A 288358-nucleotide genomic window follows, 5' to 3' on the forward strand; every position below is an offset into this window, starting at 1 on the left:
CGACCATGTCTCCTAGTCTGTAGCCGTGCTCAGGTCGTCGTTTTTTATCATAATAGCGCTTGTACACCTCTTGCGCCTTCTCAATGTTTTGTTTCGCTTGGTCACGCAGTTCTTGGCGCTCGTTGTTAAACTGCGTAACCAACTCCTCGTTGAGCACCTCCAATAGTCGACTTTCAGCTTGTCTGTGCATCTTTGTCCCAAACATGACCTCGAATGGCGACGACTTCAACGTAGAATGCACATGCGAATTAATCGCCATCTGGACCTGTGGCACATGCTTGTACCACTTCGTTGACTCCTGAGCTGAGAGCTTTGCGATGATACCCAAAATTGAACGGTTCACCCGCTCAATCTGACCGTTGCCTCTCGCCACACCTGTCGTTGTACACACATGTTCGACTTTGTTCTCGTTGAGAAACTCGCTGAATGCGTTGGATGTAAACGCTGCTCCTCTGTCGCTGACTATGCGCTTGGGAAAACCAAACACAAATGACCAATCTCTCAGCCTCTTCACAACTTCTTCGTGACCTGTTGACTTAGTTGGGAACAGCCACACAAACTTGGAGAATGCATCTACCACAGCACAAATGTACTTGTATTGCTTGGCTGTCGCATCCATTGGTTCCAAATGATCCAAATGATAGTGGTGTGTCACCCTTGTCAATGCAATGAAGATAGCCTTCTTGTTTGCCCAACTTTTTGCTGAAAATTATACAACTGATACAATTAGTAATCAACTTATTTACTTTCCGTTCAAGGTGCGGAATCCAGTATTGCTGCTGAACTGAGTGCATTGTCTTCGCTGTGGAGAAATGACCAACTTCATGCGATCCTTGAATGATTTCCCTTTCCATCAGCCTTGGAACCACCAATACGTCATTGCCATTTACAGATTTGAAGAGAAGACCTCCTTTAAGCTTGTAGTCTTGATATGGGTGCTGCTTCAGGATCTCAACTGTGGCTTTGATGAAATCGTCATCCTGCTGTGCTTTCTTTATCCGAGCTGTTAGCTCCGTCGTCACGAACATGCATGTCTGCGGAAAACGACTGAGACAGTCCACGTGTCTCATTCTGTCCGCTGGGCGGTGTACTGCTTTGAATGTAAAGTCCTCCATATACAGAATCCACTGGGAAACTTCTCTGGGTATATCTGCTTTCGTTGTTGTCTGCTTAAACGCCGCACAGTCAGTGGCAAGATCAAATTTGATCCCCAACAGATAGTGACGAAACTTCTTGAGTGCGAGGTATGCAGCTTTGACCTCCAAATAGTAACTGTGACGTTTGGACTCGGCTTGTGTAGTCTTTTTACTCCAATAGTAAATCGGGTGGAAATTGCCATCAGACTGCTGCAACAGAACTGCTCCGAAACCTTCTTTGGATGCATCCGTGTGGAGTTCCGTTGGCGCTTCTCGTGAGTATAAATGTAATACAGGTGCGATTACATGCAGATTCTTTAAGGTTTGTAGCGACTGTTGCTCTGCTTCGCCAATGTTGAAAACTGCTTCCTTCCTGAGTAGATTCGTGAGCGGCCGGGCAACTTGTGCATAGCCAGGGATGAACTTTCTGAAAAAGCCTGTGAGTCCCAGAAATGCTTGAACTGCTTTAATGTCTTTGGGCGTAGCAAACCGACTGACAGCTGCTGTCTTCTCTTTGCCGGGCCAGATTCTCCCGTCCTCAATGATATGGCCCAGAAAGCTAATGCGTGGCTGCATGAAGCTACATTTCTTCCACTTGATCTTTAGGCCAAACTGCGCAGCTGTCTCCAGGACCAACTTTGTCTTCCTCATGCATACCTCGGGCGACGCGGCGTAAACAATTATGTCGTCCATATAAAGCTGCATAATGTCAGAGTTGATTAATTCTTGAAAAATATAGCTTACGAACCGAATGAACGCAGCTGGCGAGTTCTTGAATACGAAAGGCGCTTTATTAAACTCGAATAATCCCTCCTTTGTAACAAAGGCCGTATACGACTTGCTTTGCTCTTCCATAGGCACATGGAAAAATCCGTTTTCAAGGTCCATTATGGTAAACCACTTAGCCGACTGCAGCTTTTCCAAGACTTCCTCCATGATCGGGACTGGAAAGCAGTCCAGCAATACCATACTGTTTAACTTCCTGTAGTCTACGCAAACTCTAAGTGTACCATCTTTTTTCTTCACGACGACAACTCTGCTCGCTACATTTGAAGACGACTTGCGCACGATTCCTTGCTCGATCCATTCTTCGACTTGCTTCTTTACGGCACTGGCTTCGTCTGTTGATAAACGACTCGGTGAGTGATGAAACGGCTTGATTACTCCGTCGGGAACTATCTTCAGTTGGATTGGAGACTGCTTTGCAACTTCTGTGGGCATTTGGTAACTGTTTCTTATCATCTGTTCAACGTCTTTTCGATATTGCGGCGGAGCTACAAAGGATGACTCTTCAGTTACATTATATATAAGAGCATGCTCATCTGTTGGCACAGGATCTGCGTCATGCTTCAAAAACGTGTATCCTTGCATATCAGCGACGAAACGGAACTTTTTAATGAAATCATGCCCCAAAAGTGCGTCGAAATCAATCTGGCTACTGGGGACTACTAAAAAACTTCTGTGTGGTCAGCAACTTATCCACGGTAACTTCTGCATTAAAGTATCCAACAGGCTTTGTTGATATCTGACCCAGACCGCGCAACATAGTTGTGCACTTCAAAAGTTTAACGTTTTTCATGGTCTTCAACATACTCTCTTTGATCATGGTTACATCTGACCCTGTATCCACAAGACAGTCAACAACAATGCCGTTTATTTGAATTTTTTTCATGCGGCTGCGATCCAAAATGAAGCGAACTTTATCAACTTTATCAGCTTCATAAGGACAGTTACGCGAAATGTGACCATTCTGATTGCACTTAAAACACTTCGTTTCGGCTTTGCAGTCTTTGCGTTTGTGTTCTCCTGATCCACAGTTATAGCAATATTCTTTTTTACCGCTTTGCCCACTTTGCTGCTTGAAACTCGTTTTATGCTGTTCGTTATTGCCCTTCTTCTCCGATATGTTCAAACGATCATAGATATCGAACTCTTCTTTCAAGGCCCTGAAGGTCTTACAGCGATAAATGGCATACTTATACTCGTTTCTTATGTCCAGACCGTTTACAATATGGCTTATAACAGCCGCGTGTTCAACATGTCCGACTGCTGCTATTTTTCTCATCTGCAGCAAGTACTCGTGCATCGACTCACTACTCTTCCTCTTTCTTTCTTGCAGCAGCTTATGAATGTCTGCACTGTTATAGCTACATGTGAATTCATCCAATAATACGTTCTTGATTTCCTCATAGGTGCACACGCATTCAGCTTCAAGGGAAAGCTTAGCTGCACCGGTCATTTTTCCTCTGGCCTGCACATACTTTTGCTTTTCAGTAAGCTCATATGCGTCGGCATTTTTTTCGAATATCTCAAAACATTTTTCTATGGGAACCGATTTTCCATCACAATCGCTTACAACTTTTGTAAAATTATCTGGAGCGATCTTCATTTCTCGTTGCTCATCGCAAAGCAGTTTCAAACTTAGCAACTTTATCATTTGATCAATCTTTTCATCTCTATTGTTTTCCGCATTTTCAAAATCTTTCATCTCGTTTGCACTCGAGCGCGACGTTCCTGGTACAGCTTCTTCCTTCTCTCTCTCTTTCCAGTGCAACGGCGGCGGTGTTTGCATCATTTTGCGGCTCTTTTCGACTTGTGTCTGTGTACCCGACGAGTGCTTGTCTTTTCTGTTTATAAGTGTGTATCACACACAACGTGTCTGTGCGTGTTTTTTCTGCTTGTGTACGTACTGCGCAAGGACAAGGCGACGCTGCGGCGCGACAATGAATTTCACAATTTTCCAACCGAATTAAACGACCGATCTTTTATTAAACTCCGTGTCTACTGTTATGCTCACGGAATTTGGATTGTTCAACTTAATGTTTATAGCCACCAACAACAACTTTACAACTTTATGTAGCTACAAACAACAACTTTAACAACTTTTCAACAATCCTCTTCTTGCATCAGCTTCTGCTTTCTTCTGTTTTTCTTTTTCACACACTCCGAGCTCTGTATTCGACGCGGACGAGCCCCCAAATGTAAGATTAATAATAATGTATCGTTTATTAATAGTGTTTTTCGAAAAAGAGTACAAAGTGTATGATTTAAGATGTGCAATTAATGAGTCTGTTCTTCCGACTTTTTGTTCAACTTTCTGCTTCTACTTCCAACAACCGACTCCCGTATCGATAACCCCTTATCGGTTAGGTCTTTTAAACATCGGTTAAGTCTGGTTATATCGGTTAGGTCTTATCGATGGTATCTTAAGTTCAAATGTTAATTTAGATGGGATAGTGCTAACTGCTTGATACACTGTCCTTTACATGTATGGGTATTTCGTGCTGCTGACTCTTTGTTTAAATTCTCTAGAGTTTCAATTAATCCTTAATTAAGTTTTCATTTGATTTCAGTCGATGGGACTTTTGTATGATCGTGTGATTGATTTAAATTAATTGAAAATTCCTTGAATTTTCACGCTGACACACACAGTGGTAGGGGGAGGTCCACTGCTGCCTTCACTTATTGAATTCTTTAGCACTTTGGTCACACTTTTCGCACTGCTTTTACCCAGATTTTAATGGGGAAATCGGGAAATTCCTTGAGCAATAAACAGATAGACGACAGTCGTAACGGCAATTAGAGGGCCCGTGACGGAAACACGCACACACGCGCACACAGCATGCGGTTTCTTTGTCCTGGCAATGCCCCTCGTTTATGGTTTCCTCTGGCAAGGCTTCACTGTTTTATTTTTGTATTTTCTTTGGGTTTTTTAGCACTTTCTAATTATTTTTTATACGGCAAACTTGTCTCCTTTTAAAGGCCTTTTCAATGGCAACTTTTACGTAAATTCTTTCAAAAATGCAGCGGAAAATCGCGAGCTTTGAGAGATATACCGCACGCTACGAGAGTATCTTTGAAACTGACGGATGCGGACACTGCCGAACGATCCAATGCCCTCATGCCCCATGTTTCCACGGTCTTACATAGTTGTACTGTATACAAAAACACCCTGCGATATGCCCGATGCCACATGCGAGTGCTCGCTCGGTTTTCGCTTCGGCTTGCCTTCGGTTTATGGCGGTTTATTTTGCGATTTTTCTATATATTTTCCTTTTCTTTTTTTCTGTAATAAATACAATTTAAATGGATTTTATTCCAGTTTTTAAATTTCCTTAAGACTTACTATAAATATCCGACGCCTTGCCGACATCTTTATAGCAACTCTCAATCTGCCTCTCTGCGTATTGCTCTCCCTCTCTCTCTCTCTCTCTCTCTCTCTCTCTCTCTCTCTCTGTGTTGGTGCTCTCGCCAACAGCTGTTTTTTGTTTATTTCGAATAAAGTCTCTCGCGCTGTTGTCCGTGATGTGCGTTGTGTGTGTGTGCGTCTGATAAGCACGTGTATTTTTTCCCCCACACAAAAGAGAATTTTATGCGGCCACAGGTAGCGGCTATGTTAATGCCAAAATAAACGGAATGTTAACAGAGCAAATTTTGAAGATGTTTCCCCTTTTCTCGAGTGCAATATGTAAAGTTTTCCGTTTCCACCTGAGATATAATTTTCCCAACGAACCAGCTAATTGGCAGAGCCAGAGCATCCAATTAGACCAACAAGAAGTTGCCCTATTTGCAATACCCCGTAAAAGTAGGGTGTATTGTATTCGAGCAGAAGGTGGGAACACATTTAAGAACCGCAAACTAGAACCAACAGATCATATATTCTTATAAAATAGTAAACAAAAACCTGCTGAAATTCCCTATTGATCTGAGTGAGGAGTATCTTTCAGTTGGTGTATCTTTGAATTGTTTATAGCTGCCGTGTTTTCCTTATTTGTCTGCCACGCCCCGTTGACCAAATCAAATGGCTCGCAGAATTGCTGAAATCCACCGCGCAATCAATTAAAAATATTTCCAAATTCATACGAAATAGCAGGCGCCACTGGGAGAAACATTACAATCTTTCAAGAGGGTGCGGCGGTAAGGGGGGCGGGAATATGTCTGTTTCTGCTCTCTGGAAAAATCAGCAAATGTGTCACCAAAAGAACGAGCAAAAAACTGCTCGGGAATTCTGCTTGATGTAGAAAGAAACGCATTAATTTGCCAGGCCACGCCTCTGTGCAGACCCATGCCCCTGGACCTGGCGGAGAGCCAGTGGAAGCCACGGCTCCAAGTGGAGCATATGGAAATGCTTTGAGCAATCGTCTGTCCCCTGTACTGCTCCCCGGCCCCGAGAGGCCACCGCCAAAGGCGCACGTTAAGCGAATCGTGCACACGCCCCATGACGATGATTAATTACCTTTTTGGATGCCTTCTGCCTTGTTATTGGATGTATCTTTGTATCTGGTATCTTGTGCACATTTCACTTATGCACCCCTCACGCTTTGTTGGATCGCTGGCGAGTCTGAGACGGCGACAGAGAGGGCGGGAGAACCCGCTTTCGGGGGTTCGTTTGTCGCTAATGAAGTTGTATTATTTATAATGATTTCTGTTTTCGCACTCTCTGCTATAAAAAAGATGCAGAATAACCAGAAGACCAGAAAGGAACGAGAGAATGGAGAAGAACATTATCCAAAACTATGTTGCTACCCACAAATTCGATTCCCAATGATCCATATAACTTCATGGAATAATTGGGACCCAACCATAACTCTGCTCTTCATTATCGTCCATACCATCTATAATCTATTGGCAGTTTCATTTGGGACACACATATGTTGCCTTAAGCAGTCCCTACTGCCTGGAAACTCAGTGAAAAAAACACATATCAAGTGTCCCAGCGTAACCCTCTCGACGATGGTTCGGGGAGGGAGGAAGAACTACATTTCACAGAAATTCGAGACCGCGCAAACCATGATGCAATTATACAAGGTGGTCTCGTCGGGAGCCGAAGTTCGTTCGTGTTGTCTCTTATGCATGCTTGCTTGTTGATGATGAAGGTTGTTCCCGGACGAATTTTTTGATATATTCTTAACCCTTATGTCCCAACAACAACAAAATTATAAAAAGCATATAAAAAAAATACCACAGAATTAGAAGTAATCTTTATATATTATGTAAAAGAAAATTTTAATATAACTAAAAATGTTGAAGAAAAATTATTAATGGCTGCATAAAATTTAAATATTAATATATCAGTAAAATCATTTTATTTTAAAACCCACGGGCCAGTTCAGGTTTTTTGTCAATTGCAAAATATGAGTTCAAGGATCTCAGATCCTATAAGAGCCAGAGCAACCAAATTTGGTATCCACACTCCTGTGATATCGGACCTTGACCGTTTCGTGTCCAAATTTCGCCACACCCCCTTCCGCCCCCGCAAAGGACGAAAATCTGGGGCATCCACAAATCTCAGAGACTATTAAGGCTAGAGTAACCAAATTTGGATCCGCACTTCTGTTAGATCTCACTATAAAACGTATATCTCAGAATTTCGCCCCACCCCCTTCCGCCCCCACAAAGGACGAAAATCTGTTTCATCCACAATATTGCACATTCGAGAAAACTAAAAGCGCAGAATCATAGATAATGACCATATCTATCAGATTGCTGAATCTGGAAGAGATCGGATCATTTTTGTAGCCAAAAGCAAGAAATCAATTTGCAGTGGCCACGCAGCGCCCGACGTCACGCTGAGACTGATTCTCTGTCTCTCTCGCAGGCACTCTTTGTCGTGTCGTTTAATATTAGCTACGTCTGCCGGAGGAGAGCCATACTGACTAAGTATCGGGTATAAATGTAGAGTTGCGGTCTCCGCAGCAACTCACAACGTTCCCCCTCGTTTTCTCTCAGTTCTGTTCGGTTCGGTGCCATTGGAAATGGAGTTGGAGTTGTGTTAATTATCTTCTCGCTCTCTTCCACTAGAGAACGGGAGTTTTAACGCTTCATTAGAGACCAGCAAGAGACGACTGATTGAAGAACAGCCGCAGACGAGGGGTGAAAGCGATACACAGCAGATCGCTAGAGCGGTAGCGGGGTGAGGGGAGTTTTAAACACATTTAGTCAAAAATTTGTAGAGAAGAAAAATATCAAATTACCACAAAAAAAAAAAACGGGAATTTCCTTCTAGCCTTCGAGGGCATGGATATTCTAGAGCATGAGTTATGGAAAGCGCACAGGCACATTAGGCATTCAATTAGTCAGAGTTTGAACAGGGATCTCAGAGACACTCTTATGAAAGAGGCTTATAAGAGTACCAGCTTCAGATCCGATATTCAGGTCTTCGTTTCTCTCTCGTTATTCCCAGAAATCCTTTCATTCACTAAGAGTATTGAAATAATTACTATATTCCAGCCGAAGAGCTCCAAGGAAAGACCATTAATATGTATTTTATGCATGCAACAATTTTGAATAATGATTTTTTAACATTTATACCCCACTAATTGTCAGACCACTGCTTGGCTGCCCTTAATATGAACTTACAAAATTATGAGAAATTATTCATTTATATTAATTTACTCGGAGAACGCAAAGGCAGCCCCAAGGTTCGGCTTTGGCATGTGGAAAATGATTGATGGATGGATGGATGGGATCTCTCTCTCGAGTGAGTCACACGCATAAGAGTGACTCATACTAAATAATCGAAAATGGTATTGGAATCCCAATCGGAATCGGAATCAGAATCAGAATTCGGGTCGTAAAAAGTACAATTGACAGGAAGCAGGCAGACAGACAGCTGTACGGCTTGGGGCATTCATGTTCTTCTTGGTTCTAGTTTTATGGCTTTCTCAAAGTAGCGCCACATAAACCATAAAAAGGCACAATCTCCGGCCACTTGACAAGCATTAAACCACAAAAAGTGCCGACGGCGGCCGCCTCTAAACAATTTTTTTTAATGATCCATATTTTTTATTTTTTTTTTGAATATTTAAAGAGATCGCTCGAAACAGCTGTCACAGGCCCTTCCAGTCGATCATCGGTTATCATTTATCCAGATAACACGCACAGGAGCAGGCCAGGCCCCCCTCCCCCCTCTCTCTATAGAGTTAAACCGAAACCGAAATCGAAACTCGACGAAAACTGGCTCTCTGTGAAGTGGGGGCTACCGTCACAAGAAAAAACAAACAAAAAATAGTGGAAAAAAGTTTGTTTAACCAAAAAAAAAACCTCGAATGAATGTTGCAGGTCATGTTTCGACCAAGGGATTGTTGGACAGAATTTCGCTGCCGTTGCAAGGGAAGTTCTTGTACCGAAAAGTAAAAACGCAACCATTCATATGTAAGGTTTATTTGTGACTAATAAATGCTCTGCTCGCAGGCAGATAGAGACCGAACGAAAGGGAGAACAAAAAGGGAGATAAGAGAACGTCGCTTCGTTAACGAAGCATGTGTACTAACACATGCAAAGATGTTTTCTCTGCGCTCTCTCTCTCATGATGACGTCACTCTGGGGTACGCAACGCGCTAGCCAGTGTGTGACGCTTTCGTTGTATGAACTGGCACATCTATATACTGTATGGTTAGTGATATTATGTACACATCTCTAACACATATATTCTTGTAGGCGCGAAATATCGGCAACAAAAATTCAAACTTTTCTGTTTCTGTTTTTATAAAATTAAATATTTTACGTTCGGCGCGTATATATTTTTTCATTAAGGGCGTTCCTTAATTAAGGATACATTAAATAAAAAGGATTACCTCAAATTGCAGAACGGACGAGGTAGAATTTACATAAATTTCAGGATTCCATGTCGAGTATACCCCAGCCTGTTTCTAATCAGTTATTTTATTAATTTGCAGATTCGTCGAAATTGGTTCGAAATCTATAAAGGCAATCAAACCAATGTGCATTTGTGTAACTATATATGTACATACATATATCTTTTGGATAACTCAAAAGATCACTATATCATATATAGCGGCCATGGTAACCAAATGGTCTTACGTGGTTTTGGTGTGGAAATGTTTTTATCAAAAGAAAACATTTTACAAATCGAGCCATTGCTTCTGTTTATTGATCAGCAAACGATTCTACGTTCTAGTTCCAGCTCAATTTAATTTTTCGTATCTCCATATAAATGTGTAATTCCTGTTGACCCTGCGTATAATATAGTAGCACTTTCTATTCGACGTTGTTCCTTTATGTTCATTTCATTCTGTGTGTTATTTCTGTAGAAGCTGCAATTAAAGTACTACTTCCGATTTCGTATTACACCTTCCAGCTATTATTAACCAGACTAACCCTGCAATGAGGATTCACGCCCCCTTATCGAAGCGAAGTGTCAATGAACGCTTCAATCGGCTCAATGAAAAACCAGAAATGCCGATGAGAGCTGTTCCAAGCTCTACCCGTGACGCCGTCGGCCAGATTCCCCCAAAGCCCCAAATAAACACAAAACAACAAAACAACAGCCGAACGACAAATTCGCTTTCATCGATGGACTGGACTTGTTGCTGTTGTTGTTTCAGGTTGTCAATCAGCTGCCCAACGGCGCAAGCCAACTTAAAAAAAATAAAAGGAAATTTGAAATACGCGCAGGAGTTTTGTTTTGGTTTCTATTCCAAGTGGAGATCTGCAGATAAAACCGAACAAAACAAATCGAATAAAAGAAATATTTCAAGGATAATTCTGTAATGATTGGATATTTGTTTTTTTCAACTCGGAAAGTAGGTCAATTTAAGTGTTCATGCCCATAGATGGGCTAAGATCAACTCGAGTGACGACCCATAAAAACTAATTTTAGCCTGTGCCAAATTGATACATGACCCACATACGAGTAGCAGAAATAAGGAGCAAAAACAATAAAACAGTAAACTTGCTTATGCCATTTTCATTAATAACGAAACAAACCATTTCCATACAAAGTCGAGCCAGCAAACATGCCAAAACCGGAGTCAGTTGCAAAAAAGCCACTAATATTAGTTACAAAACCATCTGTGGAGATAATGTTTTTTATCCCCAATCGGCCGACTAATTATTTCGAATTAAATAAAACTCGGCGCAGAAATAAAATTACGATATGTTCTTTAATGCGTGACATCCAAATTGCAAGTGTGGCTTGCCTGCCCTTTACATTGCCGCTCCGATCGCTAAGCGCAGCTTCGCTCGGCCGACGTCGGTAGGCAGACGCAAAGCGGAGATAGCGAAGAGCGAGCTGGCAGAGAGCGTTTAGCAGGGCAAGCAAGCGCAGAGCTTTAACAAACAAATGAGTGACATAGACATAAGTAACAAACAAAATAAGCGGCTGAGGGCCAAGAATTAGGTGCTATTTGGCAAGCAGCTAATCGGCTGGGTTCTGCTCCGAACATTCACCCCCCGTTGGAAGGCAAAGGCTTTCAACAGATCCATCCTGAAGGGGCAGAACCGCTATTTTTCCAACGGCCCTCTTGAAAAGGCCTTTTTGAGTGCGGATGACGGCTACTCTGATGGTTCCATCTTTTCCTGGGATGACGCTCTCAATGCGGCCAAGCGGCCACCTTAATGGTGGCAGCGTTTCCTCCTTGATCATGACGAGCGCTCCTAGCTTGATGTTTGGAGACGATGACCGCCACTTGCTCCGCTCCTGAAGAATCGAAAGATACGCCGTGCTCCATTTTCTCCAAAACGCCTGCTTCATTTGACACAGCCGCTGCCATCGACTAAGTAGGTTGACCCGGAGATGCGCCACATCTGGCTCGTCGAATGCAGCTTTCGGGGCTCCATTGAGAAAGTGGTTTGGCGTGAGCACATCTAGATCATCGGGACTTTCTGTAATTGCATAAAGCGGACGGGAATTTAACAAAGCAGAGATTTCACAAGCCAAGGTCTGAATTTCATCAAGAGTAAAAATGTAGGTCCCGACGATGCGATGAAAATGATATTTAGCTGCTTTAACAGCCGCCTCCCACAAACCCCCAAAATGAGGTGAGCGAGGGGGGATGAATTTCCAGTCGATTCCACTAGAAACGCAGAGATGTGACACAGCCGACGTATGAGGATCGCTGAGGAACATTTGCCGAAGCTCCAAAAGCTCATTTTTTGCTCCTACAAAATTTGTAGCGTTGTCTGACCAGATGATTCGAGGTTTGGGACGTAGACTTATAAAACGCCTTAATGCTGCCAGAAAGGATTCTGTAGATAGATCCCGAACGACTTCCAAATGAGTTGCTTTGGTGCTAAAGCATACGAAGACAGCGATGTAACATTTGATAGGAGGCCTGCTTCTGACTTCCGACTTGTGATAAAAGGGTCCGCAAAAATCAACGCCCGTTGTGTGGAATGCTGGATTAGTCCTTACGCGATCCGCAGGCAAGTTTCCCATGATATGTTCCCTCAGCACTGGCTTCAAACGAAAGCATCTAACACATTTGCGAATGATTCCCGCAACATATTTGCGTCCGCCAATAGGCCAGAATTTTTGCCGAAGCAGTCCGAGCAATCCTTGAGCTCCTGCGTGGAGAAACCTTTCGTGAAAGAAGATAATAATAGAGACAGTGACAGGATGTCCCTTAGGAAGCAGGATCGGGTGCTTCGCGTCGTAGTCCAATTCGGCATTTTGGAGGCGGCCTCCAACACGCAGCAATCCAAAGCTATCCAGAAATGGATTCAGTGAGGCCATCGTGCTTTTTGGGGGTAGGGCCTGTTTGCTGGCGAGGGCCCTTATCTCTTCCGAAAATTGTTGCTGCTGTATTGCCCTTATGAGCAAATGCGTACCATTTTTGATGTCGATTACGGTAAGTTGACCCTTCGACCGCGCTATGCCTTTGTCCTTGAGAATGTAGAATCGATATATGTAAGCAAAGACGCGCTGCATGGATCCGAATGAGTTTTGAAATTTGCAATCGTACGATACATCCCTTTCGTTTGAAACAACCAATGCTGCATGACGACGTTCTGGTACATCGGTCGGCAATTGCAAGCCTGCAGGCCACTCTGAGCTCTCAAGACGCAAGAATGGTGGTCCAGAGATCCAAAGGCTGCTATCCATTAGTTCAGCGGGCGTGGCTCCACGTGATATGATGTCGGCAGGATTCAACTTTGTGGGCACGTGATGCCAAGTCATTCCAGCGGTGAGCTCCTGAATCCGCTGAACTCGATTAGAAACAAATATATTAAAATTCAATGGTGATTCTCGAATCCAGGCAAGGGCTATGGACGAATCCGACCAGCAATGTATTTGGCATGGAGCTGATAATCCCTTAACTATGGTGGACACTAGTTCGGCTAATACGAGAGCAGCGGACAGCTCAAGCTTGGGGATAGTCATACTTTTCAAGGGCGCGACTCTGGATTTAGAGCATAAGAGATGACTTTGCACAATGCCAAGAGCTTCCGAACGCATGTATACACAGGCGCCATATGCTGCTTGGCTCGCATCACAAAACGCGTGCATTTCTAATCTGGCTTGCTGCCGAAGCACGTAACGTGGAAACTTAAAGTTTTTAACCATCGACAACTGCGAAGTCAGCTCAATCCAAGTCGTATGTAGATCCTGGGGCAGGCTTTCGTCCCAATTCAATTTTAGGCTTTCGTTCCATAGCGACTGCATAAATATTTTAGCTTTTGTGATGATGGGAGAGATGAGCCCTAGAGGATCGTAGAACCTAGCTAGTGTAGACAGGACCGAACGCTTCGATGTTGGGCCTGCAGCGGTTCCGACGTGAGCGAAGCTAAACAGAAGATTGTCCGTGGTGGGATCCCAAACTAGACCAAGCGCCTTGGTTACTTCAGTCCCGTCATGAAAGGAAAGGAACTTTTCGCGATCCGCTTCCGATACGCCTTCCAAAGCAGCGGGTTCATTGGAACACCATTTACGTATGGGAAAACATCCTTTCGAAAGTAGCTCCTTTACCTGCTGACGAATTTTGATGACAGAATCAATGCTGTCCCCTCCAGATATGAGATCATCGACATAGAAATCTCTTCGAACAACATCAGCGCCAAGCGGAAAACGCAACTCTTCATCATTTGCCAATTGATGCATAGCACGAATTGCTAAGAAAGCGGCAGGTTTGGTTCCGTAAGTAACAGTCTCCAACTTGAACACCTGAATCTCCTCCTTCGGGTCATTGCGCCATAGGATGCACTGCACGTGCGTATCGGGATGGGAAACGCGTACACAGCGGTACATTTTGCAGATATCGCCACACAAGGCGACTTTAAAAAAGCGGAAACGAAGCAGAGTTATCAGAATTTTAGGTTGGATGGTGGGTCCAGCCATAAGCGCATCATTCAGTGATACTCCAGACGCTGTTTTGGCAGATCCATCGAACACTACGCGTAATTTGGTGGTTGTACTATCCTGCTTGTGGACGCAATGGTGAGGCAAGAAGTACTGCGGGAGGTCTGACTGCCGCGAAGCTGGCGACATGTGTCCTAAATCACGATACTCCTGAAGAAACTCCATATATTTTGCCTTAAGCTGTGCATTTTTTGCTAGCTTCCTCTCCAAATTGAGAAATCTACGTAGCGCCTGCTGATACGATTCTCCTAATTCCTCTAGACTGAATTTGGTTGGCAAACGCACGGAGTAAGCTCCGGACTCTAGGCGAATGCAGTTTGTGACGAAATGCTGTTCGCAATGAACATCTTCCTCCGAAATTGATGAGGGCGAATAATCTCCATCGACTTCCCAAAACCGCCTTACAATATCGCACAAATTAGTCTCGCAAGCGGAGATGACAGGGGGATCTTCAACGGCTGCTAGCGCCGCACGGGCTTTCTCAGAGTTTTTAATACTTCCTGACACTATCCAGCCAAGTTTCGTCTTCTGCAATGTTGGCAATTGGTCTGACAGTCGAATCTGTCCAACGCACATTAATTCGAAAAACAAACCAGCACCTATCAACAGATCGACACGCTGGGGCTTGGCGAAATTAGGATCAGCTAGTTTTAGGTTATTTGGCATTGGCCAATCCTTTGCGTCTAGGCCGAAGTTAGGCTGCATTCCTGTGATTGAGGCAGTGATAATTGCAGAGAGGAAACCGCGATAGCTTTCGTCTTGAGATTGCAGGACGATGTCCACAGCCTTGCTGGATGGTAGAATTGACTCTCCAATACCGGCGATTTTAACGTGAGACGGGTGAGGATCTAACTGCAGCTGATTGGCGAGTCTCGATGTTATAAAGTTAACCTGAGAAGCGGAATCTAAAATGGCACGACATGGAATAAGCGATCCAAAACGGCCCCTGACATATACGATTGCAGTAGCTAGCAGCACGTTTTGGCTAGGCAGAGATTTTTGACTCGAGGGGGAGGGCTAATATATTTGCTTGCTACTAGGGCACTTGCAGGATCATGCTGGGTCGATTCCGTGCTCGGCGACGGCAACTCAGCGTCAGAGCCCGACTGCATGTGGAGCAGTGTGTGATGCTTGGCTTGGCAATTTCTACATGCCCCTGACTTGCAGCGTTGCAATGAATGGCCTTTGTTGAGGCAGTTTAGACATAAATGGCGCTTCTTCACCTCCTTGTATCGAGAAAAAACAGGGAGATCTATAAATGCCTGGCATCGGGATATGTAGTGATCGGAGGATTTGCAATACTTGCATGTTGAGCTATTATGATCGTTAATGGAGGTGATTAGGGTGCTAGGTTTACTTTCTCCCACCTGCTGGCTAGGAATTGTTACCATAGCCGATCCCAAATTTTCCAGCATCCGACATCTTGCTTCCAAGAATGAGGCCATGCTTGACCACCGAGGCAATCCTGACGTCGGCAAGTTCTCTTCCCATTTCTCCTTGGTCTTGTGGTCCAATTTCGTGCCTATGATGAAGATCAGCAACCCATCGGAAATCTCCTGCGGGGTCGCCAAGGTCTGAAGTGCACGCAAGTGCGAATTGATTTTGTCGCTGAGCGCGCGCAAGCCGATAGCTGAGCCCTTCTCCACCCCTTGCAACCCGAAAATAGCCTTGACGTGTGCCTGAAAATGTAACAGTTTATTATCGAATCGCAACATTAGCAAATTCAACGCCTTGTCGTAATTCTCCTCAGAAAGTTCCAAGGAACGAATCGTATCCAGCGCAGCACCATCTAGACATCCACGAAGATATTGGAATTTTTCGATGATTGGTATACGATGGTCTTTGTGCACCATTGTCGAGAACATCGAGTGGAATTCTGGCCAATCCATGTAGTTCCCCCGAATCGCGGAAGCTGCAACTCGGGCATTCGAGAACGGCCTATACTATTATAGGCGAACAACGACGAGTTCCCCTCGAGAGTATGCCGAGCCGTTGAATTGGCAACATTTACCGTGCGAGCCGCCATCAACTCCCGCGACAGCCTGGACCTAACCTTGACATAAACATTCGAAAAGTCCAGCCGGGCATCATGGGCTAACTGCAGGAAATCCAGCCTTTCAAGGCTCGTTTGAGCGGCATCGAAATCCGCATTCATTCGCTCGATCTGCTCTAAGCGAGCTTGAAGTTCTGCCTCATCTAACTCGGCAAGCTCTCCCTTGGTGAGAAAGCGATCCATGGCCTTTAGTTGGCGCGCGATGGACTCGGCCTTGTGCTTGTAGAAATCTACATCACTCGGCATTGCTGCGTTCGCGACATTGGTAGGCTCAGGTGCTGCCATGTTGAGGTTTTAAAAGAGTCACTCAGCACGACCGAAAAAGACACCCTGTATACGTATAAACGTGGGAACCGAAAGCAAAGGGATTACAGCTAATGCCTTTAGCTGTGCGGCTGTGCGAGCTGTCCGATTCCGCTTTGTACTCCGCTTGTGTGTATTAGTGAGTTCGCTGCACTGCCTACCGCACTGCACTGACCGAATTGTCGCGACAAAGAAATTAATAGCCAGCAATGCGTGTATGTAGGTGTATGTAAGTGTGTTTTAGCACCGAATTGTGCTTAACCGCCGAAAATTTGCTAGGGCTAGCGAATGTCGATCGCGAATGATTATTAATTGACACTGCAACTCAGAGATCACGTCGGGGTCACCAAACTTTATGTGGAGATAATGTTTTTTATCCCCAATCGGCCGACTAATTATTTCGAATTAAATAAAACTCGGCGCAGAAATAAAATTACGATATGTTCTTTAATGCGTGACATCCAAATTGCAAGTGTGGCTTGCCTGCCCTTTACATTGCCGCTCCGATCGCTAAGCGCAGCTTCGCTCGGCCGACGTCGGTAGGCAGACGCAAAGCGGAGATAGCGAAGAGCGAGCTGGCAGAGAGCGTTTAGCAGGGCAAGCAAGCGCAGAGCTTTAACAAACAAATGAGTGACATAGACATAAGTAACAAACAAAATAAGCGGCTGAGGGCCAAGAATTAGGTGCTATTTGGCAAGCAGCTAATCGGCTGGGTTCTGCTCCGAACACCATCGTTTGTCCAAAGTGTGGACAAAAACTGGGCGAATAGCTTTCGATCGGGATCCGATTCGCTGGCTGCCAAAGTTAAGGTGAAGGTTCATTTGCATAGCTAAAAAAAAAAGAGATGCGAATCCAAGCGCAGATTTACCCTTGAAACGGTTTTATTAAATCGGAAACCCATTAACTGCCATACAATAAAATGCCAACGAGCTTTCCGCTCGGCTTATTACGCGTCTTAGATGGGATGTATTGTTTGGATCTGCTTCAACAGTACTGGAAATATTCGAAAATTATTCGATTTTTGTCCACGCATGCATTAAATTAGCAAAGAGCCTCAGGGAGCTAAGGCTGAGTCTCTCGCTGTCGATCAGCATGCGAGACCTAAGCAAATACTGCCCGAATGGGATAAGTATTTGAGACAAACACAAATTTGGCTGGAATCCCAACGTGAGCAATTAAATTCTGTCGCACATTCCCGGCTCTGGGTTGGGTCGAGCCAAGGATTGACTAATCGACCAATGGACTAGGGTCTCTCTAGTCGTTGATCTTTGCACAAGGGAGAAATAATTAAATATCAATAATATTTCACAGTTAGATCTCTTGCTCTTTGAGCTTTCCATAAAATCAATACTTGAGATCTAATGAATAAGCAGCCAGTGACAAGATCGAAGGGGTTTTTGCCTTTTGGCAGCTCATAAACCTTAAATCGATCGATGGACTAGGTTAACTTGAATTCGTCGGTATATTTACGGTATATTTTGAAAATGAGGCGGTAGGTTTCGGTATATTTTTGAGGGTCGGACGGTATCTTTTTCTCGATTAATCCGCGGTCACACTGGCGGGTCATTGTAAAATTTTGACCAAAAAACGATAAACGTTTAAACCTTGTTTTAGTCAAAATACAATAAAAGCAAGGACTAAAAACTAACCAATTGTGTAGATAATTGATTCATCAATGGGCTAAAAGATTCAAGATGCCCAATGAAGATGTCGACCTTGCCACGGGTAGCGGAAACAGTGGCGTAGCTCCAAGAGCTGCATCCAGCAATGAAACGCTGCCAGCAGAACACATTCGAAAAGGAAACGACGCTAGGAGCACCAGTGCGAGTGGCAGCAACGAATCAGACACTCCCCCGCCCGCCCATGGCGTCAAAAACAACGACGACGACCCAGATGATGAGAACGATGAGGAGCTGTTGGAGCGCATGCGTGGGGATGCTGTGGGTGAGACAATGTACAGCAGGTGTATCATACTGCAGACGCTGATGCAGCTCAGCCAGCAGGAGGCCACTGAAACGCTGGGGCAGGAATTAGAGGATGAGTTGTGCAAGGTTTGGGACATGTCCGTGTCGCCGGAGGTGGTGACTTGCTGGAAAACGATGCAATCGAGCTGCTTATGTACGCCATCTCCGGAAGCGATGATATGCGCCTCTATGAGATACTCATCGGTCTGCTGGGCAACATGTGTGCTCAGGCTCAGTGCGTGGAGCAGCTGACGGCTAATGCGGAGTGGATTGAGACGCTCCTCAAGTTTGCCACCTGCATGGACACCTGCATGCTGATCCAACAAATGCGTGTCTATCAGTACATAATGGTACATGTGACGAGCGGCAAGGAGCAGTTTGCTATAGATTGGTACGTCTGCTTCGCCGCCTTCGATGGCTCGGCCAGGAATCTCGGCTTCATTCTGCAGCAGTCGGTAAGCGACGACCTTCTTACGGCTGCCTTGAAAGCCATCAATGCTGTACTGGCCAGTTGTGCCTTGGTCGTGGAGGAAAATGCCAACTCTACAGTCAAGCTTAAGCCCTTTGCGGAGGTTTTCCTGGTGCAGGAGCTCTGCGATGGCGTGAACAGTTCGTTTTTGCGCCTCATGCGCGATGATCAGGTCAAATTGGCTGATGAAGTCGTGGCGGAGGATGATGGCCAGGCCGTCGAACAAGACGAAGACGAGGAAGATGCAGATGTCGGCTACGAGTCGTGTTCGCCCAAAATAACCTGTGATGTGGAGATCATACAAACCTACCTCAACATTTGCACCATTCTCGTTCAACTGCCTGAAGCCCAGGCGTCTATGGATGTCTACGCGCCCAGCATCATAAGCTGCTTGACGCGGATTCTGGAATTACTTCTGCAGCCTCAGCAGCTCCTTCCATTGGGCGAACGTCAAGAAGAGTATCTCGAGGATCTGGCTCATATTTGCAGTGTAAGGCGAAAGCTCATCTCTGAATCCTGAAACACTAATCAATTGCCTCCATTCCAGCGGCTAAATTATTTCTATCAAAAAGAGGCGTTCAAAAATCTTCTAGAAGTGTGGTCTAGACTGAGACAGCACATTGAAAACTACACCTAAGGCGATGCAGACAACAATGACTTTGAGGGCGAGGAGGACGAGGATGATGCTCCCAAGGAGCAGTATGTAGAGAATTTCTCGAAGCTGCTGCGGCTACTCGCCTGCATGCTTGTCAAGGCAAAGAATACGGAGGACATACAGAATCTACACGACATTGATGCCAACAAAATCAAACTCTTTATTTCGGCTCTAATGGCTGAACAGGATGTGCTCTTCTCAAAGGCCCACGAGCGTCTGAGCGATGCTTTAGAAAAGAAATCGGGCCAAGCCTAAGAGTAGCCCTTCTTAATAGGGAAAACAAAAAGAAAGGACTGATATTTTAGTTTACAGCACAATATATTCGTAACTTAATGAGTCTTATTTTAATTTTGATTTTCAGTGCAGCTTCCGCCGCATCATGTCGCTCCAGGATTGCTTTCCCAATCGAACGCCTTTTTCCCCAGTGCTGTTGACTATCAGTCGATGATGCTGATTCTCATTGCTGAGTAAGAATTTGCTCTTGTCTTCGCACAGCGCATGTGACACATGCGCTAGCTCGTCGTCTAACCTGACCTCAGATGCTGTTGTTACTTCCATGTTCATCTCCTTTCCAATGCTGTCTGATATGTGGATAACGGCATCGCTTTCCAAATTATCAGCCGAAATCGTGCACTGTCCCATCAGCTCGGAAAGCTGCAGATTCAAGCTGCCTCCTTTAGTGACCACCTGCAGATTGCCGTGGACTCCAGCTGCAATTGGAGAGTGAATTAGGAGCTGGAATTGGTAAATTCTTCCTTTTACTCACTCGTATTGAGCTCGGCCGAATCGTGGACCTGCACTTCACTAGTCTTGTGAATATTTCTCAGTTCTAGTCGACCGGTTTTTGTTTGAAATTTCGATTTCTCCACGTAGCAACAGTCTGTAATAATGTTGCCTCCCTTGGTGGAGCATTTCAGGCTGTCGCCTTGCAGCTTGTCCAACTCAAAATTCTGAAACGTGGAAAATCTATTAATGCACCTGGGAACTAGAAGAGACATTACTTACACCATTGCTGGTTTCAATTTCGGTGGATTTTCCCAGCAGAGTACCCTCACAGGTGATATTGCCATTCTCACTGTAAAGAGAAATGTTTGTGGCCCGCACATTCTTGGTAACAATTGCACCTTCTGCCTTGACCTGCAGACACTCGCTCTGTATGCCCTCAACGCTTACGTTGGCTCCTCCTATGAAAACGTCTGACCGCACGGGAATTTGAAGTTGGCACTCAAATCGTGAAGGCTTCTCCGCCGTGTTTCTTACCTCAACATTCACGACCTTTTCATCGTCAGAAGTGTTGACATCAAACGTAACTTTTGTGTTCTTGGGCCTGCAGCCTTGCAGTTGCGCTATGAAGACATCACCACTGGTGTATTGGTGCACATCGGCCGACTTGACTAACACAATCAGATACCACATTAATCCTGGCATATGGGTTTACATAACGGAATACCTCCTGGTGCACCACTTGGTTGTTGACGGCCATTGATGGTTTTATCTGTGACTTGGACTTCTTGGCATAGTGCCGGAGCTGATTACGAATTTGTGGTATCCAAACCCGTGGCAGAAACAACATTATATTGCACCAGGTCAGATCCAAGAACTTTGTTTACTTTTTGAATAATCTCTGTCAGCTGTGCTGTCCGCCGTTTCTCAACTTTTCCCAACACTTTTTCAGCACTTGTGTGCTATCGATTTCTTGCAGTTGCTATACAGCACTGCAAATTCCAATTGGATTTCAGTGTCTTTGACTGGTGTAGTTTTTTTGGTGCGCATTAGAAAATCGTGTAACTTGCCAAATTTTCATAATAAAATATCCTCAAAATGTCTGGCAAAGATAGGTTACCAATTTTTCCGTCCCGTGGTGCCCAGATGTTGATGAAGGCACGACTGGCGGGAGCACAAAAGGGCCATGGACTGCTCAAGAAGAAGGCTGATGCCTTGCAGATGCGTTTTCGCATGATTTTGGGCAAAATCATTGAGACCAAGACCCTGATGGGCGACGTTATGAAAGAAGCTGCCTTTTCGCTGGCCGAGGCCAAGTTCACGTCGGGTGATATCAACCAGGTGGTGCTCCAGAACGTGACCAAAGCTCAAATCAAGATTCGCACCAAGAAGGACAACGTAGCTGGTGTCACGCTGCCCGTTTTTGAGTCATACACGGATGGCGCCGATACTTACGAATTGGCTGGTCTGGCCCGAGGTGGTCAGCAGCTGGCCAAGTTGAAGAAGAACTACCAGAGCGCTGTGAAGCTCCTCGTCGAGCTGGCCTCGCTGCAAACGTCGTTCGTCACGCTGGACGAGGTCATCAAGATCACCAACCGCCGTGTGAACGCCATCGAGCACGTCATTATTCCTCGTATTGATCGCACCCTGGCCTACATCATCTCCGAGCTGGACGAGTTGGAGCGTGAGGAGTTCTATCGCCTCAAGAAAATCCAGGACAAGAAGCGGGAGGCACGAATTAAGGCTGACGCCAAGAAGGCGGAGTTACTGAAGCAGGGCATCGATGTCCGCCAACAAGCCAACATTCTCGATGAGGGCGACGATGATGTGCTCTTCTAAGTATTATCCTATCTGTGTGTATATTCCAGCAATACTATTGTTAAACTATTTTTCAGTTCCATTTTAATTCGAAAAAGGCAAGCCACCAAACTATGTATGTAGTATATTCCAATAAGAAAAATGTATGTATTCCATTTTTGTAGTGCGCAAATCCTGCATTAAAGTTTTGTTGTTCCATAGAACGTATTATGTGTTGCAATTCTCTGTAATCTGAGCATCAAAATAAAGGATAGCATTCATTTTAAATTGGAAAAAAAGTCATCTGACTTGTTTTATACAATAGCAAAAACAAAGTGCACAATGACACGGTCACATGACTGCAAACATATGTCTGATTGGAAACAGTGCTGGGCAGCGCTACGTTCAGTTAATCAGCTGCTTGTGTGACGTAGTTGAATTCTGTGATTTTCACGCGTCTGTCTGAATATTTAGCAATTTATTGATTTCGATATGACCAATTCCGAGTTCCAGGCTGTGGTTTTGGCTGCCGGTCGAGGCACGCGTCTGCCCGAAGTCCTCGGCGATGCGTCCAAGTGCTTGCTACCCGTGGGGCCCTTTCCGCTTTTGTGGTATCCACTGAATATACTGCAACAACACAACTTTTCCGGTAATTGCACTTATGAGTACATTCAAGAGAAACTCATACTTATAATGCACTGTTGTATCACCTGCAGAGGTTATTGTGGTGGTTGTGGAGCAGGAGAAGCTAGAAATTCAATTGGCCCTAGAGAACACGCCGCTGAAACTGAAGGTTGACTATGCCACAATTCCTAGCGACAGTGACTTCGGCACAGCGGACAGCCTGCGGTACATATACGATAAGATCAAATCGGACTTTCTTGTTGTGAGCTGCGACATTGTCAGCAACGTAAGCTTGTACCCGCTGATCAACAAGTTCCGCGAACACGATGCCGCGCTGACGCTCCTTCTATTCAAGAGCGGCTTCGAGTCGGATGTGGTCATGCCGGGCCCAAAGACCAAGCACAAGCCGGAGCGTGATTTGATTGGAATTCATTCGGCTACCCAACGTTTGGCCTTTCTGACCGCAGCCAGCGACTGCAAGGAGACGCTCAACATCCAAAGGCATTTACTGCAGAACAAGGGACAGCTGGATGTCTACAGCCGTCTGTCAGATGCCCACATCTATGTGTTAAAGAAGTGGGTCATCAACTATTTACAAAGGGTACTTACTAGTGATCTTCCAGAGGGATACACTCTTATCTAAAACTTCATTATTGCAGAAGGAAAATATCTCAACGTTCAAGGGAGAGTTCCTACCGCATCTTATCAAAAAACAGCATACCAAGCGGCCTGCCAAGGCTGTTCAGGATACTACCTCTGAGGTGGGTCTGGTTACCAAGCTTGAGGACAGCATTCTTCATGTAAGGATTTCAATATCAATCAAGTGCATTTCCCCAAGTCAATAATTTTTTTTAGTACGTCCCACACACAGCTCTGGATCAGAAAATCACGCAGACGTCGCTGTTCAATCAATCGCTGTCGCATGTTCCCTATCACGGTGATATTGTACGCTGCTATGCCGTCCAGGCCCCAAAAGATGCCATCGGAGTGAGAGTGAACAGCACGCTCAGTTTTCTGGCCATCAACCGGAAGTTGGCCAGTATCTGGGACGATCTGTATGGCGAAACGCATCCGCTGATCGCACCTGGCGCTTTGGTTAAGTCTACGCAAACGAAAGAAATCATAGCGGCCGACAACGCCAAGCTGTCGGAAAAGACCTCTTTGAACTATAGTGTTTTTGGACCCAATTGTGTCATCAATCCGAAGAACATTGTGAGCAATTCCCTCGTCATGTCCAACGCCATTGTGGAGGAGGGCTGCAACATAGACAACTGCATTATTGGACATCGGGCGCACGTGAAGAGCGGCTCCGTGCTAAAGAACTGCATCATCGGGCCCAACTACGTTGTGGACGAGGACACCAAGAGCACGGCGATGCATCTGTCCAACGCCGACCAGTACATGGAGATAGACATACAATGAGGAGCTAACTTAAATGTGGCTTCCTTTATTAACGAATTGAGTTAGAAGGCGGATTCTTCTAGCAGGACATTAAATATTACGAATAGGTAAACAAAACTCGCGCTATGAATTTGGAGCTGACAAGGGGCGACGGAGACCTTCACATGAAGGCTCAATTTTCAGCGCTTCCCTTGCCAGCAGGGACAGAGAGCAGGAGCACAGCTTAAAGCTAAAAGAGTTGACTCAAACTGGCGGGGGAGGGAGAAATTTACACAAGTGGCGGATTGTCGGGGAAGGGGAGGGCGTGGAACGACAAGACTGTTTGCTCACTCCTCACTTCCGGCGCTCGTAGAGGTACTCATCCTCGTAGTACCTTTGCGTTGTGGCAATGAACACCTGCGGCCGCCGCTGCTGCAGCGAGATATTAATCTCCTCGGGCGTACGGAAGACCTGCTGATGCTGCTGCTGCAGATGTTGCAGCTGTGGGGCGGCAGTAAAAAAGCGGTACGGCGCCGGCGTTACAGTGGGCGCCAATGTCTGGGGCCGCTGCTGGTGCAACTGCAACTGGGGCTGGTGCAGCTGATGCAACTGCAATTGTGGCTGGATGGTCGTCGTGGGCTGGGGCTTGCGGTAGGCCTGGGTGGTCGGCTGCGGCTGTGTCTGGTGGCGGATTTGTGTGACCTGTTGCTGCTGCTGCTGCGCCTGTTGATACTGGACACGAACTTGAGGCTGTGGCTGATGCTGGACCTGCGGCTGCTGATAGGCGACCACTTGACGATGCTGCTGCTGCTGGTGCTGTTGCTGTTGCTGATGCTGTATACGGGGCCTGGGTGCTGCGGGCAGCTCCTCCTCCTCGTCGTCGTAGCGCTCGTGCTCGTAATAGTTCTCGGGGAAGTAGCGTTCCGAGTAGCGGAGCGTCACGTTGGGCTTGCTCTGGTGCTCCTGCAGGTTGATGGGCTTGTACAGGTAGTCGTTGACGATGTGGTACTTGGAGGACTGCTTGCAGATGTTTTCGTGAGAGGGTGGCATGCAGATCAGGTGGATCTGGTGGAAGGTGAAGTCTTCTGGGCAGATCCAAGAGTGTTTCTGGCTCTCCTGGCAGTAGTGGAACACCTCGCAGCTCAGCGACTCGTCCGCGTAATAGCTGAAACAGGTATAGGACAGTGGATGAGTATCACCTTGAGGGACCGACCAGTGGAACGCTTACCCCGAGTTCCTGTCCGTGCAGCTGAAGGTTGACTTGCTCAGCAGCGTGGAAAGACGGTCGGGCTCCTCGATCTCTTCCTCCTCCTCCTCGCTCTCCTCGCTCAGTGGCTTCTTAAGCTGTTGCTTCAGGTAGTTGCTCTGCTGCTTGGAATTCCGATTGATGTAAACCTGGCGCGGTGCCTCCTCCTGGTCCTCCTCGCTGTACTCGTACTGCGGCCGCTGCTGCTGCTGCTGCTGCTGTTGATGTTGTTGATGCCTGTAGGCTAGATGCGTCTGGGCCTGAGTCTCGAAGTCATCCTCCTCTTCGGCGCCGCGGGCACTCAGGTCCAGCGAACGGGCCGAGAAGCCCTTCGGCTGAGGTGTGGTGGCCGTGGCCGATGGTGCTCCCGTGGCGGCTCCATCCACGCTGGCCCACAGGCCGGTGGCAACCGCCAGGACTAGTAGCAGGGCTGGGTGTGTGCTGTAAGAAAAACAGAAAAGAGCCATAAAATGAGTCAATCCCAAGCCATTCCACCAGTAGACAAGCACCTTATGATATGGGAAACTCTGTGGCAAGCAGACAATCAAGAAAGAAGACCCACAAAAAACGCGGGAAAATATTTTTGCGAACCTTTTTTCTCTCGACTCGCAGATGCCGCCAAATAGCAACCAAAGAAGGCACCATCGGATCGTCATCGGCATCGGCATCGGCAGCAAGCCCAGCGACCAGTTATGCAAGACCACACCAGACCAGGCCAGGCCAGAAAACTTGTTATAAAGTAACGGCAAGTCCCCGTGCCGTACCGCACCGTCCCATCCCGGCCCGTTCCCCATGAAGATGCCACCGAGGCTGAGAAGCCAGAAAGGAAAGTTTGGCTTTGGAAATCATAGAAGATGGAATACACTTGGCGAAGTTCCATGCCTAAACCGAAAACCTCACGGCGGAGTCTGGAGTGTAGTGTAGAGTAGTTCCAGGACGGAAGGCCCCTTGTGGGACTTTCTTGTCCGCATCCTTCGGGACACTGATCTCTGACATACATAGCTAATGTACCCTCTTCCAGGGAGTACAATGAAGATGCTCAACTTGCCATTTAATCGAGACGACCCACTCTCACACATACACACGGATCGGATCACAGACAGCTTTGGCTGAATGTCAACTGCTACTCATACGCATAATCTCTACGAGGCATTCCTGCCCGGTCGACGGTGGACGGTGGCCGCTGGCCGATGGTCGGGCTTCGGTGCTGGTCAGTCCAATTAGCTAACGTTACGTGCCTGCCTCTAATTGAGGCGGCAACTTGGAAAGCCGGAGCAGCAGTCACAAATAGTTGAGCAAAGTGAAATAAATGTGGTAATAAAAGCAAGAGTCTGAGCCAAACTTTTACTTTTCCTGCCAATCGAATGCGAATGCCTGGCTAAGTGGACGCTCAACCGGGCTGGGCGTCGATCAGGGACTGGCTCTGACTTTGAATCTCCGCATCTGCATCGCGGTTAATTGGGGCAAGTTAATACAGTTTGACCTGCATGAGGGCTGAAAAGTGTTCGATGTGGATACGAGTGCATCGAGTTTTCCAGCTGCGCGCCAATTTGTCGGCGCCTCTCTCGCTTGTTGCAGTGGGATTGATGCACCTTTGAACCCCCCCTCTGGCTGAAGATGCGCAGCCTGCCACCGCTTGTTGCATTGTCACTGTCAACAAACCTTTTGCGAAATGTGCCTGGGAATCGAGGGAATCCTAATCACTTCATCGCCAAAGACTGCGCTTTCTTCTCGCACCTGCCCCACATGCAAAGAGTGCTCGCCTCCCCATCTCCATTCATGCCAGCCATTCCGAACATTCCACCTATGGCTGCTGCTCTGCATGTGGGCACTCTCACTGGCAATCGCAGTCGTAATCTGCGTTGCATGGCCAGTCCAGCCAGTCTGTCTGTCATAAATGGTGCATTAGTTGCATGTCTCAGGATCTGACTCTACTCTTCTGTCTCCAGCTCAAGCTACAGCTCTAGCTCTAGCTTCATCTCCAGCTCGAGCTCTTGGTTGTAGTCCAGATGGAAACTTTATCGTACTGCCATTACATCACATCCCAGCCAGGCAGTAGAGGCGATTCGTTGATGGTTTTCACTCGGTTCGCGTTCCCTTTCCCCCCTTGCTAGACCAGCCACTTCTGGCATAAGAACACAAAACAGGCCAGGCAGAGAGTTGGTTTCGTTATATAGCACATGAGACTGACTTGATTTTTCTCTGCCGCAGACTTTTCTTGCGTATGCATTTTGTGCTGTATCTCTTACGAGCCAGCCGCCTCGATGTGGGCTCGGACTATATTTGCTTTTGATTTCCTTAAATGTTGGGTGTGCGTCATGTTAGACGGACATTTTTGGGGTGACATAAGCGCTGGTGTTGCGACAGATACAGTACTCTTTCCAGCCACCTGCATTTTGATGAGTTTGTTCGGTACCTGCTCGTAATTGGCTTAGGGGGCGGAGCACTTACTGCATTCTGTGGCAGACGCCTCGTGGTAATCCTTTGGCAATATCCTCTGGGTCTGGGTCTGGATCTGGTAGAAACACTGCACTCACTTCTCGTTCACTTGGTCTGTGTTCTTGGGTTTTCGTGTTCTAGTGTCTTCTTTCGAGACTTCTATTCAACACCGAGTCGCACTGGGAAAATGTCTGTCTAGTGCAGCACTTTTCTTGCTGCTAGCTGCTAACGGTTCGCTCGGCCAACTCAAACAACTAAATGAATGACTTTCTTTGGCTGGTTAATGCTTTATACCAAAAAGTCGCCGCCGCACTCGGCCGAAGCCGCCCAAGAGATCGGGCCCCAAGAGCATGTTTCTCTCTGTCTCTCTCGTGTCTGCCTTTGAGCTCTCTCCATTACTGTCAAGGTATACGAACAAGAAGGTAAGGCAGTGCCACTGAGTGACCTATACGCGCATAAGCATATGTGTACTTGTTCTTTTGCAAGAGAGGGGAGAGGTGGAGTGCCACTGCCTTACCCTTTTATTAATATACCTTGGTCTCTGCTTAGTTCTCCCTCTCTCTCCCACTCTCTCTCTCTCTCTGGCTCAAAAATGGTATTCGAATTACAAATTTGAGTGTAATTTCCTTCGCCGTCAAGTTCGTTGCCGAAGTCTTTTGTTAGTGGGGTGGCTAGAACTGGGCCTGTGCCTGTCCATTAGTCATAATCATCGAAAATGATATTACTCATGCAGCAGCATAATTTATAAATCTGAGATCTGTAACTGCTTCTCCAGATTTGCATCCATTGGACGGCCCTAACAGGCTGGCAGATAGAAGCTGCTTAGATATAGTGTAATTAACAGACCACAGAAACCTGTGCGGCAACTCATCCATTCCATCGAATGAAATGCTAAAAGCTTACCCAGGCACAGCGCACAGATACTCACCACACCGATACCCGATACACGGATGCATTTGTTTAGCTAATATGAATTAATTTACAATACTGCAAACGCCTACAAGTGGGGGAGATGTTCGGGTAGCGGGATGCTGACGCCTCCGTCTGTTGAACTTTTGCGTTTCTGTGCCGTCGCCGATGCCGATGCTGCTGTTGCTGTTGCACTTGTATCTGCATCTGCCTCTGCCTCTCGTATCTCAACTTGTATCTGTATCTGTATCAGAATCTTTTTCGGCGGGCAGCATTCAAGCATTGCATTTGCCTGGCGTTCAATGTCTGGACACTGACCGCACCATTATCTTTATATATATATAGTGACATATCTATAGTCCATGCTCCGCATACCCTTGTCTATGTCTATTACCCTGCACCCACAATACTATAAACAATACGACACCCTCAGCTTCGAACCCTCATAAACAATCTCACGCTCGAAATGGACCACGCGCAGCCGATTGCAGGCAATGTAAACAAACAACCTAAACTGGAAGTTGAACATAAAACAATAGATGCCGCCCTAGAATCCAGCCGCACCAGAATCACGCCACTCTTCAGAGATCAATTACGAATCGATTCTCAAGAATCACACCATCCTAGCTGACCAATCAGAGGCCCTATTCTCAGTCACCCCCAAGTAATGCAACACCGATCATACGCAGCGGAAGCCTTTCATCAAAAGCCGCCTTTCCCACATATCGATCGAGTCACGTACTCCATCTCCGAAGCCGAAGTCGAAGCCAACGCCTCCGAATCCAAATCCGAATCCCAAACCGAGCATCATAATATAAATAGTCTGCATCTAAGAAGCCAACTCAGTTCTGTTCAAGACAAACGTCAATCGCGACACCGTCGGAGAATTCAACCAAAGTTAATTCCGTTCAAGACTTCAGACCTCAGTCATCGTCGGGGAAATAACTAATCAATGTACGCTAAGGTTTAAGTGAAGAATAAAACCTTTTTTAAAACGTAAACTGAAGTGTCGCATATTTAATTGGCGCAGCCGGTAGGATCTCAGTTAAAAGTGAATCCTTTTTTTTAAGACGATCAATTGGCGTAGTGACAGTTACAGTGCGTAATAACCTACAGTGATCAGAGAAAAAAGTAACGCTAATACTAAAGAGATCCGCCAAAGAATCTACACACGATTGAACTCAATTAATATTAGGAAAAAAAAGCAAATAAATAAAAAGAAATCAACATGCCGCTAACAGAAATACACCTGAACCTAGCCTTGAAGTCAATCAGGCAAATTCCACCATACGACGGATGCCAAGAACGCCTAAGTAGGATCGAGTACATCTCCGAATTGTACTCAACAGAAGACATCCGGCAACAAAGCATCATGTACGGAGCCACTGAGGGTCAACTGTGCGGACGAGCACAACTTTTATCACAAAGCCTTCAACCCAACACCTGGACCGATCTAAAAGCAGCCCTAATCAGCAAATTCAACAACCACACTCCATACGAGACGCTGCTACAACAATTACACGACACCAAATTCAATGGGAATATTCGTAAGTTCGTAGAAGAACTAGAAATTAAGTCAAATGTTATAGTAAGTAAACTAAATCTGGAGACTAGCCCAGAAAATAAGAGAATCTTTAAAAACGCTCTGGCAAATGCCACCAGACATACCATAGAAGATGCTCTACCCAATAAACTATTCATCATTTTAGCAAAAAAAGACATTTCTACTATGGCTAATCTAGAAAAATCAGCTCAAGAGTTAGGAATCTACGAAAATTTCGTAACTGATAACAAGACTCACGAACATTCAAGAAACGGAAATAACAATCGTAGGAATGTTGGAACTTATTACCCTCGCTATAGTAGTAACGATTATAACAATCAAAACCCAAGTACTTCCAGAAATAATCTTGGATCGAATCGAAATAATTCAGGAAATAATGCCGTAAATAATAAAGGCTTATTTAACGAATTTAGAAATTCCTTAAACCAGGGCAGAGTCCAGAATCCCACAAACTATCAAATCAATCAGACACAGGCAGGTAGCAGTGCACCAAATCAGCCAATCAAACGATCTAGGGAAAGCCAAAGAGGACAAATGAAAATGGATGTAAATTTTCAGCAGAGTGCCTCGGAAGAAATCGAGGAAGACCATATATAGAAATAATCGTAAATAATAAAAAATTAAGAGGTATCGCGGACTCGGGATCGTCAATAAATATAATAAAAGAAAACTATACAGATTCCAGAGTCGATAGCGACAACCTCACCGTCCATACCATCAATGGACCCGTCCGTCTGAATCAGAGCATTACACGCGATGCAACCAAAAACTGTCCGACAAAACAAAAATTTTATATTCATAATTTTTCTGAAAATTATGACATACTCTTAGGCAGAGAATATTTGATGGCCAGCAAAGCCGTCATCGATTACCGAAATGAAACGGTAACGTTAGGAGAAAGGTCATACCCAATCATCCAAAGTGGAGAAGCAATTGCCGTCGGCAAGACCGCACACAAAGGTGTTAAGCAATCTTCAAAGGAAGATATATCTACACCTAAGTGCCTTGACCCATCTCCTGAAGGAGAGCAATACTTCGCTTCCGCATTAGAGAATGAATTAAGGGAATGCAACCAGCTAAGGTTGGAACATTTAAATGACGAAGAAAAGGAGAAACTAAAGAAAGTTCTCTATGAATTTAAGGACGTGCAGTATAAAGAAGGTGACATTTTGACCTTCACTAGTACTATAAAGCACGAAATAAAAACCCATCACGAAGATCCTGTATATCGTCGACCATATAAATATGCTCAAATACACGATCAAGAAGTGACACAACAAATCAAAGATATGATTAGACAGGGAATCATTCGTAAGTCGAACTCTCCCTATTGTGCACCCATCGCTATGATACCAAACAAAATAGATGCTACAGGAAAGCAGAAATATCGTATGGTAGTAGATTATAGAAGTCTAAACGAGGTGACAATAAAGGATAAATTTCCTACACCCAGAATGGACGAAATACTAGATAAACTAGGTAGGTGCCAATATTTCACAACAATCGATTTAGCTAAGGGATTCCATCAAATTCCTATGGAACCTAGCTCAATCCCAAAAACAGCTTTCTCCACGAAGCATGGTCATTACGAGTTCACTCGTATGCCCTTTGGGCTAACCACTGCCTCCGCTACCTTCCAAAGATGTATGAACAATCTGCTAGAAGAGTTAATCTTCAAAGATTGCCTCGTATACTTAGACGACATCATTATATTTTCCACTTCATTGGAAGAACACCTGTTGTCACTAAGGAGAGTATTTGGAAAGTTGAGAGACGCCAACTTAAAGCTACAAATGGATAAGTGTGAATTCCTGAAGAAAGAAACGGAATTCCTAGGCCATGTAGTAACAACTAACGGCATAGTTCCTAATCCAAAGAAAATATCTGCCATAATAAACTTCCCAATACCCAATACAACCACAAAAATAAAATCATTCATAGGTTTATGTGGATTCTATAGGAAATTCATTCCCAACTTCGCTAATATAGCAAAACCTATGACACTCAAATTAAAGAAACGAGCAGTCATAGACCCAACAGAGGAAAAATACGTCGAGGCCTTCGAAAAATTGAAAGTACTTATCACCTCAGACCCCATCCTCGCATTCCCAGATTTCAACAAAATGTTCACGGTAACAACAGATGCAAGTAACATTGCATTAGGAGCAGTGTTGTCGCAAGACCACAAACCAATCTGCTATGCAAGTAGAACCTTAAACGAACACGAAATCAATTATTCAGCAATAGAAAAGGAATTACTAGCTATAGTTTGGGCAACTAAGTATTTCAGATCATACCTGTTTGGTAGAACGTTTGAGATATTAAGTGATCACAAACCCTTGATTTGGTTGAATAACCTCAAGGAACCAAATATGAAGCTACAACGATGGAAGATCAAATTAAATGAATTTGACTTCAAAATAAAATATTTACCCGGAAAGGAGAACCATGTAGCCGATGCGCTATCAAGAGTAAAGATTAACGAAAACCTACTCGGGGAAACCATTAATAGTGATTCTGCAACGGTCCATAGCGCTCAAGAAGATAATACAAATTATATTCCACTTACAGAGAGACCAATCAATTACTATAATAGGCAAATAGAACTGATTAAAGGTAATGAGGATAAGGTAGAAACATCCCACTATTTCCACAAGATACTGATAAAAATCGCATATACCGAAATGACAGAATCATTAGCAAAAGATATAATAAAGGAATATGTGTGTACCAAAAAGAGTGCACTATATTTCCATAACGAAGTAGACTTCCCACTGTTCCAAAGGGCATTCCTGGAGATAATCAGTCCAAATCACTTCACTAAACTGATTAAATCCAGTACCAAACTCATAAATATTCCCAACTACTCCGAATTCAAAGAACAAATATTGAAGAATCATAAAGAGCTACTTCACCCAGGTATCGAAAAGACCACTAATTGGTTTAAAGGAAAATTCTACTACCCCGATTATCAAAAGTTAATCCAAAATATTATCAATGAATGTCCTACGTGCAACGTTGCTAAAACTGAGCATCGTAACACCAATCTAACCTTCGAAATCACCCATGAAATACAAAATATCAGAGAAAAGTATGTCATGGATTTCTATTTGGTAGGCAATCAACAATTCCTATCATGCATTGATGTATATTCTAAATTCGCTACCCTTGTAGAAGTTAAGAGTCGCGACTGGTTAGAAACCAAGAGAGCCATCATAAAAGTCTTTAACGAAATGGGCAAGCCACAGGCAATTAAAGCCGACAAAGATTCAGCCTTTATGTGCGCAGCATTGCAAGCATGGTTGAATGCGGAAAATGTGAAAATCGAAATCACCACCAGTAAAAACGGAGTTTCTGATGTAGAACGACTACATAAAACGATCAATGAAAAATTAAGAATCATTTCAAGTGAGGATAACATAGAAAACAAGCTCACAAAATTCGAGTTAATTCTATACACTTATAACCATAAAACGGTTCATAATAATACAAAAAGATCCCCAGCTGATATCTTCCTGTACGCCGGACTACCAGATTATAACACTCAACTGAATAAAGTTAGGAAGATCAATCATTTGAATAACGATAGAATCGACTTTGAAGTAGACACACGCTTCAAGAATGCACCCCTAGTTAAAACAAAAACAACCAACCCGTTCAAAAGAACAGGGGAAATTAGGCAGGTAGACGAAAAGCACTTTGAAGAGAAAAATAGAGTGAGGAAAATCACCCACTATAAAACGAAATTCAAAAGAAAGAAAAAATCTAATAAAAGTAAATACGATAATTGCAGAGTACCCGAAGAGAGTACTGGGAATCCGGAGCTACAACATGATTAAGATTATAATCTTACTAATGTTCACCGTCCTACAGTCTTCCGGACAGAATATAGAGATAGATCCCATCAACTCAAGGAATGGATATCTCATATTCAAAACAAATACCATTAACATACCCATTAATTATGAATACCATTATCTAACAATTAATATAACAAGAACAGATGAAACATATCAGAGTTTACTAGAACAGGCAACCCAATTTAATAACGAAATCCAAATTCAATATTTAGTCGAGAAATTGCAACGTGAATTCAACGGCATCAAAATAGCCAAAAGAAACAAAAGAGGCCTTATAAATGCAGTAGGCACAGTATATAAATATCTATTTGGAACATTAGATCAAGATGATAAAGTCGAATTAGAAGGGAAAATAAACAATCTGGCTAGCCACAGTGTTCAAGCTAACGAATTAAACTTAGTAATTCAAGCAGTAAATTCTGGCATAGAAGTTGTCAATAAATTAAGCAAGGATAATGATAAAAATAAGCAACTAGAGATATTAATATTTAACCTTCAACATTTTACAGAGTACATAGAGGATATTGAATTAGGCATGCAGCTAACAAGATTAGGGATCTTTAATCCAAAATTATTGAGCCAGGATTACCTGAAACACATCGTTTCAGAGAAATTATTAAATATCAAAACATCTACCTGGTTGAAAACAGACACTAACGAAATACTAATAATTTCCAACATCCCACGAGAGATCAGAAATATTCCTATACTTAAAATTGTCCCATATCCAGATGAAGATAATAACATCCTCACTGACCTAACGCAAAACAATTATTACGTTCTAGAAAACGAGGTATATGAAAAAGAATCAAAACGAAAAATAAATGACGAATGTATTTCAGGAATAGTCAAACAAGTAGAAACAAAATGTCCATACACCAAAGCACACCAAAACTTTCAAATAAGATTCATAGAACCCAACATATTGTTAACTTGGAAATTACCAAAAACCATATTAAACCAAGATTGCCTAAACCAAGAAATAAAAGTAGAAGGTAACGCATTAATAAAAATACATAATTGCAGTGTACAGTTAAACGAATTCTTAATATCCAACTCCATACCAGAATTTGCACAAAGCATCTACATCAACAATAACGTAACAAAAATTAAACCATTGTCTTATTTGCAAACCAAAGAAATCGTAATAGAAAATACGCGATTAAATAATGTATTACATGTAAGCTTAATACTACTATTTGTCATAATCATAATAGGATTAAGCTACAAATTGTTTAATCTAAGTAAAAGCAATAAGCCTAAAACCGACCCGCACATAGAAACACCTTCAGACGAAGACGAGGAATCCCCAGCAGGCACAGTTTTAGACGCACCCGAACTATATCCAAGGATACTCGCCTGAGGACAGGCTTAAATCTAACAATGGGGGAGTCACATATCTATAGTCCATTCTCCGCATACCCTTGTCTATGTCTATTACCCTGCACCCACAATACTATAAACAATACGACACCCTCAGCTTCGAACCCTCATAAACAATCTCACGCTCGAAATGGACCACGCGCAGCCGATTGCAGGCAATGTAAACAAACAACCTAAACTGGAAGTTGAACATAAAACAATAGATGCCGCCCTAGAATCCAGCCGCACTAGAATCCAGCCGCACCAGAATCACGCCACTCTTCAGAGATCAATTACGAATCGATTCTCAAGAATCACACCATCCTAGCTGACCAATCAGAGGCCCTACACTGAGACAACTGCAATTAATGCAACACCGATCATACGCAGCGGAAGCCTTTCATCAAAAGCCGCCTTTCCCACATATCGATCGAGTCACGTACTCCATCTCCGAAGCCGAAGTCGAAGCCAACGCCTCCGAATCCAAATCCGAATCCCAAACCGAGCATCATAATATAAATAGTCTGCATCTAAGAAGCCAGCTCAGTTCTGTACAAGACAAACGCCAATCGCGACACCGTCGGAGAATTCAACCAAAGTTAATTCCGTTCCAGACTTCAGACCTCAGTCATCGTCGGGGAAATAACTAATCAATGTACGCTAAAGTTTAAGTGAAGAATAAAACCTTTTTTAAAACGTAAACTGAAGTGTCGCATATTTAATTATATATATATTTATATACATACATTTCGAATGTACTATACACATATAGATTTGGCAATGGATGCAAAGAAGCGTATCGCAAAGAAAGTGCAACTTGCTGCTGCTTGTGCTGCTGTTATGATTGTGGCTGTTTGGGAAAAGTGTTTGCGGCCTGTTGAAGTGTTCAACTGTTGAAGTGACTTGCTCTGGCCGCCAGGTGTTATAACAAGTTCACATAATTTGCTGGCTTTTCTTTTCGGTTTTTTCTCTACTCCACTCCACTCCACTCCACCCGTCATATTGCACATTTGCAGCTGTCGAGTCTGCATAGTCGCGGCAAACAACTTCACGACGCTGATGGATAATTGCAGGCGGCAGCTAATCACAATCGTTCCCAGGCGGGTGCCTCAATTATAATGCATAATTAATAAATGTTTGCCAGGATTAGTCAGCGCAACCAGAGCCCAGACGAGAGCTTGCCAAAATAGACACTCGCCCGCCTGCCCATGTGCAAATGTCTCCTTCAATGTCGCTGACTCCCGGCCCGCCGGTAGCTACTATTGTCCAATAATAACACAGGTAAAAATTCATTACACGAACTAACTGGTTAACTGGCTAACTGGCCGACCATTATGCAAAGTCCAAATCCATTCTGATCCACGCCAGAGCCAGGCCAGAGCCATGCCAAAGCCATTCCAGTGCGGCACGTTTCGAGGAAGTTGATTGTCACAAAGGCCTCTCATAATCATAACTGTGCTTGCTGCCCCATCGACAGCATTAACAACCAGCGCGACGGTCAGGTTCATTGGGGGAAATTATAGGCATTGCAGTCACAGCCAAACTGGACAAAAACGTAAGCCCAAAATCGCACTACAACTACAACTAGTACGAGCAGTATCCCTGGAGTCCCAGTCATTTCAATTCCAGCTCTTTTAAGCATGTAATTTGCCAGCTTTAACAAGTCGTTGTCGTTTGTTGCTTAAGTCTTTTGTTTTCACTGCCTTCAAGAGCTCCTCTCCTCCCCACGGGAGGCGGACGAAACCCCGAACGGAGGCAAGGCGGGCAAGCAACGGATCTACGAGCATTTTATCTGAGAGCTTAATTAAACGCAAGCTCGTTAACAGTTAGCAGCCCCCCTTCCGAAGCCATTAAACTGTGTGTGTGAAACATGAAAACCCACAAATTAATTACATTGCATTGCACTGCTTTAATTTCGTTTTTCACTTTTTATCAACTGATGTTTTTTTTCTGTACAAAATTAAACTCTGCTAATGTGCGTGCAGTTAGGAGGGAGTTGGAAGGGTTAGGTGGATTTTTAATGTACTTGAAATTTACGTTTGGCTGCTTCGGGGCATCTGGATATTGTGCTCCATAATTTGCTCGTGGCAATGGATTTTATGTTTCTTTTCTCTGCACCTCGACTTCCATCGCCACCTCCATCTCCATCGTTTATCGTTTTAATGTTGCGTTAATAATTTTTACAAATTTGTTACCATTTTGGGGCTGACCTTCGCCAGGGCTAGGCAGTGCTTAGAGGGAGTAAGAGCGTGTGTGTGTGTGTGTTTCGATGACAGCCAAAGTGCCATTTGGATTCCATCCAAACAAAAGAGAAAGACATCCATTCCAGCCAAAGGCCATTCCAATCAATAATTGCCCAAAACACACCCCAAAATAAAAGAAAGGTATGCGTGCTTCGGTGCCGAAACCTGCCATACCCTTGCAGCTCGATCGTTTCCATGATATAGCCATTCCATGATGATTTCGACTTGAATATGGAAAAACACTATCTTGTGGAGTATTCATATGTATATGTGATTCAGGACTCAGAGATGCTCGCCTGACAGCGCTGCCAGCATCTAGCCAGAATCATGATACCCTCAAGGCCTAATACCCAAAGAGCTTACCCGAAGGCAGATGCTGGGTAGTGGGGGTGGGGCAGCGTGGTAACGGTGCATGGCATGGCACGCTTGGGCAAATGCACATTTCTGTGCGTAACTGTAATTCCAAACGCTGACATATTGCGTATACGCCCCGTGCATTTGATACAATTGCCGCTCATATTCGGCGGGGCTTATATAACGCATGCGTATGAGTAATCCACACGACTTTTAGAAAGGACAAGTCCCCGATTATGTGAGGTAATTTATGTCGGAGATTGTGATCTATCTCTCTCTGTCTACGTCTCCGTGCAGAGGCGTGACCAGGTCCAATCGATTCCTAATCGATTGATCTACTTAGGCTGTGAGTAAGTCAGTCAGTCAGTCACCGTCACCGTCACCCGGCCTGGACATCGGATTGCCACAAAGCAAACACAAATTTTTGGCCATAAACTCTCCCTGCCCGATTAGGTAATGGGCTTATCCCCCTGGTGTATTGGGGATTGTGAACTGGTGGAGCCGCAGCTGCCACTACCAGCGTCTAGTGACGGTACTTGGCTGTCTGAATGAACTGTCAGTGCCACAGGCGGGCAAGAAACCAACAAAAACAAAAACTCCCACGCCAACACAGAGACGGAGATAGAGACAGAGGCATAGACAGAGGCAGGGGCAGACTCGGGCAGACATTGGAGGAGGAAAAACCCGAGACACGCTCCAAGTACGAGCATCGTATCTGCTTCTGTTGCAGTTTCAGTTGCAGTTGCATTTGTGGCTGTTGTCTCCGCTTCTGTTACGTACAATACTCGTATGTTGGTCGGTTTTGAAATCTTTCAAAAGAATATTTCGTGGTTGCCAAGCGACGCAAAACTAGGCTGAGAGAACCCCAGAGACTCAAACAGAGACTAAGACAGAAGTCAAACAATACCAAAATGTTAATTATTGGTTGAGGTTGCGGCACGAATTTATTGGTCTGGTCTGCAGGGCCAGTCCAGGTCCAGGTTAAGGTCTCTCGGCCTATGATTCATTGTGTGCTTAGGTCACAGGCTTAGGAGGATTAGGGGGCTTAGGGGGTTTAGGGGGCGGAGCACTTACTGCATTCTGTGGCAGACGCCTCGTGGTAATCCTTTGGCAATATCCTCTGGGTCTGGGTCTGGATCTGGTAGAAACACTGCACTCACTTCTCGTTCACTTGATCTGTGTTCTTGGGTTTTCGTGTTCTAGTGTCTTCTTTCGAGATTTCTATTCAACACCGAGTCGCACTGGGAAAATGTCTGTATAGTGCAGCACTTTTCTTGCTGCTAGCTGCTAACGGTTCGCTCGGCCAACTCAAACAACTAAATAATTGACTTTCTTTGGCTGGTTAATGCTTTATACCAACAAGTCGCCGCCGCACTCGGCCGAAGCCTCCCAAGAGATCGGGCCCCAAGAGCATGTTTCTCTCTGTCTCTCTCGTGTCTGCCTTTGAGCTCTCTCCATTACTGTCAAGGTATACGAACAAGAAGGTAAGGCAGTGCCACTGAGTGACCTATACGCGCATAAGCATATGTGTACTTGTTCTTTTGCTAGAGAGGGGAGATGTGGAGTGCCACTGCCTTACCCTTTTATTAATATACCTTGGTCTCTGCTTAGTTCTCCCGCTCTCTCCCACTCTCTCTCTCTGGCTCAAAAATGATATTCGAATTACAAATTTGAGTGTAATTTCCTTCGCCGTCAAGTTCGTTGCCGAAGTCTTTTGTTAGTGGGGTGGCTAGAACTGGGCCTGTGCCTGTCCATTAGTCATAATCATCGAAAATGATATTACTCATGCAGCAGCATAATTTAGAGCTGAGATCTGTAACTGCTTCTCCAGATTTGCATCCATTGGACGGCCCTAAGAGGCTGGCAGATAGAAGCTGCTTAGATATAGTGTAATTAACAGACCACAGAAACCTGTGCGGCAACTCATCCATTCCATCGAATGAAATGCTAAAAGCTAACCCAGGCACAGCGCACAGATACTCACCACACCGATACTCGCACACGGATGCATTTGTTTAGCTAATATAAATTAATTTACAATACTGCAAACGCCTACAAGTGGGGGAGATGTTTGGGTAGCGGGATGCTGACGCCTCCGTCTGTTGAACTTTTGCGTTTCTGTGCCGTCGCCGATGCCGATGCTGCTGTTGCTGTTGCACTTGTATCTGCATCTGCCTCTGCCTCTCGTATCTCCACTTGTATCTGTATCTGTATCTGAATCTTTTTCGGCGGGCAGCATTCAAGCATTGCATTTGCCTGGCGTTCAATGTCTGGACACTGACCGCACCATTATCTTTATATATATATATATTTATATACATACATTTCGAATGTACTATACACATATAGTGACATGTCCATAATTCCCCACATCCCATACACATTATGTTTATGTACAATTCATCCACCCCATCCACACAAGTAACAGGACCCCACTCATGAATCAATAACTGTTTCTTCCATACTCCAAGCTAGGGCCCCCCATAATATAAACAATGGACCACATTGTTTCATCAACATTAGAATCACGCCGCTCTCGAGAAATCGATTCTTTAGAATCACGCCACTCATGAGGACCAATCAAAGCTAGACATAAAACCAAGGAGTATCACATTCCTAGCTCCGTCATGTAATGCAACACCGATCGCCAGCAGTGGATGCCTTTCATCAAAGCCGACGCATCCCCAAATATCGATCCAGGCACGTACGCCACCGACACGAAGATGCAGCCGAGGAAAGCAACGCCCGAAGCCAGAGTCGGGAGTTCCAAGAGAAGGGCTCATGGAAACTAGCCAGCAGCAGAGAGATCAGTTCCGTTTGAGACAAGCAGACGTAAAGTTAAGTCGGGGAATTCAACCAATCTTGTGACATAAAGAAATTAAGTACTAAAAATAAAATCTTTTTTAAAAACTAAATTTCGAGTTGCGGATATTTAACTGGCGCAGTCGGTAGGATTTCGTTTAAAATTAACTCCTATATTTCGGTAATGGTCAGCTTGTGTAATTTCTAATTACTGTGATCACGTAATCCCGGAATCGTTAATAAAATTGTGAAATCCGACAAAGAACCTATGTGTTACGAGCACATACGATTTGCAAAACTAAAATTAAGTGAACTGAAGTAAGCGGAGATAGTGATCCACCAAGAACAGTGAAACACTAAATACAAAATCAAACGAGGGGGAACGTTGTGAGTTGCTGCGGACACCGCAACTCTACGGTTATACCCGATACTAAGTCAGTATGGCTCTCCTCCGGCAGACGCCGCTAATATTAAACGACACGACAAAGAGTGCGTGCGAGAGAGACAGAAAATCAGTCTGAGCGTGACGTCGGGCGCTGCGTAGCCACTGCAAATTGATTTGTTTCTTTTGGCTATAAAAATTATCTGATCTGATCCAGATTCAGCAATCTGATAGATATGGTCGTTATCTATGATTCTGCGTTTTTAGTTTTCTCGAATCTGCAATATTGTGGATGCAACAGCTTTTCGTCCTTTGTGGGGGCGGAAGGGGGTGGGGCGAAATTTTGAGATATACGTTTTATAGTGAAATCTAACAGGAGTGCGAATACTAAATTTGGTTACTCTAGCGTTAATAGTCTTTGAGATTTGTGAATATCCCCAGATTTTCGTCCTTTGCGGGGCGGAAGGGGTGTGGCGAAATTTTGAAAAAAACTCGTCACGGTCCGATATATTAGGAGTGTGGATACCAAATTTGGTTGCTCTAGCTTTTGTAGTCTCTGAGATCTAGGCGCTAATGTTTTACTCTAAGCAAAGCTGGCTATACTACGTGTGTGTTAGAGAGAGACAGGGCGAGAAAAAATGAAATTGTTTTCTTGATGCTGGCTATAATAATAAAACGATCGAATTCAGATTCTGCAGTCTAAAAGATATGGTCATTCTCTACAATTCTACGTTTTTGGTTTTCTCAAATCTTTAAAATTGTGGATGCCACAGATTTTCGTCCTTTGTGGGGGCGGAAGTGGGCGGGGCGAAGTTTTGAAATATTTTTGTAGCAGTGACATATCACAGAAGTCTGGATCCAAAACATCGTTGCTCTAGCTCTTATAGTCTTTGAGCACTAGGCGCTGAAGGGGACGGACAGACGGACAGACGGACGGACGGACAGACAGACAGGGCTCAATCGACTCGGCTATTGATGCTGATCAAGAATGTATATACTTTATGGGGTCGGAAACGATTCCTTCTGGACGTTACACACATCCACTTTTACCACAAATCTAATATACCCCAATACTCATTTTGAGTATCGGGTATAAAAACTTACAAGTGAACCAAAATAAAGTTAAAAACTACTGAAAACAAAACAAAACCCAATCAACACCAACAACATGGCGTTACCACCACTATCATTGAGCGAAATCCACTTGAACCAGGCACTGCTGTCGATCAGACAAATACCTGCCTATGACGGTTCATCTGGACAGCTAAGCTCATTTATCAAACGAATCGAATATGTATGCGGATTATATCCAACTGAAGATCTTCGCCAACAAAGGATCCTATTTGGAGCGACCGAGATCCAACTGTCAGGAGAGGCACAACGCATATCGCAAATGATAGAACCCAACACGTGGCTCGAACTGAAGACGGCGCTGATCAACGAGTTCAAAAATCACACACCATATGAAGAACTATACACCACCAGATTCAACGGCAGTCTTCGTAAGTTTATAGAAGAATTAGAGATAAAAGCATTATTAATAAACAATAAGCTAAACTTAGAAAACATACCAGAAAATAATGTCATTTATAAAAACGCTTTGAACAACACAATTAAAGATGTCATTACTCGAAAACTTCCTGACAGAATGTTCATGACCTTAGCAAGAAAAGATATTACCACATTGTCTAATCTTAAGAAGGCAGCACAAGAAGAAGGATTGTACGAAGCTAGTACAACAGATTCAGGTACAAATAAAGATCAATCGAAATCGTCTCAATCAAATCGAAAGAATGTTGGAAACTATTATCCAAATTATAATACTACTAACTATCACAATCAAACTCAGAGTTCATCTGGAACAGGTCAGACTAATCGAACAAATCAAAATCAAAATTCCCAAAATCCTGGATTATACAATGAGTTCAAAAATTCCTTGAATCAAGGTAGGGCTCAGAATCCATTCAATCAGCAAATATCTCAAAGCCAAGCTAGTGGGAGTGGACCCAACCAACCTACTAAAAGAGGGAGGGAGAGCCAGAGTGGCCAAACGAAGATGGACGTAAATTTTCATCAAGCCGCCTCGGAAGAAACCGAGGAGGACCCGATATAAACATTACCATTAATAAAAGAATATTAAGGTGTATCGCTGACTCGGGATCATCGATCAACATCATGAAAGAAAATTATACAGATTCCGAGATAAAAGACGATAACCTTACGGTCCATACCATCAATGGACCTGTCCGTTTAACTAAGAGTATAATGAGGAATGCGAACAAAAAATGTCCGTCCGAACAAAAGTTCTACATACATAACTTTTCCGAAAATTATGATATTTTATTAGGAAGAGAATACTTGATGGCAAGTAAAGCCGTCATCGATTACAGAAATGACACTGTAACACTAGGAGCTAGGTCGTACCCAATCATTCGGAGTGGAGAAGCTATTGAAGCCGGCAAGACCGCACAGAAGTGCACTGTTCCCTCTACAAAAGAAGAGAAGATCGCACCTAAGTGCCTTGACCCATCTCCAGAGGGAGATCAATACTTCGCTTCCGCTCTAGACAGTGAATTAAGGGAATGTAATCAATTAAGATTGGAACGCTTAAACGACGAAGAGAGGGAAGAGTTAAAGAAGGTCTTATATGAGTTTAAGGATGTGCAGTACAGAGAAGGTGACAATTTGACTTTCACAAGTACAATCAAGCACGAGATCAAAACTCAACATGAAGACCCGGTCTACAGACGACCATACAAATATGCCCAGATACATGATCAGGAGGTAAACCAGCAAATCAAAGATATGATCAGGCAGGGAATAATTCGAAAGTCGAATTCTCCTTACTGCTCGGCCATATCTATGATTCCGAAGAAGATAGATGCTTCAGGAAAGCAAAAATATCGAATGGTAGTAGACTATAGAAGTCTAAATGAAATAACAGTTAAGGACAAATTCCCAACTCCACGAATGGATGAAATCCTAGACAAACTAGGTAAATGTCAGTATTTTACGATAATCGATTTAGCAAAAGGTTTCCATCAAATACCCATGGAACCTAGCTCAATCCCCCAAAACTGCGTTCTCCACTAAGCATGGACATTACGAGTTCACTCGTATGCCCTTTGGGCTAACCACTGCCCCAGCTACCTTCCAAAGATGTATGAACAATCTGCTAGAAGAGTTAATCTTCAAAGATTGCTTTGTATACTTAGATGACATCATTATATTTTCCACTTCATTGGAAGAACACTTGTTGTCACTAAGGAGAGTAATTGGAAAGTTGAGAGACGCCAACTTGAAGCTACAAATGGATAAATGTGAATTCATGAAAAAGGAAACTGAATTCCTAGGTCATGTAGTCACTACTGAAGGAATAGTACCAAATCCAGGCAAAATCTCTGCTATTGTCAAATTTCCAATACCAGAAACGACTAAACAAATAAAGTCATTCTCAGGTCTGTGCGGGTTCTACAGGAAATTCATTCCTAATTTTGCAAACATAGCAAAACCCATGACACTCAAACTAAAGAAAGGAGCTGTCATAGACCCCAAGGAAGAAAAGTACGTCGCGGCATTTGAGAGACTAAAAGTACTCATCACCTCACCCTATCCTTGCGTTCCCAGACCTTGACAAAATGTTCACGGTAACAACCGACGCTAGTAACATAGCATTGGGAGCGGTTTTGTCACAAGAACACAAACCGATCTGCTACGCTAGCAGAACCCTAAATGAACATGAAATAAACTATTCAGCTATCGAAAAGGAATTATTAGCGATCGTATGGGCAACCAAGTATTTCCGTTCATACCTGTTCGGTAGAACATTCGAGATACAAAGCGATCATAAACCCTTGATTTGGTTGAACAACCTCAAGGAGCCAAATATGAAATAACAAAGGTGGAAAATAAAACTGAATGAGTTTGACTTTAAAATGAAATATCTACCAGGCAAAGAAAATCATGTAGCTGATGCCTTATCAAGGGTAAAGATTAATGAAAATCTCCTTGGAGAAGCTTCCAATAGCGTTGGTGCAACTGTACAAAGCGCACAGGAAGACAATCTAAATCACATTGCTATCACGGAAAGACCAATTAACTATTACAATCGGCAAATTGAGCTAATAAAAGGCAATGAAGATAAGGTAGAAACAATTCGTTATTTTCACAAGCTAATCATCAAGATCACGTATAAGGAAATGACTAACACCTTAGCGAAGGATATAATAAAGGATTATTTATGCACCAAAAAGAGCGCATTATATTTCCATAACGAAATAGATTTTCCTCCATTCAAAAAGGCCTATTTAGAAATCATTAATTCTAACAATATAACCAAAGCTATTAAATCAAGCACGAAACTCCTAGATATTCAGAATTACGCTGAATTTAAAGAAACCATATTAAAGAATCATAAAGGCTTACTCCATCCAGGGATAGAGAAAACCGTCAATTGGTTTAGGGGAAAATACTTTTACCCGGATTATCAAAAACTAATCCAAAACATCATAAACGAATGTCCCCTACCTGTAATATTGCCAAAACAGAGCATAGAAATACGAAGTTGGCATTCGAAACTACACCGGAAATACTGAACATCAGAGAGAAATACGTCATAGATTTCTATATGGTTGGTAACCAACAGTTCCTATCATGTATTGACGTATACTCGAAGTTTGCCACTCTTGTAGAAGTAAAAAGTCGTGACTGGTTAGAAGCAAAAAGAGCCATCATGAAAGTTTTTAACGAGATGGGCAAACCAATTGAAATCAAAGCCGATAAAGATTCAGCTTTTATGTGCACAGCATTGCAAGCATGGCTGAATGCGGAAAACGTCAAAATAGAGATCACTTCCAGCAAAAATGGAATTGAGTTTGACTTTAAAATTAAATATCTACCAGGCAAAGAAAATCATGTAGCTGATGCCTGATCAAGGGTAAAGATTAATGAAAATCTCCTTGGAGAAGCTTCCAATAGCGTTGGTGCAACTGTACAAAGCGCACAGGAAGACAATCTAAATCACATTGCTATCACGGAAAGACCAATTAACTATTACAATCGGCAAATTGAGCTAATAAAAGGCAATGAAGATAAGGTAGAAACAATTCGTTATTTTCACAAGCTAATCATCAAGATCACTTATAAGGAAATAACTAACACCTTAGCGAAGGATATAATAAAGGATTATCTATGCACCAAAAAGAGCGCATTATATTTCCATAACGAAATAGATTTTCCTCCATTCCAAAAAGCCTATTTAGAAATCATTAATTCTAACAATATAACCAAAGCTATTAAATCAAGCACGAAACTCCTAGATATTCAGAATTACGCTGAATTTAAAGAAACCATATTAAAGAATCATAAAGGCTTACTCCATCCAGGGATAGAGAAAACCGTCAATTGGTTTAGGGGAAAATACTATTACCCGGATTATCAAAAACTAATCCAAAACATCATAAACGACATTCCTACTTGTAATATTGCCAAAACAGAGCATAGAAATACGAAGTTGGCATTCGAAACTACACCGGAAATACTGAACATCAGAGAGAAATACGTCATAGATTTCTATATGGCTGGTAACCAACAGTTCCTATCATGTATTGACGTATACTCGAAGTTTGCCACTCTTGTAGAAGTAAAAAGTCGTGACTGGTTAGAAGCAAAAAGAGCCATCATGAAAGTTTTTAACGAGATGGGCAAACCAATTGAAATCAAAGCCGATAAAGATTCAGCTTTTATGTGCACAGCATTGCAAGCATGGCGGAATGCGGAAAACGTCAAAATAGAGATCACTTCCAGCAAAAATGGAATATCTGACGTAGAAAGATTTCATAAAACAGTAAATGAAAAATTAAGAATAATATCTAGCGAGGATAACCCAGAAGATAGATTCACGAAGTTTGAAATAATTCTTTATACTTATAATCATAAAACCAAACATAATACCACAAATAGGACACCAGCTGATATATTCATTTATGCAGGCTCACCTGATTATGACACCCAGCTAAATAAAGTGAATAAAATCACTCAATTAAATAAAAACCGCATAGAGTATGAAGTAGATACCCGCTATAAACTATCACCTCTAGTTAAGTCTAAGGTAACAAATCCTTTCAAAAGGACGGGCGAAATTAGACAGGTAGACGAAAAACATTATGAAGAAAAGAATAGGGGTAGGAAAATAACTCATTATAAATCAAAATTCAAGAAAAAGAAGAAATCTAATAGAAGCAAATATAATAATTCCAGAGAAACCGAGGAAGTTAATGGAATCGGCGAACTTCAACACAATTAAAATCCTCATCTTCCTCATAATTACCATCGTAATGGCACAGGGCCAAAACATAGAAATAAATCCTATAAAATCCCAAAACGGATATATGATATTCAAAACTGGATCGGTTAACATACCTATCAATTACGAATACCATTATCTAACAGTTAATGTAACTAAAACCGAAGAACTATACCAAAATTTATTAATGCAAGCCAATAAATTCCAGGACATAATCCAAATAAAATATCTAGTAGACAAATTGCAAAGAGAAATGAGCGGGCTAAAAATAACCAAAAGAAATAAAAGAGGCCTAATCAATATAGTAGGAACAGCCTACAAATATCTCTTTGGAACACTAGATCAGGAAGATAAAGTCGATTTGGAACAAAAAATAGAAAATTTACCCAGCCATAGCATTCAAATGAATGAACTATATTTTGTAATAGATGCAGTTAATAGCGGAATAAACGTTATAAACAAACTAAATGAAGAAAAAGACAGGAATCAACATATAGAAATTTTGATATTCAATCTACAACATTTCACAGAATATATCGAAGATATATAACTAGGTATGCAATTAACTAGGCTCGGTATATTTAATCCAAAATTATTAAAACAAGACTACCTGGAACAAATAAATTTTGAGAAAATACTAAATATAACGAGGGGGAACGTTGTGAGTTGCTGCGGACACTGCAACTCTACGGTTATACCCGATACTAAGTCAGTATGGCTCTCCTCCGGCAGACGCCGCTAATATTAAACGACACGACAAAGAGTGCGTGCGAGAGAGACAGAAGATCAGTCTGAGCGTGACGTCGGGCGCTGCGTAGCCACTGCAAATTGATTTGTTCCTATTGGCTATAAAAATGATCTGATCTGATCCAGATTCAGCAATCTGATAGATATGGTCATTATCTATGATTCTGCGTCTTTAGTTTTCTCGAATGTGCAATATTGTGGATGCAACAGATTTTCGTCCTTTGTGGGGGCGGAAGGGGGTGGGGCGAAATTTTGAGATACGCGTTTTATAGTAAGATCTAACAGGAGTGCGGATACCAAATTTGGTTACTCTAGCCTTAATAGTCTCTGAGATGTTTGAATATCCCCAGATTTTCGTCCTTTGCGGGGGCGGAAGGGTGTGTGGCGAAATTTTGAAACAAACTCGTCTCGGTCCGATATATTAGGAGTGTGGATACCAAATTTGGTTATTCTAGCTTTTGTAGTCTCTGAGATCTAGGCGCTAATGTTTTACTCTAAGCAAAGCCGCCTATGCTACGTGTGTGTTAGAGAAAGACAGGGCGAGAAAAAATGAAATTGTTTTCTTGATGCTGGCTATAATAATAATACGATCTAATTCAGATTCCGCAGTCTTAAAGATATGGTCATTCTCTACAATTCTACGTTTTTGGTTTTCTCATATCTTTAAAATTGTGGATGCCACAGATTTTCGTCCTTTGTGGGGGCGGAAGTCGGCGGGGCGAAGTTTTGAAATATTTTTGTAGCAGTGACATATCACAGAAGTCTGGATCCAGAACATCGTTGCTCTAGCTCTTATAGTCTTTGAGCACTAGGCGCTGAAGGGGACGGACAGACGGACAGACGGACAGACGGACGGACGGACAGACAGACAGGGCTCAATCGACTCGGCTATTGATGCTGATCAAGAATATATATACTTTATGGGGTCGGAAACGATTCCTTCTGGACGTTACACACATCCACTTTTACCACAAATCTAATATACCCCAATACTCATTTTGAGTATCGGGTATAAAAACCTCCACATGGCTAAAATCCGATACCAACGAAATTCTAATAATTTCCAACATTCCCAAAGACATTACAAAAGTACCAATCTATAAAATCGTTCCGTATCCAGACGAATTAAATAACATGTTAACAGATATGACATACGACAAGTACTACATAAAAAATGAAGAAGTATTTGTTACAGAAACTAGATTGAAAACCAATGACAATTGTATAAAAGGAATTTTAATGCAAATTCCCACTAAATGTCAATATTCCAAAACTTTTCAAAACTTTCAAATAAACTTTATTGAACCCAATATACTAATCACATGGAATCTTCCAAAAACAACGCTAAACCAGAATTGTGTAAACCAAGAAATCAAAGCGGAAGGAAATACCATTATAAAAATCTACAACTGTTCAATCCAATTAAATGAATTTACAATATCAAACACAATGTTAGATTTTGCCCAGAATGTTTATGTCAACAACAACATAACTAAAATAAAACCACTGTCGTATGTCCAAACTAATGAAATAATTATGCAATACACCAAATATAGTAACCTATTACAAATAAGTCTACTAATTTCAATTGTCATAATTATATTAGTACTACTAAGTTATGTAGCTGTTAAATTTAAGAAAACTTCTAAAAGAGTCACGGTTAAATGTATTAACCCTATAATAGAAGCAGAAGAGGAACCAACCTCAGCCACCTCACTTGACACCCCGTCACTATACCCGAGGGTAATCGCCTAGGGACAGGCTAATAACAAACGTTGGGGGAGTGACATATTCATAATTCCCCACATCCCATACACATTATGTTTATGTACAATTCATCCACCCCATCCACACAAGTAACAGGACCCCACTCAAGAATCAATAACTGTTTCTTCCCATACTCCAAGCTAGGGCCCCCCATAATATAAACAATGGACCACATTGTTTCATCAACATTAGAATCACGCCGCTCTCGAGAAATCGATTCTTTAGAATCACGCCACTCATGAGGACCAATCAAAGCTAGACATAAAACCAAGGAGTATCACATTCCTAGCTCCGTCATGTAATGCAACACCGATCGCCAGCAGTGGATGCCTTTCATCAAAGCCGACGCATCCCCAAATATCGATCCAGGCACGTACGCCACCGACACGAAGATGCAGCCGAGGAAAGCAACGCCCGAAGCCAGAGTCGGGAGTTCCAAGAGAAGGGCTCATGGAAACTAGCCAGCAGCAGAGAGATCAGTTCCGTTTGAGACAAGCAGACGTAAAGTTAAGTCAGGGAATTCAACCAATCTTGTGACATAAAGAAATTAAGTACTAAAAATAAAATCTTTTTTAAAAACTAAATTTCGAGTTGCGGATATTTAACTATATAGATTTGGCAATGGATGCAAAGAAGCGTATCGCAAAGAAAGTGCAACTTGCTGCTGCTTGTGCTGCTGTTATGATTGTGGCTGTTTGGGAAAAGTGTTTGCGGCCTTTTGAAGTGTTCAACTGTTGAAGTGACTTGCTCTGGCCGCCAGGTGATATAACAAGTTCACATAATTTGCTGGCTTTTCTTTTCGGTTTTTTCTCTACTCCACTCCACTCCACTCCACCCGTCATATTGCACATTTGCAGCTGTCGAGTCTGCATAGTCGCGGCAAACAACTTCACGACGCTGATGGATAATTGCAGGCGGCAGCTAATCACAATCGTTCCCAGGCGGGTGCCTCAATTATAATGCATAATTAATAAATGTTTGCCAGGATTAGTCAGCGCAACCAGAGCCCAGACGAGAGCTTGCCAAAATAGACACTCGCCCGCCTGCCCATGTGCAAATGTCTCCTTCAATGTCGCTGACTCCCGGCCCGCCGGTAGCTACTATTGTCCCATAATAACACAGGTAAAAATTCATTACACGAACTAACTGGTTAACTGGCTAACTGGCCGACCATTATGCAAAGTCCAAGTCCATTCTGATCCACGCCAGAGCCAGGCCAGAGCCATGCCAAAGCCATTCCAGTGCGGCAGCATTAACAACCACCGCGACGGTCAGGTTCATTGGGGGAAATTATAGGCATTGCAGTCACAGCCAAACTGGACAAAAACGTAAGCCCAAAATCGCACTACAACTACAACTACGGGTAAGAGTCAGAGTATTTCTGTCCCGTACAATAAACATTGGCCATTGCCTTTCTCTGGCTTTTCTACCCGCAAATTTCTCCCAGTGTTGCAACTATTTTAGCTGCAATTGAGAATTGGCCAGCTTGCAACACACCACCGCAAACTCTTGGACTCTGATCCGCCAAAGAAATCATAAGAAAAGAAAAGAAAATGAAATAAACTGAAAGAGATAGACAATCGCCAGCGAGGGAATGGGAATGGAATGGGCATTGAGAAATGTTTCCCATCCACTACGATGGCTAGCCCTCTTTTGTTTATTAACTAATTAGCCCTAATGCTTAATGCTCCACATATTTTCCGTCTGGGAGTGCGTAATCCGCTGTTATGTCAGGGTTTCCCCCTTGCCGATCTCTCAATCTGCGGATTTCACAAGAATCGCGCCCATCGAGCTGCGGTACGGGACTATCTTGATGGATGAAAAAGCGAAAGTAAGCCTATCCTCTGACTCTGACTCTGATCCGCTAACGTTCTAATTGGCCACGTCACTCAAGGCTTTTGAAGTTCAAGGCCGAGCTCGAAGAGTGGCGAATCGAAATTAATTACATCTGGGCGTTGTTTCAGTGCTCCATTAATGAGCGCTGATTGGATCTGTTTTAGATTAGCAGCTCGCTTTATTCACAGAGTAATAGAGTAATTTTGGACATACTCTTCCGAGAGGTGGCATTGAAGGAGCACGAGGTGCGGAATATTTTTCAAATTCCGTTGGAAAAGGGTAGCTGAAAATCGGCTTTCAAGAAAAGCGGGGGACTTGAGGAGATAATTGGCGCACATTAGCGCCAGAGCCGTGTGTGCCTTAAGTTATTTAATTGATGATTAAAGACTCCACTGACATCAGCAGTACCAGCATCAGCCAGCCCAAGCCTGCGAAAGCACACCCGCACCCACAATTAGCCATTGAGATTTATTCACTTCGCATTCACATCATAATCATCGCTTATGCAGTCAACAATGGGCAAGTTTCAGATGATAAACAGCCAGATTCAAGCCGGAACTTGTCCGCTACATGATTTGTAAGTTTTAGCTAGATTGTTTCTCGGTGGCTATCGGATCGGATGGGATCGGATCGGATCAGACCAGTGGCTGTTACGTCTCTGCATATAAGAAGTCAGTGCACGGAAACAGTCTCTGGGAAGGAAGTGACTCTGAACTTGACATTGAGAGGGCGTGCCCCCCAAAGAAATGCAAATTTCTGACCATTCTCGCGAGAGAGTGAAGCGGAAGGACGTCAAAGTTGGGGTCGGGTTTGGGGAATAAATGATCAATGAATCAGCGCCACTTGGATAGGCTCTAGCTGAAACCGACGTCTCTCTGAGATCCGCGGTGGGGCCGCAATCAATTGCAATGCCCCCGCTTACAAATTACCAATCCACGCCACCAAAGGCAACAAAGAAAATGGTGAGGACAGAAAAAAAACCCATAGCCCAAATCAAGCAAGCCAAATCCGCTTTTGTCCAATTGTTGCGCACTTGAAGCATGAAGCGTGCCCGTGGAGCAGCGCACCTGACGGACTGATGGACTGGACTCTGATGCACTCCTCCGCCATGGACAGTCCGATTGGGCATGGCTGGCTGGCTCTAACGGGCAGTGATGGTGGCGGAGACTTCGGGCGTTACCAATCCCAATCCCAAACGCCACAAAAGAAATGCTGACTCGCAGCTGGAGGCTGAAGTTGCGGCTGGGGCTGGGGCCTCAGATGGGGCTGGGTCTGGGGCTGATGCGGGGCTAACGGGCTCTTTAATTTCGAAATACGAGTAGATTCGCAGTTTTGTTACAATTTTCATTGCCTTGGGTGCAGTTCAAGTCCGAATCCGAATCCAAATCCAAGCCCCAGCCCCAGCCTCCTCGGACACTCCCAGGCCAACTATTAATTATCACAATTCAGCAAAGTCTGTTTGTTTTCGGGTCCGACCGCCCTATAATTACCAGAGCGGTTCGCTTTAATTGCCCCAGATTTATTTTAAATGGGTCAGGTCAGCCGCAGCACTGCTTCTCTGAACTTGAAATTTCTGTCCGTCTTCCCACTCGAGTACAATGCAAGGGTACCCGAAGATCGACAAAGAAGAAGAGGCTACACCCAGCCGCTGAGATATTTCCGAGCTAAGAAAAATGCTAAAAACGAAAATGAAATAATTCAAAATAAAAAAATAGTGACGGTTGTTCACATTTGGAGAGAATGAAGTACTTGAGGCTAGTAAGTTTATAGAAGATTGATTGATTTATCATTAAAAAACGATCCCTCCTATGAATATGTGAATAGACGGGTCCAAATTCGTCCAGATATCACAAAAATGGAAGGAGCAGTCGATTTGGATGGTATAGTCCGTCATTCGTTTCAGTTCCAATGCACATACCACATATTTCAGGTGATTTCCCTTTGGTAATCAAACAGTTCACATGTTTGGACGCAACGTATTGATATGGACGGATTTAATCATCTTATTCGAGTGTACCCTTGCGTATCATAATTTTGCGTTTGATTTGGTAACACAGAAGAGGATCCTTTCAGCAACAGCAAACAAGTCGAAGGGTAAGCTTGTTCCTCAGCTCTGAAGGTCCATAGCAAATCCAATGTGCTCTCCCGTCTGTCTGTCTATCATATACATAGATGGCTTGCGAGGAATCGATCTGCAGGGTATCAAGAGTTTCGGGCCCGCATCATTGCTGATTGGTTTCAAAATACTTTTAACCGATAAGTCAATAGTCTGTGAACCAATAACGATTAGAAACCCGCCGTAACCTTAACGCAATATTGTGCGAGTCTATAAGAAAGAGAACCAAATTGGACTCTGCTTTGGTGCCACATGGGAGAGAGTCTTCAGTTGGCTTTCCGTGTTCATCTGATTCGGCGGGACCATCACGGTCTCCCCTCCCCGCGAACCAAAAATGTCAGTCGCCCTCTATACGTGCTTGCTGTTTCTGGGCCTTGGCATCAGCATATTTATCAAGGTGGGTTGGGACAGCGGGAACGGAAGAGAGGGTGTGTAAGCCATGAAATGCATATATGTATTTTCTCTTGCAGATTGTCCTGATGGCCACCAGGAGTGTGCGAGGCAGAGGTACAATTTATTTTGATCGAGAAAAATATTCAATTTTTATTGTTTTCTGATTGTTTGGCACTAATGTGGAGAAGCTGATAAGATAAGGATGTGTGCAATCGGGCTTAAAAATAGCCACTGATGGGGGGTCGATAGCCTAGTCAGTTGTCATGAGGAACTTGTTGTGCACGGACTAGTACGTGAACTTTGTCAAGAATGGGTGCGGAATACAGCTCTTTCTCCATAGTGATCTTAGTCATCGTAATGATCATGGTCGTGAGTACTCGTTTCAGATCCTCCAGTGGAGTCCCCTCTATAGGATTTTCAATTGCAGTTCCTTGCCAACGCCTACAACAAGATAAAGCGAGCTGGTCGTGCGGAGAGCACGAGTCGTTCCGGGAGGACAGCTACAGCTGCTCCCAGACGTACTGGTAAGCTGTCTACATTTACACAAAACGATGCAAGTTGATAGTGGTAATCACAGCACAGCACATGCCTGATTACTTTATTTGGCCCACACCAGAACTTGGCTATAATTAGAGATCTGCTTTGCTTATCTGGTTAGCCGAGTTACGAAAGATTCGCGAATGCCAGGTGATGCAAGGCAGATATCTCTTTATCTTTTCCGCTGTTTATCGGTGCTTTATCAGAGACAATCTGGATGTCTCAGGTGTGTGGGGCCTCTAGACTATAGGCTCATTTGCATCAACTTATCCCATCGCTAAGGTTCGGTTCTGGCTGAAATGTCTTTCGTGGAGTATTACTATTTCATATCCTTCCTTCTCATATTCCTCATTCTGCTGCGGGTAAGTAGTTCTGCTTCGGGACGATATCATTATGGTGATTTTCAACTGGATTTCGATTTCTCCAAAGGCGTACCTTTGTCCCACGCACAGGTAGAAATGTCTGTGCTGCCTCGCCTATGGCCGGGATCCGGGAACCGGGTGAGTTAATCCATACTTTTTCCCCCTTCTATAAGACTCCCCTTCCCGCACCAAGCAACTTCGGCTCCAGCCGTCATCTGCTTGTCGAAATTATCATGTGTAGGAAAAATTGAAAGTCTGCCAACGAAATTCTTCAGTCTTATCCAATGTACACGGAATTCTGGTTCTGTAGCATTTTATTTTCGATCGTATTTTGGCTTGTGGGGCGGGTAAGTCTGTTCGTCCCAGCAGAAGTGAGCCCAGCTCGCGATCTCTGTCACTCTCTCTCCCCATTGTACCTTTCCCCCCATGCCCCAAGGAGTGCTACCTGTTCGTCAAACTGAAAGTCGAGGAATGGAATATTCAGGTCTACGAGCGCATTCTGCGTGAGGAGATGATGCTGCGGCTGTCCATCGAGGGTAAGAAAGTCCATCTCAACGCACCCCCAAAAGCTTGCCTAGCCCCAAAAGCTATCCTCTCCCGATAAGATAGTCATAATCCCCGGCATTCAGGGGGGTAACGTTCTATATCAGCTCAAAGAAGTTGTTTATGATATGAGCCAACCACTTGTTGGGCCGTCTACGCCGTATTTAGCCATTCAGTCGCCCTCAACTCTTACTCCGATCGGTTCAGTTTAGCTCGTTGCTTGCTGGCCTTACAAAATGCAACTAACGGACGTGTTTTACATCTGTCTCTTGTTCCTCCTGGTGTCCTTTGTGAGTTCAGCCCCCAATCTGCCGCTTCCTCTGTTCTTCCCCGATCTGTTCCTAACCAATAAATCTGTTTGCCCGACAGCTGTGCTACAAGAGCAAGGCGAACCACAATTCGATGCTGGGGAACAGCGATGCTCAAAGCTCGGTGGCAGAAGGTACGTACCAATCCGAGTGTGTAAGGAAATCGAGGGGCATTTTAGTGATAAAGTCCATGGCTGATAGACCGAGTCGAGTGCGAAAAATATCTATTCACATACCATTAATAACGGGCTTGTCCATGCCGTGATAAGGCTTGTTTTACTTTAGGCTTCGACTTTTTTTGTCTGATTAGGCAGTTACTGTTTACACTTCCGCCTCTTCGGCAAGTTCTCTGGCGCGACTCGAACTTGAACTCGGTGAATACTCATATCTGTCCAGTCTAGTCTCCAATGATCAGTTATAATGGTAGTTTACGTTAGCGTATTCCTGGGATGGTTCCTCATTGTCGTCATTGTGGCCGTGCTCGTGCGCGTAAGTTGCGTGGAATTATCCGACATCGATATCGACACCCCACCACTGATCTTCAGCGTTACAGGTGTGTTGTCTTTGCGCCCGCCACAAGAGTCGCTCCACTCAGCAGCAGGGTAGGACATGTTACCGTGGTCCTGGTCCCGGTCTGGGTACGGGTGTGGGTGCGGGTGCAGGTCCAACACGTGTGCTGTAGAGCTATCGAATTGATCCGCCAGGAGCCAATGCGGACACAGGTGAGGAGGACTAAGCCCGGTCGATTCATCATTCACATCGACAATCGTTGAGTCAGCTGAGTCCCAGATACGGTTATCTCTCTCTTCGCTTATCTTTTCGAACGACTGTTGGGCTCGAGGGGCCACAGCAGAAGCTCATTCCATTCACCCGGCCAAAAGACAGCCCCGGCATAAAAACGAGGCCGATCGCATAATACCGCCGAGAATGCAAGCGCAGCGAACCTCGCGACCACCAATTAATCGAACAGCGCTGACGCCAGCGAAAGAAGTAACGTAACGCTCACGACCACGACCACGCGCCCCACAAATCCGCTGACGAAGCGAAGAGAACGAGGAAACCCCAACGCAGACCACAGAAGAAACCACAAGAGCCCGACCCGCGAGTCCTCGTAACTCTCGCCGGGGAAGAAAGGGGAGGGTGTAACGAACCTAAAAGGTTTCGAAACAATCCGTCCCCCGACCTATAATGAGCGCATCGCACCGCACCCCACAACCAGCGCCCCCTTCGCAAGCAACCACCGATCAACACGCGCCAACTCCAGAACGATGACCAAAGACATCAGGTCAGCTTTCCCCCACTCCAAGCCAAGCCATCGGCCGAGTGCGGCCTTCCGGGTTCATCGACGGAGGAAAGTCGGCGCCACCAAAATCTGCAACGATCACCAAGAACGGCAAAGTGCGCCCCGACGCGGAAGCGCATTTGTCAACCCGCCGACCCAGCAATACGGGCCTATAAAAAGACGGCGACGAGAACCAAAGAACGACTTACGCAGAAACCGGTCTCACAGTACGGTCGTGATACCAAGACTTACGCAGAAACCCGGCTCACAGTACGGTCGTGGTACCAAAACTTACGCAGAAACCCGGCTCACAGTACGGTCGTGGTACCAAGACTTACGCAGAAACCCGGCTCACAGTACGGTCGGGGTACCAAAACTTACGCAGAGACTCGACCCGGAGTGCAGACGCGGTACCCGGATCTCACGAGAAGACATCGGCGACGAAGTAAAAATAAGTGCATTTAAACTACTAATACGTACAATAAAGTGTCAAATTATTAAAGTAAAAACACCCGATTGCGTAAGTTCACCCCAATTAGCCGAGGCACCGACTCCACCCCACTCCACGTCCACGTACACCATTCGATACACAACGCTAGCAACGCCCGCCCAAGCCCCGATCCATCTACTCTACGATAGGCCACCCCCGACGTCTCCTTTGAAGTTCCATCCATTTCTACAAATTTCTTGTGGATTGACCCCTGGACGGGACTGAGCTTACCTCAGCCTGAAATAGGTACATCACAAGATGTTCATTGTATTTATGTACAATATAAAATGATGCTGCACATGCTGTATGCCTCTGTGCCATAGTAGTTGATGATTTTGATGGATCATTAAGATTTATATGGTAATTTTCCAAAACTGCTTCGATGTCAGCATAAATTACTACTGGCGGAGATAGTTTTTTAGAAAAACTTTTGAATACAGTTTTGGTATTAGGTTCAGGATACAAAGCAGCAACTTTTCCACACTCTTTAGTGTCATGTATAGTATTTGTTGTACTATAAAATTGCAAGCAGTTCTCGCAAAAATATGCAGTATTATGGGATTTACTATGTTGTGAATAACATAATTTTCTCATGCACGTTATATATGCATAATGCATCATTTGCATATTATCACTATTAATTCCAAGCAAGTTTATGTTGTGAGTCCGAATTTTCTTAGACTCACTGTGGGTCCCACAACGTTTTTTCCATTCTCATCGACTTCATAAACATTGATGCTAAAATCCTCATTTGCTGATTCGAATCGCTTGATTCCTTTGCTTGTTATTGGAAACTCAATTCCGGAAAAATTTAATCTTATTCCTTCATAATAAATGATGTCTTGCCGTATGTTTCCGCATCGATAGGATGATGGTATTGTTAACTTATCTCGGGAAATTTTTTTTAATGCTGCTGTTTGATATATAGTTTTAAGGTGTTTTCCATATGCTAATGATGCTAAATCACACCACTTGAAACAAAAATCATCGTCATTTTTAACATTTATGAGTGCATTTCGTGACTTAATTTTTTTGGGAGCTTGGATAAACCTGTTTGCAGCGATATGCTCTAGTTTTATCATGGTAAGTTCAAAATATTTAAAACACTTTATTGCCCAACCTGAATCCTTCTCCTGGAATTCACTGCTGAGAGTTATCAAATTTTCTATGGTATCATTTAGATGATCATCAATCAGCTCGTTTTCATATATTGGTTTGTATGGAGTAATGAAATGCTTCATTGTTTCTGTTAAGCTTTCATCATCAGTGTTTTTAACGTATAATCCATATACTTTTAAATTGTATTTTATGGATCTGTACTCACTCATGCAGTGACGCAATAAATTGATAATATCATTTTTACAATTGTGGAGATAATGTTTTTTATCCCCAATCGGCCGACTAATTATTTCGAATTAAATAAAACTCGGCGCAGAAATAAAATTACGATATGTTCTTTAATGCGTGACATCCAAATTGCAAGTGTGGCTTGCCTGCCCTTTACATTGCCGCTCCGATCGCTAAGCGCAGCTTCGCTCGGCCGACGTCGGTAGGCAGACGCAAAGCGGAGATAGCGAAGAGCGAGCTGGCAGAGAGCGTTTAGCAGGGCAAGCAAGCGCAGAGCTTTAACAAACAAATGAGTGACATAGACATAAGTAACAAACAAAATAAGCGGCTGAGGGCCAAGAATTAGGTGCTATTTGGCAAGCAGCTAATCGGCTGGGTTCTGCTCCGAACATTCACCCCCCGTTGGAAGGCAAAGGCTTTCAACAGATCCATCCTGAAGGGGCAGAACCGCTATTTTTCCAACGGCCCTCTTGAAAAGGCCTTTTTGAGTGCGGATGACGGCTACTCTGATGGTTCCATCTTTTCCTGGGATGACGCTCTCAATGCGGCCAAGCGGCCACCTTAATGGTGGCAGCGTTTCCTCCTTGATCATGACGAGCGCTCCTAGCTTGATGTTTGGAGACGATGACCGCCACTTGCTCCGCTCCTGAAGAATCGAAAGATACGCCGTGCTCCATTTTCTCCAAAACGCCTGCTTCATTTGACACAGCCGCTGCCATCGACTAAGTAGGTTGACCCGGAGATGCGCCACATCTGGCTCGTCGAATGCAGCTTTCGGGGCTCCATTGAGAAAGTGGTTTGGCGTGAGCACATCTAGATCATCGGGACTTTCTGTAATTGCATAAAGCGGACGGGAATTTAACAAAGCAGAGATTTCACAAGCCAAGGTCTGAATTTCATCAAGAGTAAAAATGTAGGTCCCGACGATGCGATGAAAATGATATTTAGCTGCTTTAACAGCCGCCTCCCACAAACCCCCAAAATGAGGTGAGCGAGGGGGGATGAATTTCCAGTCGATTCCACTAGAAACGCAGAGATGTGACACAGCCGACGTATGAGGATCGCTGAGGAACATTTGCCGAAGCTCCAAAAGCTCATTTTTTGCTCCTACAAAATTTGTAGCGTTGTCTGACCAGATGATTCGAGGTTTGGGACGTAGACTTATAAAACGCCTTAATGCTGCCAGAAAGGATTCTGTAGATAGATCCCGAACGACTTCCAAATGAGTTGCTTTGGTGCTAAAGCATACGAAGACAGCGATGTACCATTTGATAGGAGGCCTGCTTCTGACTTCCGACTTGTGATAAAAGGGTCCGCAAAAATCAACGCCCGTTGTGTGGAATGCTGGATTAGTCCTTACGCGATCCGCAGGCAAGTTTCCCATGATATGTTCCCTCAGCACTGGCTTCAAACGAAAGCATCTAACACATTTGCGAATGATTCCCGCAACATATTTGCGTCCACCAATAGGCCAGAATTTTTGCCGAAGCAGTCCGAGCAATCCTTGAGCTCCTGCGTGGAGAAACCTTTCGTGAAAGAAGATAATAATAGAGACAGTGACAGGATGTCCCTTAGGAAGCAGGATCGGGTGCTTCGCGTCGTAGTACAATTCGGCATTTTGGAGGCGGCCTCCAACACGCAGCAATCCAAAGCTATCCAGAAATGGATTCAGTGAGGCCATCGTGCTTTTTGGGGGTAGGGCCTGTTTGCTGGCGAGGGCCCTTATCTCTTCCGAAAATTGTTGCTGCTGTATTGCCCTTGGACGGTTTTCTAAGGGTTAAACTACAAAGAGAGTGAGAGCGCTCTAACTGCGATTGCCCACTCGGAGAACGGCGTCGTTTCATGCTAGGGCGGCGTAACCTCGTTTCCGATCACCATGAAGAGTCTTCGTTTGCGTTTCGACGAAATCACAACGACAATTAGCAGTTGCAGCCGGCCGCGCTTAAACCCGTATTACCCATTACATACATACATACTCTATACGCGATTAAGATTAAAGTTTAAGTTGATTGAAGTCCAAATGAATAAATCTCGAATTGTCTATATCGTGTAGTACATTATTAAACGCAAAGATTCCCCAGAGCATTTCTGCTCAACATTGAAATCTCGTATCGAGGATTTCACAACATTTTTGGTGGCCCATGAGGGGAACCGCGTTTAATTCGTACTATACGCATATGATTCTACCTCGTTCCGCGTTCAGTTAAATGTACAAATAAAATCATATTTTACCGGCTGCAACTGTAAACGGCAAACACAACGCAAACCAACGGTTTATCCAACAGCCGCTATCTCTCGCACGAAGCAGGGACAAAGAAGACCAGACGATAGCTCTGCGCCTGGACAGTAGCACACAACAACAACACAAGCCGACGGTTAGACAGCAGCCTCTCTCTCGTGCAAAGCAGAGACCAAGAGACCAACGAGCGTTCTGTTGCTGCACATCATCTCTAGACACAAGGCCTCAACTCAACGCTCACAGTAGCACAGTTTCTGCTCTCCGCTCGGACAACACCAACAACAACGACTCGCAAGTTCTCTTAAGCTACGCTTTAAGCAAAGAGAAGCACTCCCGAGTACCAGAGTAAGTGTTTCGTTGTGGGTATTTTGTACAAGGTCAAAGAGAGTGCAACTAAGGGTGAGAAAGGTACATACACATATAACAGCAACATGTCAACAGCCGAGTCCCACGACCTCGAAGCCGATCCTCAGGTGGAGATCGACAATCTCAGTGTTATTCAGACAAATCTCATTGCGAGGGTTAATCAAACGGTGCGTAATTTCAGAAAGGATGGCGCAGATCGGAAAACAAAAGCTTATTTTCAAACGCGCTTACAAACTTTGCAACGGTTCTTAGGTGAATTTGAGCAAAATCATCAACGTTTGCTAATACTTCGATGTCCAAGTACGCATAGTTATGTGTCCAGCGAAGTGGCCTTTCGCTTTGATGAAGACTATACAACGGCATTCAGCATCATATCAGAGGCCTACGAAAATGTATGTCCAAGAGCACCACCGGTACAGCAGAATCCGGAGCCAGCAAATCCATCTGTATCATTAGTGCAATTGCCCAAGCTACCTGTACCGACTTTTACAGGCAAGTTTGTGGATTGGCCGGCATTTCACGATGCATTTGTTCAACTCATCCATAACAACCAGAAACTGTCCGACGTCCAAAGGTTTCATTTCCTGAAGCAAGCTCTTCCCTCGGATCGCGACGAGGATATTCAGCAGATGGCGCTTGCGGGAAATAACTATGCAACAGCTTGGAGTCTCGTCCTCAAGCGATACGACAACAAACGGCTGCAGTTTATGTACCATATGAACGGTTTGTATGACTTGCCACAGTTGACAAAGGAGCAGTCTGCTGATATAAAACATATGCTTAATATTGCGACGGTTTGTCTCAATGCTTTCAAGAATCTAGATGTTCAGCATTGGATGGCTCATCATCTCACTTCCAGACTGCCAAGCACGACACTGCAAGCTTGGGAGCTCCATCTCGGTAGCTCTGCCGAACTTGCCACATTTTCTCAGCTACAATCATTTCTCAACGACCGTCTCGTCAGCATCGATGTGTTCGAAAATCGAGGCCACTCCACGACGCGGACACCTGTGCCGCAGCCTGTCAATCAAAGGCACCCTAAGAAGTCAGTTGGCAACGTAACATACAAGGGCAACAGTTTCCACGCCAAGACTGCGGTTGCCGAACACACTCGCTGCCCTCACTGTAGCGACAGTCACAATCTTCGGCATTGCCCGGACCTTTTGTCCAAGGAATGCTTTGCAAGGAAAGCCATCGTCGATCATGCAAAGGCATGCCTCAACTGTCTGAGCCTTTCCCATGCACTTTCAAAATGTACCAGTAAAAGGAACTGCACGCAGTGTGGTCAAAGACACCATACACTGCTGCACTTCCCAACTCCTGCTCAGGTGGCAACACAGCCTCACGCAGCCTCCCATAGCGCTCGTTCCGGTAACTCCTGGCAGTATACAACGAGCGACTCATCTGGCAGGGCTACACCTACGCAACTCTACGCTAGGACCCCACTTCCTACTCAGAGCACTGCACAGCCTCTCCCAGTTGTTCCCAACACTAGTTCCGGTGGTCATCCACAGTCTGCAGCGACCGACTCGTCTGTGAGAACACACTCTGCGCAACTAGTCTCCGCTACGGCAACGCATCACGAACCCAGCACTGTCCTTCTGGCCACTGCCCTGGTCACAATCCACAACCCCCACACTGGCCAATCAGCTGTGGTACGTGCGTTAGTGGATTCAGGCTCGGAAGGAACCCTCATTACAGAGCACACAGTGCAGGCTCTCAACCTCAAGCGGCATCCAATTTCGGCAGAAATTGCTGGAGTTGGGACCACCTCCAAGAACAGGTGTACCTACACTACAGAATTGGCATTAAGTTCTTGTACTTCGCAGTTTTGTACTACCATTGATACTGCGTTTATACTTAAAACGCTTACATCGCAATTACCTTCAAAATCCATCAAATTGCAGCAATGTCCTCATTTGAACGGAATAGAACTCGCCGATCCCAGGTTCTACAAATCACAACGGATTGATCTTCTGCTGGGAGCGGACGTAATCCCACAGATCCTGCTTTCAGATATCCGCAGAGGAAAGGAGAACCAACCAATTGCACAGCACACCCAGCTGGGCTGGATAGTCTTTGGTCGAGCCACTTCCACACGCTCACACGCTGTCACCATTAGATGTCACCACAACAGGCTAGAGAATCTCGTCCAGAAATTCTTCGAAATGGAGCATCTCGGTTCTGCAAAACAGCTCACACCAGAAGAGCGATGGTGCGAGGAGCATTTTAAACGAACTCACATCCGTCAACGAAACGGCAAGTATTTGGTACGGTTACCACTTAAGCGTTTGTTTGACCCTTCGCAGGTGCTAGGCAAATCACGTCAAATCGCGATTAATCGATTCCAAATGCTTCAACGAAGATTCCAAAGGCAGCCGGAGCTGCAAGCCAAATATTCGGAAGTCATGAAGGAGTACTTTCAACTAGGCCAGGTGACCAAAGTAACAACCAAGGAGCAGCAGCATTGCATCGTTAGCAAGGAGAATGGAATCGAGTCCACATGTTGCACCTTGCCTCATCACGCAGTATTTAAAGAGGAAAGTGTCACTACTAAGGTTAGAGTAGTATATGACGCCTCCTGTAAAACGTCAAACGGAAAATCGCTCAATGACGTCCTATGCACCGGACCAGCGCTCCAAAACGATCTAGCCGGCGTGGTCCTGAATTGGCGTTTCCATCGTTTTGTTTTTGCTGCCGACATTCAGAAGATGTATAGATGCATTGACATGAATGCAGAGGAGTCGCAATATCAACGCATCTTTTGGCATGACGAACACAACCAAGTAGCTGAGTATTATCTCAACACAGTTACGTTTGGAACCGCTTCAGCTCCTTACACAGCCATTCGCGTCATACATCAACTGGCGCAGGATGAACGAGACCGATACCCACTCGCGGAAAGGGTCCTTCGACACGAAATATACGTGGACGACGTACAAAGCGGAGCTTCCACTCGCGAAGGAGCATTAGAAATTCAAAATCAATTGATCGGAGCCAACACTAGTTCCGGTGGTCATCCACAGTCTGCAGCGACCGACTCGTCTGTGAGAACACACTCTGCGCAACTAGTCTCCGCTACGGCAACGCATCACGAACCCAGCACTGTCCTTCTGGCCACTGCCCTGGTCACAATCCACAACCCCCACACTGGCCAATCAGCTGTGGTACGTGCGTTAGTGGATTCAGGCTCGGAAGGAACCCTCATTACAGAGCACACAGTGCAGGCTCTCAACCTCAAGCGGCATCCAATTTCGGCAGAAATTGCTGGAGTTGGGACCACCTCCAAGAACAGGTGTACCTACCCTACAGAATTGGCATTAAGTTCTTGTACTTCGCAGTTTTGTACTACCATTGATACTGCGTTTATACTTAAAACGCTTACATCGCAATTACCTTCAAAATCCATCAAATTGCAGCAATGTCCTCATTTGAACGGAATAGAACTCGCCGATCCCAGGTTCTACAAATCACAACGGATTGATCTTCTGCTGGGAGCGGACGTAATCCCACAGATCCTGCTTTCAGATATCCGCAGAGGAAAGGAGAACCAACCAATTGCACAGCACACCCAGCTGGGCTGGATAGTCTTTGGTCGAGCCACTCCCCCACGCTCACACGCTGTCACCATTAGATGTCACCACAACAGGCTAGAGAATCTCGTCCAGAAATTCTTCGAAATGGAGCATCTCGGTTCTGCAAAACAGCTCACACCAGAAGAGCGATGGTGCGAGGAGCATTTTAAACGAACTCACATCCGTCAACGAAACGGCAAGTATTTGGTACGGTTACCACTTAAGCGTTTGTTTGACCCTTCGCAGGTGCTAGGCAAATCACGTCAAATCGCGATTAATCGATTCCAAATGCTTCAACGAAGATTCCAAAGGCAGCCGGAGCTGCAAGCCAAATATTCGGAAGTCATGAAGGAGTACTTTCAACTAGGCCAGGTGACCAAAGTAACAACCAAGGAGCAGCAGCATTGCATCATTAGCAAGGAGAATGGAATCGAGTCCACATGTTGCACCTTGCCTCATCACGCAGTATTTAAAGAGGAAAGTGTCACTACTAAGGTTAGAGTAGTATATGACGCCTCCTGTAAAACGTCAAACGGAAAATCGCTCAATGACGTCCTATGCACCGGACCAGCGCTCCAAAACGATCTAGCCGGCGTGGTCCTGAATTGGCGTTTCCATCGTTTTGTTTTTGCTGCCGACATTCAGAAGATGTATAGATGCATTGACATGAATGCAGAGGATTCGCAATATCAACGCATCTTTTGGCATGACGAACACAACCAAGTAGCTGAGTATTATCTCAACACAGTTACGTTTGGAACCGCTTCAGCTCCTTACACAGCCATTCGCGTCATACATCAACTGGCGCAGGATGAACGAGACCGATACCCACTCGCGGAAAGGGTCCTTCGACACGAAATATACGTGGACGACGTACAAAGCGGAGCTTCCACTCGCGAAGGAGCATTAGAAATTCAAAATCAATTGATCGGAGCCTTACGATCAGCAGGAATGGAGCTTCGAAAGTGGTCTGCGAATGACGCTTCTCTGCTACAAGAAATACCTCCAGACCATTTATCTCATAAGACATTATTAGAGTTTGAGTACCAAGATCCCGTTAAAACCTTAGGCCTCTATTGGCATCCACATCAAGACTATTTTGGGTTCAAGATAAATTTTGAAATCAGTCACGCACATACTAAACGTTCTTTACTTTTCACAGTCGCCCGACTGTACGACCCATTAGGTTTCATCACGCCCTGTGTCATGACCGCGAAGGCGATACTCAAGGACTCATGGATGGCCCGCATCAAACGCAACGATGGCAGCCTAGAACAACTGGACTGGGATGAACCGCTGCCAACCGAACTGCTTGATAGATGGCAGGGATTCATACAGAACTTGCCATATGTCGAGCAAATTCAAGTACCACGATGGCTGCGCTTCAACATCCACGAGCTTGCGTCATTACAGCTACATGTTTTCTGCGATGGATCATCACTGGCGTATGCAGCATGTGCATATATTCGTGCAGAGCTACCAAACGGAATGATTCAAACTCATTTGCTAGCTGCACGCAGTCGAGTCACACCCACGAAACCGATCACAATTCCACGAGTCGAACTTTCGGGTGCGCTGCTGGCAGTTAAACTGGCAAAATGGATCCGGGACCAACTTCGCACTGCAGGACCACCTATGGCAACCTTCTATTGGTCAGATGCTACTATCGTTTTGTTTTGGATAAATGGAGATCCCCACCGATGGCAAACCTTTGTGTCAAATCGCGTTGGACAGATTTTGGAGCATAGTACATCAACTCAGTGGAGACATGTACCTACTGCGGTAAACCCAGCGGACTGCGCAACTCGTGGCTTAACACCACAAGAGTTAGCAGTACATCCATTATGGTGGTCTGGACCATCATGGCTACAGCAGCCGGAAAGCCAATGGCCGGCAAACGGAGTTCCCAGTCAGGACATCGACAGGACTATAATCGAGGAGAAACCGTCAGTTTTGTTCCAAAATGCTGTGCAAGTCTCGGAGGCTCCAGAAGCCTTCATCCAAAACTCGTCCTCATACGACAGGTTAATATCAGTCATGGCATATGTTCTACGGTTTATACATAACATTCAAGCGAAAGGGGACAAGCTGTCTGGACCACTGAGTGTGCAGGAGCTCGACAACGCTTTAATTCATCTCGTTCGCAGCATTCAACAGGAGGTCTACGCGACAGAGATATTGAGGTTGAAGGGAAACAAGGCACTATCGGGCACACACAAGCTGTGTCAATTATCCCCATTTCTAGAGGACCAACAAATTCTACGAGTCAGAGGTCGACTGCGAAATGCAATGCACCTTCCGATAAGCCAGCGACAACCAATGATCATTCCCAATCATCATCATTTTACCGATCTCGTCGTGCGTAATGCCCACCGTCTCGCACTCCACGGCGGCACCGAATTAACGCTGGCCACTATTCGACACAAATTCTGGATAGTCAACGGAAAACAAACTGTCAAACGCATTCTTCGACAATGCGTCCGATGTTTTCGTCACCGACCGAAACCAGCAGCACAATTGATGGCCGATCTTCCCCTACATAGAGTCAATCCGCCAACTCGTGCATTCATCGCCACCGGAGTGGACTATACAGGCGCGTTCGAAATTCAAGCATCCAGATTCCGTGGACACACAAACTACAAGGCGTATATCGCAGTTTTCATCTGTTTGGCTACAAAGGCAATTCATCTTGAAGCGGTCACGGGCTTAACCACCGAACACTTTCTCATGGCCCTACAACGTTTCATCGCGCGTCGGGGCTACTGTCAACACATGTATAGCGACTGCGGCACGAACTTCATTGGTGCCGACCGGGCTCTTCAAACCTGGCAAATACATTTGAAACGAGAGCTACCCACAACTGTAATACCTGCTTTAGCGGCCCGAAACGTCCAATGGCATTTTAATCCACCGCATAGTCCTAATTTCGGAGGCCTTTGGGAGGCAAATGTAAAGTCTGTCAAAACACATCTCTATCGAGCCTTTTCAGGATGTAAAATGACCTACGAACAACTTGCTACCGTGCTAACACAAATTGAAGCCTGTTTAAATTCCAGGCCATTATGTCCACTAAGCGCGGAGCCGGAGGACCTAGCTGTCCTCACCCCGGCACATTTTCTTATTGGAGATTCATTATTAGCACCGCCGGATGTAACGGCAAGGGATGTTCCACTCACACTCCAATTTCTGTAAGGACAGAAAATGATCCGGCAATTTTGGAAACGTTGGAGTTCGGATTGGCTATCACATCTTCAAGCCCGTCCAAAGTGGCGACATGAAACCGACAATCTACAAGTCAGCGATCTAGTAATTGTCAAGGATGACCGACTGTCACCCAACGAGTGGAAACTGGGAAGGATAATAGAAGTTCACCCTGGAGCTGACAGTTTAGTCAGAGTCGCAACTGTTAAAACAGCATCAGGCGTATACAAACGATCGGTCTCTAAACTATGTCGGCTACCGTTGCCACAGACCTCAGAATAATCCTACCACCGTTGCTAGCTCTATTCGACCATACATGTACCATAACGAACACTTTATTTATTCACAGAGCATTCACATGTGACATCCTTTGGTTTCTAATACTGGTCCCAGTATTGGGGCGGCATGGACGGTTTTCTAAGGGTTAAACTACAAAGAGAGTGAGAGCGCTCTAACTGCGATTGCCCACTCGGAGAACGGCGTCGTTTCATGCTAGGGCGGCGTAACCTCGTTTCCGATCACCATGAAGAGTCTTCGTTTGCGTTTCGACGAAATCACAACGACAATTAGCAGTTGCAGCCGGCCGCGCTTAAACCCGTATTACCCATTACATACATACATACTCTATACGCGATTAAGATTAAAGTTTAAGTTGATTGAAGTCCAAATGAATAAATCTCGAATTGTCTATATCGTGTAGTACATTATTAAACGCAAAGATTCCCCAGAGCATTTCTGCTCAACATTGAAATCTCGTATCGAGGATTTCACAACAGCCCTTATGAGCAAATGCGTACCATTTTTGATGTCGATTACGGTAAGTTGACCCTTCGACCGCGCTATGCCTTTGTCCTTGAGAATGTAGAATCGATATATGTAAGCAAAGACGCGCTGCATGGATCCGAATGAGTTTTGAAATTTGCAATCGTACGATACATCCCTTTCGTTTGAAACAACCAATGCTGCATGACGACGTTCTGTTACATCGGTCGGCAATTGCAAGCCTGCAGTCCACTCTGAGCTCTCAAGACGCAAGAATGGTGGTCCAGAGATCCAAAGGCTGCTATCCATTAGTTCAGCGGGCGTGGATCCACGTGATATGATGTCGGCAGGATTCAACTTTGTGGGCACGTGATGCCAAAACGCAAACACAAAACGCGTGCATTTCTAATCTGGCTTGCTGCCGAAGCACGTAACGTGGAAACTTAAAGTTTTTAACCATCGACAACTGCGAAGTCAGCTCAATCCAAGTCGTATGTAGATCCTGGGGCAGGCTTTCGTCCCAATTCAACTTTAGGCTTTCGTTCCATAGCGACTGCATAAATATTTTAGCTTTTGTGATGATGGGAGAGATGAGCCCTAGAGGATCGTAGAACCTAGCTAGTGGAGAGAGGACCGAACGCTTCGATATTGGGCCTGCAGCGGTTCCGACGTGAGCGAAGCTAAACAGAAGATTGTCCGTGGTGGGATCCCAAACTAGACCAAGCGCCTTGGTTACTTCAGTCCCGTCATGAAAGGTAAGGAACTTTTCGCGATCCGCCTCCGATACGCCTTCCAAAGCAGCGGGTTCATTGGAACACCATTTACGTATGGGAAAACATCCTTTCGAAAGTAGCTCCTTTACCTGCTGACGAATCTTGATGACAGAATCAATGCTGTCCCCTCCAGATATGAGATCATCGACATAGAAATCTCTTCGAACAACATCAGCGCCAAGCGGAAAACGCAACTCTTCATCATTTGCCAATTGATGCATAGCACGAATTGCTAAGAAAGCGGCAGGTTTGGTTCCGTAAGTAACAGTCTCCAACTTGAACACCTGAATCTCCTCCTTTGGGTCATTGCGCCATAGGATGCACTGCACGTGCGTATCGGGATGGGAAACGCGTACACAGCGGTACATTTTGCAGATATCGCCACACAAGGCGACTTTAAACGAGGTGGAACGTTGTGAGTTGCTGCGGACACCGCAACTCTACAGTTATACCCGATACTAAGTCAGTATGGCTCTCTCCGGCAGACGCCGCTAATATTGAACGACACGACAAAGAGTGCGTGCGAGATAGACAGAAAATCAGTCTGAGCGTGACGTCGGGGGCTGCGTAGCCACTGCAAGTTGATTTGTTCCTTTTGGCTACAAAAATGATCCGATCTGATCCAGATTCAGAAATCTGATAGATATGGTCATTATCTATGATTCTGCGTTTTTAGTTTTCTCGAATGTGCAATATTGTGGATGCAACAGATTTTCGTCCCTTGTGGGGCCGGAAGGGGGTGGGGTGAAATTCTGAGATATACGTTTTATAGTGAGATCTAACAGAAGTGCGGATACCAAATTTGGTTACTCTAGCCATAATAGTCTCTGAGATTTGTGGATGCCCCAGATTTTCGTCCTTTGCGGGGGCGGAAGGGGTTGTGGCGAAATTTGGACACGAAACGGTCAAGATCCGATATCACAGGAGTGTGGATACCAAATTTGGTTGCTCTGGCTCTTATAGGTTCTGAGGTCCTTGAACTCATATTTTGCAATTGGCAAAACCGACTATGAAACCTGTGTGTTAGAGAGAGACAGAGCGAGAAAGAATGAAATTGTTTTCTTGATTCTGGCTATAATAATTATACGATCTGGTTGAGATTTTACACTCTAGAACATATAGTCATCTTCTACGATTCTGCGTTTTTGGTTTTATCGTATCTTTACAAATGTAGATGCCACAGATTTTCGTCCTTTGTGGGGGCGGAAGTGGGCGGGGCGAAGTTTTGAAATATTTTTGTAGAAGTGACATATCACAGAAGTCTGGATCCAAAACATCGTTGCTCTAGCTCTTATAGTCTTTGAGCACTAGGCGCTGAAGGGGACGGACGGACGGACGGACGGACGGACGGACGGACGGACGGACGGACGGACGGACGGACGGACGGACGGACAGACGGACGGACGGACAGACGGACGGACGGACGGACAGACGGACAGACAGACAGGGCTCAATCGACTCGGCTATTGATGCTGATCAAGAATATATATACTTTATGGGGTCGGAAACGATTCCTTCTGGACGTTACACACATCCACTTTTACCACAAATCTAATATACCCCAATACTCATTTTGAGTATCGGGTATAAAAAGCGGAGACGAAGCAGAGTTATCAGAATTTTAGGTTGGATGGTGGGTCCAGCCATTAGCGCATCATTCAGTGATACTCCTGACGCTGTTTTGGCAGATCCATCGAACACTACGCGTAATTTGGTGGTTGTACTATCCTGCTTGTGGACGCAATGGTGAGGCAAGAAGTACTGCGGGAGGTCTGACTGCCGCGAAGCTGGCGACATGTGTCCTAAATCACGATACTCCTGGAGAAACTCCATATATTTTGCCTTAAGCTGTGCATTTTTTGCTAGCTTCCTCTCCAAATTGAGAAATCTACGTAGCGCCTGCTGATACGATTCTCCTAATTCCTCTAGACTAAATTTGGTTGGCAAACGGACGGAGTAAGCTCCGGACTCTAGGCGAATGCAGTTTGTGACGAAATGCTGTTCGCAATGAACATCTTCCTCCGAAATTGATGAGGGCGAATAATCTCCATCGACTTCCCAAAACCGCCTTACAATATCGCACAAATTAGTCTCGCAAGCGGAGATGACAGGGGGATCTTCAACGGCTGCTAGCGCCGCACGGGCTTTCTCAGAGTTTTTAATACTTCCTGACACTATCCAGCCAAGTTTCGTCTTCTGCAATGTTGGCAATTGGTCTGACAGTGGAATCTGTCCAACGCACATTAATTCGAAGAACAAACCAGCACCTATCAACAGATCGACACGCTGGGGCTTGGCGAAATTAGGATCAGCCAGTTTTAGATTATTTGGCATTTGCCAATCCTTTGCGTCTAGGCCGAAGTTAGGCTGCATTCCTGTGATTGAGGCAGTGATAATTGCAGAGAGGAAACCGCGATAGCTTTCGTCTTGAGATTGCAGGACGATGTCCACAGCCTTGCTGGATGGTAGAATTGACTCTCCAATACCGGCGATTTGAACGTGAGACGGGTGAGGATCTAACTGCAGCTGATTGGCGAGTCTCGATGTTATAAAGTTAACCTGAGAAGCGGAATCTAAAATGGCACGACATGGAATAAGCGATCCAAAACGGCCCCTGACATACGATTGCAGTAGCTAGCAGCACGTTTTGGCTAGGCAGAGATTTTTGACTCGAGGGGGGAGGGCTAATATATTTGCTTGCTACTAGGGCACTTGCAGGATCATGCTGGGTCGATTCCGTGCTCGGCGACGGCAACTCAGCGTCAGCGCCCGACTGCATGTGGAGCAGTGTGTGATGCTTGGCTTGGCAATTTCTACATGCCCCTGACTTGCAGCGTTGCAATGAATGGCCTTTGTTGAGGCAGTTTAGACATAAATGGCGCTTCTTCACCTCCATGTATCGAGAAAAAACAGGGAGATCTATAAATGCCTGGCATCGGGATATGTAGTGATCGGAGGATTTGCAATACTTGCATGTTGAGCTATTATGATCGTTAATGGAGGTGATTAGGGTGCTAGGTTTACTTTCTCCCACCTGCTGGCTAGGAATTGTTACCATAGCCGATCCCAAATTTTCCAGCATCCGACATCTTGCTTCCAAGAATGAGGCCATGCTTGACCACCGAGGCAATCCTGACGTCGGCAAGTTCTCTTCCCATTTCTCCTTGGTCTTGTGGTCCTATTTCGTGCCTATGATGAAGATCAGCAACCCATCGGAAATCTCCTGCGGGGTCGCCAAGGTCTGAAGTGCACGCAAGTGCGAATTGATTTTATCGCTGAGCGCGCGCAAGCCGATAGCCGAGCCCTTCTCCACCCCTTGCAGCCCGAAAATAGCCTTGACGTGTGCCTGAAAATGTAACAGTTTATTATCGAATCGCAACATTAGTAAATTCAACGCCTTGTCGTAATTCTCCTCAGAAAGTTCCAAGGAACGAATCGTATCCAGCGCAGCACCATCTAGACATCCACGAAGATATTGGAATTTTTCGATGATTGGTATACGATGGTCTTTGTGCACCATTGTCGAAAACATCGCGTGGAATTCTGGCCAATCCATGTAGCTCCCACCGAATCGCGGAAGCTGCAACTCGGGCATTCGAGAACGGCCTATACTATTATAGGCGAACAACGACGAATTCCCCTCGAGAGTATGAGCCGTTGAATTGGCAACATTTACCGTGCGAGCAGCCATCAACTCCCGCGACAGCCTGGACCTAACCTTGACATAAACATTCGAAAAGTCCAGCCGGGCATCATGGGCTAACTGCAGGAAATCCAGCCTTTCAAGGCTCGTTTGAGCGGCATCGAAATCCGCATTCATTCGCTCGATCTGCTCTAAGCGAGCTTGAAGTTCTGCCTCATCTAACTCGGCAAGCTCTTCCTTGGTGAGAAAGCGATCCATGGCCTTTAGTTGGCGCGCGATGGACTCGGCCTTGTGCTTGTAGAAATCTACATCACTCGGCATTGCTGCGTTCGCGACATTGGTAGGCTCAGGTGCTGCCATGTTGAGGTTTTAAAAGAGTCACTCAGCACGACCGAAAAAGACACCCTGTATACGTATAAACGTGGGAACCGAAAGCAAAGGGATTACAGCTAATGCCTTTAGCTGTGCGGCTGTGCGAGCTGTCCGATTCCGCTTTGTACTCCGCTTGTGTGTATTAGTGAGTTCGCTGCACTGCCTACCGCACTGCACTGACCGAATTGTCGCGACAGAGAAATTAATAGCCAGCAATGCGTGTATGTAGGTGTATGTAAGTGTGTTTTAGCACCGAATTGTGCTTAACCGCCGAAAATTTGCTAGGGCTAACGAATGTCGATCGCGAATGATTATTAATTGACACTGCAACTCAGAGATCACGTCGGGGTCACCAAATTTTATGTGGAGATAATGTTTTTTATCCCCAATCGGCCGACTAATTATTTCGTATTAAATAAAACTCGGCGCAGAAATAAAATTACGATATGTTCTTTAATGCGTGACATCCAAATTGCAAGTGTGGCTTGCCTGCCCTTTACATTGCCGCTCCGATCGCTAAGCGCAGCTTCGCTCGGCCGACGTCGGTAGGCAGACGCAAAGCGGAGATAGCGAAGAGCGAGCTGGCAGAGAGCGTTTAGCAGGGCAAGCAAGCGCAGAGCTTTAACAAACAAATGAGTGACATAGACATAAGTAACAAACAAAATAAGCGGCTGAGGGCCAAGAATTTGGTGCTATTTGGCAAGCAGCTAATCGGCTGGGTTCTGCTCCGAACAGCAATCATGAAAAAACTCTTTTAAATCAATCTGTTCACTTTTATTTGAGTGAACACGATATGATTTTAAAGGAAATCGCAACTCCGTTGAAATTAAAATAACGTTTTCATTTTCCTCTAGTTGAGCTGCTCTTGCATTCTTATGTTTGTCCGACATCATATGGCGTCTTTCCCTAGACGAAGGATAACTTTCACCGTAAATTGAACAGTCAATAATCCTTAGTTCCATCGGAGTATCCATGTTATGGGCGGTTTTGGAGAGAGCCGATAGGTATCAGGGCTGGAGAAGAAAGAGACAGCGGCATCTATAGTGGATCCTGGGAAGCAGTGGCAGAGTTGCGTGGGAGAAAAGGAAACGGGGCGAGGAAGAAAAAAAAGAGAGTTTCCGGTGGAGAATAGGGGAGGCCGCACGTGCCCGGAAAGAAAAAAGGAAACAAAATTGGTGATCGTGGAGACGACGATCCCACCAAGACATCAGCGGCAGGCATCAACATCAGCGGAAGCGGCGGACATCGGCAGCAGCAGCCCGGTACTGGCCAGGCCGGAAAACTGGTGCGAGAACCGTCAGCGGAGCACCGGCACCAAGGAACCGTCAGCGGAGCACCGACTGGAGACACGTTTCTGTCCCCACACACCAACCACACCCCACATCAACAAGCATCAGGAAGCAACAACTTCTATTAAAGGGGGCTGCCAATTCGGCCGAAAAAGGGTTTATTTTGTTGTTAGTATTTTTGTGTTAGTATTTGTTTCCTTTATATAAACCTAGATTATTAATTAATAATGTTCAAGTTAAATAAGAAAATATAATTGATATAAAAACGAGGGGAACGTTGTGAGTTGCTGCGGACACCGCAACTCTACAGTTATACCCGATACTAGGTCAGTATGGCTCTCTCCGGCAGACGCCGCTAATATTTAACGACACGACAAAGAGTGCGTGCGAGAGAGACAGAAAATCAGACTGAGCGTGACGTCGGGCGCTGCGTAGCCACTGCAAATTGATTTGTTCCTATTGGCTATAAAAATGATCTGATCTGATCCAGATTCAACAATCTGATAGATATGGTCATTATCTATGATTCTGCGTTTTTAGTTTTCTCGAATGTGCAATATTGTGGATGCAACAGATTTTCGTCCTTTGTGTGGGCAGAAGGAAGTGGTGCGAAATTTTGAGATACGTGTTTTATAGTAAGATCTAACAGGAGTGCGGATACCAAATTTGGTTACTCTAGCCTTAATAGTCTCTGAGATTTTTGAATATCCCCAGATTTTCGTCCTTTGCGGGGGCGGAAGGGGGTGTGGCGAAATTTTGAAACAAACTCGTCTCGGTCCGATATATTAGGAGGGTGGATACCAAATTTGGTTGCTCTAGCTTTTGTAGTCTCTGAGATCTAGGCGCTAATGTTTTACTCTAAGCAAAGCCGCCTATGCTACGTGTGTGTTAGAGAGAGACAGGGCGAGAAAAAATGAAATTGTTTTCTTGATGCTGGCTATAATAATAATACGATCCAATTCAGATTCCGCAGTCTTAAAGATATGGTCATTCTCTACAACTCTACGTTTTTGGTTTTCTCATATCTTTAAAATTGTGGATGCCACAGATTTTCGTCCTTTGTGGGGGCGGAAATGGGCGGGGCGAAGTCTTGAAATATTTTTGTAGCAGTGACATATCACAGAAGTCTGGATCCAAAACATCGTTGCTCTAGCTCTTATAGTCTTTGAGCACTAGGCGCTGAAGGGGACGGACAGACGGACGGACGGACAGACAGACAGGGCTCAATCGACTCGGCTATTGATGCTGATCAAGAATATATATACTTTATGGGGTCGGAAACGATTCCTTCTGGACGTTACACACATCCACTTTTACCACAAATCTAATATACCCCAATACTCATTTTGAGTATCGGGTATAATGAAAATTTGAAAAGAGTCATGAGTGAATAGAAAATGGTAGTTGGGTGGGACGAGAGCGAGAAGAAGAGCGGGACCCTGAATATGAAAAGGGAGCGGATTCAAAAGGTGGCGCTCAAGGAAGGGTGGGACCCTGCTAGGGATAACGAAACCAACTATCCCCGCTGACGAAAGTGCCAACGAGGACAAGTCTGTCCTATAAATTAGATTTGTTTTTATACCCGATACTCAAAATGAGTATTGGGGTATATTAGATTTGTGGTAAAAGTGGATGTGTGTAACGTCCAGAAGGAATCGTTTCCGACCCCATAAAGTATATATTCTTGATCAGCATCAATAGCCGAGTCGATTGAGCCATGTCTGTCTGTCCGTCTGTCCGTCCGTCCGTCTGTCCGTCTGTCCGTCCGTCCGTCCGTCCGTCTGTCCGTCCCCTTCAGCGCCTAGTGCTCAAAGACTATAAAAGCGAGAGTAACGATGTTTTGGATCCAGACTTCTGTGATATGTCACTGCTACAAGAATATTTAAAAACTTTGCCCCGCCCACTTCCGCCCCCACAAAGGGCGAAAATCTGTGGCATCCACAAATCTCAGAGACTATTAAGGCTAGAGTAACCCAATTTGGTACACACACTCCTTTAAGATGTCACTATAAAACGTATATCTCAAAATTTCGCCCCACCCTCTTGCGCCCCCACAATGGACGAAAATCTGTTGCATCCACAATATTGCAGATTCGAGAAAACTAAAAACGCAGAATCATAGATAATGACCATATCTATCAGACTGCTGAATCTGGATCAGATCAGATCATTTTTATAGCCAAAAGGAACAAATCAATTTGCAGTGGCTACGCTTCGCCCGACGTCACGCTCAGACTGATTTTCTGTCTCTCTCGCACGTTCCACCTCGTTTTTTTTTTTATCGAACTAACCACTTTCACTATTGAAATAGGACTAAGGGTTTCCTTTTTAAATGGTATCTTTTTAGGCCCCCAAACACCTTCAAACGAATCCTATGATTCTCTTGTAATAAGAGGAAGTGAAATTCAACCAATCAAAAGTAAAACAGCAAACATTTAAAATAAATAGTGGTTAAATGTGTTATATTTATTATATACATATGTATATATTAGTTTTAGAAAAATACATAAAATATTTTCTTATTATATAAATATGTATTCGTATTATTAAAATTTCGCCTCAGCTAATTTTACCGCAGCAATTAAGTCATCATCATCTTCATCCCGAAGTAGTTCCTGGAGTTGAGATCTTTTATCATCATCCTGATTATCTACTAAATCGAAAATGTTGTCATCATCCGGGAAAATGTATGATGGATTATCATTATTAGGCGTTGCATTCCTTGGGTCATCGTCGCCATCATCCCATTTAATGTCACTTAACCAGGTCAAGTTGCTCTCGAGATAGGTTTGGGTCTTAATCCCAAAAATCAAGGACAGGTCTACGGAGCTCGGCTGAGAGTCCAGATTTATGGTTGATTCCGGTTGGGAATCGATAAAAATGATTTCGAGGTCATCCATCGTTGTTGAAAGATTACTAGTTTATGTACTAGCTGTTAGCTGTGAGTAGTTATTATATAGGCACTTTGCTATGGGACAGTGTTAGGTACACAAAGGAGGAATATAAATTATAGAGAAAGTAGAAAGGTTCAAGGGCATCGAAACCGTTTTTCAGGAAACACTTAAAAAATACCTCTAAACTATCACATTAGATTCATTGCAAAGGGATGACCTACCTGTTTGAGGGTTGTTTGAATCGCAACACGGGACCAATCGTAAAAACAGGTTCATTGACAGTAAGAGGGAGGAGAGAGAATATAAATGAGCGAAGGATCGATTTGAGAGGATTTTACATGGTTGAGAAGGAGGATTGAGATCGAAGTTAGTTCACATTATCACCGATAGGTGGCGCCACCAAGTAGTAAGGATAAGGGACGGCCGTATATTTACTATAAGTAGCTTTAATTAATTTGTATGTCTTCCTATTATAATTTTATTCTTTGTATGCTCCTGTATATATCTCCATTAATTTGTGTTCTCTTACCATTCAACCCTCTATACGGACATCTAGAAACCCAGTTTTCCAACCTATGTTTTTCTATAGGATGTAAATTTCAGAAACTTCACACATTTGTTTTCCCAATTCAGTGTTTATAAAATATCCTATAAGTATTTATTTAACTTTACCAGTTAATAACATAGCAGAAACTGTTTCCCAATTCAATGTTAATAAAATATCTTATAAGTATTTATTTAACATGATCACGTAATAACATAGCAATATGATGCACACTTACATTCAACATGTTGCCAAGCTGCACATGCTTAAGCACATGTTGCTGCAATGCTGCGAATTTGATAATTCAGTATAAAATGCGAGCGTCCCTTATCCTTACTACTTGGTGGCGCCACCTATCGGTGATAATGTGAACTAACTTCGATCTCAATCCTCCTTCTCAACCATGTAAAATCCTCTCAAATCGATCCTTCGCTCATTTATATTCTCTCTCCTCCCTCTTACTTTCAATGAACCTGTTTTTACGATTGGTCCCGTGTTGCGATTCAAACAACCCTCAAACAGGTAGGTCATCCCTTTGCAATGAATCTAATGTGATAGTTTAGAGGTATTTTTTAAGTGTTTCCTGAAAAACGGTTTCGATGCCCTTGAACCTTTCTACTTTCTCTATAATTTATATTCCTCCTTTGTGTACCTAACACTGTCCCATAGCAAAGTGCCTATATAATAACTACTCACAGCTAACAGCTAGTACATAAACTAGTAATCTTTCAACAACGATGGATGACCTCGAAATCATTTTTATCGATTCCCAACCGGAATCAACCATAAATCTGGACTCTCAGCCGAGCTCCGTAGACCTGTCCTTGATTTTTGGGATTAAGACCCAAACCTATCTCGAGAGCAACTTGACCTGGTTAAGTGACATTAAATGGGATGATGGCGACGATGACCCAAGGAATGCAACGCCTAATAATGATAATCCATCATACATTTTCCCGGATGATGACAACATTTTCGATTTAGTAGATAATCAGGATGATGATAAAAGATCTCAACTCCAGGAACTACTTCGGGATGAAGATGATGATGACTTAATTGCTGCGGTAAAATTAGCTGAGGCGAAATTTTAATAATACGAATACATATTTATATAATAAGAATATTTTATGTATTTTTCTAAAAATAATATATACATATGTATATAATAAATGTAGTAGTTTAAGTTGCTTGATGGCAACGAGTTACATTTATTTGATAAGTATGTATGTTGGACTTAAAATTATAACAGCTCCAAGTTTTACAAGTATGTTTGTGACTAATTATATGCGTGTACGTCTGATGCGTGGCTGAACTGACAACTGACTAATCTCTCTCTCTTGCTATCGGCTCTCTCAGAGCCGATTACTGCTCTATCCCGACGACACGACGAAAACACGACCGCTTCGTGTCTCTCTCTTTCCTTCGTTTCCTACATTCGGCTGTCCTGACGGACCATTCGCCTCGGATGGGTCTAGCCAAGGTTTCATATATTCTGAAATTGTAGAGGTCTTATAGGGACCCTCAGTATCCCCAATCTTCTCGACTTCGTACCTTCCATGATTCTTTACCCTAACCACCTTATACGGCCCTAGATACTTTCCTTTTAGCTTTAATCCAGTACCATACTGAGTACGCTTGATAGCTACTAGCTCATTAACCTCATACTGTCTATCTAGTTTCCTTTTTAAGTCAAAACTCTTCTTGTTTTCCTGCTGTAACCGTGCAATGTTTTCAACTACTTCCTTTCTAATTTTTTCGCGGTCCTTGTTCAACTCTTCGATAAGTGATTCTTCCAATATTTCTTTTATTTTTGGATCCATTCCTATACGCATGTCTAGCCCAGTCAATATCTTGAAAGGTGTTACCTTGGTACTTCGCGGCTCAACACTGTTGATCATTTGCTGTACTTTTCCTAGATGCTTATACCAACTACCGGAATTACCCTGACACAATTTCGACAACATAGGCACCACTATCTTGTGCATCCTTTCGACTTGACCATTCCCACGTGGAACGCCTGTGGCAATCATTAAATGCTGTATTTTCTCTCTCTCACAATATTCACGAAACAAATTGGACATAAACGCTTCACCCCTATCCGTCACTATTCTGTTCGGATTACCAAAACTAGTCCCCTGAATTTCCAAACACTTAACGACCTCTTCAACGCCTGTACTACGTGTAGAATATAACCAAACAAACTTAGAAAATCCATCAACGACAACCAGTATATAATTGTACTGTTTTTTAGTCATTTCCATTGGTCCAACGTGATCAATGTGATACGTTTGTAACGGCCTATCACCCTTGTCTATTGGTTGCAAATAACCCTCACGTTTTCCTGTCTTTTCATTGACAATGATACACTCGACACAACTATTTATTACGCGCCATACTTTGTCTTTTAACTTCGGAATATAATACGACTTTTCAATGATATCTTGTGTCTTTTTAACTGAAAAATGTCCTTGCTTATGTGCTATTGATATAATCTCATTTTCCAACTGAGCTGGTACTACGATGAGCTCCTTATCCGGATCCTTAAACAAAATCTGATTCTGAATATAATAATCCTCATATTCCTTGTCCTCCACAATACTTTTAACAGCCTTAACCCAATCGTCGGTTAGCTGAGCTTCTTTCAAACGATGAGCTATACTTTCGGTCACCATAAAACAAGATACACGACTCAACGCGTCAACGTGCCTCATCTTCGTTCCTGAGCGATGTTCTATAACATAATTAAAATCTTGTAGGTACATGGCCCAACGTGCTACTCTCAAAGGAACGTCTTTCTTTTTGATCGTCATTGTAAATGCATTACAATCTGTGACAATTTTGAACTTTATACCCAAAACGTATACACGCCATTTCGCTAAAGCTTCGATAATTGCCAGAACCTCAAGGTCATAAGCAGGATATTTCTCTTCACATGGCTTAGTCCTACGGCTCATATATTGAACTGGATGGAATTGGCTGTCTTCCAAACTCTTTTGCAATAACACGGCTCCATACCCCCATTTTGATGCATCAGTATGGATTTCTGTCTCCAACTTCTCCAACTTCAATGCTACCTTTAGTTGTTCAAACGCAACCTGATGTATCTCCTTAAATTCAAATTTAACATCCTTCCGCAGCAGATCTGTCAATGGTTTTGCAATAACAGCATAACCCTCAATAAACTTTCGGAAATAAGAAGTCAATCCTATGAAACGCTGCACTACTTTTTTATCAACTGGCACTGGGAACTTTTCGACTGCCCTCGTCTTCTCATCACTTGGTCTTATCGTATTCTTTTCTATTATATACCCCAGAAAATTAACCTTTGGTCGTATCAGCTGACACTTTCTCCAATTTATACGTAGCCCATTCATTTCCGCTATCTTCAGTACTTTTCTCAACTTTAACAAACTCTCTTCTATATCTTGACTACAAATAATAACGTCATCCATATAGACTGCTGCTTCATTATTCTTTACCAAATCTCTCAACACAGCCATTATAAATCTGGTAAACACCGCTGGAGAATTTGAAATTCCAAATGGTACATATAAAAATTCGAACTGACCATTCTGAGTCACAAAAGACGTATATTTTTGAGACTCGACTTCTACAGGCACATGGAAAAAACCATTCGTTAAATCCAACGTGGTGAAATACTTTGCACCCTGCAGTTTCTCCAACACTGTATCCATATGTGACATTGGAAAGTTATCGCGAACTATTTTCTCATTCAGCTTTCGGTAATCACAGCATAGTCTCTTGCTACCGTTCTTTTTCGGTACCAACACTACTGGTGATGCATACTCCGATGTACTTGGCTTTATAATCTTCTGAGCCAGCCACTCTTCCACTTGCTTGTCCACGATTTCCTGTTCACACAACGGTAATCGTCTCGGATGCTGGAAAACTGGTATCTCATCCACTAATACAATTTTCATTTTTATCGGCGCATCTACATTTCTCTGAGGTTGGTACTTTCCTACCATACCCCTAACCTCTCTAGCATGTACTTCACTGAGATGACCAACATCAATTGAAAACTCCTTCTCAACTTCGTCAATACTTGACATGCAAATGCCTTTATATTCATTAAACAATTCCACGCATGAGGACGATGCTACCTGATCAAGTTTCTTATCTTTATCCTCGCCACAAACTCTACGAACAAATCTTGTTCCTGTCTTAGAAACTTGCATGTCCACATGATCCAGAATAGTCCTTCCTAAAATGGCTTCAAAACCAATATCCTCGTCTGGAATGACATGAAATTCTACCTCCATTCCAATCTCATCGATTTTCACTGGTATCGAAAAGCTACCAAAAGTTACAACTTGACTATCTCCAATACCTGTTAAACATTTCTCCTGGCCGATCAGTTCAAGATTTCCAAATTTCAAAAATACCCTCCTGCGAATTAAACACAAATCTGCTCCAGTATCAATCAAACCTTGGAATACCAAAATTCGCGTACTTAATATCCTTTAATTCCAAACCTGATGGAGTGAAAATACCTGACGGCTTATTGACGACTTTCTTATCTCGAATAATGCTCGTATTCGATCTCTTTTCTTGTCTGGTTTCGACCTTGACATTACAGCTTGCAGCACGGTGTCCTGGTTGGCCACATTTGAAACAACAAAAATCATTTTTGGGACAATCTTTCCTCAAATGCGATTTGTCTCCACACTTAAAACATTTCCTAAAATTCTCTGCCATCGACCCTTTCACCGAACTCTCACTTTTATTACTCAGCGGCCAATTCTTACTCATCGGCTTGGATCCGCCTCTAGCTTTCTGGTAAACATCGATCTGAAATTTAAGCTCCTTTAAGTTTCTAGCTTGGTACAGCATTGCCTTACTTGCCCTAGCGTCTGGTATACCATCCACAAAATATTCGATTAAACTCTCATCATCTAGTTTAATTGGCTTGGCTATCTCCATTAACGCATACAAAAACTCATGCAACGACTCTCCTTTTTTTGCTGGCGCTTTTGCAACATTCTATGTACTTCTACGGACGACAGTTTAACACTAAACTCATCCAACAGAGTTGCCTTCAACGAATTCCAGTTACGAATATCACGCAAACTACGAACGAAAGATTTTGCTGCACCAACTAACAACTGCTTGGCATAAATGAATAATTGTAATTGACTCCATTGAACAGTAGCTGCGCATTCTTCTAATTCCTCTATCCATTGATTGATGTCGGGGTTATAAGAACCAGAAAATTGTGACACACTACCTTCCACGTCTTTTAGCGTAAACCAAGATTTATACTCTGCCTGTCGCGTACCTGGTTGAACTGCTACGGTATCATCCACTGCTGTTACTACGGACTCATTCTCTGACTCTTCTTCATCCTCAACTGGAAAGCCGTGATGTATTAATAGTCTATCTTGCAAATCGCGCTTTCGTCCCGTCGTCTGCAACGCAAGCTCTCTTAACTTCTCTCGCAAATCTGCGACTCTCAGTGTCATTATCTCTTCAACTTGCATCGTGACGATTTAAATACAAAATAATTGATATTAGCTTATATCTAAGAAAATGTAATTAAATCAACTTAAACAACCTTATTACTGCTGGCCTGTTAACAATTTTCCAGTTAACATCGATTTCGAAAACGCCTTTAAAGTCGTCACTGTTAACGATCGCTTCTCTGTTAACGCTCACCTTACTATGGGTTTACCCTAGTTAACGCTCGCTTCTGCGCAGAACTTTCCAGACTCCAAATTTGACGCACACACACCACCACATCCAGATCTCGCTTGCCTGTCGATGTCGCTGTTGCCGTCCTCTCTTTGTTGCCTTGCCTTGCTCTCGCTGTTCGCCGTTAACTCGTTGTCGCTTCCCGAATCGTCGCTGCTTCTGCTGTTACAAAATGGTCGTCTCCTTGCTGCTTGTCTCTTCTTGTAGTTGTAGTCTCCGTCCGACGCAGTGCAACACAACAACAATCAATGTTCTTTGATTCTTGCTGTTTGCTGCCGTCGTTTTGTCGCTTCTGCTTCCTTTGGAACGAACGCACTCAGATTGTCGTCTCTGTGCCGCTTGTCTCCTTGTAGCTCTAGCCTCTCAGACGCAATGCACAACAACAACAACGAAGGTTTTGATTCTTGCTGTGTTTGCTGCCGTCTGCCGTCGTTTTGACGCTTCTGCTCTCTTTGGAACGAACGCGCTCAGATTGTCGTCTCTGTGCCGCTTGTCTCCTTGTAGCTCTAGCCTCTCAGACGCAATGCACAACAACAACAACGAAGGTTTTGATTCTTGCTGTGTTTGCTGCCGTCTGCCGTCGTTTTGTCGCTTCTGCTCTCTTTGGAACGAACGCGCTCAGATTGTCGTCTCTGTGCCGCTTGTCTCCTTGTAGCTCTAGCCTCTCAGACGCAATGCACAACAACAACAACGAAGGTTTTGATTCTTGCTGTGTTTGCTGCCGTCTGCCGTAGTTTTGTCGCTTCTGCTCTCTTTGGAACGAACGCGCTCAGATTGTCGTCTCTGTGCCGCTTGTCTCCTTGTAGCTCTAGCCTCGTGTTCGCCAAAATTTCCAAATACACGCACAAATCTCACTTGCAAATGTTGTTGTCTTGGGCTTATTTTCGGACGAGCCCCCAATTTGTAGTAGTTTAAGTTGCTTGATGGCAACGAGTTACATTTATTTGATAAGTATGTATGTTGGACTTAAAATTATAACAGCTCCAAGTTTTACAAGTATGTTTGTGACTAATTATATGCGTGTACGTCTGATGCGTGGCTGAACTGACAACTGACTAATCTCTCTCTCTTGCTATCGGCTCTCTCAGAGCCGATTACTGCTCTATCCCGACGACACGACGAAAACACGACCGCTTCGTGTCTCTCTCTTTCCTTCGTTTCCTACATAAATATAACACATTTAACCACTATTTATTTTAAATGTTTGCTGTTTTACTTTTGATTGGTTGAATTTCACTTCCTCTTATTACAAGAGAATCATAGGATTCGTTTGAAGGTGTTTGGGGGCCTAAAAAGATACCATTTAAAAAGGAAACCCTTAGTCCTATTTCAATAGTGAAAGTGGTTAGTTCGATAAAAAAAAAAACGAGGTGGAACGTGCGAGAGAGACAGAAAATCAGTCTGAGCGTGACGTCGGGCGAAGCGTAGCCACTGCAAATTGATTTGTTCCTTTTGGCTATAAAAATGATCTGATCTGATCCAGATTCAGCAGTCTGATAGATATGGTCATTATCTATGATTCTGCGTTTTTAGTTTTCTCGAATCTGCAATATTGTGGATGCAACAGATTTTCGTCCATTGTGGGGGCGCAAGAGGGTGGGGCGAAATTTTGAGATATACGTTTTATAGTGACATCTTAAAGGAGTGTGTGTACCAAATTGGGTTACTCTAGCCTTAATAGTCTCTGAGATTTGTGGATGCCACAGATTTTCGCCCTTTGTGGGGGCGGAAGTGGGCGGGGCAAAGTTTTTTAATATTCTTGTAGCAGTGACATATCACAGAAGTCTGGATCCAAAACATCGTTACTCTCGCTTTTACAGTCTTTGAGCACTAGGCGCTGAAGGGGACGGACAGACGGACGGACGAACAGACGGACAGACGGACGGACGGACAGACGGACAGACAGACATGGCTCAATCGACTCGGCTATTGATGCTGATCAAGAATATATATACTTTATGGGGTCGGAAACGATTCCTTCTGGACGTTACACACATCCACTTTTACCACAAATTTAATATACCCCAATACTCATTTTGAGTATCGGGTATAAAAAAAAATAAAACTTAAAATGGCATCAAAAGTTAAGTGCAACATGTGTGATAAGTCCGTTGACTTTTCAGAGTTTCAATCTCATTATGAGAGATGCTCTGATTCTCGTAATAATGGGGTGTGTGACCTTTGCTCTAAGTCCATCGACTTAATAGAGTTTGATAGTCATTATGAAGCATGCTTGGGACCTAGGAATGCTTTTGAGATTCTTATGAGCAAAGGATCTAATTCAAGTGATCTTCAAGGTCCTTCAACGTCAGGAGCTTCAAAACGGCCTCGATTGGATGTTATGATCCGCCTCTTTGCCACCCTGGCCTATCGTTCCCAGCTAGCTCACGGGGTAGTCAGGGGCGTTTCCGACCCGATAAGCCAGGGGACGGATTGAACAAAACAAAAAAACAAAAAAAAACATACAAAAACGAGGGGGAACGTTGTGAGTTGCTGCGGACACCGCAACTCTACAGTTATACCCGATACTAAGCCAGTATGGCTCTCCTCCGGCAGACGCCGCTAATATTAAACGACACGACAAAGAGTGCGTGCGAGAGAGACAGAAAATCAGTCTGAGCGTGACGTCGGGCGAAGCGTAGCCACTGCAAATTGATTTGTTCCTTTTGGCTATAAAAATGATCTGATCTGATCCAGATTCAGCAATCTGATAGATATGGTCATTATCTATGATTCTGCGCTTTTAGTTTTCTCGAATGTGCAATATTGTGGATGCAACAGATTTTCGTCCTTTGTGGGGGCGCAAGAGGGTGGGGCGAAATTTTGAGATAAACGTTTTATAGTGACATCTTAAAGGAGTGTGTGTACCAAATTTGGTAACTCTAGCCTTAATAGTCTCTGAGATTTGTGGATGCCTCAGATTTTCGTGCTTTGCGGGGGCGGAAGGGGGTGTGGCGAAATTTTGACACAAAATGGTCAAGGTCCGATATCACAGGAGTGTGGATACCAAATTTGGTTGCTCTGGCTCTTATAGGTTCTGAGATCCTTGAACTCATATTTTGCATTTGGCAAAACCGACCATGAAACCTGTGTGTTAGAGAGAGAAAGAGCGAGAAAGAATGAAATTGTTTTCTTGATTCTGGCTATATTAATTATACGATCTGGTTCAGATTTCGCACTCTAGAAGATATAGTCATCTTCAACGATTCTGCGTTTTTAGTTTTCTCGTATCGTCGAAATTGTGGATGCCACAGATTTTCGCCCTTTGTGGGGGCGGAAGTGGGCGGGGCAAAGTTTTTAAATATTCTTGTAGCAGTGACATATCACAGAAGTCTGGATCCAAAACATCGTTACTCTCGCTTTTATAGTCTTTGAGCACTAGGCGCTGAAGGGGACGGACAGATGGACAGACGGACGGACGGACGGACGGACAGACGGACAGACGGACAGACGGACGGACGGACAGACGGACAGACAGACATGGCTCAATCGACTCGGCTATTGATGCTGATCAAGAATATATACTTTATGGGGTCGGAAACGATTCCTTCTGGACGTTACACACATCCACTTTACCACAAATCTAATATACCCCAATACTCATTTTGAGTATCGGGTATAAAAACAAATCTAATTTATAGGACAGACTTGTCCTCGTTGGCACTTTCGTCAGCGGGGATAGTTGGTTTCGTTATCCCTAGCAGGGTCCCACCCTTCCTTGAGCGCCACCTTTTGAATCCGCTCCCTTTTCATATTCAGGGTCCCGCTCTTCTTCTCGCTCTCGTCCCACCCAACTACCATTTTCTATTCACTCATGACTCTTTTCAAATTTTCATTATACCCGATACTCAAAATGAGTATTGGGGTATATTAGATTTGTGGTAAAAGTGGATGTGTGTAACGTCCAGAAGGAATCGTTTCCGACCCCATAAAGTATATATATTCTTGATCAGCATCAATAGCCGAGTCGATTGAGCCCTGTCTGTCTGTCCGTCCGTCCGTCTGTCCGTCCCCTTCAGCGCCTAGTGCTCAAAGACTATAAGAGCTAGAGCAACGATGTTTTGGATCCAGACTTCTGTGATATGTCACTGCTACAAAAATATTTCAAGACTTCGCCCCGCCCATTTCCGCCCCCACAAAGGACGAAAATCTGTGGCATCCACAATTTTAAAGATATGAGAAAACCAAAAACGTAGAGTTGTAGAGAATGACCATATCTTTAAGACTGCGGAATCTGAATTGGATCGTATTATTATTATAGCCAGCATCAAGAAAACAATTTCATTTTTTCTCGCCCTGTCTCTCTCTAACACACACGTAGCATAGGCGGCTTTGCTTAGAGTAAAACATTAGCGCCTAGATCTCAGAGACTACAAAAGCTAGAGCAACCAAATTTGGTATCCACACTCCTAATATATCGGACCGAGACGAGTTTGTTTCAAAATTTCGCCACACCCCCTTCCGCCCCGCAAAGGACGAAAATCTGGGGATATTCAAAAATCTCAGAGACTATTAAGGCTAGAGTAACCAAATTTGGTATCCGCACTCCTGTTAGATCTTACTATAAAACACGTATCTCAAAATTTCGCACCACTTCCTTCTGCCCACACAAAGGACGAAAATCTGTTGCATCCACAATATTGCACATTCGAGAAAACTAAAAACGCAGAATCATAGATAATGACCATATCTATCAGATTGTTGAATCTGGATCAGATCAGATCATTTTTATAGCCAATAGGAACAAATCAATTTGCAGTGGCTACGCAGCGCCCGACGTCACGCTCAGTCTGATTTTCTGTCTCTCTCGCACGCACTCTTTGTCGTGTCGTTCAATATTAGCGGCGTCTGCCGGAAAGAGCCATACTGACTTAGTATCGGGTATAACTGTAGAGTTGCGGTGTCCGCAGCAACTCACAACGTTCCCCCTCGTTTTTATATCAATTATATTTTCTTATTTAACTTGAACATTATTAATTAATAATCTAGGTTTATATAAAGGAAACAAATACTAACACAAAAATACTAACAACAAAATAAACCCTTTTTCGGCCGAATTGGCAGCCCCCTTTAATAGAAGTTGTTGCTTCCTGATGCTTGTTGATGTGGGGTGGGGTTGGTGTGTGGGGACAGAAACGTGTCTCCAGTCGGTGCTCCGCTGACGGTTCCTTGGTGCCGGTGCTCCGCTGACGGTTCTCGCACCAGTTTTCCGGCCTGGCCAGTACCGGGCTGCTGCTGCCGATGTCCGCCGCTTCCGCTGATGTTGATGCCTGCCGCTGATGTCTTGGTGGGATCGTCGTCTCCACGATCACCAATTTTGTTTCCTTTTTTCTTTCCGGGCACGTGCGGCCTCCCCTATTCTCCACCGGAAACTCTCTTTTTTTTCTTCCTCGCCCCGTTTCCTTTTCTCCCACGCAACTCTGCCACTGCTTCCCAGGATCCACTATAGATGCCGCTGTCTCTTTCTTCTCCAGCCCTGATACCTATCGGCTCTCTCCAAAACCGCCCATAACATGGATACTCCGATGGAACTAAGGATTATTGACTGTTCAATTTGCGGTGAAAGTTATCCTTCGTCTAGGGAAAGACGCCATATGATGTCGGACAAACATAAGAATGCAAGAGCAGCTCAACTAGAGGAAAATGAAAACGTTATTTTAATTTCAACGGAGTTGCGATTTCCTTTAAAATCATATCGTGTTCACTCAAATAAAAGTGAACAGATTGATTTAAAAGAGTTTTTTCATGATTGCTGTTCGGAGCAGAACCCAGCCGATTAGCTGCTTGCCAAATAGCACCAAATTCTTGGCCCTCAGCCGCTTATTTTGTTTGTTACATATGTCTATGTCACTCATTTGTTTGTTAAAGCTCTGCGCTTGCTTGCCCTGCTAAACGCTCTCTGCCAGCTCGCTCTTCGCTATCTCCGCTTTGCGTCTGCCTACCGACGTCGGCCGAGCGAAGCTGCGCTTAGCGATCGGAGCGGCAATGTAAAGGGCAGGCAAGCCACACTTGCAATTTGGATGTCACGCATTAAAGAACATATCGTAATTTTATTTCTGCGCCGAGTTTTATTTAATTCGAAATAATTAGTCGGCCGATTGGGGATAAAAAACATTATCTCCACAATTGTAAAAATGATATTATCAATTTATTGCGTCACTGCATGAGTGAGTACAGATCCATAAAATACAATTTAAAAGTATATGGATTATACGTAAAAAACACTGATGATGAAAGCTTAACAGAAACAATGAAGCATTTCATTACTCCATACAAACCAATATATGAAAACGAGCTGATTGATGATCATCTAAATGATACCATAGAAAATTTGATAACTCTCAGCAGTGAATTCCAGGAGAAGGATTCAGGTTGGGCAATAAAGTGTTTTAAATATTTTGAACTTACCATGATAAAACTAGAGCATATCGCTGCAAACAGGTTTATCCAAGCTCCCAAAAAAATTAAGTCACGAAATGCACTCATAAATGTTAAAAATGACGATGATTTTTGTTTCAAGTGGTGTGATTTAGCATCATTAGCATATGGAAAACACCTTAAAACTATATATCAAACAGCAGCATTAAAAAGCTGCTTGCCAAATAGCACCTAATTCTTGGCCCTCAGCCGCTTATTTTGTTTGTTACTTATGTCTATGTCACTCATTTGTTTGTTAAAGCTTTGCGCTTGCTTGCCCTGCTAAACGCTCTCTGCCAGCTCGCTCTTCGCTATCTCCGCTTCGCGTCTGCCTACCGACGTCGGCCGAGCGAAGCTGCGCTTAGCGATCGGAGCGGCAATGTAACGGGCAGGCAATCCACACTTGCAATTTGGATGTCACGCATTAAAGAACATATCGTAATTTTATTTCTGCGCCGAGTTTTATTTAATACGAAATAATTAGTCGGCCGATTGGGGATAAAAAACATTATCTCCACATAAAATTTGGTGACCCCGACGTGATCTCTGAGTTGCAGTGTCAATTAATAATCGACATTCGTTAGCCCTAGCAAATTTTCGGCGGTTAAGCACAATTCGGTGCTAAAACACACTTACATACACCTAGATACACGCATTGCTGGCTATTAATTTCTCTGTCGCGACAATTCGGTCAGTGCAGTACGGTAGGCAGTGCAGCGAACTCACTAATACACACAAGCGGAGTACAAAGCGGAATCGGACAGCTCGCACAGCCGCACAGCTAAAGGCATTAGCTGTAATCCCTTTGCTTTCGGTTCCCACGTTTCCCACGTTTCCCATGGTGCACAAAGACCATCGTATACCAATCATCGAAAAATTCCAATATCTTCGTGGATGTCTAGATGGTGCTGCGCTGGATACGATTCGTTCCTTGGAACTTTCTGAGGAGAATTACGACAAGGCGTTGAATTTACTAATGTTGCGATTCGATAATAAACTGTTACATTTTCAGGCACACGTCAAGGCTATTTTCGGGCTGCAAGGGGTGGAGAAGGGCTCGGCTATCGGCTTGCGCGCGCTCAGCGATAAAATCAATTCGCACTTGCGTGCACTTCAGACCTTGGCGACCCCGCAAGAGATTTCCGATGGGTTGCTGATCTTCATCATAGGCACGAAATAGGACCACAAGACCAAGGAGAAAGGGGAAGAGAACTTGCCGACGTCAGGATTGCCTCGGTGGTCAAGCATGGCCTCATTCTTGGAAGCAAGATGTCGGATGCTGGAAAATTTGGGATCGGCTATGGTAACAATTCCTAGCCAGCAGGTGGGAGAAAGTAAACCTAGCACCCTAATCACCTCCATTAACGATCATAATAGCTCAACATGCAAGTATTGCAAATCCTCCGATCACAACATATCCCGATGCCAGGCATTTATAGATCTCCCTGTTTTTTCTCGATACATGGAGGTGAAGAAGCGCCATTTATGTCTAAACTGCCTCAACAAAGGCCATTCATTGCAACGCTGCAAGTCAGGGGCATGCAGAAATTGCCAAGCCAAGCATCACACACTGCTCCACATGCAGTCGGGCGCTGACGCTGAGTTGCCGTCGCCGAGCACGGAATCGACCCAGCATGATCCTGCAAGTGCCCTAGTAGCAAGCAAATATATTAGCCCTCCCCCCTCGAGTCAAAAATCTCTGCCTAGCCAAAACGTGCTGCTAGCTACTGCAATCGTATGTCAGGGGCCGTTTTGGATCGCTTATTCCATGTCGTGCCATTTTAGATTCCGCTTCTCAGGTTAACTTTATAACATCGAGACTCGCCAATCAGCTGCAGTTAGATCCTCACCCGTCTCACGTTCAAATCGCCGGTATTGGAGAGTCAATTCTACCATCCAGCAAGGCTGTGGACATCGTCCTGCAATCTCAAGACGAAAGCTATCGCGGTTTCCTCTCTGCAATTATCACTGCCTCAATCACAGGAATGCAGCCTAACTTCGGCCTAGACGCAAAGGATTGGCCAATGCCAAATAATCTAAAACTGGCTGATCCTAATTTCGCCAAGCCCCAACGTGTCGATCTGTTGATAGGTGCTGGTTTGTTCTTCGAATTAATGTGCGTTGGACAGATTCCACTGTCAGACCAATTGCCAACATTGCAGAAGACGAAACTTGGCTGGATAGTGTCAGGAAGTATTAAAAACTCTGAGAAAGCCCGTGCGGCGCTAGCAGCCGTTGAAGATCCCCCTGTCATCTCCGCTTGCGAGACTAATTTGTGCGATATTTTAAGGCGGTTTTGGGAAGTCGATGGAGATTATTCGCCCTCATCAATTTCGGAGGAAGATGTTCATTGCGAACAGCATTTCGTCACAAACTGCATTCGCCTAGAGTCCGGAGCTTACTCCGTGCGTTTGCCAACCAAATTTAGTCTAGAGGAATTAGGAGAATCGTATCAGCAGGCGCTACGTAGATTTCTCAATTTGGAGAGGAAGCTAGCAAAAAATGCACAGCTTAAGGCAAAATATATGGAGTTTCTCCAGGAGTATCGTGATTTAGGACACATGTCGCCAGCTTCGCGGCAGTCAGACCTCCCGCAGTACTTCTTGCCTCACCATTGCGTCCACAAGCAGGATAGTACAACCACCAAATTACGCGTAGTGTTCGATGGATCTGCCAAAACAGCGTCAGGAGTATCACTGAATGATGCGCTAATGGCTGGACCCACCATCCAACCTAAAATTCTGATAACTCTGCTTCGTTTCCGCTTTTTATACCCGATACTCAAAATGAGTATTGGGGTATATTAGATTTGTGGTAAAAGTGGATGTGTGTAACGTCCAGAAGGAATCGTTTCCGACCCCATAAAGTATATATATTCTTGATCAGCATCAATAGCCGAGTCGATTGAGCCCTGTCTGTCTGTCCGTCTGTCCGTCCGTCCGTCCGTCCGTCCGTCTATCCGTCCGTCCGTCTGTCCGTCCGTCCGTCCGTCCGTCCGTCCGTCCGTCCGTCCGTCCGTCCGTCCCCTTCAGCGCCTAGTGCTCAAAGACTATAAGAGCTAGAGCAACGATGTTTTGGATCCAGACTTCTGTGATATGTCACTTCTACAAAAATATTTCAAAACTTCGCCCCGCCCACTTCCGCCCCCACAAAGGACGAAAATCTGTGGCATCTACATTTGTAAAGATACGATAAAACCAAAAACGCAGAATCGTAGAAGATGACTATATGTTCTAGAGTGTAAAATCTCAACCAGATCGTATAATGATTATAGCCAGAATCAAGAAAACAATTTCATTCTTTCTCGCTCTGTCTCTCTCTAACACACAGGTTTCATAGTCGGTTTTGCCAATTGCAAAATATGAGTTCAAGGACCTCAGAACCTATAAGAGCCAGAGCAACCAAATTTGGTATCCACACTCCTGTGATATCGGACCTTGACCGTTTCGTGTCCAAATTTCGCCACAACCCCTTCCGCCCCCGCAAAGGACGAAAATCTGGGGCATCCACAAATCTCAGAGACTATTATGGCTAGAGTAACCAAATTTTGTATCCGCACTTCTGTTAGATCTCACTATAAAACGTATATCTCAGAATTTCGCCACACGCCCTTCCGGCCCCACAAGGGACGAAAATCTGTTGCATCCACAATATTGCACATTCGAGAAAACTAAAAACGCAGAATCATAGATAATGACCATATCTATCAGATTTCTGAATCTGGATCAGATCGGATCATTTTTGTAGCCAAAAGGAACAAATCAACTTGCAGTGGCTACGCAGCCCCCGACGTCACGCTCAGACTGATTTTCTGTCTATCTCGCACGCACTCTTTGTCGTGTCGTTCAATATTAGCGGCGTCTGCCGGAGAGAGCCATACTGACTTAGTATCGGGTATAACTGTAGAGTTGCGGTGTCCGCAGCAACTCACAACGTTCCACCTCGTTTAAAGTCGCCTTGTGTGGCGATATCTGCAAAATGTACCGCTGTGTACGCGTTTCCCATCCCGATACGCACGTGCAGTGCATCCTATGGCGCAATGACCCGAAGGAGGAGATTCAGGTGTTCAAGTTGGAGACTGTTACTTACGGAACCAAACCTGCCGCTTTCTTAGCAATTCGTGGTATGCATCAATTGGCAAATGATGAAGAGTTGCGTTTTCCGCTTGGCGCTGATGTTGTTCGAAGAGATTTCTATGTCGATGATCTCATATCTGGAGGGGACAGCATTGATTCTGTCATCAAGATTCGTCAGCAGGTAAAGGAGCTACTTTCGAAAGGATGTTTTCCCATACGTAAATGGTGTTCCAATGAACCCGCTGCTTTGGAAGGCGTATCGGAGGCGGATCGCGAAAAGTTCCTTACCTTTCATGACGGGACTGAAGTAACCAAGGCGCTTGGTCTAGTTTGGGATCCCACCACGGACAATCTTCTGTTTAGCTTCGCTCACGTCGGAACCGCTGCAGGCCCAATATCGAAGCGTTCGGTCCTGTCTACACTAGCTAGGTTCTACGATCCTCTAGGGCTCATCTCTCCCATCATCACAAAAGCTAAAATATTTATGCAGTCGCTATGGAACGAAAGCCTAAAGTTGAATTGGGACGAAAGCCTGCCCCAGGATCTACATACGACTTGGATTGAGCTGACTTCGCAGTTGTCGATGGTTAAAAACTTTAAGTTTCCACGTTACGTGCTTCGGCAGCAAGCCAGATTAGAAATGCACGCGTTTTGTGTTTGCGTTTTGGCATCACGTGCCCACAAAGTTGAATCCTGCCGACATCATATCACGTGGATCCACGCCCGCTGAACTAATGGATAGCAGCCTTTGGATCTCTGGACCACCATTCTTGCGTCTTGAGAGCTCAGAGTGGCCTGCAGGCTTGCAATTGCCGACCGATGTACCAGAACGTCGTCATGCAGCATTGGTTGTTTCAAACGAAAGGGATGTATCGTACGATTGCAAATTTCAAAACTCATTCGGATCCATGCAGCGCGTCTTTGCTTACATATATCGATTCTACATTCTCAAGGACAAAGGCATAGCGCGGTCGAAGGGTCAACTTACCGTAATCGACATCAAAAATGGTACGCATTTGCTCATAAGGGCTGTTGTGAAATCCTCGATACGAGATTTCAATGTTGAGCAGAAATGCTCTGGGGAATCTTTGCGTTTAATAATGTACTACACGATATAGACAATTCGAGATTTATTCATTTGGACTTCAATCAACTTAAACTTTAATCTTAATCGCGTATAGAGTATGTATGTATGTAATGGGTAATACGGGTTTAAGCGCGGCCGGCTGCAACTGCTAATTGTCGTTGTGATTTCGTCGAAACGCAAACGAAGACTCTTCATGGTGATCGGAAACGAGGTTACGCCGCCCTAGCATGAAACGACGCCGTTCTCCGAGTGGGCAATCGCAGTTAGAGCGCTCTCACTCTCTTTGTAGTTTAACCCCAATACAGGGACCAGTATTAGAAACCAAAGGATGTCACATGTGAATGCTCTGTGAATAAATAAAGTGTTCGTTATGGTACATGTATGGTCGAATAGAGCTAGCAACGGTGGTAGGATTATTCTGAGGTCTGTGGCAACGGTAGCCGACATAGTTTAGAGACCGATCGTTTGTATACGCCTGATGCTGTTTTAACAGTTGCGACTCTGACTAAACTGTCAGCTCCAGGGTGAACTTCTATTATCCTTCCCAGTTTCCACTCGTTGGGTGACAGTCGGTCATCCTTGACAATTACTAGATCGCTGACTTGTAGATTGTCGGTTTCATGTCGCCACTTTGGACGGGCTTGAAGATGTGATAGCCAATCCGAACTCCAACGTTTCCAAAATTGCCGGATCATTTTCTGTCCTTCCAGAAATTGGACTGTGAGTGGAACATCCCTTGTCGTTACATCCGGCGGTGCTAATAATGAATCTCCAATAAGAAAATGTGCCGGGGTGAAGACAGCTAGGTCCTCCGGCTCCGCGCTTAGTGGACATAATGGCCTGGAATTTAAACAGGCTTCAATTTGTGTTAGCACGGTAGCAAGTTGTTCGTAGGTCATTTTACATCCTGAAAAGGCTCGATAGAGATGTGTTTTGACAGACTTTACATTTGCCTCCCAAAGGCCTCCGAAATTAGGACTATGCGGTGGATTAAAATGCCATTGGACGTTTCGGGCCGCTAAAGCAGGTATTACAGTTGTGGGTAGCTCTCGTTTCAAATGTATTTGCCAGGTTTGAAGAGCCCGGTCGGCACCAATGAAGTTCGTGCCGCAGTCGCTATACATGTGTTGACAGTAGCCCCGACGCGCGATGAAACGTTGTAGGGCCATGAGAAAGTGTTCGGTGGTTAAGCCCGTGACCGCTTCAAGATGAATTGCCTTTGTAGCCAAACAGATGAAAACTGCGATATACGCCTTGTAGTTTGTGTGTCCACGGAATCTGGATGCTTGAATTTCGAACGCGCCTGTATAGTCCACTCCGGTGGCGATGAATGCACGAGTTGGCGGATTGACTCTATGTAGGGGAAGATCGGCCATCAATTGTGCTGCTGGTTTCGGTCGGTGACGAAAACATCGGACGCATTGTCGAAGAATGCGTTTGACAGTTTGTTTTCCGTTGACTATCCAGAATTTGTGTCGAATAGTGGCCAGCGTTAATTCGGTGCCGCCGTGGAGTGCGAGACGGTGGGCATTACGCACGACGAGATCGGTAAAATGATGATGATTGGGAATGATCATTGGTTGTCGCTGGCTTATCGGAAGGTGCATTGCATTTCGCAGTCGACCTCTGACTCGTAGAATTTGTTGGTCCTCTAGAAATGGGGATAATTGACACAGCTTGTGTGTGCCCGATAGTGCCTTGTTTCCCTTCAACCTCAATATCTCTGTCGCGTAGACCTCCTGTTGAATGCTGCGAACGAGATGAATTAAAGCGTTGTCGAGCTCCTGCACACTCAGTGGTCCAGACAGCTTGTCCCCTTTCTCTTGAATGTTATGTATAAACCGTAGAACATATGCCATGACTGATATTAACCTGTCGTATGAGGACGAGTTTTGGATGAAGGCTTCTGGAGCCTCCGAGACTTGCACAGCATTTTGGAACAAAACTGACGGTTTCTCCTCGATTATAGTCCTGTCGATGTCCTGACTGGGAACTCCGTTTGCCGGCCATTGGCTTTCCGGCTGCTGTAGCCATGATGGTCCAGACCACCATAATGGATGTACTGCTAACTCTTGTGGTGTTAAGCCACGAGTTGCGCAGTCCGCTGGGTTTACCGCAGTAGGTACATGTCTCCACTGAGTTGATGTACTATGCTCCAAAATCTGTCCAACGCGATTTGACACAAAGGTTTGCCATCGGTGGGGATCTCCATTTATCCAAAAGTGCACCCGAAAGTTCGACTCGTGGAATTGTGATCGGTTTCGTGGGTGTGACTCGACTGCGTGCAGCTAGCAAATGAGTTTGAATCATTCCGTTTGGTAGCTCTGCACGAATATATGCACATGCTGCATACGCCAGTGATGATCCATCGCAGAAAACATGTAGCTGTAATGACGCAAGCTCGTGGATGTTGAAGCGCAGCCATCGTGGTACTTGAATTTGCTCGACATATGGCAAGTTCTGTATGAATCCCTGCCATCTATCAAGCAGTTCGGTTGGCAGCGGTTCATCCCAGTCCAGTTGTTCTAGGCTGCCATCGTTGCGTTTGATGCGGGCCATCCATGAGTCCTTGAGTATCGCCTTCGCGGTCATGACACAGGGCGTGATGAAACCTAATGGGTCGTACAGTCGGGCGACTGTGAAAAGTAAAGAACGTTTAGTATGTGCGTGACTGATTTCAAAATTTATCTTGAACCCAAAATAGTCTTGATGTGGATGCCAATAGAGGCCTAAGGTTTTAACGGGATCTTGGTACTCAAACTCTAATAATGTCTTATGAGATAAATGGTCTGGAGGTATTTCTTGTAGCAGAGAAGCGGCATTCGCAGACCACTTTCGAAGCTCCATTCCTGCTGATCGTAAGGCTCCGATCAATTGATTTTGAATTTCTAATGCTCCTTCGCGAGTGGAAGCTCCGCTTTGTACGTCGTCCACGTATATTTCGTGTCGAAGGACCCTTTCCGCGAGTGGGTATCGGTCTCGTTCATCCTGCGCCAGTTGATGTATGACGCGAATGGCTGTGTAAGGAGCTGAAGCGGTTCCAAACGTAACTGTGTTGAGATAATACTCAGCTACTTGGTTGTGTTCGTCATGCCAAAAGATGCGTTGATATTGCGAATCCTCTGCATTCATGTCAATGCATCTATACATCTTCTGAATGTCGGCAGCAAAAACAAAACGATGGAAACGCCAATTCAGGACCACGCCGGCTAGATCGTTTTGGAGCGCTGGTCCGGTGCATAGGACGTCATTGAGCGATTTTCCGTTTGACGTTTTACAGGAGGCGTCATATACTACTCTAACCTTAGTAGTGACACTTTCCTCTTTAAATACTGCGTGATGAGGCAAGGTGCAACATGTGGACTCGATTCCATTCTCCTTGCTAATGATGCAATGCTGCTGCTCCTTGGTTGTTACTTTGGTCACCTGGCCTAGTTGAAAGTACTCCTTCATGACTTCCGAATATTTGGCTTGCAGCTCCGGCTGCCTTTGGAATCTTCGTTGAAGCATTTGGAATCGATTAATCGCGATTTGACGTGATTTGCCTAGCACCTGCGAAGGGTCAAACAAACGCTTAAGTGGTAACCGTACCAAATACTTGCCGTTTCGTTGACGGATGTGAGTTCGTTTAAAATGCTCCTCGCACCATCGCTCTTCTGGTGTGAGCTGTTTTGCAGAACCGAGATGCTCCATTTCGAAGAATTTCTGGACGAGATTCTCTAGCCTGTTGTGGTGACATCTAATGGAGACAGCGTGTGAGCGTGTGGAAGTGGCTCGACCAAAGACTATCCAGCCCAGCTGGGTGTGCTGTGCAATTGGTTGGTTTTCCTTTCCTCTGCGGATATCTGAAAGCAGGATCTGTGGGATTACGTCCGCTCCCAGCAGAAGATCAATCCGTTGTGATTTGTAGAACCTGGGATCGGCGAGTTCTATTCCGTTCAAATGATGGTCAAATTGCTGCAATTTGATGGATTTTGAAGGTAATTGCGATGTAAGCGTTTTAAGTATAAACGCAGTATCAATGGTAGTACAAAACTGCGAAGTACAAGAACTTAATGCCAATTCTGTAGTGTAGGTACACCTGTTCTTGGAGGTGGTCCCAACTCCAGCAATTTCTGCCGAAATTGGATGCCGCTTGAGGTTGAGAGCCTGCACTGTGTGCTCTGTAATGAGGGTTCCTTCCGAGCCTGAATCCACTAACGCACGTACCACAGCTGATTGGCCAGTGTGGGGGTTGTGGATTGTGACCAGGGCAGTGGCCAGAAGGACAGTGCTGGGTTCGTGATGCGTTGCCGTAGCGGAGACTAGTTGCGCAGAGTGTGTTCTCACAGACGAGTCGGTCGCTGCAGACTGTGGATGACCACCGGAACTAGTGTTGGGAACAACTGGGAGAGGCTGTGCAGTGCTCTGAGTAGGAAGTGGGGTCCTAGCGTAGAGTTGCGTAGGTGTAGCCCTGCCAGATGAGTCGCTCGTTGTATACTGCCAGGAGTTACCGGAACGAGCGCTATGGGAGGCTGCGTGAGGCTGTGTTGCCACCTGAGCAGGAGTTGGGAAGTGCAGCAGTGTATGGTGTCTTTGACCACACTGCGTGCAGTTCCTTTTACTGGTACATTTTGAAAGTGCATGGGAAAGGCTCAGACAGTTGAGGCATGCCTTTGCATGATCGACGATGGCTTTCCTTGCAAAGCAGTCCTTGGACAAAAGGTCCGGGCAATGCCGAAGATTGTGACTGTCGCTACAGTGAGGGCAGCGAGTGTGTTCGGCAACCGCAGTCTTGGCGTGGAAACTGTTGCTCTTGTATGTTACGTTGCCAACTGACTTCTTAGGGTGCCTTTGATTGACAGGCTGCGGCACAGGTGTCCGCGTCGTGGAGTGGCCTCGATTTTCGAACACATCGATGCTGACGAGACGGTCGTTGAGAAATGATTGTAGCTGAGAAAATGTGGCAAGTTCGGCAGAGCTACCGAGATGGAGCTCCCAAGCTTGCAGTGTCGTGCTTGGCAGTCTGGAAGTGAGATGATGAGCCATCCAATGCTGAACATCTAGATTCTTGAAAGCATTGAGACAAACCGTCGCAACATTAAGCATATGTTTTATATCAGCAGACTGCTCCTTTGTCAACTGTGGCAAGTCATACAAACCGTTCATATGGTACATAAACTGCAGCCGTTTGTTGTCGTATCGCTTGAGGACGAGACTCCAAGCTGTTGCATAGTTATTTCCCGCAAGCGCCATCTGCTGAATATCCTCGTCGCGATCCGAGGGAAGAGCTTGCTTCAGGAAATGAAACCTTTGGACGTCGGACAGTTTCTGGTTGTTATGGATGAGTTGAACAAATGCATCGTGAAATGCCGGACAATCCACAAACTTGCCTGTAAAAGTCGGTACAGGTAGCTTGGGCAATTGCACTGATGATACAGATGGATTTGCTGGCTCCGGATTCTGCTGTACCGGTGGTGCTCTTGGACATACATTTTCGTAGGCCTCTGATATGATGCTGAATGCCGTTGTATAGTCTTCATCAAAGCGAAAGGCCACTTCGCTGGACACATAACTATGCGTACTTGGACATCGAAGTATTAGCAAACGTTGATGATTTTGCTCAAATTCACCTAAGAACCGTTGCAAAGTTTGTAAGCGCGTTTGAAAATAAGCTTTTGTTTTCCGATCTGCGCCATCCTTTCTGAAATTACGCACCGTTTGATTAACCCTCGCAATGAGATTTGTCTGAATAACACTGAGATTGTCGATCTCCACCTGAGGATCGGCTTCGAGGTCGTGGGACTCGGCTGTTGACATGTTGCTGTTATATGTGTATGTACCTTTCTCACCCTTAGTTGCACTCTCTTTGACCTTGTACAAAATACCCACAACGAAACACTTACTCTGGTACTCGGGAGTGCTTCTCTTTGCTTAAAGCGTAGCTTAAGAGAACTTGCGAGTCGTTGTTGTTGGTGTTGTCCGAGCGGAGAGCAGAAACTGTGCTACTGTGAGCGTTGAGTTGAGGCCTTGTGTCTAGAGATGATGTGCAGCAACAGAACGCTCGTTGGTCTCTTGGTCTCTGCTTTGCACGAGAGAGAGGCTGCTGTCTAACCGTCGGCTTGTGTTGTTGTTGTGTGCTACTGTCCAGGCGCAGAGCTATCGTCTGGTCTTCTTTGTCCCTGCTTCGTGCGAGAGATAGCGGCTGTTGGATAAACCGTTGGTTTGCGTTGTGTTTGCCGTTTACAGTTGCAGCCGGTAAAATATGATTTTATTTGTACATTTAACTGAACGCGGAACGAGGTAGAATCATATGCGTATAGTACGAATTAAACGCGGTTCCCCTCATGGGCCACCAAAAATGTTGTGAAATCCTCGATACGAGATTTCAATGTTGAGCAGAAATGCTCTGGGGAATCTTTGCGTTTAATAATGTACTACACGATATAGACAATTCGAGATTTATTCATTTGGACTTCAATCAACTTAAACTTTAATCTTAATCGCGTATAGAGTATGTATGTATGTAATGGGTAATACGGGTTTAAGCGCGGCCGGCTGCAACTGCTAATTGTCGTTGTGATTTCGTCGAAACGCAAACGAAGACTCTTCATGGTGATCGGAAACGAGGTTACGCCGCCCTAGCATGAAACGACGCCGTTCTCCGAGTGGGCAATCGCAGTTAGAGCGCTCTCACTCTCTTTGTAGTTTAACCCTTAGAAAACCGTCCAAGGGCAATACAGCAGCAACAATTTTCGGAAGAGATAAGGGCCCTCGCCAGCAAACAGGCCCTACCCCCAAAAAGCACGATGGCCTCACTGAATCCATTTCTGGATAGCTTTGGATTGCTGCGTGTTGGAGGCCGCCTCCAAAATGCCGAATTGTACTACGACGCGAAGCACCCGATCCTGCTTCCTAAGGGACATCCTGTCACTGTCTCTATTATTATCTTCTTTCACGAAAGGTTTCTCCACGCAGGAGCTCAAGGATTGCTCGGACTGCTTCGGCAAAAATTCTGGCCTATTGGTGGACGCAAATATGTTGCGGGAATCATTCGCAAATGTGTTAGATGCTTTCGTTTGAAGCCAGTGCTGAGGGAACATATCATGGGAAACTTGCCTGCGGATCGCGTAAGGACTAATCCAGCATTCCACACAACGGGCGTTGATTTTTGCGGACCCTTTTATCACAAGTCGGAAGTCAGAAGCAGGCCTCCTATCAAATGGTACATCGCTGTCTTCGTATGCTTTAGCACCAAAGCAACTCATTTGGAAGTCGTTCGGGATCTATCTACAGAATCCTTTCTGGCAGCATTAAGGCGTTTTATAAGTCTACGTCCCAAACCTCGAATCATCTGGTCAGACAACGCTACAAATTTTGTAGGAGCAAAAAATGAGCTTTTGGAGCTTCGGCAAATGTTCCTCAGCGATCCTCATACGTCGGCTGTGTCACATCTCTGCGTTTCTAGTGGAATCGACTGGAAATTCATCCCCCCTCGCTCACCTCATTTTGGGGGTTTGTGGGAGGCGGCTGTTAAAGCAGCTAAATATCATTTTCATCGCATCGTCGGGACCTACATTTTTACTCTTGATGAAATTCAGACCTTGGCTTGTGAAATCTCTGCTTTGTTAAATTCCCGTCCGCTTTATGCAATTACAGAAAGTCCCGATGATCTAGATGTGCTCACGCCAAACCACTTTCTCAATGGAGCCCCGAAAGCTGCATTCGACGTGCCAGATGTGGCGCATCTCCGGGTCAACCTACTTAGTCGATGGCAGCGGCTGTGTCAAATGAACAGGCGTTTTGGAGAAAATGGAGCACGGCGTATCTTTCGATTCTTCAGGAGCGGAGCAAGTGGCGGTCATCGTCTCCAAACATCAAGCTAGGAGCGCTCGTCATGATCAAGGAGGAAACGCTGCCACCATTAAGGTGGCCGCTTGGCCACATTGAGAGCGTCATCCCAGGAAAAGATGGAACCATCAGAGTAGCCGTCATCCGCACTCAAAAAGGCCTTTTCAAGAGGGCCGTTGGAAAAATAGCGGTTTTGCCCCTTCAGGATGGATCTGTTGAAAGCCTTTGCCTTCCAACGGGGGGTGAATGTTCGGAGCAGAACCCAGCCGATTAGCTGCTTGCCAAATAGCACCTAATTCTTGGCCCTCAGCCGCTTATTTTGTTTGTTACTTATGTCTATGTCACTCATTTGTTTGTTAAAGCTCTGCGCTTGCTTGCCCTGCTAAACGCTCTCTGCCAGCTCGCTCTTCGCTATCTCCGCTTTGCGTCTGCCTACCGACGTCGGCCGAGCGAAGCTGCGCTTAGCGATCGGAGCGGCAATGTAAAGGGCAGGCAAGCCACACTTGCAATTTGGATGTCACGCATTAAAGAACATATCGTAATTTTATTTCTGCGCCGAGTTTTATTTAATTCGAAATAATTAGTCGGCCGATTGGGGATAAAAAACATTATCTCCACAATTGTAAAAATGATATTATCAATTTATTGCGTCACTGCATGAGTGAGTACAGATCCATAAAATCCAATTTAAAAGTATATGGATTATACGTTAAAAACACTGATGATGAAAGCTTAACAGAAACAATGAAGCATTTCATTACTCCATACAAACCAATATATGAAAACGAGCTGATTGATGATCATCTAAATGATACCATAGAAAATTTGATAACTCTCAGCAGCGAATCCCAGGAGAAGGATTCAGGTTGGGCAATAAAGTGTTTTAAATATTTTGAACTTACCATGATAAAACTAGAGCATATCGCTGCAAACAGGTTTATCCAAGCTCCCAAAAAAATTAAGTCACGAAATGCACTCATAAATGTTAAAAATTACGATGATTTTTGTTTCAAGTGGTGTGATTTAGCATCATTAGCATATGGAAAACACCTTAAAACTATATATCAAACAGCAGCATTAAAAAAAATTTCCCGAGATAAGTTAACAATACCATCATCCTATCGATGCGGAAACATACGGCAAGACATCATTTATTATGAAGGAATAAGATTAAATTTTTCCGGAATTGAGTTTCCAATAACAAGCAAAGGAATCAAGCGATTCGAATCAGAAAATGAGGATTTTAGCATCAATGTTTATGAAGTCGATGAGAATGGAAAAAACGTTGTGGGACCCACAGTGAGTCTAAGAAAATTCGGACTCACAACATAAACTTGCTTGGAATTAATAGTGATAATATGCAAATGATGCATTATGCATATATAACGTGCATGAGAAAATTATGTTATTCACAACATAGTAAATCCCATAATACTGCATATTTTTGCGAGAACTGCTTGCAATTTTATAGTACAACAAATACTATACATGACACTAAAGAGTGTGGAAAAGTTGCTGCTTTGTATCCTGAACCTAATACCAAAACTGTATTCAAAAGTTTTTCTAAAAAACTTTCTCCGCCAGTAGTAATTTATGCTGACATCGAAGCAGTTTTGGAAAATTACCATATAAATCTTAATGATCCATCAAAATCATCAACTACTATGGCACAGAGGCATACAGCATGTGCAGCATCATTTTATATTGTACATAAATACAATGAACATCTTGTGATGTACCTATTTCAGGCTGAGGTAAGCTCAGTCCCGTCCAGGGGTCAATCCACAAGAAATTTGTAGAAATGGATGGAACTTCAAAGGAGACGTCGGGGGTGGCCTATCGTAGAGTAGATGGATCGGGGCTTGGGCGGGTGTTGCTAGCGTTGTGTATCGAATGGTGTACGTGGACGTGGAGTGGGGTGGAGTCGGTGCCTCGGCTAATTGGGGTGAACTTACGCAATCGGGTGTTTTTACTTTAATAATTTGACACTTTATTGTACGTATTAGTAGTTTAAATGCACTTATTTTTACTTCGTCGCCGATGTCTTCTCGTGAGATCCGGGTACCGCGTCTGCACTCCGGGTCGAGTCTCTGCGTAAGTTTTGGTACCCCGACCGTACTGTGAGCCGGGTTTCTGCGTAAGTCTTGGTACCACGACCGTACTGTGAGCCGGGTTTCTGCGTAAGTTTTGGTACCACGACCGTACTGTGAGCCGGGTTTCTGCGTAAGTCTTGGTATCACGACCGTACAGTGAGACGGGTTTCTGCGTAAGTCGTTCTTTGGTTCTCGTCGCCGTCTTTTTATAGGCCCGTATTGCTGGGTCGGCGGGTTGACAAATGCGCTTCCGCGTCGGGGCGCACTTTGCCGTTCTTGGTGATCGTTGCAGATTTTGGTGGCGCCGACTTTCCTCCGTCGATGAACCCGGAAGGCCGCACTCGGCCGATGGCTTGGCTTGGAGTGGGGGAAAGCTGACCTGATGTCTTTGGTCATCGTTCTGGAGTTGGCGCGTGTTGATCGGTGGTTGCTTGCGAAGGGGGCGCTGGTTGTGGGGTGCGGTGCGATGCGCTCATTATAGGTCGGGGGACGGATTGTTTCGAAACCTTTTAGGTTCGTTACACCCTCCCCTTTCTTCCCCGGCGAGAGTTACGAGGACTCGCGGGTCGGGCTCTTGTGGTTTCTTCTGTGGTCTGCGTTGGGGTTTCCTCGTTCTCTTCGCTTCGTCAGCGGATTTGTGGGGCGCGTGGTCGTGAGCGTTACGTTACTTTCGCTGGCGTCAGCGCTGTTCGATTAATTGGTGGTCGCGAGGTTCGCTGCGCTTGCATTCTCGGCGGTATTATGCGATCGGCCTCGTTTTTATGCCGGGGCTGTCTTTTGGCCGGGTGTCCCGGGTTTCGCTGACTCAGTGGCGCCGTGGTTGGGGCGTCGGGTTGAGGTCTCGTTGCTTTCTTCGTGGATGTCAGCACTCTCGAGTGGGTCAGTGGGTTCTTCGGATTCGTGATCGTGGAACTCTCTCAGGTCGTTGATATTTGCGGTTTTGTGTTTCCGGCTTTCGCAGTGTTGTAATTTGGCGATGTTTGGTGATGGAAAACTCTTGACCCGGTAGGGGCCGTCGAACTTCGGGGCTAGCTTTGCCGCAAAGCCCTCGGCGGCGTTCGAGAGGTGGTGTTGGCGTAGTAGTACCAGTGATCCGACGGCGGGGCGCCATAGTCGCCGGCGGAGGTTGTAATGTCTCCCTTGTTCTTGACTGGCTCTCTGGATGTTGTTCCGGACGATGGCGATCGCTTTGCTGGTGGCCGTCTCTGGCGTACTTCCTGTCCCGGGCGTGACTTCGTCGTAGAGGGCGCCGGGGAGTCGGGGCTCTCTTCCTTGCAGGAGGAAGGCGGGGCTGAATCCGGTCGTCTCGGAGACGCTGGAGTTGATCGCCAATGTCATCTGGGGTAGGAGCTCGTCCCATGTATTCTGGTGGTCGTCGACGAACTGGGCGATCATCGTTTTCACAGTCCGATTGGCTCTCTCCGTCGGGTTTTCTTGGGGGCAATACGGGGCTGTGTGTTGCAGCTCCACGCCTGCGCTTCGCATGAATGTTCTAAATGATCGGCTGGTGAGCTGGGTTCCGTTGTCACAGACGAATAGTTTCGGCACGCCGAAGCTGCTCAGTATTCGTTCTCTGAAGGCTCGTTCGAGGTTCGCTGTTGTCGCTTTTTTGAGGGGTACCAGTTCGACCCACTTGGAGAAAGTGTCGAAGAATACCAGTAAGATGGTGTTCCCGTGCTTGGACCGTGGTAATGGTCCGACGAAGTCGGCACACAGGGTGGCGAAGGGTTCTTCGGCTTTACGTGTGAGCATCCTGACCACGGCCTTGCGCTGCGTGGCTTTGAACTTCTGACAGCTTACGCAGCCCTGCACGTACCGTCGCACGTCTCTGTGTAGTCCTGGCCAGTAGTATCGTTGTGTTGTCCTCAGGATTGTTTTTCGGACGCCAAGGTGTCCTGCCGTTGGTTCGTCGTGGCATTCGCGGAGTACTCTCGTCCGGCCGTTTTTGGGCACGCATAGTTTCCACGGTATGTGGTCGTCGTCGTCGGCTCCGTGTCCTAGATAGCGGTATAGCTGCCCATTTTCGTACGTGTAGTCTGGGTACTCTGGGTTTCGTCTTGGACTTGTTGGGTCCTTTGTTTAAGCCAGGTGCATGGTGTGTCGTCTTCCTCGATGCGGGAACCCTCTCCCGCAGTGGTTGTCTTGATAGTGCGTCTGCGACTACGTTCTGGTTGCCGGCCCGATAGCGCACGTCGTATTGGTATTGCTGTAGTTCGAGCGCCCATCTTGCTACTCTACCGTAAGGGCTCTCGAGGGTATTCAGCCACTTTAGTGCGAGATGATCGGTTATGACGTCGAATCGGCAGCCTTCGAGATAGCATCGCAGTTTTCGGATCGCCCAGATGACGGCGAGGCATTCCTTGTCGGTGGCCGAGGAGTTTTCTTCTGCCTTGTTGAGGCGTCGACTGACGTATGCAATGACCCGCTCTTTCCCTTCGATCTCTTGGGTGAGATCCGCGCCTAATCCAAGGTTGCTTGCGTCCGTCTGCAGGGAAAATTTGACGTTAAAGTCTGGGCAGGCGAGTACCGGTGCGGTGGTGAGCAGTGTTTTGAGCTCGTCGAAGGCGTCTTGTTGTTCTTGGCTTCATGTCCATGCTTTCCCTTTCTTCAGCAGCAGTGACATTGGTTGGACTACGGTGGCAAAGTTTGGGACAAGTCTGCGGTACCACCCGGCCATGCCTACGCATTGTCGTAGCTCCTTCAGGTTGGTCGGCGGCCTCAGATCCTTTACGGCTGCGATTTTGTCGGCGTCCGTGTGGATACCTTCTTCGCTGATCACGTGGCCCAGGTATTTTATCCGGCGCTGGAAGAAGGCACACTTGTCCGTGTTGACCCGCAGGTTTGCCTTCCGCAGTCGTGCGAAAACTTCTTTTACGTTGTTCAGGTGTTCCTGGAAGCTTTTCTCGACGATGACGATGTCGTCGAGATATGCGAACGCGAATGGTTCCATGTCTGCACCGATAACGGCGTCGAGGGTCCGTTGAAACGTGGCTCCCGCGGAGTGTAAACCGAAAGGCATTACTTTCCATTGGCCGGGTACCGTGAATGTCGTGGCTTCCCGGCTGTCGCGGGCCATTGGTATCTGCCAATATCCGTTTTTCAGGTCGAGGGTCGTGATGAAGTGGGCATTTCGGAGTCGCTCTAGTATGTAGTTGATCCTTGGTAGCGGGTACGCGTCCGGGATGGAACGCTCGTTTAGCTGCCGATAATCTACACACATGCGCCATCTCCCGTCCTTTTTGCGGACCAGGACGATTGGCGCGCTGTGGGGGCTCCGGGATGGTTCGATTAGGTCCTCAGCTATCAGTTGGTCGACCTGTTCATTGATGATCCGCCGCAAGGCTGGATTTTTCGGGAAGTACCGTTGTTTTATGGGTCGGTTGTCCCTCATGACGATGGTGTGTTCCGTCAGATCCGTCGTCCCTCGGAGGCCCGCGAGTGTTGGCAGTTCCTCGTCTAGGAATTTCCGTATTTTCGTTCCGAATCGTCCTCGGGTGGGTCGTCGATGCCTGGGTCGCAAGTGTGGTCGGGGTTCTCGGGGAGGATTGTTGTGTCGAATGCGCTTGGTGGTTCGACTTCGCAAGTGTGTTCGCTTATGCTGGCGACGATGGCGGGTGCCTCGATCATGAGTAGGCTCGTGTGTGTCCTGGGGGTGCTAGCGTGTCGGTCGGTGTCGTAGGCCGGGGTGGCGGTCGGAGGTGGTACCTCGAGCGCCTGGCTGCTGCGTGCCGGCTGTCGTTGCTGGGGCCGGGTTGTCTTCTGGAGGGGCGTCCTGGGTTCTTTTCCCTTCGTTGGTGGAACCGCGTCGGAGCCCTCGGGAGACCGGCTCGCTTTCTTCGTGGCTTTGCTTAGTTTTGGTTTTCTCGGAGTGGGCCTGGGGCTAGTGTGCTTCGTCGTGGCCGTGGGTTCTGTGTTCCTTGTTCCTTGTGTTCTTGTCTCGTGTCGTGGCGGGGAATTCATTGGCGGCGAAAGTCTCGAGTTCGTGGGTCCGGAGGCGTGTACTTGGCTGGCGGTGATAATCGGCGTGTTTGGGATGGGGCGTTGGGAGCCTTGGAGCTGGAGGCGTGTGGCGCCACATTGTATTGTGGTTTCAATGGCGCACAGGAAATCCACACCTATGATGGCTTGCTCTACCATATTGGGTAGTACCAAGAGTGGCATTTGTATCTCTTGTTCGTCTAGTTTGACGCGCGCTAGCAAGATCTGAGTTATCTAGCGAGCCGAGCCGTCTGCTAGGCGTATCGGGACGCATGCGGCTCGCAGGTCGTTGTCGCAGCCGAGTTTGCGGGCGAGGTCGGCGTTGATGAAGCTTCGGGACGCCCCGGTGTCGACCGTGGCTTCCGCGCGCCGTCCTCCGATGGTCACTCTCGCCATTATCCGGCCGTCGTGTACTTGTAGCGGGTTTCTTAGTTGGTTGTCTGAGGAAGCGTCGTGCCCGGCTGTTCCCTTGTCAGCTGGGGACGCTTGTCGTTTCCCGACGGGTCCCGGCGGCAACAGCCCACGGTGCGCGTTCCGCGCCTGCCGCATTCCCAACAGAAGAGGATCGATGGGTTGATGCAGTCGCGAGAAACATGTCCAGCTTCTCCGCAGCGTCGACAGGCTGCGCGTGGGTTGGCGATGGAGGTGGTGATCATTCTATGTGCCGTTTCCAGTGCTGGAGCGCCGACCTGGTGCGGCTTCCTTGCGGGTTCCGAGGTGTTCCAGTGAGGCTTTCGGAATTGGGCCCGATTCGTCCCGCTTTCGTTTTGTTGTGTCGTTGGCCGCGTGTACCTGGGTGGTTGTCGAGGGGGGATGAGGGTCGCTGGTACGTTTCGTTCCTGGATACTCTCGAACTCTGTGGCCAACCTTGTTAATTGCGTCAGACTTCTCAGTTCGTGCCTTCGCACGTACAGCTGGTACGCCGGGAGGGTGTTGTCATAGATCCGGCTAAGTTCCTTGGCTTCGTCGTACCCGGCGTGGTGCATGAGCAACCGGAGCTCGATGACGAAGTCCTTGAATGGTTCGCCCACCGCTTGTTTGCGGTCCCTGATCTGGTCTTCCAATTGCTCGAAGTACCGGGGAGGCAGGAAAAAGGCTAGGAATTCCTGGCGAAAATCAGCCCAAGAGGCGCTCTGGAGTCGGCTGGTGCGGAACCAACGGTTGGCTCGGTCGGTGAGGAGCTCTGCCATGGCTCGCGGCACGTAGTTCATGTCTACCCCGTACGAGAGGGCACGCTCTTCCAGTAGTTCGACGAACGACAGTGGGTCGTCCTGCCCGTCGAACTGGATTCCCCACTTTCGGATCCGTTCCGCCATCTGTGCGGCGTGACTGTAGTAATGACCGTCCGTGGGGCCATTCCCTCCTGCTGTCGGCAAGATCCTTCTCATGGGCGAAGGCCTTGGCTCCGGGGGCGGGGGCTTCGGTAGATCTTCGACGGTTATCGATGTCGGTGAGGTGCTGACTTTGCCCTAAATGACTCCTGGAACTTGTAGGCTGAGTTTGGGGTCCGTCTTTCGCTTCTCTGTTAGTGCTGAGATGTCGGGCTTGGGCGATCTGGCGTACTGCCGCTCGAGCTCTGCCAAACTGACCCAGGCGTCGTATTCGAGGGGCCCGGCGACTAGTTCGGCGAAATTTCTCCGCAAATCTTCCACGTTACCCTCGCGGCTGAATCCGAATTCCTCCGCGAAGGACTCCAGCTCCTCTCGGCGGCGTTTGTGTATCCAGCCGGTACTCACCCCTGGGTTGGCGACGAATTCTCCAGGGTTATACCCACTGGGCTGTTCCTCTGTATGGGATTCCATCGCTTCGATTGTTACTCGAGTTGGCTGTTTCGCTGGGCTTGCGCTTTTCCTTCACTAGGGCACTGTGTCGAGCTTCGCGGCCGACGCATCGAATTTCTTCTCGGGGTGACGGCATTGTTCCCGTTTCTCTGTCGCTGTGTCGCGCTTTCGTCTGCTCGTTGCGCAACTCTTTCCGTTGGTATTGTGCGAGGTCGGGGTTTTCTTTGAGTCGTTTTCTTTTGTTCTTCTCTAGTGGCCGTGGGGTTTTATTCCACGAACCTTCGCTGACGTTCCCTTGGGTCCCTGCTCGGGCGCCACTTGTGATGTACCTATTTCAGGCTGAGGTAAGCTCAGTCCCGTCCAGGGGTCAATCCACAAGAAATTTGTAGAAATGTGATGGAACCTTAAGGGCGCCGTCAGGGGGGCGGCCTGTCGTAGAGAGGTGGATCAGGGCTAGAATGGGCGTCGCTCGTCGTGTGTGCGAAACGACTGTATGGACTCGGGGCGGGGCGGCGTCGGTGCCTCGGCTAATTGGGATGTGCTTCCTCAATCGGGTGTTTTTACTTTAATAATTTGACATTTTATTGTACGTATTAGTAGTTTAAGTGCACTTATTTTTACTTCGTCGCCGATGTCTTCTCGTGAGTTCCGGGTACCTCGTCTGCACTCCGGGTCGAGTCTCTGCGTAAGTTTTGGTACCCCGACCGTACTGTGAGCCGGGTTTCTGCGTAAGTCTTGGTACCACGACCGTACTGTGAGCCGGGTTTCTGCGTAAGTTTTGGTACCACGACCGTACTGTGAGCCGGGTTTCTGCGCAAGTCTTGGTATCACGACCGTACTGTGAGCCGGGTTTCTGCGTAAGTCGTTCTTTGGTTCTCGTCGCCGTCTTTTTATAGGCCCGTATTGCTGGGTCGGCGGGTTGACAAATGCGCTTCCGCGTCGGGGCGCACTTTGCCGTTCTTGGTGATCGTTGCAGATTTTGGTGGCGCCGACTTTCCTCCGTCGATGAACCCGGAAGGCCGCACTCGGCCGATGGCTTGGCTTGGAGTGGGGGAAAGCTGACCTGATGTCTTTGGTCATCGTTCTGGAGTTGGCGCGTGTTGATCGGTGGTTGCTTGCGGAGGGGGCGCTGGTTGTGGGGTGCGGTGCGATGCGCTCATTATAGGTCGGGGGACGGATTGTTTCGAAACCTTTTAGGTTCGTTACACCCTCCCCTTTCTTCCCCGGCGAGAGTTACGAGGACTCGCGGGTCGGGCTCTTGTGGTTTCTTCTGTGGTCTGCGTTGGGGTTTCCTCGTTCTCTTCGCTTCGTCAGCGGATTTGTGGGGCGCGTGGTCGTGAGCGTTACGTTACTTTCGCTGGCGTCAGCGCTGTTCGATTAATTGGTGGTCGCGAGGTTCGCTGCGCTTGCATTCTCGGCGGTATTATGCGATCGGCCTCGTTTTTATGCCGGGGCTGTCTTTTGGCCGGGTGTCCCGGGTTTCGCTGACTCAGTGGCGCCGTGGTTGGGGCGTCGGGTTGAGGTCTCGTTGCTTTCTTCGTGGATGTCAGCACTCTCGAGTGGGTCAGTGGGTTCTTCGGATTCGTGATCGTGGAACTCTCTCAGGTCGTTGATATTTGCGGTTTTGTGTTTCCGGCTTTCGCAGTGTTGTAATTTGGCGATGTTTGGTGATGGAAAACTCTTGACCCGGTAGGGGCCGTCGAACTTCGGGGCTAGCTTTGCCGCAAAGCCCTCGGCGGCGTTCGAGAGGTGGTGTTGGCGTAGTAGTACCAGTGATCCGACGGCGGGGCGCCATAGTCGCCGGCGGAGGTTGTAATGTCTCCCTTGTTCTTGACTGGCTCTCTGGATGTTGTTCCGGACGATGGCGATCGCTTTGCTGGTGGCCGTCTCTGGCGTACTTCCTGTCCCGGGCGTGACTTCGTCGTAGAGGGCGCCGGGGAGTCGGGGCTCTCTTCCTTGCAGGAGGAAGGCGGGGCTGAATCCGGTCGTCTCGGAGACGCTGGAGTTGATCGCCAATGTCATCTGGGGTAGGAGCTCGTCCCATGTATTCTGGTGGTCGTCGACGAACTGGGCGATCATCGTTTTCACAGTCCGATTGGCTCTCTCCGTCGGGTTTTCTTGGGGGCAATACGGGGCTGTGTGTTGCAGCTCCACGCCTGCGCTTCGCATGAATGTTCTAAATGATCGGCTGGTGAGCTGGGTTCCGTTGTCACAGACGAATAGTTTCGGCACGCCGAAGCTGCTCAGTATTCGTTCTCTGAAGGCTCGTTCGAGGTTCGCTGTTGTCGCTTTTTTGAGGGGTACCAGTTCGACCCACTTGGAGAAAGTGTCGAAGAATACCAGTAAGATGGTGTTCCCGTGCTTGGACCGTGGTAATGGTCCGACGAAGTCGGCACACAGGGTGGCGAAGGGTTCTTCGGCTTTACGTGTGAGCATCCTGACCACGGCCTTGCGCTGCGTGGCTTTGAACTTCTGACAGCTTACGCAGCCCTGCACGTACCGTCGCACGTCTCTGTGTAGTCCTGGCCAGTAGTATCGTTGTGTTGTCCTCAGGATTGTTTTTCGGACGCCAAGGTGTCCTGCCGTTGGTTCGTCGTGGCATTCGCGGAGTACTCTCGTCCGGCCGTTTTTGGGCACGCATAGTTTCCACGGTATGTGGTCGTCGTCGTCGGCTCCGTGTCCTAGATAGCGGTATAGCTGCCCATTTTCGTACGTGTAGTCTGGGTACTCTGGGGTTCGTCTTGGACTTGTTGGGTCCTTTGTTTAAGCCAGGTGCATGGTGTGTCGTCTTCCTCGATGCGGGAACCCTCTCCCGCAGTGGTTGTCTTGATAGTGCGTCTGCGACTACGTTCTGGTTGCCGGCCCGATAGCGCACGTCGTATTGGTATTGCTGTAGTTCGAGCGCCCATCTTGCTACTCTACCGTAAGGGCTCTCGAGGGTATTCAGCCACTTTAGTGCGAGATGATCGGTTATGACGTCGAATCGGCAGCCTTCGAGATAGCATCGCAGTTTTCGGATCGCCCAGATGACGGCGAGGCATTCCTTGTCGGTGGCCGAGTAGTTTTCTTCTGCCTTGTTGAGGCGTCGACTGACGTATGCAATGACCCGCTCTTTCCCTTCGATCTCTTGGGTGAGATCCGCGCCTAATCCAAGGTTGCTTGCGTCCGTCTGCAGGGAAAATTTGACGTTAAAGTCTGGGCAGGCGAGTACCGGTGCGGTGGTGAGCAGTGTTTTGAGCTCGTCGAAGGCGTCTTGTTGTTCTTGGCTTCATGTCCATGCTTTCCCTTTCTTCAGCAGCAGTGACATTGGTTGGACTACGGTGGCAAAGTTTGGGACAAGTCTGCGGTACCAGCTCCTGCGGTCGTAGCTCCTTCAGGTTGGTCGGCGGCCTCAGATCCTTTACGGCTGCGATTTTGTCGGGGTCCGTGTGGATACCTTCTTCGCTGATCACGTGGCCCAGGTATTTTATCCGGCGCTGGAAGAAGGCACACTTGTCCGTGTTGACCCGCAGGTTTGCCTTCCGCAGTCGTGCGAAAACTTCTTTTACGTTGTTCAGGTGTTCCTGGAAGCTTTTCTCGACGATGACGATGTCGTCGAGATATGCGAACGCGAATGGTTCCATGTCTGCACCGATAACGGCGTCGAGGGTCCGTTGAAACGTGGCTCCCGCGGAGTGTAAACCGAAAGGCATTACTTTCCATTGGCCGGGTACCGTGAATGCCGTGGCTTCCCGGCTGTCGCGGGCCATTGGTATCTGCCAATATCCGTTTTTCAGGTCGAGGGTCGTGATGAAGTGGGCATTTCGGAGTCGCTCTAGTATGTAGTTTATCCTTGGTAGCGGGTACGCGTGCGGGATGGAACGCTGTTTAGCTGCCGATAATCTACACACATGCGCCATCTCCCGTCCTTTTTGCGGACCAGGACGATTGGCGCGCTGTGGGGGCTCCGGGATGGTTCGATTAGGTCCTCAGCTATCAGTTGGTCGACCTGTTCATTGATGATCCGCCGCAAGGCTGGATTTTTCGGGAAGTACCGTTGTTTTATGGGTCGGTTGTCCCTCATGACGATGGTGTGTTCCGTCAGATCCGTCGTCCCTCGGAGGCCCGCGAGTGTTGGCAGTTCCTCGTCTAGGAATTTCCGTATTTTCGTTCCGAATCGTCCTCGGGTGGGTCGTCGATGCCTGGGTCGCAAGTGTGGTCGGGGTTCTCGGGGAGGATTGTTGTGTCGAATGCGCTTGGTGGTTCGACTTCGCAAGTGTGTTCGCTTATGCTGGCGACGATGGCGGGTGCCTCGATCATGAGTAGGCTCGTGTGTGTCCTGGGGGTGCTAGCGTGTCGGTCGGTGTCGTAGGCCGGGGTGGCGGTCGGAGGTGGTACCTCGAGCGCCTGGCTGCTGCGTGCCGGCTGTCGTTGCTGGGGCCGGGTTGTCTTCTGGAGGGGCGTCCTGGGTTCTTTTCCCTTCGTTGGTGGAACCGCGTCGGAGCCCTCGGGAGACCGGCTCGCTTTCTTCGTGGCTTTGCTTAGTTTTGGTTTTCTCGGAGTGGGCCTGGGGCTAGTGTGCTTCGTCGTGGCCGTGGGTTCTGTGTTCCTTGTTCCTTGTGTTCTTGTCTCGTGTCGTGGCGGGGAATTCATTGGCGGCGAAAGTCTCGAGTTCGTGGGTCCGGAGGCGTGTACTTGGCTGGCGGTGATAATCGGCGTGTTTGGGATGGGGCGTTGGGAGCCTTGGAGCTGGAGGCGTGTGGCGCCACATTGTATTGTGGTTTCAATGGCGCACAGGAAATCCACACCTATGATGGCTTGCTCTACCATATTGGGTAGTACCAAGAGTGGCATTTGTATCTCTTGTTCGTCTAGTTTGACGCGCGCTAGCAAGATCTGAGTTATCTAGCGAGCCGAGCCGTCTGCTAGGCGTATCGGGACGCATGCGGCTCGCAGGTCGTTGTCGCAGCCGAGTTTGCGGGCGAGGTCGGCGTTGATGAAGCTTCGGGACGCCCCGGTGTCGACCGTGGCTTCCGCGCGCCGTCCTCCGATGGTCACTCTCGCCATTATCCGGCCGTCGTGTACTTGTAGCGGGTTTCTTAGTTGGTTGTCTGAGGAAGCGTCGTGCCCGGCTGTTCCCTTGTCAGCTGGGGACGCTTGTCGTTTCCCGACGGGTCCCGGCGGCAACAGCCCACGGTGCGCGTTCCGCGCCTGCCGCATTCCCAACAGAAGAGGATCGATGGGTTGATGCAGTCGCGAGAAACATGTCCAGCTTCTCCGCAGCGTCGACAGGCTGCGCGTGGGTTGGCGATGGAGGTGGTGATCATTCTATGTGCCGTTTCCAGTGCTGGAGCGCCGACCTGGTGCGGCTTCCTTGCGGGTTCCGAGGTGTTCCAGTGAGGCTTTCGGAATTGGGCCCGATTCGTCCCGCTTTCGTTTTGTTGTGTCGTTGGCCGCGTGTACCTGGGTGGTTGTCGAGGGGGGATGAGGGTCGCTGGTACGTTTCGTTCCTGGATACTCTCGAACTCTGTGGCCAACCTTGTTAATTGCGTCAGACTTCTCAGTTCGTGCCTTCGCACGTACAGCTGGAACGCCGGGAGGGTGTTGTCATAGATCCGGCTAAGTTCCTTGGCTTCGTCGTACCCGGCGTGGTGCATGAGCAACCGGAGCTCGATGACGAAGTCCTTGAATGGTTCGCCCACCGCTTGTTTGCGGTCCCTGATCTGGTCTTCCAATTGCTCGAAGTACCGGGGAGGCAGGAAAAAGGCTAGGAATTCCTGGCGAAAATCAGCCCAAGAGGCGCTCTGGAGTCGGCTGGTGCGGAACCAACGGTTGGCTCGGTCGGTGAGGAGCTCTGCCATGGCTCGCGGCACGTAGTTCATGTCTACCCCGTACGAGAGGGCACGCTCTTCCAGTAGTTCGACGAACGACAGTGGGTCGTCCTGCCCGTCGAACTGGATTCCCCACTTTCGGATCCGTTCCGCCATCTGTGCGGCGTGACTGTAGTAATGACCGTCCGTGGGGCCATTCCCTCCTGCTGTCGGCAAGATCCTTCTCATGGGCGAAGGCCTTGGCTCCGGGGGCGGGGGCTTCGGTAGATCTTCGACGGTTATCGATGTCGGTGAGGTGCTGACTTTGCCCTAAATGACTCCTGGAACTTGTAGGCTGAGTTTGGGGTCCGTCTTTCGCTTCTCTGTTAGTGCTGAGATGTCGGGCTTGGGCGATCTGGCGTACTGCCGCTCGAGCTCTGCCAAACTGACCCAGGCGTCGTATTCGAGGGGCCCGGCGACTAGTTCGGCGAAATTTCTCCGCAAATCTTCCACGTTACCCTCGCGGCTGAATCCGAATTCCTCCGCGAAGGACTCCAGCTCCTCTCGGCGGCGTTTGTGTATCCAGCCGGTACTCACCCCTGGGTTGGCGACGAATTCTCCAGGGTTATACCCACTGGGCTGTTCCTCTGTATGGGATTCCATCGCTTCGATTGTTACTCGAGTTGGCTGTTTCGCTGGGCTTGCGCTTTTCCTTCACTAGGGCACTGTGTCGAGCTTCGCGGCCGACGCATCGAATTTCTTCTCGGGGTGACGGCATTGTTCCCGTTTCTCTGTCGCTGTGTCGCGCTTTCGTCTGCTCGTTGCGCAACTCTTTCCGTTGGTATTTTGCGAGGTCGGGGTTTTCTTTGAGTCGTTTTCTTTTGTTCTTCTCTAGTGGCCGTGGGGTTTTATTCCACGAACCTTCGCTGACGTTCCCTTGGGTCCCTGCTCGGGCGCCACTTGTGATGTACCTATTTCAGGCTGAGGTAAGCTCAGTCCCGTCCAGGGGTCAATCCACAAGAAATTTGTAGAAATGTGATGGAACCTTAAAGGCGGCGTCAGGGGGGCGGCCTGTCGTAGAGAGGTGGATCAGGGCTAGAATGGGCGTCGCTCGTCGTGTGTGCGAAACGACTGTATGGATTCGGGGCGGGGCGGCGTCGGTGCCTCGGCTAATTGGGGTGAACTTACGCAATCGGGTGTTTTTACTTTAATAATTTGACATTTTATTGTACGTATTAGTAGTTTAAATGCACTTATTTTTACTTCGTCGCCGATGTCTTCTCGTGAGTTCCGGGTACCTCGTCTGCACTCCGGGTCGAGTCTCTGCGTAAGTTTTGGTACCCCGACCGTACTGTGAGCCGGGTTTCTGCGTAAGTCTTGGTACCACGACCGTACTGTGAGCCGGGTTTCTGCGTAAGTCTTGGTACCACGACCGTACTGTGAGCCGGGTTTCTGCGCAAGTCTTGGTATCACGACCGTACTGTGAGCCGGGTTTCTGCGTAAGTCGTTCTTTGGTTCTCGTCGCCGTCTTTTTATAGGCCCGTATTGCTGGGTCGGCGGGTTGACAAATGCGCTTCCGCGTCGGGGGGCCCTTTGCCGTTCTTGGTGATCGTTGCAGATTTTGGTGGCGCCGACTTTCCTCCGTCGATGAACCCGGAAGGCCGCACTCGGCCGATGGCTTGGCTTTGGTCATCGTTCTGGAGTTGGCGCGTGTTGATCGGTGGTTGCTTGCGGAGGGGGCGCTGGTTGTGGGGTGCGGTGCGATGCGCTCATTATAGGTCGGGGGACGGATTGTATCGAAACCTTTTAGGTTCGTTACAATATAAATGAGATGTGGACATACGAAGGTAAATATTTTAACATTCAAGCAAAGGCAATAAACTCATAAACATTATGATTTCGTTATTTCAGGACCGGATTGTATCCAAAAATTTTGTCAAGCATTTAGGATGAAAACCGATGGCCTTTATGAGAAGTACTGGAAGCCCTATAAAAAACCAATCTATCAGTTTAACATTTGGGATGAGGATTACCAAGAACACGGTGATTGCTATGCCTGCGAGAAACAAATTTCTGATGATGATCGAGAAAAATTCTTTGATCAGTTTACAGGACAATATGTAGGTCCTATTCATAAGCTGTGTAAACAGACATTTAGATTAAGCGATCCCTTTTTCCCGGTAGTTTTTCATAACTTGTCTCGTTATGATATACATTTATTTCTTACGTCAATAAAAGATGAACTAAGACCCATTCCTTGCAATAAAGAGTTATATATTGCGTTAACTCAAATTTGTAAGCTCGATGAATCTTATCTTCATCAATATAAAATTAGATATATAGATTCAAATAGATTTTTAAATTCATGCTTAGAAAAACTCGCTAGTTATATGAACATAGCGAATTTTAAAATTTTGAAAACTAAATATCAAGGTGAAAAATTTGATATGCTACGACGAAAGGGAGTATTTCCCTATGATTATTTGGATAGTTTTGAAAAATTTGATGAATCCCTGCTTCCTTCGCGAGATAATTTTTATAATTCACTGAATGATGAGGAATGTAGTGTTGAAGACTACAACTTTGCTCAGAAGGTTTGGAGCGCATTTAATTGCAAATCTATTAGAGAATATTTAAAATTATATTTGGAAAGCGATGTTTTAATTCTTGCTGATGTATTTGAGAATTTTAGGAGTCTTTGTTCCCGAGTGTACAGGTTAGACCCCATTAATTACTGCTCCTTCAGTTTCATGGAATGCAATGTTAAAATACGCAAGGGTAGAATTAGAACTTTTTAGTGATCCTGACATTTATAATTTTTTTAAAACTGCTGTTCGTGGAGGGTTGACCCAATGTACTCAACGGATTGCAACAGCAAATAACAAATATTTAAATAATAAATTTAAGCCTACCGAACCCATAAATTTCCATTCATATGTTGACGCCAACAACTTATATGGATTGGCTATGAGTCAACCCCTTCCATTTTCTAATTTTAAATTTCTAAGTAACGATGAAATTTCATCTTTCAACGTTCTTAGCATATCGGCATCTAGTGATGTTGGATATATTTTAGAAGTAGATATGCGATATCCTGATGATATTCATAATAAGCATAATAGTTTACCTTTTTGCCCCGAAAATAAGATTCCACCAGGAGGAAAGCAGACAAAACTAAAATAACTATATAATCCATTTGAAGCAGCTACAGTTATGTATAGAGCAAGGTATGATCTTAGAAAAAATATCTAGAGTTTTATCATTTAATCAGTCCTGTTGGCTGAAACCTTATATTGACCTCAATACATCTCTTAGAAAATTAGCTAGCAATGACTTTGAGATAAACTTTTACAAATTAATGGTTAATGCCGTTTACGGCAAAACAATGGAGAATGTAGAAAAACGTCGTGAGGTTGCATTAGTTAAGCATTATGATTCAAGACAAAACTCAGCAGGGTTTAGACAACGCATAGCAAGACATAATTTCCACAGTGTTGAAATCTGTGGAGATAATTTGGCTGCCATTGAATCAACTAAGTCCCGAATTTTTTATGATAAGCCCATATACATTGGAGTTAGTGTACTAGAACTTTCAAAATGGTTAATGTATGACTATTTCTATAATTTTCATACTGTAAAATGTCCATCATCAAAAATACTCTATATGGATACAGATTCATTTATTATATCATAAGAAGAAGATTTTTATGATTTAATTAAATTCAATCCTAATCGCTTTGATACATCCAATTACCTAGCCTCAAACAGATTCGGTATCAATCTCGCTAATAACAAAGAGCTTGGATTAATGAAAGACGAAAATGCAGGAAAAATAATGACGTCGTTTGCAGGATTAAAAGCGAAAGCATACTCATATTTAATTGCTAAAGATGATAACACTGACTATAACGTAAAAAAGGTTAAAGGCGTAAAAAAGTCAGTAGTGAAACGATTAACTCATACTCATTATATTGAATGCATTAAACATAAAAAAACTTATTATGGACAACAGAGAGTTATTAGAAGTAGAGGTCATAAAATTTATACTGAAATTGTAAATAAGATAAGTCTAAATTATAAGGATGACAAAAGATTTATATTACCTGATAATATTTCAACACTAGCTCATAATCACTATGAAATTAAAAATATTTTAGGTGCTAAAATTTAAATTAACATTATATTATTATTATTTTTTAATTTATGTATAATTAAAACCATATTTCAATGTAAAAAATACACAAAAATAAATTAAATCTGATAAATATTTTGCGTGCTTAATTATTTTAATATACTCTTTTTATCTATCCATGAATTGTGTGTTTCATCGAAACCTAACCATTTAACAAAAACTTGTTCTTTTTTCTTTCTGAGTATTTTTTCCACTAAGAAAGCATTTTCATCTTTAACTTTTTGGAGTTCTTGATCATAAAATGAGCCTTTGATCATTTCCCCCTTATAGTCCTCCAGTTCATATGTTACAGGATTAGTAGACTTTACTTTTAAAATTTTAAAAACTTCGGTTGTCCAGTTTGGATCATAGCCCTTTGCAAAAATACCTTTATATTTACTTATTCTAACAGGATCACCAATGGAAAACTTTTGTTTAGGAAATACCTTACAAATATTATAAGCTGTTTTCAAAATAAACTCTTCATTTTGTTTGTTTACATCTATAGGCCTCATTTTTATAGTACGGTGATATGAATTATTATAATCTTTTAGTAAGTCATGCAAGGTATAAATCCACGTATGATTACCCTGCATACTAAAGATTTTCCACATACGATTTTTTAATGTTCTATTAAAACGTTCACAAATAGATGCCTTAAGGTGTGCATATGAATGGTAATGGTTAATGTTAATCTTTTTCATTAACTCTCCGAAGGCAACATTAAACGAGGGGGAACGTTGTGAGTTGCTGCGGACACCGCAACTCTACAGTTATACCCGATACTAATTCAGTATGGCTTTCCTCCGGCAGACGCTGCTAATATTAAACGACACGACAAAGAGTGCGTGCGAGAGAGACAGAAAATCAGTCTGAGCGTGACGTCGGGCGCTGCGTAGCCAGTGCAAATTGATTTGTTCCTTTTGGCTATAAAAATTATCTGATCTGGTCCAGATTCAGCAATCTGATAGATATGGTCGTTATCTATGATTCTGCGTTTTTAGTTTTCTCGAATCTGCAATATTGTGGATGCAACAGATTTTCGTCCTTTGTGGGGGCGCAAGAGAGTGGGGCGAAATTTTGAGATATACGTTTTATAGTGACATCTTAAAGGAGTGTGTGTACTCTAGCCTTAATAGTCTCTGAGATTTGTGGATGCCTCAGATTTTCGTCCTTTGCGGGGGCGGAAGGGGGTGTGGCGAAATTTTGACACAAAATGGGCAAGGTCCGATATCACAGGAGTGTGGATACCAAATTTGGTTGCTCTGGCTCTTATAGGTTCTGAGATCCTTGAACTCATATTTTGCATTTGGCAAAACCGACCATGAAACCTGTGTGTTAGAGAGAGACAGAGCGAGAAAGAATGAAATTGTTTTCTTGATTCTGGCTATAATAATTATACGATCTGGTTGAGATTTTACACTCATCTTCTACGATTCTGCGTTTTTAGTTTTCTCGTATCGTTAAAATTGTGGATGCCACAGATTTTCGCCCTTTGTGGGGGCGGAAGTGGGCGGGGCAAAGTTTTGAAATATTCTTGTAGCAGTGACATATCACAGAAGTCTGGATGCAAAACATCGTTACTCTCGCTCTTATAGTCTTTGAGCACTAGGCGCTGAAGGGGACGGACAGACGGACGGACGGACGGACGGACAGACGGACAGACGGACGGACGGACAGACGGACAGACAGACATGGCTCAATCGACTCGGCTATTGATGCTGATCAAGAATATATATACTTTATGGGGTCGGAAACGATTCCTTCTGGACGTTACACACATCCACTTTACCACAAATCTAATATACCCCAATACTCATTTTGAGTATCGGGTATAATAAAAATGAGTAAGCAACAAGTTGTTAATGAAATACATAAGCCTGCTAGAAGAAATTTCATTCGTCGTAAATTCGTACAAAAGGGAATTAATGACACGTGGCAAATCGATTTAGTTGAAATGATACCCTTTTATAAGGAAAACAAAGGATATAGGTTCTTGCTGACAGTAATTGACACGTTCTCGAAGTATGCATCTATCAGATTGCTGAATCTGGATCAGATCAGATCATTTTTATAGCCAAAAGGAACAAATCAATTTGCAGTGGCTACGCAGCGCCCGACGTCACGCTCAGACTGATTTTCTGTCTCTCTCGCACGCACTCTTTGTCGTGTCGTTTAATATTAGCGGCGTCTGCCGGAGGAGAGCCATACTGCCTTAGAATCGGGTATAACTGTAGAGTTGCGGTGTCCGCAGCAACTCACAACGTTCCCCCTCGTTTTTAATATAATTTTTATTTTCTATTGTTATGTTGGGATGATTGCTTATTTAAAAGTGTTTGCTTATACTCAAGAACATCGCGTTTCAAAGCATTAACGGGTTAAATCTATTTGCACATTTCTATCATAAGTACCGTCTAAATCAGCTAGTTGAACATCAAATTTTTGTAAGGCTGCGCACTTAGGAATAATATTATTATAGTAGAGGTATATAATTTGTTGCTTAAGTATCGTATTCCAACATAAAAATGTGGTAAAAAAAATGCCTAATCTTAAAAACGATCTCCAGGACTCACTATCAAATTCAATTTTATTTCCAAACTGATTTATTATAAACACATACTGCTTATCTGATTTTCGAAATCTAAAATTGCACTTAATTGTGGGCAATAATGGATGGTCTATAATTGTATCAGGCATCAAAAAATCATACTGATCAAGTTTCAATTGGATATACTCCTTGTATGTAACCAATTGCATCCATTCATCTTTATCTAAACCGACGAAATTGTTTTTGCTTTGCTACATCCATATCATTGGAGTGAATATTCTTGTAGTTGAAAAACCGCCGTTAAGTTTTAAATTATGTACTACATAATATTCGAGACCGAAAATGACTTCATGATCCTGCTTCTTTCTAGTGGACCTAATTCTTTTTGATTGAAGCGTGTCCATTTGGGTTGAATGCTTTTGTTAAACTAAGAACTCTTACTGAATTGGGCTGTATATAAAGGAGATAGGCATCAACGACTCATTCAGTTTATTACAAAATTTCAAACCAACATGAACACAATCGACAGGAATTCAAGCGTTATAGTTGATTTTCAATAACACCAAACTTCTTTCATTTCAAACCACCATATCATCTGAATGAATTGGATAATGAAATGATTAAACAACAAAATATTAATCACCAAACCATAAATGGATTGGTATGGTCAGATGGTGAAATATCATATTTAAGTTTAGGTGAAATACTTTCACCACTAAATAGATTTAGCACCGTTATTGTACATGGTGAAATTAAAAAAAAGTTTTTATCTAAGTATTTAACAAATAATATTATTGATATCGATATAGGAAAAAGTCTCACATTTTATCCAAATTTTTTTACAAACTGTAGAATCCACAAAAAAATTCCTCTTAGATGTGCTCTAAATAATTTATTTAAGCTACTTGTTATCTTGGAAAATTCTAACTACGCTATCTACTGTAATAGTGACTCATATGTTTAGATTTTCAGTTTATATTCAGCACTTGTAGTAACTAGTTGTTTAAAATGGATTCATTTAAGCGTTTGTTTGAAAAGGATCCTCACAAAAGCGGATACACACAAGTTGTTTATTGTAATTATTGCGGATCTGATACTCACTTAGAAAAAAACTGCCCCAAAAGCGCGATCAGGAGACGCGTAATTAGAATATCTTATATGTTAGAAAACATTTATAAAATATTAATAAATAAAACATAACCCAAAAATGTTTAAGCAATTTATACATCCTTTTACAATGCTTATTGGCGGACCTTCAGGATCTGGTAAGACAACGTTTTTAGAAAATTTAATAAACAAAAGGAATGATTTGCTGAGCATTTCAATTAATCGAATAATTTGGTGTTATGGAGAGGAGCATGCTAAGCCAAATTTTAATACCATCGAATACTATAAAGGAGTTCCCGAAACAATTGAAAATGAAAATCATGAGCCTATTCTTTTAATACTAGATGACTTAATGATTGGTGCATTTAATAAAAATGTCTGTGAGCTATTTAGAAAAAGATCACACCACAGGAATTTATCCGTAATAGTGGTTACACAAAATATATTTCATAAATCATCACATACTCGAGATATTTCACTAAACACAAAATACATCGTTGCGTTCAAAAATCCTAGAGATAAGCTACAATTTCAATGCTTAGCAAGACAAATTTATCCTGAAAATTCTCAGGAGCTCTTCAGAATATATAAGGAGGTGACAGATGAACCACATGGTTATTTACTTATTGATCTTACTCAGGGAATAAATGATCTCCTTAGATTTCGTACACATATTTTTAATTCTGAGTATACAGTTGCTTTTCAGATGAAAATGGTTTACAAAAAGAATCTAAATCGACTGAAAGCGAACAAACATTTATTGTATGTGCTCAAAAGGGCAAATAATAAAGTTCGAAATGCAATTATAAGTAATTGTGACATTGAGTTAGTAAAAGCATTAGTGGAGATAGTGTTGAATACTCTACGAGGAAATCATAAGATATCAAAAAAGCAACTATATGCTCTAAAAAAGTATAAAAATGCATTACGTCTTATTTCATGTCCAAAACGGTCAATAAATTCTAAGAGAAAAGTTCTCATCCAAAAAGGAGGATTTTTACCTGTTTTAATAAGTTCATTGCTTTCGGGGATTTTTGGAAAAATATTGAACAATGCTTAAAAATAAGCATCAATTAACCAAAGTGTTAAAGTTATTTTATTTGTAAGACAGCAGAAGATTAGTATACAGAATAATATGTGCTTCCGAGTAACATACGCAAGAGACAGACGCCGAAAGAAGAATATCGATATGAGAACATCGATATGCAGCAGGGCACATGCGCAGTGTTGTTAGAGATCAATATCTAATTATCGTGGCGGTCACTTTGAACTCTCCTCCTCAACACAACGCATGTTTACAAACTTTAAATATACTTAACTAATATTCAATAACATGTCAAGCACTTATAAACGATCTTTTAAACCAAATGCGAATACAAATTTATGGTGCTTAACCTTGGCTAAGTTCTTTGTGAGGACATCTGCTATCATCTCATCGGTTGGCAGATACGCAATGTTAACTTCACCTCTCTTGAGAACCTCTCGAATATGATGTATCTTGACGTCGATGTGCTTTGTACGTGCATGAAACATGGGGTTTCTAGCAAGCTGCTGTGCTCCAAAGTTGTCGCCGTACATCTGAATAGCTGACTCCTTGGACATCAGCTTCAAGTCAATCAGTAGGCTGCGAAAGTATATCGCCTCTTTTGCTGCAGATGATAAGGCTATGTACTCTGCCTCCGTGGAACTGAGGACAACCGTCGATTGCTTTCTTGACTCCCAAGAAACCGCTCCTCCTGCCAACATGCATACATAGCCAGTGAATGACTTTCGGTTCGTCATATCACTTGCCCAATCTGCATCAACAAAACACTCAATTGCCTTTCCTTGCTTTGTGTAGCATATCTCCCAGTCGATAGTTTTTGCCAAATATCGAAGGATGTGCTTGGCTGCCGCTTCATGCTCGGAATGAGGATCCTTGTTACGTTGTGCTAATTTGTTCACCGAATGCGCAATGTCCGGACGAGTCATAACAGCAAGATAAGATAACTCTCCAATTAGCTTTTGGAACGATGTGATGTCGACCCTGCGGCAGTCCTCTTTGTTGGATGCCACCTGGTAACCAGCTTCAAGAGGCGTGGACGTCTGTCGACAATCTTTCAAATTGTACTGTTCGAGCAACTCTCTAATATACTTCCGTTGGCTGATTGAAATCGCAACCGTACTGCCTTCACGTTTCACCTCAATACCTAAAAAGTATTGCATAGGCCCGATGTCAACCACATCAAATTCTGCTGCGATCTTTATCTTGATATCAGATATATCATCTAGGTCCTTACACGCCAAAATAATGTCATCTACGTAGACAGCTATTAGACACATATTTTTACCTGGCTTACAATACAGACAGGGTTCGTTGACAGTCGGTATAAAACCAATGCTTCTCAGCGTTGCATCCAACGTAGAGTTCCACACTCTTCCTGATTGTATTAGGCCATATATACTTTTGTGAAGCCTCAAAACGTGATTTGGTTGAACTTCGCTGATGAAGCCCTCAGGTTGTCTCATAAAAATCTCATCTTCCAATTCGCCGTTGAAATACGCCGTGACAACATCCATTTGATGTAGGTGGAGACCATGTTCGACTGCAAGTGCAATTATCAACCTGATAGTTGCGTGGCGTACAACTGGTGCAAATGTTTCCTTGTAGTCGATCCCGTAGCGTTGGCTACAACCTTTCGCCACCAGACGTGATTTGAGCCTGTTCACGCTTCCATCCGGATTGGACTTAACTGCGTAAACCCATCTGCATCCAATGGACTTTTTCCCGCTAGGCAATTTAGTAAGCGACCACGTGCCGTTCTTCACGAGAGATTCGTACTCGTCCTTCATTGATGCTTTCCATATCTCGCCTTCAGTAGACCGTTCAGCTTGTGCGTAGTTTTGTGGAACTTGTACGTCTGCTGCCAGTATCGCATTGAGCATATGATACTGCTTCCTTGGTCGTCCTGGTTTGCCCGTCCGTACTATGGTTGGGCGTCCTGGTCCTCTTATTGGTTCTGGAATTACAACAATGTCATTACTAGACCTAATCTCCTCCTGATTTTCTGGCTCATTTTCTGGATCTTTAAATTGCTCGCTATCCATGTTGGGTTCAGAGTCCAGGTTTTGTTGAACCTCAATTGATGCCATGTCATTGGAACATGATGCATCTAGTTTGCCCCCTTCAGGTTCTACAAAAATGACATCCCTACTCTCTACGAGTTTCCTGGTTTCTTTACTGACCAAACGGTATGCTTTGGCCGTATCCGAGTAGCCCACCATTATATACTCTAAGCCTTTCTGTGCGAACTTTGATTTCTTTGTTTTATCTAGAGCTATCGCTACTGAGCCAAAAACTCTTAAATGCGATACCACTCGCTTTCTACCTGTCCATATTTCAAAAGGTGTCACCCCGCTCAAGCAGGTGCTTGCCACTCTATTTCGCAAATACGTGGCAGTTCGAATCGCTTCTGCCCAATAGCATTCACTTAACCCAGCATGCAGCAGCATACTTCTTGCCATTTCTACCAATGTTCTGTTGGCCCTTTCTGCAACTCCGTTTTGTTGAGGTGTATATGGCACTGTTAAGTTTCGCTTTATTCCATTTTGGTTTAGGTAATTATCAAAAACGTTTGATATGTATTCTCGGCCATTGTCGCTTCGTAAAACCTTGACTTTTCTCCCAGTTTGGCACTCAACTTGACTTTTAAATTCTTTAAAAGCCTCGAAAACCTGATCTTTGGTTTTTAGGAAACTTACTGATACATATCTTGAACAATCATCAATAAATGTGGCGAAATATCGATTGCCTCCCATTGACTGCTTTTGCATTGGACCGCATACATCAGTATGTATTAAGTCTAGAACGCCCTTTGACCTGTTTGTGCACGATTGAAATGGTTGCACGCAAATTTTACTTTTTGCGCATGTTGCACACACTTGTTTTGGCTTGTATATGCCCTTGAGACCTATTACCATCTCCTTGTTAACCATTTCCTTTAATGCGTCAACATGTACATGGCCGAACCTATTGTGCCATTTGAATGCATCTGCCTCAACATTTACAATGTTCATACACTTTTCCTGATTGTCCTGAACCATAAACAATCCATTTTCCAGATGTGCCTTTATAACTATTTTTCCGTTTTCAAAAATCATCGCTTGATTTTTCTCAAACACAACTTTTTTTCCATGTTTTAATAGTTTTGTGACCGATATAAAATTGTACTGCAAATCTGGTACCAAGATAACCTTTTCCAGCGAACAGTTCCATGCCCTTCAGCAATAAGTGATTTACCGCCGGGTAAAAAAACTTTTTGATTATCTTCCGTGAACGACACAAAGCGTTCCTTGTCACAACATAGATGCGCCGTTGCGCCACTGTCTATGCACCATGCATTTAACATCTGGTCATTTGGCTTAGCTAAATTTAGGATTGGTACATATTTTTCTGGTTCCACTTTGGCATATTCGGTTACGCAAAGCATTGTACCCAATCTTTCCCCGCTTTTACTGTTTGCGCCCTTGTTGTTTGCTCCTTCCTGCTTGCTTTTAGCACGGCATTCCGATTTAAAATGCCCTTCCTTTCCGCACTTAAAACACTTTTTGCACTTCTTAAAGTTGTTCTTTAGCAACACAACTGATAAGATCTTTTCATCAACCTTTATGTTGACCTCTGCTAAAGCCTCGTGTACCACCTGGAATTTCCGCAAATATTCCTGTGCACTTATACCATCCGACATTTTTAACGTCAACAATTGTTTAATTAAAAGCACTACCCTTGCTGGTCCGCTTGGCCTGTGAATTTTATTTAGCTTTTGCCATGCCTGTGACGACGATACACAATTTTTAATATTGTTTAGTTGGGTCGATTTAACACAAAGTAAAATTGACGCCAACGCCTTTTGATCCTTTAGTTCAAAAGCTGCACGTTGCTCATTTGTTGCACTTTCACTAAGCTCAATTTTACCACTGACGATTGGCCACAAATCATTTTGTATGAGAACACTTCTCATCAAAACTTCCCATGTGCTATAATTGTTTTCGTCCAGTTTCTCAATATTGAAATTCATATTTCCACTCATTTTTTATACTTATTGTCCCACAGTGCAAAATTTGTAACTGTCGATCGTCTCATGCACAAAGCAACTACGACGACAATACTGTTGTCCGTGTCTTTCTTTTGTTTTTTCGTTTTCTTTTAAGTATCCCTCCGAGTTTCTATTTACACACACACACACACGCGATTTTCTATGCCTTGGTATACACACTTTTGGGTATACACACTCGCGGTTGCTGACCGTAAACCGCGAATTTTTCGAGTGCGGACGCGCCAAACAGCTGCTCTGCAAGACACAGACAAATCGCGAAAGATACCTGGAAAAAAATACCCGAAATTAGCTCAAGCTCTTGCTGACACCGCGTGCTCACCTGGGAGGATCGAGTCTCACCCCGACTGGCTTCTGATCCGGGCTGCGCGTTGCACTTCCACGGTCACCCAAAGGGGGCAGGGGCGCTGGGGCCCACCGTGAGTGCTTTGGACGGCGCTTTTCACTCGCTTTTCACTCGTCACTTGGAGATTCCCACCTTTTTTCATCCTTTCTCTCCTTTGGGCCGGTTCTCCCGTTCTTCTTCTTCACTCCAGGCCTCGCAGCTGATCGACTGGGGTACTAGGGCTGGATAGTGCAGGCCACTAACCAGCTGATCGACTGCAGTGCGGTGAAGGGGCCCTAGGTGCCAAAGCATCCAGCCCTCGACAGAGCCCGCTGCGGAAGATAACTGCGCCCACAGCAGCTAGCTTCTGTCAGCGACCGCACCTGAGGGAAGGTACTGCCTAACTCCTAGGCGGGATCACTTGCAAACCGCACACACACCTACGCATAAGTTCCATCCCAAATTCACACGCGTGGAGGAATCCCGTGGCCGGGGCGCGGACCCTGGAGGCCCTGAGAGATGTTCCCCCGAATCCTGCTTCGCCGGTGGCACACTTGGCCGACGAAGCAAAATTCGCTACAAGCCAAGGAGCAATGGCTTTCCAAAAAGCCTCAAAGGTGGCCCGAACACCGCCCCAAGCAGCTTTAGCACCGCCAATGAAGCAGAGCTCGTTGCACAGCTTTGCCAGTGGGGCTACGCAGGACGGCGGCAAGGGCACTGATACTCTGAAGAGGCCGAGGGACCCCCCTACACCATCGAGTAGCGGGAGAAAAACCCCCCCCAAGCGAAGCAGGAACTGCTTACAGGACATAGACGAGATTGGCGCAATCCTGGACGACCTACTCCACCAGATGAACGAGAAGGGCCAGAGGTCGATCAACATGGCCATCAAGAAGATGGTAGCACGCATGAAGGAGTTGCAAGTGGAAGTCAAATCCCATCTGCAGGCGCCAGAGGATAAAAGGGCAGCGCCAGGAGGATGCCAGTGCCATGATCACACTGCAGGCCCAACTGGCCCCCTACCCAGGATGACCAAGCCCAGTGCGACTAAGGCGACGCAAACGGCATCAGGAGCCCACAAGAGCGAGGCAACATTCCGAACTGAGGAGAAGAGCGCGCGCGGAAGGCCCAGGCAAGGACACCAAGCTGACGCCACTCGACAAGAGGAAACCAAGATGCAGTGCGGCAAGGCGGAAGACACCAACCCTACACAGAAGTGGAGTGAGGTGAGAGGCAGGCGTGCGAAACGCAAGCAGACAGGCCGACCAGACGCAGTGCTGGTCAAATGCACCGAGGAGGCATCATACGCCGACATCCTCAAACTGGTGAAGGCAGCACCAACACTCCAGAGCCTCAAAAACAAGGTTCAGGGCATCAGGAAGACAGCCTCGGGCGAGCTGCTTCTAAGGATGCAACAATCCTCAGACCCCGCCACCCAGGAGCTGCAGATGGCCATCCAGGCAGCGCTTGGGGACAAGGCAGCCGTGAAGGCCATGCAGGAGACAGTCGCGGTTGAGGTACTCAACATAGACGAGCTCACGACAGGCGACGAGGTATGTGAGGCCATAGCTGCAGCGATCGACGGCGACTTAACACAAGGAGCAGTGCCGTACATGCGGAAAGCATATGGCGCAACGCAGGTAGCTACGCTGAACCTTCAGCCCGCACTCGCAAAGAAGCTCCTGGAGCTCGGAAAAGTTCGAATCGGCTGGGTTGTCTGCCGCGTGCGGCAACGGATTGCGCCAACCCGCTGCTTCAAGTGCATGGCCTATGGACACACTGCAGCCAGGTGCAGATCCAAGCGGCCTGTGGCAAGCAATGCATGCTACAAATGTGGTGGGGAGGGGCACAAGCACAACCAGTGCAACAACCCGCCAATGTGCATACTATGCGCTGGCAAGCCAGGAGACGTCCGCTCAGCAGCCCACTCGGCCCTCAGTCGCAGCTGCCCTGAGTATAAGAAGGCACTAGCAAAACTGGTTGATGGTTAAGCTCCTGCAGCTCAACCTAAACCACTGCCGAGCTGCTCAGGATCTGTTGGCGCAAACAGTCCTGGAGCAGAAGATCGACATAGCGCTACTCAGCGAGCCGTACGGCAAAAAACACGAAGGAGTCTGGCAGCAAAGCTCAGACGGAGGAGCAGCAATCTGGAGCTGTGGCCCACAACCAGGCCAGCTTACCCACAGAGCATCCAGAGTGGGATATGTGAGAGCTAAGCACAGCGGCACTTTTGTCTACAGCTGCTACATAGCACCGAGGTTCACGCAGCAGGAGTATGAGGCGATCATCAGCAACATCGCTAACGACGCACGAGGCAAATCGCCGGTCCTGATAGCGGGCGACTTTAACGCCTGGGCCACGACTTGGGGCAGCGCCAAGAACACACCCCGTGGGACATCGCTCCTGGACGAGTTCGCAAGCCTGAACGTCTGTCTCCTCAACACAGGAACCACACCAACGTTCAGCAAAGCAGGGCGGGAGTCTATTATAGACCTCACCTTTGCAAGCCCAGAGCTCGCACGCCACGCGAAGTGGCAAGTGCTGAGTGCTTACACCCATAGTGACCACTTAGCCGTAATGACGGAAACCTTTGCACCCAGGAACACAACAAGGATACAGCGGGCGCTCCAGGCCGGGTACAAGGAGGAAAGCCTGAGCAGAGCCGCGCTCCTCTCGGCAGCAGAAAACCTAAGCGCCGCCGGGGATGCTGAAGCATCCGCGCTTGCCGTTTACAGGACCGTCAAAGCGGCCTGTGATGCAGCCATGAAAAAAAGAAAGATCGGAGGAAGCAGGCACCGGCCAGTACCGTGGTGGAATGAGCACATTGCCAAGGCCAGGAGGGAGTGCTGCGCAGCTCGGCGTGCCTACCAGCGAGCAAGAGGCTCCGCCCAATTTGGCAGAAATGGCGCGGCATTCAAGGCCAAAAGAAAAGAGCTGAAGGAGGCCATCAGAAGCAGCAAACTCAAATGCTTCAAGGAGCTCTGCGATGCGGCCGATGCGGAACCTTTTGGTGGAGCATACAAACTAGTCATGGGGAGATTAAACAGACAGCCTATGCCCAAGGATCCGGTGCATATGAGAAAGATAGTCGGCACCCTATTCCCTGGACAACCACCCCTACAAGAGGAAGCTAGGCTAGAAGGAGCTGGCCTGAGGGACACCACCACCATCATCACTGCCAGAGAAGTACTGGAGGCCACGGGTAAGCTGAAGATCGGGAAAGCGGCAGGTCCAGATGGAGTCCCTAATGCAGCACTAAAATGCATAATTAGAGCCCATCCGGAAGCATTCGCCACAATGTACACCCAGTGCCTAGCGGAGCGGACAGTCCCACGAGCATGGAAACGGCAAAGGCTGGTTCTGATACCCAAGCCAGGCAAAGAGCTCAACGACCCATCGTCATACCGGCCGCTGTGCATGCTGGATACCATGGGCAAGATTTTCGAGAGGATGGTATGTAACCGACTGGAGGCGGAACTGGCTGAGCGTCGCGGACTTTCCGACCTCCAATTCGGGTTCCGCAAGCAGAGGAGCACCACTGACGCCATCGAGATGGTGACAAAACTTGCCAGGGAAGCCATGGCAGGAACGCGATGGGCTGGAGGCGACAAAAAGTACTGCCTAGTATGTACACTAGACGTACGAAACGCCTTCAACTCTGCCAGCTGGAAGAGCATCCTAGAGGCCCTGACCAGGAGGGGTATATCTGAGCAAATCACACGGACTCTGCGAAGCTATTTCACGGACCGCGTCCTGATCTACGACACGGAAGAAGGAGCAGAACATCACCAAATCACCGGAGGCGTCCCACAGGGCTCGGTCCTAGGGCCGATACTGTGGAACGTGATGTATGACGATATCCTGCGGCTTACATTACCGGAAGGGTGCACCCTGGTGGGCTTCGCCGACGACATAGCACTGGTGACAGTGTCGAAACACGTAAGAGACGTAGAGGAGAAAACCAACGTAGCAGTCGGGATGATAGTGGCCTGGCTCGCAGCCAACGGGCTAGCATTGGCGGAGAAGAAGACGGAGGCTGTGCTAATGAGCAGCAGAAAAAAGGTCGAGCAGGCATGCGTGAGAGTCGGTAGCACGATCATCAGGACCAAGCCTGCGCTAAAGTACCTAGGGGTAATGATGGACCAGAGGCTAAACTTCAAGGCCCACCTGGAATACGCCAGCGCAAAAGCGACTGCAGCTACGGCGGCCATAAGCAGGATGATGGCCAATACAGGGGGACCACGGCAGCGTAGCAGGCAGCTCATCGCTGGGGTGGTCACCTCCATAATCTTATATGGATCAGCAGTGTGGGCACCAGCAATGATGGTTTCCACATACAGCAGAGACTGCAGAAGCGCATACCGACGCTGTGCCCTGAGGGTTACATGCTGCTTCCGGACGGTGTCTGAAGACGCCGCACTTATTGTGGCAGGCATGGTCCCACTGGATCTCCTGGCAGCTGAGCGGCAGAGCGGAGTGGAGGTAGCCAGCGAGCGGCGAGAGCGCACTATAGCCCAGTGGCAACGGCGCTGGGACCAAGCGGCAAAAGGGAGGTGGACCAGACGTCTCCTTCCCCAGCTTAGCCCATGGCTGCGAAGAAGGCACGGCCAAATGGACCATTATTTGGGCCAACTGCTGACGGGGCATGGCTGCTTCAAGCAGTACCTGCATCGCTTTAGGCATGCTGACGACCCGTATTGCAGCTGCTGCGGGCCTGGAGTCGACGAGGATGCAGAGCACGTCTTCTTTGTATGCCCCCGCTTCTCGCAAGAACGAACGAGGCTAGGGGAGACGCTTGCAGAAGTGAGTGTGGACACCCTCACCGACCAGATGCTAGCCGATGAGCAATCTTGGAACGCGGTCGCCTACATGGCAGCAAGCGTGATCAAGGAGCTGCGCAGGCTGGAGCGAAGCCGGACAAACTAAGCCAGAAGGATGACCCCACAGCCCGCACCGCGAAGTAATGCCTAGCGGCAGTCCCGCGGGAGCGGACCAAACACACTTGAGTCTCCGTTCGCTTTTGTGTTTCTTGATCCGTTGGGACTGCGTTATTTTGGACTTTAAACCACGGCAACGGTCCGATTCGCTGCAAAAATCTAATCAAAAAAACACAATGCGAATTTGTTCAACTTGTTCTTTTGCCTTTCTATGTACACACATACACTAATGAGTCTATGCCATTTTTTTAGCACTGCTTTTCACTAAGCACCAAACAATGTTTATTGTTTCTCACTGTTTCTGTTTTATACTGTTTCTGGGTGAATTGGTGTCTGGGCCCATAACCTGTTAAAGTTATTTTATTTGTAAGACAGCAGAAGATTAGTATACAGAATTATATGTGTTTCCGAGTAACATACGCAAGAGACAGACGCCGAAAGAAGAATATCGATATGAGAACATCGATATGCAGCAGGGCACATGCGCAGTGTTGTTAGAGATCAATATCTAATTATCGTGGCGGTCACTTTGAATACAAAGTTATTTTAATGCATCCGAATGCATATCAAAAATTGGTAAATAATGCCCAGAAAAACGATTTAATAAATATAACGTTTTTGCCTATTTTAAATGATAAAAAAAACTAGTGACTTTAATAAATGAATTAAAATACGTCAAGAATTGTGTTACTATCAAAATAAAAAAATAAATAAGACAATGGATATACGAACTACGCAGAACAAACGACTTTCACCACCTCAAAGCATTGGAATACAAACACAAGACGAGTCAGTTTGGTTAGATGTAAAACCTAACACTTCCATTCTTAACAATACAAATAATGGGTCCTCAAAAAAGGAACTCTCTATCACAAATGAGTTCTCTGATTTACCTAACGACATCGATGATGAAGATTTTCTGACCGAAAAATCTTTCAACTCAAAACCTAATAAGCGTAAAGTCGAGGATACTTCATTTTTGTACACTCAAGCATCAAAAAAATCAGCATTGACTAAAGTGAAGCTTACTGATAAACAGCGAAAGCTAAGAGTAAAACTTAAGAGGTATAAAAGTGAACCAAATCCATTTCAAGACTTGAAATACGTAAGTGGACGAGAAAAGTTGATGAGGGCTGTTAGAAACAGTAAGGCCGTGCAAATTGGAAAAAACAAAATTAATTGGTTTTCCTATAATTAATAAACTGCAAAGAACGTAGAACTAAAAATGGTAAATTTAACAGAGTTTTTCGTGACAGTACTTAGTAATGATTCGTTAAATGTATATCATGATAACGTTAAGTGTGCATTTACAAACATTGTAAATATTCCTGAAAACATGAACGATGACTGGGAAGTAGGAATTACAGACTTATATCTAAATAAATGTATAAAAAGCAGGCCTGAGAATACCTCAATCGCATCTGAAGAAACAACAGAATTCGTTATTAGCTTAGTAAATGGAGAAACATTTCGATATGAAAATGAGTCAATAGAGTCTGAAAAGTTTCAAAATGGGTTGATTTTTGTTTACACTGACATTATCAAACCAAGATGTGTTGGAAATAAAAGACCTCGATGTCTTCGAGTATTACATTATAATGGAAAAGAGCAACTTATACAATTCAACAATATTGAATATTATCCCATTGAAATATGGTCTGCAAAAGAAATTTCGATCTTAATTACCGATTCCAAAGGGTATAAAGTACCATTTGAATCTTCAGCAATTCCAATTTTTGTTACCCTTCACTTTAAAAAACGAAAAGAAATGCTATAAATAATACTGTAAAGATGGAAATTTATTCAGAGTAGAAATAACCACCATGACGAAATCTTATCAACAATATTATTTAAATCAGTGTGGAGGAGGGTTGAATCATATAGGAAGTCTTTATGTTTCACCCAGAGTTATCCAACAAGGTAGAGGAATTGGAAATTTTTTTAGTGGTCTTTTTAATTACATAAAACCACTATTCCTTTCGGGGATAAACGCTATTAAAAACCAAGCTTCTGAGACTGGAAAGGCAGTAATAAATGAGTTTGGTCGAAAACCTTTAAGAACTATTATCCAAGAACAAAGTAAAATTGCTTTTCAAAACCTGTCAAATAAAGCCATTAATAAGTTAACCCGATTCCAGAATGGGGCAGGTAAAAAGAATAAAAAGAGAAGGTCTAGGAAAAAACTATCTCATTTATCATCTAAAAACCAAGCTTCTGAGACTGGAAAGGCAGTAATAAATGAGTTTGGTCAAAACCTTTAAGAACTATTATCCAAGAACAAAGTAAAATTGCTTTGCAAAACCTGTCAAATAAAGCCATTAATAAGTTAACCCGATTCCAGAATGGGGCAGGTAAAAAGAATAAAAAGAGAAGGTCTAGGAAAAAACTATCTCATTTATCATCTAAAGAAGGAAGCAAACATACGCAGTCGAGACCCAAAAAAAAAAAATCAACAAAAAATTAACTATAAGAGACATTTTTCTAAATCAAAATGACCACCCATATTGAATGTATGAAAAGCGAATTGGATCTCTTTGAGCCACATCCTACACAAAGCTCTATTCTGAGAACAGAAGAAGTTTCATATAACCCCATAGCTTCGTTGGTCAGTGCATCTTCAATTGAATTCGTTTGCTTAGGAAATGGGGAAACATATCGAGACCTATCAAGTGTTTACTTAAGACTTGTTGTGCAACTAAGAAAAAGTGATAATACCGACATTGAAGGAAACGATGTTGGAGTAGTGAATAATATTTTTCATTCAATGTTTAGAAGCATATGGTTTCGAAGTTCGTCCGTATATTTAAATAATATTTTGGTTTCTCAGAGTGATAATAACTATCATTATAGATCGTATTTGCAAACGATTTTAAACTATGGTAGTGATGCCAGTGAAAGTCACTTAGCCACTCAAGGTTATTATCCTAATTATGGTAAATTATTATCTGGTAGATACGTTAACACCGATGGATCCATTATGCTCAAAAATATTTTTCAAAACAGTAATAAGGTTGAACTATTCGGAAAAGTTCATGGAGATATATTTAATCAACCAAAACTGCTTATAAATAATGTAGATTTGAGGATTACTTTTAACATTGAAAAAACAGCATTTTATTTAATGGAATCTGAAACTGAATCAAATCTTAAAATATTGGAGGCCCAACTATTCATGAACCACATAACTATTAATCCGAGCATTTTATTGGCTCATCATCATGTTTTACAAACTAAAAATGCCATTTATCCATACAGCAAAGTTCAAGTAAAATCATTTACAATATATCCAGGAAATAATACATTATCAATTGACAATGCAGTTATTGGACAGCTTCCCAATTTTTTGTCTTTTTGCATGGTAAAAAACATTCTGGAAATCGGGCATTAAGCCCCTTCCATTTTGATAATTTTAAAATTCAACGCTTTAATCTATTGGTTAATGGAGTACAAGTACCATCGCAGGCACTTGAGTTTGATTTCTCGAACTCTGAAAATGCTCAAAGCTCTAGACGATATAATATGCTATTCAGATCAAGTGGAATAAAACATTATGATAGGGGCTTACAAATTACAAAGGAAATGTTTGATAAAAATAGTTTTATATTAGCATTTGACCTAACTGCAGACCATCACAATTCAACTGTATGCTCAAATTTAATATCACAAGGAGCCATCCGAATTGAAGGACGATTTTCGGAGCCTCTTACAGAAGCAGTTACTTGTCTGGTATACTGTGAATATGACTCAATGATTGATATTGATAAACATAGAAATATTCGTGTTCTATTGTAAAAATCGATAAGTTGCTTTCCAAGCATTCAAAAACAAAAACAATTTTTAAAGGAGTTTATCCCTCTAATCAGCTGCCTCAAGTAATTTCGAAATATCCTTCTTTAATAATAGCAAACACAGATTCTTCAAGCCATTCAGGAACTCATTGGGTTGCTTTTTACTTTGAAAACAAATATTCAGCAGAATTTTTTGATGCATATTCAAAGTAAAGAATTTTTAAAAATATTAGGGAAAAATTCCATAAAGTTTACATTTAATAAACAACCACTGCAAGGTTATTTTTCAAATACATGCGGTCATTACTGTATCCTATATGGAATATTTAAAAACAGCAAAAAAACATTAAATTGTTTTTTAAAACAATTTAAGAAAAATGATTTTAACTATAATGATAAGTTAATAATACAAATGTTTAAGAAAATTCGTTTAAAATAAAACACAATATTATTTAAGAGACATTTAAGATGTTTATTGAATTTTTGAGCTGGGATACATTCTTTTATTTAAGTTATAGTACTTTAAGGTCTATAGGTCTATAGCTTCTGCTTTCTTATTTGGTAGGGTATGACACAGGCCCGTATGTCAGGTCCGTCCGTTGCATCGTCATCACTCCAGGGGCATAGCTTATAATGAAAGCCAAACTTGGAGTACTGAAGCTACTTTTCCTCCAGATCTTCCAAAATGCTCATCAAATTTTCAAGAATTTGTACGTGCTCCTCAAAGATCATCTCCTCGAATCGCATTAAACAAAGTTTTATTTGTTTGGCATGCATTTTGCAGTTGACTTCTTGAATCTATTACTGATAATGTTTCAAAGAGCAGGACTCTTTATATCCACGTCTTTGCTCTGTTTCCCTTATATTTTTCTTTACCCATGTATTGGATAAGTACTATATCTAGCCATCTCGTTTTTACATATGTATGTATATTCTTAACCTTTTTCTTTATTTTTGTCTTTACATGTATAGTTGTCTCTTCTTCTCTTACATATATATAATGGGAACTCTTTATTTACTCTTTACATATAAATTGGAAATGGGCAGTGCTATATCTATGCATCTCTTTTCCTTTATATATAAGATGTGAGATTCCATGCTCCTTCAACATCTTAAAGGGTGTTTTTGTGGAAAATTTGGTCACATAACTTTTAGGTAAAAATATCCAAAGCGGTTCGTTGTCCTTATCAGTTAAATAAAGGACTACTTTATTTCCAAATGATGTTTTTTTGATTTTACATCCATTGATCCTGTACTCAAATCCTATGCACAGGTCCTCAACCTTGGTGTATCCAACCGCCGGCTTTGTTTCGTTAAGTAATTCTAGGAAAGCCTAGGTATATATTTGATTAAGTGCTTATCATTTTCTATATAGAGATTTAAATATTCTTACATACCATTATAGTAATAGAAACTATTCAACCTACTAACGATTTTATACTAAATTATTTAAAAGATTGCATGATCTTTTATACTCTCATTAATTCAATTTTATACAAATGTGATCTGAGCAGATTGGTAGTTGAGTGATAATAAGAAAATGGTTTTAAAGCTGTAATGGCCAGATGTCTTAAGTCTGATTGGTGGTTGAGTAATAAGGGATGAATTATGGATACACTGCTGTATATTGGTTAAAATATTATATTTACATTTTTGGTCTTATATAACAGTCAACATGAAAAAATTATAAAACAGAACAAAATGCATAGAATTTTTGTTTATATGCTGATCACTTCCTATATAAGAACTGTAAGTTACTGAGATAGGTTAGTTCACTTTTACTTCGAAATGAGGACATTTCATTGCGAGTTGTGCTATTTAAAAACATCTTTTAGTTCCCGCAATGAACTGAAAAAACACACCTTAAAAATCCACAACTTTAGTTATTCAAAATCAAAATCATCATTTTATCGATTGTGGAGATCCCCAATCGGCCGACTAATTATTTCGAATTAAATAAAAATCGGCGCAGAAATAAAATTACGATATGTTCTTTAATGCGTGACATCCAAATTGCAAGTGTGGCTTGCCTGCCCTTTACATTGCCGCTCCGATCGCTAAGCGCAGCTTCGCTCGGCCGACGTCGGTAGGCAGACGCAAAGCGGAGATAGCGAAGAGCGAGCTGGCAGAGAGCGTTTAGCAGGGCAAGCAAGCGCAGAGCTTTAACAAACAAATGAGTGACATAGACATAAGTAACAAACAAAATAAGCGGCTGAGGGCCAAGAATTAGGTGCTATTTGGCAAGCAGCTAATCGGCTGGGTTCTGCTCCGAACATTCACCCCCCGTTGGAAGGCAAAGGCTTTCAACAGATCCATCCTGAAGGGGCAGAACCGCTATTTTTCCAACGGCCCTCTTGAAAAGGCCTTTTTGAGTGCGGATGACGGCTACTCTGATGGTTCCATCTTTTCCTGGGATGACGCTCTCAATGCGGCCAAGCGGCCACCTTAATGGTGGCAGCGTTTCCTCCTTGATCATGACGAGCGCTCCTAGCTTGATGTTTGGAGACGATGACCGCCACTTGCTCCGCTTTTAATAAAACTAAAGATACGCCGTGCTCCATTTTCTCCAAAACGCCTGCTTCATTTGACACAGCCGCTGCCATCGACTAAGTAGGTTGACCCGGAGATGCGCCACATCTGGCTCGTCGAATGCAGCTTTCGGGGCTCCATTGAGAAAGTGGTTTGGCGTGAGCACATCTAGATCATCGGGACTTTCTGTAATTGCATAAAGCGGACGGGAATTTAACAAAGCAGAGATTTCACAAGCCAAGGTCTGAATTTCATCAAGAGTAAAAATGTAGGTCCCGACGATGCGATGAAAATGATATTTAGCTGCTTTAACAGCCGCCTCCCACAAACCCCCAAAATGAGGTGAGCGAGGGGGGATGAATTTCCAGTCGATTCCACTAGAAACGCAGAGATGTGACACAGCCGACGTATGAGGATCGCTGAGGAACATTTGCCGAAGCTCCAAAAGCTCATTTTTTGCTCCTACAAAATTTGTAGCGTTGTCTGACCAGATGATTCGAGGTTTGGGACGTAGACTTATAAAACGCCTTAATGCTGCCAGAAAGGATTCTGTAGATAGATCCCGAACGACTTCCAAATGAGTTGCTTTGGTGCTAAAGCATACGAAGACAGCGATGTAACATTTGATAGGAGGCCTGCTTCTGACTTCCGACTTGTGATAAAAGGGTCCGCAAAAATCAACGCCCGTTGTGTGGAATGCTGGATTAGTCCTTACGCGATCCGCAGGCAAGTTTCCCATGATATGTTCCCACAGCACTGGCTTCAAACGAAAGCATCTAACACATTTGCGAATGATTCCCGCAACATATTTGCGTCCACCAATAGGCCAGAATTTTTGCCGAAGCAGTCCGAGCAATCCTTGAGCTCCTGCATGGAGAAACCTTTCGTGAAAGAAGATAATAATAGAGACAGTGACAGGATGTCCCTTAGGAAGCAGGATCGGGTGCTTCGCGTCGTAGTCCAATTCGGCATTTTGGAGGCGGCCTCCAACACGCAGCAATCCAAAGCTATCCAGAAATGGATTCAGTGAGGCCATCGTGCTTTTTGGGGGTAGGGGCTGTTTGCTGGCGAGGGCCCTTATCTCTTCCGAAAATTGTTGCTGCTGTATTGCCCTTATGAGCAAATGCGTACCATTTTTGATGTCGATTACGGTAAGTTGACCCTTCGACCGCGCTATGCCTTTGTCCTTGAGAATGTAGAATCGATATATGTAAGCAAAGACGCGCTGCATGGATCCGAATGAGTTTTGAAATTTGCAATCGTACGATACATCCCTTTCGTTTGAAACAACCAATGCTGCATGACGACGTTCTGGTACATCGGTCGGCAATTGCAAGCCTGCAGGCCACTCTGAGCTCTCAAGACGCAAGAATGGTGGTCCAGAGATCCAAAGTCTGCTATCCATTAGTTCAGCGGGCGTGGCTCCACGTGATATGATGTCGGCAGGATTCAACTTTGTGGGCACGTGATGCCAAGTCATTCCAGCGGTGAGCTCCTGAATCCGCTGAACTCGATTAGAAACAAATATATTAAAATTCAATGGTGATTCTCGAATCCAGGCAAGGGCTATGGACGAATCCGACCAGCAATGTATTTGGCATGGAGCTGATAATCCCTTAACTATGGTGGACACTAGTTCGGCTAAATCGAGGGCAGCGGACAGCTCAAGCTTTTCAAGTCATACTTTTCAAGGGCGCGACTCTGGATTTAGAGCATAAGAGATGACTTTGCACAATGCCAAGAGCTTCCGAACGCATGTATACACAGGCGCCATATGCTGCTTGGCTCGCATCACAAAACGCGTGCATTTCTAATCTGGCTTGCTGCCGAAGCACGTAACGTGGAAACTTAAAGTTTTTAACCATCGACAACTGCGAAGTCAGCTCAATCCAAGTCGTATGTAGATCCTGGGGCAGGCTTTCGTCCCAATTCAACTTTAGGCTTTCGTTCCATAGCGACTGCATAAATATTTTAGCTTTTGTGATGATGGGAGAGATGAGCCCTAGAGTATCGTAGAACCTAGCTAGTGTAGACAGGACCGAACGCTTCGATATTGGGCCTGCAGCGGTTCCGACGTGAGCGAAGCTAAACAGAAGATTGTCCGTGGTGGGATCCCAAACTAGACCAAGCGTCTTGGTTACTTCAGTCCCGTCATGAAAGGTAAGGAACTTTTCGCGATCCGCCTCCGATACGCCTTCCAAAGCAGCGGGTTCATTGGAACACCATTTACGTATGGGAAAACATCCTTTCGAAAGTAGCTCCTTTACCTGCTGACGAATCTTGATGACAGAATCAATGCTGTCCCCTCCAGATATGAGATCATCGACATAGAAATCTCTTCGAACAACATCAGCGCCAAGCGGAAAACGCAACTCTTCATTATTTGCCAATTGATGCATAGCACGAATTGCTAAGAAAGCGGCAGGTTTGGTTCCGTAAGTAACAGTCTCCAACTTGAACACCTGAATCTCCTCCTTCGGGTCATTGCGCCATAGGATGCACTGCACGTGCGTATCGGGATGGGAAACGCGTACACAGCGGTACATTTTGCAGATATCGCCACACAAGGCGACTTTAAAAAAGCGGAAACGAAGCAGAGTTATCAGAATTTTAGGTTGGATGGTGGGTCCAGCCATAAGCGCATCATTCAGTGATACTCCAGACGCTGTTTTGGCAGATCCATCGAACACTACGCGTAATTTGGTGGTTGTACTATCCTGCTTGTGGACGCAATGGTGAGGCAAGAAGTACTGCGGGAGGTCTGACTGCCGCGAAGCTGGCGACATGTGTCCTAAATCACGATACTCCTGAAGAAACTCCATATATTTTGCCTTAAGCTGTGCATTCTTTGCTAGCTTCCTCTCCAAATTGAGAAATCTACGTAGCGCCTGCTGATACGATTCTCCTAATTCCTCTAGACTGAATTTGGTTGGCAAACGCACGGAGTAAGCTCCGGACTCTAGGCGAATGCAGTTTGTGACGAAATGCTGTTCGCAATGAACATCTTCCTCCGAAATTGATGAGGGCGAATAATCTCCATCGACTTCCCAAAACCGCCTTACAATATCGCACAAATTAGTCTCGCAAGCGGAGATGACAGGGGGATCTTCAACGGCTGCTAGCGCCGCACGGGCTTTCTCAGAGTTTTTAATACTTCCTGACACTATCCAGCCAAGTTTCGTCTTCTGCAATGTTGGCAATTGGTCTGACAGTGGAATCTGTCCAACGCACATTAATTCGAAGAACAAACCAGCACCTATCAACAGATCGACACGCTGGGGCTTGGCGAAATTAGGATCAGCTAGTTTTAGATTATTTGGCATTGGCCAATCCTTTGCGTCTAGGCCGAAGTTAGGCTGCATTCCTGTGATTGAGGCAGTGATAATTGCAGAGAGGAAACCGCGATAGCTTTCGTCTTGAGATTGCAGGACGATGTCCACAGCCTTGCTGGATGGTAGAATTGACTCTCCAATACCGGCGATTTTAACGTGAGACGGGTGAGGATCTAACTGCAGCTGATTGGCGAGTCTCGATGTTATAAAGTTAACCTGAGAAGCGGAATCTAAAATGGCACGACATGGAATAAGCGATCCAAAACGGCCCCTGACATATACGATTGCAGTAGCTAGCAGCACGTTTTGGCTAGGCAGAGATTTTTGACTCGAGGGGGGAGGGCTAATATATTTGCCTGCTACTAGGTCACTTGCAGGATCATGCTGGGTCGATTCCGTGCTCGGCGACGGCAACTCAGCGTCAGCGCCCGACTGCATGTGGAGCAGTGTGTGATGCTTGGCTTGGCAATTTCTACATGCCCCTGACTTGCAGCGTTGCAATGAATGGCCTTTGTTGAGGCAGTTTAGACATAAATGGCGCTTCTTCACCTCCTTGTATCGAGAAAAAACTGGGAGATCTATAAATGCCTGGCATCGGGATATGTAGTGATCGGAGGATTTGCAATACTTGCATGTTGAGCTATTATGATCGTTAATGGAGGTGATTAGGGTTCTAGGTTTACTTTCTCCCACCTGCTGGCTAAGAATTGTTACCATAGCCGATCCCAAATTTTCCAGCATCCGACATCTTGCTTCCAAGAATGAGGCCATGCTTGACCACCGAGGCAATCCTGACGTCGGCAAGTTCTCTTCCCATTTCTCCTTGGTCTTGTGGTCCAATTTCGTGCCTATGATGAAGATCAGCAACCCATCGGAAATCTCCTGCGGGGTCGCCAAGGTCTGAAGTGCACGCAAGTGCGAATTGATTTTATCGCTGAGCGCGCGCAAGCCGATAGCCGAGCCCTTCTCCACCCCTTGCAGCCCGAAAATAGCCTTGACGTGTGCCTGAAAATGTAACAGTTTATTATCGAATCGCAACATTAGTAAATTCAACGCCTTGTCGTAATTCTCCTCAGAAAGTTCCAAGGAACGAATCGTATCCAGCGCAGCACCATCTAGACATCCACGAAGATATTGGAATTTTTCGATGATTGGTATACGATGGTCTTTGTGCACCATTGTCGAAAACATCGCGTGGAATTCTGGCCAATCCATGTAGCTCCCACCGAATCGCGGAAGCTGCAACTTGGGCATTCGAGAACGGCCTATACTATTATAGGCGAACAACGACGAATTCCCCTCGAGAGTATGCCGTGCCGTTGAATTGGCAACATTTACCGTGCGAGCAGCCATCAACTCCCGCGACAACCTGGACCTAACCTTGACATAAACATTCGAAAAGTCCAGCCGGGCATCATGGGCTAACTGCAGGAAATCCAGCCTTTCAAGGCTCGTTTGAGCGGCATCGAAATCCGCATTCATTCGCTCGATCTGCTCTAAGCGAGCTTGAAGTTCTGCCTCATCTAACTCGGCAAGCTCTTCCTTGGTGAGAAAGCGATCCATGGCCTTTAGTTGGCGCGCGATGGACTCGGCCTTGTGCTTGTAGAAATCTACATCACTCGGCATTGCTGCGTTCGCGACATTGGTAGGCTCAGGTGCTGCCATGTTGAGGTTTTAAAAGAGTCACTCAGCACGACCGAAAAAGACACCCTGTATACGTATAAACGTGGGAACCGAAAGCAAAGGGATTACAGCTAATGCCTTTAGCTGTGCGGCTGTGCGAGCTGTCCGATTCCGCTTTGTACTCCGCTTGTGTGTATTAGTGAGTTCGCTGCACTGCCTACCGCACTGCACTGACCGAATTGTCGCGACAGAGAAATTAATAGCCAGCAATGCGTGTATCTAGGTGTATGTAAGTGTGTTTTAGCACCGAATTGTGCTTAACCGCCGAAAATTTGCTAGGGCTAACGAATGTCGATCGCGGATGATTATTAATTGACACTGCAACTCAGAGATCACGTCGGGGTCACCAAATTTTATGTGGAGATAATGATTTTTATCCCCAATCGGCCGACTAATTATTTCGAATTAAATAAAACTCGGCGCAGAAATAAAATTACGATATGTTCTTTAATGCGTTACATCCAAATTGCAAGTGTGGCTTGCCTGCCCTTTACATTGCCGCTCCGATCGCTAAGCGCAGCTTCGCTCGGCCGACGTCGGTAGGCAGACGCAAAGCGGAGATAGCGAAGAGCTGGCAGAGAGCGTTTAGCAGGGCAAGCAAGCGCAGAGCTTTAACAAACAAATGAGTGACATAGACATAAGAACCAAACAAAATAAGCGGCTGAGGGCCAAGAATTAGGTGCTATTTGGCAAGCAGCTAATCGGCTGGGTTCTGCTCCGAACATCGATGTTACTTATGTCCAGGAACTGAACTGTTTTGGTTGAGAATTGACTTCAATATGCATATTTTATTTAAGCATAACATGGAATTAAAGCAAAAATATAAAATAAATATTCAAAAATGAAATAATCTGTGCGTTTTTAAATATAAATATCTTTACATAAATTTACCAACTAAGTATAATATGATGTAAAAATGACTCAATAAATTCATTCAAAAGCATCAGTATTCTACCTGGAATCCACTTATTCTTTTTGTGTAATCCTCACTTGGAAGAAACATGTTTCAAACGAATCCTATGATTCTCTTGTAATAAGAGGAAGTGAAATTCAACCAATCAAAAGTAAAACAGCAAACATTGTTATATTTATTATATACATATGTATATATTATTTTTAGAAAAATACATAAAATATTCTTATTATATAAATATGTATTCGTATTATTAAAATTTCGCCTCAGCTAATTTTACCGCAGCAATTAAGTCATCATCATCTTCATCCCGAAGTAGTTCCTGGAGTTGAGATCTTTTATCATCATCCTGATTATCTACTAAATCGAAAATGTTGTCATCATCCGGGAAAATGTATGATGGATTATCATTATTAGGCGTTGCATTCCTTGGGTCATCGTTGTCATCATCCCATTTAATGTCACTCAACCAGGTCAAGTTGCTCTCGAGATAGGTTTGGGTCTTAATCCCAAAAATCAAGGACAGGTCTACGGATCTCGGCTGAGAGTCCAGATTTATGGTTGATTCCGGTTGGGAATCGATAAAAATGATTTCGAGGTCATCCATCGTTGTTGAAAGATTACTAGTTTATGTACTAGCTGTTAGCTGTGAGTAGTTATTATATAGGCACTTTGCTATGGGACAGTGTTAGGTACACAAAGGAGGAATATAAATTATAGAGAAAGTAGAAAGGTTCAAGGGCATCGAAACCGTTTTTCAGGAAACACTTAAAAAATACCTCTAAACTATCACATTAGATTCATTGCAAAGGGATGACCTACCTGTTTGAGGGTTGTTTGAATCGCAACACGGGACCAATCGTAAAAACAGGTTCATTGACAGTAAGAGGGAGGAGAGAGAATATAAATGAGCGAAGGATCGATTTGAAAGGATTTTACATGGTTGAGAAGGAGGATTGAGATCGAAGTTAGTTCACATTATCACCGATAGGTGGCGCCACCAAGTAGTAAGGATAAGGGACGGCCGTATATTTACTATAAGTAGCTTTAATTAATTTTTATGTCTTCCTATTATAATTTTATTCTTTGGGTGCTCCTGTATACACACTTGATCATAATAATAGGTACACGTTGAAGCTTTTCATTAATAATTAGTTTTATCGTACTTTAAGTGTTGAAAACAAAATTTTTATACCCGATACTCAAAATGAGTATTGGGGTATATTAGATTTGTGGTAAAAGTGGATGTGTGTAACGTCCAGAAGGAATCGTTTCCGACCCCATAAAGTATATATATTCTTGATCAGCATCAATAGCCGAGTCGATTGAGCCCTGTCTGTCTGTCCGTCCGTCCGTCTGTCCGTCTGTCCGTCCCCTTCAGCACCTAGTGCTCAAAGACTATAAGAGCTAGAGCTACGATGTTTTGGATCCAGACTGCTGTGATATGTCACTGCTACAAAAATATTTCAAAACTTCGCCCCGCCCACTTCCGCCCCCACAAAGAACGAACATCTGTGGCATCCACAATTTTAAAGATATGAGAAAACCAAAAACGTAGAATTGTAGAGAATGCCCATATCTTTAAGACTGCGGAATCGGAATTGGATCGTATCATTATTATAGCCAGCATCAAGAAAACAATTTCATTTTTTCTCGCCCTGTCTCTCTCTAACACACACGTAGCATAGGCGGCTTTGCTTAGAGTGAAACATTAGCGCCTAGATCTCAGAGACTACAAAAGCTAGAGCAACCAAATTTGGTATCCACACTCCTAATATATCGGACCGAGACGAGTTTGTTTCAAAATTTCGCCACACCCCCTTCCGCCCCCGCAAAGGACGAAAATCTGGGGATATTCAAAAATCTCAGAGACTATTAAGGCTAGAGTAACCAAATTTGGTATCCGCACTCCTGTTAGATTTTACTATAAAACGTGTATCTCAAAGTTTCGCCTCACCCCCTTCCGCCCACACAAAGGACGAAAATCTGTTGCATCCACAATATTGCACATTCGAGAAAACTAAAAACGCAGACTCATAGATAATGACCATATCTATCAGATTGCTGAATCTGGATCAGATCAGATCATTTTTATAGCCAATAGGAACAAATCAATTTGCAGTGGAAACCGCCGAATAACAGAGCTTTAAGCGATATTGCGAGTTGACATCACATTTTGGCTGATCAAAATAATAGGTACAGTGTCAGTAAATTTTGAATATCAAGTGAATAATTTGGAAATTCTTGGCTTTTTGGCAATTAAACATCCATTTCATTTAACTACAGTCTAAATATAAACAAATAATTATTTTTTTTTTACAAGAATAGGCCGAAAGTCTTATTGTACAGCCCAATTGGCTCTTAGTCTGAAAAAAGAAGGCCAATCTCTTCGGGCCATTGCTAAATTAATGAAAAGGTTTCATAATTTTGTTGAAATGTTTTAAAAATAAAAACCTAGTCAGGAAACTCGCGGAAAGCCACAGAAAACAACCATAACACGTGACCACTACATACTTTTCTTTGAGGAATAAGGACCCATTTAAGTCGTCAAAGGCTATTGTATCAGAAATTGCACTAGAAGTTAGTGCTCCAACGATCCGTAGACGGCTACAACAAGCCAGCCTTCCAAGGAGAATAGAAAGAAAGGTCCAACTTACGCGTCAAAAAAATTTTGCCATGGGGCTAACTTTTGCTAAAGATCATAAAAACTGCGCAGGATGCGACGGAGAGAAAAAGTGGAGAAGCCTTTTATGGAGCGACGAAACTAAAATAAATTTATTAGGGAATGAATGTGAAAGCAATGTAGGAAGCCTTAAAAGAAAGAATTTTGATCCATGTTTCACAAAAAAAATTTGTCAAACATGGAGGTGCCAGTTAAAGATATGGGGCTGCTCATCCTGGTACGGCGTAGGTCCATTTTTCCTGACAACGAACAGAATGGACGCTGAGCAATACAAACCCAGATTGCAGACAGTTATGCTATCTTATGCTGAAAAAAACATGAGTTTCCATTGGGTATTTAAGTAATATAACGACCCAAGGCACACATCCAAGCTTTTGACCAAATTTTTTGAGGACCAAACTGTTGCGTGACCTTCCATCCATGGCCACAATTATTAGTTATTGATCTGAATTATGAAGTCTAGTGTAAGTTAGGCTAGGGCAAAGCGGGAGCGCAATAAAAGCTCGCTCTCTCGCTCTTGGCGAATTCGCCCCGCTTTGCCACCATAGGTTAGCTAGAGTAAGAGATTTGAATTGTGAAGAAAATATAGTTGTTCGCCAACCTTGAATTAGATCGAGCGTATCAAGTTTTTCGCCCCGCCAAATAAATAATTTAAATTACAGCCACCCAAAGTTTTCGGTAATTGATTAGAAAAACTCTTCTAATTTTTCATGGCGCCCCGGGTGGACTGTAAAGTGAATTATAGGCAACAACAATAAGTGACAGTGACACAAGAAATTGCAGTATACATATGCAAACATATTCGTTGCCCGCGTCGTGTGTGTGTGCAATCGGCAATCAATTTGTAAAATATCATCGCGTCGGTCGCGCCAACAATAATTTTTGTGCACATTCTGCTACCGCCGAGGGATGCCCTGCGATAAAGACAGGAAAGTAGCAGTTGGATTCAAAGATCCAAAAGAGGAAACAGAGGTATTTGTGCAGAAAATTGAAGGCTGAGCAAAAGACATTCAGATCTCTCTTTGAGGTGTCTTGTGCTGAAAACATTGCACATCGCCTTCAATTCTAGGCACAGACGTATGATATATGTATGTACATATAGTAGAGCTTGATTGCATGCATTTTATTAGTAATTGCATAAATATAACTAAAAAGACATAAATACATACATATCGACACATACAGACATATGTGAACCGCTATTTGGACGCAACAGTTATATGTATGTACATACATACATACATACATCTTTCGTTACTGCAATCACTGTCGCCCCCCCCCCCCCCTTTGTTCTACCAAAGACTATACAATACCAAGATGTCGCATGAGGAACAAATGCTTTTTTCAATTTTCGTTTGACGCTTCAAGGTACGGTCGCGCGGGGCTAGTACTTCAATTCTCTTTTACGCTACCTTCGCCTCCGAAGTGCTACTCGGCTTCGTCAATGCCTCGGTCAGCACGAGCTCGAGCCAACCCAGAAATATGCTTGTAGTTGTGTATATGTGTATATGTCCTAGGTCGGCACGGCCATAAACCGGTTTCGCCCGCAGCATATACGGCTTTTAGCTTCACACACAAGCGCACTGAAAGCATGTCAGTGGCTGCGTGCCGAAACCGTAGGGCAGCGTGGTCGCTGATGTCTTTGGCGCGGCACAGTGGGGACTCAGCCGAAATAGTCAAAAAATTGTATGAGTGCTTTAGATAAATTTAATGTACGCATCTAATAGAGAATTTTCCAATCGCATTTTCAAGATAGTTTTAGTTTAGGAGATATAAGCACTCAAAGTTTAACATTTTTTCAGTGTGCAAATATTTATTGACCAACTAACTAATTTACCAAGCTGAGACGGCCAAAGGTCCCACTTCCCGCTTCGACGGTGAAGGCATTGCCGAACAGACGAAACCGATGGGCAGCGGGGTCGTGGTAGAGACGAAGTACAGGCGAAAAGGGAACTGAAACCCCGCGCGCTCCCTCGTGCGAGCGCGCAGCAGCAGCACCGGTGCATTATTTCGTTTTCGCTTCTCCACTGCTTGTATTTGTTGGGAGAATTTTCGTTGCCGCTCTTGAGCTTAACGGTGCGCCAAGTGACGCGCTACCCTGTATCTAACGGGTATATTGTTTTCGGCTGTTACTTGCCAAGTGACGCGCTACCCTGTATCTAACGGGTATATTGTGTTCGGCTGTTACTTGCCAAGTGACGCGCTACCCTGTATCTAACGGGTATATTGGTTTCGGCCGTCACTTGCAACGACTCTTTCCTTGATACCTCGTGCCTCGACATTCAATTCAAATTCGTTTTCGATTATCGTTCTCGTTCAAACAGATAAAAAAAAAAAATAGTAATAATAATAAATAAATAAATAGAAATAATAGTGGTTTGTTGTGTAAAATCTTCATACACAAACATTATGGCAGAAAAAAGTAAATCCCCTCTTGAAGAGTTAAAGATTAAGCTCAAAAGTCGAGTAAAAAGCATTCGCCGCTTAGAGGATCGATTAGATCAAGGGTCGATTCCTTTGCAATTACCGGAATTACAATGTAGATTAGATTGTTTGAATGCTTCAATTGAAAAGGCTAACCATTTGCAGGAGCAAATCGAGGACATAACAGGTGATGATGCATATGCAGCCGAGTTGGAAGAGCTGATAATTGTCACCAAAGGAAAGATAATGTCGCTTATCGCCGCCTTTGATGCAGCAAGCGAGACGAAGCCAGTGTCTTCTTCAGCCCCAACTCATGCTAGACTTCCGAAATTGGCATTACCCAAATTTAGTGGTAAACACTCGGAATTCAAAAATTTCATTAGCCTTTTTGAGAGACTAGTCCATAGCGACAACAGCATACCGGTGATCGAAAAATTTAATCATTTGATTTCGTGCCTCTCTGATGAATCATTAGGAACAATAAAGGCGTTCCAAGTCACCGAGGCAAATTATGAAAAGGCCATGGCTGGCCTAAAACGAGTATATGACAACGATTATTTGATTTTCACGAATAATATTTCCACATTGTTCAATCTGCCGAGAATGTCGCATCAATCTGCATCATCTCTAAGAACTCTAATCGATACTGTTTCGTCGATTTACGGATCATTACTGTCGATCGGAGATGATACAAAAATTTCGAATGCAATGCTCATTCATCTCGTTTTAAACAGAGTCGACCCAGTGACGAAACAAAAGTGGGATGAACAGCTTACTTATGAGAAGTTGCCGCTTTGGTCCGACTTTGAGAAAGTGTTGAATCGTCGATACCAGCATCTGTCTGCTGAAGAACCGACCAAGCCAAGGCAAGACAAAGTCATGCCAAGCAAGCAACATAATCGCAGTTCATTTGCTTGTTCTTCCACTTCCACCAACAGTAGAACTCAGCAAACTTGTAGCTACTGCAATTCAGGAGACCATGTAGTGTCAAATTGCCCTTCATTTTCGCGTCTCTCGGTGATGCAAAGGTTTGAGTTTGCTAAGTCGGCATCCCTATGCATTAATTGTCTACGAAAAGGCCACGCTGTTGTAAAATGCAAAGCCAATAAATGTCGAGTGTGCAGCCGCTCACATCATACATTATTGCATCGATACACAGTGTCGGCTAATAGTCTCGCGGTGCCACCACCCCAAGAGAGTCCTTCTCCTCCATCAAATCAGAATCAATCTTCCACGTCACATGTTTTGCATGCGACAGCGTTGGACAGGGTAATTCTGGCTACGTCGATCGTAAGCGTCCGAACTAAGAGCGGTGAACACATTCTGGCCAGAGCTCTGCTCGACTCTGGATCACAAACAAATTTTATTACCGAGGACCTCGCTAATCACTTACAGATCCGTAGAGAGGAGTCCTGTATTAACTTGCTTGGAATTGGTGAATCTAATTCTCAAGTAAAGGATAAAATACACACAGTGGTGAAGTCGCGAATAAATGGTAGTGAGTAGTGGAGCAGAATCGTTCTTTGAATTATTAGCTGTTGGTCAAATTAAACAAGGTCCTGACTTTCCAACTCTTCAGAAAACCCTTCTTGGTTGGGTTGTGTCGGGAAAATATGTTTCCAGGAGTTCTGCTCCTCAAATTACAAACAGTTTGAGTTGCAGTGAAGAGTTGCTAGTATCCATCGATAGGACCTTGAAAAAGTTTTGGTCACTGGAAGAAATGCCATCTACCAAGAAAATTGCCACACTTGAGCACAAGCTATGTGAAGAACACTATCGTAAGACGACTCAGGTACTATCATCAGGTCGGTTCGAAGTAAGGCTCCCGTTTAAATCAGATCCAAATTGTTTAGGCAACTCCTTTGAGGTTGCGAAACGGCGGTTTTTGTCGCTTGAAAGACGATTGCATCGTGACCCTGAGTTGAAGAAAATGTACTTGGAATTCATGGAAGAGTACCTCTCCTTAGGTCATATGTCTCCTACTGACAATACGATTCTTTCTACTCCACACTACGTAATCCCTCATCAGTGTGTTCTGAGGCCCCAAAGTACGTCTACCAAGCTCCGAGTCGTGTTCGATGCTTCGTCCAAGACGTCCTCACAGGTGGCCTTAAATGACATTTGTAGTGGCCAGTGAAGCAAACCCAGATTAAATTCCCATATTGTCTAGTGGTTAGGATACCCGGCTCTCACCCGGGAGGCCCGGGTTCAATTCCCGGTATGGGAACCAATACGCACGCATATGTCCGACTTCTCTTCGAACGAAAGCTCGCTCTTGGCGTGTGAGCTATCACGCTCTCCCTTTCATTACGCTGCACCGCTGCTAAACCCTGCTATTTCGCGGGTATGTTCGTACTCACGAATCGATGATCACATGTTGTCTACGACACAGGTCACCCTAGATTCCGATTCCTGATCTTGTATTCACATCTTCTGCACAATTTTAGCTGACATAAATTTCCACTTTAATTCCTAGGCGTTGTCGATTCCGCATCAAGGATGTTGAGTTGCATCTCGCAAGATACGATTAGAGGGCATTCAGAAGTCGATACAACGGAAACGCTGGTAATTCGAAGCGGCCAAAAATAAGACACTGGAGGTTGCGTGGGGGGGGGTTAGGCGTGAGAGCGCCAAAGCACGGCAGACCTCCAGTGACCAAGAGATTCTGGAATAGATTCGGAATTCAGTGAATGTACCAAACCTGCTTTCCTCTATAATCACCTTCATTTTCTCTACGTAGCACTTTGCACTTTCACCACACAATATAGCTTGATCTTGCTTTTTAGTCGATTCTCCGCCGACTTGCAGTTATGTAATTTGGTATGTATTATGTAATACAGGGACACGTGAACTTCCACTAGAGTTTGGCACTATTGGCACAGGCACAACCGAAGTGTTTTGGGAGAAAAATGGAATTGATCCGCGTGTTCACCGTCGCTGTCGGCTTAAGCGGCATAGACGAGCTTTAACGGGACCCTTCCATGGAATTCGGTCTCGAGAGACGAAAAAGAACATTCGAGCAATTAAAGCTCCCTATTCGAAGTAGCTGTTTTTAAAGCCTTGGTGTTCGAACTAATCAAGTTGGCGCGTGATTTGAATCTGCTTTATATCTGGGAAATTATTAGGGAATTTAACCTGGGTTTGCTTCACTGGCCACTACACTCTCCACCACCAGATTATGTCCCGGAGTGATCGACAGGGATCGTAATCGAAAAGAAAAGAAGGACAGTGAATTAGTGGGTTTGAATATCCTTTACGTGGTATACTCCCATTTTCTTTCCTTTCTCGTTCGATAATTCGTAATAAACAGGACTTAGCTTTTTCTTTACTGTTGCTGTCACAAACACCTGCGCTAATTTATGGCTGAATTGTTTAGACGCGTTGCCTTGGGAGAAATTGCGAACGTAAACCTGATCAAAATCATGTTTTGCCCAAGATGTTGGTTCAAATCCGAGAGTATGTGAATAATTGTGTCATTTGTAAACAGACCAAAAGTCCCAATATAGTATTACGACCACCATTGGGAAAGCCAATGCAATCAGAGAGACCGTTTCAACGACTCTACATGGATCTGTTAGGTCCATACCCTCGTTCAAAGGCAGGGAATATCGGATTATTAATAATCGTGGATCATTGTACAAAATTCCATTTCCTCTGTCCATTGAAACGATTCACTTCCGGAAAGATTTGCGAGTACTTAGAAAATTCCATTTTCTTTACGTTTGGAGTGCCGGAATCCATCTTAACGGACAATGGTTCTCAATTTCGATCAGGATTCTTTGAGGCTTTTCTAACTCGATTTTCAATTAAACATATTTGTACCGCTTTTTATTCGCCTCAAGCGAATGCAAGCGAGCGCTTAAACCGATCGGTTTTGGTGGCGATCCGTGCGTACGTGGGGAAAGATCACACTACCTCGGATCAACGACTGAATGAGATTAACGGTGCTATTCGATCCAGTCTACATACAACCACCGGATATTCTCCTTACTTCCTTACGTTAGGGGCCATGCCAACATCGTTCTACGCATTGCCGAAGGTAGGAAGGGGATAAGAGGCACTAGTGATCTCCTACACCTAGGATCACTAAATTAAATACGCGACTACCGGATTCCTTCTTGCCATCTATGCCGACCGGGGATTGATTACAATTTTTTTGTTTTGATCAAAGTAGATTCTGTGTCAGTGCACTTAAATTTTTATAATATGGCGAGAACAAGGAAGTATAGGGATAGGAAAGACCCCGACCCCATCCGGCGAGCTGAGCCCAGAGCGCAGTATAGTGCACTAACCCCGAGTCCCTTTCCTGCTGAGGCTGCATTGCCAACAAGATTTAACCAGCCCGTAGCCGTAACATTATAAAATGGCGCCCAACGTGGGGCCCGAAGACGTAACACAATAAAATGGCGCCCAACGTGGGGCCGAAGACGAAACGACGTGTTATAATCGGAAAAGTGTAGAAAAGATACGATTATTTCCAGATGAGGATAATTCCGAACGGTTGGAGTAACCTTCGTGCTTCACGGTTAAGCTCTGGTAATACATCCATTAGCCTGTTAATTAGAAAATTCGGTATATCGTGTAGACGTGTAGTCAGCTTTTGGAATGGAGATTTCAATTCGACTGAGTAGGGATTGGTCTACCAAGAAATGAGGGCGTGAACTGTATAGATGTCTGAAGAAAATATTTTAGTAGAATAAAGATGTTAGTGCCGTGTATCTGAGCTGTGGAATTTGCGATTGCAATTCAGGATTTTGTATTGATCGACCCAACCAGACGCACGACCACTTTCAACTTTATAGAAACATGACTTGTTCGGTACTTGGAATGGCGGGTCTTAGAGAAACTTTGAGTTCCCGACGAGTATCAGACATAGTCTAATAGGGACCTTTAATATCCATTTAATTCAATAATCATAGAGGCAGAAGAGAGGAGTTACACATCGAAAATATTTTGCTGATTGAAAAAAAAAAAATTAAGACGAAATATAACCAGTAAAGATAATAGCTTTGAAACTGCATTTAATCAGCATGGCTATTGTCGCATTTGCCACGATAAACTTGAGAAAGATCAATTGTTTGCCACGACACCGTGTCAACATCAATTTCACCATCCCTGTTTGACCGATTGGCTTAAGAGTTCACCGAGTTGTCCAACCTGTCGCGGACTATGCACTAAAGAATTGTTAGTTCGGGGAAATGTTGATTTGGCGACGGAATTAAATAACGCGGACCTTGCAGAGGTAGGAGATTCGAACACCTTGAGGAGCCTGAACCAATAATATCAGCGATCATGCGTAATAAGATGTCCTGCTGGAATTGTGATAAGATAGGGCATAGATGGGATGATTGTGTGGAACCTAGAAGCATATTTTGTTACGGTTGTGGCCCAAGAATGTTTACAAGCCACGTTGCTCTAAGTGCCATCCTTCGGAAAACCGGCTGCGGGATGTGTCAACGAACCCCCTGTAGGCACATCCGTACCAAAACATAGAGAAAGCATCAGTCAGACTATAGATGAGGGTTTAGCTAAAACCGCTATGGATTCAGGATTTTTATCGGATAAACGACCAACTAGATATTTACCCTTACATGTAAGACTGTCAAATTACAAGAAAGCTAGAAATAGGATATTTGGCGATCTTTGTACCATATCAACTACGACCAAATCTAAAAGATCTACCCTTCGATTACAAAAATTTTGGAAAACAGTTGTTGGCACTCGACAATGCTTAATTGCTTCCATATTCAGTACGGGAGATAACCGTCTGTACACACCCATCACGATTGAAGACAAGGTTTACAACGCCTTGTTAGATTCTTGAGCGTCGGTTAGTTGCGTTGGCAACAATTCCGCCCGTGCTCTCCTTAACCATCCGAAATCACGTAAGTGTTCGGGAAGGGTTAAAACAGCCAGCGGAACCAAATGCTCGGTTGAGGGCATTTTCACAGCGACTATTACATATCGTAGTCTCACGGAAAGTATAGATTTTTTCATCATACCAAACTTAACCCAAGAGGTTTACTTAGGAATTGACTTTTTTAGGAAATTTAAACTTGCTGATCGACTCATGAGCGAAAGTGTCTCTGAGTTAGATATAGGTCCCACGGAGGATGAGGAAAGCTCACCCAAGTTACACAAACTTTCTAGTAAAGAGCAGGAGAGACTGCAAGGTGTCGTCGAAATTTTTCCTTCGTACGGACGAGACGGATTGGGCAGAACCAGCATTATTTCGCACTCGATCGACGTAGGTGATGCTAAGGCGATTAAACAGAGACACTGGCCAATCTCCCCTGCGCGCGAAAAACTTATGTTTGCTGAGGTAGATAACATGTTAGCTCTCGATATCATAGAACCTTCTTGCAGTCCTTGGAGTAGTAATTGTGTTCTTGTTCAAAAAGGTGATAAGGTTCGGTTGTGTTTAGACTCTCGCGAGATCAATAAATACACGAGGAAGGATGCTTACCCCTTACCACATATTGACGGGATCTTAAGCCGCTTACCTCCAGCGCGGTATATAACTGGTCTTGATATGAAACATGCTTTCTGGCAAATACCATTGGACGAGCCATCCCGACCGTATACTGCGTTTACCGTTCCGAATCGTCCACTGTACCAATATAAGGTCATGCCATTTGGTCTGACAAATGCACCTCAGACCTTATGCCGCTTAATGGACCATGTCATACCCCCACATTTACGGAATCGAGTTTTTGTATATCTCGATGACTTGCTTGTTCTATCGGATGACTTTGATTCGCACTTGATTCTTTTGCAAGAAATCGCACTATGCTTAAGAAAAGCGAATATCACTATCAACGTTCGAAAATCTAAGTTCTGCATGAGAGAGATTAAATATCTCGGTTTCATAATTTCGGATGGTCAGATCAAGACTGATTCATTTAAGATTCAGGCAATCAACGACTTCCCAATTCCAACAACGGTAAAACAGTTACGACGGTTTCTCGGTTTATCCGGATGGTATCGACGTTTCGTCGAGAATTATGCCTCCGTGAGCTATCCATTGACCGAGATGCTTAAGAAACAGAATACTTCCTTAATATGGAATGAAACCGCAACCAATGCTTTTGAAGAATTGAAACGAAGATTAACATCAGCTCCAATCCTCAGAACTCCTGATTTTTCTAAGAAATTCATCTTATTGTGTGATGCTAGTTCTTTTGGTCTCGGGTGCGTCCTAGCTCAAGAGAATGAAGAAGGCTTCGAAATGCCAATTGGATATATGTCGGTTAAGTTATCCAAAGCTCAACGGAATTATTCCGTTACAGAACTAGAATGTCTAGCAGTTATTAAGGGAATTAAGAAATTTCGAGCTTACATAGAAGGCCAGGAATTCTTAGTAATAACCAACCATGCAGCATTGCAGTGGTTGATGCGACAAAAGGATTTGTCTGGAAGGCTCTCGCGATGGGCTATACAGTTACAGGGTTTTGATTTTCGCATTGAACACCGGAAGGGTTCACAAAATGTTATTGCTGACACTCTGTCAAGGCAAAATGAATCGTCAGTAGATGAGTTTATAGATCTAGGGCCGATCATCGATTTAGAGTCCGAGCATTTCACTCTGTTGGAATATCTTGATTTAATTGAACGCATTCAGCAGAACCAAGAGAAACTTCCAGATTTAAAAATAACAGATGGCTATGTATACAAACGCACCGAAGCTTCGGTTGGAGATTCTGAATCTGACCACCAGTCGTGGAAATTATGGGTACCCTCTGGCCTAGTCAGTAGTGTTATCAAACAAGCCCATGATTCTCCTAGCGCATCACATGGCGGGATGGGTAAAACCGTTGAAAAACTTAAGAGATACCTGTTCTGGCCCAAGATGTTGGTTCAAATCCGAGAGTATGTGAATAATTGTGTCATTTGTAAACAGACCAAAAGTCCCAATATAGTATTACGACCACCATTGGGAAAGCCAATGCAATCAGAGAGACCGTTTCAACGACTCTACATGGATCTGTTAGGTCCATACCCTCGTTCAAAGGCAGGGAATATCGGATTATTAATAATCGTGGATCATTGTACAAAATTCCATTTCCTCTGTCCATTGAAACGATTCACTTCCGGAAAGATTTGCGAGTACTTAGAAAATTCCATTTTCTTTACGTTTGGAGTGCCGGAATCCATCTTAACGGACAATGGTTCTCAATTTCGATCAGGATTCTTTGAGGCTTTTCTAACTCGATTTTCAATTAAACATATTTGTACCGCTTTTTATTCGCCTCAAGCGAATGCAAGCGAGCGCGGGGGGAAAGATCACACTACCTGGGATCAATGAGATGAATGAGATTAACGGTGCTATTCGATCCAGTCTACATACAACCACCGGATATTCTCCTTACTTCCTTACGTTAGGGGCCATGCCAACATCGTTCCACGCATTGCCGAAGGTAGGGAGGGTATAGAGGAACTAGTGATCTCCTACACCTAGGATCACTAAATTAAATACGCGACTACCGGATTCCATCTTGCCATCTATGCCGACCGGGGATTGATTACATTTGATTTTTTTTGTTTTGATCAAAGTAGATTCTGTGTCAGTGCACTTAAATTTTTATAATATGGCGAGAACAAGGAAGTATAGCGATAGGAAAGACCCCGACCCCATCCGGCGAGCTGAGCCCAGAGCGCAGTATAGTGCACTAACCCCGATTCCCTTTCCTGCTGAGGCTGCATTGCCAACAAGATTTAACCAGCCCGTAGCCGTAACATTATACATTCTGATGGTGGGACCTACCATTCAAGAGGAATTATACTCGACACTGCTCCGTTTCCGTCTGCACAGGTTTGCCCTGACTGCTGATGTTAAAAAGATGTATCGCCAAGACCCTTCTGAATCCTTGAGATTATACAAGCTCAACACTGTAACCTATGGGACTGGACCAGCCCCATTCTTAGCTATCCGGTGTTTGAAAAGGTTGAGTGAGTCTGCGAAGCTCTCATTCCCTAGAGCTGCTAACGTTATTGGGTCCGACTTTTACGTCGATGACTTGTTGACTGGTGCTGCATGCGTAGAGGAGCTACGGGCAATTAAGTCCGAAGTGTCTCAGGTTCTTCAGACCGCAGGGTTTGAGTTGACTAAGTGGTTTTCAAACTCACCCGAGATCACCGCATCTGAGAGCACAGCCAAACCCATAACAATCTCGGATTCAGAGTCGACAAAGGCGTTAGGAATCTCATGGTTACCTACTGACGATGCCTTTAAGTTCAAAATTGACAATTCAGTTATGGGTCTCCGAGCGACAAAACGGAACATACTATCGGTGACATCAAAGTTGTTTGACCCCCTTGGTTTATTAAGTCCTATCGTTATAAAAGGCAAGATCCTATTGCAGGAGCTTTGGCTTAACAAACTAGATTGGGATGAGTCGATCCCGCTGCATTTGGAAACAGCGTGGAATAAGTTGAAAAATACACTATCTCAATTGGAAGACATATCCATATCTCGGTTTGTGTATTCCGATCCGATGTCACCGGTTCAAATACATACCTTTGCTGACGCCTCCATGAGAGCGAATGGAGCGTGCGTCTATATACGTAGCAGAACTGCAGAAGGTTTAAAAATATCATTGTTGACTTCGAAATCCAAAGTAGCGCCGCTCAAGACCAAAACGCTCCCAAGGCTTGAGTTATGTGCCGCTCACCTTCTCGCAGATCTCTGTCACAGAATCAAGCCCCTATTAAACATGCCCATTGAACGAGTCGTTTATTGGTCGGATTCAGAGGTAGCTCTCCATTGGATCCGGTCTCATCCATTGTCGTTGTCGACTTTCGTTTCAAATAGAGTGGCTGAGATTCAAGAGTGGTCAGATGATGCCACGTGGCGGCATGTACCCACGAAACAGAACCCAGCAGATATTGTCTCAAGAGGTTGTGAGGTCGACGAAATCGTTCAGTCAATTTGGTTCGAAGGACCATCATTTCTGAAAGAGGAAGGAGAATACTGGCCCAAGAACGCTCATTTCGAACACTCCGATGATCTTCAGCTGGAAAAGAGGAAGACTGCGGTCGGGTTGACCGCGGCTGTGCGAAGTTCGGAGCTGTTAGATGTCATCGAGGGATTCTCGTCACACCTCAAACTGCTTAGAGTGGTCGTGTATGTGTTCCGCTTTACAAGAAAAGCCTAAATTTCGAAAAAACTATCTCACCGACCTAATAATACAATGAAGCTTTTTATAAAATTGTCGAAATCATCCAGCATCACGAGTATCAAGGAGAAATTGAAAAGGTTAGGAAAGGATCTACAATTGGTCCTAGTCTTCAGCGGTTGAACCCATTCATCCATGAAGACACAGGGACTTGGTGCAACTTTTCGTTGTTGCGAGTGGGGGGGCGACTAGCCAAAGCTCCTATATCATACGATGCCAAGTTTCCTCTGCTTTTGACTAAGCGCTCGCAATTCGTGCGAAGCTATATTCGTCATCTGCACCATTCGAATTTTCATGTCGGCCCACGAGCACTTGTGAGCATCCTTCGACAGAGCGTGTGGATAGTGAACGCTCAGGAGGTCAGGTGCAAGCCTCCATTGCTGACGCAACTCATGGGGAATTTACCCGCAGATCGACTCCGTGCTCTCCGCCCATTTTCAATTTGCGGCGTTGATTTTTGTGGACCAGTGCACACGACATTGAAAATTCGCGGAAGGCCCCCATACAAGTCATACATTGCGCTTTTTGTTTGTTTTGCGTCCAAGGCGGTTCACCTAGAAATAGTTTCCGATCTAACCACTGATTGTTTTTTGTTGGCTTTTCAAAGGTTCGTCGGGCGCCGAGGATATCCCCAAGTCGTTCATTGCGACAAAGGGACGAACTTCGTCGGAGCGAGCCGCCATCTCAGCGCTCTGCGGATCAGGCTCAAGGAGCAAGGAGACGCAATTCGCGACTTCGCGTCAAAGAACGAATGCGAATTTGCGTTCATACCGCCGCGAGCTCCTCACATGGGAGGGCTATGGGAGGCAGGTGTAAAAACTGCCAAGAGCCTACTCCTACGGGCGGTAGGCAGCGCGCTCCTAACCGCCGAAGAGCTCGCCACAGTCCTCGTCGGCATCGAGGCCATAATGAACTCGAGGCCGCTGGGAGCCATCAGCCAAGATCCAAGCGACGGCGAGGCCCTAACACCCGGGCACCTGCTGACAGGCGGGTCGCTCATCGCCCCCCAGCACTGCGGACTCCGGACCAGGAGAGTCTCAGTTGCTTGCGGCGATGGCAACTTGTCTCGTCAGTCAGGCAAGCGTTTTGGCAGCGATGGTCCCGCGAATATGTCCTGGGGCTGCAAATTCGGGGCAAATGGCACCAGCAGCAACCGAACCTCGAGGAAGGAGACCTCGTCATCGTGGCCGAGGACAATCTGCCGCCTCAGGAGTGGCTCGTGGGGAGGGTCATCGCCACGCATGCAGGAGAGGACGGCATGGTCAGGGTCGTCGAAATAAGGACTAGCACTGGAGCGGTTTTTCGGCGGCCCATACACAAATTAGCGCCGCTCCCAATGTGTTGAAGCCGATGCAGGCGTTCAACGGGGCCGGTGTTGCGTGACCTTCCATCCATGGCCACAATTATTAGTTATTGATCTGAATTATGAAGTCTAGTGTAAGTTAGGCTAGGGCAAGGCGGGAGCGCAATAAAAGCTCGCTCTCTCGCTCTTGGCGAATTCGCCCCGCTTTGCCACCGTAGGTTAGCTAGAGTAAGAGATTTGAATTGTGAAGAAAATATAGTTGTTCGCCAACCTTGAATTAGATCGAGCGTATCAAGTTTTTCGCCCCGCCAAATAAATAATTTAAATTACAGCCACCCAAAGTTTTCGGTAATTGATTAGAAAAACTCTTCTAATTTTTCACAAACAATAGACGTTTTAAAGTGGCTTCTTAAATTTTCCGACTTAAATCCAATCGAAAACTTGTGGGCAGATTTACGAAACAAAATAAGCTAAGTTTTCATTTTCAAATAAGCAAAAATTATGCGAGGGCATCCAAAAATTGTGGTATGAGACACCTGCCAGACGCTTATTAAAAGTACGCCAAAAATAATTATAAAGGTGACAAAAAATAAAGGTGGATACATCGGATACTAACTATCAAATCCCATTTAGGCAACAAAAAAATAATAATAACCAGTAAACAAACTTTTTTCATAACAATACTTTAAGTGTACCTATTATTTTGAGCAGCATGATATTGACTGTGAAATACAAATGATTGAAAGCAGATACTTAAGGAATAATTGAGAACTAATTTTAAGTTTAATATATTGCATAAAACCGTTTTCTGTTATGTTAAAGTTTACGTAGATGTGTGTACCTATTATTATGATGATCAAGTATGTATATCTCCATTAATTTGTGTTCTCTTACCATTCAACCCTCTATACGGACATCTAGAAACCCAGTTTTCCAACCCATGTTTTTCTATAGGATGTAAATTTCAGAAACTTCACACATTTGTTTTCCCAATTCAATGTTTATAAAATATCCTATAAGTATTTATTTAACTTGACCAGTTAATAACATAGCAGAAATTGTTTCCCAATTCAATGTTAATAAAATATCTTATAAGTATTTATTTAACATGATCACGTAATAACATAGCAATATGATGCACACTTACATTCAACATGCTGCCAAGCTGCACATGCTTAAGCACATGCTGCTGCAGCATGTTGCGAATTTGGTAATTCAGTATAAAATGCGAGCGTCCCTTATCCTTACTACTTGGTGGCGCCACCTATCGGTGATAATGTGAACTATCTTCGATCTCAATCCTCCTTCTCAACCATATAAAATCCTCTCAAATCGATCCTTCGCTCATTTATATTCTCTCTCCTCCCTCTTACTGTCAATGAACCTGTTTTTACGATTGGTCACGTATTGCGATTCAAACAACCCTCAAACAGGTAGGTCATCCCTTTGCAATGAATCTATTGTGATAGTTTAGAGGTATTTTTTAAGTGTTTCCTGAAAAACGGTTTCGATGCCCTTGAACCTTTCTACTTTCTCTATAATTTATATTCCCCCTTTGTGTACCTAACACTGTCCCATAGCAAAGTGCCTATATAATAACTACTGATTAGTTCAACGCTCGCCCAGAAGAGTGCTCAGTATTGGCTGGTTGTTTCCTCCTCTTATATTATCGTCTGATATTCCCCCCCAAGTTTGTGCTCTGGTTCATTCTAAACAAATGCTGTGGGTCCAATCCTCCCCAGCGTTCTCAGGACCAACGTCGCCGTCGCCCACGGCGTCGCGTTGTCATTATTGGTACGTACATATTTGTAGACGGAGACTCGTACGTATGAGTGCGTCCCGATTGCTCCCCATAAATCAATAAAACCCTGAAGTGTTACTTGATAAGCCGCCCAGTTGCGATTAGTTCTCTTGTTGTTGAATCGCCTTGCAGACATTGCGAATCAGGATGGAGTTAGTCTTTTGGCGAGTTTGTTTCAAAATGGATGCGGGTCCTGTGATAGCGTTTTTCCTACTCTTAACCATCGGTTTTCTGGCCTATGCCGTGCTGCAGGTGACACTACACTGCTCCTCCTCCCGTTTTCGATCCCGTTCATTCTCTTGATAACTGATCCATTAGTTTGACTTTAAGTGCTTCGTCATATGTATCGCAAAGAGATGTTTTCTCGCTCGGGGCAACACTTCCAACGATTCGAACCGAATCGATGAGATGGCTATGTCCTCTACGCCGTGTAAGTTGCTTCAGGAGTGGCTCTATGCAGACATTTTATATGTAATTTATGACCCACGCGGGGTTATATATGGTCGGAGTTTTATCGTATACGTGCGGGGTGCACAAAACATGGCGCACAATCTAATCGGGTGATTATCAATGGCCGTGCCAAGCTAGAACCTAGAAACCCTATGGGCGTTGAAGTAGGCAACGACTTCGCAGCGGAAACTGCTCGAACTGCTCCCAATACGAGCATGTACGCTCCCGTAATGGATTGGGGCGATTCTGACTTTGGAATCCATGTGGTCATCTACATAGCTCTTGTTGTCTTTTTCTTCTGCCTCCTACCGATCGCCTGCTACTATGTGCGCATCAAGAGTCGAACGCTGGCCAAGATCTGCCCACCACGACGACGACGGCAGCAACAGCAGCAGCAACGACAGAGGCATCTACGATATGACATATTTGCAATAAGCCAACTGATATGCGTAATTATCCATTGAGCTTGAGGCTCGCTCGCTCGCTCGCTCGCTCGGTCGGAGGGAGCGACAAGTAACAATGGGCCCATAATTGATTTATTTTGTTACGATTTGATTTGATAGTTGGCAAAGCGCATGCACGACTCCGTGGCGCAGAACCGACAACGACTGCGCCAGCTTGGTACCCGCTCGCTAATCGTGTGGATAGATATAGACTGTGTTGCTAATTGGTATTGCCTCATTTCTTCCAGATCGCCAGGGGGGTGCGCTGAACACTTCGGAGGATCGGCCGCACGACCGGTATGGCGATATATTCTTCATCGAGCCAAGCAGCGAGGAGTCGGCCCGCATTCGCAGCCAGCTGGAGAAGGACGACAAGGAGCTGCCCAGCTATGACGAGGTGATGCGCATGTGTAATCTGACAACGCCAACGGCAGCCGCCGCGGCACCTCACTCGCCCTTGGCTGTTCCCAGCCCCATTGGGATAGCGGCTTTGCCAGCTCCGCCATATTCGGAGTCAGATCCGTATGTCGGGGCTGCGGAGGCGGGGGCGGGGTCGGCGATATCACCCACAGTCATCACGATGGAGCCGGAACCGTCGACATCGCGTGCCGCACGGACCCCAACAACCACCAATGTTGGCCGCGGTGCCCCTCTGACCCTGCCGAACACGGCATCCAATACGGAAGTTTGATTGGGTGATTGGGTACTGCTGCATTTCCCGAGCCACTCTGGGCCGCACAGATGTCAATTTGTGTGTGCTTTTCATTTCAGAAATGAACATGTGTGATTTTATTAGGTGCATCCTAAGTACATATTTAAGCGCTATAGTTTAAGTTTGGCTAATTGTAAATATGTATTAATACAATCTAGGCTGAAATAAATATTTTAAGAGATAAACATATTAAGCACTTTAAGTCATGTCGTATAACAACGCACTTAATCACCTCTCTAATCTGAAAGACGTCATTATATCTAGTCTACTGTCTTACGGGGATCAGTTCAAGAGCTGCGACATGTGACACTATTTGTGACAATTTAGAACGACCTGAACGGAATTTTAATGACGCTGTTCTGTCACTAGTTGTTACACTTGGCTTGTTTCCCAGAGGGCAATGCCGGCTAGCTGTCGACTCCAGGGCTGGGTAGTTCCCCTTGCCCGCCAAATGTAGACAAAAAAGGAGACATACTACTTCTCGGGACATCAAAACTAACAACAACCTAACAACAACAAAGAAAATCATAAACAGACGGCTATCAAGTGGGTGAAGCTTGGGTGTTATCACTTCGCGCGCCAGCCCTACCTGTGACCAAACACAACGTTCATTTTGGCTACGCCACGCGTCCTCCCTCTATTTTAAATTTAATGCATCATGCTTCAATATCTATCGAAGCTTTAATAATCGTAAATTGACAATTTCATCTTTCTCATTAATAAATAGCTATACTCAAAATTATCACTAACCACTAAGAAACACCAAAACGTTCGACACAAAGGCAAACAAGGAAATAACTGCTGAAATTTCGTTCAACCAACAGGGATACCCTCACCCATACGTAATGGAATATGTGTAGTTGACTGGATCCAGTTTTACGGGAGTTAATTTAACTCGGGCCCCTACGGAGACTTAACCTACCAAGAGCTCTTGTTAAGGGTCCCCGGGACATAAACAATAAACAATATTTTTTTCACAAATCGCTCGACCAAATACGGTGGACTGATGGGACCCCCGCGTCACCCACTAAGGGTTAATCTTCTGGCACTGAACAGCTGATCGCAGATTTAGGTTCGTGAAAGGTGTTGGTGTTTTTACATATTTTTTTTCAATGTAAGTTAAACGGTTTAAGCTAATACTAATTACTAAATAAAGGACAACACACGGAACAAAATAACATTTAATGTGGAACGGTGTTTGGAGTGCGGATTATGTTTTTTTTCTTTAAAGTCAAACGACGTGGGCGATCGCTGGCCGTGGCCGGTCAGCCCTAAATTTATATAGGTCCGAGTATACGTGTGCGCGTGTGTGTGTGTGTGAATAGGGTTTCGGGGTTGTTACCTGGTGAATGAGACCAAACGTGTGGCACGCACTGGAAGGCGATGCAACGATCGTGCGGTGTGGCTAGAATCGCCCTGGCAGCTAAATCGTTCTCTTTCACCCTCCCCCTTCACACGTCCCGCGCTACTTGGCTCACACACGCGCAACTGGAACGAACTCACTCAGGTTCCGTTGGGCAGTCTTCTTCTCTGCAGTCGACTTTCTCGAACTCCAGTGTCCCTCTCCAGGAAACCTTCTGGCCCGGTTCTGGTGGCTATATTACTTGCCGGCTGTTTGTAAAATTTTCTGCATTACAACCTATTTTATCGCCCGCCTTTTCTGTACTCACTTCAAACTTTCTGTTTTAAGCACAAAATTTCCAATTTCGACGTTACTCCGTCCACGCTCCACGATTTCTATAATCCAATCCACGTTTTCTAATATTTTCACTCCTATTTATCCCTTTTTCCCTTACTAATACATATATCTAATCCTATTCTCTTCCTTATATCCCCAGTAACGGCTCCAGCTCCCCCGATGTCACCATACACCATCGAGCCTCCCTGGACTTCCGCTAGATGGCGCGTCGCCCTCAGCCCTGGCACCCTATCGTTCAGGTGGGACTGGAACACCACCACGAGTATGTCGTCAGTCCCAGGAGGGACAACATACGCGTGGGCATGCCCACCGGATTCCGGAACACTATTGAGCACACGCCGGCGTGCCCTCCATTCTTCTGCCGCGCCCAACGTAGACCACACCCACACCTCACTACATTCTCAGGTCTTTGGCGTGGTACACTCCTATGGGCCGGCCGTTAAGGTCCTCCAGAGCGTACGCGTTCTCTCCTACTGGCTTCACTACCCGGCATCGGATGAATTTGCGCGCGAACTTGGCATTAAAGCCTTTTCCAAAGTCACTAAGGACAAAATTTCGGCGGAATACCTCTTGTCCCGGCCTCGCGTAAAACACCCGATCTCGCTGGTTGTATCTTACCCTACTACGCTCGTATGCCTGATGTAAACTAGCGCGAATCCTCTCTTGGATGAGTTGTCGCTTGTCCTGACCCTCCAGCAGCGATATGTCATGCTCGCCGATTGACCGCAGTCGCTTTGCTAGCTTGTAGCATGACCCATGCAAATACATTTGCTGCCCGAAGACTGCAAAGAATGGTGTTACGCCTGTTGCCTCGTGAACCGAGTTCCTAATAGCCAGTTCTATCTCCGGCAGATGCACATCCCAGTCCCGGTGATCGTCTTCCAGATACGCCCGAATCGCGCTGAGTACTATGCGATTCACGCGTTCGGCTGCGTTACTCTGCGGAGAATACACTGGCGTCCTCATATGAGTGACTCCGAATGCATCGGTCATCTCCTTAAAAGTTTTCGAGACGAACTGAGCCCCATTGTCCGAGTGAATCATCTCCGGCACTCCAAACTTGTAAAACACCTCGTGAACGAGGAATCTTACAACTTCCTTTGCTGTGGCCTTGGTCATGGTCTTTAGGAATGTGAACTTAGAGAACTGGTCAACTACAATAAATATCCACGCCTGACCGTTCTTCGACCGCGGATATTTGCCCAAAAAATCAATATAAAGTTTTTGGAACGGGCGCTCAGTGACCACTTCTTGCCCCATCCCGACCTGCATCCGATAATTCGGCGCTTTCGACTCCTTGCACACGGTGCACCGTCGGATATAATCCCGCCCCTCTATCGCCATGTTCGGCCAGTAAAACTGCCTACGCAATAAGTGCAAGGTTTTCGCGATTCCTCCGTGCGCTGTCTTCTCTTCCGAATGTGCTTTGTCTATCAACGCGGCCGTCAGCGAACTCGGAACCCACAATTTCCAGACGGCGCCCTCCAGTTGATCATCCAATCGTTCAAAGCGCATGCGCTTGAATATCATGCCGTCAACAATCTGGAGATCAGGTAAGCGGTCTTGGTTCTCTGTTATTTCCTTCCTTAACTCCTGATATTCTCCAGATTCAAACTCCACCGTTTCAAAACCCAGGATACTACTCGGATCCACTTCCAGCTCTTCAATACTGCGTGACAATGTATCTGCCACTACATTGTCCGCTCCTTTCCGGTGTTCTATGCCGAAATCGAAGGCCTGCAGTTGAAGGGACCAACGAGCTAAGCGACCATCCAGGTTCTTCATGGTCATGAGCCATTTGAGACTGGCGTGGTCAGTTATGACTGTAAACGGCATAAGCTCTACGTACGGACGGAACTTAAGGATCGCCATGAGGGCTGCCAGACACTCCTTCTCTGTCACCGAGTAGTTTTTTTGGTGGCAATTCAGTTTGGCAGAGAAAAACGCTATGGGCCTCTCGTTCTGCTCGTCATCCCTTTGGAAGAGTACGGCTCCTACTCCATAATGTGAGGCGTCGCACTGTATGTAGAAGTGCCGCTTGAAATCCGCGTGTACCAGGACTGGTGCCGAGGTGAGTGCAGCTTTTAGCTCCCCATGGCTCGTTTTGCCTCCTCCGTCAATTTAAACTTTCCATTTCCCGACTTTTTCAGGGCGTCTGTGAGCGGACCGGCCATCTCAGCATAGTTTTTCATAAAGCGCCGGTACCAGCCCGCAGTTCCCAGGAAACTACGCAATTCTCGAACAGATCGCGGCTCGGGAATGCGCAAAATGGCCGACACACGATCCGGATCCATCTTCAGCGCTCCTCCTCCCACTATAAATCCCAGGTATTTAATGTTTTTATAGCAAAAATTAGATTTGCTCAGCCCTATCGTTAAATTTGCTTCTCGTAGACGCTCGGCAACCTGTCGCAGAATCTTCACGTGCGTTTGGAAGTCCTCAGCTATAATCAGCAAGTCGTCGAGATACGCATAGACGTTTGAACGCATCTCAACCGGAATCACCTTATCGACCAGTCTACATAGGCGTTGTGCGGCGTTGCAGAGGCCAAAGGGCATCATACGGAACTGGTACAGAGGCCGTCCCGGCACCGTGAACGCCGTATATGGTCGACTCTGCTCGTCCAGCTCGATTTGCCAAAAAGCGAATTTTAAGTCGACGCTGGAGATATATATCGTCTGATCGAGACGCGACAAGATCCCCTCGATGCTAGGAAGTGGGTAAGCGTCCTTGATGGTTACTTTGTTGAGCTTTCGGGCATCGAGGCAGAAACGATTTTTGCCCGGCCTTCGCACCTCGGTGGTACGGTTGCTCCACGGACTATCACTGTACTCGATGACTCCCAAAGCCAACATTTTGTCCACCTCACCACACACCACTTCCTGCATCGCTGGCGACAGCGGGTAATGTCGATCCTTCACAGGCTCGGCCTTCTCCACCAACTGAATTTTGTGAGTCTCTCTCGACGTCCTCCCCAGGCCTACGGCTTCGAAAGTCAGAAACTCTGCCTTCACCTGATCCAAGGCTGCCCTTTGCTCTTCTGACAACTCCCATTCTTCCTGCACTATCTCCTTCTCCGGGCCTTCCACATAGTGAGCGACTTGATCAGCCAGCACTTCTTCCACTAATCTGTGAGATGCCCCTACTGGACCTTCTCCCATCACCTCAGGAGCCAATGAGAATACCCGCCAAAAGTCTACCCCCAAGTAAATTTCCTGTTCCAAGAAAGGGCATACGAAAAACGTTAATCTTTTTACCTCTCCCTTGTATTTCACCGGTAATTCTACTCGGCCAACGATTGCGCGATCTTCCCCATTCGCTACCTTCACTATAGAAGAATATCGACGAGCCTCCACGCCCAGCTTCTCCAGGAATTCCTGACCATTACACCCTAGCATGCTGTGTGTAGCGCCTGAATCCAACAGGCCTCGCACGGAATCGCCCATTATCGAGATTTCTGCGAAAACTCTCGGGTCTTTCTTGCACCAACGCTTTACTGAAGCAATCACCTGCCTCCTTATAGCTCGCCTTTGCTTAAAACGGGATCTCGCCTTTCTTACCCGCACCGACAGTGCTCGCATACCATCCACTCGTAGTTCAGAAAATATTCTATTTCTGGTTTCTAAATAATTTCTTAAGCGCTCTTCATATGATAAGTTCCTTAACCTAGCATGCAATTTACGTCTATCTAATTCATTTTTATTTTCTTCTACTTTCTCTGCGCAGGCCCCTTCTGTGAGCGTGATTCGCCTGCTTGGATCGCACCCCTCTTCACGTTTCCCGCGCAATTCGGACAGGTTGGACAATATGCATCGGGCTTTCCACACCGGTAGCAGAAAATTCGCCTCTCCGATGCCATACAGTCCCTAAAGCCATGATCAGTCTGCCCGCAGTTCCAGCAAATCAACTTCTGTGGAACACGCTGTGTCACTTGCGCTTCCTCAATGACCTCTGCCTCTTCATCGCCAATCGACCGATCCTGCGCGACCTCGCTGACGTTCGCATTCGGCCCGCGACCATAGTTTGTGGCTTTGGGTGCTCCTCGCCACGAAGATCGAGCCTTCCTCTTCAGATGTGCCTCTATTTCCACGCACTCATCCCGCAGTTGGTCTAAGGAATAAACCCGTAAGCCGTAGACGAAACTCGCTATCTCATCTGTGAGTGCCCTTTTGACGATTTTTACCATCTCCTTTTCAGGTGGTGGCATCTCCAACCTCGACGCGAGCTTTCTCATGACATGGAAAAAGTCTTCCACACTCTCGTTTGACCGCTGCATTCTTTCTCGCAGTTCTCTCATGCGGTCGAATTCGGAAGCAGTGCCTCGGAAACGAGCAATTAAGTCGCCCCTTAGTTCCTGCCAAACACCACCGCCATGATCACGGATGTACTGCCAGTACCATTCCCGCGCGTTTCCTGTAACCAGGTGATGAAATCCGTTTAGAACTTCATCCCACGGACAGCGGCATTGGGCTTGTAGGAATTCAATTCGGAACACAAAATCCTCGACTGTCATTTTGTTGCTGTCTCCGTCGAACGTCACGATACTCCTCGATACTCCTGCTCGTGGTGAACCTCCTCCCGCTGCGGTTCCTTCTGCTGCTGCAGCTGTCTAACCGGCTGGAGTACCTCGTTGAGTTGGTGCATCATCTCGATAAACCCCTTACGCAACTCCTCCTGCAACACCCGACTAATCGAGTCAGTGTTCGCTGCCCTGTGTGTCGCATGAGCCTGAGCCAACGATACGTTGACTGCTGATGGCAGTTCGGAAGCAAGCGTGGGTGTAGGATCGGACATTGGCCATTCTTCTGACCTGGCCTGGACCGGTGTTCTTGGCAACCCACCCACAGCTCCAAGTTCCTCCCGATCTTGATCAAACATCGCCCCTGACACTTCTCCTATCTGGTCCACTGTTTTGTTTACGCGTGATCGCGTATGATACTGTCGACTACCCCCTTCTTGTGGCATCTGCACCGAGCAACACCAATATTACAAAAAAAAAAAAAAAAAGGGAAACTCCTAAACTATGATAATATATATAAATAAAGAAATAAATACCCAAAGAAATAACTAGTAATAATAAATAACACCACGCTTCGGACCAATAAATACTCCGATAAATAAATAAATAAATAAATAAATACCGATATAAATATTGCGCCAACCAGCGCCGTTAACGAGATACATGCAATTAAATATTTGAATAAATAAATAATAACATACATGTATATTCGATCGACACCTAAGACACTCAAACACATTCAACACCACACAAAACCTAACAACAAAAATTCCTAACAGTTCTTCTTCTTCTTACAAGATTCATTAAGAGGGGGACACGTGACTAGCCGGGACCAGCAACCGCTCCAGTTTCTGCGCTCCACTTGACAGTCGCCCTACGGATATCCTACAATTACGAACACCACCTTTGTGTGGCCTGTCATCTACTCTAGTCATCGCTCTAAGCGATGGCCGATAAACGAGAAGCCTCACGGTGCATGAGCTCACTTTGCTTGTGATTTGTTCCTGTCATCCATCTTACCGATCTGCCATGACAACAGATGCATCGCGGGTTGTCTTTACGACTCCCGGGCCACCTACTCCTCACCACCTCTCGGCAGACAGACAACAGGTTCAAAAACACGAAAGCGGCTTTGTTTTAAACAAACAGGTGCGAAACTACAATGAACATTTACCTACATGACTTACTCTAACTTATTCCAATATCACATTTCATCACAGATTTATTCGATATCACAGTCCACCAGGCAATGTGTCCGTCGCAAACTCCCTGTCCATTTTTTTGTTGAACGGCAGTGACTTACGTTCACTTGCGACATCGAATAGCGACAAAATGTTCAACTGTAATTCGTAAGTCCCTATCACATATTTTATATATACGTTAACTGCCTCCGTCTATCCATCCCTAGCATCAATCACCCCGCGCCATTAAGGACCAGCTTTACGCTCACCTTAAGCCTGCAGCAGCGACTTCGGCCGGGACAGCTAAACTGCACTTCGCGAGCTGTCGTCTACTCCACAACATTTATTTTTTTTTTTCATTCCCCGCATCTGCCTTTACCAGCCCGAGTGACATTTGTTGTAATCCCACCCGAACCTGCGTCAGTCCAGATGCATGCGAATTCGAAAATAAATTGGGCGCCATTTGTTACACTTGGCTTGTTTCCCAGAGGGCAATGCCGGCTAGCTGTCGACCCCAGGGCTGGGTAGTTCCCCTTGCCCGCCAAATGTAGACAAAAAAGGAGACATACTACTTCTCGGGACATCAAAACTAACAACAACCTAACAACAACAAAGAAAATCATAAACAGACGGCTATCAAGTGGGTGAAGCTTGGGTGTTATCACTTCGCGCGCCCGCCCTACCTGTGACCAAACACAACGTTAATTTTGGCCACCCTCTGCTGGAACGGTAACGGCTGGCCTAATCCATGGCTACGCCACGCGTCCTCCCTCTATTTTAAATTTAATGCATCATGCTTCAATATCTATCGAAGCTTTAATAATCGTAAATTGACAATTTCATCTTTCTCATTAATAAATAGCTATACTCAAAATTATCACTAACCACTAAGAAACACCAAAACGTTCGACACAAAGGCAAACAAGGAAATAACTGCTGAAATTTCGTTCAACCAACAGGGATACCCTCACCCATACGTAATGGAATATGTGTAGTTGACTGGATCCAGTTTTACGGGAGTTAATTTAACTCGGGCCCCTACGGAGACTTAACCTACCAAGAGCTCTTGTTAAGGGTCCCCGGGACATAAACAATAAACAATATTTTTTTCACAAATCGCTCGACCAAATACGGTGGACTGATGGGACCCCCGCGTCACCCACTAAGGGTTAATCTTCTGGCACTGAACAGCTGATCGCAGATTTAGGTTCGTGAAAGGTGTTGGTGTTTTTACATATTTTTTTTCAATGTAAGTTAAACGGTTTAAGCTAATACTAATTACTAAATAAAGGACAACACACGGAACAAAATAACATTTAATGTGGAACGGTGTTTGGAGTGCGGATTATGTTTTTTTTCTTTAAATTCAAACGACGTGGGCGATCGCTGGCCGTGGCCGGTCAGCCCTAAATTTATATAGGTCCGAGTATGCGTGTGCGCGTGTGTGTGTGTGTGAATAGGGTTTCGGGGTTGTTACCTGGTTAATGAGACCAAACGTGTGGCACGCACTGGAAGGCGATGCAACGATCGTGCGGTGTGGCTAGAATCGCCCTGGCAGCTAAATCGTTCTCTTTCACCCTCCCCCTTCACACGTCCCGCGCTACTTGGCTCACACACGCGCAACTGGAACGAACTCACTCAGGTTCCGTTGGGCAGTCTTCTTCTCTGCAGTCGACTTTCTCGAACTCCAGTGTCCCTCTCCAGGAAACCTTCTGGCCCGGTTCTGGTGGCTATATTCCTTGCCGGCTGTTTGTAAAATTTTCTGCATTACAACCTATTTTATCGCCCGCCTTTTCTGTACTCACTTCAAACTTTCTGTTTTAAGCACAAAATTTCCAATTTCGACGTTACTCCGTCCACGCTCCACGATTTCTATAATCCAATCCACGTTTTCTAATATTTTCACTCCTATTTATCCCTTTTTCCCTTACTAATACATATATCTAATCCTATTCTCTTCCTTATATCCCCAGTAACGGCTCCAGCTCCCCCCGATGTCACCATACACCATCGAGCCTCCCTGGACTTCCGCTAGATGGCGCGTCGCCCTCAGCCCTGGCCACCTATCGTTCAGGTGGGACTGAAACATAGTTCAACTGGAAAGCCAAACTTACTATTATGTTATCTCTGTCTGGCAGACTTGATTGGTCTTGAAGTGCAATGTCATACGACCATAAACGTATCAGCACTCTTCGCAGTGTGACCATATTCTATCAAAAAACAGCCGATTTTGTTTTCAAGGTATATTAAGCAAAAGGGGGGGACTTTACCTTGCATGCGTTGCATTTTCTCGGCCGTTTTGCTTGTTTTCCATACCCTCTTTTTCCTCCCATTATGTAGCAAATGTGTAGTTACTGCGTAGTTCTGCTCTTCCGGTCGTGTGAATTGTAAATACTGTTAAAAAGACAACAACACCGATAATATTGACGAAAAATGATATAAAACCTATCTACATTTGTTTTTTATTCAATAAAACAAAGTTAATAGAAAAAAAAAATCATTAAAGAAAACATAAGACAAATTTGACACCTCAAAAGTCTGCGTGCACTCTAACAATTCTGCGTACACAACTAAAATTCTAAGTTGTTAATATTTTGTGGGATCTTAATATCGTTTTAAAACATCTGCCAGACGTCTAGGCATTGAGTCAACCAGATTCCCGGTGTCCTCGGCAGTTATTTTGCCCCATTCCTCCAGGATAACTTCCTTCAACATGTTTTTAGAGCTTATGGTGTGCTTACAAATCCTGCGATCGAGTAAATCCCATAGATGTTCTATGGGATTCAGGTCTGGGGACTAAGGAGGCGATCGAAGCTCATTTTGTACATTGTAAAGCAAACAGAGCTTAACATTGTGGGCAGTATGCGTCGGATCATTGTCCTGTTGGCAGCAAAAGTCGTCTTCAAGATGTAATTTTTGGGCACTCTGCTGAAGAATTTATTTCAGGAAATAAATGTTCAATTATATTAGAGAACCGACGGCGTTTGCATAATTTTTATAATTTATAATCAACCTGTTTAAAATAAGGAAATAAATGTGTAATTATATTATTGTATACAGTCGAGAACCGACGGCGTTTGCATAATTTTTATAATTTATAATCAACCTGTTTAAAATAAGGAAATAAATGTGTAATTATATTATTGTAATATTTTATATTTTGAGGTATAAATCAAACAAATAATAGCTTTTATTTCATTTCCCGCGCCCTAGTGTACCATACCCCCACCCCCTGCCCATTCTTCATTTATTTTGTGGCGGTAGGTCAGTCCATCAAAAGACCCAAAACAAGAACCAAACTCAAATTTCAGTTCTAGCGGCCAGCAATACTAAACACACACACGCAAAGTACGTGAGAATGCAAGTTAACGTACCCAATTCTATTGAGGTCTTATACGAGTTGTAAACAATCTTTGGCTTTCCAAAACGAAAGCAATTTCAATCTTGGGCCTCCGCCTAATTGATTTCTAAGATGTACAATCTCAAGGGCTCCCGCCGCAATCCCAATCTTTGACACTCGCCTAAATGGAAAACCAATGTTTGCCCACACCCGGCTTCTCATAAACAATCTCACTCCCGGCTTTCTGCAGATCCTGCACTTTAGGCATTTTACAGTTCTCTCTTTGGATGACGAAATCCAATACTCGGGATGGCGAAATCAATTGAAATGTTTATAGAAAAACTATTCCCGAAAGGGATCAACGATGCAAAGATCAGAAAGTTCAAGTCAGTCTTGATCCAGAAGCGACACCGCAAAGTCGAGCTAAAAATTAAGATCGCGCAAACCCTTTGCCCGGAAGCCTTTGTGACCCTCTACTTAAATCTATATCAGTGAAGTTAGAAGTAAAATAAAAACTTTTTAAAAACACAATCCGCTACCGCAGTTATTTAATTGGCGCCCAACGTGGGGCGACGTTGTATAAAAAGCACCGAATAATAAAAGTGTTGCGTCGTGCCGAAACCCGAAGGACAATTAATTAATGGAATAAATCCTTCAGATATAAAAACGCGGAGTGACTGTGAGATATAAGATAAGAAAAAGTGAGATAAAAAGGAAACAAACCGGAGCTTAGGGTGTGCAAAAATAAATACAATATACAATACAAATACAAATACAAATACAATAAAAAATACAAATAAATACAAAAGCTAATCAAGACAATTCAAAAATACAAAAAAACCAAAAAAAACAAAAATAAACCAAAGTTTTTAAACAAATCCAACCAAACCAAAACACAAAGAAAGTGAAACTATCAGCTAAACAAAAGAAGGAAGACCCCCAGAAGACCCAGTTAAACAAAGAAATTTAAGAAGGAAGACCCGTTCGAAGACCTGTCAGCCAAATCAAGAAGGAAGACCCGTTCGAAGATCTGTCAGCCAAACTAAGAAGGACGACCCCTACCGGATAGTTCGTGAGCAAAAGTTGTATTAATAAATATATAAGTTCAATTAGGTTATATTAGATTATAAAAACAAACATATAAGAAAAATTTAAGGTGGATCAACTAACTTTAGATTTTGAAAAACTAAAAATGATTAACTCACAAACAAGGACCGATCTCACTGCAGATCTGGTCAAACAATTGATAGCACTTCAAATTTCACAAGTACAGGAGCAAATTGTAAAATTAAAACAACAAATAGAAACTAAATCCGATCAGGTATCAGATTATCAGGCAGAAACAATAGACGAGACAATAAAAGATGACACCACATTAAAGGTAATAGAATCCCTACCAATTTTCAATGGTGGATTAAACCAATACGTAGGATGGAGGGAAGCTGCAGAAACTGCAGTGAAGTTATATAAGAAAGGAAGTAAGCAATATTATATTGCCTTAACAATTTTGAGAAACAAAATAACAGGACCAGCACATGACGCACTGACCAACCACGGGACAGTTTTAAATTTTGATGCCATACTTTCACGACTTGACTTTGTTTACAGTGACAAGAGACCAATTTACATAATAGAACAGGAATTAAGCGTTCTCCGACAAGGGAACCTTTCAATAATAGATTTCTATAACGAGGTTAACAAGAAAATGACCTTGTTAATAAATAAGACAATAATGACTCACGGAATGGACAGTGAAATCACGAAAGAATCAAATAAGAAAATAAGAGACAATGCCTTACGCATTTTTGTCACTGGCCTAAACGGCGGCATTGCAGAAATCCTATTTTCATTGAATCCCCCAGATTTACCGAATGCCTTGGCAAAGGTACAGGAATTGCAATCAAATACCATTCGGGCCCAATTTGCCTACCAATTCAGTGGCCCCAGAAATTCAGGGAATAATAACTACAATACATTAAGATTCAACCAACGACAACCAAGGACTAAAAGTTCACCATTCGACCAAAAAAGGGATCTTCAGAGGAATAACATGTCATGGGGACAACCCTATTTCTTGGGTAATAGACAACAAAATCAGGCCCCAGAACCAATGGATGTGGACGAATCGATACAAATCAAGAACCGACAGAACAGCAATCAATTCAGGGGAAATAATAATAATAGAAATTATCGGGAGAATACTAACGGTTGTTATAGGAGAAATAATAACAATTATAACCAAGCTCAGCATTTTAGGGCAAACGTAGTACCGAATAATCAGTCTAACGAAAATCAGGCGCAGAAACGAAAGCCAAACGAAATGTCGGAACAACCGGCTAATAAAGCAATGCGGATAAATAACATTGAGGAGGACCATTTTTTAGATCAGCCCCGAAGTAGATCTGCCCTACTTAAAAAGAGTGGATAAAAAAATAAACAGAGAATTAAAAGTTTTGATAGATACGGGAGCAACTTCCTGTTATATAAAAAAGGGAATTTACGAAAATAAAAAAGAATTATCAATTTATAAGAAAGTTGCTACAGTGAATGGGTTTTCAATAATTAAATATTTCCATAATATAACTATTTTCAACACAAAACAAGTGTTATATGAAATAGATGGAATGGAGGCAGATTTACTAATAGGATTTAACCTATTAAAGAAAATCGGAGCTGTTATTGATACAGGAAAGGGGACTTTAAGTTATAAAGACAATGAGGAGAAACTAATATATGACGAGGTCCTTTCTTTAAACAAATTAACCTTTATAGAAGGAAAAACCATCCTTCCGTTGAAGGAATATATAATAAAAAAATATTTTGAAGAAGAAAAAGAAATGAAAAGTGATTCAGTAAAGGTAGAAGGAAGTTTATATAGCTCCTGAGCACGCCGACGAAGAATTATCCGTCAATAGTTTGGGATTCAAATATCCTGAATCCGCCGTCGTTGAATTATCCGACATCCAAAGTTTTAATAGTTTGGGATTAAAATATCCTGAGCACGCCGTCGTTTAATTATCCGACACTAAAAGTTCGAATAGTTTGGGATTAAAGAATCCTGAACACGCCGTCGTTGAATTATCCGACAATGAACAATTTAAAAGTTTGGGATGCAAAAATCCTGAACGCGCCGTCGTAGAAATATCCGACATTCAAAATTATGCAAATTCTGAATTGAAAAAAATGAAATTGTATAACACAATAACCTACAAAGAGGACAATTTAGAAAATCTCAGAGAGAAGAAGACCATGCCAATATAAATTTACATTTACCGTTCAGAACGGATATAAAAGGAGAGATTAACACTGAACATGATAGAAAGGTATATGGCAAGCAGTATCCATACGCTTATTCGGTTAACGATTTCGTTAATAACGAAATAAGTAAAATGTTAGATGAAGGTATAATCAGACCTAGTAAAAGCCCATATAATTCACCGGTAATAGTAGTACCAAAGAAGGGAGTAAATGAGGACGGAACTCCTAAACATAATGAAAACACCATACCGGATAGATACCCTATGCAAGATCCTTCAGTAATCCTTGCCAATTTAGGTAAGGCAAAGTATTTCTCAGCCATTGATTTAGAGTCAGGTTTTAATGAGGGAATCAAATATTGAAAAAACATCTTTTTCCATTAATAACGGCAAATATGAATTTCTAAGAATGCCTATGGGATTGACGAACGCTCCCAGAATTTTCGAAAGGGAAATGGACGATATACTTAGCGAACAAGTTGGGAAAACTTGTCACGTCTATATGGACGATATAATAATATTTTCAAAAACTATAGAACAACATTATAAAGATCTAACTCATATAATACAGATATTGCAAAACGCTAAAATGAAAATTTCCCTAGAAAAGTCTAAATTCTTTCAATTGGAAACCAAATTTCTGGGATACATTGTTTCCCAAAATATCATTAAAACAGATCCAGACAAAATCTCCACAATACAAAACTATCCAATTCCTAAAAATATCAGAGAGCTACGTAGCTTCTTAGGACTAACAGGGTATTACAGAAAATTTGTCCGAAATTATGCTACAATTGCCAAACCATTAACAAAATATCTGAGTGGAGTAAATAGGAAAGTTTCACGAAGGGCATCCAAGAAAACATTAATACAGCTGGATGAACCAGCAATGGGAGCATTTAATAATTTAAAGGACAGTTTAATAGCACATATTGAATTAGTACAACCAGATTACAATAAAAAATATGAAAGGATCTCCTTATTTTTATGTTAGTATAAGAATTCCTATGAAAGGATCTCCTTATTTTTATGTTAGTATAAGAATTCCTATGAAAGGAAATAAAAAGTTTGTTTTTTTGTTATATACATTTTTTTTTTTTAGTTATAAATGTTTGTCATGTTCACCAAAATGAGCAATGTTTACCCAACACTAACCCATACACTAAAACATGCTGGTGGCAAAACAGAACCAGACCTGAGAGAGTTCAAAAAATCAGAAAAAGCACAATCACATATTTTTGTCGAAACTTATTGCGTGTGTACTAACACATGCAAAGATGTTCTCTCTGCGCTCTCTCTCTCATGATGACGTCATTCTGGGGTACGCAACGCGCTAGCCAGTGTGTGACGCTTTCGTTGTATGAACTGGCACATCTATATACTGTATGGGTTAGTGCTACTATTCATTGACTTGGCATTTTCCTACTTCACACAGGTGGCCGGCCAAAAAATCCCACGCTGCTCAAGGGTAGCATGCTAACTTAAACTCAAAAAAAAAGAGAACTTTGTCAATCATTATTAGTCGGCACTTTGTGCATGTCATCAGAATGGGTTCTGTTAAGGTAAATATTGATGGAGAAGACAGGCGCTCATTTTAAAGTGTAGATTGAATTTGCAGTTCAGATGAAAAAGGGGGACGAGGCTTATGCGAACACACATGCGAAAGACTCTGGATGGTTTGGGTGAAGTGGATGTAGACATTCAAGAGGGGCGCGTGATTGTTCAGACTGAGAGTCCATGGTCAGAAGTACACGAGAAGATTGAGGCCACCGGACGCAAGGCGATGCTTTCGGGCTTTGGCGGTCAGTCGGCAGTTGCCCTGATCAACACAACCGGCAGTGTGGTGGACCGAACGCCTGTCCAGGGTGTTGTGCGATTCACGGCCATCAGTGCAAAGGCGCCCGGTGTTTTGGTAGATGTCGTAGTGGACGGCTTGGAGCCGGGATTGCACGGCTTCCACATTCATGAAAGTGGCGACGTTTCCTCAGGGTGCGCCTCTGTTGGCGACCACTACAATCCGCGTCGGTCGCGTCACGGCAGCCCAGAAGCATCGGCCACAGAACGTCATGCCGGTGACTTGGGGAATATACGCGCAGATGAGAGTGGACGGGCCAAAACCCGATTCGTAGATGCTGAGCTCGAGGTGGCCGAGATAATCGGAAGAGCCGTTGTTATAACAGCCAGTGCCGATGATCTGGGGCAAGGTGCAAACGACCAAACTATGATTGATGGCAACTCGGGCGAAAGGTACGTAAATGACGACGTATTTTGCATTGATTGAAAGTGCATATTTCTTTGCAGAATCGCCTGCGGGATAATTGCTCGTTCGGCGGGAATAATGGAGAACTTTAAGAGAATCTGTGCATGTGACGGCGTTACGCTTTGGGATGAACGCAACAAACCACTGGCTGGGAAGGATCGCTCCCAAAAGCTTTAAATGTTTAATTTCACAACTGACCTTGTAAATAAATTGAATGTTCCAATATGGACTATATGTTTTACCGTAATCCACGATTAAATCTTTAAATAGTTTAAACAAGTACCATATCATGTCTAATACGTTGCTACGCTGGTCTTTGATTTTGAATGCTTTTAAAGATTTATTTAAAATATTTATCGCCTTTGGTTTTGCATTTTAGTTAAAATTATTATTAATTTATTATCTGTTTTGCTCTGCCAATAACTACGAGGTTGGGTTGTGTGTCTAAGAGTGTGTTAAGGGTAAACTTTAATTATTCTCTTGTGTTGGCGGTTGGAAAAAAAACATACAGACACGTTTGTTGTACAAGATAATATTCGTATTAATAATAATGATAATAACCGTTATGCCTAATGCATTTGACATTAATAATAGATACATGTATATGTAAAATTAATTTGATTCCTCCGTTTAAACTACAGCGCATGCCCCAATCCCTTCACCTTATCCTGAGGAAGCAGAGAGCGGGACATGCAGAATATTGGTTTTTTGTTTTATGTAAATTATCCGTACAAAATATGTAAAGTGTATATGTTTGCTGCTTATTTACTGCGTTTGCCAGCCGTATTTACACATCTGTTGGACTTTTGTACTCTACGTGCTTTCTTCGACTCCTCCAGCTCCTCGAGAGCTTCAAGCGCAGGAGCCATGGTCACCAGTGGCGGAGATGAGCATTGTTTCATGGATACTGGACTGACGATAACCCCGCTTCGCTGATGAGTGCCATAAAAGAGTTTCGGCGAATATCCGCCTGCCCTTACAGTTCCGCCACTGGCGCCGCCACCACTCGGAGACCCCAGCTCTAGGGATAAGGCTGCGTCGGCTGCCTTAGAAGTGGACGCAAGTATGTTGGACTGTGCCTCTGAAGGATGCTTGCGCTTCAAATTCTTGGAGGCCGAGTTGACAGCCAGTAGCTTTGCCGTGGTGGACTCATCCGGAGAGGTGAATTCCTTAAGTTCGCCAACGCTGACCTCGGTCTCATTGTCTGCATCATCGTTGATGATGATTATGTGCTCCGGGTCGACGCCCTGATTGACGAGTGCCTGGAAATCTTCTGGCGGCACCACAGGTGCCACCTTCTGATTGCACGAGCTGCACACAGCAGGAATGGCAGGGCTCTTGGAGCGCCAGAACTGCAGCTCCGTCTTGCACTTGTTGAGCTCCTGCAAAGACAAAAAAAAGGGTTAGAGTGGCTTTACACATGGTACTGGGCCCGCCACATTCCCGCTACACTCACCTGCAACAAAGTGGACAGCTTGCGTGCCATTTCCTCGTTCTTTTTGTCGTTCTCGTCCAACCGACTAGCGTATTCCAGGGTCTGCTTTTGGTGCTCGGACAACAGGTTCTGTTGCTCGGCGAACAGTTTGCTCTGCTCGGCGGCTTTGCGCTTGCAGGTGCGTAGGTCGGTGCGTAGCACTGACAGCTGATTATTGTACATTTTCATGCCCTGCTTGATTTTGCGTATGCCCTTGCGGAGCACCATGTGGTTCTGTGGGGGGAATTGCTATCGCTGTCCGCGAGATCCGAAGCTATGGCGAGAGTGGCTGCAGACGAGAAAGCAGGAGGGTGGGGGATTAGCTTTGGCACAAAACTAAAGTGCCCTTCACCTACGTCGTTTTGTTATGGTGGGCAAGGTATAGAAACTCTTATTGAAATAGGCCAGCCCAGGCAGCATGGGCTCAATGCGATCCTTGAAGTACTCCATGGCCATGGTCGAGAGATCAAACAGTTCGTCGGTCACCCGATAAGGTCGCTGCAACATGGGCGTAATACTGATATATTTCAGAATAGCATTCACCTCGTCCAGTATCTGCAAGTCGAGAAGGGAAAATGTTAAATATGAATGCTGATCGTGTACACCATCGCATCGCACTTACGGCGCCTGGAAAGAAGCAGCAATGGCCTCGCTCGATATGCTTGCCCATGGACATGTGCAGCAGAGACAGCCGCATGTAGCATGTCTCGATGATGTCGCACTCGCAGGCCAATGGGTGACTGCGACGGGCCGACTCCCGACGCGGCATGTTCGCCTTTATCGAGTGGAAACGGTTGTATGTGGTCTTGATCTGCCTGGCGAAGGCTCCATTCAGGATGACCATGCAAATGTCATTGAAGCGATGCGATACCTGCAAACATGCCAATTCGCATCAGATTTCAAACTAAAGAACTTCCAAATTGTTTATTGATTTGCGTTTTGGTTGCATATTTGGGCTGCTGCTGGCCCGCATGCACAATGTGGTGGGGATCTGCCTGCTATTAAATTATATCAGGTTACATTTGTCGTCGCTACCTAAAAACCAACACACACACAGAGGCGTACACACGCTTGCAGAAGCGGAGATCCTGGAAGCCGGTAGGAGCCTGCCCAGCAAAAAAGCCCCAGGCCCGGATGCAATCCCAAATAGGGCTTTAAAACTGGCATTGGCACTACAGCCATCCGCCTTCGCCGAGGTCTTCAATAAGTGTCTGCTAGAAGGTACCTTCCCCGATAGGTGGAAGATTCAAAAGCTACTGATGCTCAACAAGCCAGGGAAACCACCAGGCGAGCCTTCCTCGTACAGACCAATTTGTCTCCTGGACAACGCGGGGAAGGTATGCGAAAAGCTCATTGCACGTAGGCTCAGCCGTGCCATTGAAGATGCCGGCGGCTTGTCGCCCAACCAGTATGGCTTCCGGAAAGGCAGATCAACCCTGGATGCCATTGGCATAGTCACCAACATAGCGGAGAATGCAATAAGTGGGACCCGCTGGAGAGCGGGCCAAAAGCAGTACTGCCTGCTGGTTACCCTGGATATAAAAAACGCTTTCAACTCTGCTAGCTCAACTCTTCAACGATGGAAGCCCTACGGAGGCTACGGATCCCGGAATACCTCCTGAGAATAGTGGACAGCTACCTCAGTGAGAGGGTGCTGCTGTACGAGACGAGCGAAGGGTAAGATCATATAGAGTGACTGCTGGAGTCCCGCAGGGGTCGGTGCTGGGGCCGCTCCTGTGGAATACGATGTATGATGGAGTTCTGCGACTGAATCTTCCCGAGGGCACGACGGTCGTCGGGTTTGCCGATGACGTCGCCATCGTAGTGGTAGCCTTGCAGCAGTTGAAGCAGCTGCGAACGGGGCAATCCGTGCCGTGGAGACGTGGCTCGCCATAGCGGGATTACAGCTGGCGGCCCACAAGACCGAGGCTGTTCTGATTAGCAGCAGGAAGAAGGTGGAGACGGCCCGAGTGTCGGTCGGCAAGCAAGGAGGAAGCTGATCACCAGCGTCATCTCCACTCAGCTCCTGTATGCTGCCGCAGTGTGGTCCAAAGCGACGAAGGTGCCGAGCTATATGCGAGGAGTCGAAGCAACGCACCGCTTATGTGCCATCAGGATCGCCTGCGCGTTTAGAACCATATCTGACGACGCAGCACTGGTCATCGCGGGACTAGTCCCAATAGCAGAGCAAGCGAGGGAAAGGGCCGAGGTGTACGAGCTATCTCGCAGGGACACCCACAATCCTCCCACCGGAGTCGAGAGAGAATCACCCAGGCACGAGACCGTCAGGAGGTGGCAGATGAAGTGGGATTCCTCGACTAAAGGACGCTGGACCCACCAGCTGATTCCGGATATCAAGCTGTGGTTGGAGAGGAAGCACGGACAGGTGGACTTCCACCTCACTCAGATGCTGAGCGGCCACGGATGCTTCAGATCGTACCTGAAGCGGTTTGGACACGAAACGGAGGACTGGTGCCCATCATGTGGTCGAGGTATCGTGGAGGACGCTCACCACGTCTTCTTTGAATGCCACCGTTTCGAGTACGAGAGGCGCCAGCTAGAGGATAAGCTAGCCACCAGCATTTGCGTCGGAGGGATCGTGCCGCTCATGGTAGCGAATCCCAAGACGTGGGATGCCACCACTAGGTTCGCCGCCACTATAATGCGGGAACTACGGAGAGCGGAGAGGGAAAGGAAAGTGTCGGAGGAGTAAAGAGGAACGGCTGAGCGAAGCAATGCTTTGCGGCCGTACCGCATAGCTACGCCCCATTACCCCACCAACAAACCACAGTCCCAGACCCTCACAACTAGTTGCTAACCCTATATAAGATCTAGTATTAAAGCATAATAAAAGTAATAGAATATAAAAAAAAAAACACGCTTGCAGATAGTCGAGGGTGAGGCATCACCAACACCAGAACAAAAGGTTCTGTTTCAGTCACCGAACTGCGATCACCCTTATCACCCAATCCTTGCATGGCCTAAATATTCTGCACATCCGACTTTTGCTGACCAACAATGCAATTATTCCTAAGCATGCCCATGGATATACGAGTATGTACGCTGATTCAGACATGTGCATTGTAAATGCCGTGACAAAGTTATAATTGCCTCCTGCAATGGGAACAGGAGGCCAGGCCAACAGAAGCAACGCATCAGCGACTGATGACGACTCGTGTCAGCGACTTTGAGTGGCAAAAATAATAACAGCAACAGTACATACTCGTACAAGTGCATGCCAGGTAGTTGGATAACTCTCTGCGCCCGTCCCACGCTTGCACTTGGAAAATTGCTTTTTATCATAGCTCGCAAATAACTGTTGACACTTTCGGCGTGTCTGATAAATACCTCTCATTGACGGACACATTGAGAAAATGGACTGAAAAGACCCGATCAAATCTGTTTTTGCTCAACTCGCTCTTCGCTCAAGCAAAGACCGATTTTTTCAGTTCTCTTTTGTTCCTGTTTTTCACTGAGCATCTTGCCGCGAGTGAACGAACAAAGTGTCTTTTGCGTATGTATGCGTGCTTGTACGTGTGATGCTTATGGCAACTATCAATTTTTGTGAATTCTATACGGTTTGACTATTGGAGCTTAAAATGAATCGTGAAAAGCAAAACGAAAATGTTCGTTTTCCAATTTTGCAAATAAATATACATATTACGATACAATAGCCCAAAAGATGCGGAAAACATGAATAAATAAACATATACACGAAAAAAAACTAAAAACACTTTACTCAGACACTTTTTTGGTTCTGCTCATCTAAAGACACTTTTGCTGTGAGCGCTTGACCAAAGTGTCTTTCTAAGTTGTTATTGTGAGACACGATCGTGTGTCGGGCTCACCCGAAACCCCGAAACACATAACACAAGCGAAGAGACAAAAAGTGTTCTGCTCAGTGAGAGACCGTATCTTCGTGGTCTTTTTCGGTTTTGTCAGTGACGAGACAGCAAAGGGAAACGTGTTGACCGTCGTTTGCGAGCTATGCTTTTTATTGATTTAATAGCGAAAAGGGCCGAAGAGAGAACTAGAGGAAATGGAAAAATAAAGAGTGACAGCGGGAGGACTTACCATTCTCAGATTTGAAACGTTTTTGTAATCCAAGAAGCCGACAATATTCTCCAGCAGCACCGTGGGCAAATCGAGAATTTTGGGAACGGGAGCTGACAAGCCACTCGACAAACTGCTCGTGGAGGCACCACTTGATCCCGCCCGGTAGATTTGGCGAGCTTCCACACGGGCCGAGAAGGCCAGGCTAGCTGGCGAAGATTGCGGCTGGCTGTTGCAGGTTGTAGTGCGCCTCAAGACGGAGGTACGTGTAGCCGCCTCCCTCTGGGCAGGGAGAGAGCTGATGCTACTGGACGCTGGTTCAGATACGGATCCATTTCCAGTGGCGGGTCCGGCACCGCCACACATTTGGCGGGTGGAAACCATCTTCTAAAAGTCGATATTCTATGGTTCAAAAGGGTGGACAGAATTATCTTTCAGCTCCTCCTGCGTTCTGCTGAAACATTACAACACGAGAATTAGAGGTCTAGCATTACATATGCCATATTTGCTAATATTATATGGGATATTTTGAAGCTGGCGTCAGTTTTCTAGTCTCCGTCTCCGTCAAGACATTTTCTACGCACTTGAGAGTTCCGTTTTCGTACCCGTTTTATTAAATGGAATTATTGTATGAACATCGCTTTTTCTAGGTCTGACGATGGACCACACTGTCTAGTTCACATTCAAATACTTTTAATTACAATCTCTGACCGCTGAAATCCAGTTTTCTTTCGATTTTTCGAGCGCAATTAAAAAACTATATACACAATCCGTGGCAAAAAAAAATGGTCGAAGTTAGAGCCTGGAGAAACATCGATCGTAAAATCGATGTCATCGATGTTTTATGCGATATTCAGAAATACACCATATAAAAATATACCAGTACCACTAATACCAAATAAGTAACATGAAATTATTTACATAAATTATAATTGAGCTAAAACTAAAAATATAAGTTAAGCTATTATAAACATCTGGCCCATAACGATATATAATATTAGACCGGGACAGAAATTGTTGTGGTAGCCGTGAGTTTATTGGTACCGGGATGTGCCATCGCTGAGTGTAACTATCGAATAATCGCAAATGCAGCCAAAGTAGTGAAGAATTTGTTTAACAAACACTTGAATGGTGTTTTTTGTAAAAAGTTTAAGCACAAAATTAAATGGTAAATCCCCTCAATTCTTTCACCCAGTACACACTTAAAACTGGGCAGAATCTCGGGAGTGAAAGCCAAAGAACAAAACTTTCTGGTTGGCATCAGTAGTGTGTGCTTGTGTGCGTGTCTGTGTTGACAAAAATACAACAAAATCAAAACTCAGCGAAAACAGTAAGTGTACGAGAGAGCACTCACCAGCAAGGAATTTATAACTATATATTCCTAATAAGCATCCTCTGTTCTGTCAATGATGTCACGGACAGAAGATATCCACTCTCTCTTTCCATCTCTTCATCTCGGGGGTCAGTGGTGTCGTTTTTTTAATTTGCAGTGTGTTTCGGGTTTGGATGCTGCGATGTCTTAAACATTTTGAATATCACGTCATTTTTGGCCACGCTTTGTGGCAAGCAGCTGAACAAAAATCGTTCAGCGAAATCGATTCCACTACATTTATGTGTATGTTTGTGCACATATGTATAGATTGTACATTAACTTCGCGAGAGTTTGCATGTGTCCGCGTGAATTGGTGTGTCGTGTGTGCATACATTATATGCACGAGTAGATGAGTGTTTTTATTGCCTTTTATCAAAGTTTCGCGCTATCGCTAAGCCACTCCCCATACTCACCCAATTCAACTGAGAGAAGAGAGTCTCGTAGTTCTGTAATTGTGGCCTCCTCCTGCGCCACCGCCTCCGCCAGAGCCAGCGCCACCGCCTCACCCACCTTCTCCTCTCTGCCTGCCCACGATGACGGATGGTGATCAGCGGGAGGCCTTGGTTAGGCGTGCCGAGGATGAGCGCGAGGAGATTGTCAAGCGCTACGAGCTGGGCCTCGATCCCACCAACATTGTGGATCCCTGGGAGAATCCCACATTCGAAATCTATCACATAACTGATAAGTGAGTTCTTGACTCTTTAATCACTGTCACTTAATCTACTGTCCGCTGATATCATATCTCTTTCATTGCAGATATGGCTTTATGCACGACTCTCGCCTGCCCACCACGCGCGATTCTCAGGAAATGCAGCTAACCAAGATTGAGCTCGAGCGTGATAAAAAGTGGATGAAGATGCTGGCCAAGTGGCCGCCCCCTCAGGACAAGCTTCACACACGTGTGTACAAGGGTATCCCCAAGGCCGTTCGTTGGCCAGCCTGGAAGAAGCTGCTCAATGTCGACCAGTCGATAGCCAACAATGCCGGCGTTTATCCCCGTATGCTCCTGCTGGCAAAGAAGTACTCCACGGAGACGCGCCAGATCGACGCCGATGTGAATCGCCAGTTCAGAGACAATCTTGCCTATCGGGAGCGCTACAGCATCAAGCAGTGCTCGCTGTTCAATGTGCTCAATGCTTACAGTATCTACAACTCAGAGCTAGGCTACTGCCAGGGAATGGCTTGCGTGGCTGGCGTGCTGCTCCTATTTATGCAGGAGGAGGAGGCTTTCTGGGCCCTTAATACCCTGATCACCGACCAAAAATACGCCATGCACGGACTTTTCATTGAGGGATTCCCCAAGCTGACGCGCTTCATTGACCACCATGATCGCATTTTGTCCAAGATCATGCGCAAGCTACATAAGCATTTCACCAAACACAATGTTGACGCCCTGCTGTATGCCATCAAGTGGTTCTTCGTGGTCTTCGTAGAGCGGGTAAGCACTATCGTTTAACTTCAGTTGAAATTAAATGAATGCCTGCTTGATTCTGTTGCAGGTCCCCTTCAGTCTGAGTCTACGCGTCTGGGACATATTTCTGTTGGATGGTGATCGCGTCATTCTGGCTATGGCCATCACCATTCTATATCTTCACAAGGATGAACTGCTCCGCATGAAGGACATGGATGCCATCATAGAGTATCTGCAAGCAAAGCTCCACAAGAACTTTGGCTACTCCGACGACGACGCCATACATGCCCTCGAACGTGTGATGAAGAAGCTGAAAGACTTGAAGCTTGATGTGCCTCCACCAGCGAAATCGAATGAGTTCCCCACACGGACCTTGGGAGACTTCGTCGATGCGGATATGGAAAAGAAAATCGGTCGCAGACGCAACGATTACACAGACACGGAGAAGCAAGTCATAACAGATGTGATATCAAGGTTGTAAATGCATATTTCAAAAAGATAAACAATGTCTCAGGTCTCAGTACTCGTATTATATTTCCAGACAAGAGCAGAATGCAATTGATGTGCAATCGACGGTGTCCTATGAAACTTCGGAGTGCGCTACGGGTGAGTGTCGCGTGGTTTGACAAATTCCCCACCACACTTTTGTACATACTCTAACTAATACTAACGCTTGCTTCCCCACAATCCACTAACAAACCCAAGTAACTCAGTAATTTGTATTCAAGTTTCATTTTGTATATTGGTGGTGCACAGTTGCTTATCACGTTTAAGACATGTATTCATTATTTACAAAACAGAAAGAAATATAAGCAGTTTCCCCGAATCGAATTTGAGTTGGTGTTGCACTACTATTATGTACATGTAAATGTTTATGTATCTGTATATTGATGTCCCCCCGAAACAGCGTCATTTTTAGTTTAATTATGATATGGTATATGTATTTCTTTGTATTTGTTCATAGCGATGTATAGATTTTATTTTGATTATACTTATATTCAGATCCTGGATTGTAGGGGAGACAACTCCCTATAAGTTTACATTTTAATTAAAATTTTGAACGGTGGGTGAGCGGAGAGGACAGTTCTTCGATCAATAGAAATAGGATGATCGTTGGAAGTAAATTTAATGGAAGTTAGTTCATGTTAGTGGTTTTGTATGGAATACCGAGGACTTCAAGGACCCCTTAGCTGTAACGGATCTAACGGGCACTAATTCTAACTGTATCTATGCTGTATAAATATTACCATCTAAGGGCTGCCCCAGTCCCTGTCCAGCCGTAACCAAACAATCAATCCAGTTCACGCTTATTAAGTACGCCCCCTAAAGTTCATGTCACATAATCGGATGATCCATTTTGTAACCCATGTCTAACCCATTGTCCGCTACGTGTACATATGTATGTCTACATCGATCACATGCCACCGCTTCGCTTCTGCGTCTGCGTTTGGGTTTGCGTCCGCCCCCGACCTCGCCCGGTATGATGGAGCCGCCCAAATCTGAAAGTAAATCCAGATATGAACTAAACCCGCAATCGCTTCTGTAATTTTGTTCCTAGGTGATGCATACTCAATGAAAACCTATCAGAGTATCACTAGCTTAGCCACCTCGCCGGCAAATAGCAGCTACTCGCTGTACAGCAACGGATACGTGGTGACCACAATTGAGAATGCCCACGACCACGACCCTAGTCGCAGCCAGAGTATCCATAATCTCACCTATCTCAACTCTCAGCCGCCGCAGAATTCCCTTCCCAATGGGCTGCAGCACATGCGGCACAGCTTCAGCAGCGATAGCGACAGTCGCAAACGCCTCGATCTGGATCAGGCACTGGAGGCGCTCCAGAGACAGCAGTTGCACATGCACGTGAAGCCAACATCAGCAGCTGGCCACCGGGAGCCGAATCAGGGTATTTATATCGTGCAGAATGGAGGCAGGCACATAGATCAGCAGCAGCGTGATGTTGCTAGTGCCATTGACGATGCCAATGATGCTGAAGCTGACGATAACGATGATGCGCTGAGCGTGGAGAACACGCGACTTTAGTTTTTAGTTGATTTCTAATATTTAATCTTTCTTTATGTAGTTAATGTCTTCCTTTATGGTTTGTAAAACGCATTTGCCAACTTCAATTCCAATTCCCATTGCTCACAATGAAAATTTCCACGTACTTAGCTTTAATTTTTGTATTTTCAACGCGTTGCATCGGGAAAACTGAACTATTCATCATTTTCTAGCATTACTCAATGTTTGTATCTAGTTATACCCGATACTCAAAATGAGTATTGGGGTATATTAGATTTGTGGTAAAAGTGGATGTGTGTAACGTCCAGAAGGAATAGTTTCCGACCCCATAAAGTATATATATTCTTGATCAGCATCAATAGCCGAGTCGATTGAGCCCTGTCTGTCTGTCCGTCCGTCCGTCTGTCCGTCCCCTTCAGCGCCTAGTGCTCAAAGACTATAAGAGCTAGAGCAACGATGTTTTGGATCCAGACTTCTGTGATATGTCACTGCTACAAAAATATTTCAAAACTTCGCCCCGCCCACTTCCGCCCCCACAAAGAACGAACATCTGTGGCATCCACAATTTTAAAGATATGAGAAAACCAAAAACGTAGAATTGTAGAGAATGACCATATCTTTAAGACTGCGGAATCTGAATTGAAACAATTTCATTTTTTCTCGCCCTGTCTCTCTCTAACACACACGTAGCATAGGCGGCTTTGCTTAGAGTAAAACATTAGCGCCAAGATCTCAGAGACTACAAAAGCTAGAGCAACCAAATTTGTTATCCACACTCCTAATATATCGGACCGAGACGAGTATGTTTCAAAATTTCGCCACACCCCCTTCCGCCCCCGCAAAGGACGAAAATCTGGGGATATTCAAAAATCTCCGAGACTATTAAGGCTAGAGTAACCAAATTTGGTATCCGCACTCCTGTTAGATCTTACTATAAAACGTGTATCTCAAAATTTCGCCCCACCCCCTTCCGCCCACACAAAGGACGAAAATCTGTTGCATCCACAATATTGCACATTCGAGAAAACTAAAAACGCAGAATCATAGATAATGACCATATCTATCAGATTGCTGAATCTGGATCAGATTTTTATAGCCAATAGGAACAAATCAATTTGCAGTGGCTACGCAGCGCCCGACGTCACGCTCAGACTGATTTTCTGTCTCTCTCGCACGCACTCTTTGTCGTGTCGTTTAATATTAGCGGCGTCTGCCGGAGGAGAGCCATACTGACTTAGTATCGGGTATAACCGTAGAGTTGCGGTGTCCGCAGCAACTCACAACGTTCCCCCTCGTTTTTTCTACTTTTATGTTGCCTCCTCTAACTACTTACGTTTGTATTCCAAAACTGATAACTCCTAAGATTCCAACGATTCCGTTTGAAACTACGTACAACGATTAATATTTATTGATATCCGCCTAACGACATTTCTAAACTACTTTGCACCTATTTCCACATAATTTGTTAGGCTTCTTTCCCTTGCATTTACTCATGTTACATATGTAATCAGAAAGAAACTCAAATTTAGTTTACCTTAAAGCCAAATTGAAATGGTAGTTGTAATTTGATTAGCCAATAATTATACCAATATGATTGTACACACTACATACGAGAACAATATAGCAAAAGTTCCGTACCGTACCACACAAATAAATATAATTTTGTACCGAAAATGAACTCACTTGCCAGCATGATTAATGAATATATATATACCCACCCGAATATACATAAATAGCACTACATGCATATGTATTACCGATCCAATATTTGAAATGCAAAGAAATGTTTGAGATTCAGATATCAGTATGAATCCGGCTCGCTTTGCACCACCTCACATACACCTCGTACAACCACTACAACACTAACACCGCTAACAAAAACCACTTCACATTTACACTCCAATCAACCACCTCCCAATCTCAACGAAAACTAAATGAAAATTTCAAAAACCAAACTTCTTTCCAACGCATTGGCCACACACCGAACTGGAATTGGTCTGACGTTGACGTGTTCTGTTCGATAATTCAAAAACAAATAAACTAAATGCCATTTTATTAGTTACGCTTACTGTTCCCGAGGACTCGCACTCAATACGAAGATCGCTTGCAGGTACTTCAGTAGCCTCGCACGGCTCGTCGGATACCATGTCGCTGGAGGACAACAAGTGAGTAAAAAGTAACAAGTAACCTGGAATTTTGTAGACCCCCAACTAACCGGGCTGACGATCATGGCTCTTTACAGTATTCACCTGAAAACCGCCAATATGCTTCAGAGTACGCCACAGCGAGAGATGCTTTTGGGCACCTGACGTCAGCTGCCGCCGGCGTCTAGCTCGACGCTGGCAGCTGCAGTAAATCATGCCACAACAGCATTAGGGAGCACCGCCACGTCTTCTCCACGAGCAACCCCAACACCGCCGCCGGTTCCGCCCCGATCGCCGCTAGCTCTTGGATGATTGGCAAAGCAGCAGACGACAACGAACCAACAAACTGGAATAACCTAGGGCCTGCTCGTTTTCGTCTGCTGCCTGTGCCTTGCCTTGAGTCTTCTATTCTTACCACAGCAACTAGAACAGCAGCAGCAGCAGCAGCATAGCTGGCAAACACACCACTTCCAAGAGTAGCGAACTAATTTATGATAATCATCAATCACACCATCTGTACATAAGTCGTTTAAGTTGGAGAACAAGGAAATGGTGCTTGTAAAGAAGCTTTTGGCGGACTCAGTTGATTGAATTTGGGGTACAACGGAGCTAAATGAACATTGCAGAATGGTAACTTCTGTTTTGAAAATTGATTAAGCAATTGAGAATTAAATGCAAAATGCTAAAGGAACAATATTTAAGCAAGAGCAAATCGTATCTAATACACATACAAACCGGTTAGAAGTCTATTAGATTGCATATTGAACTACAAATAAACATATATTATAAATTGTACTTGTATATACGTACCGATGAAAATACAAAGCAACGTTAAAAAGTTACGTCCAAGAAATGTAAGCGAGTGTAAAGCTGCCGGTGCCGGAGCCGGACCCGGAGCCAAATACAACCAAATATTAATCGAAGAATCGAATCATTATGATAGATATAATATACATATGTAGTTATACAAAACCGCAACAAATTGACGAACGAAATGATAGTGCATTCTTTATAATTATTTCCGGGATGAGAATTTACACGGATCAGACCATGAATCATTAAATTAAGTTTCCCAACAAGGGAATCATGTTTATTTAAGTAATAGATTATGTTCAAGAGCGTTTTAAAATAAAACTTAACTGAACTTGCGCGTCCCCCCATTTTCACGTCTGTGGGTCCAGCTTGCCGCCCTTTTCGATAATCTTTCTCAGATCCTTGAGCGACACCTCGCCTGTGCCGCGTGCCAATGGCTGCGGCTGGTTGGGTCCCGGCTTCCAGCCCACAAAGTAAATGATTTGAAAGGTGGCCGGCACGCCACTTTCGTTGGGTTTGGCATAGAGCTCCTGGTAGATGGCACTGGCCGCCAGCATTGTCTCACGACTAAGGTGTGCGGGCCTATTGAAGGCCGCGTTGTTCTCCGCCATTCCCTTGAGATCCCACATCAGCTCAAACATGCTGGGATAGCCAATTACTAATTCGTCGGTGTCTATGGTCAGCATGGTGAAGCCGGCGCGGTTTAGGAGAGATCCGATGTCGCGTATTTGGGTAAACGGCGAGATGTGCGGTGAGATGCCACCCTTGCGCTCCAGCTCGGCCAACTGCAGCGAGGAGCGCAACTCATACAACGTATCCCCGCCAAACATGGAGGCTATGAAGACGCCGTCTGGTTTTAAGCTGCGCTTAATCTGGGCAAAGCAACCCGGCAGGTCATTTACCCAATGCAGACTAAGGCTGGAGATGAGCAGATCCAGAGAGATCTCCTCAAACTGTGAATAGAAAAAGTTGGACGTGATCGTTGAAAAGAAATTCAAATTATTTTTTACCCACATCCAAGTCCTCCTCATCTCTGACTATTTTGTGTATTTTGAGGCCTGGCGTGCCCTGCGCCTGCTCAAGCATCGTGGCACTAGTGTCTGTGAGCGTCAGACGCTCCACGCTCTCTGCCAGAATGTGCTTGGAGAGGTAGCCTCGACTGCATCCGATGTCGGCGGCCGCCTTGAACTCGCGTTTAATGTCAAACACACGATCCGCCAGTCGAAAGCCCACCTCCTCCTTCAGATAGTCATAAAGGCCTACATCCTCACTGTGGACGCAAACAGTTCTTAGAAAGCCTCTTTAAACCCCGAGAAAAACTTACCTCAGGGCGGCGCGTTCCTTTTGTAGCCGCTTGGCGTTGCGGTCAAAGATGTTTTGATGCGTGGGCTCTGTGAGTGAGGAGAGGGCCCGCAGATCACAGGTGACCTTTAAGGTTGATAACTTTGTTAAGTTCTTTAACATAGTCCGTTTAGTAAAATTAAATTAAATGTATGGTATGCGGTAACAAATCCAGTACACCGGCAGAGAAACAAACCAAAACAGAATCAGCTGTTTGAATCAGCGTCTGAATCAGCTGTCGCTGCCCAACACTGTCTGTCAGTAATACATTTTGGCGCCAAAAGCCGTAGTTCAGCGCGAGTCTGTGTTTATTTTATTTTCATTGAACATTGAACAAAATGAGCTTCTCGCGAAGTGCCCTACGCTATGCGCACACCAATGGATACACTGGGCTCCTGTACACGCCGAAGGGCGAGTTTATCATTACGTGCGGCACCGATGGTGATATTCGCCACTGGACGTGCTTCAGCGACTATGACCCGCGCTCCACCTGCCTGGGGGAGTTTGTCATGTGCATCGCTCACTCGGGCAGCCGCCCCCAGGCCTCCACCGACCGCAACTCCATCCATGCCTACACGTTTCCCGAAATGGACAGCGATGGAATCCTGATGCGGTTCACCGCCCCAGCAACGTGTCTTAAAGTGTATGGCGAGTACACGGCAGCAGGCAGCGAGGATGCAACAATTAAGGTGCTACGCGGCGAGAATGCGGTCAATGTAATTGTCCTAGAGGGTCATACAGGACCTATACTCGCTCTGGACATGTTTATTGAGAGGAAATTACTGGCCTCGGTCAGCGGCGACAGTCAACTGAAGGTGTGGAACTTTGAGACGGCAACAGAGCTGAAGAACATTACTGGACTTCCACGAGTTTCGAGAGTGCGACTCAATACGGCACGCCCACCTTTGAACCCCAGAGCGGGGAACTTTTGGCCTATGCAGCGTTAGTCTAGAGCAGTTGAAGCGCGACGTCATGAACTATGCGGATCCCATTGATGACGAGCTCTCCCGGGCCAGCAGCAGCAGAGTGGAGCCTACGCCAGCTGCACCTCAAATCAAACTTTTCAAGCAGCAGTCTGCCTTCCAGCCCAGCTCCACGCCTTGCGATCTCGAGCACCGATACATGGCTTGGAACGATGTCGGCATAGTCACAGGCCACGTGGAGCCGTCTGGCGAGAGTTCCATAGATGTGGAATTCCATGATGCGAGCATTCACCATTCGCTGCACATAAGCAATTATAACCAGCACAATCTGCCCAGCCTGAGCAGCGGGGTCCTGGCTTTGGCCTCCAACGAGTCCAGCAAGCTGGTGGTGATTGCTTCGGCCGCCGCGGGAAACAAAGAGTGGTCTCTCAGCTTCCCGGACTGCGAGTCCGTGGATGCGCTGGTGGCTACCAGCCACCTGGTCGCAGTTGCCACCAGTTCCAGTTTCCTTCGCATCTTCAGCGTTATGGGTACCCAGCGCGAGGTGTTGAGCATACCAGGCACCGTGGTGGCTTTAGCCGGACACGAGCACAGCCTGATGTTGGTCTACCAAAGCTCTGCTCCTAGCCAGACCCAGCAGCATCTTTCGGCCATGCTAGTGACTATCAATGGACTTAGCCTTCGCCTCGAACATCTGCCTGTGCCACTCACTCCTGGCAGACAGATAGACTGGCTCGGATTCAGTGAAACCGGGTCGCCTATCATGGCAGACCACATAAGTCTGCTGCAGCTGTACAGGAAGAGCAGCAATGTCTGGTTCCGCATTTGTGACACCATGAAGCAGAGCTCCAGCGTATCGAACAATTACTTTGTGGTTGCCGTCTCCGAGCGTCGGCAAATCGTACAGGCAGTCCTCTGCCGCGACACATCCTATCCGATGACCAATCCCCGCCCCATGCTGCAGGAACTGCGCATGCAAATCCCACTATGCGATATCGAAGTGGAAAAGTCGGAACTGGAGGATGCCCTGCTGCGATCCAGTCTGATGCAGGCGGAGGGCGCCGAGAAGATGCAGAAGGAGACCGCCATCAAGCTTTTTGCGCTGGCCTGCAGCAGCGAATGCGAGACACGGGCCCGCGAGCTAATCGAGTCGATTGCCTGCACTGAGCTCCTACAGCTGGCTGTCAAATATGCCACCAAGCGGGGACGGATTCATCTCTCTGATCGCCTGTGGGAATTATTGCCCCAGTTGGAGGCTATCCAGGAGGCGCGCAAGCAGCAGACGCTGCTAGGCGCGAGCGGGATAGCAGCCACCATTGTCCTACCCATGACACCCACGGCGGGATCTCAGGGTCAGGGACCTAAGCCCAAGCCCATGGAGTTGAGCTCCTCGAAGCGCGGGGCCCTGAAACGTTTCACTAATTCGCCAAATATGTTCAAGGCAGCTACTCGACCCTCAACACCCGAGTCAACCAGCCCGCTGGATACACAGGAGAACATTTTCGCTGACGCCGAGTCTGAGGTAGCGACTGGTAAATCCACGGAACAGCGTACTCCTCTAAACTCTGTCAATCCCTTTGCCATGAAACGCAAGCTGGTCGACACAAGGGTTATATTTGGGTCCGAGAAGCTAAAGCTCGCTAAAAAATAAACATATAATTAGGCCTTTCATTTAAGTACCTATAAAATAAATAAATCATTTAATACAATTTTTTTTTTGTTTTTTTTGTTTTTAAATCATCTCAAGGATGATCGGAATTTTGATCGTAGCACTGTAGCCACATTGATCAGATACTGGTGATGTAGTTTGGCGAGTTTGACAGGTCGGTATATAAAACGAGGGGGAACGTTGTGAGTTGCTGCGGACACCGCAACTCTACAGTTATACCCGATACTTAGTCAGTATGGCTCTCCTCCGGCAGACGCCGCTAATATTGAACGACACGACAAAGAGTGCGTGCGAGAGAGACACAAAATCAGTCTGAGCGTGACGCAAATTGAGGCACTGCAAATTGATTTGTTCTTATTGGCCATAAAAATGATCTGATCTGATCCAGATTCAGCAATCTGATAGATATGGTCATTATCTATGATTCTGCGTTTTTAGTTTTCTCGAATGTACAATATTGTGGATGCAACAGATTTTCGTCCTTTGTGTGGGCGGAAGGGGGTGGGGCGAAATTTTGAGATACACATTTTTATAGTAAGATCTAACAGAAGTGCGGATACCAAATTTGGTTACTCTAGCCTTAATAGTCTCTGAGATTTTTGAATATCCCCAGATTTTCGTCCTTTGCGGGGGCGGAAGGGGGTGGGGTGAAATTTTGAGATACACGTTTTATAGTAAGATCTAACAGGAGTGCGGATACCAAATTTGGTTACTCTAGCCTTAATAGTCTCTGAGATTTTTGAATATCCCCAGATTTTCGTCCTTTGCGGGGCGGAAGGGGGTGTGGCGAAATTTTGAAACAAACTCGTCTCGGTCCGATATATTAGGAGTGTGGATACCAAATTTGGTTGCTCAAGCTTTTGTAGTCTCTGAGATCTAGGCGCTAATGTTTTACTCTAAGCAAAGCCGCCTATGCTACGTGTGTGTTAGAGAGAGACAGGGCGAGAAAAAATGAAATTGTTTTCTTGATGCTGGCTATAATAATAATACGATCCAATTCAGATTCCGCAGTCTTAAAGATATGGTCATTCTCTACAATTCTACGTTTTTGGTTTTCTCATACCTTTAAAATTGTGGATGCCACAGATTTTCGTCCTTTGTGGGGGCGGAAGTGGGCGGGGCGAAGTTTTGAAATATTTTTGTAGCAGTGACATATCACAGAAGTCTGGGTCCAAAACATCGTTGCTCTAGCTCTTATAGTCTGTGAGCACTAGGCGCTGAAGGGGACGGACAGACGGACGGACGGACGGACGGACAGACGGACAGACAGACATGGCTCAATCGACTCGGCTATTGATGCTGATCAAGAATATATATACTTTATGGGGTCGGAAACGATTCCTTCTGGACGTTACACACATCCACTTTTACCACAAATCTAATATACCCCAATACTCATTTTGAGTATAGGGTATAAAAAGGGGTCAAAAGTTTAAGTCAGCAGTTTTGATGAAGATTGCCAGCTCTCTGAGAAATATTAGAATTGTTATAATATTTAAAGATTTTGAATTTCCTTCTGAGCCCGGCAAATCTTTGGCAATCGAAGATCAGGTGTTCGGCATATTCAGTTACATTGCACGTTTCGCAGATATTTGAGTCAATTGCTTTGATTCTGTGTAGGAAGACTTTGTCGTATGTGTGTCCCGTTATAAGTCTGTTAATGGTCTTGATGCTTTTAGCATTCCATTTAAGAGAAAAATACCAGGGTTTACTGGGTATGTCTGGAAATATGTCTGTGAGGCTGGATCCCTTCGTCCTACACTTCGTCCTGTAGTCCTCATTCCATTTGTGTACTAAAAAGTTCCTAATTTCTCTTTGAGCCTCCTTGTAGCTGTATTTTATATTTATTGTAAACCCCTCACTTGTAGCAGCCTTTGCTGCTATGTCAGTCTTTTCGTTGATGGCCACACCCTTGTGACCAGGGACCCATAGAATGTCAAGTTTCTGAATGTCTGATTGGTTAATTACGTTGTAAATATCATTCACTAGGTACGAGTCTGTATTCTTATTTTTAATTAAATTAATAGCTCCTAATCCATCACTTAAAATCACAGCCTTTTTGTAATTATATTTAAGACATAGTTCGAAGGCCTTTTTAAGGCCTACGAGTTCGGCACCTACTGAGGATAATCTGTTTTCTATTTTGTACTTGTGGATATTTCCACTAGGCCATTCTACTATTCCTATGCCACATTTACTTTCTCTAACTGATGCATCTGTTGATAGAATGTTCCAGTCGTCCTTTCTGTACTTGTTCAGAATCTCATATAATATAGTTTTTATTTCTTCATTCGAGTATTCTTCTTTGCGCTAAGTTAAAAATTTATCTAATACATGGATTTTGTTACATGTGTTAACACTATCACAGTCTTGAGTGTTTACAAATATGGAATTAAATTCTCTTAAAGTACGTGCGTACCTCGTATCCGCTTTTGAGCGTATTAGCTCGTCAAACATTGTTGGATTGAACCTTTTAATTTTAAGCAGTTCTTTGGCTGTAAGCCATTTCGCCCTGAAAACAGGTGGCATTACACCAGCGAGGACAAAAATTTCGTGTTTGCTTGTGTCAGGTGGCACCCCAACACACCTTCTGAGTGATTTAGCTTGCGCTATTTCTATATCTTTACTTGCTCCAGATCCCAAGTCTGAAAAACTTGTGATAGCATATTCTTGTTTTGTTCTAATAAAAGCTTTGAAGATGTTGGTACTTGCTTTAGGTTTTAGACCTGATTTGATAGTAGTCGCAAGCTGGAGGAGTCTGTTGCCTTTTTTTGTTTGTTCTTTAACCATTTTTACATGACTGACATTTGACATGTTTGCGCTAATCAGTCTGCCTAAGAAACGGATATCTTTTCGATTTGGTATAGGCACATTTCCAACAGAAATATTTACCGCTCTGACCTGTCTTTTTCCTACATTCATTGCTGCAGATTTGCTTGGATTGAAGCTAAAACCGAGATCACCACATAGAAGGTTAAAGTCATTTAGTTTTTTATTAAGGTTTTCAACCGCTACAGTAAACTCTCTGTTGTGAGAGATTATAACGAAGTCATCTGCAAATTGCATCATATGAGTATTTCTATCACAGATCTGATGTAGTCTTTTTGTGTATACATTAAAAAGGAGGGGCGACAGACAAGAGCCCTGTGGGATTCCTCCCTGAACTACCTGAACAGCTACGTCTTTGGACATTTGTTTTTGATTTCATAAGTAGCTGCTTTTATTTCCTGTTGGATGTTCTTCGCTAAATTATCCATATCTTTGTCGGCCTCAAACTGGCCTGTTTTTGGCAAGGAAAGTTTTGAGTTTGTGTTGATATCCTGCTGTTTCAAAGGTTATTGGGTGATGGTGGCTGCCTCCTAGGTAAAACTTTTCGCATTTCCAATTCTCTATATGAATACCCTTTGTGAAAGTTAAATCGAGTACAGACCCTGATGTTGAGTCGATGTGTCTTCTGAATGTGAAACTGTGGTCATTTGCTAGACTATAGCCAGCATTTGACATAGCTTGCATGAGAAAAGTTCCCTTTCCACTGTTGGTTCTGTCTCCAGAAAAGGTATGTCTTGCGTTAAAATCTCCTGCAATTATGACTTTTCCGAATGCATCTAAATATTCAAGGAGATTGTTAATCGCTTGCTTGAAGGATGCAAGAGACAACAAAGGTTCAAAATATACTGAGATGATAAAAAATTTATCTTTGTTGTTGATGGTTCTTGCTATAATTATATCTTGCTCTGTCTCATATATCAGTCTTTTAACTCTTAAGTCTTTTTTGTAGGCAATCGCCACTCCTCCATAACCGTCCTCTCTATGTTTTTCTAACATAACATTCCAACTTCAATAGTTGGCTAGTTTCCTAAAACGGAGATCGTGAGAGAAAACTTCAGCCAGAATGGCGAAGTCGAAGTTTTCATTGTTTAAGTAGAATACTAGGTCGTTTTTATTGGCTTTAATAGATTGAATGTTATGTTGTAAAAATTTCATATTTATTTAGATGTTTTAAAAAGGTTCGTTTCTCTCTGTTTGTTCATTTTTCTGTCTGCATTATGTTCCATATTGTAATCATTTGTACTGGTCACTTTTTTTGATGGATGTGACACATCATTTGAGTCGACTAAACGAGACAACATGTCAACCATCTGTTGAATGGTAAATTTGTTTTCTTTTAGTTCTTTGTTTTCAAAAAATGGTACGTGATTACTAGAATCGCTGGTATATGATTCTAAGTGATAGTGGGGTTTTTGTGCAGGAACCAAAGGTCTCTGCACTAACCTGCTCGCATAACTGTGTTTTTTTAAAACTTCATTTGCTTTAACGTTTTTGTTTTGAACATTTTCCTCATTTATGTCTAGTTTTGGATAGTTTTTTTCATAATTATCTAACAGCGAAAAGTTTTGATGGATTGAGTAAGTGCTAAGCACTTCCTTACGCGCGATTTTTTTGATAGTCATTATTTTGTTAATGTCCATCTCCTTTTCCCATACTGGGCACATCAGTCTGACCCTAGCTGAGTGATTTTTCCCATTGCAAAGGATACACTTGAGACCAGTGCACGACCCATTGCACTCCTCGACTCCGCATTTATAGCACCTCCTAGCTGATTTGCATCTGGTCGAAGTGTGACCAAGTCTGCCACAATTATAACATTGCCTTACTCTGGGAACATATATGCTTACTTTCATCCCACATATCCAAAAAGAGATACCTTTTCTGGGATGTCTGAACCCTCAAAACCAGTTTTGACTGTTTCTAATGGTATGAGCTTGAATGTTTCGTTGTTGTCATCGGTTGTAATTTTCTGCCTTCTTGCTAATCTTTCAATTGACTTAATTTTTATGTTAGAAGTAATATTATCCATAATTTCATTCTCAGAAAAACCGAGGGGCACCCCTTTAATTACTCCATAGGATTCCACATAGTCTTTTGGTATAAATACCACTAAATTCATTTTTTTTAACTCCTCATTTAAAACTAATCATTTGCTTCGCTGAAAACCTTAAAATAAATCTTGTATAGTGTAGGCGCAAGAGCTACGATTTCTTTAATTCCTTTGATTTTAAGGTGTCTTATTTTTGGTGCCATTTTTGGTGTTTTTGTTTTCTAAGATGGTACTGTTCTTAGTCGATCCTAGTCCAGCCGCATCACCGATGTGGCACTCACTATACAACACTGTTTCTCTTTCGATACCTACATTTGATGGGTTTATAATCGGATTAGTATTTTTATTCAGTGTTTTAGTCATTTCAGTATTTCCAGTAAAACCATTTATGGCATTTGTGTGAGAATTGTGAACGGTCACACCGTCAGAAGCCTCCACCATTTTGTTACTGTCATCGTCTATCAGCATTTTGTTATTTATGTCTGTATTGGTGTTGTCGCTTTTTTGTTCCTTGCGCATCTTTTTTGCTGGGTACTTTTCGTTAGTCAAGCTGTCGAATATGTCCTCTTTCACACTTGAACACAAAGCACTGAAGTTTTTTGCTATTGTTTTTTGGGTTTGAATTTTGCTGCTTTTTGCCACCTGATCAGGGGGTTTCAATTTGGCAGACACCGAGTGACCGGCGTCCGCCATACTTGCTGGTTTAACCAGATTGCCAAAGACTTACCTCTCCTTTGGGAAATGAAAGAGGAAAAATTTATATATTGATGAAGATTTGTATGAAATAAACAATGATCCAATTTTTACAATCACTTTTAATTAAGCCTTTGTTGCTTGGAAAAAGTCACTTTTCAGACTGTTAAGAAAAAACACGACCGGTCTCGCTCGCTGATGAAAAGGAAGTGCATTTAATACAATGTGTTAGATTAACTGCCGGTTGATTGTTTCGGCGGCTGGTCACACTCGAACCATCGAATCGAAATCTGTACTTTCAGCGAATTTCATGTCAGACCCAGTACCAGTACACTTTAGTTTGACTTTTTATAGAGTATTACACGTCACAATTTCTAACACCAACAATTACGCACATACGAAAGAGCCCAGTCCAAAAAACTCTGAGGCACAGCTCAGCGCCAATGCAGTTAGAAACTTAAAAATTTACAGTAATTTGTGAGTAGTACTGTAGTATTGGTTACTCTTTGCCAGCACTCAACACTGGAAGCTTTTCCATTTCATCTGTTGCATCGTTTATTTTTCTGACAATCGCCGTTACTCTAAAGCGACGCACACTTGAGCATGCACATACACATCGATGAGTGGAAGAGTATATACTCTAGTACTGGCGGTGGCGATTGACCATGCCCGAACTACTGATTTGGCTAGTTCCTACGTGGGTACTTTCCGGACTAACGAACGCCGAACCACTCAAAGAAGAGACAAAAAATGTTGCTCTGTATACTCTACAACCCACCGCGCACCAGCCACCGTACTAGTTCGGTTGGGATGCAACGTCTCACCAGTAGACGAAGAAACGAAAAAGCATGGGAGGAAAATAAAGAGAGCAGTTAGCTAAAAATTATGCTGTCCTGCTTTTTTCCAATTCCTGCCGTCTCCCTTTTCTGTTTTCGGTCACTGCATTGCTGGAATGTTCTTTTGCGTTTGGAGTTTGTGCAAATCAGTGCGGCTGACCAAGTAATTATAATTATTCAATTTTAAACAGTAAGTCAAAGCAAATGTAGCAAACGGCATTTGCGTATGCTCAATAAAGAAATATAAGACAAATATTCAGCCAAACATAATCGTGTTAGCGGAGAAACAGTGTCGTGCAGTGAAAAAGAAAAAGTTGAAGGCCGCGAAATAGGAGAGACAATCGACGAAAATGAAAAAATGGAAAATGAAAAATGCTTTTTGTTTTTTTATATGCCTATTATATCTGTACTTTATATTTATAGATGCCATAACTGTAGATACGGGGACTGGATCAGCTGAAGTCCAGCTTAGGAAGGCCCTACAGCTGCAAAAAAAACGTTTTTTCAAAAACAGTACCACCGCGAACAGCAGACTTTAATTAGTAAATTTAAAAACTAAAATGAAATATATAATAAAATAAAAATTTAAATATGAAATGAAATGAAGATTGATAACCTACTTCATGGGTACCCATTTTACTAGCTACTTCATGGGTACCCATTTCACTAGCTACTACATGGGTACCCATTTCACTAGCTACTAGACGAGTACCCATATCACTAGTTCGGGGCTAAACGATCTGGTGTCGCTGGTCCCCATGTCGTAGGAAATTGCGGGTAAAAATGGAAATGATGAAAAGCATTGTTAGGGGTTAGTAAAGAAAGTACCCCTGGTCTGTTAGGGAGTGGTGATATCACCACCTCCGAACTAGTTCCCAGTACTGCTGGGATACGACTGCGCTTATTTATTAGTTAACTGAACATTGTCCGTACCGGTTGTTGTTTTCTGTTTTGTGCTGCAGTCATACCGATAAACCTTGAATTAATCTATTCATATGTGTAGTTCGTGTGTGTTCGTGTGCTGTTTGCGAAAATTACTAATTATTGATACATCTATTACCGCCGATACCGAATATCCACCCGGTTAGTCTAGGAAAATGACGAAGAGCAAGAAAAAGAAGGCCGCTTCTGACAAGAACAGTAATATAAAAGGGGAAGAGATCGCTACCGCCTACATAGTGACGCCGCCGGGCACGCCACCAAAAAACGGACTTAAGACCGCCAACAACTACGGCAATGGCACGAGTGGAAGTTCCACTGTCCCCTGGGGTAAGCAACAGGTCCATGGCTACGGGGCTTTCCTTGCTCATCAAAACCATGTTGCTCTTCCCCATAGAACGGGAAATCATTGGGCAGTTTCTGCTGGAGATGGGCGACAGTCAGAAGATCAGTGCTCGCAATGATTGGTACGTGGATAAGACGCAAATGCGGATGCTCTTCGAGGACTATCTGGAAAAGAGTCCCAAATACACGGAGCTTCGCCTTAAGCTGTCAGCCAATGGAGCCTATAAAGTGAGTATCGGGGCGCTCTCAGTTCAGCAAAGACACTCTCGCACGCATACTAAAAAAGCCCGTTCGCGATAAGAAGGAATACAAACACATACAGATTTTGCATGCATTTCCTTTGTTTGCCAACCTTCGACACTCGTCGACGCGACTCAAAAATCTTATCCATGCAGCATTCATATACAAGTGTAAAATATAGATTACCTGTTCGAGTATCACCAACGAGTCAATGAATCATTGTGGGCACACCACACATCTCGCTCGGTTTGCTTACCAAACTTAAAAAAAAACGAGGGGGAACGTTGTGAGTTGCTGCGGAGACCGCAACTCTACAGTTATACCCGATACTAAGGCAGTATGGCTCTCCTCCGGCAGACGCCGCTAATATTAAACGACAAGACAAGGAGTGCGTGCGAGAGAGACAGAAAATCAGTCTGAGCGTGACGTCGGGGGCTGCGTAGCCAGTGCAAATTGATTTGTTCCTTTTGGCTATAAAAATGATCTGATCTGATCCAGATTCAGCAATCTGATATATATGATCATTATCTATGATTCTGCGTTTTTAGTTTTCTCGTATACTCAATATTGTGGATGCAACAGATTTTCGTCCGTTGTGGGGGCGGAAGGGGGTGGGGTGAAATTTTGAGATATACGTTTTATAGCGAGATCTAACAGGAGTGCGGATACCAAATTTGGTTACTCTAGCCTTAATAGTCTCTGAGATTTGTGAGTATCCTCAGATTTTCATCCTTTGCGGGGGCGGAAGGGGGTGTGGCGAAATTTTGAAACAAACTCGTCTCGGTCCGATATATTAGAAGTGTGGATACCAAATTTGGTTGCTCAAGCTTTTGTAGTCTCTGAGATCTAGGCGCTAATGTTTTACTCTAAGCAAAGCCGGCTATGCTACGTGTGTGTTAGAGAGAGACAGGGCGAGACAAAATGAAATTGTTTTCTTGATTCTGGCTATAATAATTATACGATCTGGTTCAGATTTTGCACTCTAGAAGATATAGTCGTCCTCACCGATTCTGCGTTTTTGGTTTTATCGTATCTTTAAAAATGTGGATGCCACAGATTTTCGTTCTTTGTGGTGGCGGAAGTGGGCGGGGCGAAGTTTTGAAATATTTTTGTAGCAGTGACATATCACAGAAGTCTGGATCCAAAACATCGTTGCTCTAACTCTTATAGTCTTTGAGCACTAGGCGCTGAAGGGGACGGACGGTCGGACGGACGGACGGACGGACGGACGGACGGACAGACAGACAGGGCTCAATCGACTCGGCTATTGATGCTGATCAAGAATATATATACTTTATGGGGTCGGAAACGATTCCTTCTGGACGTTACACACATCCACTTTTACCACAAATCTAATATACCCCAATACTCATTTTGAGTATCGGGTATGAAGAGGGGGAACGTTGTGAGTTGCTGCGGAGACCGCAACTCTACAGTTATACCCGATACTAAGTCAGTATGGCTTTCCACCGGCAGACGCCGCTAATATTAAACGACACGACAAGGAGTGCGTGCGAGAGAGACAGAAAATCAGTCTGAGCGTGACGTCGGGGGCTGCGTAGCCAGTGCAAATTGATTTGTTCCTTTTGGCTATAAAAATGATCTGATCTGATCCAGATTCAGCAATCTGATAGATATGGTCATTATCTATGATTCTGCGTTTTTAGTTTTCTCGAATGTGCAATATTGTGGATGCAACAGATTTTCGTCCTTTGTGGGGCGGAAAAGGGTGGGGCGAAATTCTGAGATATACGTTTTATAGTGAGATCTAACAGAAGTGCGGATACCAAATTTGGTTACTCTAGCCTTAATAGTCTCTGAGATTTGTGGATGCCCCAGATTTTCGTCCTTTGCGGGGGCGGAAGGGGTTGTGGCGAAATTTGGACACGAAACGGTCAAGGTCCGATATCACAGGAGTGTGGATACCAAATTTGGTTGCTCTGGCTCTTATAGGTTCTGAGATCCTTGAACTCATATTTTGCAATTGGCAAAGCCGACCATGAAACCTGTGTGTTAGAGAGAGACAGAGCGAGAAAGAATGAAATTGTTTTCTTGATTCTGGCTATAATAATTATACGATCTGGTTGAGATTTTACACTCTAGAACATATAGTCATCCTCTACGATTCTGCGTTTTTGGTTTTATCGTATCTTTAAAAATGTGGATGCCACAGATTTTCGTCCTTTGGGGGGGCGGAAGTGGGCGGGGCGAAGTTTTGAAATATTTTTGTAGCAGTGACATATCACAGAAGTCTGGGTCCAAAACATCGTTGCTCTAGCTCTTATAGTCTTTGAGCACTAGGCGCTGAAGGGGACGGACAGACGGACGGACGGACAGACGGACGGACGAACAGACGGACAGACAGACATGGCTCAATCGACTCGGCTATTGATGATATTGATATTGATATATACTTTATGGGGTCGGAAACGATTCCTTCTGGACGTTACACACATCCACTTTTACCACAAATCTAATATACCCCAATACTCATTTTGAGTATCGGGTATAAAAAGGGGTCAAAAGTTTAAGTCAGCAGTTTTGATGAAGATTGCCAGCTCTCTGAGATGTAGCGGCTCTTTTTTGATTAATAATTGATGTAAATTGTTATAATATTTAAAGATTTTGAATTTCCTTCTGAGCCCGGCAAATCTTTGGCAATCGAAGATCAGGTGTTCGGCATATTCAGTTACATTGCACGTTTCGCAGATATTTGAGTCAATTGCTTTGATTCTGTGTAGGAAGACTTTGTCGTATGTGTGTCCCGTTATAAGTCTGTTAATGGTCTTGATGCTTTTAGCATTCCATTTAAGAGAAAAATGCCAGGGGTTACTGGGTATGTCTGGAAATATGTCTGTGAGGCTGGATCCCTTCGTCCTACACTTCGTCCTGTAGTCCTCATTCCATTTGTGTACTAAAAAGTTCCTAATCTCTCTTTGAGCCTCCTTGTAGCTGTATTTTATATTTATTGTAAACCCCTCACTTGTAGCAGCCTTTGCTGCTATGTCAGTCTTTTCGTTGATGGCCACACCCTTGTGACCAGGGACCCATAGAATGTCAAGTTTCTGAATGTCTGATTGGTTAATTACGTTGTGAATATCATTCCCTAGGTACGAGTCTGTATTCTTATTTTTAATTAAATTAATAGCTCCTAATCCATCACTTAAAATAACAACCTTTTTGTAATTATATTTAAGACATAGTTCGAAGGCCTTTTTAAGGCCTACGAGTTCGGCACCTACTGAGGATAATCTGTTTTCTATTTTGTACTTGTGGATATTTCCACTAGGCCATTCTACTATTCCTATGCCACATGTACTTTCTGTAACTGATGCATCTGTTGATAGAATGTTCCAGTCGTCCTTTCTGTACTTGTTCAGAATCTCATATAATATAGTTTTTATTTCTTCATTCGAGTATTCTTCTTTACCCTTAGTTAAAAATTTATCTAATACATGGATTTTGTTACATGTGTTAACACTATCACAGTCTTGAGTGTTTACAAAGATGGAATTAAATTCTCTTAAAGTACGTGTGTAACTCGTATCCGCTTTTGAGCGTATTAGCTCGTCAAACATTGTTGGATTGAACCTTTTAATTTTAAGCAGTTCTTTGGCTGTAAGCCATTTCGCCCTGAAAACAGGTGGCATTACACCAGCGAGGACAAAAATTTCGTGTTTGCTTGTGTCAGGTGGCACCCCAACACACCTTCTGAGTGATTTAGCTTGCGCTATTTCTATATCTTTACTTGCTCCAGATCCCATGTCTGAAAAACTTGTGATAGCATATTCTTGTTTTGTTCTAATAAAAGCTTTAAAGATGTTGGTACTTGCTTTAGGTTTTAGACCTGATTTGATAGTAGTCGCAAGCTGGAGGAGTCTGTTGCCTTTTTTTGTTTGTTCTTTAACCATTTTTACATGACTGACATTTGACATGTTTGCGCTAATCAGTCTGCCTAAGAAACGGATATCTTTTCGATTTGGTATAGGCACATTTCCAACAGAAATATTTACCGCTCTGACCTGTCTTTTTCCTACATTCATTGCTGCAGATTTGCTTGGATTGAAGCTAAAACCGAGATCACCACATAGAAGGTTAAAGTCATTTAGTTTTTTATTAAGGTTTTCAACCGCTACAGTAAACTCTCTGTTGTGAGAGATTATAACGAAGTCATCTGCAAATTGCATCATATGAGTATTTCTATCACAGATCTGATGTAGTCTTTTTGTGTATACATTAAAAAGGAGGGGCGACAGACAAGAGCCCTGTGGGATTCCTCCCTGAACTACCTGAACAGCTACGTCTTTGGACATTTGTTTTTGATTTCATAAGTAGCTGCTTTTATTTCCTGTTGGATGTTCTTTGCTAAATTATCCATATCTTTTTCGGCCTGAAACTGGCTTAGCTTTTTCAGTAGCCTGTTTTTGGCAAGGAAAGTTTTGAGTTTGTGTTGATATCCTGCTGTTTCAAAGGTTATTGGGTGATGGTGGCTGCCTCCTAGGTAAAACTTTTCGCATTTCCAATTCTCTATATGAATACCCTTTGTGAAAGTTAAATCGAGTACAGACCCTGATGTTGAGTCGATGTGTCTTCTGAATGTGAAACTGTGGTCATTTGCTAGACTATAGCCAGCATTTGACATAGCTTGCATGAGAAAAGTTCCCTTTCCACTGTTGGTTCTGTCTCCAGAAAAGGTATGTCTTGCGTTAAAATCTCCTGCAATTATGACTTTTCCGAATGCATCTAAATATTCAAGGAGATTGTTAATCGCTTGCTTGAAGGATGCAAGAGACAACAAAGGTTCAAAATATACTGAGATGATAAAAAATTTATCTTTGTTGTTGATGGTTCTTGCTATAATTATATCTTGCTCTGTCTCATATATCAGTCTTTTAACTCTTAAGTCTTTTTTGTAGGCAATCGCCACTCCTCCATAACCGTCCTCTCTATGTTTTTCTAACATATTGAAGTTGGCTAGTTTCCTAAAACGGAGATCGTGAGAGAAAACTTCAGCCAGAATGGCGAAGTCGAAGTTTTCATTGTTTAAGTAGAATACTAGGTCGTTTTTATTGGCTTTAATAGATTGAATGTTATGTTGTAAAAATTTCATATTTATTTAGATGTTTTAAAAAGGTTCGTTTCTCTCTGTTTGTTCATTTTTCTGTCTGCATTATGTTCCATATTGTAATCATTTGTACTGGTCACTTTTTTTGATGGATGTGACACATCATTTGAGTCGACTAAACGAGACAACATGTCAACCATCTGTTGAATGGTAAATTTGTTTTCTTTTAGTTCTTTGTTTTCAAAAAATGGTACGTGATTACTAGAATCGCTGGTATATGATTGAAGTTCTTTGTTTTCAAAAAATGGTACGTGATTACTAGAATCGCTGGTATATGATTCTAAGTGATAGTGTGGTTTTTGTGCAGGAACCAAAGGTCTCTGCACTAACCTGCTCGCATAACTGTGTTTTTTTAAAACTTCATTTGCTTTAACGCTTTTGTTTTGAACATTTTCCTCATTTATGTCTAGTTTTGGATAGTTTTTTTCATAATTATCTAACAGCGAAAAGTTTTGATGGATTGAGTAAGTGCTAAGCACTTCCTTACGCGCGATTTTTTTGATTGTCATTATTTTGTTAATGTCCATCTCCTTTTCCCATACTGGGCACATCAGTCTGTCCCTAGCTGAGTGATTTTTCCCATTGCAAGGGATACACTTGAGACCAGTGCACGACCAATTGCACTCCTCGACTCCGCATTTATAGCACCTCCTAGCTGATTTGCATCTGGTCGAAGTGTGACCAAGTCTGCCACAATTATAACATTGCCTTACTCTGGGAACATATATGCTTACTTTCATCCCACATATCCCAAAAAGAGATACCTTTTCTGGGATGTCTGAACCCTCAAAACCAATTTTGACTGTTTCTAATGGTATGAGCTTGAATGTTTCGTTGTTGTCATCGGTTGTAATTTTCTGCCTTCTTGCTAATCTTTCAATTGACTTAATTTTTATGTTAGAAGTAATATTATCCATAATTTCATTCTCAGAAAAACCGAGGGGCACCCCTTTAATTACTCCATAGGATTCCACATAGTCTTTTGGTATAAATACCACTAAATTCATTTTTTTTAACTCCTCATTTAAAACTAATCATTTGCTTCGCTGAAAACCTTAAAATAAATCTTGTATAGTGTAGGCGCAAGAGCTACGATTTCTTTAATTCCTTTGATTTTAAGGTGTCTTATTTTTGGTGCCATTTTTGGTGTTTTTGTTTTCGAAGATGGTACTGTTCTTAGTCGATACTATTACAGCCGCATCACCGATGTGGCACTCACTATACAACACTGTTTCTCTTTCGATACCTACATTTGATGGGTTTATAATCGGATTAGTATTTTTATTCAGTGTTTTAGTCATTTCAGTATTTCCAGTAAAACCATTTATGGCATTTGTGTGAGAATTGTGAACGGTCACACCGTCAGAAGCCTCCACCATTTTGTTACTGTCATCGTCTATCAGCATTTTGTTATTTATGTCTGTATTGGTGTTGTCGCTTTTTTGTTCCTTGCGCATCTTTTTTGCTGGGTACTTTTCGTTAGTCAAGCTGTCGAATATGTCCTCTTTCACACTTGAACACAAAGCACTGAAGTTTTTTGCTATTGTTTTTTGGGTTTGAATTTTGCTGCTTTTTGCCACCTGATCAGGGGGTTTCAATTTGGCAGACACCGAGTGACCGGCGTCCGCCATACTTGCTGGTTTAACCAGATTGCCAAAGACTTACCTCTCCTTTGGGAAATGAAAGAGGAAAAATTTATATATTGATGAAGATTTGTATGAAATAAACAATGATCCAATTTTTACAATCACTTTTAATTAAGCCTTTGTTGCTTGGAAAAAGTCACTTTTCAGACTGTTAAGAAAAAACACGACCGGTCTCGCTCGCTGATGAAAAGGAAGTGCATTTAATACAATGTGTTAGATTAACTGCCGGTTGATTGTTTCGGCGGCTGGTCACACTCGAACCATCGAATCGAAATCTGTACTTTCAGCGAATTTCATGTCAGACCCAGTACCAGTACACTTTAGTTTGACTTTTTATAGAGTATTACACGTCACAATTTCTAACACCAACATTTACGCACATACGAAAGAGCCCAGTCCAAAAAACTCTGAGGCACAGCTCAGCGCCAATGCAGTTAGAAACTTAAAAATTTACAGTAATTTGTGAGTAGTACTGTAGTATTGGTTACTCTTTGCCAGCACTCAACACTGGAAGCTTTTCCATTTCATCTGTTGCATCGTTTATTTTTCTGACAATCGCCGTTACTCTAAAGCGACGCACACTTGAGCATGCACATACACATCGATGAGTGGAAGAGTATATACTCTAGTACTGGCGGTGGCGATTGACCATGCCCGAACTACTGATTTGGCTAGTTCCTACGACCACTCAAAGAAGAGACAAAAAATGTTGCTCTGTATACTCTACAACCCACCGCGCACCAGCCACCGTACTAGTTCGGTTGGGATGCAACGTCTCACCAGTAGACGAAGAAACGAAAAAGCATGAGAGGAAAATAAAGAGAGCAGTTAGGTAAAAATTATGCTGTCCTGCTTTTTTCCAATTCCTGCCCTCTCCCTTTTCTGTTTTCGGTCACTGCATTGCTTTAATGTTCTTTTGCGTTTGGAGTTTGTGCAAATCAGTGCGGCTGACCAAGTAATTATAATTATTCAATTTTAAACAGTAAGTCAAAGCAAATGTAGCAAACGGCATTTGCGTAGGCTCAATAAAGAAATATAAGACAAATATTCAGCCAAACATAATCGTGTTAGCGGAGAAACAGTGTCGTGCAGTGAAAAAGAAAAAGTTGAAGGCCGTGAAACAGGAGAGACAATCGACGAAAATGAAAAAATGGAAAATGAAAAATGCTTTTTGTTTTTTTATATGCCTATTATATCTGTACTTTATATTTATAGATGCCATAACTGTAGATACGGGGACTGGATCAGCTGAAGTCCAGCTTAGGAAGGCCCTACAGCTGCAAAAAAAACGTTTTTTCAAAAACAGTACCACCGCGAACAGCAGACTTTAATTAGTAAATTTAAAAACTAAAATGAAATATATAATAAAATAAAAATTTAAATATGAAATGAAATGAAGATTGATAACCTACTTCATGGGTACCCATTTTACTAGCTACTTCATGGGTACCCATTTCACTAGCTACTACATGGGTACCCATTTTACTAGCTACTAGACGAGTACCCATATCACTAGTTCGGGGCTAAACGATGTGGTGTTGCTGGTCCCCATGTCGTAGGAAATTGCGGGTAAAAATGGAAATGATGAAAAGCATTGTTAGGGGTTAGTAAAGAAAGTACCCCTGGTCTGTTAGGGAGTGGTGATATCACCACCTCCGAACTAGTTCCCAGTACTGCTGGGATACGACTGCGCTTATTTATTAGTTAACTGAACATTGTCCGTACCGGTTGTTGTTTTCTGTTTTGTGCTGCAGTCATACCGATAAACCTTGAATTAATCTATTCATATGTGTAGTTCGTGTGTGTTCGTGTGCTGTTTGCGAAAATTACTAATTATTGATACATCTATTACCGCCGATACCGAATATCCACCCGGTTAGTCTAGGAAAATGACGAAGAGCAAGAAAAAGAAGGCCGCTTCTGACAAGAACAGTAATATAAAAGGGGAAGAGATCGCTACCGCCTACATAGTGACGCCGCCGGGCACGCCACCAAAAAACGGACTTAAGACCGCCAACAACTACGGCAATGGCACGAGTGGAAGTTCCACTGTCCCTGGGGTAAGCAACAGGTCCATGGCTACGGGGCTTTCCTTGCTCATCAAAACCATGTTGCTCTTCCCCATAGAACGGGAAATCATTGGGCAGTTTCTGCTGGAGATGGGCGACAGTCAGAAGATCAGTGCTCGCAATGATTGGTACGTGGATAAGACGCAAATGCGGATGCTCTTCGAGGGCTATCTGGAAAAGAGTCCCAAATACACGGAGCTTCGCCTTAAGCTGTCAGCCAATGGAGCCTATAAAGTGAGTATCGGGGCGCTCTCAGTTCAGCAAAGACACTCTCGCACGCATACTAAAAAAGCCCGTTCGCGATAAGAAGGAATACAAACACATACAGATTTTGCATGCATTTCCTTTGTTTGCCAACCTTCGACACTCGTCGACGCGACTCAAAAATCTTATCCATGCAGCATTCATATACAAGTGTAAAATATAGATTACCTGTTCGAGTATCACCAACGAGTCAATGAATCATTGTGGGCACACCACACATCTCGCTCGGTTTGCTTACCAAACTTAAAAAAAAACGAGGGGGAACGTTGTGAGTTGCTGCGGAGACCGCAACTCTACCCGATACTAAGTCAGTATGGCTCTCCTCCGGCAGACGCCGCTAATATTAAACGACACGACAAGGAGTGCGTGCGAGAGAGACAGAAAATCAGTCTGAGCGTGACGTCGGGGGCTGCGTAGCCAGTGCAAATTGATTTGTTCCTTTTGGCTATAAAAATGATCTGATCTGATCCAGATTCAGCAATCTGATATATATGATCATTATCTATGATTCTGCGTTTTTAGTTTTCTCGTATACTCAATATTGTGGATGCAACAGATTTTCGTCTTTTGTGGGGGCGGAAGGGGGTGGGGCGAAATTTTGAGATATACGTTTTATAGCGAGATCTAACAGGAGTGCGGATACCAAATTTGGTTACTCTAGCCTTAATAGTCTCTGAGATTTGTGAGTATCCCCAGATTTTCATCCTTTGCGGGGGCGGAAGGGGGTGTGGCGAAATTTTGAAACAAACTCGTCTCGGTCCGATATATTAGAAGTGTGGATACCAAATTTGGTTGCTCTAGCTTTTATAGTCTCTGAGATCTAGGCGCTAATGTTTTACTCTAAGCAAAGCCGGCTATGCTACGTGTGTGTTAGAGAGAGACAGGGCGAGACAAAATGAAATTGTTTTCTTGATTCTGGCTATAATAATTATACGATCTGGTTCAGATTTTGCACTCTAGAACATATAGTCATCCTCTACGATTCTGCGTTTTTGGTTTTATCGTATCTTTAAAAATGTGGATGCCACAGATTTTCGTCTTTTGTGGGGGCGGAAGTGGGCGGGGCGAAGTTTTGAAATATTTTTGTAGCAGTGACATATCACAGAAGTCTGGGTCCAAAACATCGTTGCTCTAGCTCTTATAGTCTTTGAGCACTAGGCGCTGAAGGGGACGGACAGACGGACGGACGGACAGACGGACGGACGGACAGACGGACAGACAGACATGGCTCAATCGACTCGGCTATTGATGATATTGATATTGATATATACTTTATGGGGTCGGAAACGATTCCTTCTGGACGTTACACACATCCACTTTTACCACAAATCTAATATACCCCAATACTCATTTTGAGTATCGGGTATAAAAAGGGGTCAAAAGTTTAAGTCAGCAGTTTTGATGAAGATTGCCAGCTCTCTGAGATGTAGCGGCTCTTTTTTGATTAATAATTGATGTAAATTGTTATAATATTTAAAGATTTTGAATTTCCTTCTGAACCCGGCAAATCTTTGGCAATCGAAGATCAGGTGTTCGGCATATTCAGTTACATTGCACGTTTCGCAGATATTTGAGTCAATTGCTTTGATTCTGTGTAGGAAGACTTTGTCGTATGTGTGTCCCGTTATAAGTCTGTTAATGGTCTTGATGCTTTTAGCATTCCATTTAAGAGAAAAATGACAGGGTTTACTGGGTATGTCTGGAAATATGTCTATGAGGCTGGATCCCTTTGTCCTACACTTCGTCCTGTAGTCCTCATTCCATTTGTGTACTAAAAAGTTCCTAATTTCTCTTTGAGCCTCCTTGTAGCTGTATTTTATATTTATTGTAAACCCCTCACTTGTAGCAGCCTTTGCTGCTATGTCAGTCTTTTCGTTGATGGCCACACCCTTGTGACCAGGGACCCATAGAATGTCAAGTTTCTGAATGTCTGATTGGTTAATTATGTTGTGAATATCATTCACTAGGTACGAGTCTGTATTCTTATTTTTAATTAAATTAATAGCTCCTAATCCATCACTTCAAATCACAGCCTTTTTGTAATTATATTTAAGACATAGTTCGAAGGCCTTTTTAAGGCCTACGAGTTCGGCACCTACTGAGGATAATCTGTTTTCTATTTTGTACTTGTGGATATTTCCACTAGGCCATTCTACTATTCCTATGCCACATGTACTTTCTGTAACTGATGCATCTGTTGATAGAATGTTCCAGTCGTCCTTTCTGTACTTGTTCAGAATCTCATAAAATATAGTTTTTATTTCTTCATTCGAGTATTCTTATTTACCCTTAGTTAAAAATTTATCTAATACATGGATTTTGTTACATGTGTTAACACTATCACAGTCTTGAGTGTTTACAAAGATGGAATTAAATTCTCTTAAAGTACGTGTGTAACTCGTATCCGCTTTTGAGCGTATTAGCTCGTCAAACATTGTTGGATTGAACCTTTTAATTTTAAGCAGTTCTTTGGCTGTAAGCCATTTCGCCCTGAAAACAGGTGGCATTACACCAGCGAGGACAAAAATTTCGTGTTTGCTTGTGTCAGGTGGCACCCAACACACCTTCTGAGTGATTTAGCTTGCGCTATTTCTATATCTTTACTTGCTCCAGATCCCATGTCTGAAAAACTTGTGATAGCATATTGTTGTTTTGTTCTAATAAAAGCTTTGAAGATGTTGGTACTTGCTTTAGGTTTTAGACCTGATTTGATAGTAGTCGCAAGCTGGAGGAGTCTGTTGCCTTTTTTTGTTTGTTCTTTAACCATTTTTACATGACTGACATTTGACATGTTTGCGCTAATCAGTCTGCCTAAGAAACGGATATCTTTTCGATTTGGTATAGGCACATTTCCAACAGAAATATTTACCGCTCTGACCTGTCTTTTTCCTACATTCATTGCTGCAGATTTGCTTGGATTGAAGCTAAAACCGAGATCACCACATAGAAGGTTAAAGTCATTTAGTTTTTTATTAAGGTTTTCAACCGCTACAGTAAACTCTCTGTTGTGAGAGATTATAACGAAGTCATCTGCAAATTGCATCATATGAGTATTTCTATCACAGATCTGATGTAGTCTTTTTGTGTATACATTAAAAAGGAGGGGCTACAGACAAGAGCCCTGTGGGATTCCTCCTTGAACTACCTGAACAGCTTCCCCTATTTTCAGTAGTCAAAAAACTGATGATCCAGTCAATGTATGTTTTAGGAAAACACTCATTTTCCATTAGTCTTTTTAAGAATTTCAGGTTCCCCACTTCCGCCCCACAAAGGACGAAAATCTGTGGCATCCACATTTTTAAAGATACGATAAAACCAAAAACGCAGAATCGTAGAGGATGACTATATGCTTTAGAATGTAAGATCTCAACCAGATCGTATAATTATTATAGCCAGAATCAAGAAAACAATTTCATTCTTTCTCGCTCTGTCTCTCTCTAACACACAGGTTTCATGGTCGGTTTTGCCAATTGCAAAATATGAGTTCAAGGATCTCAGAACCTATAAGAGCCAGAGCAACCAAATTTGGTATCCACACTCCTGTGACCTTGACCGTTTCGTGTCCAAATTTCGCCACACCCCTTCCGCCCCCGCAAAGGACGAAAATCTGGGGCATCCACAAATCTCAGAGACTATTAAGGCTAGAGTAACCAAATTTGGTATCCGCACTTCTGTTAGATCTCACTATAAAACGTATATCTCAGAATTTCGCCCCACCCCCTTCCGCCCCCACAAAGGACGAAAATCTGTTGCATCCACAATATTGCACATTCGAGAAAACTAAAAACGCAGAATCATAGATAACGACCATATCTATCAGATTGCTGAATCAGATAATTTTTATAGCCAAAAGGATCAAATCAATTTGCACTGGCTACGCAGCGCCCGACGTCACGCTCAGACTGATTTTCTGTTTCTCTCGCACGCACTCTTTGTCGTGTCGTTAAATATTAGCAGCGTCTGCCGGAGGAGAGCCATACTGACTTAGTATCGGGTATAACTGTAGAGTTGCAGTGTCCGCAGCAACTCACAACGTTCCCCCTCGTTTTGGTATGCATAATATCTGTAGGGTATAATCTTGTTTTCTTGTATATGCTTTTCCAGCCTGGCTTTCACCATGCCATTTACTGTCTTGGCTAGAACCGAAATGAGGGATATGGGTCGAAAATGTTTTAAGTCAGTCAGATCCATGTTTTTTTTCGGTATTGGTACAATTCTGATAGATCACCTCCATTCGACTTGAAAATCGCACATAGCCACTCGACGGTTGTAAAAATGTACAAGTTCTGTCTTTATACTAGTGTTAAGAGCACTCAGCATCTCGTATGTGATGTGATCTATTCCTCCTGCCGTTTTTCTGTTTCTAACTAACACAGCCTCTAACTCTTCCAAGGAAAAGAAAGGATTTTCATTGTTCTTCGTTGAGTACATTTCTTCGTCTACATCCTTTGCTTCTGAGGTTATTTGTTCGTTAAGGAATTCCAGGTATGGCCCAGCTTTGTCAGGGTCGAAAATTTCTGGGGTGTCCTCTTGACAGTTTTTTAGATTTCTGAGGAATCTCCAGGCTTCTCTTGAGTTCGATTTTACATTTAACTCTGTTAACTTCCTGGCATAGCTAGTTCTTTTGGCAATTTTAACAGATTTTTTCCATTTAACCTTGAGGTTAACAGCAGAACAATAATTTTGAAAGGAGGGTTCTGAAGCTGCCTTCTTCTGCGACTCTGCAAACTCCCTGAATAATTTGGCTAAATTCTCGTCCCACCATAATTTTGGACATTTGTTTTTGATTTCATAAGTAGCTGCTTTTATTTCCTGTTGGATGTTCTTCGCTAAATTATCCATATCTTTGTCGGCCTCAAACTGGCTTAGCTTTTTCAGTAGCCTGTTTTTGGCAAGGAAAGTTTTGAGTTTGTGTTGATATCCTGCTGTTTCAAAGGTTATTGGGTGATGGTGGCTGCCTCCTAGGTAAAACTTTTCGCATTTCCAATTCTCTATATGAATACCCTTTGTGAAAGTTAAATCGAGTACAGACCCTGATGTTGAGTCGATGTGTCTTCTGAATGTGAGACTGTGGTCATTTGCTAGACTATAGCCATGAGAAAAGTTCCCTTTCCACTGTTGGTTCTGTCTCCAGAAAAGGTATGTCTTGCGTTAAAATCTCCTGCAATTATGACTTTTCCGAATGCATCTAAATATTCAAGGCGATTGTTAATCGCTTGCTTGAAGGATGCAAGAGACAACAAAGGTTCAAAATATACTGAGGTGATAAAAAATTTATCTTTGTTGTTGATGGTTCTTGCTATAATTATATCTTGCTCTGTCTCATATATCAGTCTTTTAACTCTTAAGTCTTTTTTGTAGGCAATCGCCACTCCTCCATAACCGTCCTCTCTATGTTTTTCTAACATATTGAAGTTGGCTAGTTTCCTAAAACGACAGTCAGAAGATCAGTGCTCGCAATGATTGGTACGTGGATAAGACGCAAATGCGGATGCTCTTCGAGGACTATCTGGAAAAGAGTCCCAAATACACGGAGCTTCGCCTTAAGCTGTCAGCCAATGGAGCCTATAAAGTGAGTATCGGGGCGCTCTCAGTTCAGCAAAGACACTCTCGCACGCATACTAAAAAAGCCCGTTCGCGATAAGAAGGAATACAAACACATACAGATTTTGCATGCATTTCCTTTGTTTGCCAACCTTCGACACTCGTCGACGCGACTCAAAAATCTTATCCATGCAGCATTCATATACAAGTGTAAAATATAGATTACCTGTTCGAGTATCACCAACGAGTCAATGAATCATTGTGGGCACACCACACATCTCGCTCGGTTTGCTTACCAAACTTAAAAAAAAACGAGGGGGAACGTTGTGAGTTGCTGCGGAGACCGCAACTCTACAGTTATACCCGATACTAAGTCAGTATGGCTCTCCTCCGGCAGACGCCGCTAATATTAAACGACACGACAAGGAGTGCGTGCGAGAGAGACAGAAAATCAGTCTGAGCGTGACGTCGGGGGCTGCGTAGCCAGTGCAAATTGATTTGTTCCTTTTGGCTATAAAAATGATCTGATCTGATCCAGATTCAGCAATCTGATATATATGATCATTATCTATGATTCTGCGTTTTTAGTTTTCTCGTATACTCAATATTGTGGATGCAACAGATTTTCGTCTTTTGTGGGGCGGAAGGGGGTGGGGCGAAATTTTGAGATATACGTTTTATAGCGAGATCTAACAGGAGTGCGGATACCAAATTTGGTTACTCTAGCCTTAATAGTCTCTGAGATTTGTGAGTATCCCCAGATTTTCATCCTTTGCGGGGGCGGAAGGGGGTGTGGCGAAATTTTGAAACAAACTCGTCTCGGTCCGATATATTAGAAGTGTGGATACCAAATTTGGTTGCTCTAGCTTTTATAGTCTCTGAGATCTAGGCGCTAATGTTTTACTCTAAGCAAAGCCGGCTATGCTACGTGTGTGTTAGAGAGAGACAGGGCGAGACAAAATGAAATTGTTTTCTTGATTCTGGCTATAATAATTATACGATCTGGTTCAGATTTTGCACTCTAGAACATATAGTCATCCTCTACGATTCTGCGTTTTTGGTTTTATCGTATCTTTAAAAATGTGGATGCCACAGATTTTCGTCCTTTGTGGGGGCGGAAGTGGGCGGGGCGAAGTTTTGAAATATTTTTGTAGCAGTGACATATCACAGAAGTCTGGGTCCAAAACATCGTTGCTCTAGCTCTTATAGTCTTTGAGCACTAGGCGCTGAAGGGGACGGACAGACGGACGGACGGACAGACGGACGGACGGACAGACGGACAGACAGACATGGCTCAATCGACTCGGCTATTGATGATATTGATATTGATATATACTTTATGGGGTCGGAAACGATTCCTTCTGGACGTTACACACATCCACTTTTACCACAAATCTAATATACCCCAATACTCATTTTGAGTATCGGGTATAAAAAGGGGTCAAAAGTTTAAGTCAGCAGTTTTGATGAAGATTGCCAGCTCTCTGAGATGTAGCGGCTCTTTTTTGATTAATAATTGATGTAAATTGTTATAATATTTAAAGATTTTGAATTTCCTTCTGAACCCGGCAAATCTTTGGCAATCGAAGATCAGGTGTTCGGCATATTCAGTTACATTGCACGTTTCGCAGATATTTGAGTCAATTGCTTTGATTCTGTGTAGGAAGACTTTGTCGTATGTGTGTCCCGTTATAAGTCTGTTAATGGTCTTGATGCTTTTAGCATTCCATTTAAGAGAAAAATGACAGGGTTTACTGGGTATGTCTGGAAATATGTCTATGAGGCTGGATCCCTTTGTCCTACACTTCGTCCTGTAGTCCTCATTCCATTTGTGTACTAAAAAGTTCCTAATTTCTCTTTGAGCCTCCTTGTAGCTGTATTTTATATTTATTGTAAACCCCTCACTTGTAGCAGCCTTTGCTGCTATGTCAGTCTTTTCGTTGATGGCCACACCCTTGTGACCAGGGACCCATAGAATGTCAAGTTTCTGAATGTCTGATTGGTTAATTATGTTGTGAATATCATTCACTAGGTACGAGTCTGTATTCTTATTTTTAATTAAATTAATAGCTCCTAATCCATCACTTCAAATCACAGCCTTTTTGTAATTATATTTAAGACATAGTTCGAAGGCCTTTTTAAGGCCTACGAGTTCGGCACCTACTGAGGATAATCTGTTTTCTATTTTGTACTTGTGGATATTTCCACTAGGCCATTCTACTATTCCTATGCCACATGTACTTTCTGTAACTGATGCATCTGTTGATAGAATGTTCCAGTCGTCCTTTCTGTACTTGTTCAGAATCTCATAAAATATAGTTTTTATTTCTTCATTCGAGTATTCTTATTTACCCTTAGTTAAAAATTTATCTAATACATGGATTTTGTTACATGTGTTAACACTATCACAGTCTTGAGTGTTTACAAAGATGGAATTAAATTCTCTTAAAGTACGTGTGTAACTCGTATCCGCTTTTGAGCGTATTAGCTCGTCAAACATTGTTGGATTGAACCTTTTAATTTTAAGCAGTTCTTTGGCTGTAAGCCATTTCGCCCTGAAAACAGGTGGCATTACACCAGCGAGGACAAAAATTTCGTGTTTGCTTGTGTCAGGTGGCACCCCAACACACCTTCTGAGTGATTTAGCTTGCGCTATTTCTATATCTTTACTTGCTCCAGATCCCATTTCTGAAAAACTTGTGATAGCATATTGTTGTTTTGTTCTAATAAAAGCTTTGAAGATGTTGGTACTTGCTTTAGGTTTTAGACCTGATTTGATAGTAGTCGCAAGCTGGAGGAGTCTGTTGCCTTTTTTTGTTTGTTCTTTAACCATTTTTACATGACTGACATTTGACATGTTTGCGCTAATCAGTCTGCCTAAGAAACGGATATCTTTTCGATTTGGTATAGGCACATTTCCAACAGAAATATTTACCGCTCTCACCTGTCTTTTTCCTACATTCATTGCTGCAGATTTGCTTGGATTGAAGCTAAAACCGAGATCACCACATAGAAGGTTAAAGTCATTTAGTTTTTTATTAAGGTTTTCAACCGCTACAGTAAACTCTCTGTTGTGAGAGATTATAACGAAGTCATCTGCAAATTGCATCATATGAGTATTTCTATCACAGATCTGATGTAGTCTTTTTGTGTATACATTAAAAAGGAGGGGCTACAGACAAGAGCCCTGTGGGATTCCTCCTTGAACTACCTGAACAGCTTCCCCTATTTTCAGTAGTCAAAAACTGATGATCCAGTCAATGTATGTTTTAGGAAAACACTCATTTTCCATTAGTCTTTTTAAGAATTTCAGGTTCCCCACTTCCGCCCCACAAAGGACGAAAATCTGTGGCATCCACATTTTTAAAGATACGATAAAACCAAAAACGCAGAATCGTAGAGGATGACTATATGCTTTAGAATGTAAGATCTCAACCAGATCGTATAATTATTATAGCCAGAATCAAGAAAACAATTTCATTCTTTCTCGCTCTGTCTCTCTCTAACACACAGGTTTCATGGTCGGTTTTGCCAATTGCAAAATATGAGTTCAAGGATCTCAGAACCTATAAGAGCCAGAGCAACCAAATTTGGTATCCACACTCCTGTGACCTTGACCGTTTCGTGTCCAAATTTCGCCACACCCCCTTCCGCCCCCGCAAAGGACGAAAATCTGGGGCATCCACAAATCTCAGAGACTATTAAGGCTAGAGTAACCAAATTTGGTATCCGCACTTCTGTTAGATCTCACTATAAAACGTATATCTCAGAATTTCGCCCCACCCCCTTCCGCCCCCACAAAGGACGAAAATCTGTTGCATCCACAATATTGCACATTCGAGAAAACTAAAAACGCAGAATCATAGATAACGACCATATCTATCAGATTGCTGAATCAGATAATTTTTATAGCCAAAAGGATCAAATCAATTTGCACTGGCTACGCAGCGCCCGACGTCACGCTCAGACTGATTTTCTGTTTCTCTCGCACGCACTCTTTGTCGTGTCGTTAAATATTAGCAGCGTCTGCCGGAGGAGAGCCATACTGACTTAGTATCGGGTATAACTGTAGAGTTGCAGTGTCCGCAGCAACTCACAACGTTCCCCCTCGTTTTGGTATGCATAATATCTGTAGGGTATAATCTTGTTTTCTTGTATATGCTTTTCCAGCCTGGCTTTCACCATGCCATTTACTGTCTTGGCTAGAACCGAAATGAGGGATATGGGTCGAAAATGTTTTAAGTCAGTCAGATCCATGTTTTTTTTCGGTATTGGTACAATTCTGATAGATCACCTCCATTCGACTTGAAAATCGCACATAGCCACTCGACGGTTGTAAAAATGTACAAGTTCTGTCTTTATACTAGTGTTAAGAGCACTCAGCATCTCGTATGTGATGTGATCTATTCCTCCTGCCGTTTTTCTGTTTCTAACTAACACAGCCTCTAACTCTTCCAAGGAAAAGAAAGGATTTTCATTGTTCTTCGTTGAGTACATTTCTTCGTCTACATCCTTTGCTTCTGAGGTTATTTGTTCGTTAAGGAATTCCAGGTATGGCCCAGCTTTGTCAGGGTCGAAAATTTCTGGGGTGTCCTCTTGACAGTTTTTTAGATTTCTGAGGAATCTCCAGGCTTCTCTTGAGTTCGATTTTACATTTAACTCTGTTAACTTCCTGGCATAGCTAGTTCTTTTGGCAATTTTAACAGATTTTTTCCATTTAACCTTGAGGTTAACAGCAGAACAATAATTTTGAAAGGAGGGTTCTGAAGCTGCCTTCTTCTGCGACTCTGCAAACTCCCTGAATAATTTGGCTAAATTCTCGTCCCACCATAATTTTGGACATTTGTTTTTGATTTCATAAGTAGCTGCTTTTATTTCCTGTTGGATGTTCTTCGCTAAATTATCCATATCTTTGTCGGCCTCAAACTGGCTTAGCTTTTTCAGTAGCCTGTTTTTGGCAAGGAAAGTTTTGAGTTTGTGTTGATATCCTGCTGTTTCAAAGGTTATTGGGTGATGGTGGCTGCCTCCTAGGTAAAACTTTTCGCATTTCCAATTCTCTATATGAATACCCTTTGTGAAAGTTAAATCGAGTACAGACCCTGATGTTGAGTCGATGTGTCTTCTGAATGTGAGACTGTGGTCATTTGCTAGACTATAGCCATGAGAAAAGTTCCCTTTCCACTGTTGGTTCTGTCTCCAGAAAAGGTATGTCTTGCGTTAAAATCTCCTGCAATTATGACTTTTCCGAATGCATCTAAATATTCAAGGCGATTGTTAATCGCTTGCTTGAAGGATGCAAGAGACAACAAAGGTTCAAAATATACTGAGGTGATAAAAAATTTATCTTTGTTGTTGATGGTTCTTGCTATAATTATATCTTGCTCTGTCTCATATATCAGTCTTTTAACTCTTAAGTCTTTTTTGTAGGCAATCGCCACTCCTCCATAACCGTCCTCTCTATGTTTTTCTAACATATTGAAGTTGGCTAGTTTCCTAAAACGGAGATCGTGAGAGAAAACTTCAGCCAGAATGGCGAAGTCGAAGTTTTCATTGTTTAAGTAGAATACTAGGTCGTTTTTATTGGATTTAATAGATTGAATGTTATGTTGTAAAAATTTCATATTTATTTAGATGTTTTAAAAAGGTTCGTTTCTCTCTGTTTGTTCATTTTTCTGTCTGCATTATGTTCCATATTGTAATCATTTGTACTGGTCACTTTTTTTGATGGATGTGACACATCATTTGAGTCGACTAAACGAGACAACATGTCAACCATCTGTTGAATGGTAAATTTGTTTTCTTTTAGTTCTTTGTTTTCAAAAAATGGTACGTGATTACTAGAATCGCTGGTATATGATTCTAAGTGATAGTGGGGTTTTTGTGCAGGAACCAAAGGTCTCTGCACTAACCTGCTCGCATAACTGTGTTTTTTTAAAACTTCATTTGCTTTAACGTTTTTGTTTTGAACATTTTCCTCATTTATGTCTAGTTTTGGATAGTTTTTTTCATAATTATCTAACAGCGAAAAGTTTTGATGGATTGAGTAAGTGCTAAGCACTTCCTTACGCGCGATTTTTTTGATAGTCATTATTTTGTTAATGTCCATCTCCTTTTCCCATACTGGGCACATCAGTCTGACCCTAGCTGAGTGATTTTTCCCATTGCAAAGGATACACTTGAGACCAGTGCACGACCCATTGCACTCCTCGACTCCGCATTTATAGCACCTCCTAGCTGATTTGCATCTGGTCGAAGTGTGACCAAGTCTGCCACAATTATAACATTGCCTTACTCTGGGAACATATATGCTTACTTTCATCCCACATATCCCAAAAAGAGATACCTTTTCTGGGATGTCTGAACCCTCAAAACCAGTTTTGACTGTTTCTAATGGTATGAGCTTGAATGTTTCGTTGTTGTCATCGGTTGTAATTTTCTGCCTTCTTGCTAATCTTTCAATTGACTTAATTTTTATGTTAGAAGTAATATTATCTATAATTTCATTCTCAGAAAAACCGAGGGGCACCCCTTTAATTACTCCATAGGATTCCACATAGTCTTTTGGTATAAATACCACTAAATTCATTTTTTTTAACTCCTCATTTAAAACTAATCATTTGCTTCGCTGAAAACCTTAAAATAAATCTTGTATAGTGTAGGCGCAAGAGCTACGATTTCTTTAATTCCTTTGATTTTAAGGTGTCTTATTTTTGGTGCCATTTTTGGTGTTTTTGTTTTCGAAGATGGTACTGTTCTTAGTCGATACTAGTACAGCCGCATCACCGATGTGGCACTCACTATACAGCACTGTTTCTCTTTCGATACCTACATTTGATGGGTTTATAATCGGATTAGTATTTTTATTCAGTGTTTTAGTCATTTCAGTATTTCCAGTAAAACCATTTATGGCATTTGTGTGAGAATTGTGAACGGTCACACCGTCAGAAGCCTCCACCATTTTGTTACTGTCATCGTCTATCAGCATTTTGTTATTTATGTCTGTATTGGTGTTGTCGCTTTTTTGTTCCTTGCGCATCTTTTTTGCTGGGTACTTTTCGTTAGTCAAGCTGTCGAATATGTCCTCTTTCACACTTGAACACAAAGCACTGAAGTTTTTTGCTATTGTTTTTTGGGTTTGAATTTTGCTGCTTTTTGCCACCTGATCAGGGGGTTTCAATTTGGCAGACACCGAGTGACCGGCGTCCGCCATACTTGCTGGTTTAACCAGATTGCCAAAGACTTACCTCTCCTTTGGGAAATGAAAGAGGAAAAATTTATATATTGATGAAGATTTGTATGAAATAAACAATGATCCAATTTTAACAATCACTTGTAATTAAGCCTTTGGTGCTTGGAAAAAGTCACTTTTCAGACTGTTAAGAAAAAACACGACCGGTCTCGCTCGCTGATGAAAAGGAAGTGCATTTAATACAATGTGTTAGATTAACTGCCGGTTGATTGTTTCGGCGGCTGGTCACACTCGAACCATCGAATCGAAATCTGTACTTTCAGCGAATTTCATGTCAGACCCAGTACCAGTACACTTTAGTTTGACTTTTTATAGAGTATTACACGTCACAATTTCTAACACCAACAATTACGCACATACGAAAGAGCCCAGTCCAAAAAACTCTGAGGCACAGCTCAGCGCCAATGCAGTTAGAAACTTAAAAATTTACAGTAATTTGTGAGTAGTACTGTAGTATTGGTTACTCTTTGCCAGCACTCAACACTGGAAGCTTTTCCATTTCATCTGTTGCATCGTTTATTTTTCTGACAATCGCCGTTACTCTAAAGCGACGCACACTTGAGCATGCACATACACATCGATGAGTGGAAGAGTATATACTCTAGTACTGGCGGTGGCGATTGACCATGCCCGAACTACTGATTTGGCTAGTTCCTACGTGGGTACTTTCCGGACTAACCCTATGGTAAACGAACGCCGAACCACTCAAAGAAGAGACAAAAAATGTTGCTCTGTATACTCTACAACCCACCGCGCACCAGCCACCGTACTAGTTCGGTTGGGATGCAACGTCTCACCAGTAGACGAAGAAACGAAAAAGCATGAGAGGAAAATAAAGAGAGCAGTTAGCTAAAAATTATGCTGTCCTGCTTTTTTCCAATTCCTGCCGTCTCCCTTTTCTGTTTTCGGTCACTGCATTGCTGGAATGTTCTTTTGCGTTTGGAGTTTGTGCAAATCAGTGCGGCTGACCAAGTAATTATAATTATTCAATTTTAAACAGTAAGTCAAAGCAAATGTAGCAAACGGCATTTGCGTAGGCTCAATAAAGAAATATAAGACAAATATTCAGCCAAACATAATCGTGTTAGCGGAGAAACAGTGTCGTGCAGTGAAAAAGAAAAAGTTGAAGGCCGCGAAATAGGAGAGACAATCGACGAAAATGAAAAAATGGAAAATGAAAAATGCTTTTTGTTTTTTTATATGCCTATTATATCTGTACTTTATATTTATAGATGCCATAACTGTAGATACGGGGACTGGATCAGCTGAAGTCCAGCTTAGGAAGGCCCTACAGCTGCAAAAAAAAACGTTTTTTCAAAAACAGTACCACCGCGAACAGCAGACTTTAATTAGTAAATTTAAAAACTAAAATGAAATATATAATAAAATAAAAATTTAAATATGAAATGAAATGAAGATTGATAACCTACTTCATGGGTACCCATTTTACTAGCTACTTCATGGGTACCCATTTCACTAGCTACTACATGGGTACCCATTTCACTAGCTACTAGACGAGTACCCATATCACTAGTTCGGGGCTAAACGATGTGGTGTCGCTGGTCCCCATGTCGTAGGAAATTGCGGGTAAAAATGGAAATGATGAAAAGCATTGTTAGGGGTTAGTAAAGAAAGTACCCCTGGTCTGTTAGGGAGTGGTGATATCACCACCTCCGAACTAGTTCCCAGTACTGCTGAGATACGACTGCGCTTATTTATTAGTTAACTGAACATTGTCCGTACCGGTTGTTGTTTTCTGTTTTGTGCTGCAGTCATACCGATAAACCTTGAATTAATCTATTCATATGTGTAGTTCGTGTGTGTTCGTGTGCTGTTTGCGAAAATTACTAATTATTGATACATCTATTACCGCCGATACCGAATATCCACCCGGTTAGTCTAGGAAAATGACGAAGAGCAAGAAAAAGAAAGGCCGCTTCTGACAAGAACAGTAATATAAAAGGGGAAGAGATCGCTACCGCCTACATAGTGACGCCGCCGGGCACGCCACCAAAAAACGGACTTAAGACCGCCAACAACTACGGCAATGGCACGAGTGGAAGTTCCACTGTCCCCTGGGGTAAGCAACAGGTCCATGGCTACGGGGCTTTCCTTGCTCATCAAAACCATGTTGCTCTTCCCCATAGAACGGGAAATCATTGGGCAGTTTCTGCTGGAGATGGGCGACAGTCAGAAGATCAGTGCTCGCAATGATTGGTACGTGGATAAGACGCAAATGCGGATGCTCTTCGAGGACTATCTGGAAAAGAGTCCCAAATACACGGAGCTTCGCCTTAAGCTGTCAGCCAATGGAGCCTATAAAGTGAGTATCGGGGCGCTCTCAGTTCAGCAAAGACACTCTCGCACGCATACTAAAAAAGCCCGTTCGCGATAAGAAGGAATACAAACACATACAGATTTTGCATGCATTTCCTTTGTTTGCCAACCTTCGACACTCGTCGACGCGACTCAAAAATCTTATCCATGCAGCATTCATATACAAGTGTAAAATATAGATTACCTGTTCGAGTATCACCAACGAGTCAATGAATCATTGTGGGCACACCACACATCTCGCTCGGTTTGCTTACCAAACTTAAAAAAAAATGAGGGGGAACGTTGTGAGTTGCTGCGGAGACCGCAACTCTACAGTTATACCCGATACTAAGTCAGTATGGCTCTCCTCCGGCAGACGCCGCTAATATTAAACGACACGACAAGGAGTGCGTGCGAGAGAGACAGAAAATCAGTCTGAGCGTGACGTCGGGGGCTGCGTAGCCAGTGCAAATTGATTTGTTCCTTTTGGCTATAAAAATGATCTGATCTGATCCAGATTCAGCAATCTGATATATATGATCATTATCTATGATTCTGCGTTTTTAGTTTTCTCGTATACTCAATATTGTGGATGCAACAGATTTTCGTCCGTTGTGGGGGCGGAAGGGGGTGGGGCGAAATTTTGAGATATACGTTTTATAGCGAGATCTAACAGGAGTGCGGATACCAAATTTGGTTACTCTAGCCTTAATAGTCTCTGAGATTTGTGAGTATCCCCAGATTTTCATCCTTTGCGGGGGCGGAAGGGGGTGTGGCGAAATTTTGAAACAAACTCGTCTCGGTCCGATATATTAGGAGTGTGGATACCAAATTTGGTTGCTCTAGCTTTTATAGTCTCTGAGATCTAGGCGCTAATGTTTTACTCTAAGCAAAGCCGGCTATACTACGTGTGTGTTAGAGAGAGACAGGGCGAGACAAAATGAAATTGTTTTCTTGATTCTGGCTATAATAATTATACGATCTGGTTCAGATTTTGCACTCTAGAAGATATAGTCATCCTCACCGATTCTGCGTTTTTGGTTTTATCGTATCTTTAAAAATGTGGATGCCACAGATTTTCGTCCTTTGTAGGGGCGGAAGGGGGTGTGGCGAAATTTGGACACGAAACGGTCAAGGTCCGATATCACAGAAGTGTGGATACCAAATTTGGTTGCTCTGGCTCTTATAGGTTCTGAGATCCTTGAACTCATATTTTGCAATTGGCAAAGCCGACCATGAAACCTGTGTGTTAGAGAGAGACAGAGCGAGAAAGAATGAAATTGTTTTCTTGATTCTGGCTATAATAATTATACGATCTGGTTCAGATTTTGCACTCTAGAACATATAGTCATCCTCTACGATTCTGCGTTTTTGGTTTTATCGTATCTTTAAAAATGTGGATGCCACAGATTTTCGTCCTTTGTGGGGGCGGAAGTGGGCGGGGCGAAGTTTTGAAATATTTTTGTAGCAGTGACATATCACAGAAGTCTGGGTCCAAAACATCGTTGCTCTAGCTCTTATAGTCTTTGAGCACTAGGCGCTGAAGGGGACGGACAGACGGACGGCCGGACAGACGGACGGACGGACAGACGGACAGACAGACATGGCTCAATCGACTCGGCTATTGATGATATTGATATTGATATATACTTTATGGGGTCGGAAACGATTCCTTCTGGACGTTACACACATCCACTTTTACCACAAATCTAATATACCCCAATACTCATTTTGAGTATCGGGTATAAAAAGGGGTCAAAAGTTTAAGTCAGCAGTTTTGATGAAGATTGCCAGCTCTCTGAGATGTAGCGGCTCTTTTTTGATTAATAATTGATGTAAATTGTTATAATATTTAAAGATTTTGAATTTCCTTCTGAACCCGGCAAATCTTTGGCAATCGAAGATCAGGTGTTCGGCATATTCAGTTACATTGCACGTTTCGCAGATATTTGAGTCAATTGCTTTGATTCTGTGTAGGAAGACTTTGTCGTATGTGTGTCCCGTTATAAGTCTGTTAATGGTCTTGATGCTTTTAGCATTCCATTTAAGAGAAAAATGACAGGGTTTACTGGGTATGTCTGGAAATATGTCTATGAGGCTGGATCCCTTTGTCCTACACTTCGTCCTGTAGTCCTCATTCCATTTGTGTACTAAAAAGTTCCTAATTTCTCTTTGAGCCTCCTTGTAGCTGTATTTTATATTTATTGTAAACCCCTCACTTGTAGCAGCCTTTGCTGCTATGTCAGTCTTTTCGTTGATGGCCACACCCTTGTGACCAGGGACCCATAGAATGTCAAGTTTCTGAATGTCTGATTGGTTAATTATGTTGTGAATATCATTCACTAGGTACGAGTCTGTATTCTTATTTTTAATTAAATTAATAGCTCCTAATCCATCACTTCAAATCACAGCCTTTTTGTAATTATATTTAAGACATATTTCGAAGGCCTTTTTAAGGCCTACGAGTTCGGCACCTACTGAGGATAATCTGTTTTCTATTTTGTACTTGTGGATATTTCCACTAGGCCATTCTACTATTCCTATGCCACATGTACTTTCTGTAACTGATGCATCTGTTGATAGAATGTTCCAGTCGTCCTTTCTGTACTTTTTCAGAATCTCATAAAATATAGTTTTTATTTCTTCATTCGAGTATTCTTATTTACCCTTAGTTAAAAATTTATCTAATACATGGATTTTGTTACATGTGTTAACACTATCACAGTCTTGAGTGTTTACAAAGATGGAATTAAATTCTCTTAAAGTACGTGTGTAACTCGTATCCGCTTTTGAGCGTATTAGCTCGTCAAACATTGTTGGATTGAACCTTTTAATTTTAAGCAGTTCTTTGGCTGTAAGCCATTTCGCCCTGAAAACAGGTGGCATTACACCAGCGAGGACAAAAATTTCGTGTTTGCTTGTGTCAGGTGGCACCCCAACACACCTTCTGAGTGATTTAGCTTGCGCTATTTCTATATCTTTACTTGCTCCAGATCCCATGTCTGAAAAACTTGTGATAGCATATTGTTGTTTTGTTCTAATAAAAGCTTTGAAGATGTTGGTACTTGCTTTAGGTTTTAGACCTGATTTGATAGTAGTCGCAAGCTGGAGGAGTCTGTTGCCTTTTTTTGTTTGTTCTTTAACCATTTTTACATGACTGACATTTGACATGTTTGCGCTAATCAGTCTGCCTAAGAAACGGATATTTTTTCGATTTGGTATAGGCACATTTCCAACAGAAATATTTACCGCTCTGACCTGTCTTTTTCCTACATTCATTGCTGCAGATTTGCTTGGATTGAAGCTAAAACCGAGATCACCACATAGAAGGTTAAAGTCATTTAGTTTTTTATTAAGGTTTTCAACCGCTACAGTAAACTCTCTGTTGTGAGAGATTATAACGAAGTCATCTGCAAATTGCATCATATGAGTATTTCTATCACAGATCTGATGTAGTCTTTTTGTGTATACATTAAAAAGGAGGGGCTACAGACAAGAGCCCTGTGGGATTCCTCCTTGAACTACCTGAACAGCTTCCCCTATTTTCAGTAGTCTCATAGACATAAAACTGATGATCCAGTCAATGTATGTTTTAGGAAAACACTCATTTTCCATTAGTCTTTTTAAGAATTTCAGGTTCCCCACTTCCGCCCCCACAAAGGACGAAAATCTGTGGCATCCACATTTTTAAAGATACGATAAAACCAAAAACGCAGAATCGTAGAGGATGACTATATGCTTTAGAATGTAAGATCTCAACCAGATCGTATAATTATTATAGCCAGAATCAAGAAAACAATTTCATTCTTTCTCGCTCTGTCTCTCTCTAACACACAGGTTTCATGGTCGGTTTTGCCAATTGCAAAATATGAGTTCAAGGATCTCAGAACCTATAAGATCCAGAGCAACCAAATTTGGTATCCACACTCCTGTGATATCGGACCTTGACCGTTTCGTGTCCAAATTTCGCCACACCCACTTCCGCCCCCGCAAAGGACGAAAATCTGGGGCATCCACAAATCTCAGAGACTATTAAGGCTAGAGTAACCAAATTTGGTATCCGCACTTCTGTTAGATCTCACTATAAAACGTATATCTCAGAATTTCGCCCCACCCCCTTCCGCCCCCACAAAGGACGAAAATCTGTTGCATCCACAATATTGCACATTCGAGAAAACTAAAAACGCAGAATCATAGATAACGACCATATCTATCAGATTGCTGAATCAGATAATTTTTATAGCCAAAAGGATCAAATCAATTTGCACTGGCTACGCAGCGCCCGACGTCACGCTCAGACTGATTTTCTGTTTCTCTCGCACGCACTCTTTGTCGTGTCGTTAAATATTAGCAGCGTCTGCCGGAGGAGAGCCATACTGACTTAGTATCGGGTATAACTGTAGAGTTGCAGTGTCCGCAGCAACTCACAACGTTCCCCCTCGTTTTGGTATGCATAATATCTGTAGGGTATAATCTTGTTTTCTTGTATATGCTTTTCCAGCCTGGCTTTCACCATGCCATTTACTGTCTTGGCTAGAACCGAAATGAGGGATATGGGTCGAAAATGTTTTAAGTCAGTCAGATCCATGTTTTTTTTCGGTATTGGTACAATTCTGATAGATCACCTCCATTCGACTTGAAAATCGCACATAGCCACTCGACGGTTGTAAAAATGTACAAGTTCTGTCTTTATACTAGTGTTAAGAGCACTCAGCATCTCGTATGTGATGTGATCTATTCCTCCTGCCGTTTTTCTGTTTCTAACTAACACAGCCTCTAACTCTTCCAAGGAAAAGAAAGGATTTTCATTGTTCTTCGTTGAGTACATTTCTTCGTCTACATCCTTTGCTTCTGAGGTTATTTGTTCGTTAAGGAATTCCAGGTATGGCCCAGCTTTGTCAGGGTCGAAAATTTCTGGGGTGTCCTCTTGACAGTTTTTTAGATTTCTGAGGAATCTCCAGGCTTCTCTTGAGTTCGATTTTACATTTAACTCTGTTAACTTCCTGGCATAGCTAGTTCTTTTGGCAATTTTAACAGATTTTTTCCATTTAACCTTGAGGTTAACAGCAGAACAATAATTTTGAAAGGAGGGTTCTGAAGCTGCCTTCTTCTGCGACTCTGCAAACTCCCTGAATAATTTGGCTAAATTCTCGTCCCACCATAATTTTGGACATTTGTTTTTGATTTCATAAGTAGCTGCTTTTATTTCCTGTTGGATGTTCTTCGCTAAATTATCCATATCTTTGTCGGCCTCAAACTGGCTTAGCTTTTTCAGTAGCCTGTTTTTGGCAAGGAAAGTTTTGAGTTTGTGTTGATATCCTGCTGTTTCAAAGGTTATTGGGTGATGGTGGCTGCCTCCTAGGTAAAACTTTTCGCATTTCCAATTCTCTATATGAATACCCTTTGTGAAAGTTAAATCGAGTACAGACTCTGATGTTGAGTCGATGTGTCTTCTGAATGTGAGACTGTGGTCATTTGCTAGACTATAGCCATGAGAAAAGTTCCCTTTCCACTGTTGGTTCTGTCTCCAGAAAAGGTATGTCTTGCGTTAAAATCTCCTGCAATTATGACTTTTCCGAATGCATCTAAATATTCAAGGCGATTGTTAATCGCTTGCTTGAAGGATGCAAGAGACAACAAAGGTTCAAAATATACTGAGGTGATAAAAAATGTATCTTTGTTGTTGATGGTTCTTGCTATAATTATATCTTGCTCTGTCTCATATCTCAGTCTTTTAACTCTTAAGTCTTTTTTGTAGGCAATCGCCACTCCTCCATAGCCGTCCTCTCTATGTTTTTCTAACATATTGAAGTTGGCTAGTTTCCTAAAACGGAGATCGTGAGAGAAAACTTCAGCCAGAATGGCGAAGTCGAAGTTTTCATTGTTTAAGTAGAATACTAGGTCGTTTTTATTGGCTTTAATAGATTGAATGTTATGTTGTAAAAATTTCATATTTATTTAGATGTTTTAAAAAGGTTCGTTTCTCTCTGTTTGTTCATTTTTCTGTCTGCATTATGTTCCATATTGTAATCATTTGTACTGGTCACTTTTTTTGATGGATGTGACACATCATTTGAGTCGACTAAACGAGACAACATGTCAACCATCTGTTGAATGGTAAATTTGTTTTCTTTTAGTTCTTTGTTTTCAAAAAATGGTACGTGATTACTAGAATCGCTGGTATATGATTCTAAGTGATAGTGGAACCAAAGGTCTCTGCACTAACCTGCTCGCATAACTGTGTTTTTTTAAAACTTCATTTGCTTTAACGTTTTTGTTTTGAAAATTTTCCTCATTTATGTCTAGTTTTGGATAGTTTTTTTTCATAATTATCTAACAGCGAAAAGTTTTGATGGATTGAGTAAGTGCTAAGCACTTCTTTACGCGCGATTTTTTTGATAGTCATTATTTTGTTAATGTCCATCTCCTTTTCCCATACTGGGCACATCAGTCTGACCCTAGCTGAGTGATTTTTCCCATTGCAAAGGATACACTTGAGACCAGTGCACGACCCATTGCACTCCTCGACTCCGCATTTATAGCACCTCCTAGCTGATTTGCATCTGGTCGAAGTGTGACCAAGTCTGCCACAATTATAACATTGCCTTACTCTGGGAACATATATGCTTACTTTCATCCCACATATCCCAAAAAGAGATACCTTTTCTGGGATGTCTGAACCCTCAAAACCAGTTTTGACTGTTTCTAATGGTATGAGCTTGAATGTTTCGTTGTTGTCATCGGTTGTAATTTTCTGCCTTCTTGCTAATCTTTCAATTGACTTAATTTTTATGTTAGAAGTAATATTATCTATAATTTCATTCTCAGAAAAACCGAGGGGCACCCCTTTAATTACTCCATAGGATTCCACATAGTCTTTTGGTATAAATACCACTAAATTCATTTTTTTTAACTCCTCATTTAAAACTAATCATTTGCTTCGCTGAAAACCTTAAAATAAATCTTGTATAGTGTAGGCGCAAGAGCTACGATTTCTTTAATTCCTTTGATTTTAAGGTGTCTTATTTTTGGTGCCATTTTTGGTGTTTTTGTTTTCGAAGATGGTACTGTTCTTAGTCGATACTAGTCCAGCCGCATCACCGATGTGGCACTCACTATACAACACTGTTTCTCTTTCGATACCTACATTTGATGGGTTTATAATCGGATTAGTATTTTTATTCAGTGTTTTAGTCATTTCAGTATTTCCAGTAAAACCATTTATGGCATTTGTGTGAGAATTGTTAACGGTCACACCGTCAGAAGCCTCCACCATTTTGTTACTGTCATCGTCTATCAGCATTTTGTTATTTATGTCTGTGTTGGTGTTGTCGCTTTTTTGTTCCTTGCGCATCTTTTTTGCTGGGTACTTTTCGTTAGTCAAGCTGTCGAATATGTCCTCTTTCACACTTGAACACAAAGCACTGAAGTTTTTTGCTATTGTTTTTTGGGTTTGAATTTTGCTGCTTTTTGCCACCTGATCAGGGGGTTTCAATTTGGCAGACACCGAATGACCTGGTTGCTGGTTTAACCAGATTGCCAAAGACTTACCTCTCCTTTGGGAAATGAAAGAGGAAAAATTTATATATTGATGAAGATTTGTATGAAATAAACAATAATCCAATTTTTACAATCACTTGTAATTAAGCCTTTGTTGCTTGGAAAAAGTCAATTTTCAGACTGTTAAGAAAAAACACGACCGGTCTCGCGCGCTGATGAAAAGGAAGTGCATTTAATACAATGTGTTAGATTAACTGCCGGTTGATTGTTTCGGCGGCTGGTCACACTCGAACCATCGAATCGAAATCTGTACTTTCAGCGAATTTCATGTCAGACCCAGTACCAGTACACTTTAGTTTGACTTTTTATAGAGTATTACACGTCACAATTTCTAACACCAACAATTACGCACATACGAAAGAGCCCAGTCCAAAAAACTCTGAGGCACAGCTCAGCGCCAATGCAGTTAGAAACTTAAAAATTTACAGTAATTTGTGAGTAGTACTGTAGTATTGGTTACTCTTTGCCAGCACTCAACACTGGAAGCTTTTCCATTTCATCTGTTGCATCGTTTATTTTTCTGACAATCGCCGTTACTCTAAAGCGACGCACACTTGAGCATGCACATACACATCGATGAGTGGAAGAGTATATACTCTAGTACTGGCAATGGCGATTGACCATGCCCGAACTACTGATTTGGCTAGTTCCTACGTGGGTACTTTCCGGACTAACGAACGCCGAACCACTCAAAGAAGAGACAAAAAATGTTGCTCTGTATACTCTACAACCCACCGCGCACCAGCCACCGTACTAGTTCGGTTGGGATGCAACGTCTCACCAGTAGACGAAGAAACGAAAAAGCATGAGAGGAAAATAAAGAGAGCAGTTAGGTAAAAATTATGCTGTCCTGCTTTTTTCCAATTCCTGCCCTCTCCCTTTTCTGTTTTCGGTCACTGCATTGCTGGAATGTTCTTTTGCGTTTGGAGTTTGTGCAAATCAGTGCGGCTGACCAAGTAATTATAATTATTCAATTTTAAACAGTAAGTCAAAGCAAATGTAGCAAACGGCATTTGCGTAGGCTCAATAAAGAAATATAAGACAAATATTCAGCCAAACATAATCGTGTTAGCGGAGAAACAGTGTCGTGCAGTGAAAAAGAAAAAGTTGAAGGCCGCGAAATAGGAGAGACAATCGACGAAAATGAAAAAATGGAAAATGAAAAATGCTTTTTGTTTTTTTATATGCCTATTATATCTGTACTTTATATTTATAGATGCCATAACTGTAGATACGGGGACTGGATCAGCTGAAGTCCAGCTTAGGAAGGCCCTACAGCTGCAAAAAAAAACGTTTTTTCAAAAACAGTACCACCGCGAACAGCAGACTTTAATTAGTAAATTTAAAAACTAAAATGAAATATATAATAAAATAAAAATTTAAATATGAAATGAAATGAAGATTGATAACCTACTTCATGGGTACCCATTTTACTAGCTACTTCATGGGTACCCATTTCACTAGCTACTACATGGGTACCCATTTCACTAGCTACTAGACGAGTACCCATATCACTAGTTCGGGGCTAAACGATGTGGTGTCGCTGGTCCCCATGTCGTAGGAAATTGCGGGTAAAAATGGAAATGATGAAAAGCATTGTTAGGGGTTAGTAAAGAAAGTACCCCTGGTCTGTTAGGGAGTGGTGATATCACCACCTCCGAACTAGTTCCCAGTACTGCTGGGATACGACTGCGCTTATTTATTAGTTAACTGAACATTGTCCGTACCGGTTGTTGTTTTCTGTTTTGTGCTGCAGTCATACCGATAAACCTTGAATTAATCTATTCATATGTGTAGTTCGTGTGTGTTCGTGTGCTGTTTGCGAAAATTACTAATTATTGATACATCTATTACCGCCGATACCGAATATCCACCCGGTTAGTCTAGGAAAATGACGAAGAGCAAGAAAAAGAAGTCCGCTTCTGACAAGAACAGTAATATAAAAGGGGAAGAGATCGCTACCGCCTACATAGTGACGCCGCCGGGCACGCCACCAAAAAACGGACTTAAGACCGCCAACAACTACGGCAATGGCACGAGTGGAAGTTCCACTGTCCCCTGGGGTAAGCAACAGGTCCATGGCTACGGGGCTTTCCTTGCTCATCAAAACCATGTTGCTCTTCCCCATAGAACGGGAAATCATTGGGCAGTTTCTGCTGGAGATGGGCGACAGTCAGAAGATCAGTGCTCGCAATGATTGGTACGTGGATAAGACGCAAATGCGGATGCTCTTCGAGGACTATCTGGAAAAGAGTCCCAAATACACGGAGCTTCGCCTTAAGCTGTCAGCCAATGGAGCCTATAAAGTGAGTATCGGGGCGCTCTCAGTTCAGCAAAGACACTCTCGCACGCATACTAAAAAAGCCCGTTCGCGATAAGAAGGAATACAAACACATACAGATTTTGCATGCATTTCCTTTGTTTGCCAACCTTCGACACTCGTCGACGCGACTCAAAAATCTTATCCATGCAGCATTCATATACAAGTGTAAAATATAGATTACCTGTTCGAGTATCACCAACGAGTCAATGAATCATTGTGGGCACACCACACATCTCGCTCGGTTTGCTTACCAAACTTTAAAAAAAACGAGGGGGAACGTTGTGAGTTGCTGCGGAGACCGCAACTATACAGTTATACCCGATACTAAGTCAGTATGGCTCTCCTCCGGCAGACGCCGCTAATATTAAACGACACGACAAGGAGTGCGTGCGAGAGAGACAGAAAATCAGTCTGAGCGTGACGTCGGGGGCTGCGTAGCCAGTGCAAATTGATTTGTTCCTTTTGGCTATAAAAATGATCTGATCTGATCCAGATTCAGCAATCTGATATATATGATCATTATCTATGATTCTGCGTTTTTAGTTTTCTCGTATACTCAATATTGTGGATGCAACAGATTTTCGTCCGTTGTGGGGGCGGAAGGGGGTGGGGCGAAATTTTGAGATATACGTTTTATAGCGAGATCTAACAGGAGTGCGGATACCAAATTTGGTTACTTTAGCCTTAATAGTCTCTGAGATTTGTGAGTATCCCCAGATTTTCATCCTTTGCGGGGGCGGAAGGGGGTGTGGCGAAATTTTGAAACAAACTCGTCTCGGTCCGATATATTAGGAGTGTGGATACCAAATTTGGTTGCTCTAGCTTTTATAGTCTCTGAGATCTAGGCGCTAATGTTTTACTCTAAGCAAAGCCGGCTATGCTACGTGTGTGTTAGAGAGAGACAGGGCGAGACAAAATGAAATTGTTTTCTTGATTCTGGCTATAATAATTATACGATCTGGTTCAGATTTTTCACTCTAGAAGATATAGTCATCCTCACCGATTCTGCGTTTTTGGTTTTATCGTATCTTTAAAAATGTGGATGCCACAGATTTTCGTCCTTTGTGGGGGCGGAAGTGGGCGGGGCGAAGTTTTGAAATATTTTTGTAGCAGTGACATATCACAGAAGTCTGGATCCAAAACATCGTTGCTCTAGCTCTTATAGTCTTTGAGCACTAGGCGCTGAAGGGGACGGACGGTCGGACGGACGGACGGACGGACGGACGGACGGACAGACGGACAGACGGACAGACAGACAGGGCTCAATCGACTCGGCTATTGATGCTGATCAAGAATATATATACTTTATGGGGTCGGAAACGATTCCTTCTGGACGTTACACACATCCACTTTTACCACAAATCTAATATACCCCAATACTCATTTTGAGTATCGGGTATAAAGAGGGGGAACGTTGTGAGGTGCTGCGGAGACCGCAACTCTACAGTTATACCCGATACTAAGTCAGTATGGCTTTCCACCGGCAGACGCCGCTAATATTAAACGACACGACAAGGAGTGCGTGCGAGAGAGACAATAAATCAGTCTGAGCGTGACGTCGGGGGCTGCGTAGCCAGTGCAAATTGATTTGTTCCTTTTGGCTATAAAAATGATCTGATCTGATCCAGATTCAGCAATCTGATAGATATGGTCATTATCTATGATTCTGCGTTTTCTCGAATGTGCAATATTGTGGATGCAACAGATTTTCGTCCTTTGTGGGGGCGGAAGTGGGCGGGGCGAAGTTTTGAAATATTTTTATAGCAGTGACATATCACAGAAGTCTGGGTCCAAAACATCGTTGCTCTAGCTCTTATAGTCTTTGAGCACTAGGCGCTGAAGGGGACGGACAGACGGACGGACGGACAGACGGACGGACGGACAGACGGACAGACAGACATGGCTCAATCGACTCGGCTATTGATGATATTGATATTGATATATACTTTATGGGGTCGGAAACGATTCCTTCTGGACGTTACACACATCCACTTTTACCACAAATCTAATATACCCCAATACTCATTTTGAGTATCGGGTATAAAAAGGGGTCAAAAGTTTAAGTCAGCAGTTTTGATGAAGATTGCCAGCTCTCTGAGATGTAGCGGCTCTTTTTTGATTAATAATTGATGTAAATTGTTATAATATTTAAAGATTTTGAATTTCCTTCTGAACCCGGCAAATCTTTGGCAATCGAAGATCAGGTGTTCGGCATATTCAGTACATTGCACGTTTCGCAGATATTTGAGTCAATTGCTTTGATTCTGTGTAGGAAGACTTTGTCGTATGTGTGTCCCGTTATAAGTCTGTTAATGGTCTTGATGCTTTTAGCATTCCATTTAAGAGAAAAATGACAGGGTTTACTGGGTATGTCTGGAAATATGTCTATGAGGCTGGATCCCTTTGTCCTACACTTCGTCCTGTAGTCCTCATTCCATTTGTGTACTAAAAAGTTCCTAATTTCTCTTTGAGCCTCCTTGTAGCTGTATTTTATATTTATTGTAAACCCCTCACTTGTAGCAGCCTTTGCTGCTACGTCAGTCTTTTCGTTGATGGCCACACCCTTGTGACCAGGGACCCATAGAATGTCAAGTTTCTGAATGTCTGATTGGTTAATTATGTTGTGAATATCATTCACTAGGTACGAGTCTGTATTCTTATTTTTAATTAAATTAATAGCTCCTAATCCATCACTTCAAATCACAGCCTTTTTGTAATTATATTTAAAACATAGTTCGAAGGCCTTTTTAAGGCCTACGAGTTCGGCACCTACTGAGGATAATCTGTTTTCTATTTTGTACTTGTGGATATTTCCACTAGGCCATTCTACTATTCCTATGCCACATGTACTTTCTGTAACTGATGCATCTGTTGATAGAATGTTCCAGTCGTCCTTTCTGTACTTTTTCAGAATCTCATAAAATATAGTTTTTATTTCTTCATTCGAGTATTCTTATTTACCCTTAGTTAAAAATTTATCTAATACATGGATTTTGTTACATGTGTTAACACTATCACAGTCTTGAGTGTTTACAAAGATGGAATTAAATTCTCTTAAAGTACGTGTGTAACTCGTATCCGCTTTTGAGCGTATTAGCTCGTCAAACATTGTTGGATTGAACCTTTTAATTTTAAGCAGTTCTTTGGCTGTAAGCCATTTCGCCCTGAAAACAGGTGGCATTACACCAGCGAGGACAAAAATTTCGTGTTTGCTTGTGTCAGGTGGCACACACCTTCTGAGTGATTTAGCTTGCGCTATTTCTATATCTTTACTTGCTCCAGATCCCATGTCTGAAAAACTTGTGATAGCATATTGTTGTTTTGTTCTAATAAAAGCTTTGAAGATGTTGGTACTTGCTTTAGGTTTTAGACCTGATTTGATAGTAGTCGCAAGCTGGAGGAGTCTGTTGCCTTTTTTTGTTTGTTCTTTAACCATTTTTACATGACTGACATTTGACATGTTTGCGCTAATCAGTCTGCCTAAGAAACGGATATTTTTTCGATTTGGTATAGGCACATTTCCAACAGAAATATTTACCGCTCTGACCTGTCTTTTTCCTACATTCATTGCTGCAGATTTGCTTGGATTGAAGCTAAAACCGAGATCACCACATAGAAGGTTAAAGTCATTTAGTTTTTTATTAAGGTTTTCAACCGCTACAGTAAACTCTCTGTTGTGAGAGATTATAACGAAGTCATCTGCAAATTGCATCATATGAGTATTTCTATCACAGATCTGATGTAGTCTTTTTGTGTATACATTAAAAAGGAGGGGCTACAGACAAGAGCCCTGTGGGATTCCTCCTTGAACTACCTGAACAGCTTCCCCTATTTTCAGTAGTCTCATAGACATAAAACTGATGATCCAGTCAATGTATGTTTTAGGAAAACACTCATTTTCCATTAGTCTTTTTAAGAATTTCAGGTTCCCCACTTCCGCCCCCACAAAGGACGAAAATCTGTGGCATCCACATTTTTAAAGATACGATAAAACCAAAAACGCAGAATCGTAGAGGATGACTATATGCTTTAGAATGTAAGATCTCAACCAGATCGTATAATTATTATAGCCAGAATCAAGAAAACAATTTCATTCTTTCTCGCTCTGTCTCTCTCTAACACACAGGTTTCATGGTCGGTTTTGCCAATTGCAAAATATGAGTTCAAGGATCTCAGAACCTATAAGAGCCAGAGCAACCAAATTTGGTATCCACACTCCTGTGATATCGGACCTTGACCGTTTCGTGTCCAAATTTCGCCACACCCCCTTCCGCCCCCGCAAAGGATGAAAATCTGGGGCATCCAAAAATCTCAGAGACTATTAAGGCTAGAGTAACCAAATTTGGTATCCGCACTTCTGTTAGATCTCACTATAAAACGTATATCTCAGAATTTCGCCCCACCCCCTTCCGCCCCCACAAAGAACGAAAATCTGTTGCATCCACAATATTGCACATTCGAGAAAACTAAAAACGCAGAATCATAGATAACGACCATATCTATCAGATTGCTGAATCAGATAATTTTTATAGCCAAAAGGATCAAATCAATTTGCAATGGCTACGCAGCGCCCGACGTCACGCTCAGACTGATTTTCTGTCTCTCTCGCACGCACTCTTTGTCGTGTCGTTAAATATTAGCAGCGTCTGCCGGAGGAGAGCCATACTGACTTAGTATCGGGTATAACTGTAGAGTTGCAGTGTCCGCAGCAACTCACAACGTTCCCCCTCGTTTTGGTATGCATAAGATCTGTAGGGTATAATCTTGTTTTCTTGTATATGCTTTTCCAGCCTGGCTTTCACCATGCCATTTACTGTCTTGACTAGAACCGAAATGAGGGATATGGGTCGAAAATGTTTTAAGTCAGTCAGATCCATGTTTTTTTTCGGTATTGGTACAATTCTGATAGATCACCTCCATTCGACTTGAAAATCGCACATAGCCACTCGACGGTTGTAAAAATGTACAAGTTCTGTCTTTATACTAGTGTTAAGAGCACTCAGCATCTCGTATGTGATGTGATCTATTCCTCCAGCCGTTTTTCTGTTTCTAACTAACACAGCCTCTAACTCTTCCAAGGAAAAGAAAGGATTTTCATTGTTCTTCGTTGAGTACATTTCTTCGTCTACATCCTTTGCTTCTGAGGTTATTTGTTCGTTAAGGAATTCCAGGTATGGCCCAGATTTGTCAGGGTCGAAAATTTCTGGGGTGTCCTCTTGACAGTTTTTTAGATTTCTGAGGAATCTCCAGGCTTCTCTTGAGTTCGATTTTACATTTAACTCTGTTAACTTCCTGGCATAGCTAGTTCTTTTGGCAATTTTAACAGATTTTTTCCATTTAACCTTGAGGTTAACAGCAGAACAATAATTTTGAAAGGAGGGTTCTGAAGCTGCCTTCTTCTGCGACTCTGCAAACTCCCTGAATAATTTGGCTAAATTCTCGTCCCACCATAATTTTGGACATTTGTTTTTGACTTCATAAGTAGCTGCTTTTATTTCCTGTTGGATGTTCTTCGCTAAATTATCCATATCTTTGTCGGCCTCAAACTGGCTTAGCTTTTTCAGTAGCCTGTTTTTGGCAAGGAAAGTTTTGAGTTTGTGTTGATATCCTGCTGTTTCAAAGGTTATTGGATGATGGTGGCTGCCTCCTAGGTAAAACTTTTCGCCTTTCCAATTCTCTATATGAATACCCTTTGTGAAAGTTAAATCGAGTACAGACCCTGATGTTGAGTCGATGTGTCTTCTGAATGTGAGACTGTGGTCATTTGCTAGACTATAGCCATGAGAAAAGTTCGCTTTCCACTGTTGGTTCTGTCTCCAGAAAAGGTATGTCTTGCGTTAAAATCTCCTGCAATTATGACTTTTCCGAATGCATCTAAATATTCAAGGCGATTGTTAATCGCTTGCTTGAAGGATGCAAGAGACAACAAAGGTTCAAAATATACTGAGGTGATAAAAAATTTATCTTTGTTGTTGATGGTTCTTGCTATAATTATATCTTGCTCTGTCTCATATATCAGTCTTTTAACTCTTAAGTCTTTTTTGTAGGCAATCGCCACTCCTCCATAACCGTCCTCTCTATGTTTTTCTAACATATTGAAGTTGGCTAGTTTCCTAAAACGGAGATCGTGAGAGAAAACTTCAGCCAGAATGGCGAAGTCGAAGTTTTCATTGTTTAAGTAGAATACTAGGTCGTTTTTATTGGCTTTAATAGATTGAATGTTATGTTGTAAAAATTTCATATTTATTTAGATGTTTTAAAAAGGTTCGTTTCTCTCTGTTTGTTCATTTTTCTGTCTGCATTATGTTCCATATTGTAATCATTTGTACTGGTCACTTTTTTTGATGGATGTGACACATCATTTGAGTCGACTAAACGAGACAACATGTCAACCATCTGTTGAATGGTAAATTTGTTTTCTTTTAGTTCTTTGTTTTCAAAAAATGGTACGTGATTACTAGAATCGCTGGTATATGATTCTAAGTGATAGTGGGGTTTTTGTGCAGGAACCAAGGGTCTCTGCACTAACCTGCTCGCATAACTGTGTTTTTTTAAAACTTCATTTGCTTTAACGTTTTTGTTTTGAACATTTTCCTCATTTATGTCTAGTTTTGGATAGTTTTTTTCATAATTATCTAACAGCGAAAAGTTTTGATGGATTGAGTAAGTGCTAAGCACTTCCTTACGCGCGATTTTTTTGATAGTCATTATTTTGTTAATGTCCATCTCCTTTTCCCATACTGGGCACATCAGTCTGACCCTAGCTGAGTGATTTTTCCCATTGCAAAGGATACACTTGAGACCAGTGCACGACCCATTGCACTCCTCGACTCCGCATTTATAGCACCTCCTAGCTGATTTGCATCTGGTCGAAGTGTGACCAAGTCTGCCACAATTATAACATTGCCTTACTCTGGGAACATATATGCTTACTTTTATCCCACATATCCCAAAAAGAGATACCTTTTCTGGGATGTCTGAACCTTCAAAACCAGTTTTGACTGTTTCTAATGGTATGAGCTTGAATGTTTCGTTGTTGTCATCGGTTGTAATTTTCTGCCTTCTTGCTAATCTTTCAATTGACTTAATTTTTTATGTTAGAAGTAATATTATCTATAATTTCATTCTCAGAAAAACCGAGGGGCACCCCTTTAATTACTCCATAGGATTCCACATAGTCTTTTGGTATAAATACCACTAAATTCATTTTTTTTAACTCCTCATTTAAAACTAATCATTTGCTTCGCTGAAAACCTTAAAATAAATCTTGTATAGTGTAGGCGCAAGAGCTACGATTTCTTTAATTCCTTTGATTTTAAGGTGTCTTATTTTTGGTGCCATTTTTGGTGTTTTTGTTTTCGAAGATGGTACTGTTCTTAGTCGATACTAGTACAGCCGCATCACCGATGTGGCACTCACTATACAACACTGTTTCTCTTTCGATACCTACATTTGATGGGTTTATAATCGGATTAGTATTTTTATTCAGAGTTTAAGTCATTTCAGTATTTCCAGTAAAACCATTTATGGCATTTGTGTGAGAATTGTGAACGGTCACACCGTCAGAAGCCTCCACCATTTTGTTACTGTCATCGTCTATCAGCATTTTGTTATTTATGTCTGTATTTTTGTTCCTTGCGCATCTTTTTTGCTGGGTACTTTTCGTTAGTCAAGCTGTCGAATATGTCCTCTTTCACACTTGAACACAAAGCACTGAAGTTTTTTGCTATTGTTTTTTGGGTTTGAATTTTGCTGCTTTTTGCCACCTGATCAGGGGGTTTCAATTTGGCAGACACCGAGTGACCGGCGTCCGCCATACTTGCTGGTTTAACCAGATTGCCAAAGACTTACCTCTCCTTTGGGAAATGAAAGAGGAAAAATTTATATATTGATGAAGATTTGTATGAAATAAACAATGATCCAATTTTTTCAATCACTTTTAATTAAGCCTTTGTTGCTTGGAAAAAGTCACTTTTCAGACTGTTAAGAAAAAACACGACGGGTCTCGCTCGCTGATGAAAAGGAAGTGCATTTAATACAATGTGTTAGATTAACTGCCGGTTGATTGTTTCGGCGGCTGGTCACACTCGAACCATCGAATCGAAATCTGTACTTTCAGCGAATTTCATGTCAGACCCAGTACCAGTACACTTTAGTTTGACTTTTTATAGAGTATTACACGTCACAATTTCTAACACCAACAATTACGCACATACGAAAGAGCCCAGTCCAAAAAACTCTGAGTCACATCTCAGCGCCAATGCATTTAGAAACTTAAAAATTTACAGTAATTTGTGAGCAGTACTGTAGTATTGGTTACTCTTTGCCAGCACTCAACACTGGAAGCTTTTCCATTTCATCTGTTGCATCGTTTATTTTTCTGACAATCGCCGTTACTCTAAAGCGACGCACACTTGAGCATGCACATACACATCGATGAGTGGAAGAGTATATACTCTAGTACTGGCGGTGGCGATTGACCATGCCCGAACTACTGATTTGGCTAGTTCCTACGTGGGTACTTTCCGGACTAACCCTATGGTAAACGAACGCCGAACCACTCAAAGAAGAGACAAAAAATGTTGCTCTGTATACTCTACAACCCACCGCGCACCAGCCACCGTACTAGTTCGGTTGGGATGCAACGTCTCACCAGTAGACGAAGAAACGAAAAAGCATGAGAGGAAAATAAAGAGAGCAGTTAGCTAATAATTATGCTGTCCTGCTTTTTTCCAATTCCTGCCCTCTCCCTTTTCTGTTTTCGGTCACTGCATTGCTGGAATGTTCTTTTGCGTTTGGAGTTTGTGCAAATCAGTGCGGCTGACCAAGTAATTATAATTATTCAATTTTAAACAGTAAGTCAAAGCAAATGTAGCAAACGGCATTTGCGTAGGCTCAATAAAGAAATATAAGACAAATATTCAGCCAAACATAATCGTGTTAGCGGAGAAACAGTGTCGTGCAGTGAAAAAGAAAAAGTTGAAGGCCGCGAAATAGGAGAGACAATCGACGAAAATGAAAAAATGGAAAATGAAAAATGCTTTTTGTTTTTTTATATGCCTATTATATCTGTACTTTATATTTATAGATGCCATAACTGTAGATACGGGGACTGGATCAGCTGAAGTCCAGCTTAGGAAGGCCCTACAGCTGCAAAAAAAAACGTTTTTTCAAAAACAGTACCACCGCGAACAGCAGACTTTAATTAGTAAATTTAAAAACTAAAATGAAATATATATAATAAAATAAAAATTTAAATATGAAATGAAATGAAGATTGATAACCTACTTCATGGGTACCCATTTTACTAGCTACTTCATGGGTACCCATTTTACTAGCTACTTCATGGGTACCCATTTTACTAGCTACTTCATGGGTACCCATTTCACTAGCTACTACATTGTTACCCATTTCACTAGCTACTAGACGAGTACCCATATCACTAGTTCGGGGTAAACGATGTGGTGTCGCTGGTCCCCATGTCGTAGGAAATTACGGGTAAAAATGGAAATGATGAAAAGCATTGTTAGGGGTTAGTAAAGAAAGTACCCCTGGTCTGTTAGGGAGTGGTGATATCACCACCTCCGAACTAGTTCCCAGTACTGCTGGGATACGACTGCGCTTATTTATTAGTTAACTGAACATTGTCCGTACCGGTTGTTGTTTTCTGTTTTGTGCTGCAGTCATACCGATAAACCTTGAATTAATCTATTCATATGTGTAGTTCGTGTGTGTTCGTGTGCTGTTTGCGAAAATTACTAATTATTGATACATCTATTACCGCCGATACCGAATATCCACCCGGTTAGTCTAGGAAAATGACGAAGAGCAAGAAAAAGAAGGCCGCTTCTGACAAGAACAGTAATATAAAAGGGGAAGAGATCGCTACCGCCTACATAGTGACGCCGCCGGGCACGCCACCAAAAAACGGACTTAAGACCGCCAACAACTACGGCAATGGCACGAGTGGAAGTTCCACTGTCCCCTGGGGTAAGCAACAGGTCCATGGCTACGGGGCTTTCCTTGCTCATCAAAACCATGTTGCTCTTCCCCATAGAACGGGAAATCATTGGGCAGTTTCTGCTGGAGATGGGCGACAGTCAGAAGATCAGTGCTCGCAATGATTGGTACGTGGATAAGACGCAAATGCGGATGCTCTTCGAGGACTATCTGGAAAGGAGTCCCAAATACTCGGAGCTTCGCCTTAAGCTGTCAGCCAATGGAGCCTATAAAGTGAGTATCGGGGCGCTCTCAGTTCAGCAAAGACACTCTCGCACGCATACTAAACGAGGGGGAACGTTGTGAGTTGCTGCGGACACCGCAACTCTACGGTTATACCCGATACTAAGTCAGTATGGCTCTCCTCCGGCAGACGCCGCTAATATTAAACGACACGACAAAGAGTGCGTGCGAGAGAGACAGAAAATCAGTCCGAGCGTGACGTCGGGCGCTGCGTAGCCACTGCTAATTGATTTGTTCCTATTGGCTATAAAAATGATCTGATCTGATCCAGATTCAGCAATCTGATAGATATGGTCATTATCTATGATTCTGCGTTTTTAGTTTTCTCGAATGTGCAATATTGTGGATGCAACAGATTTTCGTCCTTTGTGGGGGCGGAAGGGGGTGGGGCGAAATTCTGAGATATACGTTTTATAGTGAGATCTAACAGAAGTGCGGATAGCAAATTTGGTTACTCTAGCCTTAATAGTCTCTGAGATTTGTGGATGCCCCAGATTTTCGTCCTTTGCGGGGGCGGAAGGGGTGGGGTGAAATTTTGAGATATTTTTGTAGCAGTGACATATCACAGAAGTCTGGATCCAAAACATCGTTGCTCTAGATCTTATAGTCTTTGAGCACTAGTCGCTGAAGGGGACGGACGGACGGACGGACGGACGGACGGACGGACGGACGGACGGACAGACGGACAGACAGACAGGGCTCAATTGACTCGGCTATTGATGCTGATCAAGAATATATATACTTTATGGGGTCGGAAACGATTCCTTCTGGATGTTACACACATCCACTTTTACCACAAATCTAATATACCCCAATACTCATTTTGAGTATCGGGTATAAAAAGCCCGTTCGCGATAAGAAGGAATACAAACACATACAGATTTTGCATGCATTTCCTTTGTTTGCCAACCTTCGACACTCGTCGACGCGACTCAAAAATCTTATCCATGCAGCATTCATATACAAGTGTAAAATATAGATTACCTGTTCGAGTATCACCAACGAGTCAATGAATCACTGCGGGCACACCACACATCTGGCTCGGTTTGCTTACCAAACTTAAAAAAAAACAAAAAAAAACGAGGGGGAACGTTGTGAGTTGCTGCGGACACCGCAACTCTACGGTTATACCCGATACTAAGTCAGTATGGCTCTCCTCCGGCAGACGCCGCTAATATTAAACGACACGACAAAGAGTGCGTGCGAGAGAGACAGAAAATCAGTCCGAGCGTGACGTCGGGCGCTGCATAGCCACTGCTACTTGATTTGTTCCTATTGGGTATTAAAATGATCTGATCTGATCCAGATTCAGCAATCTGCTAGATATAGTCATCCTCTACGATTCTGCGTTTTTGGTTTTATCGTATCTTTAAAAATGTGGATGCCACAGATTTTCGTCCTTTGTGGGGGCGGAAGTGGGCGGGGCGAAGTTTTGAAATATTTTTGTAGCAGTGACATATCACAGAAGTCTGGATCCAAAACATCGTTGCTCTAGATCTTATAGTCTTTGAGCACTAGTCGCTGAAGGGGACGGACGGACGGACGGACGGACGGACGGACGGACGGACGGACGGACGGACAGACGGACAGACAGACAGGGCTCAATCGACTCGGCTATTGATGCTGATCAAGAATATATATACTTTATGGGGTCGGAAACGATTCCTTCTGGACGTTACACACATCCACTTTTACCACAAATCTAATATACCCCAATACTCATTTTGAGTATCGGGTATAAAAAGCCCGTTCGCGATAAGAAGGAATACAAACACATACAGATTTTGCATGCATTTCCTTTGTTTGCCAACCTTCGACACTCGTCGACGCGACTCAAAAATCTTATCCATGCAGCATTCATATACAAGTGTAAAATATAGATTACCTGTTCGAGTATCAACAACGAGTCAATGAATCACTGTGGGCACACCACACATCTCGCTCGGTTTGCTTAGCAAACTTAAAAAAAAACAAAAAAAAACGAGGGGGAACGTTGTGAGTTGCTGCGGACACCGCAACTCTACGGTTATACCCGATACTAAGTCAGTATGGCTCTCCTCCGGCAGACGCCGCTAATATTAAACGACACGACAAAGAGTGCGTGCGAGAGAGACAGAAAATCAGTCTGAGCGTGACGTCGGGCGCTGCGTAGCCACTGAAAATTGATTTCTTGCTTTTGGCTACAAAAATGATCCGATCTGATCCAGATTCAGCAATCTGATAGATATGGTCATTATCTATGATTCTGCGTTTTTGGTTTTCTCATATCTTTAAAATTGTGGATGCCACAGATTTTCGTCCTTTGTGGGGGCGGAAGGGGGCGGGGCGAAGTTTTGAAATATTTTTGTAGCAGTGACATATCACAGAAGTCTGGATCCAAAACATCGTTGCTCTAGCTCTTATAGTCTTTGAGCACTAGGCGCTGAAGGGGACGGACAGACGGACAGATGGACGGACGGACAGACGGACAGACAGACATGGCTCAATCGACTCGGCTATTGATGCTGATCAAGAATATATATACTTTATGGGGTCGGAAACGATTCCTTCTGGACGTTACACATATCCACTTTTACCACAAATCTAATATACCCCAATACTCATTTTGAGTATCTGGTATAACGAAGGTGAACGTTGTGAGTTGCTGCGGAGACCGCAACTCTACAGTTATACCCGATACTAAGTCAGTATGGCTCTCCTCCGGCAGACGCCGCTAATATTAAACGACACGACAAGGAGTGCGTGCGAGAGAGACAGAAAATCAGTCTGAGCGTGACGTCGGGGGCTGCGTAGCCAGTGCAAATTGATTTGATCCTTTTGGCTATAAAAATGATCTGATCTGATCCAGATTCAGCAATCTGATAGATATGGTCATTATCTATGATTCTGCGTTTTTAGTTTTCTCGAATGTGCAATATTGTGGATGCAACAGATTTTCGTCCTTTGTGGGGGCGGAAGGGGGTGGGGCGAAATTCTGTGATATACGTTTTATAGTGAGATCTAACAGAAGTGCGGATACCAAATTTGGTTACTCTAGCCTTAATAGTCTCTGAGATTTGTGGATGCCCCAGATTTTCGTCCTTTGCGGGGGCGGAAGGGGGTGTGGCGAAATTTGGACACGAAACGGTCAAGGTCCGATATCACAGGAGTGTGGATACCAAATTTGGTTGCTCTGGCTCTTATAGGTTCTGAGATCCTTGAACTCATATTTTGCAATTGACAAAACCGACCATGAAACCTGTGTGTTAGAGAGAGACAGAGCGAGAAAGAATGAAATTGTTTTCTTGATTCTGGCTATAATAATTATACGATCTGGTTGAGATTTTACACTCTAGAACATATAGTCATCCTCTACGATTCTGCGTTTTTGGTTTTATCGTATCTTTAAAAATGTAGATGCCACAGATTTTCGTCCTTTGTGGGGGCGGAAGTGGGCGGGGCGAAGTTTTGAAATATTTTTGTAGCAGTGACATATCACAGAAGTCTGGATCCAAAACATCGTTGCTCTAGCTCTTATAGTCTTTGAGCACTAGGCGCTGAAGACAGACGGACAGACAGACAGGGCTCAATCGACTCGGCTATTGATGCTGATCAAGAATATATATACTTTATGGGGTCGGAAACGATTCCTTCTGGACGTTACACACATCCACTTTTACCACAAATCTAATATACCCCAATACTCATTTTGAGTATCGGGTATAAAAAGTAAATATATATGTATGGCTTTCAGACAATGGGAGTTCTCTGGGTAGTCTTTTTAAACTCAAGTTGATTTTCTTTATAAAAGATATATATGTACACGTCCATATGTGTGTAGTACATACATATGTACGTGTCTGTACGTATGTATGTATGTAGTTTATGACTCTTTCATTACATACATATGTACATACATATATGTATACTATTTTGCCAAAACCAAAACCAAAACTTGGAGTCTTGTGATTCCCAGCTTTAAACAAAAGCAATAGCAAAATAAAGGTCTCAAATACGTCCTCGATACGGCAGCCACGGCGATGCCTTTGAAGTATCAGAAAACTCTAATAATGGGGACATCAACGAACTTTGAACTCAACTCCCTGGGGTGATACATATGCGAGACCCACTTTGAGTCGATTGAAAAGTATGAGGAGCATGTGGAGCACCATGGCGATGAGTCGGACTTTAAGTCACTCGAGAAAATGACCAAATTGTAAGGCCAAAGTAGATGCCTAGATATCCTGCCTATCTTTTAACCTGGCTTCCCCCTCGACAGCTCCAAACCCTTAGTGACCCTCTCGTACCAGACATGCGTGGACAGTCACTACTTTGGCTTCACCCTAAAGACCGACCTTAAAGATGTGGTCGTGCAGAAGTTCATTATTGTGCAGTTGCGCCAGTTCTACTACGTGTACAATGGACGGATGCCGGTGACGATGCCCGAGAGTGGGGAGATGGTTTTCTTTGTGGACTCGCACGTGTTCACGATTCTGAGGGAGATGCCCATTGTGATCGGGTTCTCGAGCGAAGGTCAACGCTACGTGGAACAGCACCACTTCATGCGAACGAGGGCCATGCCCAAGCCCATGTTCAACATAAACCCGTACAGGCTGTGCAGCAAGGAGATCATCCGCAGCAAGGGCTTGTTCCGTGCCAATCCGCCTACGGAGGTAGTGCACGCACTGAAGCATGACAATGCCCAGTCCCTTCTGGCGCAGTACGACAAGGACTACCGCAACTACTGTGAGCGGGGTAGGGAGCTCACGCAGGTGAATATCGGCGGCGCTCTGCGCACTCTCTTACAGGTGGAGGACATAGAGTGTCTGCAGCACTATCTGGGGCTGACACAGTCGAAGGTGGAACTACATCAGTTCGGCAGGGAGCTGTCGGTGAAGATAAAACTGTCCTCCGCCAATAATGGAAGTGTCGAGGGTGTCCTATCTCCGGGCGACGACGTGCTGATAATTAACGAGAGTGTCCCGAATGGGAGTCCCGAAGATGTTCGGAAACTGTTGGAAAACAAAAACCTCGTTCTGGAACTGGCTCTTAAGGACTTCGATGCGATTATCAAGTGGGCCCGGAGTGTGGACAATAAGCTCGGATAGCTGAAGAAGCATCCGCGGGTCTACTTTGCCCGCGTCCTCGGCGTATCCACCCAGCGAGTGCACATCACCTGCGAGCGACAGCTTGCGGACAACACCACGTATACGCTGATCTTCCGACCACTGCGGGCTGTAATGCGCTACCAGTACCGGGCTCTCGAGCAGTTGGATCTGACCAACAGTCAGCATGTGCAGCGGATTCTCTTTCCTGCAGAGATTCCACGCCAGCCAGTGGCCGTGGGAGCTCTGAAGCTTCACAACCAGTGCATATCCAGCAATCCAGAGCAGATGCAGGCAGTGAAGCAGATTGCTCTGTGTCCCAGGCTGCCGGCTCCCTATATTGTCTTCGGCCCTCCCGGAACCGGCAAGACGGCAACCATCTGCGAAGCCATTTATCAGCTATATGTGTGCAGGCCAGAGTCTCACATCCTCGTGTTGGCCGGATCGAACACAGCCTGCGATGAGATTGCGCTGAGGCTGCTCCGCGCCATAGCCAAGGCGCCGGAGACCCAGCCGCGGCCCCTCACTCGCATTTTCGCCGCCTGCTGCGATCGACGCATCGACAACATCAATGACCTGCTACTAGAGTACTCCAACATGTATGCCCTGCACTTTTACCCGGCCGTCGAGGCAGTGCACCAGTACCGCATCGTCGTCTGTACCCTCAGCTTGGCAGGCAAGCTCTCGACGGGTGGCTTCGCCCTCGACAATTGCAAGCAGCCCGTGTTCTCGCATGTGTTTGTCGATGAGGCAGCCGCCTCCACCGAGACGGAGTCCCTCATGGGCATCACCTGCACAATCTCATATGACACGAATTTAATTATATCTGGGGATCACAAGCAGCTCGGCCCAGTGCTTCAGTCGCAACGGGCCAACGATTGGGGTCTGTCCGTGTCCCTGTTCGAGCGGCTTCTCCAGCGAAAGTGCTACCAGGTAGATGCGGGCGGTGGCTACAATGCAGCTATTCAAACGCGTCTCATTCGGAACTATCGCTCCCACCCGGAGATCGTTTCTCTCTACAACGATCTCTACTACAATGGCGAGCTCAAGGCGCAGGCTCCCATGGGTGAGCAGATCCTCCGCCCTTGCCTTGCAGAATATGATAATATGCAGAAAATCTTTTTCTGATTGCAGAGAATGTCTGTCGAGTGCAGAACTGGTTCCACACGACCAACGAATGTTTCCCGATTATGTTCCATTCGGCCTTTGGCACAGTAATGAACACCAAAAAGTCGGTTAGGTGAGTAGGAGCTGCCATTGCACCACTCCGAAGCATCATCTACGGGATACATCTACGTTTTCTCTGTTCCGCAGCCTGTGCAACAACAAGGAGATCGACACTGTAATGGATTATGTAAAGGATCTAATGTACTTTGGTATCAACGGAGAGCCAGTGGCGCAGACGGACATCGGGATCATCTCGCCGTACAAGAACCAATACCAACGCATCCAAGAGCAGCTTAAAATGCGCAATTGGACGCAGATCGATTGCGGTTCTGTTGAGTTGTTCCAGGGCAAGGAGAAGCAGATCATCATCGTGTCCTTTGTGCGCTCGTTCACAGCCAAGCTGGGCTTCCTCGACAATCATCGGGTGAGTGACTTCCCTCTGGAACGGTCTTCTCTCTGTAACTAATATTTTTACCCCACACAGCGTTTGAATGTCTTGCTCTCGCGGCCGATGTCTATGCTGATTATGATCGGCAATCCACGTACGCTGAGCCAGAACCATGACTTCCGGCATATCATCGATCTGTGCCGTGCGCGAAGGACTCTTGTGGGTTCCCCCTATTATCCGGATGAAAATGGCAAGAAGGTCGTCAACGGAACTGCTACTGGAGGAGCTAGAGAATCTGAAATAGGCAAGAATGAAAGATTGGGACACACACAATTTAGACGTGGTAATCCCAATGGTCGTGGCCATTGCGACAAACCCCAGAGAAACAGATATCGTGAGCACACAGTTCTCTACCGCCACATCCTCCTCACTGCTCACAGCTCCTTGTTTCTCTGGCCCCGTCCCCCACATCCACTGAGCAACCCCAAGCTAACTTTTCCCTCTATTATTCAGCTGCAGCAAAAACCGACACCCCACCGCAGGCGTCCAGGCTGTTCTACAATCAGAAGGAGCTTCTCAAGCTGGGCATCGAGTCAAAGGATGACGCCAAGTCGGAGTTGGACAAACTATTCCATGAATTGCCCAAGGTTCCGCGCTACGTAGATCACAGCTCGGACGCTGTTAGCTCTGTCTCTGCTCAAATGATAGAACTGAAGGTGAAGAATAAAACGGAGGTGGAAGCCAAACTGCTGGCAACAAATTCAACCAAATTGGAGCCAGTTCCAGTCAAGCCATCTTCACAAGCAACTGTTCCAGAGCCAAGGAGCTTCACGGGTCCGATGCGATGTTCTAATCCAATTGCTCCATCAATGAGTTCACCAAGGACCTTCACGAATCTACCAACACGAGGACCAACAGAGTATAGACATATTCCAACCGGATCCGCACGATTCGAGAACATGCATGCGCCGTCTGAGTCGCATTGCAACACAAGCAACGCAAATTGGAACAGCTACAGCCATCCACGGCCAGAGGAACCCAAAACTAACGAGGGGGAACGTTGTGAGTTGCTGCGGACACCGCAACTCTACGGTTATACCCGATACTAAGTCAGTATGGCTCTCCTCCGGCAGACGCCGCTAATATTAAACGACACGACAAGGAGTGCGTGCGAGAGAGACAGAAAATCAGTCTGAGCGTGACGTCGGGGGCTGCGTAGCCAGTGCAAATTGATTTGTTCCTTTTGGCTATAAAAATGATCTGATCTGATCCAGATTCAGCAATCTGATAGATATGGTCATTATCTATGATTCTGCGTATTTAGTTTTCTCGTATCCTCAATATTGTGGATGCAACAGATTTTTGTCCTTTGTGGGGGCGGAAAAGGGTGGGGCGAAATTCTGAGATAAACGTTTTATAGTGAGATCTAACAGAAGTGCGGATACCAAATTTGGTTACTCTAGCCTTAATAGTCTCTGAGATTTGTGGATGCCCCAGATTTTCGTCCTTTGCGGGGGCGGAAAGGGGTGTGGCGAAATTTGGACACGAAACGGTCAAGGTCCGATATCACAGGAGTGTGGATAACAAATTTGGTTGCTCTGGCTCTTATAGGTTCTGAGATCCTTGAACTCATATTTTGCAATTGACAAAACCGACCATGAAACCTGTGTGTTAGAGAGAGACAGAGCGAGCAAGACTGAAATTGTTTTCTTGATTCTGGCTAAAATCACTATACGATCTGGTTCAGATTTTGAACTGTAGAAGATATGGTCATCCTCACCGATTCTGCGTTTTTGGTTTTATCGTATCTTTAAAAATGTGGATGCCACAGATTTTCGTCCTTTGTGGGGGCGGAAAGGGGCGGGGCGAAGTTCTGAAATATTTTTGTAGCAGTGACATATCACAGAAGTCTGGATCCAAAACATCGTTGCTCTAGCTTTTATAGTCTTTGAGCACTAGGCGCTGAAGGGGACGGACGGACGGACGGACGGACGGACGGACGGACGGACAGACGGACAGACAGACAGGGCTCAATCGACTCGGCTATTGATGCTGATCAAGAATATATATACTTTATGGGGTCGGAAACGATTCCTTCTGGACGTTACACACATCCACTTTTACCACAAATCTAATATACCCCAATACTCATTTTGAGTATCGGGTATAAAAAGAACGAGGGGGAACGTTGTGAGTTGCTGCGGAGACCGCAACTCTACAGTTATACCCGATACTAAGTCAGTATGGCTCTCCTCCGGCAGACGCCGCTAATATTAAACGACACGACAAGGAGTGCGTGCGAGAGAGACAGAAAATCAGTCTGAGCGTGACGTCGGGGGCTGCGTAGCCAGTGCAAATTGATTTGTTCCTTTTGGCTATAAAAATGATCTGATCTGATCCAGATTCAGCAATCTGATATATATGATCATTATCTATGATTCTGCGTTTTTAGTTTTCTCGTATACTCAATATTGTGGATGCAACAGATTTTCGTCCTTTGTGGGGGCGGAAGGGGGTGGGGCGAAATTTTGAGATATACGTTTTATAGCGAGATCTAACAGGAGTGCGGATACCAAATTTGGTTACTCTAGCCTTAATAGTCTCTGAGATTTGTGAGTATCCCCAGATTTTCATCCTTTGCGGGGGCGGAAGGGGGTGTGGCGAAATTTTGAAACAAACTCGTCTCGGTCCGATATATTAGGAGTGTGGATACCAAATTTGGTTGCTCTTGCTTTTATAGTCTCTGAGATCTAGGCGCTAATGTTTTACTCTAAGCAAAGCCGGCTATGCTACGTGTGTGTTAGAGAGAGACAGGGCGAGAAAGAATGAAATTGTTTTCTTGATTCTGGCTATAATCATTATACGATCTGGTTCAGATTTTGCACTCTAGAAGATATAGTCATCTTCTACGATTCTGCGTTTTTAGTTTTCTCGTATCGTCGAAATTGTGGATGCCACAGATTTTCGCTCTTTGTGCTAGCGGAAGTGGGCGGGGCAAAGTTTTGAAATATTCTTGTAGCAGTGACATATCACAGAAGTCTGGATCCAAAACATCGTTGCTCTAGCTTTTATAGTCTTTGAGGACTAGGCGCTGAAGGGGACGGACAGACGGACGGACGGACAGACGGACAGACGGACGGACGGACAGACAGACAGTGCTCAATCGACTCGGCTATTGATGCTGATCAAGAATATATATACTTTATGGGGTCGGAAACGATTCCTTCTGGACGTTACACACATCCACTTTCACCACAAATCTAATATACCCCAATACTCATTTTGAGTATCGGGTATAAAAATTCGATATGTGCCATTTCATAGCTAAGGAAACCAATTTAACTCACAGCCCCTATGAGGACCCGGGCGGTCGCCTGATACAACAGTCGTCTGCTGGGTCCTCTTTTTGACTTTGCTATTTTGGCATTAGAGCGGTCTCCGATCGTCCGCGTGCCTAGTAGCAAAACCATTTACAAAATGCACACGCATTTGTTGTGTAACTACATCGCCTTTGCGAATAAGAAGTCATTTGATTTCTGATTATCTGCTTCCCTTTTGGTTTCGCACCAAATGCGAGTGTATATTTTATGATATGATTTAATAATGTTAGACAAAGAGTCTTTTGTAATGCAATTATTCATTGTTTTTTGGAGTCGAAAAACTCCTGGAGTCAGTTCCAGATAAATACAGAAAAGAAGAAAGCGTACGCCCCTCCACTTGTTACAAATGAACGATGCATTCCATTTATAAAATGTCAAGGTTTCAATAGTTTTACTAGAAAACTAGATACATATGTTTCAATGAATCAAAATTAAACTTTTGTTGTTCATACGAATTGTTAAAATAATATTAATTGAAAGACATGATGTATGAGCTATATATGTATATGTTATTTAAATGGGAGCCCGGTAAGAATACGCCCAAGTCTTTCCCTGCTACAAATGAATTCTATGCATGCCAGCACTTATGTTTCCATCTACTCAAAGACACCCAGATTTCAATAAAGGCAAACAATAAAGACAAGTACACCACTCGTTTTTTCTGCTACAGCTTTGATAAAGAACACAGTTGGCCTTGCAAATTGAACATTTCGAGTGTGAAGGGGGAAAATCGTCTACCTCTCAATACACATTTTTCGTTACTGGTTTCAACAACATCAATAGTCAAAAGAAAAAACATTCAGAATTTCTTGAAAATTATTGTGCAAGCAAACACAAGATTGATCGGCATTACGTTGCGTCTCAGTATAAACGTACAGATTTCCAAGCGCGGGATGAATGCTTCTGGGAAGACCAATGGGCGTGGTGCCTCCACAGTCCCCAACTACAATCGACGCAGCACGGCCGCGACGCGAGGCAACGAGACAACTTCCTCCAGGGCCATTTCGACGGCGCCGCTATCGGGTCACTCGGCGGGAGCACGCAAGGCGTCTCACTGCGGAGCGGGCGATGGAGGCTCCGTTGACGGAGGTTCTTGGAAGATGCAACGACATCGTCTGGGAGGTGGTTCCACATCAGCGACAGGCCCCACAGCACGCCTGGCGCGGCCTACCATTGCTTCGGCCCTGAGGGCATCCAGCAATCAAAAGTCGGTCAAGGAGCAGCGCGAGCGAGCCACTATTGCTCTGACGGCCACTCTGAATAGGTCGGCAAAGGGGGCCGCCAAGAGCAATAATGTTGCAAGAGAAGCTTGGACCAAGAAAGAGGTTGGGATGACAGAGTCGGCGAAGCAAGCGGCTCGATCTCGTCTGTGGCCTTCCAAGAAGACGGGTGGACGAGAGACCCTCCGCCTGAAGAAGGAAACTCAGGAAATAAATCTGAAGGAGACTGCGGAGGAGGCCGAGGCTTGCCTGGAGGGGCATCTACCGGCTGAGGATGTGTCCAATCGCCTGCTGGAGGCGGGCGTTCAGACCAACGAGATGGAGATACTCAGCCATGGTCCGCTTCCTGGCTTCAGGGTACTGATCCCCTCCCAGCCCCTGCTGGAGAAAATTGAAAGGGAGCGTCGTGAAACTAAGTCCCGGCTAGACCGCCAATCGACGCGCAGATTCGCCCCGTACGAGCTGCAGGAAGAACAGCATCTGGACGAGCTAAAGGAGTTCACGGAGCGCAATGCCGTCACCAAGCGCAGTCCCAAGAAGCCACCACCCGTCATGTACGCCAACTACGACAATCAGTACCAGAACGTTTTCAAATCCATGGACGACTTTTTCAACCGTGAGGTCCCGAAGTCTGAGTCCATCACCGACATCAAGGAACGCATCAAGCGGAAGGAGCAGGAACTCCTCAGCCTCTTCGATGGAGTGGACAGCACAAACGAGTAGCCAGAGGCTTAACCGCCCCAAAACCAATTCAAATTCCAAATTCTTTGTGCTCAAATTGATCAAAATTACATAATAAAAGGAATGATGGGTCCAAGTACGTTAAAATAAAGTTTAGAAAGCTTAGTTTTAGAAATAAAGACCGACTTGGACGGTTGACATACATAACTTTTCCAGCAAGTAATTTAAAACGAGGGGGAACGTTGTGAGTTGCTGCGGACACCGCAACTCTACAGTTATACCCGATACTTAGTCAGTATGGCTCTCCTCCGGCAGACGCCGCTAATATTAAACGACACGACAAAGTGCGTGCGAGAGAGTCAGAAAATCAGTCTGAGCGTGACGTCGGGCGCTGCGTAGCCAGTGCAAATTGATTTGTTCCTTTTGGGTATAAAAATGATCCGATCTGATCCAGATTCAACAGTCTGATAGATATGGTCATTATCTATGATTCTGCGTTTTTAGTTTTCTCGAATGTGCAATATTGTGGATGCAACAGATTTTCGTCCTTTGTGGGGGTGGAAGGGGGTGGGGCGAAATTCTGAGATATACGTTTTATAGTGAGATCTAACAGAAGTGCGGATAGCAAATTTGGTTACTCTAGCCTTAATAGTCTCTGAGATTTGTGGATTTCCCAGATTTTCGTCCTTTGCGGGGGCGGAAGGGGGTGTGGCGAAATTTGGACACGAAACGGTCAAGGTCCGATATCACAGGAGTGTGGATACCAAATTTGGTTGCTCTGGCTCTTATAGGTTCTGAGATCCTTGAACTCATATTTTGCAATTGGCAAAGCCGACCATGAAATCTGTGTGTTAGAGGGAGACAGAGCGAGAAAGAATGAAATTGTTTTCTTGATTCTGGCTATAATAATTATACGATCTGGTTGAGATTTTACACTCTAGAACCTATAGTCATCCTCTACGATTCTGCGTTTTTGGCTTTATCGTATCTTTAAAAATGTGGATGACACAGATTTTCGTCCTTTGTGGGGGCGGAAGTGGGCGGGGCGAAGTTTTGAAATATTTTTGTAGCAGTGACATATCACAGAAGTCTGGATACAAATATCGTTGCTCTAGCTCTTATAGTCTTTGAGCAATAGGCGCTGAAGGGGACGGACAGACAGACATGGCTCAATCGACTCGGCTATTGATGCTGATCAAGAATATGTATACTTTATGGGGTCGGAAACGATTCCTTCTGGACGTTACACACATCCACTTTTACCACAAATCTAATATACCCCAATACTCATTTTGAGTATCGGGTATAAAAATAGGTTCAACAAAGAGAACAGGCAGGGAACCAAATATGAAATACACTTCCATTCAATATCTGGTCGTTGTTTGACCACCGATCGATACACTACGCGCTATATAATACAATAATTCAATATTGTAGACATGGGACCAGAACACTTGGTTTAAAATCAGCACAATTTAAAATTTTCTGGAGCAGATGCAAGCTTTAGGGAAAACGACAGTACTCTTTGTAAGGGCATGATGGCAAGTACATTCGTATGACAGAATTTTGGGCGTTACATTCGTCCAGCTGTCGGTGGCGTACGTGCTCCCATTCACCACCAGTTGTGGTGCCAGCGTTGCTGGCCAGCCAACGGCTCTGGCTGCAGTTCCCCGTGCGGAGAGAGTATCTGGAGCCCTGCACACGTAGGTTCAGATGCCTTTTCGTGGCCTATTTTATTTATTTATATGAACAATTGCATATTATAACACACAACAGAGCAGTAAAATCAGCTGGGAAAATGTAGTTATCGACCCACGGAAATATACCAAAATAAACCGTCTCATTTTAAAAATATACCGTAAATATACTGACGAACTCAAGTTCTTTATACATATTCCTCGTTTTTGATATTCCGTCCAATATTTATAGCTAGACAGATTTCTCAGCTGTGCCCACATAATTTTACCCAACTGGTGAACCTATTTTCTACTTGACTGGTTTATTTTAAACACTTGCTTTTATTGGATTTTGCTTAAAAAAGAGTTTTAGCGGAAAAGTTAAAAAAAAAAAATGTAAGAGAGTAATCGTTCCTTTGCTCAATTTTAATATTCCGTAAAATAATGCTGGCTTAGTAAAATTTTCAGCCCAGCCCAAATAATTTTATCCGATCGATGAATCAATTTTTTACAAGATTAACGACTTTTTTTATATTGTATTTTGACTAAAACACGGTTTAAACAAAAAAGTAAAAAAAACCGTAGCAATGTTGTCATGTCAATGTTTGTTCCAGTCCCACCTGAACGATAGGTGGCCAGGGCTGAGGGCGACGCGCCATCTAGCGGAAGTCCAGGGAGGCTCGAAGGTGAATGGGGTCATCGGGGGGAGCTGGAGCCGTTACTGGGGATATAAGGAAGAGAATAGGATTAGTTATATGTATTAGTAAGGGAAAAAGGGATAAATAGGAGTGAAAATATTAGAAAACGTGGATTGGATTATGGAAATGGTGGAGCGTGGACGGAGTAACGTCGAATTTTGAAATTTTGTGCTTAAAACAGAAAGTTTGAAGTGAGTACAGAAAAAGCGGGCGATAAAATAGGTTGTAATGCAGAAAATTTTACTAACAGCCGGCAAGGAATATAGCCACCAGAACCGGGCCAGAAGGTTTCCTGGAGAGGAACACTGGAGTTCGAGAAAGTCGACTGCAGAGAATAAGACTGCCCAACGTGAACCTGAGTGTGTGAGCCAAGTAGCGCGGGACGTGTTAAGGGGGAAGGTGAAAGAGGACGATTTAGCTGCCAGGGCGATTCTAGCCACACCGCACGATCGTTGCATCGCCTTCCAGTGCGTGCCACACGTTTGGTCTCATTCACCAAGTAAAAACCCCGAAACCCTTTTCACACACACCCACACGCGCACACGTATACACGGACCTATATAAATTTAGGGCTGACCGGCCACGGCCAGCGATCGCCCACGTCGTTTGAACTTAAAGAAAAAAAACATATTCCGCACTCCAAACACCGTTCCACATTAAACGTTATTTTGTTCCATGTTTATTTATTTATTTATTTATTTATTTATTTATTAAATTAACAAATTATCTGTTAATAATGGTACTTAGTTACTAAAGGCAGAAAAAGATAAGTTAAAAGTTAGCTAAATTTAAATGATTATAAATATTGCATGCAATTAGTTTAAGAGACAGTTCAGGGGATAGGGTTAGACAGAGGGAGTTATAATTATGGCATAAAACCCTAAAAGGTTCATGATCAGCATAATTAGACCTACATATGGGTAGACGGATAGGCCTAAAAGTACGGGTAGGTCTGGATGGAACGGCCAAGTCAATCTGACCCAAGGGAGATTGGGAGTCAACAGTCCCAAGAAGGAGCTTGTGCACGAACATTACGCCATTGCATATTCTGCGATGGTGCAACGACGGCAGGTCAATAAGATTTAGCCTAGACCGGTAGGGTGGCAAGATTCTACCCGAGTCCCAGTTAAAGTTCCGAAGGGCAAGAATTAAAAATTGCTTTTGCACGGATTCAATAACAGCCTGCTGCTCTTTATACTGCGGGCTCCACGTGTGTTGTCCTTTATTCAGTATTTAGTATTAGCGTAAACCGTTTAACGTAAAATCTTGGCCATTAAAAAAAATATGTAAAAACACCAACACCTTTCACGAACCTATATCTGCGATCAGCTGTTAGCCTTAGTGGGTGACGCGGGGGTCCCATCAGTCCACCGTATTTGGTCGAGCGATTTGTGGAAAAATATTGTTTATTGTTTATGTCCCGGGGACCCTTAACAAGAGCTCTTGGTAGGTTAAGTCTCCGTAGGGGCCCGAGTTAAATTAACTCCCGTAAAACTGGATCCACTCATCTACACATATTCCATTACGTGGGGGTGAGGGAATCCCTGTTGGTTGAACGAAATTTCAGCAGTTATTTCCTTGTTTGCCTTTGTGTCGAACGTTTTGGTGTTTCTTTTTGGTTAGTGATAATTTTGAGTATAGCTATTTATTAATGAGAAAGATGAAATTTGTCAATTGCATTAAATTTAAAATAGAGGGAGGACGCGTGGCGTAAGCCATGGATTAGGCCAGCCGTTACCGTTCCAGCAGAGGGTGGCCAAAATGAACGTTGTGTTTGGTCACAGGTAGGGCTGGCGCGCGAAGTGATAACACCCAAGCTTCACCCACTTGATAGCCGTCTGTTTATGATTTTCTTTGTTGTTGTTAGGTTGTTGTTAGTTTTTATGTCCCGAGAAGTAGTATGTCTCCTTTTTTGTCTACATTTGGCGGGCAAGGGGAACTACCCAGCCCTGGGGTCGACAGCTAGCCGGCATTGCCCTCTGGGAAACAAGCAGGCTTAAGGTGAGCGTAAAGCTGGTCCTTAATGGCGCGGGGTGATTGATGCTAGGGATGGATAGACGGAGGCAGTTAACGGATATATAAAATATGTGATAGGGACTTACGAATTACAGTTGAACATTTTGTCGCTATTCGATGTCGCAAGTGAACGTAAGTCACTGCCGTTCAACAAAAAAATGGACAGGGAGTTTGCGACGGACACATTGCCTGGTGGACTGTGATATCGAATAAATCTGTGATGTAATGTGATATTGGAATAAGTTAGAGTAAGTCATGTAGGTAAATATTCATTGTAGTTTCGCACCTGTTTGTTTAAAACAAAGCCGCTTTCGTGTTTTTGAACCTGTTGGGGAGCGCAGAAACTGGAGCGGTTACTGGTCCCGGCTAGTCACGTGTCCCCCTCTTAATGAATCTTGTAAGAAGAAGAAGAACTGTTAGGAATTTTTGTTGTTAGGTTTTGTGTTGTGTTGAATGTGTTTGAAGTTTGAGTGTCTTAGGTGTCGATCGAATATACATGTATGTTATTATTTATTTATTCAAATATTTAATTGCATATATCTCGTTAACGGCGCTAGTTGGCGCAATATTTATATCGGTATTTATTTATTTATTTATCGGAGTATTTATTGGTCCGAAGCGTGGTGTTATTTATTCTTACTAGTTATTTCTTTGGGTATTTATTTCTTTATTTATATATATTATCTTAGTTTAGGAGTTTCCCTTTTTTTTTTTGTAATATTGGTGTTGCTCGGTGCAGATGCCACAAGAAGGGGGTAGTCGACAGTATCATACGCGATCACGCGTAAACAAAACAGTGGACCAGATAGGAGAAGTGTCAGGGGCGATGTTTGATCAAGATCGGGAGGAACTTGGAGCTGTGGGTGGGTTGCCAAGAACACCGGTCCAGGCCAGGTCAGAAGAATGGCCAATGTCCGATCCTACACCCACGCTTGCTTCCGAACTGGCATCAGCAGTCAACGTATCGTTGGCTCAGGCTCATGCGACACACAGGGCAGCGAACACTGACTCGATTAGTCGGGTGTTGCAGGAGGAGTTGCGTAAGGGGTTTATCGAGATGATGCACCAACTCAACGAGGTACTCCAGCCGGTTAGACAGCTGCAGCAGCAGAAGGAACCGCACCGGGAGGAGGTTCGCCACGAGCAGGAGTATCGAGGAGCAATCCCGAAAAGGAAGCCGTCTAGCACGACTGATGCGCCGATTCCGCCACCAAAACCATTTTTGGCTCGCTCGGGGCGAGGTGGTATTGGTCCGGAACCGTCTTCAGGAGTAGGACCGACCGCATCCAGTGAGCAGCATCAACGGGGTGGGCATCAAGCGCGAAATTGGCGAAACCCGATAGCACTCAGACACTCGGGTCAGGGTCGTGGCGAGGGTAGGAGAGCTGGTGGGATTCCTCGAGAAGATCCGCATCCAAATCCCCCGGGTTATAAACCTTGGCCACGGTGGGGCCGAGTCGAAAAATGGGACGTGACGTTCGACGGAGACAGCAACAAAATGACAGTCGAGGATTTTGTGTTCCGAATTGAATTCCTACAAGCCCAATGCCGCTGTCCGTGGGATGAAGTTCTAAAGGGATTTCATCACCTGGTTACAGGAAACGCGCGGGAATGGTACTGGCAGTACATCCGTGATCATGGCGGTGGTGTTTGGCAGGAACTAAGGGGCGACTTAATTGCTCGTTTCCGAGGCACGGCGTCCGAGTTCGACCGTATGAGAGAACTGCGAGAAAGAATGCAGCGGTCAAACGAGAGTGTGGAAGACTTTTTCCATGTCATGAGAAAGCTCGCGTCGAGGTTGGAGATGCCACCACCTGAAAAGGAGATGGTAAAAATCGTCAAAAAGGCACTCAGAGATGAGATAGCGAGTTTCGTCTACGGCTTACGGGTTTATTCCTTAGACCAACTGCGGGATGAGGGCGTGGAAATAGAGGCACATCTGAAGAGGAAGGCTCGATCTTCGTGGCGAGGAGCACCCAAAGCCACAAACTATGGTCGCGGGGCGAATGCGAACGTCAGCGAGGTCGCGCAGGATTGGTCGATTAGCGATGAAGAGGCAGAGGTCATTGAGGAAGCGCAAGTGACACAGCGTGTTCCACAGAAGTTGATTTGCTGGAAAAGTCGCATCTCAAATTTCCCCATGATATTCGCGATGTGGAAGAGTCCACGAATGCCGAACTGCTCGAGTACTTCAAAGGTGTGTCCGATCTAGCATGTTGCCTGGGTGTAGCTGGTGTAACCTGATTCGTTTTCAGGCGAGCGGAATGGTTTTGTTCAGGTTGGAGCCGAGGGCTACTTCTTTCCAAACAAGTTTAAAGACGAGGCGGAGAAGTATTACAACTTTGAGGCGCGACCGAATGACGTCTGGATAGTGACAGTGCCCAGATCAGGCACCACTTGTAGACAGGAGCTGATCTGGCTGCTGGACAATGGCCTGGACTGTGAGCAGGCCCAGCGGCGACCTCTCACCGAGCGTTTTCCCTTCTTCGAGTTGGTCCACTGACAATTCTGCTGGGCATCATAGTATTCACTGCGTCTTTTTCCCTTAGGTTTCCACTCTTCATGCACAGCCAGGTCAAGGCAGAGCTTCTGGAGGAGAACCATGAATCAGCTGATGCCTTGGAATTCATTGAAAAGATTTCCCGGCCGGGATACGAGGTCCTAAGTGAAGTGCCTTCTTCCCAGCGACGCTTCATCAAGACGCACTTTCCATTCTCCTTGCTGCCGCCGAGTGTTTTGCAGAACAAATGCAAGGTTCGACTCTTTGTTAAGCAGTTTTTTTTTCATAAGAAATGTAATCCAACTACGTATGTATTTCAGATCGGTTACGTTGCCCGCAATCCCAAGGACGTTGCAGTCTCCTATTACCACTTGAACCGACTCTTCCGCACGCAGGGATACATTGGCGACTTTGAGCGCTTCTGGCGATACTTCCAACGAGGATTAACTCGGTGATCTGTCACAACATCTGTCATATTAAAGCTTGTCCATCGAATGTACTTTGCAGATCCCTGGCTACCGTACTACAGCCATGTGAATGAAGCCCAGAACAATTGCCACTTGTCCAACGTTCTCTTTCTGCGTTACGAGGACATGCTGAAGGATCTGGCAGGCACTGTGCATAGAATTGGTTCCTTTTTGGATTGTAGACCGACTGCCGCAGACCTCGACAAACTACTCATCTGAGCATTGAAAACTTCCGCGTGAACAAGTCCGTGAACATGCATGAAATGGCCTCCGTTGGAATCCTGAACAAAAACGAGGCGGGATTCGTCCGGAGAGGCGGTGGAGAGAGTGCCAAAAATGGTCCGCACACTCAAATGGAGTTTGTCGATAATCCCAAGCTGCTGAAATGCGCCAACGAATGGATCGAACAGAATGTTAAATGCTTTAAGACCATATGAAAGTGTGGAGAAATATAGCTCGACGTCACCTGATTTTGCTTGGCACTTTTACTGTTTGTTTCTTTTTGGTTTAAGTTGAGGCTGAACTATACTAGAACTAACGTATTTGCACATTGAAACTATCCACACTGGCATTCGCTATCTGCTTGTGTATATCGTTAACCTCCGCCTGGGTCAGGGTGCGCTCCATATGGCGATAGACAATGCGGAAGCACACGCTCGACTTGCCCGTCTTTGGATGCTTAAATTTGTCCACAAGACTGATCTGAGAGAAAAAGAGTTAGATTTATAGGGAATTATCCTCCACTCTACTTACTTGTTCCACAATGTCACCAGCCACCGTCCGAACCAGATCGTAGAAATCGTTGGGCGAGAAGCCAGCATCTACCTCCACATCGGAGAGCAGCCAGAAGGACAGGTCGTTGGTACACTGCGGATAGTCGCACTGCACTGCATCTGCCTGATGGAACACCGGGTAGTGGGTACTGTCGATCTCATCGCGCCGATACACTTCCCCCACCACCAGGAAATTGTCCAGTCCACCAGAGATCAATTCAACCTGGTGGGCCGTGGTGTGGGCGCGGAGCAGTTGGTGCTGGTTAATGTAGTAGCAGTCTGATTTCTGGCGACTCACATGATCGCTGGGTATCAGCAGGTTGTCGAAATTCTGCTGCACTGTCATTACAGGATTCAGTTTGTCGTAGACGGAAAACAGTGGATTTCCGCGCGATTCCGGTAGGCTCCATAAAAGTAATTTACGATGCGCTGGCGAATGATGGACAGGGGATGATCCCTCTGGAGGTGCTTATTCGCTCCCAGGTACGACAGAATTTTGGGCGTTACATTCGTCCAGCTGTCGGTGGCGTACGTGCTCCCATTCACCACCAGTTGTGGCTGCGCGGGAGGCGGTGTCTTTTCCACAACAGCGTTGCTGGCCAGCCCTGCACACGTAGGTTCAGATGCATTTTCGTGGCCTATTTTATTTATTTATATGAACAATTGCATATTTTTTTATTATTTTTTTTTTTTATACCCGATACTCAAAATGAGTATTGGGGTATATTAGATTTGTGGTAAAAGTGGATGTGTGTAACGTCCAGAAGGAATCGTTTCCGACCCCATAAAGTATATATATTCTTGATCAGCATCAATAGCCGAGTCGATTGAGCCCTGTCTGTCTGTCCGTCTGTCCGTCCGTCCGTCCGTCCGTCCGTCCCCTTCAGCGCCTAGTGCTCAAAGACTATAAGAGCTAGAGCAACGATTTTTTGGATCCAGACTTCTGTGATATGTCATCGTATAATGATTATAGCCAGAATCAAGAAAACAATTTTATTCTTTCTCGCTCTGTCTCTCTCTAACACACAGGTTTCATGGTCGGTTTTGTCAAAATATGAGTTCAAGGATCTCAAAACCTATAAGAGCCATGGCAACCAAATTTGGTATCCACACTCCTGTGATATCGGACCTTGACCGTTTCGTGTCCAAATTTCGCCACACCCCCTTCCGCCCCCGCAAAGGACGAAAATCTGGGGCATCCACAAGTCTCAGAGACTATTAAGGCTAGAGTAACCAAATTTGGTATCCGCACTTCTGTTAGATCTCACTATAAAACGTATATCTCAGAATTTTACCCCACCCCCTTCCGCCCCCACAAAGGACGAAAATCTGTTGCATCCACAATATTGCACATTCGAGAAAACTAAAAGCGCAGAATCATAGATAATGACCATATCTATCAGATTGCTGAATCTGGATCAGATCGGATCATTTTTGTAGCCAAAAGCAAGAAATCAATTTTTAGTGGCTACGCAGCGCCCGACGTCACGCTCAGACTGATTTTCTGTCTCTCTCGCACGCACTCTTTGTCGTGTCGTTTAATATTAGCGGCGTCTGCCGGAGGAGAGCCATACTGACTTAGTATCGGGTATAACTGTAGAGTTGCGGTCTCCGCAGCAACTCACAACGTACCACCTCGTTTTTCTTTTAAAACTAGTAATAATGTCGTTGGACTCCCTTTCCTTTGTGACACACTTTATTCCCAAATTCCAGAGTGATACGAGTACTTTTTTTTTTACCAGTGTTATAGTATATACATATGTGAGCTCCAAGAGAAGGGGGAATAAAATTCCACTCCAGACTCCGTATACTCTGTGATTTCGACTGGTTTCCGTAGATGAAGCAAATGTTTAAGAGTTTAAGGGAAATTTGTGTTTTCCGAAGCTTTTCGCAATAAGTATAGATTACCTTGACTACATCAATATTTCTGAAAGTAGTGCTCTTAATTGCTAGGGTCAGATGCGACTGAGAGAGGAGTTGCTCACTTTTGAAATCGTTTGCTGTTAAGTTTTCTGTTAATTATTGTGATATTACGCCATTCTGTCAACCGATGTCTTAGTAAGACTTTGGGTCGAGCTTCAGCTTGGACAAACAATGAAGTTGTTTGTCAATTGCTTGGACAAATACTCGTACTCAGGTGGAAAAACAAATATCAGAATGGGGAAGAGGTTAAGATGGGAGACAAGAAAATATCAAATAAAGGGCCAATTAAGGAAGGTGATTGTGCGTTCTGTTTATCTTATCAACGACAAATTTTGACCCCAGGGGCGTCATTTACAATCCTCAATTTGTTTGCATACTAAAGCAACATTAGCTGAAGAGCTACCTACAAAAGAGAAGACGATGTTTCCTGATTCCCAATTCGTAGGCTATTGATAAACAATCAGTGGGGGAATATTCAAATTAGCCAGGTCTCAAGTGTGATTAGCCGATTTCTCACACATTTCAAGCATCAAAGCAGACAGCAGACAGAACGGAACAGAACAGAACAGAACACAACAGAGCGGAGAAGACGTTGAGCTGACGGCTGGAGGGATCAGATCCCACAGAAGAAGCCGCCTTGAAATTTACGAAAAGAGCCGCCTATAAATCGCAAGATTTCAGCACTGCCCAGGGCTTTATCTAAAGCTCCATTCGGAACAGTATTCGAAGCATAAAGCGTAACCAATTGATTGCTAATTGACATTGATGTGTCGATTATTTTATGATTATTCTTTATGATCGTTAAATTTTGAGATACCAAAAGGCGAGCGAGATCGAACACCAAACTTGATTCAAATTTGTAGATCACTTTGAACAATCAAGCCACTCCCTGAGTACTTCTCAGGCCTTGTCTTACCTTGTCTTCAGTTGGATTGTTATAATTTTATAACTACACGGGAGGGCAAATTAAGTCTGTAGTTCGGGTACCACAAAAACCACTTAAAGACGCTTTCTTTAATTGCCCCCAAAACGAAGATTGGGTTTTTGTTTTTCGAGAAACCTGTGGGGTAGTTTTTGGCTGCGGATGTGGCTGTGACTGTGGCTCTGACTGTGGCTCTGCCTCCAGCTGCTGGCCAGCTCCATGGACAGACAGTCATTTGTGTGAAAATCATCGTAGCATGAAGCGTTGTCAAATACCGTTTGTTGCGGGGGTCGGTCCACTCTCATGCTTTTGTTTCGGCCATTTCAAGGTCTGTACAGAACCCGTCTGTTGGGTCAGACCTCCCTCCATTGACCAGAGCAGAGCTCTAACAATGCGGGTTCTGGCATCATTTTCATAGAAACGGCATTAGAAGTTACTCATACGCAGCGTGGGTTGGATAAGATTAACGAAAGCCTACATAGACATAGCTCATCCTCCCCATTCTCACTTGACTCTTTGCAGACAGCAGAATGAGCTCTAACAACTGCGGTTTCATCGATCCGCAGGGCCAGTTGAGCGCAGCCCTCGCTAATCGGGACATACGGGAATTCCACACTGCCCTGGACAGCGGTGCCCAGGCCAATCGCCAGGACGATCGAATGCCTCTCAGGTGGGCTCCTGCATTCAGCTGCTGCTCGAGTACGGTGCCTCTCCGAATTTGGTGGATCAGGGCGAGTTCACGCCCCTCCACCATGTGCTGAAGAATATAAAGATTGAGGCAGGCACTAAGCTGGAGCTGATCCGACTTTTCCTGAAACAACCACAGTTGGACATTGACAGCTATCGGAACGGGCAGGTACGCCAGATGCTGAGGGATCAGTATCCGGAACTGCCGTTGCCGGAGCAGAGATCGACTGCGAGCGACTCCTCCGCACGCTGCGGGACGGAGACGAGAACCAGTTCGAGCAACAGTTCGCGGAGTACCACCAGAACGTCAGCGGAAACGCAGACAAACAATGCAATGCCAACCAGGAGGAGTATCAGTCCCTGCTGGCGGAGAGTATCAAGCGGGACAAGCAGCGAGCCTTTGAGGCCATCCTCGAGACGGGCATCAACATTAATCCTTCAAAATTGAGCGACATCAGCCCCGTGGAGTTGGCCGTAATCTGGGGAAACCACAGGGCGCTAGAGAAGCTGTTGAAGCATCCGCAGCTGAGGCTGACATCGCATTCCAAGCTGCTGAACGCGATTATCAGTCGCTGGCTGAGCAGCCGCTGGACGACTTCTGTGACCACCAGCGCTGCTTCCAGCTGCTGCTCGAGAGCGATCGTGTGGACATCAATGAGGCGGACAAGGCTGGCCTGGTGCCACTCTCCTATGCGGTCAAGTATCGCAACACAAAGGTGGCACAGGAGCTTCTACGGCAGGGAGCGAACATCGGGGCGAGAAGCGCGTTCGGAGATCTTCCCATACAGGAGATGGACCCGAAAGTGCTGGAGGAGCACTTCGATTCCTGCATCACCACCAACGGGGAGAAGCCCGGTGACCAGAGTTTCGATATCATCATCAACTACAAGAATCTGATGAGACGCCAGCGAGAGCCCAGGCAGTCGGACAAGCGGAGCATTGGCCATCCTCACAAATTGGAGGACGAGATGACTCAAATCGCATACATCGCCGATTCCAAGGAGCTGCGTTACCTGCTGCAGCACCCGCTAATCTCGAGTTTCCTCTTCCTCAAGTGGCACCGCCTCTCGGTGATCTTCTATCTGAACTTTCTACTTTACTCTCTCTTCACTGCCTCCATTATCACGCATACGCTCCTTAAGTTCCACGAAAGCGACCACACGGGCCTGACTGCCCTCTTCGGCCTGTTCTCTTGGATAGGGATTGTGTATCTCATGATCCGAGAGGTCATACAGCTTGCCATGTCGCCGCTGCTGTACTTCAGGTCCATCACGAACCTGATGGAGGTGGCTCTCATTGTCTTGTCGATCCTAACCTGCATGGAAGCCAGCTACGACAAGGAGACGCAGCGCATACTGGCCGTCTTCACCATTCTGCTGGTGTCCGTGGAGTTCTGCCTGCTGGTTGGCTCCCTGCCAGTACTCACAATTTCGACGGCTGCGCGCCGTCTCCAGCAGCTTCATCAAGAGCTTTGCTCTCTACTCGATCTTTGTGCTTACGTTTAGCCTGTGCTTCTACATACTGTTTGGCAAGCCCCAGGTGGATTCCTCCTCTCCGAAGGACAGCACGCCAGAGCCAGCAAAGGAGGGAGAAGATGATGGTCACTTCAACGAATTCTCCGTGCCCATCGAGGCGCTCATCAAGACGATTGTGATGCTCACGGGAGAATTTGATGCCGGTGACATAAAGTTTGACAGCGTCTACACTTACCTGATCTTCCTGCTCTTTGTGTTCTTCATGACCATTGTGCTGTTCAATCTCCTGAATGGTCTGGCTGTCAGCGATACTCAGGTGGGTTTATATTTCCTTTTCTTCCTCGGCTTTATCCAACTGTTTTCTCCCCTCTCTTTTCCCACAGGCCATCAAGGCCCAGGCGGAACTGAACGGCGCCGTTGTCCGCACCAATCTGCTGACCCGCTACGAGCAAGTTCTCACTGGCCGAGATGGACACGCTCAGACCTCATCGTCCCAGTTGAACAAAGGCAGTCGGTTCGCTCGAGGAAGACCATGAGCTAGTCACCGGTTCAATCGTAATTTTCTTCATGCTTTTCTTGAGTTTCACGCCCTCGTGGCTTTTCCCACACTTGGGACCCCACTAAGCAGAAAAGCGAAAGGAGAGAAAATCTTCACTGATGAATCGCCTGATCGGATCGGATGGGCTGTTATATACTCACAACACATACTCATTGGCCGCATTTGCGAATCGCTGGGCTGTGAACAAGCTTGAATTGAAAGAGTGTCGGCACTTCGGTGTGCCAAAGATACATATCTTTACCCCTTGAATCAGCTCGTGTTGATTTTTCTGCCGTGCATTGCACTTTTGAGCTCAGGTCCTAAACGAGAGTCACACACCACACACATGCACATTATTATCATTATCATCATCATTATGATAATGACTGTGAGCGAACGAATGCTGATGAAGCCTCATTGTCAATGTCGAAAGTTATGGGATTGGTTAAGGAAACCCAAGGTGGGATATGAAAAGTATTCCGTTCTGCTCTGGCATAGGATCCCAGCTTTAATATGTAACGTGTCACCTACGCAAGTCTGTGTATATAAATCCTGCCAGGCTAGCTGTTATTCAGCGAAGGGAAGCACACGCTTTGGGTTTCCGGCCTCTGCTCGTCGGCTATTGGAGTGATGTTCTTGCCCCCCCTCCTGCTGGTGGCCTATACGCATTATACCGCGAATGAAGTAGCGTGTCACGACGAAAATGCTTAACCGGGAGACACTGTTTATCCCTGAATAGAATTGTGGATGTGTGCTTGAAAGGTATCTCAACTCCGCCTCTGGTGTTGTCGAGGTCGTGTCGCCCACCCTACCAAGGCCATTCCAAACCGTTCGATTTATTGACGGAATGGCCCCTTTGTCCGGGGCGTCCTACATGGTGAATTTTCCAGCGAAAGCAAAGCGGTAGATTAATACATTATAAAGTTTATTCACTTACTGGCTAAAACAATAACATTACCCGCAAATACCATAATATAATCACCCACATTAAAAGAGTAGCTAAATGAAATATATGTATAAAATTCCTACAAATACTTGGCTATGTGTCATACAAACGATACACTAAACAAGTCCGAAATGGACAAACTAACTTGCTTGCTGACTCCGTAATGTTACGAAACCAATTCGAGTGGGCACTTCTCCCTCTCACTCACCGACCGGCCCTAGTTCCCTTGTTTCAAGTTGTAATTTATCAATAACAGAATTTAAGTCCACTCATACCTTTTCTCCAGTTTATGGCTCCATCGGCGAAAGCGCTTTCCTCGATGAATACCTAAAGCTGCTGTGGTGGAAGAACACTTAAATGGGCACAAGGTTGGGGGAAATCATATTTGCAGATCGGCGAGAGTCACGAGAAGCCACTAACGGAATCAAATCTAATTCTCTCCTAATTAACTCCGCACAGAAATCATAATTAATTACACATTTACAAACACGAATATAATTACTCCGTCAATCCGTTGCTTCCTCTTTTTATACCCGATACTCAAAATGAGTATTGGGGTATATTAGATTTGTGGTAAAAGTGGATGTGTGTAACGTCCAGAAGGAATCGTTTCCGACCCCATAAAGTATATATATTCTTGATCAGCATCAATAGCCGAGTCGATTGGGCCCTGTCTGTCTGTCCGTCTGTCCGTCCGTCCGTCCGTCCGTCCGTCCCCTTCAGCGCCTAGTGCTCAAAGACTATAAGAGCTAGAGCAACGATTTTTTGGATCCAGACTTCTGTGATATGTCACTGCTACAAAAATATTTCAAAACTTCGCCCCGCCCACTTCCGCCCCCACAAAGGACGAAAATCTGTGGCATCCACATTTTTAAAGATACGATAAAACCAAAAACGCAGAATCGGTGATGATGACCATATCTTCTACAGTGCAAAATCTGAACTAGATCGTATAATGATTATAGCCAGAATCAAGAAAACAATTTCATTCTTTCTCGCTCTGTCTCTCTCTAACACACAGGTTTCATGGTCGGTTTTGTCAATTGCAAAATATGAGTTCAAGGATCTCAGAACCTATAAGAGCCAGAGCAACCAAATTTGGTATCCACACTCCTGTGATATCAGACCTTGACCGTTTCGTGTCCAAATTTCGCCACACCCCCTTCCGCCCCCGCAAAGGACGAAAATCTGGGGCATCCACAAATCTCAGAGACTATTATGGCTAGAGTAACCAAATTTGGTATCCGCACTTCTGTTAGATCTCACTATAAAACGTATATCTCAGAATTTCGCCCCACCCCCTTCCGCCCCCACAAAAGACGAAAATCTGTTGCATCCACACTATTGCACATTCGAGAAAACTAAAAACGCAGAATCATAGATAATGATCATATCTATCAGATTGCTGAATCTGGATCAGATCGGATCATTTTTGTAGCCAAACGGAACAAATCAATTTGCACTGGCTACGCAGCGCCCGACGTCACGCTCAGACTGATTTTCTGTCTCTCTCGCACGCACTCTTTGTCGTGTGGTTCAATATTAGCGGCGTCTGCCGCAGGAGAGCCATACTGACTTAGTATCGGGTATAACCGTAGAGTTGCGGTGTCCGCAGCAACTCACAACGTTCCACCTCGTTTTTTTTGGTTTTAAATCATCTCAAGGATGATCGGAATTTTGATCGTAACACTGTAGCCACATTGATCAGATACTGGTGATGTAGTTTGGCGAGTTTGACAGGTCGGTATATAAAAAAAAAAGATGAAAATTACTTAACTGTTTTAGAAAATAAACTGAAATTACTTTATAACATGATGAAGAAATAAGGGGTCAAAAGTTGAAGTCAGCAGTTTTGATGAAGATTGCCAGCTCTCTGAGATGTAGCGGCTCTTTTTTTTATTAATAATTGATGTAAATTGTTATAATATTTAAAGATTTTGAATTTCCTTCTGAGCCCGGCAAATCTTTGGCAATCGAAGATCAGGTGTTCGGCATATTCAGTTACATTGCACGTTTCGCAGATATTTGAGTCAATTGCTTTGATTCTGTGTAGGAAGACTTTGTCGTATGTGTGTCCCGTCATAAGTCTGTTAATGGTCTTGATGCTTTTAGCATTCCATTTAAGAGAAAAATGACAGGGTTTACTGGGTATGTCTGGAAATATGTCTATGAGGCTGGATCCCTTCGTCCTGTAGTCCTCATTCCATTTGTATACTAAAAAGTTCCTAATTTCTCTTTGAGCCTCCTTGTAGCTGTATTTTATATTTATTGTAAACCCCTCACTTGTAGCAGCCTTTGCTGCTATGTCAGTCTTTTCGTTGATGGCCACACCCTTGTGACCAGGGACCCATATAATGTCAAGTTTCTGAATGTCTGATTGGTTAATTATGTTGTGAATATCATTCACTAGGTACGAGTATGTATTCATATTTTTAATTAAATTAATAGCTTCTAATCCATCACTTAAAATCAAAGCCATTTTGTAATTATATTTAAGACATAGTTCGCAGGCCTTTTTAAGGCCTACGAGCTCGGCACCTACTGAGGATAAGCTGTTTTCTATTTTGTACTTGTGGATATTTCCACTAGGCCATTCTACTATTCCTATGCCACATGTACTTTCTGTAACTGAGGCATCTGTTGATAGAATGTTCCAGTCGTTCTTTCTGTACTTGTTCATAATCTCATAAAATATAGTTTTTATACCCGATACTCAAAATGAGTATTGGGGTATATTAGATTTGTGGTAAAAGTGGATGTGTGTAACGTCCAGAAGGAATCGTTTCCGACCCCATAAAGTATATATATTCTTGATCAGCATCAATAGCCGAGTCGATTGGGCCCTGTCTGTCTGTCTGTCTGTCCGTCTGTCCGTCTGTCCGTCCGTCCGTCTGTCCGTCCCCTTCAGCGCCTAGTGCTCAAAGACTATAAGAGCTAGAGCAACGATGTTTTGGATCCAGACTTCTGTGATATGTCACTGCTACAAAAATATTTCAAAACTTCGCCCCGCCCACTTCCGCCCCCACAAAGGACGAAAATCTGTGGCATCCACATTTTTAAAGATACGATAAAACCAAAAACGCAGAATCGGTGATGATGACCATATCTTTTACAGTGCAAAATCTGAACTAGATCGTATAATGATTATAGCCAGAATCAAGAAAACAATTTCATTCTTTCTCGCTCTGTCTCTCTCTAACACACAGGTTTCATGGTCGGTTTTGTCAATTGCAAAATATGAGTTCAAGGATCTCAGAACCTATAAGAGCCAGAGCAACCAAATTTGGTATCCACACTCCTGTGATATCGGACCTTGACCGTTTCGTGTCCAAATTTCGCCACCCCCCCTTCCGCCCCCGCAAAGGACGAAAATCTGGGGCATCCACAAATCTCAGAGACTATTATGGCTAGAGTAACCAAATTTGGTATCCGCACTTCTGTTCGATCTCACTATAAAAAGTATATCTCAGAATTCCGCCCCACCCCCTTCCGCCCCCACAAAGGACGAAAATCTGTTGCATCCACAATATTGAGGATACGAGAAAACTAAAAACGCAGAATCATAGATAATGATCATATCTATCAGATGCTGAATCTGATCAGATCGATCATTTTTGTAGCCAAACGGAACAAATCAATTTGCACTGGCTACGCAGCGCCCGACGTCACGCTCAGACTGATTTTCTGTCTCTCTCGCACGGACTCTGTGTCGTGGGGTTCAATATTAGCGGCGTCTGCCGCAGGAGAGCCATACTGACTTAGTATCGGGTATAACCGTAGAGTTGCGGTGTCCGCAGCAACTCACAACGTTCCACCTCGTTTTTTTTGGTTTTAAATCATCTCAAGGATGATCGGAATTTTGATCGTAACACTGTAGCCACATTGATCAGATACTGGTGATGTAGTTTGGCGAGTTTGACAGGTCGGTATATAAAAAAAAAAGAGGAAAATTACTTAACTGTTTTAGAAAATAAACTGAAATTACTTTATAACATGATGAAGAAAAAAGGGGTCAAAAGTTTAAGTCAGCAGTTTTGATGAAGATTGCCAGCTCTCTGAGATGTAGCGGCTCTTTTTTTATTAATAATTGATGTAAATTGTTATAATATTTAAAGATTTCGAATTTCCTTCTGAGCCCGGCAAATCTTTGGCAATCGAAGATCAGGTGTTCGGCATATTCAGTTACATTGCACGTTTCGCAGATATTTGAGTCAATTGCTTTGATTCTGTGTAGGAAGACTTTGTCGTATGTGTGTCCCGTCATAAGTCTGTTAATGGTCTTGATGCTTTTAGCATTCCATTTAAGAGAAAAATGACAGGGTTTACTGGGTATGTCTGGAAATATGTCTATGAGGCTGGATCCCTTCGTCTTGTAGTCCTCATTCCATTTGTATACTAAAAAGTTCCTAATTTCTCTTTGAGCCTCCTTGTAGCTGTATTTTATATTTATTGTAAACCCCTCACTTGTAGCAGCCTTTGCTGCTATGTCAGTCTTTTCGTTGATGGCCACACCCTTGTGACCAGGGACCCATATAATGTCAAGTTTCTGAATGTCTGATTGGTTAATTATGTTGTGAATATCATTCACTAGGTACGAGTCTGTATTCATATTTTTAATTAAATTAATAGCTTCTAATCCATCACTTAAAATCAAAGCCTTTTTGTAATTATATTTAAGACATAGTTCGCAGGCCTTTTTAAGGCCTACGAGCTCGGCACCTACTGAGGATAAGCTGTTTTCTATTTTGTACTTGTGGATATTTTCACTAGGCCATTCTACTATTCCTATGCCACATGTACTTTCTGTAACTGAGGCATAGATAGAATGTTGATAGAATGTTCCAGTCGTTCTTTCTGTACTTGTTCATAATCTCATAAAATATAGTTTTTATACCCGATACTCAAAATGAGTATTGGGGTATATTAGATTTGTGGTAAAAGGGGATGGGTGTAACGCCCAGAAGGAATCGTTTCCGACCCCATAAAGTATATATATTCTTGATCAGCATCAATAGCCGAGTCGATTGGGCCCTGTCTGTCTGTCTTTCTGTCCGTCTGTCCGTCTGTCCGTCCGTCCGTCTGTCCGTCCCCTTCAGCGCCTAGTGCTCAAAGACTATAAGAGCTAGAGCAACGATGTTTTGGATCCAGACTTCTGTGATATGTCACTGCTACAAAAATATTTCAAAACTTCGCCCCGCCCACTTCCGCCCCCACAAAGGACGAAAATCTGTGGCATCTACATTTTTAAAGATACGATAAAACCAAAAACGCAGAATCGTAGAGGATGACTATATGTTCTAGAGTGTAAAATCTCAACCAGATCGTATAATTATTATAGCCAGAATCAAGAAAACAATTTCATTCTTTCTCGCTCTGTCTCTCTCTAACACACAGGTTTCATGGTCGGTTTTGTCAATTGCAAAATATGAGTTCAAGGATCTCAGAACCTATAAGAGCCAGAGCAACCAAATTTGGTATCCACACTCCTGTGATATCGGACCTTGACCGTTTCGTGTCCAAATTTCGCCACACCCCCTTCCGCCCCCGCAAAGGACGAAAATCTGGGGCATCCACAAATCTCAGAGACTATTAAGGCTAGAGTAACCAAATTTGGTATCCGCACTCCTGTTAGATCTCACTTTAAAACGTATATCTCAAAATTTCGCCCCACCCCCTTCCGCCCCCACAAAGGACGAAAATCTGTTGCATCCACAATATTGAGGATACGAGAAAACTAAAAACGCAGAATCATAGATAATGATCATAACTATCATTTTTATAGCCAAAAGGAACAAATCAATTTGCTCTGGCTACGCAGCGCCCGACGTCACGCTCAGACTGATTTTCTGTCTCTCTCGCACGCACTCTTTGTCGTGTGGTTCAATATTAGCGGCGTCTGCCGCAGGAGAGCCATACTGACTTAGTATCGGGTATAACCGTAGAGTTGCGGTGTCCGCAGCAACTCACAACGTTCCACCTCGTTTTTTTTGGTTTTAAATCATCTCAAGGATGATCGGAATTTTGATCGTAACACTGTAGCCACATTGATCAGATACTGGTGATGTAGTTTGGCGAGTTTGACAGGTCGGTATATAAAAAAAAAGAGGAAAATTACTTAACTGTTTTAGAAAATAAACTGAAATTACTTTATAACATGATGAAGAAAAAAGGGGTCAAAAGTTTAAGTCAGCAGTTTTGATGAAGATTGCCAGCTCTCTGAGATGTAGCGGCTCTTTTTTTATTAATAATTGATGTAAATTGTTATAATATTTAAAGATTTTGAATTTCCTTCTGAGCCCGGCAAATCTTTGGCAATCGAAGATCAGGTGTTCGGCATATTCAGTTACATTGCACGTTTCGCAGATATTTGAGTCAATTGCTTTGATTCTGTGTAGGAAGACTTTGTCGTATGTGTGTCCCGTCATAAGTCTGTTAATGGTCTTGATGCTTTTAGCATTCCATTTAAGAGAAAAATGACAGGGTTTACTGGGTATGTCTGGAAATATGTCTATGAGGCTGGATCCCTTCGTCCTGTAGTCCTCATTCCATTTGTATACTAAAAAGTTCCTAATTTCTCTTTGAGCCTCCTTGTAGCTGTATTTTATATTTATTGTAAACCCCTCACTTGTAGCAGCCTTTGCTGCTATGTCAGTCTTTTCGTTGATGGCCACACCCTTGTGACCAGGGACCCATATAATGTCAAGTTTCTGAATGTCTGATTGGTTAATTATGTTGTGAATATCATTCACTAGGTACGAGTCTGTATTCATATTTTTAATTAAATTAATAGCTCCTAATCCATCACTTAAAATCAAAGCCTTTTTGTAATTATATTTAAGACATAGTTCGCAGGCCTTTTTAAGGCCTACGAGCTCGGCACCTACTGAGGATAATCTGTTTTCTATTTTGTACTTGTGGATATTTTCACTAGGCCATTCTACTATTCCTATGCCACATGTACTTTCTGTAACTGAGGCATCTGTTGATAGAATGTTCCAGTCGTTCTTTCTGTACTTGTTCATAATCTCATAAAATATAGTTTTTATACCCGATACTCAAAATGAGTATTGGGGTATATTAGATTTGTGGTAAAAGTGGATGTGTGTAACGTCCAGAAGGAATCGTTTCCGACCCCATAAAGTATATATATTCTTGATCAGCATCAATAGCCGAGTCGATTGGGCCCTGTCTGTCTGTCTGTCTGTCCGTCTGTCCGTCCGTCCGTCTGTCCGTCACCTTCAGCGCCTAGTGCTCAAAGACTATAAGAGCTAGAGCAACGATGTTTTGGATCCAGACTTCTGTGATATGTCACTGCTACAAAAATATTTCAAAACTTCGCCCCGCCCACTTCCGCCCCCACAAAGGACGAAAATCTGTGGCATCTACATTTTTAAAGATACGATAAAACCAAAAACGCAGAATCGTAGAGGATGACTATATGTTCTAGAGTGTAAAATCTCAACCAGATCGTATAATTATTATAGCCAGAATCAAGAAAACAATTTCATTCTTTCTCGCTCTGTCTCTCTCTAACACACAGGTTTCATGGTCGGTTTTGTCAATTGCAAAATATGAGTTCAAGGATCTCAGAACCTATAAGAGCCAGAGCAACCAAATTTGGTATCCACACTCCTGTGATATCGGACCTTGACCGTTTCGTGTCCAAATTTCGCCACACCCCCAAAGGACGAAAATCTGGGGCATCCACAAATCTCAGAGGCTATTAAGGCTAGAGTAACCAAATTTGGTATCCGCACTCCTGTTAGATCTCACTTTAAAACGTATATCTCAAAATTTCGCCCCACCCCCTTCCGCCCCCACAAAGGACGAAAATC

At 44.0% G+C, this 288358-nt stretch overlaps 13 protein-coding genes, 1 long non-coding RNA gene, 1 other non-coding gene and 4 pseudogenes across 27 annotated transcripts; 14 read left to right on the forward strand and 5 right to left on the reverse strand.

Moving 5' to 3' along the window:
• Positions 1-18232: 18232 nt before the first annotated feature.
• Positions 18233-20012, forward strand: LOC108159738 (protein saal1). The gene is given in 3 exon segments (XM_017293275.2): positions 18233-18676; positions 18679-19514; positions 19572-20012. Coding segments are annotated over 3 exon segments (1590 nt in total). The 5' UTR covers positions 18233-18285; the 3' UTR covers positions 19935-20012.
• LOC117193906 lies at positions 19816-21095 on the reverse strand. The gene is made up of 3 exons (XM_033398581.1): positions 20685-21095; positions 20446-20629; positions 19816-20389 (listed from the first exon to the last, which is right to left on the reverse strand). Exons 1-3 carry the CDS (start codon positions 21093-21095, stop codon positions 20037-20039), a joined length of 948 nt encoding a protein of 315 aa, XP_033254472.1. The 3' UTR covers positions 19816-20036.
• A 324-nt stretch (positions 21096-21419) lies between these two features.
• LOC108159743 (V-type proton ATPase subunit D 1) lies at positions 21420-22423 on the forward strand. The gene is made up of 2 exons (XM_017293281.2): positions 21420-22241; positions 22298-22423. The coding sequence occupies exon 1, from the start codon at positions 21501-21503 to the stop codon at positions 22239-22241; it is 741 nt and encodes a 246-aa protein (XP_017148770.1). The 5' UTR covers positions 21420-21500; the 3' UTR covers positions 22298-22423.
• A 192-nt stretch (positions 22424-22615) lies between these two features.
• On the forward strand, positions 22616-24270 carry LOC117192800 (translation initiation factor eIF-2B subunit gamma-like). Its single transcript, XM_033397556.1, has 4 exons — positions 22616-22848; positions 22916-23424; positions 23483-23623; positions 23679-24270. The coding sequence occupies exons 1-4, from the start codon at positions 22692-22694 to the stop codon at positions 24243-24245; spliced, it is 1374 nt and encodes a 457-aa protein (XP_033253447.1). The 5' UTR covers positions 22616-22691; the 3' UTR covers positions 24246-24270.
• A 64-nt stretch (positions 24271-24334) lies between these two features.
• On the reverse strand, positions 24335-28158 carry LOC117185956 (putative cyclin-dependent serine/threonine-protein kinase DDB_G0272797/DDB_G0274007). 2 transcript variants are annotated; one of them, XM_033397558.1, is made up of 3 exons: positions 27901-28158; positions 25432-25890; positions 24335-25368 (listed from the first exon to the last, which is right to left on the reverse strand). In XM_033397558.1, the coding sequence occupies exons 1-3, from the start codon at positions 27903-27905 to the stop codon at positions 24558-24560; spliced, it is 1275 nt and encodes a 424-aa protein (XP_033253449.1). In that variant the 5' UTR covers positions 27906-28158; the 3' UTR covers positions 24335-24557. The 2 variants fall into 2 exon arrangements, with proteins under 2 accessions (XP_033253449.1, XP_033253448.1); XM_033397557.1 differs by lacking the exon at positions 27901-28158 and adding an exon at positions 26041-26120.
• A 26279-nt stretch (positions 28159-54437) lies between these two features.
• Positions 54438-168360, forward strand: LOC117185843. 11 transcript variants are annotated; one of them, XR_004474368.1, is made up of 5 exons: positions 54482-54531; positions 54605-54641; positions 54914-55426; positions 55494-55564; positions 56339-57877. XR_004474368.1 is itself a non-coding variant. In XM_033397220.1 (3 exons), exons 1-3 carry the CDS (start codon positions 54469-54471, stop codon positions 168208-168210), a joined length of 543 nt encoding a protein of 180 aa, XP_033253111.1. In that variant the 5' UTR covers positions 54438-54468; the 3' UTR covers positions 168211-168359. The 11 variants fall into 11 exon arrangements, 4 of the variants coding, with proteins under 4 accessions (XP_033253111.1, XP_033253110.1, XP_033253109.1 ...); XR_004474364.1 differs by lacking the exons at positions 54482-54531; positions 54605-54641 and adding exons at positions 54810-54896; positions 66739-66774 and having other exon boundaries at positions 54955-55426; positions 56339-56411; XR_004474363.1 differs by lacking the exons at positions 54482-54531; positions 54605-54641 and adding an exon at positions 54810-54896 and having other exon boundaries at positions 54955-55426; positions 56339-56766; positions 56831-57877.
• On the forward strand, positions 154744-163518 carry LOC117192523. The gene is made up of 2 exons (XM_033397217.1): positions 154744-155466; positions 162092-163518. Exons 1-2 carry the CDS (start codon positions 154840-154842, stop codon positions 163499-163501), a joined length of 2037 nt encoding a protein of 678 aa, XP_033253108.1. The 5' UTR covers positions 154744-154839; the 3' UTR covers positions 163502-163518.
• On the forward strand, positions 155503-155574 carry Trnae-cuc. The gene has a single exon. It is a non-coding gene; the product is annotated as a tRNA-Glu (tRNA).
• A 4741-nt stretch (positions 168361-173101) lies between the features above and the next one.
• LOC117193428 lies at positions 173102-173331 on the forward strand. The gene is made up of 2 exons (XR_004474589.1): positions 173102-173136; positions 173265-173331. It is a non-coding gene; the product is annotated as an uncharacterized LOC117193428 (long non-coding RNA).
• Positions 173332-183673: 10342 nt separating this feature from the next.
• LOC117192443 lies at positions 183674-184769 on the forward strand (annotated as a pseudogene).
• Positions 184770-184947: 178 nt separating this feature from the next.
• LOC117192441 lies at positions 184948-190709 on the reverse strand (annotated as a pseudogene).
• A 685-nt stretch (positions 190710-191394) lies between these two features.
• On the forward strand, positions 191395-198110 carry LOC117192440 (USP6 N-terminal-like protein). 2 transcript variants are annotated; one of them, XM_033397121.1, is made up of 6 exons: positions 191420-192071; positions 192143-192824; positions 192886-193271; positions 193339-193403; positions 196882-196987; positions 197065-198110. In XM_033397121.1, the coding sequence occupies exons 1-6, from the start codon at positions 191920-191922 to the stop codon at positions 197129-197131; spliced, it is 1458 nt and encodes a 485-aa protein (XP_033253012.1). In that variant the 5' UTR covers positions 191420-191919; the 3' UTR covers positions 197132-198110. The 2 variants fall into 2 exon arrangements, with proteins under 2 accessions (XP_033253011.1, XP_033253012.1); XM_033397120.1 differs by lacking the exons at positions 196882-196987; positions 197065-198110 and adding an exon at positions 194356-195040 and having other exon boundaries at positions 191395-192071.
• On the reverse strand, positions 197949-199332 carry LOC117192442 (arginine-hydroxylase NDUFAF5, mitochondrial-like). The gene is made up of 3 exons (XM_033397122.1): positions 199104-199332; positions 198794-199049; positions 197949-198732 (listed from the first exon to the last, which is right to left on the reverse strand). Exons 1-3 carry the CDS (start codon positions 199241-199243, stop codon positions 198130-198132), a joined length of 999 nt encoding a protein of 332 aa, XP_033253013.1. The 5' UTR covers positions 199244-199332; the 3' UTR covers positions 197949-198129.
• Positions 199333-199373: 41 nt separating this feature from the next.
• On the forward strand, positions 199374-201729 carry LOC108158529 (WD repeat and HMG-box DNA-binding protein 1). The gene is given in 3 exon segments (XM_033397124.1): positions 199374-199984; positions 199987-200066; positions 200069-201729. Coding segments are annotated over 3 exon segments (2232 nt in total). The 5' UTR covers positions 199374-199458; the 3' UTR covers positions 201695-201729.
• Positions 201730-209023: 7294 nt separating this feature from the next.
• Positions 209024-224392, forward strand: LOC117193907. The gene is made up of 4 exons (XM_033398582.1): positions 209024-209389; positions 209457-209632; positions 218296-218718; positions 224192-224392. Exons 1-4 carry the CDS (start codon positions 209218-209220, stop codon positions 224390-224392), a joined length of 972 nt encoding a protein of 323 aa, XP_033254473.1. The 5' UTR covers positions 209024-209217.
• An 8864-nt stretch (positions 224393-233256) lies between these two features.
• Positions 233257-252956, forward strand: LOC117192587. Its single transcript, XM_033397304.1, has 5 exons — positions 233257-233621; positions 233689-233864; positions 243300-243480; positions 243548-243723; positions 252829-252956. The coding sequence occupies exons 2-5, from the start codon at positions 233721-233723 to the stop codon at positions 252835-252837; spliced, it is 510 nt and encodes a 169-aa protein (XP_033253195.1). The 5' UTR covers positions 233257-233621; positions 233689-233720; the 3' UTR covers positions 252838-252956.
• An 873-nt stretch (positions 252957-253829) lies between these two features.
• Positions 253830-265944, forward strand: LOC117193908 (annotated as a pseudogene).
• A 6500-nt stretch (positions 265945-272444) lies between these two features.
• LOC117193909 (sulfotransferase 4A1-like) lies at positions 272445-273696 on the forward strand. The gene is made up of 6 exons (XM_033398583.1): positions 272445-272478; positions 272548-272782; positions 272842-273046; positions 273113-273243; positions 273322-273409; positions 273442-273696. Exons 1-6 carry the CDS (start codon positions 272445-272447, stop codon positions 273694-273696), a joined length of 948 nt encoding a protein of 315 aa, XP_033254474.1.
• Positions 273697-273726: 30 nt separating this feature from the next.
• LOC117193910 lies at positions 273727-279027 on the reverse strand (annotated as a pseudogene).
• Between the last annotated feature and the right edge of the window lie 9331 nt (positions 279028-288358).

Source organism: Drosophila miranda (genome assembly GCF_003369915.1).
Source record: "Drosophila miranda strain MSH22 chromosome Y unlocalized genomic scaffold, D.miranda_PacBio2.1 Contig_Y2_pilon, whole genome shotgun sequence".
Taxonomy (NCBI): domain Eukaryota; kingdom Metazoa; phylum Arthropoda; class Insecta; order Diptera; family Drosophilidae; genus Drosophila; species Drosophila miranda.

What these genes read in the sequence shown, in the direction of transcription:
- LOC117193906 (XM_033398581.1), bottom strand. Translation starts at nt 21,095, where the DNA reads ATGTGGTATCTGATTGTGTTAGTCAAGTCGGCCGATGTGCACCAATAC. An exon ending in AAATTGAAACCAGCAATGGT is followed by an intron (nt 20,630 to 20,684) that starts GTAAGTAATGTC and finishes TCCACGTTTCAG; the next exon opens with AATTTTGAGTTGGACAAGCT. An exon ending in TTCGGCCGAGCTCAATACGA is followed by an intron (nt 20,390 to 20,445) that starts GTGAGTAAAAGG and finishes CTCCAATTGCAG; the next exon opens with CTGGAGTCCACGGCAATCTG.
- LOC108159743 (XM_017293281.2), top strand. Translation starts at nt 21,501, where the DNA reads ATGTCTGGCAAAGATAGGTTACCAATTTTTCCGTCCCGTGGTGCCCAG.
- LOC117192800 (XM_033397556.1), top strand. Translation starts at nt 22,692, where the DNA reads ATGACCAATTCCGAGTTCCAGGCTGTGGTTTTGGCTGCCGGTCGAGGC. An exon ending in GCAACAACACAACTTTTCCG is followed by an intron (nt 22,849 to 22,915) that starts GTAATTGCACTT and finishes TATCACCTGCAG; the next exon opens with AGGTTATTGTGGTGGTTGTG. An exon ending in TCATCAACTATTTACAAAGG is followed by an intron (nt 23,425 to 23,482) that starts GTACTTACTAGT and finishes TCATTATTGCAG; the next exon opens with AAGGAAAATATCTCAACGTT.
- LOC117185956 (XM_033397557.1), bottom strand. Translation starts at nt 26,117, where the DNA reads ATGCCGATGCCGATGACGATCCGATGGTGCCTTCTTTGGTTGCTATTT. An exon ending in TGCGAGTCGAGAGAAAAAAG is followed by an intron (nt 25,891 to 26,040) that starts GTTCGCAAAAAT and finishes TTTTTCTTACAG; the next exon opens with CACACACCCAGCCCTGCTAC. An exon ending in TGCACGGACAGGAACTCGGG is followed by an intron (nt 25,369 to 25,431) that starts GTAAGCGTTCCA and finishes TACCTGTTTCAG; the next exon opens with CTATTACGCGGACGAGTCGC.
- LOC117192523 (XM_033397217.1), top strand. Translation starts at nt 154,840, where the DNA reads ATGGTAGTGAGTAGTGGAGCAGAATCGTTCTTTGAATTATTAGCTGTT. An exon ending in CACAGGTGGCCTTAAATGAC is followed by an intron (nt 155,467 to 162,091) that starts ATTTGTAGTGGC and finishes GTAACATTATAC; the next exon opens with ATTCTGATGGTGGGACCTAC.
- LOC117185843 (XM_033397218.1), top strand. Translation starts at nt 166,774, where the DNA reads ATGGAGTTAGTCTTTTGGCGAGTTTGTTTCAAAATGGATGCGGGTCCT. An exon ending in TGGCCTATGCCGTGCTGCAG is followed by an intron (nt 166,879 to 166,956) that starts GTGACACTACAC and finishes TTTGACTTTAAG; the next exon opens with TGCTTCGTCATATGTATCGC. An exon ending in GGCTATGTCCTCTACGCCGT is followed by an intron (nt 167,057 to 167,767) that starts GTAAGTTGCTTC and finishes CATTTCTTCCAG; the next exon opens with ATCGCCAGGGGGGTGCGCTG.
- LOC117192440 (XM_033397120.1), top strand. Translation starts at nt 191,920, where the DNA reads ATGACGGATGGTGATCAGCGGGAGGCCTTGGTTAGGCGTGCCGAGGAT. An exon ending in ATCTATCACATAACTGATAA is followed by an intron (nt 192,072 to 192,142) that starts GTGAGTTCTTGA and finishes CTTTCATTGCAG; the next exon opens with ATATGGCTTTATGCACGACT. An exon ending in ATAACAGATGTGATATCAAG is followed by an intron (nt 193,272 to 193,338) that starts GTTGTAAATGCA and finishes TTATATTTCCAG; the next exon opens with ACAAGAGCAGAATGCAATTG.
- LOC117192442 (XM_033397122.1), bottom strand. Translation starts at nt 199,243, where the DNA reads ATGTTAAAGAACTTAACAAAGTTATCAACCTTAAAGGTCACCTGTGAT. An exon ending in AAGGAACGCGCCGCCCTGAG is followed by an intron (nt 199,050 to 199,103) that starts GTAAGTTTTTCT and finishes TTGCGTCCACAG; the next exon opens with TGAGGATGTAGGCCTTTATG. An exon ending in GAGATGAGGAGGACTTGGAT is followed by an intron (nt 198,733 to 198,793) that starts GTGGGTAAAAAA and finishes TTCTATTCACAG; the next exon opens with TTTGAGGAGATCTCTCTGGA.
- LOC117193907 (XM_033398582.1), top strand. Translation starts at nt 209,218, where the DNA reads ATGACGAAGAGCAAGAAAAAGAAGGCCGCTTCTGACAAGAACAGTAAT. An exon ending in AAGTTCCACTGTCCCCTGGG is followed by an intron (nt 209,390 to 209,456) that starts GTAAGCAACAGG and finishes TCTTCCCCATAG; the next exon opens with AACGGGAAATCATTGGGCAG. An exon ending in CAGCCAATGGAGCCTATAAA is followed by an intron (nt 218,719 to 224,191) that starts GTGAGTATCGGG and finishes AACGACAGTCAG; the next exon opens with AAGATCAGTGCTCGCAATGA.
- LOC117192587 (XM_033397304.1), top strand. Translation starts at nt 233,721, where the DNA reads ATGGGCGACAGTCAGAAGATCAGTGCTCGCAATGATTGGTACGTGGAT. An exon ending in CAGCCAATGGAGCCTATAAA is followed by an intron (nt 233,865 to 243,299) that starts GTGAGTATCGGG and finishes CCACCCGGTTAG; the next exon opens with TCTAGGAAAATGACGAAGAG. An exon ending in AAGTTCCACTGTCCCCTGGG is followed by an intron (nt 243,481 to 243,547) that starts GTAAGCAACAGG and finishes TCTTCCCCATAG; the next exon opens with AACGGGAAATCATTGGGCAG.
- LOC117193909 (XM_033398583.1), top strand. Translation starts at nt 272,445, where the DNA reads ATGTGGAAGAGTCCACGAATGCCGAACTGCTCGA. An exon ending in TTTTGCAGAACAAATGCAAG is followed by an intron (nt 273,047 to 273,112) that starts GTTCGACTCTTT and finishes TATGTATTTCAG; the next exon opens with ATCGGTTACGTTGCCCGCAA. An exon ending in TTCCAACGAGGATTAACTCG is followed by an intron (nt 273,244 to 273,321) that starts GTGATCTGTCAC and finishes ACCGTACTACAG; the next exon opens with CCATGTGAATGAAGCCCAGA.